Genomic DNA, 240,241 nt, shown 5'->3' with positions numbered 1-240,241 from the left:
GGACAATGCATCAGAGCAGTGGTGTGTCCCCACCTCCAACCCCACATCCCATATTTGCAAGCGATACAAGCCTGTTGCACATCCTCATCAGGTGACCACAATGGGACCTTTGGGAGGACAGTTTTGGGTTCCACTTTGGGGAGGGTGGGAAGAGTAGTTGCTGCCCGTGTCACTGCACCTCATCTTGCTTTATCTTGTCAGAGACCAGGAAAGCTAATATTGCAAAACAAAGTGGCAGGTTATATTACATGTCATGGGGCAAAGCAATGCTAGAGGTTTGAAGGCTTCCTCAAACTACATGGTAATGTATATTTAATATATTGGTGCTGTACTATCTGCACCACACTGTAGACAGTCACAGAAACCAGATGTAAAAGTGACTGACCTAAAATGTGATCTTTGGAATACATGCAGCGCAACGCTCCAGATGCTGTTTCATGTGTTTGTATGTTTTGTTTATATTTCACTCCTCAATGTTGCAGTATGAGCAACCTTTGATCTATGTAAGTCTTGAATGCAATGCTGTTGGGGATGTCTGTGAGCATAATGAGCTGAGTTCAGAGTTGCTTGAGGAGTGTACCTATGAACTGCTTGTGTTCAGCAGGTTACTGCAGCATCTGGCTCTCAAGGTTCTCCTCGTACAGGACCTGGCCAACCACTATAATTGGACAAAGCTTTTGGCAAACCTTACGGTGATTCCCTCAAACGAGGAGTAATGACCCATTTGTGGACTGCTGCCATTGCTTTATAAACCACCCTTTGTCGCCATCTGCTGTCATGTTCCCCCTTGTACCCCAGTACAGAAGATAAAAAGCCTCTGAATACTGACCAAGAGGAGCCCAGGATCTGATGCTGTGCTCGTCCTGATGAAGTGGTATTGTGTTCTCTGCTCTACTGTATCGGGTTTTTGACTTCCCTATTGCAGGAGCTCGCCCTACTCACATCTGTTCAGACTAAAGAACCAAACTGTTAGAGCTTGAACATCCAAGCAGATCAAGAGCTAACCAAACTTTATTTTTATTCTTTGTTGGAGCTGATCACTTAAAATAGCACAAGATTTTGAGGCGGGGCCTCCAGGCCTTGCGTACCAGCAGTGGTCTCCAGGTACTTGTGATTAATGCATTTATTCCTTTTAAAAGATTGCTGGCCTCTGGTATTTGAATGGGTGACTGTTATTTACCAGGAGAGTGCAGTGGCTGTGGTTCTCTTCCTCCAATACCAACTAAAATTTCTACTGCATTTGTGTTGGCTTCAAAAGTTTGATAACTTAGTGAGAATGAGCAATTCTTTGTGAGAGCCCATCTGCTAACATTGACAGTGGCTCCCTCACTGACTGCACTCATAAATAGGATTCCTTTTTGCATTGGGGTGGGTGGGGTGCATTAATGGGTAACCTTTTTTATATGTAGTAGTTCTTATGAGCTGCTATTATTGATCAGCACCATAATGTAACTGTATGATCAAGTAGCTGGGCAGAGGGGCGCCAAGACTCCATTGTTACATCACGTCCCAGGAAAGGCATAAATCTACAGGCATGGGCCAGCTTCAGCACTTTGTGCAATGTGATACATACAGTTTGCGATTGACTTGTGCCACTGCAATGACTCCTTCCCTCTCATAAATTTTCTGGGGAGTTGAGAAATGGATTATACTATCCTGCATCGCATTGAGGTGCACTTTATGGACGAGGTGTCCAGAAAAGCCGGTTTGCTTACAGCTGCACAACTGGTGACAGAGTATCCATGACTTGCTGTCTTAACCTGAGAGATCTTTCCAAGACTGCTCAGTAAGCATGTGTTTTTTGTGTATGTGTATATGTGTGTTTTTTTTTTGGTTTGATGTAATTTTATTTGTTTCACCACATTTGTATAAATCTTGGACACAACTATCGTCCCGTGAGAACTGAGCAAACTTCAATCTTGTCGTGTACAATTGTTGCTCCATCAGTGAGCAAACATGGATTGATAAAATTAATCACTCCTCTTCCTTCTCATTGCTATAAATTCAACCTTGCTGCAGTATTTGCAGCATCACTGATTTCTGTCCAACTGTTTAACCCATGAGAATCTTCCTCCTCTACTTAAAGATAGTAAATCTGTCCATCTCAAACTGCATATTGTCTCATTATGAAGAGGAGAATTTCAAAGATCACTAATACTCTCTACTCTGACTTCACCTCAGAACTTCTATTTTGTGAGCAATTTAAAGGGAAGAAAATCTCTTTCCCCACCCCCAAAAGCTTTAGTGCTTGCACATTCTGCCCATTTTGTCCTGATTGTATCAGAGACAGATGCACTGATGAATGGTGATAATGGGCAAATAAAATTGGTTCTGAAGCTAGGATTGCAGTACATTAAAGTCCGCACACCTTGTTCTTTTGGTTTTTAAAAAATTTTATTCATGTCAAATTGCTTCCTGGTTAAACCTAGCCTGTATTTCAGTCTGTTATTTAAATTCTAACATACAATTTGCATCTGGAGTTGATTTATGTTCAGGGGCCATGTTGTGTATGTGATGTTCAGCATTTGAATATGGATAATTATTGTAAACTATCATATTTTATATGACTTTGTTTCCAGTCTTATAAATTTTCTATTTGGTCAATGATTTGAATCATGTTCCTCATAATTTAATGAACGTATAATACTTTTCAGAATATTTGTGCTTTAGATGGAACGGAATGACTTGAAATTTTCACGTAATGCTCAGTAGTTCTGTAATTAAAGCATGTAGGGGTTGTAGGTCTCAAACATTAAATCTTTCTCATGCCTCTTTTTTTTAAAAAATAGTACCGGTACTGCATCTGCCATGGGGGATCGTGGTGATGTCTCTAAGGCAGAAGGTTGTGGGTTTGAACTTGTTGGAGCCTGCAGCTTCTCTCTCAATCTACAAAATCAAATATAGTGATTGTGTTGTAGGCAAAATATTTTGCCTATATGAGCTACTGTGTCTGAATATTTGTAATGCACTTTTGGGCTTCCTTGTAAGGAGTGATTCATCTGGTTGCTACTGCTACATTGACTTTGTAGCATGTAAACCTAAATGCTAGTTTGGTACCACCACTTTTCCAGATAATTTCATGTTGTGCTGAGCTGTAATTCTCTTAGCACAGTAACCAGTCTTGCTGTGTCATTGACAACTTCCTCAAGGGAGAGTTGAATTGATCAGTGTTTCCTGCTCCTTTCTCAAAGTTTAGATTCATTATCTGCGTACATGTATGACATCACGGACAACCCAGGGCTGCTTTTCTCTGTGGGCCGGGCAAAACTTCTGATCAGTAGTGCAAAAGAACTACAGGTGTACCTTGCTTCATGAAGGTAGAGCATTCCTGAGAACCCGTTAAAAAATTGGTAGCGTGGACACTACTATTAGAGGCAATTTTCATAACAGCGAAACCCCATTATAAACTCATTATAATTTCTTCATAAAAGCGAACACAAGTTTCTTCGTATAAACAAATTTTTGGATTTTAAGTATTTGTAAAACAGGGTTTACCTGTGCTCGAGAAAAAAAAACGATACCGTATGTGTCGGTATATCATCTGGTATTTAAACCTTAAAAATGTCACCCCAAAACCAGGCTGGTCTTGGACACAAGTATAAAATCTGATCCTTCATATCCTGACAGGAGAGCAACATCACTCCTATGGTCGTATTTTTCTGCTGAAACTTAAAATTGCATTCTAAACCTGTCCAACCTACCGTAAAATAACAGTGAACGAAGCTGACAGCACACACCAGTTGCCACTTGCAACAGCTGACGAGCAGTGAAGTTTTGGCGCTGCCTCGCAGGGTCCATCTGCCCAGTCCGTCTCCGTCCCTTTGTATCGGCTTTAAACGGCCTGTTAAAGGAGCTGACGGTGGTTTATTTTAAAATATACAACATGTCAACTTTTACTGCAAAATTTGCTTTTAAAATACTGTGACAGCATCACTCCACAGGTCAGTGGAATGGTTGGTAAAGGACTAAGTTCCCAGCAGGAAATTCCAGGCTTGGGGCAGTCTTATACGGTGAGTAGAGCTCAAAACCTACATTTTAAGTGGAAATGTGTGTGTTGTGGGGGGAGGGGTTGTCGTCATATACACCCAGTCTCTTGTACGCCGACATATACGGTTATATAGAAAACTAAACAAACTGCAGCGGTATGTTGGACAAGGGCTGACTCTGGTTCCAATTCAATCCTCTGTGCAAAGCAACTTACTGACAAAGGTGTCCCCTTTATACATCGAGGAGAAAAATCCCAAGAAGCAAAATATTTACAGTAGCTAAATCTTGCATCCCACCTATGACTCAGTATTTCTGATATTCGCAGTGACCTCTCCTATTCCAAGGGAAACACTGGACAGCAACTCTTCTCCTTTGACCAAGCCATCTTCCAAAGCTTGCCAGCTTGTCCCTCTGGAACCAATGTCTGTATCTCCTCTTTCTCACTCTCTCCAACTCCGAAAGCAAAGCCTTTTTTCTGCTCTCTGCCTGCAGAGATCACATGACCTTTTCCAAAGCTGCTACTGTCTGTTGTTACATTTGTAGCCTTTTGCAAATAACAGCCCATCATGAGCCTCTGAGTACTCTTGCAAAACCTCCTGCAAACATTCTGTGTTTTAAAGTGTATGTGACCTGCTCTCACAAACCTTTTCCAATTTATTTCCCAAACACCTCTACCTACTCTGTCAGAGTAGATCACGGAGTTAGGATAGGGTCATTACAAAAACTTGGCTGATGCAAGTACTGGGGTTTAGATGTTTCAAAAGGAATAGGGGACGAGGTGTGGGCAGCATTAACCCTCAGGGATGGTATCATGAATATTGCACCTTTAGATATAACATGACAATTAAAAAAACTTTGAGATGCAGAAGTAGGCTATTCAGCCAATCGAGTCTGCTCTGCCATTCAATCAAGAAAACTTAAATCTACCCGATGATGTGGCTTCCACAACTGCCTGTGGCAACAAATTCCAAAGATTTACCACCCTCTGTCTGAAGAAATTCCTCCACGTCTCTGTTCTAATCGGACAACCTTCAATCCTGAATTTGTGCCCTCTTGTCCAAGACTCTCCGACCATGGGAAACAACCTTTCTACACCTACTCTGTCCACACCTTTCAACATTCAAAATGCTTCATTGAGATCCCCCCCTAATTCTCCTAAATTCCAGTGAATACAGACTGTCAAATGCTCTTCATATAACCCTTTCATAGAACATAAGAGCACAATACAACCTACTGCCCTCTATGTTGTGCCAACTTAACAAAAACTGAAACCCTTCCTACCTCATAACCCTCTAATTTTCTTTAATCCATATGCCTGTCCAAGGGCTTCTTAAATACCCCTAATGTTTCAGTCTCCACTAAATTTTCCTCCATTTTATACAAATGTTTGCTATTCCTCCCCTGGGAAAAAGGCACAGCCTGTCCACCTTATCTATGCCTCTCAGAATCTTATAGACCTCAATTAAATCTCCTCTCATCCTTTGCTCCAAAGAGAAAAATCCAAGTTCTGCTAACCTTGCCTCATGGGACTTCTTTTCCAATCCAGGCAACATCCTGGTAAATCTCTGCACCCTCTCCATAGCTTCCACATCCTTCTTGTAATGAGGTGACCAGAACTGAACACAAATTTATAGAGTTGCAACATGACCTCTTAACTTTTGAACTAAATCTCCCTACAAATGAAGCCCTTTATATAAGCCCTACAAATAAGCCTTCTTAACTATCCTACCAACAACCTGCATGGAATCATTAAGGGATGCATGGATTTGGACCCCAGGCTCCCTCTGTTTCTCTACACTATTGTATCCAACCATTAACCTTGTACTCAGCCTTCTGGTTTGACCTTCCAAAATGCATCACTTCACACTTACCTGGATTGAACTCCTTTTGCCACTTTTCTGCCCAACTCTGCATCCTGTCTATATCCTCTGGTAACCCATGACAACATTCAGCTCCATTCACAACTCTTCCAACTTACTGACCCTTCTGCCTCTTCATATATGTCACATAAAAATTACAAAGGGCAAGGGACCCAGAACAGATCCCTGTGGAACTCCACTTGTCATTGTCCTCCAGACAGAATACTTCCCATTCACTACTATTCTCTGCTTTCTCCATGCAAACCAATTTTTAATCCACACAGCCAAGGTTCCATGGACCCCATACCTCATGACTTTCTGGACAAGTCTCATGGGAGACCTTGTCAATCATATTTACCATCCTACTTTCATCAATTTCTTTTATTACCTCCTCAGAAACTCAATTAGACTTGTGAGGTATGACTTTCCTTTTATAAACAACCCATGCTGGCTATCCTTGAGTAGACTGGACTTCTCCAAATGTTCATAAATCATTGTTGGAACTGAAACAATGTTAAGAATCCTCTCCAATAGTTTGTACACCACTGTCATAAGACTCACTGGTCTATAATTCCCAAGATTCTCCCTATTTTTTTTAAACAAGGGGACTACATTTGCCATTCTCCAATCCTCCAACACCTCCCTATGGCCAAGAAGGACACAAAGATCAGAGCCAACACTCTAGCTATCCCCTTCCCTCAGCAACCTGGGATATATAACCACTTACAGCACAGAACAAGCCAGTTCGGCCCTACTAGTCCATGCTGTAGCATCCCCACCCTCCTTGTCCCACTGACCAGCACCCGGTCCATACCCCTCCAGTCCTCTCCTATCCATGTAACTATCCAGTCTTTCCTTAAATGTAGCCAATGATCCCGCCTCGACCATGTCTGTCGGAAGCTCATTCCACATCCCAATCACCCTTTGCGTAAAGAAATTTCCCCTCATGTTCCCCTTATAATTTTCCCCCTTCAATCTTAAACCATGCCCTCTAGTTTGAATCTCCCCCACTCTTAATTGAAAAAGCCTATCCACGTTCACTCTCTCTGTCCCTTTTAAAATCTTAAACACCTCTATCAAGTCCCCTCTCAATCTTCTACGCTCCAGAGAAAAAAGCCCCAGTCTGCACAACCTTTCCCTGTAACTCAAACCTTGAAATCCTGTCAACATTCTCGTGAACCTTCTCTGCACTCTCTCTATTTTATTTATATCTTTCCTATAATTTGGTGACCAAAACTGTACACAGTACTCCAAATTTGGCCTCACCAATGCCTTGTACAATTTCATCATAACCTCCCTACCCTTGAATTCAATACTCCGATTTATGAAGGCCAACATTCCAAATGCCTTCTTCACCACACCATCTACCTGAGTATCAGCCTTGAGGGTACTATTTACCACAACTCCTAAATCTCTTTGTTGCTCTGCACATCTCAATAGCCTACCATTTAATGCATATGACCTATTTAGATATCAATTTAGTCTTGGATATCAATCAATATTTTTTTTAAGAAGATCCAACATCATCCAGCACACAAGCTGTTCTATTCTGACCTCAGCCTGATCAAGGTCCTTTTCTCTGGTGAATACTAGGTATTGACTATGGACCTCGATCACCTCATGGTACATGTTGCCTCCTTTATCCTTAAGCAGCTTGACCTTCATTCCCATCATCCTTCTGTTCTCGTATGCATAGAATGCATTGGGGTTCATATTAATCCTATTTTCCCCCTTTGAGCTCTCTCAAGTCCTTTCTTAAGCTCCTTCCTGGCCGCCATATACTTCTTATGAGCCCTTCCTGCTTCCTAAATCTAATGTATGCTTCCTTCTTCCTCTTAACTTCCTGGCAATGGTTCCCTTTTCCTCCTACCTTTTACCTGAACCCAGCAGAAGTGGCCCCTGAACAACCTCCGCATTACCTCCTGTGAGCATCCCTAATTCCTGCCCTTCTCTAATTAAACACTTTCCCATTTCGTCTGCATTTTATCCTTTAGCTATGATAAAGCTCAGGGAGTTGTGGTCACACTCATCAAAATATTCCCCTACTGAGATGTCTGTCACTTGACTGAGTTTATCATTACCTAATACTAGATCCAGTATGGCCTCTCCTCAACTCTTCAGTTGCTCCACATAATGTTGAATTCTCCTTTGACACACTTGACAAATTCTGCCCCATCCATCCCTCTTGGATTAAGGAGGTTTCATTCAATATTTGGGAAGTTCGAGTCTCCCATAAGTTATGAGCCCAAAGTACCCCAAAACCCAGCAGCAAAGACATTCACTAAGACAAGTAGTTACTTAAACAAAAGTTATTTTGTTTAAGATAGGAGGTTTGTTGGACAAGATCAGGGATCCAGGTTGGTCTGTTGCCTCCCTGGTGCTAGGGTCTGGGATGTCCCTGATCGAGTTCACAGAAGTCTGCAAGGGGAAGATGAGCAGCCAGAAGTCGTGGTCCATGTAGGGACCAATTACTGAATTAGAAGTGGGAATGAAGTCCTGAAACAGGAATACATAGAATTAGACAGGAAGTTAAAAAAAACAGGACCTCTAAGGTAGTAATCTCTGGATTGCTGGGATTGATTGGGATACCCATACAGTAAGAGGGCTGGATGGGCTAGAGTTTGTCAAATGTGCACAAGATAGTTTTCTTAATCAATACGTAGAGGAACTGACTTGGGACGGTGTAATACTGGATCTCCTGTTAGGGAACGAGATAGGTCAGGTGTCTGAGGTTAATGTTGGAGAACAAATAGGGTCTAGTGATCACAACTCTATTAGTTTTAGGGAAGAGCAAAGAAGGCCCTAAAGTTGAGGTTCTGGATTGGAGAAAAGCAAATTTCGAAGGAATAAGAATGGATTAGGGGAGCATTGAGTGGGACATGATTTTTTCAGGAAAGGGTGTAAATGAAAAATGAAGAATATTCAAAGAAGAAATTTTGAGAGTACATAGTAGATGTGTCCCAGTGAGGATCAAAGGAAAGGCTGGAAGTCATAGGGAGTCTTGGTTTTCAAGGAATATTAGAAATTTGGTTAGGAGAAAGAGGGAAGTGTATAAGAGGTATAAAGAGCAGGGAGTGTAGAAAAAAATCTTATGAAAGAAATTAGAAAGGCCAAAAAGAGGCACGAAGAGGCTTTGACAGGCAGAGTAAAAATAAATCCAAAGGGTTTCTATAGGTACATTAAAAGTAAAAGATTAGTGAGGGATAAAATTGGACCCCTTGTAGATAGGGAGGGTAGGCTATGTGAGAAGTCAGAGGAGATGGGGGAAATTTTAAATGATTTATTTTCCTCGGTATTCACTAGGGAAAAAAATATTGTCCTGGGTAAACTTATACCTCTCATTTTGTTCGTTTTAGATTGGATTTTGTTCGTTTTAGATTGGTCACAGTGTTTGAACTACCGAAAGAAAATAGACACACACACACCGAGAGCAGTTCAGTTTATACAAGTCTTTATTACTAAATCTAAAGCTGAATTCACACTACAATATGCAAGCCCTTCCCAATTATACTTATCAATGCCTGGACTGGTCCCAACTGCCGAACCGAGGCGACGACTGCACACTTGTAGTAGGTTGTCAGGGTGCTTCTCCACCTCTCTCGACCGGGACGTTAACTGGACTCTTGAAGTTCTTCTTCTTGCTAAGAGATGTTGCCACCTCTTGGAGAGTCTCAAACTTCAGCAGTGGGACCATGGCTTATATTACCCAAAAGTTGTTAATTATCTTCAAGGTCTCCTGACAGTCTGCGACCAACTGCATCCCTGGGCCCCATAGTGTAAATTAGATAATGTCTTCTGATTCAACTGCATCTTGGGCCCCATGGTGGGATTTAGGTGTGTCGACTAATTCATATGCATCCCTGGGCCTCATGGTGCATTATGTCTGCTGATTCTAAAAAAACAAGCAGGTTCTCAGCCTTGCAGAATCAAAGGCTGCAAAAGTAAAGAACAGTTTAAAGTTTAAATCTTCCATTACAATTGTACTAGTGGAAGTAAAGGAAAATAGTGGGGAGGTCATGAATCATATAAGGAGGTAGTGATGGCAGTGTTAAAAAAGATAAAGGTGGACAAATCGGTGGGTCCAGACAAAGTAGTATCAAGGACACTCAGGGAGGCTAGTGTACAGATAGTGGGGCCATTAACAGATATTTAGGATGTCACTGGGTCACGGGGGTAATGCCAGAGGATTGGAGGGTGGCTCATGTAGTTCCACTGTTTCAGAAAGGGTTCAAATGTAAGCCTGGAAATTATAGACCTGTGAGTCTGACGTCTGTGGTGGGTAAGTTGATGGAAAGTGTTCTGAAGGATGGCATTTACAAATATTTGGATGAACAAGGATTGACAGGTAGTAGTCAGCATGGTTTTGTCAGGGGTAGATCATACTTAACAAACCTTATAGAGTTTTTCGAGGGGGTTACGAAAAAGATTGATGAAGGGAAGGCTGTGGATGTTGTCTATTTAGTAAAGCTTTTGACAAAGTTCCCCACAGGAGGTTAGGTATAAATAGGCATTAGGTATAAATAAGGAAGTAGTGAAATGGATTCAGCAATGGTTGGATAGGAGGTGTCAGAGAGTAGAGGTAGAAAATTGTCAAATTGGAGGCCGGTGACTAGTGGAGTTCCTCAGGGATCGGTCCTGGGTCCACTATTGTTTGTTATATATATTAATCTGGAAGAAGGGGTGGTGAATTGGATAAGTAAGTTTGCAGATGATACAGATTAGTGGTATTATGGACAGTGAGGAAGATTACCGTAGCTTAAAAAGAGATATAGGAAAGCTAGAGGAGTGGGCTGAGAAATGGCTGATGGAATTTAATAAATTCATGATTAACGATATAACCATATACAGCATTTTGGAAAGGCAAATCTAAATAGGTCATGTACATTGAATGGTAGACAATTGAGTGCAGAGCAACAAAGGGATTTAGGAGTTATGGTAAACAGTACTCTCAAAATTGATACTCAGATAGAGTGGTGAAGAAGGCATTTGGAATGTTGGCCTTCATAAATCAGAGTATTGAATTCAAGAGTTGGGATGTTACGATGAAATTGTACAAAGCATCGGTGAGGCCAAATTTGGAATACTGTGTGCAGTTTTGGTCACCAAATTATAGGAAAGATATAAACAAAATAGAGAGAGTGCAGAGAAGGTTCACGAGACTGCTGACTGGATGTCAGGGTTTGAGTTACAGAGAAAGCCTTTTTTTTTCTGGAGCGTAGAAAATTGAGGGGGGATTTGATGGAGGTGTTCAAGATTTTAAAAGGGACAGAGAGAGTCAACGTGGATAGGCTTTTTCAAGTAAGAGTGGGGGATATTCAAACCAGAGGCCATGGTTTGAGATTGAAAGGGGAACATGAGGGGAAATTCCTTCACGCAAAGGGTGGTTGAGATGTGGAATAAGCTTACGGTGGAGGTGGTTGAAGCAGGAACGTTATTTACATTTAAGGAAAGACTGGAGGGGAGAGGATTGGAGCGGTATGGACCAGGTGCTGGTCAGTGGGACTAGGAGGGTGGGGATTTGTTCCGGCATGGACTAGTAGGGCCAAAATGGCCTGTTCTGTGCTGTATATGGTTATATCGTTAATCATGAAAACAGTATTAAAGTCTAACTTCTCTCAATTAACTTAAGTAACCCAACTTAACCCCCTTCTAATTTTAAGTGCACGTGTATGTAATGTTTGTGTAAATTTAAGTAAAGTTCTTTAGACTGTTGGAATCTAGGGGTTAAAACAGTATGAAATAAATGATAAATTAATAAGTGTATATTTACTGCATGGTTCAGGGAAAAAGGAATGTGATTAAGTGGCAATCACAGCAGGGAGCAAAGTTGGCTGAACAAAATTGGCTGCTCCCAAGATACAGGGAGAGGATATGCATAAAACGATTTAGGAGGAATGCTCAACTGAAGGAGGTGGGAAGTAGCACAGGAGACACAGGCCAGATCAGAACAAAGAATGGCCCGCAAGAATCAAAGGGAATGGAAAACCAGTCTAGGAGGAAGATTAAGGCAGGAGGAGGTGTTAAAGAGAACAGCAGAAATTGGCAGGACAAGAACAGAATGGTGATTAGAGATATCTGGGGATGAATTAATTTCTGATCAACACAATGGGATAGTCTGGCCTGGAGGATTAACATGGGAAGGCTACACCCCAGAAATCTGCAAAACAGGAGATGACTTGTGATAACCCTTATGCAAAAAGATCTAGCAGGGAAAACAACTTTTGTTCTGTGTGATAAGATTGACCTATATAAACTGTGCCAACTGGACAATAGGGGTCAGTCTCGGGGAGTAGCTCACTGGCAGGTGACCTATGAACTAACAGACTGACCCAGAGCTCTGTTAAGTTTTATTCTTGTGCTGTGCTGTGCTGTGTGGTGTAATAAATTGACTGTTGAACCGAATACCTTCTCCTATCACTTCATTCAAAGAACGCGCTGGACTCAGACTACACATAGACTAAATTAAGAGTAAGTTAAAGCCAGAGTCCAACAATTTGGTGACCCCGACGTGATGAAGATGGAGAAGTGATGGAAGAAAAAGATACGAAACACCGGTCGATAGTGGTGTGGTGATAACAACAAGTGACCATTCTACAAAGGGAGGTAAGCAGACGCCTGTTTAAACGAAGTTCTGCTATTGGCAAAGATACAATTGTGTGTTGTCACTACTCTGCAAAAGACCTAGTTAAAGACAAGAATAAAACAAAGGGGGTTGGAGTCCTCCTAATAGAAAGGGGGTTGGAGTCCTCCTAGGATAAGAGGGTTGAGAAAGAGGGGGTTGGAGTCCTCCTAGTAGAAAGGGGGTTGGAGTCCTCCTAGTATAAGAGGGTTGAGAAAGAGGGGGTTGGAGTCCTCCTAGTAGAAAGGGGGTTGGAGTCCTCCTAGGATAAGAGGGTTGAGAAAGAGGGGGTTGGAGTCCTCCTAGTAGAAAGGGGGTTGGAGTCCTCCTAGTATAAGAGGGTTGAGAAAGAGGGGGTTGGAGTCCTCCTAGTAGAAAGGGGGTTGGAGTCCTCCTAGTATAAGAGGGTTGAGAAAGAGGGGGTTGGAGTCCTCCTAGTAGAAAGGGGGTTGGAGTCCTCCTAGTAGAACGGGGTTGGAGTCCCCTCGTAGCGATCTCGAGAGATAGCTTTAGACACTTGGCCAATTAGTATAAGGTGTATGGTGATGGTTATTTGCTCCTATAGTGTATAATAAGTATCCGTATAAGGTGTATTGTGTTATAGGTATTTGTTTTTATAGTGTGTAATAAGTATTTGCTTAAGAATCATGTACCATAGTAGGGTATAGTAAGTATCCGTATAAGGTGTATTGTGTTATAGTTATTTGTTTCTATAGTGTGGAATAAGTATTTGTTTAAGAATCGTGTACCATAGTAGTGTATAATAAGTATCCGTATAAGGTGTATTGTGTTATAGTTATTTGTTTCTATAGTGTGTAATAAGTATTTGTTTAAGAATCGTGTACCATAGTAGTGTATAATAAGTATCCGTATAAGGTGTATTGTGTTATAGTTATTTGTTTCTATAGTGTGGAATAAGTATTTGTTTAAGAATCGTGTACCATAGTAGTGTATAATAAGTATCCGTATAAGGTGTATTGTGTTATAGTTATTTGTTTCTATAGTGTGGAATAAGTATTTGTTTAAGAATCGTGTACCATAGTAGTGTATAATAAGTATCCGTATAAGGTGTATTGTGTTATAGTTATTTGTTTCTATAGTGTGTAATAAGTATTTGTTTAAGAATCGTGTACCATAATAGTAATAAGTATCTGTATAAGGTGTTCGGCATTTAACTGTTTTTTCATGCACGCTGGTATTGTTGCTGTGTATATCACTGTATTACTCTCGATGTTTTAAGTACTTCTGAAAAAGGGGGCAGCAGAGGTTACAGATTGTACTGTTTTACAGGGTAGAGAAGGCATAGAGGCAAGGTATTTTAGTTCACAGTTCAATCTCACTTCTCATGCTTCAAAGTTCACTGGTTGCAGTTAATTCTTATACTATACACAGAATTTAACATGTATAAAGTTCACCAGGCTTTGGTGCTCAAAAGGTAAATGGTTACCATTTAGGAAGGTTCTCATAGTGTTTGCAGAGAGAGATGTGTTGTTCCAGGATTTCCACAACTGAGGTACCACCATTAGTCACCTCAATGTCTTGCTGATGAAACTTGCCCCATCAGAGTTCTCCAGATGATAACCTCTTTCTTTCAGGCTACCACAGAGATAGCACTTACAGCCATCCGCCACTCTGGAGCTTCTGTTTCAGTTCCAATAAGCTTCTCCTGCTTGTTTCAGCTGTGACTCTCTCTCTCTCTCACTCACTTTCAAAACCCCCTCTTTCTCCAGCAAACAATAGGAGTTAGTCTTCTGCTCCCATCGGTTGTTTTTAGGTAAACAAGAACCCAGGAGTGACCTTTAAGTGAGCACTTTGGAGAAAGGTCAGAAGTCCTGTAAAAATATTCAACACAGATGACCTGACTCCAGTCCATTTATTTCATGACATCATTTCAATATGAATTCTTCAGTATTTCAAATAAGATGTTTTAAAGTGTGTGTATGTATGTAACAATTTGTCGACAAATATTACATCACACATAGCAACTGTAATTTCTGCACCCTTCCATAATCTGCCTGCTTATCTGCTCCTCGGTGTCCCCAGGGCTACTTGGGGGCCTATAGACTATGGTAATGGCTCCATTCCTATTTCTGACGTCCACCCACACTGACTCAGTGGACACTCCCTCTGCAGCATCCTCCCTTTCTATAGCCGTGATACTATCCCTAACCAGTAATGCTACTCTCCACACACCTCTTACTTGCCATCCTATTCCTTTTAAAACACATAAACCCAGGTCAGTCAATCCTATCCTTCCGCCAGCCAAGTCTCTGTAATGGCCACAACATTATAGTTCCATGTACTGATCCAAGCTCTAGGTTCATCCACTTTATCATTGAAATAGGCACATTTCAAACCCTCTAACTGACTATGTTTATGCCTCATCCCCGCCTCTCCTTCCCCACAAACTCACTACACATCGCATCATGCTTTTCACATTCTGCCCTATTCATCAGAATCATCCAAGTGAATCTCCGTTGAACCCTCTCCAACCTCAGATGAAGAGTTCAACACTGCTCACAATATTCCAAGCAAGATCTCACCAGTGCTTTATAAAGCCTTAGCATCACATCCCTGCTCTTCTATTCCTCTTGAAATGAATGCCAGCATTGCATTTGCCACCTTCATCACTGTTTCAACATGCAAGTTTATCTTCAGGGTATCCTGCACGAGGACTCTCAGGTCCCCTGGCATCTGGGTATTTTCTCCCCATTTAAAAAATAATCTGCTTGTTTATTTTTTCTACCAAAGTACATGTCTGTAGACTTTCTGAAATTGTATTTCATTTGCCACTTCTCCTAATCTGTCTTCTAAGTCTTTCTGCAGTCTCCCTGTTTCCTCAACATTACCTGGTTCTCCACCTACCTTCTGCAAACTTGGCCACAATGCCATTCATTCCATTACCTAAATCATTAATATATAAAACGAAGTGGCCCCAACACTGACCCTGTGGAACACCACAAGCAACTAGCAGCCAACCTGAATATGATCTTTGTATTCCAACTCTTTGCTTCCTGCCCATCAGCCAATGCTCTGTCCATGCTAGTATGTTTCCTATTATTCCATGGGCTTTTGTTAAGTAGCCTCGTGCAGCACCTTGTCAGATGCCTTTTGAAAATCCAAATACCCAACATCTACTGCATCTCCTTTATCCAGCCTGCTTGTCATCTTCTCAAAGATTTTCAACAGGATTGTCAAGCAAGATTTTCTGTTAAGAAAACTGCTAGGTTTAGCTTATATTGTCATGTGTGCCCAAGTACTCGGGGAGACCTACACGGGCTGTTCCTCTCACATGTTTGCCCTCTCAAGCACCCACACGGCTGATCCAGCTGCAGCCTCCCAGCTCAACATGTCCACATCTGGTTTTATCAAGCTGTGGTCTCCGGGAGGGGAGAGCTTGCAAGAGGAGCAGAGTGGGTGGGTGACTGCGGGAATGGGATTGGATCAGTTTGAGCAGAGGAGGGAACATCTTTCCCCTTCTCACCCAACCCCTAAATGCAAATCCCAGGCAGGGAACCCCAGTGAGCTGTTCATCGCAGCTGCCTTGGATCCAGCAGCAGGTCAGCACACAGGAAGTCAAGCCCTGTCCTCCCTCGAGATGGGTCACTCCACCACAGCTCCAGGTGAACTGCAGAGCTGTGGCCTCCTGAGTACAAGATTCAGACCATTTAAAGAGAGCAGGAGAAGAAGAGAAAATCCCTGCCCCCAAATCCATTTGCACAGAAAGGGAATAGTGGAGACTCAAAATGGCTGCAACACCTAGTATTGAAACTAAGAAATACAGTGCAATTTATTGTTGGACACTATGTTCCTACAGGCCATGTAAAAATAGGCAACAGTCTGCAGTTGGCCTGGGGGCAGTAGTTTGGCCACACCTCTGTATTTCCAGGTACATTTGCAATGTTTAGAAGAGGGGTATGGGCCAAATGGCAATAGACACCTTGGTCAGCATGGATGAGTTGGGCCAAATGGCCTGTTTCCATGCTGCTGAATTAAATGGCAAAATGAAAGCAAAGGACTGAAAAAGGGATGGTCAGAAATGTGCAAGAGGCAGATGACGTGGAAATAAACAAGAAGAAATTGTACCAACTAAGTCAGACAGCAAAAGTCATTTACAAATTCCAGTCGAAGGGGCTTCCATGTGCCCAAAGGATACATGAAAAGGCAACCACTAAAAACGGCAATGAGAAAAATGCCAGAAAACTAGATTAATGTATAAAATGCTGGAGTAACTCAATGGGGGAGGCCACTAAATTCGTTGTTTTGTGGCAGCGTCACTGTGCAAAAACGTGTATAAACCACCTTATAAAAATAAATAAAAATGGTGCATGAAAGGTCAAAGTGAGGCAGTGTCTTTGCTTCACTGATTATTTGGGAATCAGATGGCAGTGGGGAAGAAGTTGTCCTTGTGCTGCTGGGTGCTCATCTTTAGGCACCTGTACCTTTTCCCTGATGGTAGCAGAGTGAAGAGGGCATGGCCGGGGTGGTGGTGGGTCTTTGATGATAGAGGGTGCCTCATGTTGATGCCCTCGATGGAGTGAAGTCTGATGCTGCAGGCTGAGTTAACAACCCTCTGGAATTTATTCTTGTCCTGAGAGTTAGTGCCTCCATATCAGAGAGTGATGCAACCAGCCAGAAAGCTCTCCGCGGTACACCTGTAGAGGTTTTCGAGAGTCTTCGGTGACATACCAAATCTCAGACACCTCACAAAGTGGCGAGCCTTTTTCTCGTGACTGACTCAACCTGGAGGCTTCAGGAGAGATTCTTGAAGATGTTGACACCCAGGAATTTGATGTTCTTGACCCGCTCCACTACTGACCCCTCGATGAGGACTGGGTGGTGTTCATCTGACTTCCTCCTGAAATCCACAATCATCTCCTTGATTTTGATAATGTTGAGCATAAGGTTGTCATTACACCATTCACCGAGCTGATCTATCTCCCTCCAATACACTTCCTCATTGCTGTTATGAGTCCAGAGGATCCTAAAACCCAGCAGCAATAGATATTCACCAAGACAAATGGTTACTGAAACAAAAATTGCTTTTAATTATCTTTAAACATGAAAATAGAATCAAACTTTTACTTATCACTATTGACTTATTTAACTTAACCCTTCTAATTCTAAGCATACGTGTGTGTACGTTGAAAAAAGTTATTTGGTTCACAGTCCAATCTCGCTTCTCATTCCTCCAAGTTCACTGGTTGCAGGCAATTTTTATACTGCGCACAGAATTTAACATTTATAAAGTTCATCAGGCTTTGGTGCTTGAAAGGTAAATGGTTACTGCTCAGGAAAGTTCTTGTCGGTTTTCAGAGAGAGATTTGTTGTACGATGGACACCCAGCCACTTCAGTGTCTTGCAGATGAAACTTGCCCCCTTCGTGGTTCTCCAGATGATAACCTCTTTCTTTCAGGTCATCATAAAGTTCATTTTTGTTTCTCTTATTCTAAGTGAAACACTAGACAGCCAATCCTCTCCTCTTGCATGAAGCACAAGAGCTTTGACCAGGCTGAATCAAGCACTTACAACCCATTTTCAACATGGGGTTTTCCACAAGCTTTGCCAGCTTGTCCTGTTCCAGTCCCAGCTGCTGTTGCTGGCTGTAACACTGTAGAATTGATCTGTGTGTATCTCTCTCTCTGAGAGAAAGTCTGTCTGACTCTCTCTGCTTGCAAAACCATCTGACCCTCTTAGAACAGCTCCAGACAATCTGCAGCTCCAACAAGATCTTTCATCTGTTGCCTTTTTGTAAACAACATTCCATTAATGAATTCTCTTGGGCACTCTCCAAAGCTCTTGCAAAGACTGTTGGCCTTGACGTGTCTAGCATGGGGCAAAGTTCCAGTATTTCAAATAAGGTCTGTTTTAAAGTGTTTGTATGTGACCTACTCTAACAAACCTTTCCCAATTTATCTCCAAAAGACATATCTATATACGCTGTCACATTGCCAATTGTGATTCTGGTGAATCACAAGCATGGAAAGAAACATGGAAGGCAAAAGATTGTCAACAATACAGGCTGAAATCCTTTACCCAGACTGGGAAGGAAGGGGGGGAGGAGAATAAATGGGTGGATGTGGAGGAGCTGGTAGCTGATAGGTACGTGGGGAGAAAGAAATTGGGCTAATGTAAGAAGCTAAGAGATGATGGAAGGAAGAGGCAGAGGGCTGAGGAAAATAATGGTAGAGGGTAGTCATGGAATGAAGGGAAGGAGGTTTTTCTAATTTTGGGATTCCTGTCTGTCAATTTCTGATGTGTTTCTGTTTATGTTTCTTTAACTGATTCTTTATCTTTTTTAAATGTCTTATTTATTCTGCCCATTTTCAGCAGCTTCTACACTATTTTCTGAGCCTTTTTCAGAGTTATTGGTTTTGTCTCGATTTGTGTGTCTGTTTCTTTGAATTTCTGATCTACTGCTTCTCCTATTGCAACTTTCACTGAAGTTTATCCTGTCTGACTATGATTTAGTGGCTAGAGGAAAAGTGAATTCTGCTGACCTCAAAGATCTACAATTTTCTCTGGATTAGATGTTCCCTTTTCTGACATCAGTTGCCTCAAGAAGACTGTTCAAGGAGTCACGTGATGGTGTAGTGGCTGGTCAGGAAAACCATCCCTCTCCAGGAAAATAGAAAAAAAGTTAGGAAAAAGCAAAGCATAACAAAAATAGAATATAAGAAATAGAAGATAAGAGAAGAGAGAGAAGATGGCTTCCAATAAGGAGAAAGTAAGTCGCCGGAGAAGAAAGAAGACCTTACCTGCACGAAAGAACAGGATGTTGTGGTGATGAGGAGTGCCCAACCCTCAAGGTCAGTGTCTGCTCTGCGGAGTCGTGACCCACCAGCTGGTGCACTACAAAAATGGCTCTCGGAGCCAAACAAAAGTGTGCAACTGCGCAAACAAAGGAGAAAGAGGACACCAGCGGGAGGGAGGCTCAGCAGAGGAGCGGGCTGTCACAAAGTTAACAGCTGAAGGATGCCTGACACCAGGGCTCTCAGCTGGAGGGCAAGGAACAACAGATGAGCAGCTCTGGAGGGGAGGACCAGCAACAAGAGGCCCAGCAAGAAGAAGCCCGAGAAAGAGATACAAGCAGCTCATCAGGAAAAACAGAAGAGACACAGACACAGAAGAAGGAGACCAAGATCTTCACAGAGAAATAAAAGGTAAAACTGATTAACAGAATATAGATAAAGTCTTTTTTGAAGAACAAATGAGAGCATTAAAAGAATGGTTGTCATTAGAGTTTAATGCAATTAAAAAGAAAATGAAAAGAACAGAAGATAAAATGCAAAGATTAGAACAGGTCATGACAGAAATAGGGAAAAGAGTAGAGAGTGTGGAAGAGTGGGAAATGGAAGTGAATGACGAGAGAAAAATTGGAAGAAAGTGACAAAAAAAATTAAAGGGACACAAGAGTTGTTATCTCAGAAAATTGATATGTTGGAAAATTATAGTAGGCGAAACAACATAAAAATAGTGTGCCTGGAGGAGGGTGAAGAAAGCACAGACATGAAGGAATTTATAAAAGGATGGATCCCGAAGGTCCTGGGAATGACAGAAATGCAGAAAGAAATGGAAATAGAAACGGCTCACAGAGCACTAGTACCGAAACCACAGACATCAAAAACCAAGATCCATCTTAGTAAAATTTTTGAGATACTCGACAAGAGAAAATAGACTGGAACAGGCAAGGAATAAAATTAGAGAAGATAATAAACCATTGGAATACAAGGGTGAAAAAATATTTTTTTACCCAGGCACAAGTTTTGAACTCTTAAAGAGGAGGAAGGAATTTAATACAGCGAAATCAACTTTATGGAAAAAAAGGTTACAAATTCATATTAAGACATCCAACAGTGCTTAAAATATTTATACCCGGGGAGCAAAACAGACTGTTCTCAGATCCAGAGAAAGCACAAGAATTCACAGAACGTTTGCAGGACAGAAGAAGAGATGTAACAAGAATGAAGAACGGCGATAAAGTATATATAAAGATATAAAAACAATGTATATGTAAAGAATTAAAGAGGGAAAGAGAAGGGAAGGAAGGGAGTAAGGGGGAGAAAAAAAAGAAAAGAGAGAGAGCTTTGTTATATGTGTTTTTTTGTGTTTTCTGGAGAGGGGCTGCGTAGAGGGGGTATAACCGTCACTGCAAAATCAGTTGACGCTGCGAACAAGATCGCAATCCAAATGAAAAGGGGAGTTGTGTTTGCCCGGCAAGGGATATGGGGCAACTCAGAGAGGGGGGGGGGATCTTTTGGGGTTAAGGTATTAGTGGAAGTGGGAACTGCAGGGGTACTTTATGTCTTAAATGTACATTGAGTATGATAAGAGTAAACTAAGAGATGAAAATGGGGAAAAGGGGGATGGAGGTATATGCAAGATATAAGATGGCCATGTTGAACAATATGACTATAAACATTAATGGAATACATAACCAAATTAAAAGGAAGAGGCTACTAAATTTATTGAAGAAGGAAAAAAATAGATATAGCATTTGTGCAGGAAACACATCTAACTGAAGCGGAACATAACAAACTAAAGGGAGACTGGGTAGGACACGTAACGGCAGCATCCTATAACTCAAAAGCTAGAGGTGTAGCCATACTACTTAACAAAAATGTACCAATCAAAGTAGAGCAGGAAATAATAGATCCCGCAGGGAGGTATGCAATGATAGAGTGTCAGATTTACTCATAATTTTGGAATTTCCTCAAATATAAATGCACCTAATGAGGAGGATCAAAAGTTTATGAAGAATTTTTTTTTAAGATTGCAGACACGGAAGGAAATATATTGATAGGAGGGGATTTTAACCTTAATTTGGACCCAATATTGGATAAAACTGGACAAAAGACAAGTAAAAAGAATAAAGTAGCCAAATTTATGGTTAAATCAATGCAGGAAATGAAAATGAATAAAAGTATTCCATTGGAAAAAATAACATATAATTTTTAAAATAAAGTCACAATGTTTGAGCAAATTTGGGAGCCATGCATGGTACATATCAGAGAGAGCTTGCCTAGGACCTCCACCCCCTAAAATGAGAATGAAAATGATAAGAAGACAAAATGATTAGATTCAGTGTGTAATAAATAGATGACACATTTTTCTTGTTTATTTTCCTTTGTGTGAAAATATTGTTTTATGGTTGTATTGTATTGTATATGTTGAATATTTATGGGTTTTGGAGGGGGGTAGGTAGAGAGGAGGGAGGGAAGGGGGTGGAAAAGGGGAGAAAAGACCACTCTAAATTTAATGAGAAATGTTTGTACATATTTTAGTTAATATGGTTCGTAGTGTGAAAAATAAAAAATTATAAAAAAAGACTGTTCAAAAGGATCATAGCTGCCCTGATAAAGGGGGTTTCACTTGAAACATTGGCCATTCTTTTTTCTCCCACTGATGCTGCTGTGTCCCCTCTGGTTCCAGCACCCACAGTCTCCTGTGTGCGATTATAGGTGTCCATCAGCCAGGATGTGATCACACTGACCAAGCATCCAATCATATGAAAGGATTGACATGGAGATACACAGGAGGCTGCAGATGTTGGAATCCTTAGCCAAACTCAGTTGGAGGAACTCAGTGGGTAGAGCAGGATCAGTGGGAGAGAAAGAATGGTTGCCATTTTTAGCCGAGTGTTGTAAATGTGCCAAATGTTTGAGCTGTACACACATTGTGTGGAATACAAGCTCCCAGCTCGTTAGACCCAGAGAGAAATGACAGACACCAGCATTTTCCCAAATCCAAAGAACAAATCCTTTTATTTATAATTAGAGAACTATTCCCTTGGTCCCGAGGGAACTCTTGCGAGCCCTCTCACACACATATGACTGGATTAGTTGATTGATGGCTCAAATCCCAAGAACCAGTAACACCAACTCCTGGCGATGGTGGGGTCACTCTATTTAGGGTGCCATAACACCCACCCCTTTGAGCTGGTTATGCATATGAGTGGAGTCTAGGATCCAATTGGAAGGGCTTCACTGGTCTTTGAACCCTTTGAAACTTCCTACGGATTCCAGTGATGTCAAGGGTATTGGCTTGTTTCCGCGTGATGGGTGTGATTGGTGGTTTATGAAGTTCAAATGTGTCCAACAGGGCATCCAGACTGAGTTGCGCAGGTGTTGTTTCAGCGAGGTTGCATCTTTTTGGTTGCAACTGGTTGGCACGTCTGGTCCAACTTGTACATGGTAGAGAACATCTCCAGTTTTCTTGGGATTCTCCCCAGCAGCCGAACATCTGACTTATCTCTGTATTTCCCCACCAACACACATTGACCATCATGAAAAGTGCTTTGTTTGGATTCCTGCTGGTGATTGTACTGTTGTTCCATCTCATAATCTCTTGGTCCAGATTCTGGTCTTTGGTAGGAAAATACAAGCACCACATGTAATATTTCCACAAAGAGGTAAGGAGCTTGTTGAGAGGATCACAGAGTTTTGGATCTCTGGCAGAAATGAACTGTAGTGACTGATAAGACCCAGAAATTAACATAGCATGGCCACATTTGGGGGTGCAGGCATGCACTTGATAGCATCAGTATTTTGTGGATCTGGCCATCATCCATGTTCATCAATGATGAAACCAAGATATTTCACTGACTTCATGAAAAATGAGCATTTTTCTGGATGCACCCGAAAACCTTAGTCTTTGATGTGGGACAGAAGCATGCACTTCCATTACCAGGATGTCATCTAGGTATACTGCAATTCCTGGAACATCATTCAGCATTGTGTCTATGATCTGTCAAAAGATAGCTGGAGCAGTCTTCACAACGAATGGTAAGACATGTGTATCTAACAGGCCATGATGCATGTTGATGGTTAGCGATTCCTTGGATTTGTCATCAGCCTCCACTTTTGCTAAGTCAATCTTAGTAAAGCATTTGCCACCATTCAGCTTCATGAGAAGGTCATCAGTCAATTGCAGTGGGTATTGATGGGTATCCAATGCTGCATTCAGGCCAGTTGAGAAATCAGCACACAGATGAATGGAGCCATTTGATTTTTTTTCACCCCCACGATAGGTGCAGCCCATGATTGACCTGTTCAATTACTCCTTCAAGTGGCAGCCGTTCCCACTTTTGCTCCACTTCTTGCAGGGCTGTGTATGGGACAGGTCGTTTTGACTTCAAAGTCAGTTTCACGTTTGGCAGAAAACAGTTTCGCCTTCGTTTTAGTGCACTGTCCAAGACCTTTGGAAAATACCATTTCATGGCATTGCTTTGGCTGTACCAGCAACTTTTGTGGGGTATTTTCCACTTGTGGGATATGTACCACTTGCAGCTTGTGACAAATATTGTTGAGTGGCTGGTCCAGAAGGTTCAACCTTTTGATCCAGTCGAAACCCATGAGATCAAGGTTGGGACATTTTACCAGATTACACCTTCCATTTTCTTCTGTGCCGTTTAAGTTGACACAACAGTCAACTGAACCTGACATCTCCAGGATCCCCCCAGAAACGTTCCATGCCGTGTTTTCAGTTGGAGTCATCTCTGGCTCACCAATCAGCTTCTATGTTTTCTTTGATATTAGGGTAATCTCAAACCCTGGATCAATTTGAAGCCTCACTGGGATGCCGTTAATGAGCACTTTCACATATTTCCCAAATTTGGCATTAGCCACCTTGAAAATCGCTCTAAGTTTGCTTCACCCTCAGAAGTGAAACCTATCAGGTGTTTTCCAGCTCTACAACATTCTGCTTTATGCCCCAGGCACTTGCATTTACTGAACTGTTGATGTCTGTACAGGCAGATATGAGCGTAGTGCCACTCATTGCAATTCCAACAGGCACTGGGCAGTTTGGCTAGGCTGGTCACACTTTTGTCTAGCAGACTCTGCTGACTTGAATGTCTGGACACAACCACTTGAGGATGGGTGTGCCACTTCCACCATTTTGCTGTCATGATTCAGATTAATTAAGTGTTGGCATTCGCCTGTTAATCTTTGAAGAGTCATATCTAAATTCTGCTCAATCTTTGCTGGCAAATGCATTCTGGTGCAATTGCATTCCCGCTACAGACTAGACAGTGTACGGAGTTTAAAACGCTCACACTGTTGATTCACCATCCCCGCGTACGCCACATCTTCAGTATCTTTCGTAGTCATTTTGAGGCACTGATACAGAACATTGAACAGTGACGTTTGCTCACCGACTATCTCTGTCAACACGTTAAGTGTTTCCCTGAAGCTGAGCGCACGGGAAAGTTTTGGCAGAATGAAGTTTGTGTAGCGCTTGTGTTCTCGAGTACCTAACTTCCGCAACAACAGCCTAATTTTCCACACATCATTGAACTTGGCAAAGTTGACTACAATCAAGTCTTCATACTTTTTGAACCAAGTTTCAAATGTGCTTGACTCTGGGTTAAATGAGAACTCAGTGATAGGGCTCATTAAAGCATCTGCTGAATTTGGATTAACTTCAGGCTCACCTTCTACAATGGCTGGAGTCCCAACAGGCATTTTCTCTGCCACCTGGTCAATTAGCCTTGCTTGGATTACTTTCAAGTTTTTCTGCTACTGCTTGAGGACAGCCTGCAGCTGTTCCATTGTGACTGACACTGTCATCTCATCGCCAAATGGGCTGAATGTTTGTGCTGTGCACACGTTGTGAGGAATACAAGCTTCCACCTCGTTAGACCCAGAGAGAAATGACTGACACCAGTGCTTTCTCAAATCCAAAGAACAAACCCTTATTTAGAATGCCCTTGGTCCCGAGAGAACTCTCGCGAGTCCTCTCACGCACTGGATTAGTTGATTGATGGCTCAAGTCCCGAGAACCAGTAACATCCACTCCTGGTGACAGTGGGGTCACTTTGTTTAGGGTGTCCTAGCACCGAGGCCCTTCATCAGAACTCGTGCTGTTTGCAGGCAGGTTTATCCTGTCAGTCATCCTCCCCCCACCCGCTTGTGAAGATGGGTGTTGAAGTCCTCTCTAGTGTCCCAGCCTCAATCAGCTGCTTCAGTGGAAGGGAACACCCTGAAGGAACGAATCTCCTCCACTTTCTCCTACCATCTCACTCCCTCATTTCCTCCCACGATATTATTCCTCTCTTCATTCCTTGTCTTCTTCCTCTTTTCCTATTTCAACTTTGTTTCTCTTTTATTATCATTTTCTCCTTTTATCTCCCCTCCATCTTTCTCCCTTTCTCTTTTCCTCTTCCTTGATTCCCCTTTTTCCTTTCTCATTTCCCTCTTCCTCTCTCATCCTTGTCACTTTTCACTGAGAGATGGTTGCTGCCGAGAAGCCTTGGTTCAGACTGGAGACCAACTTATTTCCAAAGTAAACTCTCCCTTTATTAATTTTAAATCCAGATTTTGCATTTTAAAGAAAAAGCATTTAGGCATAAGACAGTATTTTTACTATATCAAAGGCAACTCTTAACAATATTATGTTTTAAAGATTTTTACAATGTGATTACCGTTCTTAACTCTGTTCCTTCTCATACTGAGTAAAGACGGTTCCTTGCAGAGCTTAGTGTTTCTCAGATAGATCTTTACTGTGGGAAACAGTGGCTGGTCCCGTCTCTCAAGACAACTGTTATAGATCTCAAATACAATCTGTTCAATTGGGTCTTGGCTTCTAGTCAGCAAATAATTTGCAACACATTTACTTAATGCAAAAATTAGATTGGCTTTGGGCCGACCGATTAGTGAACAAAGTTGGATAAAATGGCTGAAAAGAACCTTTCTCCTCTTTCCCATTATCATCCCTGGAGCCATTAGTTAATGTTCCACAGAAGGTGCACCAGATAGGGAGCCCATACAACAGTCCAAGTTGTCTCACTATTTCTCTACCCATCTTTTTCGTTGGTCACCTGTCAGACCAGGTTTTTTTAATGTCGCCTGCTTCAGCGTCTCTGTGCTTCCTGTCTGCCCAACATCCCAAACATTCAGTTCGCTCTCACCTCTAGTTGATAAGGCAGAATAGATGTAGCTGACAGGTTGTCACTCGGAACGAGCTCTGAAACGTTGCACTTGTCTGCCTTTGACACAGCTTCTGCAGACTTTTATGTTCCACTTTTGCCCATTATCAATCATAGGCATCTTTCGGCAGGAGGCCCTTTCAGTGTTTGTGAGTGTGCGTACCCCTTTGTGATGTTCCTCCATACAGAAGTGACTGGTTATTAAATCAGCAAGCAAGTACATTTCTTTAATATTTTGGATGGTGCACCCCCAGTAACCTGGGTTGATTCTTGACCTGTGGCACTGTGTAGAGTTTGCACATGACCCTCCCCTGTGACCATGTGGGTTTCCCCTCCAACTCTGGTTTCCTCCCACATCCTGAAGATCATGCAGCTTGCTGTCATAGACCAGAGGGGGTGATCCTGTATGGGAAGGAGATATGGAATTTCCCCTCTTGGTAATTTACATATCTGCAACTTAAGTCGCATCTGTGTGAATATGCTCCAATTATTGTGATTATAGTTTTATTGATTAACTTGTACCCTCAACCCTATGAGGCTTGTTTTCTATGCACCATCTGACATTGTCCCCTAGGCAAGCTTGGGCCTCAGACAACCTTCCCAGATGGGTAGAGTGAAGTGCCAGGCTCCCAGTGGATGCTAGGGGACTTGGCACTCCAGCTTTGCCGGAATGCTCAGCAGGAAGGTTGAGGACTGGAGATTTTTCAGGAAACAGCGGGAAGGGATGGATCAGGCAGTCAGTCCCAGAGACCACGAAGCGAATGTCACTTCCTTCCCAGCTTGGCAACCCCTTGCCAAGAATGGGTGATTGCAAGGAGCTGTGTATTCAGCCAACTCACCATGAACCGGATCAAGAGGTTTCAGCAGGGTTTCCGCAATCTGCTGATCACTGGGGACCCATCCGCTTTCAACCACTTTGGCCCAGGGTTTGCATACACAACTGTCAAAGTTTCGATAGCCATCTGGTTCGGATGACTCTGGAGGTTCCTGGCTAGGACCTGGGCTCATTGAGTAGGTGGACAGCATCAGTGGGAGGTCTCCATCTTCATCCCTGGTGAAGGGATGGTATCCGTCTTCCTTCTCTACCCATTGGTCCTTGGCCACACTATTGAATAAGGAGTAACCTGGGGCATCTGTGGGGACCAGTGACAGATCCGCAATGGGCAGCGGGAAAAGAGATGGGAAGTCCATTAATCCTGGGAAACCAAAGTCTGGGAAGTGAGCAAAGGTGGTCCACTCTTCATGCTTGGTGTCCTTTATGGAGTGTTGAAAGGCCGGCAATGGGAAGCTCTCGGTGTGCTGCTCAGTGGTGTCTTCAACTTTGCTTCTTTCTCTGAACAAAAATGGAATAGATAAAAACTGTTGTGGCTGAGGCAACATCTGAACATTGAACAGTCTGACTCATTTCCAAGGATATTGCACTGAGGCATATGGCTTCCCTCAAGCTAGTGGACGAGCCAATCCCTGACTTTGTGTGGCATGGTTAGTGTAGCGGTGCTGTCTATGAGGAGTTTGTGTACGTTTCCCGGTGACCATGTGGCTTTCTTCTGGGTGGTCCAGTTTCCTGCCATCCTCCAATTATATATAGGGTTTGGAGGTTAATTGGGGTATTTGGGTGGCAAGGTTGATGGCCGAAGAGGCTTGTACCATGCTGAATGTCTAAATTAAATTAACCAGTCCCTGGATTGGATTCTCCATGCAAAACCAATGGTTTAGGAGGTGCCAAACCAGCAAAGTGCTTTGAATAGTCGAGCACCTAATTTACATTAATGACAGACAATACTGGAGATAGTGAGCAGGTTTTAATTTTAAATTTAGACATGCAGCACAGTAACAGGCCACTTCGGCCCACGAGTCCATGCTGCCTTATTTACACCCAATTAACCTGCACCCTGGTACGTTTCAAATGGTGGGAGGAAACTGGAGCTCCTACGTGAGGAAAACTCACATAGACATGGGGAGAACATACAAACTCCTTACAGACAGGGTGGGATCTGAACTCAAGTCCCTATCACTGGCGCTGTAAAGGGGTTGTGCTAACCACCAAGCCAACCATGCTGCTCTCTGAGGGGGCAACGGGGATAAAATTTCAGACTGAGGCCTCTTGTTACAGAAAAGGGAACATTTAAGGGTGGGATGGCTTAAGTTGCAGGAGAGGGTGGAGGGAATGGCTCCGATGGGGTGGAAATGAAACAGGATGTCGTTGATAGGAAAGGGGGCATGGGGAGAGGTTTTGGAATGGCAGCTGATCTGTCTGAAGGAGGAGGATAATGAAGAGAGGACGAATGTTGCAAAAGCCCAGCAGGTGAGGAAGTGCCTGCGGAGAGAGAAAGACACTTCGTTACATCAGAGGGGGTGTGAACAATTACAATGTTCAAAAGACATTTGACCAAGTACAGTCCCATAATATTTGGAGTAAAGGCACTTTTTTCATTTATTTGTCTCTGTGCTCCACAGTTTAAAATTTGTCATCAAGCAATTCACATCTAATTAATATGAACATTCCAGAGTTTATTCAAGGCTATTAATATATATTTTGGTTTGACCATGTAGACATTACAGCACATTTTTTTACATAGTCCCCTCATTTCAGGGCACCATAATGTTTGGGATATTTGAGTTCACAGGTGTTCATGAGTACTCAGGTATGTTTAATTGCCTTATTGGTGCAGGTAAAAGAGAATGAGGGTTGTTTCTAAGCTTTTGACCATCTTTGGAGTCTGTAGTTGCCATTTTTCAACGAGGAACAAATAACCTTGAAAAACTCTGGAATATGCACTTTAATTATATGTGAATTGTTTGATAACCTTTAAACTGTGGAGCATCAGGGCAAATTAAGGAAAAAAGTGTCTTTGTTCCAAACATTATGGAGGGCCCTGAATGTGGATAGGAAGAGTCAGAGAGGTGGGCAACTTGGTCAACATCAGAACATAATAAATAGGCGGAGTCTGGCCCATCGAGCCTTCTCCGTTATTTGATAACATGCCAGTGGACTCAGCTCCACCTACCTGTCAGTTCCCCATAACCATGAATTCCCCTACTATTAAAAAATCCATCTATGAGGCAGCCTTAACTGATTCTTTGGGCAGAGAGTTCACGACTCGAAGCAGTCCCTCCTCATCTTGATTTTAAATTTATTCCCCGAATCCCTGAGTTATAGGAGGAGAGTGGGAATAACCTCTCTGCTATAGTGTTAAAGACAAAAGTCTGCAGACTGCAGTTTCTCCAACATTTTTAACATTTAGAACTCTCTGCTTCTATATTCGTATCATAATTTTATGCATTTCGAAGAGATCGCCCTGTGACAGATTATGTTATATTTTATATTGTATATAGATATCTTTTAGAGGAGATAAATTGTGGGTTTTTTTTTAGTGTAGGTCACAAAAAGATACAAACACTTCACAACACAGATTTCTTTTAAAATGCCAGAGCTCTGCTCAAGCCAGACAGTCCAGGCTCCGAGTGCCTTTGAAAAAGTTTCGAAGGATGCCTATAAGGACTTCATAAGTAGGGGTTAATTGGACCTGGTGTGGAGTAATGGATTATTGTTTTGGAAAGCAACAGATGAGAAGTCGAAGACTGGGTCCGGTGCTGCAATCTGTCTGAGTGCAGTTGGCTATTCTGAAAGGGTCAATGTGATTTTCTCTGAGTGAGAGAGAATTCAGTTCTACAGTCAGCAGCAGCAGCTGGGAAAAATCCCATTTTGAAGACAGGTTGTGAGTTCTTAGTTCAGCTTGATCAAAGCCCTTGTCGTCCATACAAGAGGAGAGGACTGGCTGTATAATGTTTCACTTTAAACAAGGGAAACAAAATGGAACTTTGTGGTGACTTGAAAGAAAGAGGTTATCATTTGGAAAACCCTGATGGGGCAAGTTTCTTCGGCAAGACACTGAAGAGGCTGATTGGAAGGAATCAGTTTGTGTCCAATGAGCAATAAATCTCTCTCTGAAAAGCAACAAGAACCTTCGTGAGTGGTAGCCATTTACCTTTCAAGCACCAAAGTCTGGTGAAATTCATAAATGTTAAATTCTGTGCACATTATAAGAATTGCCTGATACTGGTGAACTTGGAGGAGTGGGAAGTGAGATTGGACTGTGAACCAAAGAACTTTTCTGAACTTACACACACATTACATATATGCTTAGAATTAGAAGAGGGTTAAGTTAATAGTAATAAGTTAAAAGTTTGATCCTGTTTTCATGTCTAAAGATAATTAAAAGCAACTTTTGTTTAAGTAACCATTTGACTTGGTGAATTTCTATTGCTGCTGGGTTTTGGGGTCCTCTGGGCCCAAAACCCCTCATAATATGTTATACATTTCTATAAAAGAGCCCTCTGCTATTGGAGAGGATTCTTAAAGGCAGGATTTATGAGTATTTAGAGAGGTGCAGTCTTCTCAGGGATAGTCTGCATGGCTTTGGGCGGGGGAAGTTTTTGGCTCATGAGCCTAAATTAGCTTTTTGAGGAGTTAACAAAATGAGCAGTAGATGTGGTGTATATGGATTTTCGTAAGGCATTTGCCAAGGTCCCCCATGAGATACTCCGAAAGTCATGAGGCACGGGATCCAAGGACCCTTCGCCGCGTGGATTCAGAATTGGTGTGCCTGTTGAAAGCAGACTGTAGTAGTGGTAGGAAAGTATTCTGCCTGGAAGTCAGTGATGAGTGGAGTTCTGCAAAGATCTGTTCTGAGACCCCTGTTCTTTGTGATTTTTATAAATAACCTGGATGAAACAGAAGGATGGGTCAGTAAGTTTTCAGACGATGCAAATGTTAGAGGATCTGTGGATGGTGTTGAAGGTTGTTGTAGGCAACAAAGGGTTTTGATAGGATGCAGAGTTGGGTGGAAAAGTGGCAGATGGAGTTCGATCTGGATAAGTAAGAGATGATACATTTTGGAAACTCAAATCTGAAGGATGAGTACAGGGTTAATGGCCGGAAACTTAACAGTGCAGAAGGACAGATGGACCCTGGGGTTCAAATCCATCCATCTCTCAAGGTTTCCACGCAGGTTGATGGGAATAGTTAAGAAGGTCTACAGGATGCTGGGCTTCATTAGTCTGGGGGATTGAGTTCAAGAGTTGGGACGTCATGTTGAAACTCTACAAATCTCTGGTGAGACCACTCTTAGAGTATTGTGTTCAGTTCTGGTCACCTCATTATAGGAAGGATGTGGAAGGTATGGAGAGGGGGCAGAGATTTACAGGATGTTGCCTGGATTGGAAAATAAGTCTTATGAGGCAAGGTTGGCAGAGCTGGGACTTTTTTCTTTGGAGCAAAGAAAGATGGGAGGACACTTGATAGAGGTCTACAAGATTATGAGTGGTGTAGATAAGGTGGACAGCCAGTGCCTTTTTCCTCGGGTGGGAGGAGCAAAGTCCAGAGGACATATGTACAAAGTAAAGGGAGGGAAGTTTAGGGGAGACATCAGGGTTAAGTTTCTTACTCAGAGAGTTGTGGGTACTGGGAATGCCTTGCCAGGGATGGTGGTGGAGGCTGAAACATTGGAACATTTAAGGGACTCTTAGGTGGGCACATGGATTAAAGTAAAATAGAGGGTTACGGGTTAGGGAGTGTTCAGTTTTTGTTGGTAGGAATATGTAGTCGGCACAACATTGAGGGCCAATGGGCCTGTACTGGGCTGTAGTGTTCTATGTTCTATCCTTCTAAACTCCAGAGAGTACAGTCCCAGCCTACTCAGTCTGAACTTTTCAGCATTGTAGCAGAGCTCAATTTGGAGAGTCCAAGAGTCAAAGAGACAAGAGACACTGAGAGACTGGGGAAACCTTCATCAAGGTTATGGGGAGACGGCAGAATAAAGCTGAGAGGAGCCTTGATTGGAACGGCAGAGCAGGCACGATGGTCCAAACGGCCAAACTTCTATGCCTGATGTAAAGTTCAGACCACAAAGGATAATGGTAGGGTTAATGAAATAGGAGTAGAGAGCAAGTCCAAAATTAGATCAAAACATAGAGGTTGGGGGGGAATAAAAGATTTGCTTATCCTGAGTGGTTAAACTGAGGAACGTTATCCTGATAAGAACAGCAAGCCAGACTGAGTTTGATACAGATCCCATGGTGTGATTGGCCAGCAAACTCTGAGATGGGTTGAAATTCTCAATCTGCACTTGGCCACTCACTGTGATACTTCGGTCATGCACGAGATCTTCTCCACTTTGCAGTCATCAATCTTATTTTCATTGAAAATGGATCCTTTCACCTAGTTCACAAAAACAGGCACAATTGAAAGTCTGGGTTGGTTGGGGAAATCACACATTATTTGAAGTCATCAACCTTACAGCAAACAGTTCAATTCTTGCAATATTAGGCAGCTCCGTTAATGTAACACCATTACAGTGCCATTAACATGGGTTTGAATCTGGCCCTATCTGTGAGGAGTTTAACCCAGTGACCGTGAGGATTTCCTCCAGGGTCTCCAGTTTCCTCCTTCAGGGTTACTAGGTTAATTGGTTACATGGGTGTTTTGGGACAATGTGGGTTCAGGGGCAGGAAGGGCCTGTTATCACGCTGAATCTAAATTAAAATAAAATCTAAGTTAATATAATTACTGGTCCGGAGGCTGAGAATCCATTCCGTTTTCCCTCTCTCTCAAAGTTGTGTATGAGGTGGGAAACTGATATCTGATGGTGGGAGAATCTGTGCGGAGGGAGAGAGTGGTTGCAGCCCACTTACACAGTCGACAGTGATAGCTGATGTTCACCTGCAAGGTGGTTCTATAAACTTCAAAACTGAATGGGTCTGATACCTGAGGTTTGTTGAAAACTTGCTTGGACACCGAGCTCTTCAGAGGCGATGGAATTTTCTCCCACCAGGACTTCTTTACTCTGGAGACAAGAGATGGAATTGGGTTAGCAGTGTTTTCCTCTCCACTTGCTGCTAGCATTACCTCTCCTATTCCTGTGTACACCACGGAATCTGGGACACCAGAGGGGAACCAGCATTGGGGGTGAGCTGAGCTCCCTTTGTTCCCAACCTGCAGTGCGGGATAGTACAGTTAGCATAGCAGTTATTGCAATGCCTTTACAGTGCCAGCGATCGGGATTGGTGTTCAAATCCCACGCTGACTGTAAGGAGTTTGTACGTTCTCCCTGTGTCTGCGTGGGGTTTCCCCGAGGACTCCGGTTTCCTCCCACCAGGATTGTAGGTCAATTGGGTGTAATTGGGCAGCACAGGCTCGTGGGCCAAAATGTCCTGCTTCCATGATGTATGTCAAGCTGAGCCGAGCTGAAGGGTGGATATTGTTCCTCATCCTCCTCCATTCATTTAATCACTTCCATCAGCAAATTCTGATTTTTGAGTTGAATGTTAACCCTGGATGTAATCATTCTTTTCCTCTTGTACCAAGGAATGTCTAACAAAACAATGTATCCAAGGAACAATGTATCCAACCATCGTACATATTTTCTTTACACTCACATACCACTTTAAGTATTCCCTACGCCATTGGTGCTCTGTGATTCGTCAGAGAATGCTTAAGGTGGGATGTGTGTGGAAAGAAAAAGTTTGAAAACCACTGTTTTAATCGTACCTAATTGACTCATTACATGCAGTTTCAGAACTCCAAAGGAAATGGGTCAATGACAATTTTTCTCATGAAAATATTTCAGTTACAATTGGGTCTGGAGCAGTGATTCTCTTTTTTGTAAGGTCTTTTTAAAGACTCTGACTGGGGACAGAGCCTAGCAGTAGGGAGAGGAGAGGAGAGGAGAGAAAAGGAGAGAGGAGAAGGACAGAAAAGAAAAGAGTCCGGGGCAGGTAAGAAAACTTTTTAAAAAGTCTCTTACCAGGGTCTGCGGGGAGGAGTCGGCGTCGGAGGCGGCCATTGGTCGAGCGAGCGTACAGGAGAGTGTGACGGGAAGGTAAGGTCTTTTTAAAGACTCTTACTGGGGACAGAGCCTAGCAGTAGGGAGAGGAGAGGAGAGGAGAGAAAAGGAGAGAGGAGAAGGACAGAAAAGAAAAGAGTCCGGGGCAGGTAAGAAAACTTTTTTAAAAGTCTCTTACCAGGGTCTGCGGGGAGGAGTCGGCGTCAGAGGCGGCCATTGGTCGAGCGAGCGTACAAGAGAGTGTGTAGGGGTTAATTGGTAAAAGGCCAATAAATAAGAGGGACAGCGAGCGGCCCAGCGAGTGAGTGGCCCAGTGAAGGAGTGGGACTTCCAGGTTTTGGCTCATCAGGCGGAGAGAAAGCTAAGATAGTCTTTATTACTACTTCATTGGGGTAAGGGATGAGTGTTAAGGCTGTGTGTTGTCGGGAATGCCGGATGTGGGAGGTCCTGGAGTCTTCCAGACTCCCGGATGTCCATATCTGCACTAGGTGTGTCGAGCTGCAGATTGTCAGGGACCGTGTTAGGGAACTAGAGCTGCAGCTCGATGACCTCAGGCTGGTTAGGGAAACAGAGGTAGTCATAGACAGGAGTTACAGCCAGGTGGTCACGCCAGGGCCACGGGAGGATGAAAGGTGGGTAACTGTTAGGAGAGGGACAAAAGAACGTAAGGGGCCAGAGACGAGCCCTGTGAATGTAACCCTCAGCAATAAGTACGCCTCTTTGAGCACTGTTGAGGGGGACATCAAGGTTGGGGGGAGTGACAGTGGCTGTGCCTCCGGCACGAGGTCGGCCCCTGTAGCTCAGAAAGGGAGGGAAAGGAAGAGGAGGGCAATTGTGGTAGGAGACTCCATAGTTAAGAGGACGGATAGGGGATTCTGCGGACGCAGCAAGGAGAACCGGATGGTGGTTTGCCTCCCTGGTGCCAGGGTCCGGGATGTTGCTGCTCGTGTCCCAGATATCCTAAAGTGGGAGGGACAGGAGCCAGAGGTCGTGGTACATGTAGGTACCAATGACATAGGGAGAATTAGAGAAGAGGTCCTAAAAAGTGAGTACAGGCAGTTAGGTAGGAAGTTAAAAAGAAGGACCGCAAAGGGGGTAATCTCTGGATTACTCCCTGTGCCACGTGACAGTGTGAATAGAAATAGAATGAGGTGGAGGATTAACACGTGGCTGAAGGGGTGGAGTAAGGGGCAGGGTTTTAAGTTTCTGGATAACTGGGACCTTTTTTGGGGGAGATGTGACCTGTACAGTAAGGATGGATTACACTTAAATCCCAGGGGGACCAGAATCCTGGCAGAGGTATTTGCTAGGGCTACTCAGGATCTTTTAAACTAGAATGGTTGGGGGGAGGGAACAAAATAGTACAGAGCAGTAAGGAGAAGGTTAGAATGCAAACAAAGAAAGTTTGTAGTAAGTATTTGAATATGGATGGGCAGGTGATAGAGAAGGGAAATGCTCTGGAAGAAGATGAAGGGCAATTGGCAGGAAAAGGAAATAATGTTGTTATTAAAGATGAGGGAAAACAGGGATTAAAAATTGGGAAATCTCTGAAATTCATATATTTTAATGCCAGGGGTATTGTAAAAAAGGTGGATGAGCTGAAGGTGTGGATTGATACTTGGAAGTATGATGTGGTAGCGATTAGTGAGACATGGTTGCAGGAGGGATGTGATTGGCAACTGAATATCCCTGGGTTTCATTGTTTTAGGTGTGATAGAGTCGGAGGGGCAAGAGGAGGTGGGGTTGCATTGCTTGTCAGGGAAAATATTACAGCGGTGCCTAGGAAGGATAGATTAGAGGGCACATCCACGGAGGCTATTTGGGTGGAACTGAGGAGTAGGAAAGGAGAGGTTACACTTGTAGGGGTGTATTATAGACCACCCGGAGGGGACCGAGACCTAGAGGAGCAAATCTGTAGGGAGATAGTAGATATTTGTGATAAGCACAGGGTTGTAATTATGGGAGATTTTAATTTTCCACATATAGATTGGGAAACACATTCTGTGAAAGGACTGGATGGGTTAGAGTTTGTGAAATGTGTGCAAGATAGTTTTTTACAACAATATGTAGAGGTGCCGACCAGAGAAGGAGCAGTGTTACATCTACTGTTGGCAAATGGGATGGGTCAAGTGACGGAGGTTAGTGTTGGAGAGCACTTCGGGTCCAGTGATCATAATGCCATCAGCTTCAATGTCATTATGGAAAGAGAGAAATCAGGGCCAAGGATTGAGGTTTTTGATTGGGGAAAAGCTAGATTTGAGGAGATGCGAAAGGACTTGCAGGGTGTGCATTGGGACAATTTGTATTATGGGCAGGATGTAGTAGAGAGATGGAAGTCTTTTAAAGATCAGATTTTGAGAGTGCAAAAGCTTAATGTTCCTGTTAAGTTAAAAGGAGGGGCAAAAGGTTTGAGAGAGCCGTGGTTTTCAAGGAATATTGGAAACTTGGTTCGAAGAAAAAGGGAGGCATACATTAGATATAAGAAGCATGGAGTTAAGGAGATGTTTGAAAGATACATTGAATGTAAGAGGAATCTTAAGAGAGGAATTAGGAAAGCTAAAAGAAGGTACGAGAAAACTATGGCAAGCAGGGTGAAAACTAATCCAAAAGAGTTCTACAAATTTGTTAATGGTAAGAGGAAAGCTAGAGACAAAATTGGTCCCTTAGAAAATCAGAGCGGAAAACTGTGTGTGGAGCCTAGAGAAATGGGGGAAATATTGAACAGTTTCTTTTCTTCGGTATTCACTAAGGAGAAGGATATTGGGAGATGTGAGATAAAAAAAGCAAATTGGGTAAATATGGGGAATATAGAGATTACAAAAGGTGTAGTTTTAAGGCTTTTGAAGAATATAAAGGTGGATAAGTCTCCGGGACCAGACGGGATCTTCCCCAGGACATTGAGAGAAGTGAAGGAGGAAATAGCAGAGGCTCTGGCGGTAATTTTCCAAATGTCATTAGATATGGGGATAGTACCGGAGGAAGTGTTCTGACCATCGGTTGAGGATGGAGATCTTGTCGCTGAGGAGGACTTTGCCGTCTGAGCTGCGCAGCGGGCTTTGGACTTGGGGTGAGGGGCCGTACACAGCCTTTAGAGCCTCGTAGAAACCCCTGAAGTCGCCAATGTCCGCGCTGAGCTGGGTTCGTTTGGCGAGGCTAGTCCACCACTCATTTTGGATCTCCCGGAGTTTGCGCTGAAGATGGCTGCATGCGCGACGGAAGGCTTGTTTCTTCTCTGGACAGGACGGCTTTGTAAGGTGAGCCTGGTGGGCAGCTCGCTTCTTTGCCAGCAGCTCCTGGATTTCCTGGCTGTTTTCGTCAAACCAGTCCGGAAAACAACCAACTGAAAAATCTCACAAAGATAAGCGTATACAGAGCCGTTGTCATACCCACACTCCTGTTCGGCTCCGAATCATGGGTCCTCCACCGGCACCACCTACGGCTCCTAGAACGCTTCCACCAGCGTTGTCTCCGCTCCATCCTCAACATCCATTGGAGCGCTTTCATCCCTAACGTCGAAGTACTCGAGATGGCAGAGGTCGACAGCATCGAGTCCACGCTGCTGAAGATCCAGCTGCGCTGGATGGGTCACGTCTCCAGAATGGAGGACCATCGCCTTCCCAAGATCGTGTTATATGGCGAGCTCTCCACTGGCCACCGTGACAGAGGTGCACCAAAGAAAAGGTACAAGGACTGCCTAAAGAAATCTCTTGGTGCCTGCCACATTGACCACTGCCAGTGGGCTGATAACGCCTCAAACCGTGCATCTTGGCGCCTCACAGTTTGGCGGGCAGCAACCTCCTTTGAAGAAGACCGCAGAGCCCACTTCACTGACAAAAGGCAAAGGAGGAAAAACCCAACACCCAACCCCAACCAACCAATTTTCCCCTGCAACCGCTGCAACCGTGTCTGCCTGTCCCGCATCGGACTTGTCAGCCACAAACGAGCCTGCAGCTGACGTGGACTTTTTACCCCCTCCATAAATCTTCGTCCGCGAAGCCAAGCCAAAGAGAGTGCCGGAGGATTGGCGCATTGCGCATGTGGTTCCGTTATTTAAAAAGGGTTCAAGGAGGAAGCCTGGCAACTATCGGCCTGTAAGTTTGACGTCTGTGGTAGGTAAATTAATGGAGAAAATTCTTAGAGATAGTACTTATAAACATCAGGATAGACAGGGTCTGATCAGGAGCACTCAACATGGATTTGTGGGAGGAAGGTCATGTTTGACCAATCTGATTGAATTTTTTGAAGAGGTGACTAGGAATGTGGATGAGGGTAGCGCAGTGGATGTTGTCTATATGGACTTCAGTAAGGCCTTCGATAAGGTACCACATGGAAGGTTAGTTAGGAAGGTGCAGTCTTTAGGTATAAATTTTGAGATAGTCAAATGGATTGAACATTGGCTGAAAGGGAGAGGCCAGAGAGTGGTAGTGGATAATTGTCTGTCAGGTTGGAGGCCGGTGACCAGTGGTGTGCCTCAAGGATCTGTATTGGGCCCATTGTTGTTCGTTATATACATTAATGATCTAGATGATGGGGTGGTGAATTGGATTAGTAAATATGCAGACGATACTAAGATAGGTGGAATAGTGGATAATGAAGAAGGTTTTCTAGGATTGCAGAGGGATTTGGGCTGCTTAGAAAAGTGGGCTGAAAAATGGCAGATGGAATTTAATGCTGATAAGTGTGAGGTGCTTCATTTTGGTAAGAAGAATCAGAATAGGACATACGTGGTAAATGGGAGAGCATTGAGGAATACAGAAGAGCAGAAAGATTTAGGAGTAACGGTACATCGTTCCCTGAAGGTAGAAACTCACGTGAATAGGGTGGTGAAGAAGGCTTTTAGTATGCTGTCCTTTATCAATCATTGCATGGAATATAGGAGTTGGGAGGTGATGTTGAGATTGTATAAGACGTTGGTGCGGCCTCATTTGGAGTTCTGTGTGCAGTTCTGGTCGCCTAATTATAGGAAGGATATAAACAGAGTGGAGAGAGTGCAGAGAAGGTTTACCAGAATGTTACCTGGGTTTAAGCATCTAGAGTATAGGGAGAGATTGGACAGATTAGGTCTTTATTCTTTGGAGCGTAGAAGGTTGAGAGGGGATTTGATAGAAGTATTTAAGATTATGAAAGGGATAGACAGAGTGGATGTGGATAGACTATTTCCGTTAAGAGGAGGAAAGATTAAAACAAGAGGACATGAGTTAAGAATTAAGGGGCAGAGGTTTAGAGGTAACATGAGGGGGAACTTCTTTACTCAGAGAGTGGTAGCCGTGTGGAATGATCTTCCGGGAGAAATAGTGGCGGCGGAGTCAATTGTATTATTTAAGAAAAGGTTGGACAGGTATATGGATGAGAAGAAGATGGAGGGTTATGGACATTGTGCAGGGAGGTGGGACTAGAAAGGGGTGTTTGGTTCGGTGCGGACTAGAAGGGCCTAATGGCCTGTTTCCGTGCTGTAATTGTTGTTATGTTAAGATGCATTTTGCAGCGCCACCACTATAGCAGTCGAATGACAATTCTTTAACTCTCCAGCTGGTGGCGCCCCAGCTGATTCAACTGTCAAAGCCTCAGCAACAACACCTGCAGTGGCCACCGTGCGAAACACTGGCACCCGTCCAGCCCCTTGTTCTGAAAGCTGTTGAGTGCGACCTTCAGAGAGCCTCACCGGCTTAAAACGAAGCTTCAATGCCGAACTCTGCACGTCCTCCTCTGGATCCATTCTACGTTGAGACCTGGCTTCTTGTAAACAAGTAGGCTCAGACAATTTCGGAAAATGTAGTTTTTTAACAGTCTGTTGATATTTTCTTTTACCTTTTTTTTTGCATATAAACCATTAGGCACTAATCCAACACCTCTTATTATTTATAAACTTTTAAAAGAACTTTAACGGGCACTTAAAGACAAAACAATAAATCAGAGTCAGGAGAGGTCTGGAAGGCACGTCTGTTCCCTACGCCATCTTGCCACGCCCCCTGGAGCAGTGATTCTCAACCTTCCCTTCCCACTCACATCCCACCTTAAGCAATCCCTTAGCAATCACAGAGCACCAATGGCATAGGGATTACTTAAAGAGGGATGTGAGTGGAAAGAAAAAGGTTGAGAATCACTGGGTTAGAGGGAGATTTACTCTGTATCTGTCCCAGACTGTCCCTGCCTTGGGAGTGGTGGTTTGTACAGCAAAGTTCTCGAATCATCATTCAGAGGTTCGGGCTCTCACGGGAGTGGGTGCCCAGCGCGTGATGGGGTTGAAGCGCGAGGTAGCGCAAGGGTGGCTAATTGATTTTCCTCTCTCTGAGTCGACAGGTCAACTCTCGTTTTCAACCGTGGATAACGACATTTGAATTGAACTGTTGTATAATTAAACAATATTTGAACCGAATTGTTTAACAATTAAACTCAGTATTTGTACAACTCACGAACGACAACAGTCTGAAAAACACTTACAATTGGAAAGCATAATAGCAAAGAGCTGCCGGCAGTGGAATGAAGATGCAGACAAAGACAATTAGCGTGGGTGAAATCCATTCCGAGGAATCTGAAAGGAAATGTCAGGTTATTAAAATATGTTGTGGTAGACCAATGCAGTTTGTTCGATGAAACAAGTCCGTTAAACCAACTCCGTCCTGACTGGGCAAGGGGAGAGATGGTGAAACAAATAATCTAGAGCAACATCTGTGGAGGAGAAAGGAATGATCAAAGTTTTGGCATTTTTACATCTGAGGTCTCAGTCTGTACGTTCATCAGGCTAGGTTCAAATATGTCCTGCTTCTCAGCTTGTCAGGTTAAAGGTTTCTGTTTCTCTTCCCTGTCAGGTTCCACCAAATGATGAGTTGAAAAGTTCTCATCTAATCCTTCAACCATTGAATTCATGTAAACTTTATGCTGAGGCCAAAAGGACTGTTAATCGGGGTCCAGGACCTGGCTAGTTATTGAGGCCTGATGGGTGTTTGCTTTGTCCTCGCATTTGGCCGTTGTAACCGCGATATATTGGTTCTTTCGCTGCATTTGATTTGCATAAAGTGTGTGTAGCTTCTCTGTCTGTGTGAGTGAGTGTGATCGCTGTTCCTCTCCACACCCCTGCGTGCAAATAAAGACCCTTGATTGTGGTTAAACTGTATTCCGACTCGTCATTTCTTGGGCACTCCAAATTTGTTCTCCACATCACAGATATTTCAGACCAGAACTCTTCATCAGAATATCATTGTTCACTTCAGATCACGAGAAGGTACTTGGATCACTACTTATTGCTTCTGACTGCTGTCTCAGTTTTGGATCTGATGTTATGTCTTCATGGATTCCAGGTGTTTCCTCTCCTTCATCAACCAGAGTCCCTCATTACAATCATTTGCTGCAGTAATGTGGCTTATGTCAAATCGCACCAATTCCTCTTGTGGCTTCGTCATGCATAGCCTTCCTTTCCACATTACAGTGCTTGAGAAAAAAACCCTGCCTACCCAGGAAATGGACAGTGCTTGAGAAAAAAACTCTGCCTACCCAGGAAATGGAAAAAAATGCCTGAAAGGTTCTGCAGGTCAGCTCTGAGGCTTCTCTCAGAACTGGGAAAGGAAGCTGACAAACCTGTTTTGAATTGCAGAGAGGGAAGATGAAGGAAAAGGTAGTGCTAGAAGTGAAAGGGGCAAATTGAAACTGAACACTCTGATGTTTACTGTGAATTAAAGGTATAGTAGACTGCACAGACAATAATGTGGTTGGTTGGAAGAAGTGCTTCACCTACAGGGCTGTTTGGATCCCTTTTTGGTAGGTGAGGAAGGTAATGTGGTTTTGTTGGCATACGACATGAGAAGGTAGAGATAGAAGACAGAACAATACCAGAAATGCTGACAGGAGACAGTGTGGTGCAATTAATGACCACTCGCAGACACGAAGCAAGTAGTCAAAGGTTTTATTAATCAGAAGACCCAATCATGCCTCTACAGTCTGGTGGCTCACGTCCAAGGCAGGTATGAGGCAGGAGACTAGGGATTTTGGCCTTTATGGGGAGGGGCTACAGGTAGAGGGCAGGCCAGCCTGCCCAGCTCAGTGAGGACATGCCCACAGTATCGTGCTCCACCACATTCCCCCCCTCCTTTTTTTTTGAATGAAGTCCCGCAGGGTGATGTGGGGCAATGTCCAAGGGCACAGTCTTTGTAGTCCATACAGTTCAAAGATACAGCTGCTCCAGCAGTTTTATTCAGCGCTGAGCTCTCCGACTGTATCGTTGGTTCCAGCGGAATGGTAGCTTGTTCACTCAGCTGGGTGTTGGAGGGCTGAACACTGTGTGTCTACTGGGTCTGTAGGGGGTGGGGAATTTATTTGTAACAGTGGGGGAGGCAGGGGAACAACTGGGGGGAACACTCAGGGGGCCATGTTGGAGGTGGGATCACGACTTTGCCTGTCAGGGTGATCCCTGGGGCCGATTGGTTGCTGCCCGGGGGTATCAGATGCACCATCCGTGCTGGGGCCCCCACTCGTGCCAGGTCCCAGATGGGACCCGTCTGTCCGGGTACTTTACCAACATATACTGGGGGTTCACGTGTAGGAGATGCACTTCCTCGCCTTGTGCCTTCTAACATGCTTCCAGAGAAGCACCAGCCCTGGGGTCGTCAGCCAGTCCAGCAACGTGGTTCCCAGCGCCGACCTCCTAGGGAAGGAGAACAAATTTTCATGTGTGGTTGCGTTCTTTCTTTGGCTTGGCTTCGCGGACGAAGATTTATGGAGGGGGCAAAAAGTCCACATCAGCTGCAGGCTCGTTTGTGGCTGACAAGTCCGATGCGGGACAGGCAGACACGATTGCAGCGGTTGCAAGGGAAAATTGGTTGGTTGGGGTTGGGTGTTGGGTTTTTCCTCCTTTGCCTTTTGTCAGTGAGGTGGGCTCTGCGGTCTTCTTCAAAGGAGGTTGCTGCCCGCCAAACTGTGAGGCGCCAAGATGCACGGTTTGAGGCATTATCAGCCCACTGGCGGTGGTCAATGTGGCAGGCACCAAGAGATTTCTTTAGGCAGTCCTTGTACCTTTTCTTTGGTGCACCTCTGTCACGGTGGCCAGTGGAGAGCTCGCCATATAACACGATCTTGGGAAGGCGATGGTCCTCCATTCTGGAGACGTGACCCATCCAGCGCAGCTGGATCTTCAGCAGCGTGGACTCGATGCTGTCGACCTCTGCCATCTCGAGTACTTTGACGTTAGGGGTGTAAGCGCTCCAATGGATGTTGAGGATGGAGCGGAGACAACGCTGGTGGAAGCGTTCTAGGAGCCGTAGGTGGTGCCGGTAGAGGACCCATGATTCGGAGCCGAACAGGATTGTGGGTATGACAACGGCTCTGTATACGCTTATCTTTGTGAGGTTTTTCTGTATACGCTTATCTTTGTGAGGTTTTGTGTGGTTGCGTTATTTGCAGTGCAAAGTAGGGACCTGGTGGCATTCAGCACTTCTGGAAGGACCTCTTGCCATTGGGATATGGGCATCATTTTTGACTCAAGGGCCAAAAGGATTGCCTTCCAGATCGTACCATTCTCCCTTTCCTCCTATCTGTTCCGTGGTGGTTGTAGCTGATGGTTCTACTCGGAGCTATGCCCCTGGAAAGGAGGTACTGCTGCAATTCCTCACTCATGAAGGCAGATCCCCGGTCACTATGAGCGTAATTGGGGTACCGGAGTGCTTTAATGACCGTGGATGTGGTCATGTCAGGGCAGGGGATGGCGAACGAGAAATATGAACACTCGCCCACAATGCTCAGAAAGTAATGTTCCGATTCGTGGACAGGAGGAGCCCCTTGAAGTCCAGACTGAGACGCTCGAAGGGGCCGAGTGACCTTGATGACTTGGGCTCTCTCCGGTCTGTAAAATTGTGACATATTCCACACAGACTAGACAATTGAGAGTCAGCTCCCTGACTTCCTCCACTGAGTACGGGAGGTTACAGGCCCTCACAAAATGGTAGAGCCTTGTGACCTCAGGGTGGCAGAGGTTATCGTGGAGGGCCTGGAGATCAACTTGCACCCTGGCGCAGGTTCCCCTGGACAGGACATTGGGTGGTAGATGCTCAATTCTCCACCGCATGATCTTGTAATTTTCGATTTTACCCCGTTTATTGTTTAACATAAAAGTGACGGCTCTCTGGTCCATCAGCAGGTGAATGGTCTGCCGGCCAAGTAATGCCTCCAGTGACATACGACCTCCACTATAGCTTGTGCCTCCTTGTCGATGGTGGAGTTCCTGCATTCGGGGCCTTAGAGGGTGCTGGGAAAAAATGCCACTGACCTGCCTGCTTGGTTCAGTGTGGGGGCCGGAGCGAAGTCAGAGGCATCACTTTCCACTTGGAACGGGATGGATTCATCAATGACGTGCATTGGCAATCTCATCCCTGATGCCCTCAAAAACCTTTTGGGCCTCTGCTGATGACGGAAAGGATATGGTTTTCACCAGGGGTTGGGCCTTGTCTGCCTAATTGGGGGTCCATTTGGCATAATACGAGAAGAGCCCCAGGCACCTTTGTAAAGCCTTGGGGTTCTGTGGCAGAGGTAATTCCAGCAGGGGCTGCATGCGCTCAGGATCGGGGGTGATGACACCAGGCTTCACCATGTACCCCAGGATTGCCAGCCGTTTGGTGCTAAACACACTTTTTCTTATTGTATGTGAGATTGAGGGCCTTGGAGGTGGCCAGGAACCTCTGCAGGTTCTCATCATGTTCCTTCTGGTCTTGGCCACAGATGGTGACATTGTCCAGATATGGATACATCTCCTTTAGTTTATTGTCATCCACCATGCGGTCCATTTCCCTTTGGAACACTGACACCCAATTCGTGAGGCCGAATAGGACCCACAGGAAATGGTAGTCAGCCATTGACCTCAAACGCCATGTATGGCCGGTCGTTTGGGCGAATCGGGATTAGGTGATGCACCGATTTGAGATCTATGGTAGAGAAGACCCTATACTCGGCAATCTCATTCATCACATCAGCTACGAGGGGCAAAGGGTAGGCGTCCAGTAAGGTGAACTGGTTGATGGTCTGACTGTTATCAATGACCACCTGTACTTCTCCCCGCTCTTCACCACCACTACTTGCACCCTCCAGGGTCCGTTACTCGGTTCTATTATACCTCCCCCCCCCCCCCCCCCCCCCAGAAGCCGCTCCACCTCCGTCTTAATGAATTCCCTGTCCCAGGAGCTATATCACCTGCTCTTAGTGGCCACAGGTTTGCAGTCCAGGGTGAAGTTTTGGAACAGCAGAGGTGGAGGGACCTGGAGGGTGGCCAGTCCGCAGGTTAGGAGCCCGGTCTGGCATTTGGGCGAATTATTGGGCTTTTTCAGGGGAGAGGGTCGTGGCCTCCTGGAATTGGTTATTACTGACAGTAAGGGGGTGAGGTGGTGGCACCCATCAAACTACATCAGCACACCCTTAAGTTGGCACTGGAAATCCAGCCCCAATATGATGAGCACAGAGGCGGGGCATCACCAGCAGTCTGAAGTTCTTATATTTGGTGCTCCCCCATGGTTAGGATGATGGTGCAGCCCCTGCGGATTTCCGCAGAGAGGGATTTGGAGGCTAGTGCTACATTGCACTTGGCTGGGGACTTGGTCAGGGAATAACATTTGGCTGTGCCCGGGTACCCCAATCCTGGGGTACATGGTGAAGCCTGGTGTCATCACCCCCGACCCTGAGTGCATGCAGCCCCTTCTGGAATTACCTCTGCCACAGAACCCCAAGGCTTTACAAAGGTGCCCGGGTGAAGCTCTCGGTGCTCCCCATGTTGAACAGGCAGGCAATGGTGTGACCGTTTACCTCGATGTCCCTCATCGATGGTATGCTCTACCCTGGTCCAGCACAATGGAGGCCAACATCAGCTCACTGTCCGAGTCACTGGTGCTATATTGTTGGGTCGGCTGCCGACAGCAGTACGGAGCCCCGAGGAATGCAATGTACGCACAGGAGTTCATGAAGATGGCCGCTCCCATGGATCGCACGCGGTGCAGTCTGGAAGTGAAGCCAGATGTGATGTCTCTTTTTGTCGTCGCACCCTTTGCCCGGAAGTTCAGTTCTCAGCAACCGGAAATGACAACAGAAGTGAGTCGGCCCAAGGTGGCCTGCTAGAGACATACCCTGGCCTAATGTCCTTTCCTCTGGCAATTCGAGCAGGTTGTACTATGGCTGGGCAGTACTTTCGCGGGTGTTTACTTTGGCCGCAGTAGTTGCACTTTGCGTGCTTGGCGATGGCAGCGGGAGTCAGGGGCCCCAAGTTCCAAGATGGCGCCTCCCCAGTTGGTGGCTGCAAGGCCCACTGCATGGTATGTTCATTTAGGCAGTCTCCATCACTCGGTCCATCTGCTCCACTTCCTGTATTTGATGGGAGTGGAATCCAGCAACTAGCCCATCGCGGATGAGTTTCACCTGGTAGGTCACCGCAGCCACGTCCTGACACCCGCAGTCTCGCCCCAGCTCCCATATGGTCCTCAAGAAATCGTCGACCAACTCTCCCAGACCCTGGCGTCGGGAGCCAAGCTGGAAGCATGTGTACGTCGCATTCCTCAGGGCTCCGTACTGCTGTTGGAGTAGGGCCATTGCCCCTTCATATCCAGTGCAGTCACTAATTATTTGGTACGCTCAGTGGCCCACCGCTTTGAAGAGCAGGCCATACCAATCACCATCGGCTGCGATTTTGTGGCACCTCAAGTAGGCCTTCAAACAGTGTAGCCACATATCACACTTTACAGAGGCCTCTGGATCCTTTGGATCAATCTCCTGCTTCTCCAGTTGGATTGCCTTCTACTACAGGGACAGAAGGCGGGCCTGCCTGCCCAGCCCAGTGAGGATATACCCGTACCATGCTCCACCACAGTACGTCTCGTGGTGGAACTGTGTTGAAGAGGTCTGCAAATGGAAGAAGTCCATTAAAGGGTGGCAAGGCCAAGAGTAAGGACAACATCTCAGAGACACAGGGTGTGGAAAGTTGTATCAGAGCAAATACAATGGAGATAGAATATTGTGGAAGCAAAGTGCAAGAATAGTCAGAATCACTGGATTTTTTTATAATTCCACTCTTGAAGATGTGGGATTTTAAAAAAATTATTCTCTCTTATCCATGACTTGGCATTCTCCCTCATTACAGTCACTCATCATTTTTAAGGTAAACAGACACAAAGAGAAAAAGATGTGTTCATGGAGAACGGTCCAGTTTCTTAATGTTCTCAGGACCTGGCCCAGCGAAGAAGGTCAGCAGTTCTTGCCCTTCCTAAATTGACCACGAACACAACCGCATTTGCAAGCTGTTGGATCCGGCATCAGATCTGGACTTTGTCAAAGAGGGAGCTTTCTCCCTGAAGAATGGTAGTGAATTAGATGGGCGATGGGGTCCTGCTGACAGCCAAAGGCTACTAGGAAAAGATGTCTAGTAGAGCTCATCGCCAAACTACCCTTGAGCCATCTATCTGCCAACCTCACCTCAGACACCAGCCTTGAGAGCTTTTCCTTTGCACACCGCAGCACTCCCAGGGCAACATTGATTCTGAGATTTTAACAACCCACCGAACCAGAGTTTATTGTCATGAACAAGTCACGAAATTTGTTGTTTCGTGACAGCATCACAATGCAAACATTCATATAAACCACCTTACAAAAATAAAAATAGTGGACAAAAAGTCAAAGTGATTAGAATCTGATGGCAGCGGGGAAGAAGTTGTCCCTGTGCCAGTGTATGCTCGTCTTCAAACTCCTGTACCTTTTTCTCGATGGTAGCAGAGTGAAGAGGTCATGGTCTGGGTGGTGGGGGTCCTTGAGGATAGAGGCTGCTTTCTTAACACACTGCCTCTTGTAGTTGTTCTCGATGGAGTGAAGTCTGGTGTCCGTGATGTCGCAGGCCAAGTTAACAACCCTCTGGCTACAGATCCTGGCCAGACAACCTTTCAATGACTCCATAATGCAATTTCCAGCTGTCATCTTGTCCAGGTGATATCTTGGCCTATTAAGACTGCCCTTACCCCAGCTTAAGGCTACTGCTGCTGCTCTGCAGGTATGCTACATGTCATTAAACTATTACTCTAATGCTCTCATGCTCCAATATCTTCCATGTGACAAGCCAGTACACTCCCTGTACCATCTAAAACTCTGCCCTGCTGAGCATTTGCTGTTGTCCCTCTCCTGGAGTTCAGCTCAACAGTCAGTCCTGCTGGATGTGCATGTACCTCCAGAGAACTGGCCCTTTGGCCCATCTATGCCCATGCCAACCATCAAGAATCCATGTACCCTGATATGCGTTTGGCTGGGAGTCATAGCTAGGTTGGCTAGCGTGAGAGGGGATCAGGCAATTGTGCGCACCACTTACCATAGGTCCACTGACACACAGGGCTCCATTCACTCCACACCCCACTGTAGCTGTGCGTTGGCCTGGAGCAGACCTTCATGTGGTAGGTGTACCCAGGTTCCAACAGGGTTTTCAGCATCAGCTTCCTCTGTTTGGTTGAACTTAATATCTACATCAAAACCAACAACATCAGTGGGTGGACAAAATCCAATCCTCCAGGTTTCCACAGTCCCTGCACCATACTTGGGTTTAAAATGTCAGCCCCTTTCATGCTCAATACAGATGCTGCTCAACTTACGATGGGGCTATGTTCCAGCAAACCCATCATAAGTCAAAAAAGAACATCACCCCTAACATTTTTTAATCATTACGTTTTGAATGCCTTTATTCCACACTAAAAAAAATGTAAACAGCTGAAAGCCCAAGGGGCATGAAGAATGTTTGAAGCATTGAACTAAAATTAATTTCTGGATGGTGGGGAAGCTAAAGGGACAGAGTCATCAATTTCACTCTCTTCTGATGATGCTTGAGAACAGCTCGTAGAATTCACTGGGGCATCGACACCTGTTGATAGTTTAATGGGCATATGTCTTCTTCAGGAATCACAAGAAAGTAATGTATTGCATATCGCAAGGGTGGGAACAGATTGGAATTCCAAATTGAAAACGGATTTGAACCACTGATACTTTGAAAAATCTTAAGTCAGACCATCTTAAGTAGGGGAGCACCTGTATTAGTTTCCTTCCTCACTGCTCCAACCGTCTGCTTTGTCCTTGATCTACCCACTCAATAATTGTGTCAGACAAAACTGAGCAATCACTGCTCTCCAACCCCACCTTCACATCCTCCATCACTACCATCAAATGGATCCATGGTGCACACGTGTTCCAATTAGGGAGGTGCTAAAGCCTCCTCCCGCTGTATCTTCAACAGAAAACTAAGGCTAGAAAAACAAATGGGACAATGCATGTGGAAGTTTACTGTCAGAGACTTGAAAAGGGAACTGGGTTGACGAACTTACTAACTGGACCAGATGGGATGTGACGACCTTGGAAAGATGCAGGAAACATTGGTCCAAAAGCTGAACCACAGGATGGCAGGAGAAACAGGGGCTGTGAAGGTTGAGAGGAGATGGAGTCAACATGTTCCAAAAATGGAAATAGATGGAGAAAATCTATTTCTATTGGTAGAAAACTGAAGAACCAAAAGGCACTGATTTAAGAAAGTCAGCAAGAGAATGAAGAGGGTAATGAAGGTTAGGTGGCGCCCATTTGACTGATAATGTGGAGCAAGCTGATTCAACTGTGGATACCAAGAAGGATCATCTGCTCACTTCAGTGTGTGCAGGGTCCAGAGAAGGGGGCACACAGCTATTGTCGAACAAAACGACCCTTGGTTCCATGATAGATGTGTGGACTTTTGAGGATGCCAGCAGCGAAGTGACTTTCTTTGCCCTGAATTTGCAGTGGGGTCTCCTCCACTCAATTTAACTGGACCTTATGTTTGAGTCATTTTTAATAAAAATTCAAATTAAATTTAGACATACTGCATAGTAACAGGCCATTTCAGTCCCATGAGTTCGTGCCGTCCAATTTATACCCCATTAACCTGAATGGTGGGAGGAAACCGGAGCTGCCAGAGAAAATTCACGCAGATACAGGGAGAACGTCCAAACTCCTTACAGACAGAGTGGGATTTGAACCCAGGTCTGGTCCTGATCGCCAGTGCTGTAAATGTATTACAATAACCGCTTCCCCAACCGTGCCACCCTGACCTTCACCTCTCATCATTTCTCCTCCTGCCACAGACCAAGGACCCTTGTCTTCACAGTTCACCCCTCCCATCTCCCTATGTCATTTACAACAGCCCAAAACACGATGCCACCACCTAGAGCATCCTTCCTGTCATTCTTCAGCATCCTGAAGGGACCAGAACAAGTATCCACTTCCCGTTTCACCGCACCTTTCCAGGCAACACCTGTTCCTTTACCCCTTCCCACCATACCTGGACCCAAGCAGCCCTTTCACAGGAAGCAGCGATACTTAGCAAGGGTAAGCCTCCTCCCAACCCAGGTTCATTATTCCCAACTGCCTTTTTTCTATCAATTTGCGGGCTGAGACAGCATTTAATCATCCATTTCTAACTGCCCTTGAGAAGATGGTGGTCAACTGCTTCACTCATTGAGGTGTGGGTCAAGTCACAATGCAGAACAGAAGTTCCAGCCTCTCTCACTCCACTCCACCACCTCCTTTCTTCATTCAATCCCCCTTGTACTCAAGCTTATCACAGACCTTTGTGTCCTCTCCACATCTTCCTGCTCCTCTGACTGCCCTTGATTTACCTCTCATGGAGGAAGGTTAGACCCCCTGAAACATCAACTGTTTTTCTCTCTTTATAGAGTCTGCCTGACCTGCTGCGTGTTTTTCAGATACTTAGTATTTGCAGGATGTTGCTTTCAACTCTGAAGAGATTTAAAAGATGTCGACTTGAAGACACAACACAAACCTTCCAATTTCCTCCAGCCTTCATGCAGCCAACTTGATACTCCATGTCCATATCAATATTCTCATTTGAGTAGACGTCTCTCCAGACCAGAAATGCCTCTTTGTCTTTCGTGGTGCTGATTGTGAGGTTGTATGGAGCCAAAGGTTTGACTGGAAAAGCAAATGGTTCGACAACTTAGAAACAAAATAGAGATAAAGTCGAAGACAAGAATTGGGAACATTTCACAAAAAGAACTTGAACTGTTTTAACAAGCAATGGATGATGACCTTCACTGAGGAAGGAGTTACCCAATTTAGGCTCCACTTCATCCCTCCCGTTCACCCTTCAGTTTCCTGATACAACTGACCCAACCAGTGTGCATCTCGGGGGCTGAGGGAAGGCCAAAGTCACAATACATCTCATTGGAGGTGGTCATGGCCCATTGTCACTCTGCCGTCTCTCAGATCCATCCCATTCTCCACACGTTTTTGCCTGCAACTTATTCTCTCTCTCTCTCTCTCAAGCCCATCAATTCCACCCACCTACATTGGGAGGGGGTGGGGATAAAAGGAAGAATGGGTAATTTACAGTAGTTAATTAACCTGCCCACCCACACACCTTTGTGAAGTGGGAGGAAACCCAGAAGATACCCACATGGTCAGAGGGAGAATGTGCAAACTCCACACAGACAAGCACCCGAGGTCACAATCAAACCCAGGTCATGTGAGCTACAGCACTACCCGCTGCACCATTTTGCTGTCTGACTTTAGAGCATAGAACAGTAAATGACAGGAATGGGCCCTTTAGCCCATGTACGATGCTGTACGATTTGTTGAAAGTTAAGAACAAAGAACGTTCCACTTACTAGTTTGTGAAGATTTGATATCTTTGATGCAGAACACAATTCCTTTGAGGTACACCTTTATTTTGTATGTGCTGCCGTACACCAAACTCTGTCCGCTGATCTTGCATTGGCACACTGATCCCAGAAGATTTTTAATATCCGTGACACTGAACAACAAAAGAAAAAGAGGAATTTAATCAAATTTTGCATATTTTTATTAATCTCGTCCCTGATCTGTCAGACCCAAATCCACTTTATTTCAGTTTGTGTTTGATCTCATTTCGACAACCGCTGGATTTAAAATATCACCATCAAGAACAATAACTTTTAGACAAAAGATCAATTCCTTCCTACGCCATTAGATACATAGAAAACCTACAGCACAATACAGGTCCCTTGGCCCTCAAATTTGTGCCTAACATGTTCCTCCTGTAGAAATTACATAACCCTCTATTTTTCTAAGCTTCATGTACCAATCCAAAAGTCTCTGAAAAGACCCTATCGTATCCGCCTCCAACACCGTTGTCGACGGCCCATATCACGCACCCACCACTCTCTATGTAAAAAACTTAACCCTGACATCTCTTCTGTATCTGCTCCCCAGCACCTTAAACCCATGTCCTCTTGTGGCGACCATTTCAGCCCTGGGAAAAGCTGTGACATCATGCATCACACGATCAATGCCTCTCATTATCTTATGCACCTCCATCAGATCACCTCTCGTCCTCCGTCACTCCAAGGAGAAAGGCTGAGTTCACTCAACCTGCTTTCATGAGGCATGCTCCCTAAACCAGGAAACATCCTGGTAAATCTCCTCTGCACCCTTTCTATGGATTCCACATCCTTCTGGTAGTGAGGTGACCAGAACTGAACACAGTTCTCCAAGCTGCAACATTTCCTCTCGACCCCTAAATTCAATTCCACGATTAATGAAGGCCAATACCCTGGGTGCCTTCTTAACCACAGAATCAACCTGCGTAGCTGCTTTGAGCATCCTATGGACTTGGACCCCAAGATCCCTCTGATCCTCCCCACTACCAAGTGTCTAACCATTAGTACTATATTCTGCCATCATATTTGACCTACCAAAATGAATCACACTTCACACTTATCTGGGTTAAACTCTATCTGCCACTTCTCATCCCATCCTATCACTGTCCTGCTGTAACCTCTGACAATCCTCCAACTATCCACAATTCCCCCACCCTTTGTCTCATCAGCAAACTTACTAACCCAACCCTCCACTTCCTCACCCAGGTCATTTATAAAAATCAACAAGAGTAAGGGTCCCAGAACATTCTATGGTGATGCGTGCTTCTTACCCAAACAGTTGCTTCAACCTGTGCTTAGATGTGTAGGTGCAAAACCAGACGACATGTGTTTAAGGTGAGGGGAGGAAAATTCAGGGGAGATGCCAGGGGAAGTTTTTTTTGTGTACATAGAGAGTGGTGGGGGTTTGGAATGTATTGCCAGGGTTGGTGGTGGAGGCTGGTACAAAAGGGACATTTAAAAGACTCTTAACAGGCAAATGGATGCAAGAAAAATAGAGTTTATGGGATGAGGTAGGTAAGGTTTGGATTATTAAGTGGGTTTATATAGGTTGGCACAACATTGTGGGCCAAAGGGCCTGTACTCTGCTGTAATGTTTTCTTACTTTCTTTTCCAATCTTTTTATTATTATTATAATTTATAAACACATACAGTTCAAAGAGATATGAAAAATACATAGTAAATAACGAATTAATAGAGATATTAAACTAATATTGCAGAATAAAAATATATCATAAAAATTTTTTTTTAGATCAGTTTAGAGTATGAACTATCTCTAAAAAAAATGATATAATTAATAAAAATATATAAAAAAAAGAGAGAAAAAAAAACCCCAAAAAGGAAGAAAAAACATCTGAATTAAAAACTTAAAAAAAAACCTACCGATATAGCTAAATCACGCCGATCACTCCGATCTCATCTAACAGCCCAATTATCATACATAATCATAAAAAGAAAACAGAGCCAGATCAACTCACCACAAATGAAAATATTGAATAAATGGTCACCAGGTTAACTCAAACTTAGAAGGGGATTCATAGACAGAGTTTCTAATTTTCTCTAAATTTAAACATAGTATAGTTTGGGTAAACCATTGGAAAACAGTGGGAGGATTAACCTCTTTCCAATTCAATAGTATAGATCTTCTAGCCATTAGTGTAAGAAAAGCAATCATACGATCCGCAGGAAGAGATAAATAAGTCAAATCTATCATAGGTAATCCAAAAATTGCAGTAATGGGATGTGGTTGTAAATCAATATTCAAAACGGTAAATATAATGGAAAAAATTTCCTTCCAATAATTCTGTAAAGAAGGACAGGACCAAAACATATGTGTAAGGGAAGCTATTTCCAATTGACATTTATCACATATAGGATCGATATGAAAATAAAAACGATGGAGTTTATCTTTAGACATATGAGCTCTATGAACAACTTTAAACTGTATCAGTGTGTAATGTTTTATATCTAACAGTTAACTGTAGAAGGACTAACTTCAGTGGAAAGTAGAATTAAGACCTGGTAGTAAAAACCAAGTGGATCCAGAGGGCAAGTTGGAAGAGATTGAGAAGGACAAAGAGGAGGTTTGAGAAAAGATTGTCAGTGGACAATAGGAAATCTAAAACTGTGATAGGTATGTGAACAGGAGAGCGATTGTGAGGGGTGGGGCAGAGACCAATGAAAGTTATTCCTGGAGGGAGAGAGGTATGGCTGAGGTATTAAGGCAAAAACCTTTACATTAGGAAAGGGATGCTGCTGCAGTCTCAGCAAAACAAGACATGGTTGGAATTCGGGAGGGGCTAAATGATGGTTGATGAGCTTGATTAGAAAGGCTATTTATACTTCAAAGTACTTCAATCCCCTGGTACATCCCTGGTTATTGAGGCCCCAGGTGGTGTAGACATAAACCCAATCACCAAAAAGCTGTTTCACCTCAGTGCTGGGGAAGTTTCAGTAACACCAAGTTCAGAATTAGGAAGTCAAGTGTGGATTGATTAAAGAAACCCAGAATGGACTTATGAAAGGCTAACCATTTGATGAAGTAACAGAAGAGAGAAATAAGGCTAATGTGGTAAAAACACAAAACTTTGACATTGTCCATAAAATTGAAAGCTGTGGAATAAAAGGGGCTGTGACATCATGCATCAAAAATAGGCAAAATTACAGGAAAGAGGGTGGTTTCTCAGAATGGAGGAAGTATGCAATGGAATTCCCCATGGGTCAGGATTAGGGTCATAATATTCCTTATAATAGACTGACCATTTCCAAGTTTATGGTCACTTGTACAAACAAGCTCCCAGAATATCATTAAATTTAAAAGTCTGCATACATTTGTCCCTTCTCTCTCTCACTCTCTCTCTTTTTAATCAGTCTAGTTTGGTTTTTTTTTTTTTTTTTTTTTTTTTTTTAAATTTTTTTATTTTTCACACCATAAATCACATTAGCCATGATATACACTATTTCTTTTCACACATATACAGTGACTTTTTCTCCCCCCCCCCCCTTTCCTCCCAAACCACCCCCCCACCCCCCCCTCTCATCCATTTTAGGTATACAATCTAGGTTGCATTAAGCCAGTCAGACAATGTTGTCATTCAACAAAATTACACCAGAAATTCTACTGAGTCCATTCTTTTCTTTCCTTCTCCTTCCATCAACTTAGGTAATGTTTGTCCCCGGTAGGTTTTCGCTATTGTATTTAATGTAAGGCTCCTATACTTGTTCGAATATTTCTATGTTATTTCTTAACCAATATGTTATTTTTTCTAATGGAATACATTTATTCATTTAAATTTGGTAGTTTCTTCCTTTTAATTTGGTTATGTATTCCATTAATATTTAAAGACATATAGTTCAGCGTAGCCCTTTTATATTTTGTTTATCTTCTCTTTCCGTTTTTCCATCATTACCTTTCCTCCTTTTCCATTTCTGTTTTCTTATTTTCAACTCTTTATAAGACAACATTCCTACAACATCTAACATTTTCCTTATTCTCCTATTTCTATCTTATTTATCCCCAATCTCCCCTTCACCTCCTGAGTTGTCCTTTATCCCTTGTCGGACAACCACATCTCCCCTCTCCATTTGGATTTGCGAATCCACTCGCAAGCGTCAACTGATTTTGCAGTGACCGCTATTTCCCCCCACCCCGCCTCCCCCAGAAAAGATTTCACTTTTCATATGTCACAAAGGTCCCTCTTTTAATTCCCTCCTTATTCTCTCTATTCCATTACCTTCCCTTATTAATTCTTGTCTATACTATCCATATTTTCCTCTAAGTACAGATACATTCATGTATGCTCATTGTCTCTATTCACTCTTATACCTCTTTACCTGCATACATATCAATCGTGATCATTTTTACTCTCATTACCCGTCTTCATCCCTCAGTCTATTTTTGTCTTTACCCACATACATATCAGTCGTGATCATTTTAACTCTCATTACCCGTCTTCCTCCCTCAGTCTATTTTTGTAATTGTTCTGCAAATTTTCGTGCTTCTTCTGGATCCGAGAATAGTCTGTTTTGTTGTCCTGGAATAAATATTTTCAATACCGCTGGATGCTTTAGTATAAATTTATACCCTTTCTTCCATAAAATCGCCTTTGCTGTATTGAACTCTTTTCTCTTCTTTAGGAGTTCAAAACTTATATCTGGATAAATGAAGATTTTTTGCCCTTTATACTCCAGTGGTTTGTTGCCCTCTCTTACTTTTTCCATTGTCTTCTCCAGTACCTTTTCTCTTGTAGTATATCTTAGGAATTTTACTACAATAGATCTTGGTTTTTGTTGTGGTTGTGGTTTAGAGGCCAATACTCTATGTGCCCTTTCTATTTCCATTTCATGCTGTAGTTCTGGACATCCTAGGGTCTTAGGGATCCACTCTTTTATAAACTCCCTCATATTCTTGCCTTCTTCATCTTCCTTAAGGCCCACTATCTTTATGTTATTTCTTCTGTTATGGTTTTCCATTGTATCTATTTTTTGAGCTAGTAGTTCTTGTGTCTCTTTAGTTTTTTTATTAGATTTCTCCAATTTCTTTTTTAAGTCTTCTACCTCCATTTCTGCTGCTACTGCCCGCTCTTCCATCTTGTCCATTTTTTTTCCCATTTCTGTTAAGGTCATCTCCATTTTAATTATTTTCTCCTCTGTGTTGTTTATTCTTTTTCTTAAATCCTTAAATTCCTGTGTTTGCCATTCTTTAAATGATTCCATGTATCCTCTAATAAGAGCAAGTATATCCTTTACCTTGCCTCTCTTTTCTTCTTCTATTTCACCATACTCTTCCTCTTCTTCTTCCTCTGGGTTGACCATCTGTTGTTTCTTTGGTGCCCTTTCCTCCTCTTCTATCTTGTTTCTATTGTCTTCTGTGGTCTCTTCTTGCTGCAGGTGTTCTGCAGCTGTCGTTGCCGGCTGTGGAGATCGACTCCCCAGCTGGTCCCCCCTCCCGTCGGTGTGTTTTTTTTCATTCGCATCGCGCATGCGCGAAACTTCGCGCATGCGCGGTTGCGCACTTTTGTTCGGCTCTGCGAGCCATTTTTGTAGTCCATTATTTACCGACCTGAGGGAGCGGGTTTCTCTCTCCGCAGCGGGCCTCTTCGGACAGGTAAGGCCTTCACCTTTTCCCTCCTTTGTCTTCTCTTCCTCTCTTCTTACCGTTGCTTTCGACTTTTCTTTTTTTGTCGCCATCTTCTTTCCACCTTTATACTCACTTTTCTGTAACTTTTATTTCTGTGCCTTTGTGTTTTCTCTTGTTTTTCCCGACTTTTCTGGAGAGGGCTGGAGTTCACCGTCCGGCCACTACTCCATCGCGTGACTCCTCAGTCTAGTTTGGTTTTGATGCTATTCGTTACAATATTGTGGAGGTATTGTTACCCATGTGATTTTTGTGTATTTTCTGACTTACGGCCAAAATCATCTGTTAAAGTGTAATCTCTAGCTCTAGATAGATAGATATGGAGTTAAACAAGAAAGTCAGCAGATGCTGGGTTTGAGTGCAAAACACAAAAGTGCTGGAGAAACTCAGCAGCTCACACAGCACCTATAGGCAGCAAATAGTAAACAACGTTGTGCATCTGAGCCCTTCATCAGGGTACCTCGTTGGTTACATTGGTTGGTAAATGCTGGTTACCCTTTACTTCCTATAGATGCTGCGTGACCTGCTGGGCTCCAAACTTTAGGAAAGTTTTGACGGTTGGAAGAGGTTTACTTAACCTAATTCCAGATCAGAGACGCCGCAAAAACAAGGACTGATCCTTGGAAAAGGGTCAAAATTATACAGCATGGAAACAGCCCCTTCAGCTCAATTGTTTTGCTGAGCTTCCTGATCATAGTTTTCAGAGGTAAGTTGGGTAAGTATGTGAAAGGAAAGAACATGAAGAGCATTGCAAAAAGGGCAGAGATGTCAGATTAAGAGGACTGCTTCATCAAAGAGCAGGCAGGTATTCGATGGACTTTTGTGTTGTGATCTTGCAGAGAATCTGGAAAATCAGCACTTACTTCTGAAGCTCCAATAAAGAAGTCTGATACCACAGAAGGTAGTCAGTCGAACAGTCCGTCCCTGGCACAACAGGCCAGCTGCAGGTCATTTCTTCGATGTAATCATTGAAGCACTCGAGTTGCTCTGACAGGTGAGCTTCGCAGTCTGTCAAAGGGTAATGCCATATCAGTCAGAGGGAATTCTCACTTGCCGCCCAGTTACACTAAATGTGGCTGATGAAATGTCTTTTTCAGAATGTTTTACTGAATTTATTATTTTCTCATGATAGAATTATGATAGGGGGTAATTTTAATTGTTGCTTTAATCCTTTAGTTGATAATCTGGTAAAGTGAACTAAGATGGCTAAAAAAATTATCGTTTTTGATGAAGGAATTTAATTTAATTGATATATGGAGTAAATTAAACCAGAAAGAGAGAGAGATTTTTTGTTTTATTCAGCTCAGTACTATACTTATTCTAGAATTGATTTTTTTTTTATTGTCGGCTCAGCTATTGGATAATGTAGTATTGGCTGTATACAAGTCTAGAATTTTGTCAGATCATTCACTTGTATTATTAACATATGCAGTAACAGAAAAGATGGTTTCTACATATTGTTGGAGGTTTAATCCTTTATTATTGAAAAATGAAGAATTTTGTAAATATATTAATGAACAAATACAACAGTTTTTAAGATATAAATAGAAATTCTGTGAAGAGTAAGTTTGTATTATTGGATGCTTTAAAAGTGTTTTTAAGAGGTCATATTAGTTTTACAGTTAAACTTAAAGAAACAATATTTAGTTGAAGTTGATAAGTTAGAGAAAGATATAAATATTTTGGAAAAAGAGTTAGAAAGAAGTCTATTAGATAAATAGAAAAAAGTTCAGCTAGATTCTATGAAATTGAAATATAATACATCACAAACTTATAGATCTGAACATTTATTGCAAAGATCTAAACAAAAATATTGAGTTAGAGGAAAAGGCACATAAAGTCTTGGCATGGCAATTAAAATCTGAACAATTGTCTAGAATGATTATAGCAGTTAGAAAGAATTCAAAAATTTCTTATAAATCTCAAGATACTAATGAACAGTTTAAGGAATTTTATAAAAAATTATATTCTTCTGAAGTGCAACAAGATCAAAATAAAATCGATTTGAAAAAAAAGTTGCAGTTACCTATATTGATTGATTGGATTGAGGAAAAATTGGAGAAGACAATAGATTTTAAAGAGATTATGCTAGTTCTCACTTCCATGCCAAATGGTAAATCTCCAGGAGAGCATGGTTTTATTGTGGAATTTTATAAGAAATTTCAAAAGTTATTGCTTCCATTGTTCGTTGAAGTTTTACAGCAAGTTAGAGATACACAATCTGTACCGGAATCTTTTTCACAGGCTATTATAACAGTGATTCTTAAAAAAGATAAATATCCTTTGAATCCTGGGTCTTATAGACCAATTTCATTATTGAATGTTGATTATAAGCTTTTGACTCAGATTTTGGCTAATGGATTAGTGCAATATTTACCCAAGTTAATTCATATTGATCAAGCGGGTTTTATTAAGGGTAGATATTCTGCTGATAATGTACTTAAAATAATTAGTTTAATTAATATTTCACAGGAGAAATTCAACTTACCGATAGTCTTATTGGATGCCGATAAGCATTTGATAGGGTGGAATGGTGTTTTTTTATTTAAAGTGTTGGAAAAATTTCAGTTTGGACCAATGTTTATGTTGGATTAAGGCAATATATAAACAACCAAAAGCTAGAGTTATGACAAATGGGCTTTTATCTGATTCTTTTAATTTCGAGAGATCTCCTAGACAGGGTTGCCCTCTATCACCAGCATTATTTGTATTAGTGATTGAACCTTTAGCACAGTGATTCCCAACCTTTTTCTTCCCACTCACATACCACTTTAAGTATTCTCTATGTCATTGGTGCTCTGTGATTTGTAAGGGATTGCTTAAGGTGGTATGTGAGTGGGAAGGAAAGGTTGAGAACCACTGCTCAATTGTTACCAAAATATTTTGCTTGAGAAAAATTGTCATTGGCCCATTTCCTTTGGAGTTATGAAACCATGCACGTAACAAGTCAATTAGGCACGATTTAAACAGTGGTTTTCAAATTTATTTCTTTCCACCCACTTCCCACCTTCACCCTTACTAATCACAAAGCACCTATGGCATAGGGAATACTTAAAGTGGTATGTGAGTTGGAAGAAAAAGGTTGGGAACCACTGCTTTAGCACAATTAATCAGACAGGAAAGGAATATAAAGGGTATTAAAACAGGATTGGATGAATTTAAGATTAGTTTATTTGAGGATGTGTTGATTTACTTAACTGAACCACAGGAGTCATTGAAAGTGTTACAGGAAAAGTTAATACAATATGGAGAATTATCGGGGTATAAAGTGAATTAGAATGAATGAACTTATGCCATTGTCTGAAGCTGATCATTCTGTTTGTAAGGGAGTAGTACGCTTTAAATGGAATAATCAAATTAAGTATTAAGGTAATGAAATAGATAGACATATAATTTATTTGATTTAAATGATTTGCTGTCAAGTCCGATGCGGGACAGGCAGACACGATTGCAGCGGTTGCAAGGGAAAATTGGTTGGTTGGGGTTGGGTGTTGGGTTTTTCCTCCTTTGCCTTTTGTCAGTGAGGTGGGCTCTATCTTAGTATCGTCTGCATATTTACTAATCCAATTCACCACCCCATCATCTAGATCATTAATGTATATAACGAACAACAATGGGCCCAATACAGATCCTTGAGGCACACCACTGGTCACCGGCCTCCAACCTGACAGACAATTATCCACTACCACTCTCTGGCCTCTCCCTTTCAGCCAATGTTCAATCCATTTGACTATCTCAAAATTTATACCTAAAGACTGCACCTTCCTAACTAACCTTCCATGTGGTACCTTATCGAAGGCCTTACTGAAGTCCATATAGACAACATCCACTGCGCTACCCTCATCCACATTCCTAGTCACCTCTTCAAAAAATTCAATCAGATTGGTCAAACATGACCTTCCTCCCACAAATCCATGTTGAGTGCTCCTGATCAGACCCTGTCTATTCAGATGTTTATAAGTACTATCTCTAAGAATTTTCTCCATTAATTTACCTACCACAGACGTCAAACTTACAGGCCGATAGTTGCCAGGCTTCCTCCTTGAACCCTTTTTAAATAACGGAACCACATGCGCAATGCGCCAATCCTCCGGCACTATCCCCATATCTAATGACATTCGAAAAATTACCGCCAGAGCCTCTGCTATTTCCTCCTTCACTTCTCTCAATGTCCTGGGGAAGATCCCGTCTGGTCCCGGAGACTTATCCACCTTTATATTCTTCAAAAGCCTTAAAACTACACCTTTTGTAATCTCTATATTCCCCATATTTACCCAATTTGCTTTTTTTATCCCACATCTCCCAATATCCTTCTCCTTAGTGAATACCGAAGAAAAGAAACTGTTCAATATCTCCCCCATTTCTCTAGGTTCCACACACAGTTTTCCACTCTGATTTTCTAAGGGACCAATTTTGTCTCTAGCTTTCCTCTTACCATTAACATATTTGTAGAACTCTTTTGGATTAGTTTTCACCCTGCTTGCCATAGTTTTCTCGTACCTTCTTTTAGCTTTCCTAATTCCTCTCTTAAGATTCCTCTTACATTCAATGTATCTTTCAAACATCTCCTTAACTCCATGCTTCTTATATCTAATGTACGCCTCCCTTTTTCTTCGAACCAAGTTTCCAATATTCCTTGAAAACCACGGCTCTCTCAAACCTTTTGCCCCTCCTTTTAACCTAACGGGAACATAAAGCTTTTGCACTCTCAAAATCTGATCTTTAAAAGACTTCCATCTCTCTACTACATCCTGCCCATAAAACAAATTGTCCCAATGCACACCCTGCAAGTCCTTTCGCATCTCCTCAAATCTAGCTTTTCCCCAATCAAAAACCTCAATCCTTGGCCCTGATTTCTCTCTTTCCATAATGACATTGAAGCTGATGGCATTATGATCACTGGACCCGAAGTGCTCGCCAACACTAACCTCCTTCACTTGACCCATCCCATTTGCCAACAGTAGATCTAACACTGCTCCTTCTCTGGTCGGCACCTCTACATATTGTTGTAAAAAACTATCTTGCACACATTTCACAAACTCTAACCCATCCATTCCTTTCACAGAATGTGTTACCCAATCTATATGTGGAAAATTAAAATCTCCCATAATTACAACCCTGTGCTTATCACAAATATCTACTATCTCCCTACAGATTTGCTCCTCTAGGTCTCGGTCCCCTCCGGGTGGTCTATAATACACCCCTACAAGTGTAACCTCTCCTTTCCTACTCCTCAGTTCCACCCAAATAGCCTCCGTGGATGTGCCCTCTAATCTATCCTTCCTAGGCACCGCTGTAATATTTTCCCTGACAAGCAATGCAACCCCACCTCCTCTTGCCCCTCCGACTCTATCACACCTAAAACAACGAAACCCAGGGATATTCAGTTGCCAATCACATCCCTCCTGCAACCATGTCTCACTAATCGCTACCACATCATACTTCCAAGTATCAATCCACACCTTCAGCTCATCCACCTTTTTTACAATACTCCTGGCATTAAAATATATGAATTTCAGGGATTTCCCATTTTTTAATCCCTGTTTTCCCTCATCTTTAAGAACAACATTATGACACTGTTTTTATTACATGACAACAAATTGAATCTTGAATCTCTTCTGCCTTCCCTTTTCCTCCGATTCCCAAAGCCAGTTTATCTCCAGTTTATACAGCTCTGCTTAAAGCTCATCAACTTGAAATAATGCCCCTCAGATGCTGAGTGTCCACTTCAGATTTTACATTCACATTTGAAATATCGACGAGTAGGGGTGATTGACAGAGTAGGATTTGGAATATCACAAGCTATGGGGAATGAGAGGAGAGAGCAATGAGACTGAAAGGGAGATTATGGAGTGGGGAATTGAGGGGTTCCATATTGGATTAGTCTGAGTGGGTATTAAATGTCTGATAGTAAAGAGAATAATGAGGAAGAAGGGAATGAAGTAGGCTGGATAGAGTAACAAAGGGTGTGGATGGTAAAGCACATGAAAGCCCTGACTCTGCTAGCTACCTCCCTAAGTCTGCCCCACTGCATTGTCAGCTTTCAATGACGCATGTACAAAGTCCCTCAGATCCTGTTAAACATAACATTAAAAAAACTATCACTACTTAAAAGTGTGTCTGTGTGTGTCTCTCTCTCTCTTATTTTTAATTTCTTGGCACCCAATCATGGATCTCTACATTTAAAAAAATCCAAATTTCCAGTGGATAAAATAAACAACAGAAAATGTTGGGAGTAAGTAACAGTTCTGATGGCCTGAGCATTTCCAGCAATTTCTGCTTTTATTTTTGATTCCAGCATCTGTTTAGGTAAATCTCTAGATGGATGGCCAAACCACAGAGTCATCACCTATTTGTCAGTGCAAGTTTCTGCTGCACAATGTAACAAACTTCTCCTGCAGGCCACAGCCCCACCCTGACTGGGACAGTTCACACGTCTGCTGGGACTTACGACTTCTACTTTATCAGTAGCTGTGGGATTGGTTCTCTCTAGAGTTGGCTGGGGGGGGGGTGGTGGGGGAGAGGGGGGTATCTGGAATTGCACACTCTCCTCCACCCTCACTACCATTGACCCTCAGAGAAACTGAGATCGGAGGTAAACTTTATGGGGAACCACCATCACTTGAGGTCAGCGGTGAAGCTTTGGGAATAAAAGAGCACAGAGCAGGCCATTTGGCCCATCTTGTCCACACTGGCCATCAGACACCACTCTATAGTTACCTCATTTACCAGTATTTATTCAGTTTCAATAGAGTGACTGAAGATTTTTTGGCAAAATATTTGGGTGTGAAAATCATGTCCCTTTCCATACTCAGAACTGTTAATAAAATGATATTAAAAAAATGACCAATCATCCACTATGCAAATAATAACTGACCTTGACAGAGCCAAAAGGCAATGATTGACAGGTATCCAATCACCATTCCTGGTCCTCTGGTTTGTGTAGAATGGTAGAAAGTCAGGTGATGTGCAGGTGGACACCCATTATTCTGTAAAGAAGCAACAATGAGTAAATGGAGTCACCCATAAAGCTGAATTTCTCCGGTGTCTTTTGCTGTCCCAGCACATCCCAAATGTTTCACCATCCATAAACTGCCTTCTCAAGCATTACTGGTATTGTGGTGCAAGAGATGGGACACACAGCTGACTCCCACAAACCGTGTAAAGGCAGGTAGGTGTAAAAGCTTATTCAAAACCTTGTGACCCATGGGTCACTGAGCTTTGTCAATGGGTGAAGATGAAGGGCCTGATGACAAACTAGTAATGAGCTGTGTTGAGGGAGAGTGAAAAGTGGGCAGAGTTCAAAGGTTAGTTGATCATACACATGAACAGAGAGGTGATAATGAGGAGGGTGAAGCTCCTTTTCTACAGTGCAGCATTCCTCAAAACTGTCTGCACTGCTTTCCTCTGAAAATCAAAGTAAAACTCCAGCTGTTGGAAATCTGAAATCTTTGACAGACTAGAAAAGTAATGTTTCCCTTGCTCCACTCTGTTGTCTTTGAGTAACTCTGCACTTTGGTTTTAACTGCAGACGATGTCTGGAATATCCAGATGATTTGCTTGTAAAGCAAACTTCTTCACTTTACTTGGTACGTGTGACAATTAACGTAGAAATAATACAAGATGCAGCAGCCATGGATAAAGAAAGAAGAATTAATAGATCATGAATTTTTGACCTAAAATGTCATGGTTAGCGCAACACTGTAACAGCGCCAGCAAATGGGGCTGGGGTTTGAATCCAGCGCCGTCGAAAAAGGAGCTTGTACGTTCACCCCGAGTCTGCGTGGCTTTCCTCCAGGTGCTCTGGTTTCCTCACACCATTCAAAAACATACTGGGGGGTGTAGGTCAATTGAGTGCTCGTGGACCAAAAGGGCTAGTTACTGTGTACAAACTGTCTAAAATTAAAATTCCATAGACATTAGCAAACTGCCAAATGTTTCCAGCATTTTCAGGTTCAGTTCTCTGCTGCACTGTTCTTCCACTGATTCTGATGACACTCACAGCTAGCTGCCCCACCTACAGGGCAGTGGGTGCTGAATAAAGCCACTTTCACAGCACAGTATCCTTTCAATGCTCTCTTTCCAGAAACAGTATTTCCAAAGTTCTTGCCCTCCCCACTGCACAGTGGCACCTGAGGACACGTCCTTTCAGAGTGCTGCATTCTTTCAGGAGGAACAGTAACCCCATCTACAAAGCACGTCATGAGTGCAATGGAACATGGCCCACTTACCTAGATGAGTGCAGCATTAACAAAACTCAAGAAACTCGACACCAAATAAAAAGCGGCGCTGCCGTAGTGGCTGTAATGGCAGCGCCCACCGCTAGTGCGGACCCACGGGGGACAGGGAGCGGAGACACAGCGCTTCCCTGAAGGTTCCTACCACCTAGTCCTACTGCCAACGGCTCCGCACAGGTTTTAAACAGCCCTGTGGTGCAAAGGAGCCAATGGTGTTTTTTTTTTTAAATCCTGTGATTGCAGGGTCTGGGCCCAAGATGGTGGCACCTGCGTTGGGTCGTGGCCAAAAAGGGTTGCAGTCTCCAGAGGAGCAGTGGAATGGCACAGGGCATTATTAATGGAGGTGGGGGTGGAGAGGGAGACACCCAATACCCTCCATTGAGAAGGAGAAGTAGAGGAGATGACCCTAAGGTTGGTGATCATGGTGGAGGCCCAGTGAGGGGCTCTGCAGCTGAAAGACACATCCTTGCGGATGAGGAACCCCACACAGGCTGCTGGAGACTGGCTCATAGGAACTTGGTATTAGAACCGGGATTCGAGAGAGTACTCCTGAAGGGTCCTGGGCGCTGAAGGCACATCACGTTAGAGGTGCTTTAAAGAGACAAATACATTTATGAAATAGCCCCAAGATGTCAGGAACTCAGGGTTTTGGGGAATCAGGGTTCAGGTTGCCGATAGTTTAAATTGAACTGGGGTCTGTGTGACTGCAGAAGCGCTGGAGGTGAAACCAGTGACTCTAAGGAGACCATCTTTTGCTTCTCTTTCTTTGACTGTAGGAAGCGCAGGGCAATGTTGATGGTGTATCTTTGTCTGCCTTACGGCACAATAAAGGCAGGTTTGTGTAATATTACATTTCTGTTTTATTACATGACAATAAATAATATCTGATTTAATCTGACCATCCAGGTCAAAGCACTGCTTCCACCACCACAATCCATTCAGGTCTGCCTGTTTCCCTTTCTGCAGATGCTGCCTGACCTGCCGAGTGTTTCCAGCAGTTTGTGTTTTTATTCAGATTTCCAACACTTGCAGTTTTTTGATTGTCACCCCGCACATTCAGTTCATCCAAGACCAGAACAGTGTGGAACACCCCCAAAACACACTGCAGTTACTCCCCTATGCCTCTCCAAACCCACCACTCTACAAGCATGTGCATGGAACAGCAGCCCTGGTTCCCCTCCAACTTACACTCTGTCCAGACATATGGTCACTGGATCTATATCCTGCAACAACAGCCACGGGAGAACCTTCACTAGAAGGACAGCAGCAGTTGAAGAACATTGTTCACCCCCTTATCAGGGGAAATTAAGCATGGCCAATATCCCTGATCCTGAAAACTAATTTTACAAAACCCCTTCCACCAAAAGCTTTGCCTCACTACTTACCCTCTAAGAATGATGTCCAGTAATTTTGGCCTCCATAGGTTCATAGAGCTACACCATGGGGAAGCAGGGCATTTGGCCCAACTCATCCATACATTTGTATGGATATATAGGTTTGGCACATATTGCACTAAAACATTTCTATCCAGGTATTGGGCAAACCTTTGTCACTACAGACCTCCCTCGGCATTATTCCACCAGTGTGTCCTCAGCATTACCTGCCCCACTGACTATGCAGCATTTCTTCAGTTCTGCGGCTCTGACAGACCCTTCAGCCCAACTAGTCCATCCAGCCCATGCTGCCATTTTGCATTAATCCCGTTCTGTTCCAGATGCAGACCAAGCTCTCAGTGCTCCCTACCCATGATAGGGAGTTTCCCCCTGGACTGTGCCTTACTCGACCTGGAAGAGAGTGCAGGCTTCCTGCCTTGAGCACCACATGATAGTGGACAGTACAGGTTGATCCTGCAGGAGACAGGCCAGCCTTGGACTGGACTCATTGGAGTTTAGAAGGAGAAAGGGTATCTTAAAGAGACAAATACATTTACGAAATAGCCCTGAGATGTCAGGAACTCAGGGTTTCGAGGAACAGGCAGATAAGTGGGGCTGAGTCCACGGCCAGATCTTACTAAACGGCGAGCAGGCTCCATGGGACAGGAGGGGTTTCCTTCTCCCGGGCGTGGGGCTGCAGCCTTTCCAAGAGCTTCCGTCTTCTTGCCTCTTCTCAACACTAGGGCGTCGGAGAAGGACTTGGCACCTTTCCAGCGTCATCGCAAGAGAAAGAGAAGCCGCTGGAAGAGGCAGCGCCAGAGAGAGAAGGGGTAGGGTGTGACCTTTCAACGTCTGCTAATCCGGGGAGGGCGCGGACCTGGCGAAACGGCATATCTGGCAGAATCAGGTCCTGGACACCTCATTGGAGAGAGAATGAGGGAGTGAGTGTTTCCCCCCCAGCCCCCAGCCGAACGACAAGATTCGAGCAGCGCTGCTGAAAACTCACCTGAAGGACGGGACCAACCAAGTGCTCTGAGGAAGTGCGCGCTGAATTTGCACGTCCACCCACCCGCGCTGCGTCGATCAGGCCGGAACGGGGGTGTGGAGTTAACCACTCGCTCATTGGTGGGAAATTCCCCAAAGCCAATGAGGAGGTTGCCATCCTCCTTCCCGTTGACATTTTCATGACGAATTCACTGTTGTCAACTCTGGCTGGAAATCACAAACTCCGCTCCCGCCACTAACTGATTCATCCCGGAGCGGAACTGTCATCATTTCTTCAATTCATTTCCTTGCTACTCCGAACCGACTTCCGATCGACAGTAGAAGACCCTTCAATGCCAGATTTCCGAGGAATCCCCTTCCCTGTAACCTATTCTCTCTCATGCCCATCAATGCCTCTGCCGCCCGTCTATGCATTGGGGCGAGGTACCCCACCCCCGCCGGCCCACAGTGATCAGGTGTGTGGGAGGAGGCCGTGAGCGAAAGTCCCGCCGTCATGGGGAGAAGGTGCAGACTCCACACAGACAGCGGCCGAGGTCAGCAGTGGACCGGAGTGGTAGATCTAAGTGCTGCCTTGTCGGTGACCTGTGTGGTGTTGCGATGCATGGCACTCCCGGTTGGATTCCTCCCCCTCCCCCACAGCAGGGCGCCGACGCCACCGCCAAGAGACTGGGTTCGCCCGCATTTCTCAGGCTTTATTTGAAAGCCCAGCTTTGGAGCTAGACTGACCCAGGTGGGCAACGGCCAGCACGGATGAGTTGGGCCGAAGGCTCTAATTCGTCCTCCACTTTCCTCGTTTGTATCCCTGTTATCCGAGCACATCTCCTTGAGGCACCTTGGGACAATTTTCTTCCTGTGTATAAGGGTACACTTCACAGGTTAGGACTTTATTCCCTGGAGCTAGAAGAATGAGGGGAGATTTGATAAGAGATATTTAAAATGATGTGGGGGATAGACAGAGTAAATGTAGGTTGGCTTTTCCACTGAGAGCAGGTGAGATACAAACCAGAGGACATGGGGTAAGGGTGAAAGGGTTGGAAATCAGATTTGTGTTTAGATGTAAATAGATTACATGCAGAAATTCAAAAGTGTATTAGAAAAAAAAACATAATTTGAGGAATAAGTATAATTTATATTTACAAATATTGAGCCCATATATGCAAAAGACAGGTATTGTTTAATTTGATCTCTTCTGATCACTGGATCCTTCAATGCCACCTGTAAAATGAGTCATTGATAAAGTCATTGGTGTCCCATTGCCAATCCAGTCGTTCTTTCTAGCTTCTTTCTTTAACATGTTACTATATAATAGACTGTTGATTTAGCTTTAGAAGCTAAATAGAGAGGGGTTGTTACAGGGAGGGGGTATAATTTTTTTGTCGTCAAAATCAATCTGTACAATATGATTATATACTACATGTATGAAAACTTAAAGAATTCAAAAATAGGAGTGAAAAAGGAAAAGTTTAGGGGGAACTAGGCAGAATAATAGTTTGGAATGGCCAAAAGGCCTGTTTCTGTTTTGAAATGTTCTATGGTTCTATAAACTGGAACTATAATAACGCTCACAAATGCAGTCAAGGGTTATCATGGAGAAGCACATCTGGAGGAAAAATAGGAACAGGTAGAAGAGCAGGTGGAGCAATGCAGGTGAGTTTTCAGCAAGGGATGTCAGGAGGGTTGGTGTTAACAAGGTTTTTTTTCGCTTTGATCTAATTGTTCTGCTCAGAATTTGTAGAAACAAAGTGGTCACTTGAAACATCAACCATCCTTTTGTCCCACAGATACTGCTCCATCTGCTGATTTTTGTTTCACTTGCAAAAGGATCAGCTGCGGAGGAACTCAGCAGGTGGAAGAGCATCAGTGGAAAAGAAAGGAATGGACCATGTTTCAGGCTGGGACCCTTCACCCGTTGTTGGCCAGTGTTATAAGTAAAGGTTTGTGTGGGTCTCAGCTGGAGATCGAGGTACAAAGCACACATTTATTCTCAAAAGAGGCAGATGAAACAACAGAATCTAAATGCTAGGTTAACTTAAATACACATTTCGCAAGGGGATGGATATACACTGCGGGTAATGAGGGAAAATCGACAAAACTTAGGAAATGGCGCAAACACACATGCAATAAACAATCAGATCAAGGTAACACTACGTATTCTCACCCCTTGATCTGTACAGACTAACTAACTGGCCTCTGGACTCACACCAACCCAATACAGAAGGTGATACTCTTGGGCCATGAGAAGTCAAGAGAGAGAGCACCTTTATAATGCTAGAGGGTCCAGCCCAGATCATTGGCTCAGTGCCAGGGTGGTTAATCCAATTACAGTAGCAATTGGCCAAGGCCAAGTACAGGCAGGCTGGATAGTGCAGCCCAGGTAATTTACATGAGTCCAAAGACAAGGTGTACACTAATGGGTGGGGAGGAACCAAACCTTGATTGACAGCTGGTGTGTTCTCCAACTAGGTAGGGGGAAAGTGCTGTCACATGACAGCAACAACCCTTCCCAAAACAGCCAGATAATGGAAAATGAGTCAGAAATGGAGATGGAGAATCTAGCTGGGTGGTGCCTGAACAACAATCTTGCTCTCAATGTCAAAAAGACCAAGGACTTCATTGTGGTTGTGAGGAAGGGACAGCCACAGAACCTCACAACTGTCTGCATTGATGGGTGGTGGTGGGAGTCCACATGTGAAAGGACCTCTCCTGGAGCCAGCACATAGAAATATCCTTGAAAAAGACAACCAATGCCTTGACTTTTTATGAAAACTAGGGAGATGTGGCAGGTTAGAACCATAGTTACATAGAATACTACAGCACAGAAACAGGTTCTTCAGCCCATCTAGTCTGTGCTCAACTATTATTCTACCTACTCCCACTGCCCTGCATCCAGATCCAGAATGAAGTGTCAGTTACATGAAGTAGACTATTTGACTTACTGAGCTTCCCCAGCATTGTGTTTTTACTGCAACCAGGCTTTTGCGTTTTACTTCATATCCATCCATGTGTGTAGCATGTAGTATATGTGTATGGTGTGGTATGTGTGTATGGCGTGGCACGTGTGTATGGTGTAGAACAGTTTGTGTATGTGGTGTGGTACGTGTGTATGGCGTGGCACGTGTGTATGGTGTAGAACAGTGTGTATGGTGTGGTATGTATGTATGGTGTTGTACGTGTGTATGGCAGGCACGTGTGTATGGTGTAGAACAGTGTGTATGGTGTACGTGTGTGTGGTGTGGTACGTGTGTGTGGTGTGGTACGTGTGTATGGTGTGGTACGTGTCTATGGTGTATGTGTGTATGGTGTTGTACGTGTGTATGGTGTAGATCAGTGTGTATGGTATGGTACGTGTGTGCGGTGTGGTACGTGTGTGTGGCGTGGTATCTCTGTGCAGTGTGCTGATCATCTCACAGAAAGTTCTTCCAGAGGGGAGACAGACACATGCACTCTGCCTGAATCAGTCCTCTCACTTTCACCTGTCTCATCACTGGGCCACCTTATATCATTTCAGTGTCACATATAAAATATGTGGAGCTCAAACAAAGGGTGTGTATTCACTTTACAGATTATCTGTGGAACTTTCTTTCCGTGAACATTGTTGCAACTCCTGCTGTTATATGATATTTCTTGATGCCTCTCTTCCTGGCTAAACTGACCCGAAGATAGGGAGGAAAGAGAAGTAAAACATTTCTTGATTATCTTGATTAACTGACTATGGGTTCTTATCTGCTTTCACTCCGTTTGCAAGACCTTAAGTAAGAGAAGAATTTTTACTTCCTTTCTTGGTGAACCCTGTGGTGACCTGTGGCTATGCACATAGCAGAGTGCAGACTGCTGGAGGACGTGGCAGTGGCGCAAACAGGGATGGTCAGTGTGTCAGGTCAAGGCCCTGAGAGAGGAGAGGGAAGGGATCCAAATAAAGTGAGGAGGAGGGGTTAGACCAGCATCAGGAGGTGAAAGGTGGAAAGAAGATGGGTAATCCTAGCCTGGTCTCTGCGACACAGGTTTTGTGGGGTAGGCTCTCACTCCTCTCAACAACCCATCCCCTCAGGTTGCACGGCTCCCACTGCCCCATCTCTTGTGCTTTCCTCTCCTAATTGTCCCTGACCTTGTGTTTCACTCCCATCACTGCCCCCCCCCCACCTCTGCTTTTACCCTTCTTCCTTGGATTTCACCTCTCTCATTGCCCCCTCCCTCCAGGTTCATCCCTCTCTCCCTGCTTTGGTTTCACTCCCCCTACTGCATGCTTTTGGTTTCATCCTTCTCATCGCCCATCCCCTATAGTTACACCCCTCCCCTGCCCCCTCCCTCTGGTAACACCCCTTACACTGTCCCCTCCCCCTGGTTACACCCTCTCACTGCCACCTTACTCTGGTTACATCCCTCACCCTGTCCCCTCCCTCTGGCTACATCCTCTCATTGCCCCCTTACTCTGGTTACACCCCTCCCTCTGGTTACACCCCTCCTTCTGGTTACACCCTCTCACTCCCTCCCTCTGGTTGCACCCTCTCACTGCCCCCTCCCTCTGGTTACACCCCTCACCCTGCCCCCTCCCTCTGATTTCACCCCTCATGCTACCCTTCTAGTTTCAACCCTCCTCATTCCATTTTCCATGTCCTTTCTTAATCCTTCATCCAATTACATGGACAATCTCATTCCATGAAACGGGAAGTCTGCCGAGGCTATGATTGTAGTCAACCCACAGAGTTCCTCCAGTGGTTTGTTTCGTATCCTGATTCCAGTGTCTGCCTACTTTGTTTCAAACTGTTTTTATTGGCTATTCCTTTCTCACAAGTCAATAACCGACCCAGTGCAATGGTCTCACAGCCCACATCCATACCTGGTGTGGTGCCTTCCGGACATCTACTGCATATCATCCTCTCTAACTCACACTGCCCAGACCAAAGGCTTCTTGCCACACATTCATAGTCACTGTACCCACATGTTCAGGGTGGAGTTCTCAAAGAGGTTTACTTTCGGATTGTGCTGCTACCTCTCTTTGCATCAATCACCATTTAATGCAGCTTTTCCAACATTTTCCAACGTCAGCAATTCAGATCTGGATCTGAATCTGTCCATTCACCTCAAACCTACCTCACAACTGCACCACTTTATGTAGTTCTAGTTAGTCCCATTACTCTTGGAAAGTCCCCTCCCACTGCCTGTAAAGTGTAAGTGTGGCTTCTTTCTGAGGTCATCTTGACAAAACCATATATGATGTTTAGAGGTTCTTCACTCAATGTCATTGTCATATTGAAACAGGTGGATTACCCCTGCATTCTTGATGAGGTCATTACTCGTGTAACATATCAGTATCAGAACAATAACTTGTTCTCAGTTGTTCGAGTACCTGGTCCTCCCAGGAAGTCGCTATAAATCAAGACAGTTGCCACCTGAGACTTTTCTTATTTTTTATTCAGATTTATTGTCAGAATACATGCGTGACATCACATACCACCCTAAGATTCTTTTTCTTTTTCCTGCACACAACATACACACGTAAACAAGAACACTAAACTGTGCAATACTGAGAGAATAAAAAAACAATAAAGGTATGTTGCAGACCAGGAGCAATGGAAATTCACCAAGGCAGTGTTATAGTTTTCTTTTAAAATATTATATTTATTAATAACTACCAATAATATAACATATTAGTTAAATTAAACCCAGCTATGCACAAATATGTGTGTGTGGGTGTGCGTGTGTGGATGTGTGTGTGCATGTGTGTGGGTATGGGTCCCACCAAGCCTCCGCAAACTCCTGAAGAAGTAGAGGTGCTGATGTGCTTTCTTTACAATGCATTGGGGTGTTTGGTCCAGGAAATATTCTCCGAGATAGTGACTTCCAAGAATCTAAATCTGCTCACCCTCTCCACCTCTGATCCCCTGATGATCACTGGATCGTACACCTCTGGCATTCCTTTCCTTTTTTTTTTTTTTTTTTGATACAAACATTTTTATATAAAGGAACAATCTGATGTAGTGGCAGGATAATATCTAATATTTTACTGCATTTCTTTTTTTTTTAATAATTTTTTATTTTTCACACCATAAATCACAATAGCCATGATATACACTTTTTCTTTTCCACCCATTTACAGTGACTTTTTCTCCCTCCCCCCTCCCTCCTCCCAAGCCACCCCCCCACCCCCCCCCCCTCTCATCCATTTTAGGTATACAATCTAGGTTGCATTAATTCAGTTAGACAATGTTGTCATTCAACAAAAATACACCAGAAATTCTACTGAGTCCATTCTTTTCTTTTCTTCTCCTTCCATCAACTTAGGTAATGTTTGTTCCCGGTAGGTTTTCGCTATTGTATTTAATGTAAGGCTCCCATACTTGTTCGAATATTTCAATATTATTTCTTAAACTATATGTTATTTTTTCTACTGGAATACATTTATTCATTTCTATATACCATTGTTGTATTTTCAAATTATCTTCCAATTTCCAGGTTGACATAATACATTTTTTTGCTACGGCTAGGGCTATCTTGACAAATCTTTTTTGTGCATCTTCCAAGTCAATTCCAAATTCTTTATTTTTTATGTTACTTAGGAGAAAGATCTCTGGATTCTTTGGTATATTGTTTTCTGTTATTTTATTTAATATCTGATTGAGATCATCCCAAAATTTTTCTACTCTCTCACATGTCCAGATTGCATGAATTGTTGTTCCCCTTTCTTTTTTACATCGAAAACATCTATCAGATACTGTTGGGTCCCATTTATTTAACTTTTGCGGTGTAATGTATAGTCTGTGTAACCAATTATATTGTATCATACGCAGCCTCGTATTTATTGTATTTCTCATCGTTCCAGAGCATAACTTCTCCCATGTTTCCTTTTTTATCTTTATATTTAAATCTTGTTCCCATTTTTGTTTAGTTTTACCATTTGTTTCCTCATTCTCCTTTTCTTGCAGTTTAATATACATATTTTTTATAAATCTTTTGATTAACATTGTATCTGTAATCACATATTCAAGGTTACTTCCCTCTGGTAAACTCAAGTTGCTTCCTAATTTATCTTTCAAGTAGGATCTCAGTTGGTAATATGCCAGCGCTGTATCTCCAGTTATATTGTACTTATCTCTCATTTGTTCAAAGGATAAGAATCTACTTCCTGAAAAACAATTTTCTATTCTTTTAATCCCTTTTTTTTCCCATTTTCTAAAGGCAAGGTTGTCTATTGTAAAAGGGAGTAGCTTATTTTGCGTCAATATTAGTTTTGGTATTTGGTAATTTATTTTATTTCTTTCTACATGAATCTTCTTCCATATATTGAGGAGATGGTGTAATACTGGAGAAGTTCTATGTTGTACCAATTTTTCGTCCCATTTATATAATATGTGTTCAGGTATCTTTTCCCCTATTTTATCTAATTCTAGTCTCGTCCAGTCTGGTTTTTCCCTTGTTTGATAAAAATCTGATAGGTACCTTAATTGTGCGGCTCTATAATAATTTTTGAAGTTTGGCAATTGTAAGCCTCCTTGTTTATACCATTCTGTTAATTTATCTAGTGCTATCCTCGGTTTCCCCCCTCTCCATAAAAATCTCCTTATTATTTTCTTTAACTCTTTGAAGAATTTTTCTGTCAGTTGTATTGGCAATGCCTGAAATAAGTATAGTATCCTTGGAAAAATGTTCATTTTAATACAGTTTATCCTTCCTATCAGTGTTAGTGGTAGCTCTTTCCAATGCTCTAAATCGTCCTGTAATTTTTTCATTAGTGGATTGTAATTGAGTTTATATAATTGGCCTAGATTTTTGTTTATTTGCACACCTAGGTATCTTATTGCCTGCGTTTGCCATCTGAATGGGGATTCCTCCTTAAATTTTGAGAAATCCGCGTTATTCATAGGCATTGCTTCACTTTTATTTACGTTTATCTTGTATCCCGACACTTCTCCATATTCTTTCAATTTCTTATATAGTTCTTTTATTGATAGTTCTGGTTCTGTTAAGTACACTATCACATCATCCGCAAACAGACTGATTTTATATTCCCTGTCTTTTATTTTTATTCCTTTTATATTATTATCTCTTCTTATCGATTCTGCTAGTGGTTCTATAGCTAGCGCAAACAATAATGGTGATAGTGGGCATCCCTGCCGCGTTGACCTGCTTAAGTTAAATTGCTTTGATACATGTCCATTTACTGTCACTTTCGCTAACGGTCCCTTATATAATGCTTTAATCCAATTAATATACTTCTCCGGTAAACTGAATTTTTGCAATACTTTGAACAAGTAATTCCATTCTACTCTGTCGAAGGCCTTCTCTGCGTCTAAAGCAACTGCTACTGCCGGTGCTTTATTTCCTTCTACTGCATGAATTAAGTTAATAAATTTACAAATATTGTCTGTTGTGCGTCTTTTTTTGATAAATCCAGTTTGGTCTAAATTTACCATTTTCGGTACCTGTTCTGCTAATCTGTTCGCTAATAGTTTAGCTATTATCTTATAATCTGTGTTTAGCAGAGATATTGGTCTATATGACGCTGGTGAGAGTGGATCTTTCCCTTGTTTTAGTATCACTGTAATTATTGCTGTTTTACATGAATCTGGTAAGTTTTGTGTCTCATCAATCTGGTTGATTACATCCAGGAGGGGCGGTATTATTAGGTCTTTAAATGTTTTGTAGAATTCTATTGGGAGTCCATCCTCTCCTGGTGTCTTATTATTTGGTAAATTTTTTATTATCTCTTGTATTTCTACTGTTCCAAATGGTTCTGTTAATTTATTTTGTTCCTCTATTTGTAGTTTTGGTAGTTCAATTTTAGTCAAAAATTCATCTATTTTCCCTTCTTTCCCTTCGTTTTCGGTTCGGTATAATTGTTCATAGAATTCTCTGAAGTTTTCCTTAATTTCTTTTGGATTATATGTAATTTGTTTGTCTTTTTTCCTTGTTGCCAATACCATTTTCTTAGTTTGCTCTGTCTTAAGCTGCCATGCTAAGATTTTGTGTGTTTTTTCACCTAGTTCATAATATTTCTGTTTTGTCTTCATTATATTCTTCTCCACCTTATATGTTTGTAATGTTTCATATTTTATTTTTTTATCCGCCAATTCTCTTCTTTTGGTTGTATCTTCCTTTATTGCTAATTTTTTTTCTATGTTTATTATTTCCCTTTCCAACTGCTCTGTTTCCTGGTTATAGTCCTTCTTCATCTTGGTTACATAACTTATTATTTGCCCTCTAATGAATGCTTTCATTGCGTCCCATAGTATAAACTTATCTTCCACTGATTCCGTATTTACTTCAAAGTATATTTTTAATTGTTTTTGGCTTTCCTTTCCTGAAGTCAACAATCAAGGTGCAAGGTTGTTGTTGGTGTACCATTCAGCCAAGTTCTCAATCTCCCTTTTGTATTCTGACTCATCCCCTTCCTTTATACAACCCACTACCGTGGTATCATCGGCAAATTTATAGATGGTGTTATTGTGAATTGAGTTACACAGTTGTAGGAGTAATGCGAGTAGAGCAGGGGGCTAAGAACACAGCCCTGTACTGATGGGGATTGTGGAGGAGAAGTTGTTACCAATCCTCACTGATTGTGGTCTGGAGGTGAAGAAATCCATGATACAATTACACAGTGGGGTGCTGAGTCCCAGGTTTTAGAATGTCCTGATCAGTTTTGATGGGATGTTGGTGTTGAATGCCAAACTGTAGATGATAAAGAACATCCTGATGAATGTATCCCTGCTGTCCAGATGTTCCAGGGCTTCTGTGTAAAGCCAGTGAGTTGGCATCTGCCATAGACCTGTTGCTACGATAGGCAAACTGGAATGGATCTGTGGTAAACCATGGTAATGTGGTTGAGCATACCTATTGGTTACACCTATGGCCTCTCCCCACAGGCCCCTGTATAAAGGTGACTTCCACAGCCCCCTGCAACTCAGTGCAGGACAAGTGAACAGTAGGGAAATGCCCGAAACGTTGGTGATGTATCTTCACCTTTGCTACCTAAAGGCACTATTTGACCTGCTGAGTTTCTCCAGCATCTGTGTGTTTCTTCATTTAACTACGGTGTGTACAGAATCCTGTGTTTTACCACCAGTAGGGATATGTTATGTTCTCAAATGAATTAAAGCCTATTGGTTTCTCCACAAAAGTCTGCCGAGTGATTGATGTGCATCAATTTAATTCACTTGAAGTTTTCTATATTGGAGAAGATCCTCAAACCAGAAAAACTGGAAATCAACCCCCAATCACCTGAGGCATCTCCCAGCTTTGAACTCTGGGTGCCCTGTTTTGAGGGATTCCCGCAGGCCTCCTCTACCATCGTGCAATCAGTGCACGTACTGGACTCCCGGGTCAACACCCTGGTCTACTCCATGATCAAGGACACTGCAACATACCATGGACATCCTCAAAATTAACACCTTCTAGTGACTCGAAACCAACAACCCAGTGAATATCTCTGGGCCCTGCGAGCACTCGGCAGGGCCTACGAATGCAAAGCCGTGACTGCCGTGGAGTAAACAGAGGACCTGATCCGGGATGCCTACATCGCGGGGATCAGGTCGAATTACATACAACAGAGACTTTTGGAACAAGGGGAACTCAGTCTGTGGAGAGCAGTCGAGCTAACAGGTACGCTGGAGGTTTGTCTCCAGAACATGGAGACCTACTCAACTGACAATGTGGCCACTTCGTGATCACCCGGTCGCAGTCATCCTGGGACTTTCCACCATCCCCCCCGCTCCACTAACAACCAAACTACAGCAACAGTGCTCCGCGAAAGCCTCCCAACAGTCTCAACCGGCTTTGGTATCGACACAGCTGTAGTGTTCTGGGGGCACCCCCCCCCCAAAGTACAACTTCTGTGGGCTGGACAAGCATCAGAGGAAACATGTCCAATGAAGGATTCAATCTGCTCCAACTGCAGAAACAAGGGCCATGACACCAAAGTGTGCAAGTCCAAACCCCTTCCTAGCAGTGCTGCATACGGATGGTGGGTATCTCCGCAACACCGCTATCTCCTGGGGCCAGCAGTGTCAAGTGCGATCTGTGCGGGCCGCCATCTTGGGTGTCATCTTCCGGATCCAGCAACACAGGGTGCGTGCCCTGGGGGCCGCCATCTTGGACGCAACCATCTTCTACTGCAGCAAGGTGCGACAACCCAACTCTGGCCTCCATCACGCTCAACTAGTACAGTTCGCACCAACACACTAGGTCGATTATGGACATCAAGGTAAATGGTCACGTGACAAGTCGCTTGTTCGATAGTGGGAGCACAGAGAGTTGTATACATCTGGATGCGGTGCAGAGCCTCTCCCTCACAGAACTGCCGGTGAACCAGAAGGTCTCCCTGGCATCCAAGTCGTATAAAGCAGACATTTGGGTTTTCTGTGTTGTGAATTTAGCAGTGCAGGATTCAGTATATCACAACTTTAGACTGATGGTCATGTCGCAGCTCTGCGCTGCTGTACTGTTGGGGGCTTGATTTTCAATGTCACCTTAAAAGTGTGACTAAGGCATTTAATGGGCCCTATCTAACTGTCACCGCTCATAACCAGCAATCCGATAGCCAACTCCCTGCCGTACACGTCCACAAACCTAACCACTCACCATGCACGACTTGCAGGCTGTCCACTCTTAAAGTCCCCCTTCTGTTGCTATTCACCAACGTCATCCCTGACTGCAAACTCGCCACCACTAAAAGCAGATGGTACGGGGACAGGGCCTTCATCTGGGCAGAGGTACAGCGTTTAAGGAAGGGGTTATTGAAGCCAGTAATAGCAGGTTGTGGTAGTGAGAAACAGGGAAAAGAATAGAATGGTCATCGACTACAGTCAGACCATCAATAGATACACTTAATTGGACACATACTCACTTCCGCAAATCACCGACATGGTCAACCAAATTGCCCAATATTGAGTCTTTTAGACCATCAACCTAAAGTTGGCATATCACGAGCTATCCATCCGCCCAGAGGACCACCAGTATACGGCGTTCGAGGTGGATGGCTGCCTCTACCATTTCCTGCGGGTCCCCTTTGGCATCACGAATGGCGTCTTGGTCTTCAGTACGATTTGCGGGCCACTTTCCCATATCTCGACAAAGTGACCATCTGCGGTTACAACTTGCAGGACCATGACGCAAATCTCCAGAGATTTCTTGAGACAGCCAAGCTCTTTAATTTGATGTACAACAAGGCCAAGTGCATGTTCCGCACAACCTGCCTGGCCATCTTTGGCTGTAATGTTGAGAATGGCATCATTGGCCTGGACCCAGACTGCATGCAACCACTCCCACACAGCCTCAAGGCCCTGAAGAGCTGCCTTGGATTTTTCTCCTATTATGATCATTTGGTCTACAATTATGTGGACAAGGCCTGTGCCCCTTATCAAATCTTCGTCCTTTCCTATGGTGGAGGAGGCTCGTGCAGCCTTCAACCACATAAAAAAGTACGACATTGCCAAGGCCATGATAAATGCTGTGGTCGAATCCACCCCTTTTCAGATGGAAAGCGATGTGTCAGGCTGGCAGCCCCATCGGATTTTTTTCATGCACCTTGCAGGGCCCCAAGATTCGACACTCCTCAGTCGATAAAGAGGCCCAGGCCATTGTCGAGGCAGTGCAGCACTGGCGTCATTATTTGGCCGGTAAGAGATTCATCTTGCTGACCAATCAACAGCCTGTCGTGTTCATGTTCAACAATCAACAGTGGGGCAAAATCAATAATGATGAAATACTGTAGTGGAGAATAGAATTATCCACCTCTAACTATGACATCCTATACCAGCCAGGGAAACTTAACGAGTCACCAGATGCCCTGTCCCGTGGGACTTGTGCCAGCGCCCAGATTGACTGACTTCAAAAACTCCATAATGATCTCTGTCACCAGGTTCTTTCACTTTGTCAAAGCACGCAACCTGCCATTCTCCATCGACGAAATCGGGACCATGACAAAAAACTGCCAGGTCTGTGCTGAGTGCAAGCCGCACTTCTACCGGCCAGACAGGGCACAACTTATTAAAGCCATTCGCCCCTTCGAGTGACTCAGTGTCGATTTTAAATGACCACTGCCCTCCACTGACAATAACACGTACTTTCTTAACATTATTGACGAATATTCCCGTTTTTCATTTGCCACCTTCTGCTTGGACATGACCGCTGCCACAGTCACCAGGGCCTGCGCAGCCTCTTCACTCTATTTGGCATCCCCAGTTATATCCACAGCGACCTTTATGAGAGATGAGCTGCTCCAGTACCTGTTGGCCAGAGGCATTGCCACGAGCAGGACCACTAGTTACAACCCCCAGTGTAACGGGCAAGTGGAGAGGGAGAATGCTACGGTTTGGGAGGCAGTTCTCCTGGCCTTATGGTCCAAAGGCCTCCAAGTCTCCCGCTGACAGGCGGTTCTCCCTGAGGCCCTCCACTCTACCAGGTCCCTGCTGTGCACCGCCACTAACGCAAGATCACATGAACACGTTTTCCTTTCACAGGAAATCTGCGACAGGGGCCACACTACCAGCACGGCTGGCATCCCCAGGGCTCATCCTGCTCTGGAGGCATGTGAGGAACCATGTCTGACCCATTGGACGAAAGGGTCCACCTCCTCATGCCAAACCCCAATATGCCCACATGGCCTATCCGGATGAACACGAGGACACCGTTTCCATCAGGGTCTTGGCTCCCTCATGGGCTGTGGAGTCCGCTGCTAATCACCCACATCCTCCTTACTATTGAACGCACATGATGCACCTGACCTCTGGTATCTTGCCTCCGCCCTGAGGGAAGATACACCAGGCACAGCGCCCACCCATTAATACTAATGGATGTGACTAGGTGCCCAAGACAGTCCAGAACTCTTGGTAAGTTGGTCAGCACAGATTTTTAATACTTGGCCAGTAACTCCATCTAAACTGGATGCTTTCCTTGGATTCACTCTCCTGAAGAGAGCATGTATGTCATCATCAGGGACATGGGCGTGCAGAAGGGTGGTTCTTCTCTGTTACTATGGTAAAATTGGGTGTAGAACACATTGAGTTCCTCTGGGAGCAAAGCGTTGCTGTCTGCTACTGCACCAGATTTGGTTTTGTACCAGGTTATGTCATTTAGGCCATGCCACAGCTGTCGCGTGTCTTTGACCTTCCCCCCACCCCTATTACTCAAAACTGTTACAACAGTTAGCAAAGTGAATGCAACACTTCCACAAGGCGTGGATCTCCCACTGGCCACCCATTTCAATTCCCCTGCTGACATGTCTGTCCATAGTCTCATGCACCGACAGACTGAGACCACCCGTAAATTGGAGGAACACTTCATCTTCCAACTGGACAACCTCCAACCAGATGACATTAATATCAACTTCTCTGGCTTTCATTAAACCCTACCCCCACCCCATCCTTCTTTTTCCACCGTCGCCTTTCCCTAGCTCTCTCTCTCTCTCTTCCCTTTTTCCTCTGTCTCTTTCCACAGAGTCAAAATCAATTTTCACCTCTCCCCTTATCATATCCAATGAATATCTTTTGTTGGTCTGGACTCCTTCCCCAGCCAGCACTGTCTCTATTCTGAGCCTTTCTGTTCTCTGCTTGTTCCCTGAGGTCATGCTCAGGCCTGAAACGCCAGTAATATATCTTTCCCTCCTATGGGCGGCTGAGTTCCTCCAGCATTTTTGTGTGCTTTTACAAGGCTGGGCAGAAATGTGTGACTGAATTCATGTGTCGTAACAACTGCAGCTCAGCAGCAATTGGGGTTTTTGGGTTCTGATGGTGCTTTACCCTTGCTCTTTTCCATGACTCACAGACCTATCCCAACAAATCTCTTCCTTCTACATTTTATCAGCTTGACAATGTGCTGAAGTTTTTGAGAGCACTTTTCCCAAAAAAATCCAATATTTTTCACTTCTATGTGGCCCCAGTTAGGATATCAACACAGAAATGTTGAGCTTGAATTCTCATCAGAGCCTCGAAGCGCTGGGACTTTTTATTCTGGAGAAGAGGAGGCTGTGGTGTTGGTTGGGGTGTGGGGGGTCACATTCTACAAAGGTTTTAAAATCATGAGGGACGTAGAAAAGGTTGGATAAGATACACTTTTTTCCAGGGTCGGGAAGAGATGTAATGTGGGAGGGAAAAGATTTCAAAGAGATATCACAGGAGGTTTTCACACTGAGGGTTGTGCGTGTGGTCTGATCAATGACCACTCGCAGACACGAAGCACGTAGCCAAAGGCTTTATAGATCAGAAGACCCCAGACATGCCTCTATATGCTGGTAGCTCACGTCCAAGGCAGGTATGAGGGAGAAGATTAGGGCTCGGCCTTTATTAGGGGATTTTATGGGAAAGGACTACAGGTACAGAGGGCGGGCCAGCCTGACCAGCCCAGTGAGTACATGCCTGGAGTACCGGGTTCCACCACATTCACCCCTCCCTTTTTTGAATGAAGTCCCGCAGGGTAATACAGGACAATGTCCATCGGCCTGGGACTTGTACTCCATACAGTTCAAAGGTTCAGCCACTCTGGTGGTTTTATTCGGTGCTGAGATCTCCGAAGTACTGCTGGCTGAATCATTGGTTCCAGCGGAACGGTGGCTTGTTCGCTTGGCTGGGTGTTGGAGGGCTGAACAGTGTCTGTGTGTACCGGGTCCGTAGGTGGTGGGGAGTTTATTTGAAATGGGGGGGGTCGGGGGAACTCCAGTGGGGAAGATCAATCGAGGGGCCATGTTGGAGGTGGGATCATGACTTCGCCTGTCAGGGTGATCCCTGGGGCCGACTGGTCACTGCCTGGGGGTATTTGGTGCACTTTCCGTGCCGGGGCCCCCGCTCGTGCCAGGTCCCAGATGGACACTGTATCATTTCATCCATCTGTACTGGTGGTTCACGTGCAGGAGATGCATTTCCTCGACCAGTAGGTCTGCCTTGTGCCTTCTAACATGCTTCTGGAGAAGCACTGTCCCTGGGGTCGTCAGCTAGACTGACAGCGTGGTTCCCAGCACCGACCTCCTAGGGAAGGAGAACAATTTTTCATGCGGGGTTGTGTTAGTTGCCTTGTAAAGTAGGGACCTGGTGGCATTCAGCGCTTCTGGAAGGACCTCTTGCCACTTGGATATGGGCATCCCTTTTGACTTGAGGGCCAAAAGGACAGCCTTCTAGATCGTACCATTCTCCCTCCCCACCTGCCTGTTCCCGCGGGGGTTGTAGTTGGTGGTTCTACTCGTAACTATACCCCTGGAATGGAGGTATTGCCGCAACTCCTTATTCGTGAAGGAGGATCCCCAGTCGCTATGAACATAACTGGGGTACCCGAACAGACTGAATACTGTGTGGAGTGCTTTAATGACCATGGATGTGGTCATGTCGGGACAGGGGATGGCGAATGGGAAATGTGAGCACTCATCCACAATGCTCACGAAGTAGATGTTCCGATTCGTGGACAGAAGGGGCCCTTGAAGTCTATACTGAGATGCTCAAAGGGACGAGTGGCCTTGATGAGTTGGGGTCTCTCTGATCTGAAAAATTGCGACTTGTATTCCACACAGACCGGACAATTGCGAGCCAGCTCCCTGACTTCCTCCACTGAGTAGGGGAGGATATGGGCCCTCACAGAATGGGATCCTTGTGACCCTGGGGTGGCAGAAGCTACCATGGAGGGCCTGGAAATCAACTTGCACCCTGGACAGGGTTGAGCTTGCCCGGCCGGTACTTCATAACTATAGGTGGACATGGCGGCCAGAGCGAAGTCGGAGGCATCACTTTCCACTTGGAATGGACAGGTTCATCAATGATGTTCATCCCTGCCTTGGAAATTTCATCCCTGATGCCCTCAAAAGCCTTTTGGGCCTCAGCTGATGGGAGAGAGGACATGATTTTCACCAGGGATTGGGCCTTTTCTGCATAATTGAAGATCCTTTGGAGAAGAGCCCCAGGCACCTTTTTAAAGCCTTAGGGTTCTGTGGCAGAGGTAATTCCAGAAGGGGCCACGCGTGCTCAAGGTCGGGGGCGATAACACCAGGCTCCACCATGTACCCCAGGATTGCCAGCCGCTTGGTGCTAAACATGCACTTTTTCTTATTGGATGTGAGATTGAGGGCCTTTGAGGTGGACAAGAACCTCTGCAGGTTCTCAAAATGTTCCTTCTGGTCATGGCCATGGATGGTGACATTGTCCAGATAGTTTATTGTCATCCACCATGCGGTCCATTTCCCTTTGGAACACCAACCTGCAGGTCGGCCATTGGCCTCAAACGCCATGTATAGCTGGTCTTTTGGGTGAATTGGGATTTGGTGATATGCTGATTTGAGGTCTATGGTCTACTTGGCGATCTCATTCACATATCAGCTATGTGGGGCAAAGGGTAGTCATCCATTAAGATGAATCGGTTGATGTTCTGACTGTAGTCTATCACCATCTGGTACTTCTCCACACTCTTCACCACCACTACCTGTTCCCTCCAGGGACTGATACTTGGTTCTATTATACCCTCCCCCAGCAGCCGCTCCACCTCTATCTTAATGAATTCCCTGCCCCAGGGGCTGTATCACCTGTTTTTAGTGGCAACAGGTTTTCCGTCCAAGGTGTGGTTTTGGAACAGCAGAGGTGAAGGGACCCAGAAGGTGGCCAGTCCACAGGTTGGGAGCCTGGTCCATCGTTCGGCTGAGTGATTAGGCCTCTTCGGGTGGAGGGGCAGGCCTCCCGGAATTGGTTATTACTGACGGTGAGGGGCCTGTCAAACTGCATCAACACATCCTTAAGTTGGCATTCGAAATCCAGCCCCAATATGACGGGTGCGCAGAGGTGGGGCATCACCAGCAGTCTGAAGTTCTTATATTTGGTGCCCCCCATGGTTAGGGTGATGGTGGATCTCCCACAGATTTCCGCATAGAGGGATTTGGAGTCGAGTGTCACCTTGCACTTGGCTGGGGACATGGTCAGGGAATAACGTTTGGCTGTGCCTGGGTGTATGAAGCTCTCAGTGCTTCCTGTGTTGAAAAGGCAGCCAGAGGTGTGACCGTTTACGTCAATGTTCATCATCGATCATTCAAGCTCGTGTGGTCTACTCTGGTCCAGCACGATGGAGGCCAACATTAGCTCACTGTCCGAGTTGCTGCTGCTGTGTTGTTGGGTCGGCTTCCACCAAGAAGATCGCACACAGTGGAGTCCAGAAGTGAAACCGGATGATGTTCCTTTGTGTCGTCGCACCCTTGGCCTTGAAGTTCATTTGTCAGCAACCAGAAATGACGATGGAAATGGGTCAGCCCAAGATGGCGACGTGGGTCGTGGTCTGCATGAGGCACTGCTAGAGAGGGGCTTAGAACAACATACCCTGGCCTAGTGTCCTTTCCTCTGGCAGTTCGAGCAGGTTGTACTATGGGCCTCATGAAATTGTTGACCAACTCACCCAGACCCTGGTGTTGGGAGCCAATCTGGAAGCATGTGTACATCACGTTCTTTGGGGCTCTGTACTGCTGTTGGAGTAGTGCCATTGCCTCTTTGTATACAGTGCAGTCGCGAATTAATTGGTACGCTCAGTGGCCCACCCGAGAAGAGCAGGTTGTACCGATCACCATCAGCTCTGATTTTGTGGCATCTCAGGTAGGCCTTCAAACAGTGTAGCCACATAGCAAACTTTACAGAGGCCTCTGGATTCTTTGGATCGATCTCCAGCTTCTCCAGTCGGATTGCACTTTAAAATTTGATCAATAAACTGTGGAGCGATCAATGACCTCTCGCAGACACAAAGCATGTAGTCAAAGGCTTTATTGATCAGAAGACCCAGACATGCCTCTACATGCTGCTGGTTCACACCTAAGGCAGGTATAGGAGGAGACAACAGCACTTGGCCTTTATTAGGCCAGTGAGGACATGCCCACTGTACCATGGTCCACCACAGTGGGTTTGTGGAACTTGCTGCCAGAGGAAGTGGTAGAAGTGGGTACAACCATAGTATGTAAGAGATTTTTAGACAGACACAGGAATAGGGTCTGAGCCAAATGCAAGCAAATGGAACTAACTCTGTATGGACAATACAGGGCAAAGGGCCTGTTCCCATGCTGTAGAACACGATGAATCAAACACCCCAACCCGAAATGTGTTGATTATCAAGCAATGTTGGCTTCTAAGTTATAATGGGCAAAATTGTGAGACAATTTCTTATTCAAGTAAGACCTATATTCCTGCCAATTCAGAGGACAAATCTTGAACTGTAAGTGTACTGTTCATTAATAACTACTCTATTAAGGTTCATTAATATTCTCTTCAGAAGACAATTTGCCCAACACTTTTCACCTTCCCATCAGCCCCACCTTCCTACCTCCAGCTCCCAATCCCCTCCTTCCTCCTATCAGAGTCCATCTTCCTCAACCCTCTGTCTCTTCCTCCTATCACCTCTTAGCTTATTTCTTTCCCCAAAGTCCCCCTCTCCCCCCCACAACTACTCCTCCCCTTCATTCCCATTCCTCTTTTATTCAGGCTTCTGCTCATCTGTTCCTGATGAAGGGTTTCAGTATGAAACATTGACTATTTACTGCCTTCCAAAAGTAAAGTGAAGCCAATGAATAAAATTGATTATACAGAATTTTAAAAAGAATCCCTTTTTAATTGGCAAGCACAGGTGATATATTATCTTGGTATTCGGATAGACAATAACTTAAATCATTTGTATAAATTAAACTATCAACTATTAATTAAAAAAATACAGGAAGACTTAGAAATTGGAAAGAGCTGCCACTAACTTTAATAGGGAGGGTGAACTGCATTAAGATTAATGTATTAATGTACAATACTTGTTCCAAACATTAACAATTCCCTTGACAGAGAATTTTTTTTATATACAGAATTGAAAAAATAAGAATTTTTTTATGGAGGGGGTGAAAAACTCTATGAGATCCATTAAACACAAGCTACCATGCATAAATCCATGATGACTATCCTTAATTAGCCCTTGGCTGTCCAAATACTTGAATATCTGATCTATCAGAATACCCTTCAATAATTTACCAACTACTGACATCAGGGACACTGACCTGTAATTTCCTGATTTACTTTTGGAGCCTTTTTTAAACAATGGAACAGCATGAGCTACCCTCCCATCCTCCAGCACCTCACCCATGGCTAAGGACATTTTAAATATTTCTGTCAGGGCCCCTACAATTTCTACACTAGTCTCCCTCAAAGTCCAAGGGAATATCAAGTCAGGCCCGGGGATTTATCGACCTTTATTCTCTGTAAGGCTGCAAGCACCTCCTCCTCTTTAATCTCTATATGTTCCATGACACTACTGCTTGTTTCCCTTCCTTCCTTATACACTTTGCCAGTTTCCTGAGTAAATACTAATGCAAAAAAACTGTTCAAGATCTCCCCCATCTCATGAGGCTTCACTCTGATGACCACTCTGTCTCTGCCTTGAACACACCCAATGACTGCAATCGCCTGTAGGAACAAATTCCACAGATTTACTACCCCACCCCTCCCCCACATCGCTGTTCTATGCACACCCTTCAATTCTGAAATTATGTCCTCTTGTCCTAGACTCTACAAAACAATCTTTCTACATCCACTCTGTCCATGCCTTTCAACATTCAAAATGTTTCAATGAGCTCCCCCCTCATTCTCCTAAATTCAACCAAATACAGTTGGAAGATAAGGTGTTTTTTTTTTCAGGTTGGGCTCGCGCAATCTTTCTTTTTTAATATTTCTTATTGTTTTTTATAAGAAATACAATGAAGAAATGGGAGTGAAACTGAAAATACAACATCACGTGTGTGCATGTGTGTATTAAGATGAAACTTCAAGCAGTATAAACTTGGTCCTCCCACTACTGCAATGGGTGAAAATGAAAACAAAAAAAATAATTACATAAAAATCCTGACCGAACCTATTCTAATAAAAACAAGAAAAAAAACTAACAAAAAACAGCTGAGCAGCTTATCCTGAGGGTTACATATATTTTGTAATTTTGGGTTCCTAACATAAATCAAAAAACAAAGGTAAGACTATATTTCATCTGGAAGGGTAAATAGATTTAATCACAATAAAATCATTTATATCATATGAAAATAAGACATAAAAGGTTTCCTTGTATCTTCAAGTTTCACCGAAGAATCAAATACATGATATTGTCGCCGCGCACTACTTGAAAGAAGACACACATACACATACATAGTGTAGTCAGGTTAAGGTCTGAGTTTTATTAGGGCTCAGGCCTGACTTTTATACTTGCACTGTTCCCACAGTGGCCCTCCTTGGCTGACATCACAACATGCATAACAAAAGCAAGTTTCCCATGCGTGGGTACTTTCCTGCATAACAATCCCTTCTTCCCCATGTGCTGTCCCTGTTTGTTGGCTGTGCAGCAAGGCCAGTGCCATTTTGGGGTCACTGGCCTTTAAGCTGTCCTTGCCGTTCACCCGCTGGCTCGCTTGCTGGGGTCAGTGCTGCTGGCCTTTGGTTACATTCACCGCCTGGAGTGCAGGCTCGATCGCTGCCACGGCAGGCTGCCACAATATCTAATATTTCCTAAGCTTAGACAAGACATAATATGAGAGAAACATTGAAACACCGTTGGAGATCTCGAGCCTTTCCATTTAAATAGGATGGCTCCTCTAGCCAACAACGTAGAGAAGGCTACGACCTGTTGCACGGGTACAAAAAACCCTCGAAAGGAGCAGTTATTGGATTGGGTCATAACTCCAGCTGGAGTATAATTGAAAAGATATTAAAATTTCTTTCCAATAGATTTCTAAGGATGAACAAGACCAAAACATATGTGTCAATGCAGCAATTTCAGATTTGCATCTGTCACAAATAGGGTTAATATTAGAAAAAAATACTGGCCAATTTATTAAAATAAATTAACTTGTGAATATGATGCACCACTTTCAATTGGATAAATGAATGTTGGGCACATATTGAAGATGTATTAATCAGTTTAAGAATCTTGTCCCATAGATCCTCTGATAAGGGTTTTTCAAGTTCCAATTCCCAATCCTTTTTAACCTTATCACAAAGAACTGGACATAATTTTAATAATCTATCATATATAATTCTAATTAACCCTTTCTGAGAAGGAGTCAATTGAAAAATATTATCAACTAAATTTGGTGGATATACAAATTAAAAATCCAGTAATATGGTATTTAAGAAATTTCTAAAAAAAATGGTATTTGGTAAGTCCTATTTACTTGCAAGTTGTTCAAAATACATTAAACAACCTTTCTTAAATAAATTTGCAAAAGAAATAATACTTTTGATTTTCCACATGGTTGAAAAAAATAGAGAGATAGCACTAGGTAAGACGAGTTTTTTTAAATTAAAAATATTCCTAAATTAGAACCAGATTCACAATATATGTTCGAGTATTGGATTAGATATATTCCTATTGATCTTGGAAAAGCCAAATGGAAGAGAGGTCCCCAATAAAGAGGACACTGAATACTGCTGTATAGATCTCAATTCCAAATCTGTCCATAATAGACAATCCAATTTATCAGAATTAAAAATCCAAAAAGTTAGGTAGCGAATATTGGCAGAGTTGTGTGTTATATACTTTGAATGTTTCCCTTCTATTGGAACATTGCCTGACCTCCACTATTTGGGCTTATTTAGATTAAAATCTAAAAAGGAGCTGTGTTCCAGCTTCTAACAATGAAGGGATCTGGTTTCTCAGAAATGACGTACTTGTGCAATGATTACGGTCAGGCATACTTGCATGACTCAGGCCTGACATGGGAATTCTTTCCATGGCTCTTCAGACCAAAGTCATTCTTAGAGGCCAGCATGTAGCATCCTGCAGGCTGCTAAATAGATCTAGTGTGTCCAATTATGAGAATCGATAAGTTCAATTGCTCACACACAGAAAGAAGAATACAATAAAGTGGCAATGTTCAAATGAATGAATGAATGAGACTTTATTCATTAGCATAGCGGTTAGCAATATGCTGTTACAGCACCAGTGATCGGGATCGGGGTTCGAATCCAGCACTGTCTGTAAGGAGTTTGTATGTTCTTGTTGTGTCTGCATGGATTTCCTCTGGGCGCTCCAGTTTCCTCCCATCCTTCAAAACATATGGGGGTTTTAGGTCAATTGGGTGTAATTGGGTGGCACGGGCACATGGGACAGAAGGGCCTGTTATTGTGCTGTACATCTAAATTGAAATAACTATGTACGATGTACAGATGTATGGATAGTCTGGCTGGAGCTTCCCAGATATGCATCTTAAGCATCATTAAGATACCAAAAATAACATAAAAGAAAGAGAAAATATAATAATTTATAAATATTCACAATTAGTTGGCCGAGAGTACAAAGTAGAACAACAGATGTTTGGTGTTCTTGTATGAGGGTTATGCTTCAGTTCAGGGAGGTTTAAGAGCCTGTTAGCAGTTGGAAAGAAACTGTACTTGAACCCAGAGGGTCTGAAAAAAAAGGCTTCTGTACCTTCTGCCAGAAGGGAGCCGTGAGAAGAGGTTGTTTACCAGGGTGATGGGGGTCCTTTATGATATTGTACACAAAGGTGCTGGAGAAACTCAGCATTCAAAGAAAGTAAAAGACAGTTAAGATTTTGGACCTGGGATCTTCCTCAGGTGTGCTGGAAAACAGAAATAAAAAGGTTGGGGGTGGGGAAGTGGAATGAGGAGGAACAGACCAACAGGTAAGAGGTAATAGGTGGATGCAGGTGGGAGGGTAGAAGAGAAATCATTTAAGAAGCGATCAGGCGAGAGGACAGAGTGCTAATAAGATAGCTCTCTGAAAGGAGAAGGGAAAGGGTTGGGTGTTGGAGGAAGGGAGAAAGAGATGAGGGAAAGGAATTGGAGGATGCTATCTCATTGGAGACTGCAAAGGTGGAATAAAAGGTGTTCCTCCTCCAATTCCTGGCAGAGCACGAGACAATGGACATTCATGTCAGTATGGTGTGGAATTGAAACGGTTAGCCACTGGGAGGTCCTTGATGTTGTACCAAACTGTGCAAAAGTCTCAGCTCAACAATGTTCCAACCTGCATCCAGTCTCCCTGATGTAGGGGAGGCCAAAATGGGACCACTGGATGCAGTTGCTAACCTCTGCAGATTCACACGTGGAAGGATGGTTTGGGGCCCCAAATGGTGTTGAGGGAGGAGGTGTGAGTGCAAAGTAACACTTCTTGTGGTCACAGGGGGAGGTACCACAAGGCAATTGTTGGAAAAATATAATGAATGAGGGAGTCAATGTAGGAAGTATTAAGAAAAGCAGATAGGACAGATGTGAAACACAAAAGTCTGCAGATGCTGGAGGACTCTACAGGTCTCACAGCAATATATTACCAAAAATATATTATCAGTGTTTTGGGCCTGACCAAAGAGCAGACAGGGGCCTATATTAAAGGGCTGGTGGAAAGGGAAGAATGGGGGGGGGGGAACCGATCAATGGGAAAAAGCTGTTAATGGGATAAGAGGACAGGTGAAGATTGATTGGGGAAGGGGAGGGTAGTGTTGGGATACACAAAAGGAGACAGGAGAGAGAGAGAGCAAGAGATAGAGAAAAGATGGGGGGGGTTTCAGGGGCTGACAGAAACTGGAGGTCGATGTTAATGCCATCTGGTCTGGCAGTGCCAGAGACCATGAACAGATATGTGGCCTGATATCATAGATTATATCACAACCAATAGATTAAGGTTTCTGATAAATATATGACTTCTTTCTCTTTAATCTCGGCATAAAGTTTTCCATTTCACCGAATGAACTCAGCAACAAAAGTAGATCTGTTCATTTTTCATCAAATTATCTTCCGTTAAAGATAGGAAGGAAAGCAATAAGGTGGCAGATGGCACAATCCCACATAAAAAGATAGTATAAAGAGGAAGTGGATTACATGTAAACAATGACTTCACAAGACTGTGGTCACTAATCTAGTTTTAACCACGCACTGGAACAGAATTCAGGAAATTGTAAAACAAGGTCCTCACCCCACCAATTTACATTCTAACACTGCCCTTCAACAAAGAAGACTCTTTCTTGGATCCCAGTATTAATAGACTACTTGCTGTTTCTCAGTAGCCATCAGTCGTTGATGGTGGAGATCTAGAATTCTCAGTGCATTAGGCCAGACTTTGGCCGATCAAGACCAAAACCTACCACAAATTACACTCTCTGGGAATGAGGCCTTAATCACATAAGCAGGGAATGTTGTTTGCATGGCCAACATCAGACTCCCTGTCCCAAGAAGGGTCCAGATGACCCCTTTGCGGAGCACCTGCATTCAGACCCTGAGCTTTAGTTTTCCAGTCATTTTAACCTATCTGGCTTCTCCTTCTGTGGCCTCCTGCACTGTGGAATAACTTGAGGCATATGGTCCTGAAGGACTCTACTCAATTTCCCAGTTTTAGATAACTCCCTCCATCTTGTTTGTTTCAGTTCCGGCGTTCTTTGCTTGACAACCCTGTATTGTCCCTTTTCATTCCCGCATAATTCCTGGTCATGTCCAGGAAGTTTAGTTCACTTACAAAAAATTGCTGTAATTCCTGGTCATGTCCAGGAAGTTTAGTTCACTTACAAAAAATTGCTGGAGGACTCATCTATAGGTAGAGATGCTCAGTCAATGTTTTGCGGTCCAGACAGAAAGTAGAAATCTACTGCACAATTCAGGCTCTTTGGCCCAGAGTGTTGTACTGACCTAATAACCTTCTTTAACAATTTCCCCAAATTTTTCTACTACATAACCCTCCATTTTTCTCTTTCCGTGTTACCTATCTAATAGACTTTTACAAGAACCTATTGAACCTCCACCATGATTGGTGGTAACTCTGTGTGAAGAACTTACCTCCCTGAACATACTCCCAAACATCTTAAAACTTGTTAGCTATTTCAGGTCTGGGAAAAAAATACCTCTGGCAATCAATACTTCTCATTATCTTGGATACCACTACCAGGTAACCCAACATCAAAAGACCAAGTTCACTCAATGTATCCTCATAAAGAATGCTCCCTAATCCAGGCAGCATCCTCTGCACCCTCTCTGCAGCATCCAGGCCTTCCAGTAATGAAGTGACCAGAACTGAATACAATATTCCAAGTGGGATTTTACTCAGGTCTTATATATCTGTCCGTGAACTACTCTTTGCAGATGATGCCGCTTTAGTTGCCCATTCAGAGCCAGCTCTTCAGCGCTTGACGTCCTGCTTTGCGGAAACTGCCAAAATGTTTGGCCTGGAAGTCAGCCTGAAGAAAACTGAGGTCCTCCATCAGCCAGCTCCCCACCATGACTACCAGCCCCCCCACATCTCCATCGGGCACACAAAACTCAAAACGGTCAACCAGTTTACCTATCTCGGCTGCACCATTTCATCAGATGCAAGGATCGACAATGAGATAGACAACAGACTCGCCAAGGCAAATAGCGCCTTTGGAAGACTACACAAAAGAGTCTGGAAAAACAACCAACTGAAAAACCTCACAAAGATAAGCGTATACAGAGCCGTTGTCATACCCACACTCCTGTTCGGCTCCGAATCATGGGTCCTCTACCGGCACCACCTACGGCTCCTAGAACGCTTCCACCAGCGTTGTCTCCGCTCCATCCTCAACATCCATTGGAGCGCTCACACCCCTAACGTCGAGGTACTCGAGATGGCAGAGGTCGACAGCATCGAGTCCACGCTGCTGAAGATCCAGCTGCGCTGGATGGGTCACGTCTCCAGAATGGAGGACCATCGCCTTCCCAAGATCGTATTATATGGCGAGCTCTCCACTGGCCACCGTGACAGAGGTGCACCAAAGAAAAGGTACAAGGACTGCCTAAAGAAATCTCTTGGTGCCTGCCACATTGACCACCGCCAGTGGGCTGATAACGCCTCAAACCGTGCATCTTGGCGCCTCACAGTTTGGCGGGCAGCAGCCTCCTTTGAAGAAGACCGCAGAGCCCACCTCACTGACAAAAGGCAAAGGAGGAAAAACCCAACACCCAACCCCAACCAACCAATTTTCCCTTGCAACCGCTGCAATCGTGTCTGCCTGTCCCGCATCGGACTGGTCAGCCACAAACGAGCCTGCAGCTGACGTGGACTTTTTACCCCCTCCATAAATCTTCGTCCGCGAAGCCAAGCCAAAGAAGAAAATATATCTGTAACAATACCTCAAGGCTCTTGAACTCTATTCCACAGTTAATGAAGGCCAACACACCATCAACTTGTGCAGCAGCTTTTAGGGTCCCATGGACATGGACACAGATCCCAAGATCTCCCCGTTCGTCCACACTGCTCAGAGTTCTCTCATTAGCATTGTATTCTGCCTTCAAATTTGACCTACTGAAATGAATCATGTCACTTTTCTGATTTAAACTCCACCTGCCACTTCTCAGCCCAGCTTTGCATCCTATCATTGTCCCTTTGTAACCTTTGGCAACCCTCTAGTCCACACATGTCAAACTCTGGCCCGCGGGCCAAATTTGGCCCGTGATATAATTATATTTGGCCTGCAAGATCATATTAAATATATATTAGAGTTGGCCCGCTGGCCGCCGCGCCAGTATAGCAGATGCACACTGAAGGTGAAAATGAAGACGCCAGAGGTGTGGAGGGATCTCAGAGTCCCGAATCCCGGGGATCGGAGCGCTGCACTCAGCCCGCCCGGCTCCTGGACACACAGACGCGGCTGGAGTTGGGGACCATCCTCGCTGGGTCTGCGCTTCAGCGGCGACGCCGGACCGAACGTCTCGTTGGCGATGCCTTCCCCCTCGCTCCGTGCGCGGCGGACCCTGTCTCCCGCTCCTTTTGTTGGAGACGAGCCCGGCGCCGTGAGATCGCCGTTTAATCCCTCTCCAACCATGGGAGGGGGGTGGGAACAACGCGCTCTTCTCAGCTAATTCCTCCACCGCCCCGGACGCCGGCGTTTCAACGGGGGGTTCGGGTGCCTTCGTCAGGCGACCGACCTGTTGGTCCAAGACAAGGGGAGAGCGTACAAACTCCACACAGACAGCACCTGAACTCGGGTGAACGTGGAGCTGCGACCCCACATTCCACATCAGGACTGTGTGTAAGATTGGGAGCAGTGAGACGGAAGCTTATTTTGTTCCTGTGATTTAAGCCTTTCTTGGGGTGGGGGAGGGGGTCCTTCTCTGACCACTTGCCTAACAATTAACCTAATCAGATGTGGAGTTACCACAATACAACAGTCTCAACCTTTTTCTTTCCACTTGCGTCCCTGTGCCATTGGTGCTCTGTGATTAGTAAGGGATTGCTTAAGGTGGTCTGTGGGTGGGAAGAAAAAGCTTGAAGACCACTGCTTTAATCATCCCTCATTGACTCGTCATGTGCACGGTTTCAGAACGCTAAAGGAAATGGGCCAATGACAATTTTTCTCAAGCAAAATATTTCAGTAACAATTGGGTCTAGAGCAGTGATTCTTACCCTTTCCTTCCCACTCACATCCCACCTTAAGCAATCCCTTACTAATTACAGAGTTCCGATGGCATAGGGCACACGTCAAACTCTGGCCCGCGGGCCAAATTTGGCCCGCAAGATCATTTCAAAAATGTATTAGAGGTGGCCCGCTGGCCGCCGCGCCAGTATAGCGCATGCACAGTAATACAACAAATCCCAGAATGCATTGGCGTCAGCCTGCTAATCGCCCCCACCTCCTCTGTTTACGTTGCAGGGTCTCACCGAGGACTCTGGTTTTGGGGCCTGGCCGGTGTCAGGGGAAGCCAAGGCCGCTTCCCAGCGCCCGGAACCGGAGGCCTCGGGCCTGACCTTGCCAGGACCGTTGCCCACTCCCCCTCCCTGCCGCAGGCCGACCCGCGACTCATGGTGACGGGGCCGCTGATCCGCCGAGATTCTGCCCTGAGCGAGAGCCGATGCCCCCGCACTGTCGTTGTCCAACCCGATCGCCCGCAAACCCCGCCCTCCCGCACACAGGCCTGAGTAAGTATTATGAACTTTAATCTCAGGATAAAACGATCTTCCAATAGTTTCATGTCACAGTGATAAATATATTCCTGGTTAAAAATGATCCTGCACCTGGATACAAGCTCATTAGGCATAAAACTTGAAAAGTGTGTAAATCAAAGGATATGTGTACCAATGGAAAAAGGGCATGGCAAATAACCCTGCTAGAGTTCATGCCCACAATCAGTCACCCATTTGATTGTTTCAGGAATCATGTTATTCTCCCACATTCTCAATAGCCCTCAGATTTTACTATTCGACAGCACACTAGCAACATTTGACAAATCCTCTATAGAGAAATATTATTTATTGAATATTTTATTTCTCATTTGTTAATGCTTCTGGAAAGAGTTTATCCAAAACTATTATTAAACATTTATTTTAATAAGAAAAAGTTTAACATTACATATGTTGAAAGAGGAGAAAACATGCAGATGTTGTTGAAAATTTTCAATAAATATTTAGTTCGGCCCTCGACTTAGTCCAAGTTTTTAATTTTGGCCCTCCGTGAATTTGAGTTTGACACCCCTGCTCTAGTCTATGAACACTACCACCCACTTTCATGTCTTCCGCAAACTTACTATTTCACCCTATCACTTCCTCATCCAGTTCATTTATAAAAATCACAAAGAGGGGCTCCAGGAGATTTCTGTGGAACACCCCTGGTTACTGATGTCCATACACAGTACAAACATCTACAATCACCCTCTGTTTTCTCTGCACAAGCCAATTCTGAATCCACAAAGCAAGGTCTCCTTGGATTTCATGCTTTTTGAGTGAGCCTTGCATGGAGTACCTTGTCAAATGCCTTACTAAAATCCACATACACCACTTCCACCGCTCTGCTTCATCAATGCGCTTTCTTACATAGAACCCTACAAGATAATACATGCCCTTCAGCCCTCAACATTGTGCAGACCAATATATTACAAAAAATACTAAACACTCTCAACCCTGTAACCCTCTATTTTTCTTCCATCCATGTGCCCGTCTAAGAATCTCTTGTATGTCCCCAATGTTTCAGCCTCCACCACAATCCCAGGCAAGGCATTCCAGACACACGCAGCTTTGTTAAAAAAAAACTTACCCCTAAACTTCCCTCCCTTTGCTTTATATAGGTTTGTCGACCCTACCCTGGGAAAAAGGTGTTGGCAGTCCACCTTATCTATGCCTCTATCTATCTTGCAGACCTCTATCAAGTCTCCTCTCATCCTTCTACACTGAAAAGAGAAAAGTCCCAGCTCTGCTAACCTTGACTCTTAAGACTTGTTTCCAAATCCAGGCAACATCCTAATAGATCTTCTCTGCACCCTCTCCATAGCTTCCACATCCTTCTTATAATGAAATGACCAGAACTGAACACAACACTCCAAGTGTGGTCTCACCAGAGATTTGTAGAGTTGCAACATGACCTCTCCTGAACTCAATCTCCCTATTAATGAAGCTCAGCATCCCATAGGTCTTCTTAACTATCCTATCAACCTCTGTGCAGCAGGGATGTATGGATCTGTTCATCCACACTCCTTAGTAACCAACCATTACCCTCTACTTAACCTTCTGGTTTGTCTTTCCAAAATGCTTCATCTCAAACTTATCCAGATTGAAATCCAACTGCCACTTTTCTGCCCAACTCTGCATCCTGTCTATATCCTCTTGTAACCTTCAACAACCTTCAGCTCCATCCACAACTCCTCCAACCTTCATGTCATCCGTAAACTTACTGACTCACCCTTCTGCCTCTTCATCCAGGTCATTTATAAAAATCACAAAGAGCAAAGGGCCCAGAACCGATCCTTGTGGAACTTTCCTTCCTCTCTGCTTTCTTCCTATAAGCCCCTTTTAATCCACACAGTTAAGGCCTCACAACTTTCTGGAGGAGTCTCTTGTGCTGGATTTACTGGCAATAGAACTGGAGTGGATGCAAGGGTATGCTTGCCTTCATTAGTTTGGGCATTGAATGTAAAAGTAAGGAAGCCATGATGTAGTTTGATACACTTTGGTGAAGCCACACCTGGGAGAATGGTGTGTAATCTAGTCACCCCATCGCAGGAATGATATGGATGCTTTGGAAAGGGTACACAAGTGATTTACAAGGATGCTTATTAGCTTACAACTTGGATTAATGAGCATGAACAATGAGAAGAGATTGGACAAACTTTGGCTATTCTTTATGGAGCATCACAAGCTGAGACCTGATAGAAATTTATAAAATTATGAGGCAATAGATAGGTTAGAAGGGTATGAATCTTGTCTAGGATGAAAATGTCGAAGGGCATGCATTTCTGGTGAAAGGAAGGGAAAGTTATCGATTGTCTGGTAGCATTTAAATGGGTTCAAGCTACTTAAAAGTTAGACACAGGAACAAACAGAGAGTGCAGAATGTGGGTACAGACACCCAGCAGAGGTTTAGTCCAGCATTATGTTCCGGTGCTACACCCTCCATACCCCAGCCAGACTCAGCCCGTACCCCAGTTGCGTTCAGCCCGTACTCCATTCCAGCCTGTGCCACCGCCTGCATGAACGAGCGTTCGCTCTCCCACCAAGCCCCGACAGAGCCGCTTGTTTCCTCAGACGTGGAGCAGCCTTCCTGCCAGCAGCAGCCCGTGTCACCAGATGGCCCAGCCCATCTCCCTCCAGCAGCCTGGTACCACGGGCCCTGCCCACCATCCGACCAGCCGTAACGGCTAATCTACGGGGATTTCAGGGGCCGATTCATTGCCGGGCCGCCACTCACCACAATGCACCGCGCGGAGTCGACGCGGTGCCTTCTGGGAAACCGGGCTGTGAAGATCCAGGGGTAAGAAAGGAGAAAAAGGGGAAGAGGAGGAGAGGGAGAGGTGTTAAGGGGAAGAGGACAGGAAGAGTGGTCAAGAGGAAAGGGCAGGAAGAGGGGAAAAGGGGAGACAGAGAGGACAAGGGGAAGCAGAGGGGACAAGGGGAAAGGGCAAGGAGGTGGAGGGAGAGGGGAAAGAGCAGGAAGAGGGAGGGGTGAAAAGGAGAGGGAGGGGACATGAGGAAAAGAGCAGGGAGTGGGGACAAGGGGAGGGAGAGGGGACAAGGGGAGGGAGAGGGCACAAGGGGAGGGAGAGGGCACAAGGGGAGGGAGAGGGCACAAGGGGAGGGAGAGGGCACAAGGGGAGGGAGAGGGCACAAGGGGAGGGAGAGGGCACAAGGGGAGGGAGAGGGCACAAGGGGAGGGAGAGGGCACAAGGGGAGGGAGAGGGCACAAGGGGAGGGAGAGGGCACAAGGGGAGGGAGAGGGCACAAGGGGAGGGAGAGGGCACAAGGGGAGGGAGAGGGGAAAGGGAAGGGGAAGGGGAAGAGAGGGGACGAGGGGGAGGGGACAAGGAGAGGGAGAGGGTATGAGGGGGAGGGGACAAGGAGAGGGGACAAGGGGAGGGAGAGGGGAAAGGGGAAGAGAGGGGATGAGGGGGTGGGGACAAGGGGAGGGAGAGGGGACAAGGGGAGGTGAAGGGAGAGGGGACAAGGGGAGGTGAAGGGAGAGGGGACAAGGGGAGGTGAAGGGAGAGGGGACAAGGGGAGGTGAAGGGAGAGGGGACAAGGGGAGGTGAAGGGAGAGGGGACAAGGGGAGGTGAAGGGAGAGGGGACAAGGGGAGGTGAAGGGAGAGGGGACAAGGGGAGGTGAAGGGAGAGGGGACAAGGGGAGGTGAAGGGAGAGGGGACAAGGGGAGGTGAAGGGAGAGGGGACAAGGGGAGGTGAAGGGAGAGGGGACAAGGGGAGGTGAAGGGAGAGGGGACAAGGGGAGGTGAAGGGAGAGGGGACAAGGGGAGGTGAAGGGAGAGGGGACAAGGGGAGGTGAAGGGAGAGGGGACAAGGGGAGGTGAAGGGAGAGGGGACAAGGGGAGGTGAAGGGAGAGGGGACAAGGGGAGGTGAAGGGAGAGGGGACAAGGGGAGGTGAAGGGAGAGGGGACAAGGGGAGGTGAAGGGAGAGGGGACAAGGGGAGGTGAAGGGAGAGGGGACAAGGGGAGGTGAAGGGAGAGGGGACAAGGGGAGGTGAAGGGAGAGGGGACAAGGGGAGGTGAAGGGAGAGGGGACAAGGGGAGGTGAAGGGAGAGGGGACAAGGGGAGGTGAAGGGAGAGGGGACAAGGGGAGGTGAAGGGAGAGGGGACAAGGGGAGGTGAAGGGAGAGGGGACAAGGGGAGGTGAAGGGAGAGGGGACAAGGGGAGGTGAAGGGAGAGGGGACAAGGGGAGGTGAAGGGAGAGGGGACAATGGGAAGGAGGGAGACAATTTGAATAGCGAAGGGTCAAGGGGAAGAGGGGAGGGAGAGGGGTCAAGGGGAAATGGGGAGGGAGCGATGGGAAGGAGAGGGGACAATGGGAAGGAGAGGGAACAAGAGAAGGGAGAGGGTCAAGGGGAAAGGGCAGGGAGAGGGGAAGGGGAAAAGGGGGAAAAGGAGAGGGAGGGGACAAGTAGAGAAAAGGGGAGGGGCCGAGGAAAAGGGAGGGGGAAAAGGAGAGGGAGGGGACGTAGAGAAAAGGGGAGGGGACATGAGGAAAAGGAGAGATTCAGGACATTGGGAAGGAGAGGGGACAAGGGGAAAAGGGCATGGAGAGAGGAAAGGGAAAGAGGGGAAAAGGAGAGGTAGGGGACAACTCGAGGAAAGGGGAGGGGACATGGGGAAAGGGGAGGGGACATGGGGAAAGAGGGAGTGATTGGGGACAATGGGAAGGAGAGGGGACAAGGTGAAAAGTGGAGGTAAAGGGAGAGCGAACGAGGTGAAAAGTGGAGGTAAAGAGTGAGGGGACAAAGTGAAAAGTGGAGGTAAACGGAGAGGGCACAAGGGGAAAAGGGGAGGGAGAGGGAACAAGTGGAAGAGGGGAGGGAGAGATGTCAAGGGAGCGATGAGAGGGATCAAAGGGAAAGGGCAGGGAGAGGGGAAAAGAGGAGGGAGTGGGGACAATGGGAAGGAGAGGGGAAAAGGCGAGGCCGAGGGGAAACGGGGAGGCCGAGGGGAAACGGGGAGGCCGAGGGGAAACGGGGAGGCCGAGGGGAAACGGGGAGGCCGAGGGGAAACGGGGAGGCCGAGGGGAAACGGGGAGGCCGAGGGGAAACTGGGGAAAAGGGGAGGCCGAGGGGAAAAGGGGAGGCCGAGGGGACTTGAATAGGGGAGGGAGAGTGAACAAGGGGAAAAGGGGAGGTAGAGGGAACGAGGGGATGAGGAAAGGGCAGGGAGAGGAAGGGGGAAAAGGAGAGGGAGAGGACAAGGAGAAAAGGGGAGGGAGAAGGGGAAAAGGGGGAGGGAGAGGGGAAATGGGGAGAGGGGAAATAGGAAGGGAGAGGGGAAAAGGGGACGGAGAGGAGAGAAAGGGAAAAGGGGAGTGAGAAGGGGAAAAGGGGAGGGAGAGGGGAAAAGGGGAGGGAGAGGGGAAAAGGGGAGGGAGAGGGGAAAAGGGGAGGGAGAGGGGAAAAGGGGAGAGGGGGAAAGGGGAGTGAGACAGGGCAAGGGTAAAAAGATGGAGAGGGGAAATAGGAAGGGAGAGGTGAATAGGAAGGGAGAGGGGAAATAGGAAGGGAGAGTGGAAATAGGAAGGGAGATCGGAAATAGGAAGGGAGGGGGGAAATAGGAAGGGAGAGGAAATAGGAAGGGAGAGGATAAATAGGAAGGGAGAGGGGAAATGGGAAGGGAGAGGGGAAATGGGAAGGGAGAGGGGAAATGGGAAGGGAGAGGGGAAATGGGAAAGGAGAGGGGAAATGGGAAGGGAGAGGGGAAATGGGAAGGGAGAGGGGAAATGGGAAGGGAGAGGGGAAATGGGAAGGGAGAGGGGAAATGGGAAGGGAGAGGGGAAATGGGAAGGGAGAGGGGAAATGGGAAGGGAGAGGGGAATTGGGAAGGGAGAGGGGAATTGGGAAGGGAGAGGGGAAATGGGAAGGGAGAGGGGAAATGGGAAGGGAGAGGGGAAATGGGAAGGGAGAGGGGAAATGGGAAGGGAGAGGGGAAATGGGAAGGGAGAGGGGAAATGGGAAGGGAGAGGGGAAATGGGAAGGGAGAGGGGAAATGGGAAGGGAGAGGGGAAAGGGGTGGGAGAGGGGAAAGGGGTGGGAGAGGGGAAAAGGGGACAGAGGTGAAAAGGAGGGAGAGGGGAGGGAGATGGTCAAGGGGAAAAGGAGGGAGGGGAATAGCAGAGGGACAGGGGACGAGAAAAGGGGAGGGGACAATGGTAAGCAGAGGGAACAAGGTGAAGGAAAGGGGACGAGGGAGGGTAAGGGGAAAAGGGGAGTGAGAGGCGACAAGTTGGGGGAGAGAGGACAAGGGGAAAAGGGAAGGGAGATGGGAAAAGGGGAGGGAGAGAGGACAAAGTGAAAAGGGCAGGGAGAGGAGAGGGTCAATGGGAAAGGGAGGTGGGAAAAGGAGAGGGAGGAGACAAGGGTAAAAAGGGATGGAGAGGGGAAAAAGGGAGGGAGACGACAATGGGAAGGAGAGTGAACAAGGGGAAATGGGGAGTTAAAGGGAGAGGGGAGAATGGGAAAAGGGGAAGTAGAGGCGAAAAGGGGTGGGAGAGGTGACAAGTGGAGGGAGAGAGGACAAGGGGAAAAGGGAAGGGAGATGGGAAAAAGGGAAGGGAGATGGGAAAAAGGGAAGGGAGATGGGAAAAAGGGATGGAGAGGGGACAATGGGATGGAGAGGGGACAAGAGGAAAAGGAGGGAGAGGAGACAAGGTTAAAAAGGGATGGAGAGGGGACAATGGGAGGGAGAGGGGACAATGGGAGGGAGAGGGGACAATGGGAGGGAGAGGGGACAATGGGAGGGAGAGGGGACAATGGGAGGGAGAGGGGACAATGGGAGGGAGAGGGGACAATGGGAGGGAGAGGACAATGGGAGGGAGAGGGGACAATGGGAGGGAGAGGGGACAATGGGAGGGAGAGGGGACAATGGGAGGGAGAGGGGACAATGGGAGGGAGAGGGGACAATGGGAGGGAGAGGGGACAATGGGAGGGAGAGGGGACAATGGGAGGGAGAGGGGACAATGGGAGGGAGAGGGGACAATGGGAGGGAGAGGGGACAATGGGAGGGAGAGGGGACAATGGGAGGGAGAGGGGACAATGGGAGGGAGAGGGGACAATGGGAGGGAGAGGGGACAATGGGAGGGAGAGGGGACAATGGGAGGGAGAGGGGACAATGGGAGGGAGAGGGGACAATGGGAGGGAGAGGGGACAATGGGAGGGAGAGGGGACAATGGGAGGGAGAGGGGACAATGGGAGGGAGAGGGGACAATGGGAGGGAGAGGGGACAATGGGAGGGAGAGGAAAAGGGGAGAGGGGACAAGGCGAAAAGAGGACAAGTGGAAGGAAAAGTGACAAGGGGAGGGAGATGGGAAAAAGTGAGGGAGAGGGGAAAAGGGGGAGGGAGGGGAATGGCAGAGGGAGAGGGGACAAGGGATAAAGGGGACCGAGAGGTGACAAGTGGAGGGAGAGAGGACAAGGGGAAAAGGGAAGTGAGATGGGAAAAGCGGAGGGAGAGAGGATAACATGAAAAGGGCAGGGAGAGGAGAGGGTCCATGGGAAAGGGCAGGGAGAAGTGAAAGGGAGGTGGGAAAAGGAGAGGGAGGAGACAAGGTAAAAAGGGATGGAGACGGGAAAAGGGAAGGAGAGGGGAAAAAGGGAGAGAAAGGGGAAAAGGGAGGGGGAGGGGAAAAGGGGAGGGAGAGGGGACAATGAAAGTGGACAAGTGGAAGAAGCGATGGAATGGTGTCAAGTGGAAGAGGGGAGGTAGAGGGGAATAGGAGAGGTGGAGGGGAAAATGGGAAAGGGCAGGGAGAGGGATGGGGGAAAAGGAGAGGGAGGTGACAAGGAGAAAAGGGGAGGGGACAAGGAGAGGGGACAAGGGGAGAGTGATGGTAAAAGGGGAGAGACAGGTGCAGGGTAAAAAGTAATGAAGAGGGTTAATAGGGATGGAGAGGAGAAAGGAGAGGGAGGGGACAAGGGGAGGGAGAGGGGACAAGGGGAGGGAGAGGGGACAAGGGAAGGGAGAGGGGACAAGGGGAGGGAGAGGGGACAAGGGGAGGGAGAGGGGACAAGGGGAGGGAGAGGGGACAAGGGGAGGGAGGGGACAAGGGGAGGGAGAGGGGACAAGGGGAGGGAGAGGGGACAAGGGGAGAGGGGACAAGGGGAGGGAGAGGGGACAAGGGGAGGGAGAGGGGACAAGGGGAGGGAGAGGGGACAAGGGGAGGGAGAGGGGACAAGGGGAGGGAGAGGGGACAAGGGGAGGGAGAGGGGACAAGGGGTAAAGGGGAGGGAACAAGGGGAAAAGGGGAGGGAACAAGGGGAAAAGGGGAGGGAGAGGGGGCAAGGAGAAAAGGGGAGGGAGAGGGGAAATGGGGAGGGAGAGGTGAAAAGCGGTAAGGGGAAAAGGGGAGTGAGAGTCGACAAGTGGAGGGAGACAGGACAACGTGAAAAGGGCAGGGAGAGGAGAGGGTCAATGGGAAAGGGCAGGGAGAAGGGAAAGTGAGGTGGGAAAAGGAGAGGGAGGAGACAAGGGTAAAAAGGGATGGAGAGGGGAAAAAGGGAGGGAGAGGACAATGGGAGGGAGAGTGAACAAGGAGAAATGGGGAGGTAAAGGGAGAGGGGAGAGAGGGGAAAAGGGGAGGGAGAGGGGACAATGAAAGGGGACAAGTGGAAGAAGTGAGGGAGAAGTGTCAAGGGGAAGAGGGGAGGGAGAGGGGAAAAGGGGAAGTGGAGGGGAAAAGGAGAAAGGGCAGGGAGTGGGAGAGGGAGAAGGGACAAGGGGAGGGTGATGGGAAAAGGGGAGGGACAGGGGACAAGGTTAAAAAGTAATGGAGAGGGGAAGAGGGGAAAAGGGGAGGGAGAGGGGAAATGGGGAGGGAGAGGGGAAATGGGGGGAGGGAGAGGGGAAATGGGGGAGGGAGAGGGGAAATGGGGGAGGGAGAGGGGAAATGGGGGAGGGAGAGGGGAAATGGGGAGGGAGAGGGGAAATGGGGAAGGAGAGGGGAAAAGGGGTGGGAGAGGGGAAAAGGGGAGGGAGAGGCAACAAGGGGAAAAGGGCAGGGAGAGGGAGAGGCTCAAGGGGAAAGGGCAGGGAGAGGGGAAAGGGAGAGGAGAAAAGGGGAGGGGACAAGGAGAAAAGGGGAGGGGACAAGGAGAAAAGGGGAGGGGACATGTGGAAAAGGGTCGAGAGTGGGGACAATGGGAAGGAGAGTGGACAAGGGAAGGGAGAGGGGCAAGGGAAAAGGTCAGGGAGAATGGAAAGGGAAAGGGAGGGGGGAAAAGGAGAGAGAGGGGACAAGGAAAAAAGGGGAGTGAGGGGAAAAGGGGAGGGAGAGTGAACAAGGGGAAATGTGGAGGTAAAGGGAGAGGGGACAAGGGGAAAATGGGAGGTAAAGGGAGAGGAGACAATGGGAAAAGGGAAGGGAGAGGGGAAATATGGAGGGAGAGGAGAGGGTCAATGGGAAAGGGCAGGGAGATGGGAAAGGGAAAGGGAAAGGGAGGTGGGAAAAGGAGAGGGAGGAGACAAGGGTAAAAAGGGATGGAGAGGGGAAACAGGGAGGGAGAGGGGACAAGGTGACAAGGGGAGGGAGATGGAAAAAGGTGAGGGAGAGGGGACAAGGGTAAAAAAGGATGGAGAGGTAATAGGGAGGGCCAGGGGAAAAGGAGATAGGGGAAAAGGGGAGGGAGAGGGGACAATGGAAGGTGACAAGTGGAAGAAGAGAGTGAGAGGTGTCAAGGGTAAGAGGGGAGGGAGAGAGGGGAAAGGGAAAGGGAGGTGGGAAAAGGAGAGGGAGGAAATGAGGGTGAAAAGGGATGGAGAAGGGAAAAAGGGAGGGAGAGGGGACAAGTGGAAAAGGGGAGGGAGCGGGGACAAGGGGAAGAGGGGAGGGAGATGGTGAAGGGGAAAAGGAGAGGAAGGGGAATAGCAGAGGGAGAGGCGACAAGGGGAAAAGGGGAGGTAAAGGGAGAGGGGACAATGGGAAAAAGGGAGGGAGCGGGGGCAAGGAGAATTGGGGAGTGAGGGGAAATGTGGAGGGACAGGCGAAATGTGGAGGGTAAGGGGAAAAGGGGAGGGAGAGGTGACAAGTGGAGGGAGAGAGGACAAGGGGAAGCAGAGGGAACAAGGTGAAGGAGAGGGGACAAGGGAGGGAGAGGTGAAAAGGGGAGTGAGAGGAGAAAATGGGAGGGAGAGTGAACAAGGGGAAATGGGGAGGTAAAGGGAGAGGGGACAAGGGGAAAAGGGGAGGTAAAGGGAGAGGGGACAAGGGGAAAAGGGGAGGTAAAGGGAGAGGGGAAAATGGGAAAAAGGGAGGGAGAGAGGGGCCAATGGGAAGCAGAGGGGACAAGGTGAAGGAGAGGGGACAAGGGAGGGAGAGGTGAAAAGGGGAGTGAGAGGAGAAAATGGGAGGGAGAGTGAACAAGGGGAAATGGGGAGGTAAAGGGAGAGGGGACAAGGGGAAAAGGGGAGGTAAAGGGAGAGGGGACAAGGGGAAAAAGGGAGGTAAAGGGAGAGGGGAAAATGGGAAAAAGGGAGGGAGAGAGGGGCCAATGGGAAGCAGAGGGGACAAGGTGAAGGAGAGGGGACAAGGGAGGGAGAGGTGAAAAGGGGAGGGAGAGTGAACAAGGGGAAATGGGGAGGTAAAGGGAGAGGGGACAAGGGGAAAAGGGGAGGTAAAGGGAGAGGGGGAGAGGGGACAAGGGGAAAGGGGGAGGTAAAGGGAGAGGGGACAATGGGAAAAAGGGAGGGAGAGGGGGCAAGGAGAAATGGGGAGTGAGAGGGGAAATGTGGAGGGAGAGGTGAAATGCGGACGGTAAGGGGAAAAGGGGAGGGGGAGGCGACAAGTGGAGGGAGAGATGACAAGGGGAAAAGGGAAGGGAGATGGGAAAAGGGGAGGGAGAGGGGACAAGGTGAAAGAGAGGGTACAAGGGAGGGAGAGGTGAAAAGGGAAGTGAGATGGGAAAAGGGAAGGGAGAGGGGACAATGAGAGGGGACGTGGAAGAAGCGAAGGAGAGGTGTCAAGGGGAAAAGAGGAGGGAGAGTGGAAAAGGGGAGGTGGAGGGGAAAAGGAAAGGGCAGGGAGAGGGAGGTGACAAGGAGAAAAGGGGAGGGGACATGGGGACAAGGAGAGGGAGAGGGGACAAGGGGAGGGAGAGGGGACAAGGGGAGGGTGATGGGATGGGAAAAGGGGAGGGACAGGGGACAAGGGTAAAATGTAATGGAGAGAGGGATAATAGGGATGGAGATGGGTAATAGGGATGGAGAGGGGAAAAGGGGAGGGAGGGGACAATGGAAGGGGACAGCTGGAAGAGGGGAGGGTGAGGTGTCAAGAGGAAAAGTGGAGGGAGATGGTCAAGGGGAAAAGGAGAGGGAGGGGAATTGCAGAGGAAGAGGGGACAAGGAGAAAAGGGGAGGGGACAGGGGATAAAGGGGAGGGAGAGGGGGCAATGGGAAGCAGAGGGGACAAGATGAAGGAGAGGGTACAAGTGAGGGAGAGGTGAAAAGGGAAGTGAGATGGGAAAAGGGAAGAGAGATGGGAAAGGGGGAGGGAGAGAGGACAATGTGAAAAGGGCAGGGAGAGGAGAGGGAGGGTCAAATGGAAAGGGCAGGGAGAAGGGAAAGGGAAGTGGGAAAAGTAGAGGGAGGAGACAAGGGTTAAAAGGGATGGAGAGGGGAAAAAGAGAGGGAGAGGGGAAAAAGGGAGGGAGAGGGGACAATGGAAGGGGACAAGTGGAAGAAGCGAGGGAGAGGTGTCAAGGGGAAGAGCGGAGGGAGAGGGGAAAAGGGGAAAGGGCAGGAAGAGGGAGGGTGAAAAGGAGAGGAAGGTGACAAGGAGAAAAGGGGAGGGGAGAAGGGGTCAAGGAGAGGGGACAAGGGGAGGGTGATGACAAAATGGGAGGGATGGGACAAGGTTAAAAAGTAATGGAGATGGGTAATAGGGATGGAGAGGGGAAAAGGGGAGGGAGAGGGTTCAAGGAAGAGGGGAGGGAGAGGGTCAAGAGGGGAGGGAGAGTGTCAAGAGGGGAGGGAGAGGGTCAAGGGGAAAAGGAGAGGGAGAGGTGACAAGGGGAGGGAATGGGAAAAGGTGAGGGAGAGGGAAAATGGGGAGGGAGAGGGGACAATGGAAGGGAACAAGTGGAAGAAGCGAGGGATAGGTGTCAAGGGGAAGAGCGGAGGGAGAGGGGAAAGGGGAAGGCAGGGAGCGGGAGGGGGAAAAGGAGAGTAAGGTGACAAGGAGAAAAGTGGAGGGGACATGGGGACAAGGAGAGGTAGAGGTGGACATGGGGACAAGGAGAGGTAGAGGGGACAAGGGAAGGTTGATGGGAAAAGGGGAGGGACAGGGGACAAGGTTAAAAATTTATGTAAATGGGTAATAGGGATGGAGAGGGGAAAAGGGGGAGGGAGAGGTGTCAAGAGGAAGAGGGGAGGGAGAGGGTCAAGGGGAAAAGGTGAGGGAGAGAGGACAAGGGTAAAAAGGGATGGAGAGGTAATAGGGAGGGCCAGGGGAAAGGGGAGAGAGAGTGGAAATGGGGAGGGAGAGGGGACAAGGGGAAAGGGAGAGGGGAAAAGGGGAGAGGGGCAGGGGGAAAAGGGGAGGTGGAGGGAACAAGGGGAAAAGGGGAGGTAGAGGCGGCAAGGGAAGGGAGAGGGGGACTAGGGGAAAAGGGCAGGGACAGGCGACAAGGGGAAAGTGGAGGGAGAGGCGAAAGGGGAGGGATGGGGAAAAGGGGAGGGAGAGGGGAAATGGGGAGGGAGAGGGGAAAAGGGGAGGGAGAAGAGAAAAGGGGAGGGATAGGCGACAAGGAGAGGGACAAGTTGAAAGGGCAAGGAGAGGGGAAAGGGAGGGGTGAAAAGTAGAGGGAGGGGACAAAGAGAAAAGGAGGGGACGTGGAAAAGGGGAGAGAGTGTGGTCAATGGGAAGGAGAGGGGACAAGGTGAAAAGGGGAGGTAAATGGAGAGGGGACAAGGGGAAGAGGGGAGGTAGAGAGGACAATGGGAAAAGGGGAGAGAGGGGACAAGGGGAAAAGGGGAACAAGGGGAGAGAGATGGAAAATGGGAGGGAGATGTGAAATGGAGAGGGAGAGGGAACAAGGGTAAAAAGGGATGGAGAGGGATAATAGGGAGGGACAGGGGAAAAGTGGAGGGAGAGGGGACAATGGGAGGGGACGTGGAAGAGGGGAGGAGGGTGAGGTGTCAAGGGGAAGAAGGGAGGGAGAGGGGTCAAGGGGAAAGGGCAGGGAGAGGGGTAAAGGGGAGGTGGAGGGAAATGGGACAAGGAAAGGATGGGGAGAGGGAGGGGGACAAGAAGAGGGAATGGACAAGGAGAAAAGGTGAGGGGACGAGAGGGAAGGGGAGGGAGTGGGAACAATGGGATGGAGAGGGGACAAGGGGAGGCAGAGGGGACAAGGGGAAAAGGGCAGGGAGAGGTGTGGGTCAAATGGAGGGAAATGGAGAGGGGGACAACGAGAAAAGGGGAGGGGACATGGGAAAAAGGGGAGGGAAAGGGAGAGGGGACAATGGGTAAAGGGGAGGGGCAGGCGACAAGGGGAGGGAGAGGCGACAAGGAGAGGGTGAGGCGACAAGGAGAGGGTGAGGTGACAAGGGGAGGGAGAGGTGAGAAGTGGAGGGTGAGGGGAAAGGGGGAGGGTGAGGGAAAAAGGGAGAGGTGACAAGTGGAGGGAGAGGACAAGGGGAAAAGGGGAGGGAGAGGGTGAAGGGAAAAGGGCAGGGTGAGGGGAAAGGGAAAGGTAAGTGGGAAAAAGATAGGGTGGGGACAAGAGTAAAAAGGAATGGAGAGGAGAAAGGGAGTGAGGGGAAATGGGTAGGGAGAGGGGACAAGGAAGAGGGGACAAGGGGAGGGACAGGCGACAAGGGTAAAAAGGGATGGAGAGGGGTAATAGGGTTGGAGAGGGGAAAAGTGGAGGGAGGGCACAATGGGAGGGGATGTGGAAAAGGGAAGGGAGAGGTGTCAAGGGGAAGAGGGGATGGAGAGGGGTCAAGGGGAAAGGGCAGGGTGAGGGTAAAAGGGGAGGTGGAGGGAGGGGAGAAGGGGAAATGGCAGGGAGAGGGAGGGGGAAAAGCAGAGGGAAGGGCCAAGGAGAAAAGGGGAGGGGACATGTGGAAAATGGGAGTGAGTGGGGACAATGGTAAGGAGAGGGGACAAGGGGAGGGAGAGGGGACAAGGGGAGGGAGAGGGAGGGGGAAAAGCAGAGGGAGGGGCCAAGGAGAAAATGGGAGTGAGTGGGGACAATGGGAAGGAGAGGAGACAAGGGGAGGAAGAGGGGACAAGGGAAGGGAGAGGGGAGAAGGGGAAAAGAGGAGGGAGAGGTGAGGGTCAAATGGAGGGAAATGGAGATGGGGGACAAGGAGAAAAGGGGAGGGGGCATGGGGAAAACGGGAGAGATTGAGGACAATGGGAAGGAGAGGGGACAAGGGAAGGGAGAGGGGACAAGGTGAAGAGTGGAGGTAAAGGGAGAGGGGACAAGGGGAAAAGGGGAGGGAAAGGGAGAGGGAACAAGGATAAAAGGGGAGAGAGGGGGAGAAAGGGGAGGGAGAGGTGACAAGGGAGGGAGAGGCGACAAGGGGAGGGAGAGGGCCAAAGGGGAGGGTGAGGGGAAAGGGGAGTGTGAGAGGAAAAGTGGAGGGTGAGGGGAAATGAGGAGGGAGAGAGGACAAGAGGAAAAGGGGAGGGACAGGAGAAAAGGGGAGGGACAGGGTGAAGGGGAAAGGGCAGGGAGAAGGGAAAGGGAGGTGGGAGAAAGATAGGGAGGGGATAAGGGTAAAAAGGATGGAGAGGAGAAAGGGAGTGAGGGGAAAAGGGGAGGGAGAGGGGACAAGGGGAGGGAGAGGGGACAAGGGTAAAAAGGAATGGAGAGTGGTAATAGGGATGGAGAGGGGAAAAGTGGAGGTAGGGCACAATGGGAGGGGACAAGTGGAAGAGGGGAGGGAGAGGTGTAAAAGGGGAAGTGGGGATGGAGAGGGGTCAAGGGGAAAGGGCAGGGTCAGGGTAAAAGGGGGGGTGGAGGGAGAGGGGAGAAGGGGAAAGGGCAGGGAGAGGGAGGGGGAATGAGAGGGAGGGGACAAGGAGAAAAGGGGAGCGGACTTGGGGAAAAGGGTAGAGAGTGGGGACAATGGGAAGGAGAGGCGACAAGGGGAGGGAGAGGGGACAAGGGGAGATGGAGGGAACAAGGGAAAAGGGGAGGGAGAGGGGACAAGGGGATAATGGGAGGGAGAATGAAAAAGGGGAGCGAGAGGGGACAAGGGAAAAAGGGGAGGGAGAGGGGAAAAGGGGAGGGAGAGGGGACAAGGGGAAAAGGGGAGGGAGAAGGGTCAAGGGTAAAAGGGAAGGGAGAGGGTGGGAAAGGGAAGGTAGAGGGGAAATGGGGACGGAGAGGGGAAAAGGGGTGGGAGAGGGGACAAGGGGAAAGGCAGGGAGAGGGAGAGGGTCAAGGGGAAAGGGCAGGGGGAGGGGAAAGTGAGGGTTGAAAAGGAAAGGGAGGGGACAAGGAGAAAAGGGGAGGGGACGTGGAAAAGGGGAGTGAGTGGAGACAATTGGAAGGAGAGAGGACAAGGGGAGGGAGAGGGGACAAGGTGAAAAGGGGAGGTAAAGGGAGAGCGGACAAGGGGAAGAGGGGAGGGAGAGGGGACAAGGGGAAAAATGGAAGGAGAGGGAGTGCGGAAAAGGGAAGGGAGATGGGAAATGGGGTGGGAGAGGGTACAAGGGTAAAAAGGGATGGAGAGAGGTAATAGGGAGGGAGAGAGGAAAAGTGGAGGGAGGGGACATGGAAGAGGGGAGGGTGAGGTGTCAAGGGGAAGGCAGGGTGAGGTGTCAAGGGGAAGAGGGGAGGGTGAGGTGTCAAGGGGAATAGGGGAGGGTGAGGGGTCAAGGGGAAGAGGGGAGGGAGAGGGGTCAAGGGGAAGACAGGGAGAGGGGTAAAGGGGAGGCGGAGGGAGAGGGGACAAGGGGAAAGGGCAGGGAGAGGGGTAAGTGAGGGTTGAAAAGGAGGGAGGGGACAAGAAGAAAAGGGGAGGGGACATGGGGAAAAGGGGAGTTAGTGGAGACAATGGGAAGGAGAGAAGACAAGGGGAGGGAGAGGGGACAAGGTGAAAAGGGGAGGTAGAGGGAGAGCGGACAAGGGGAAGAGGGGAGGTAGAGAGGACAATGGGAAAAGAGGAGGGAGAGGGGACAAGGGGAAAAGGGGAGGTAGAGGAAACAAGGGTAAAAGGGGAGGGAGAAGGGAAAAGGGGAAGGAGAAAGGAAAAGGGAAGGGAGAAGGGAAAAGGGGAGGGAGAGGCAACAGGGGGAGTGAGGGGACAAGGGGGAAAGGGGAGGGAGAGGGGATATGGGGAGGGAGAGGGGACAAGGGAAAGGGGCAGGGAGAGGTAGAGGGTCAAGGGGAAAGGGCAGGGAGAGGGGAAAAGAGGAGGGAGAAGGGAAAAGAGGAGGGAGAGGGGAAAAGAGGAGGGAGAGGGGAAAAGAGGAGGGAGAGGGGAAAAGGGGAGGGAGAGGGGAAAAGGGGAGGTGGTGGGAACAAGGGGAAAATGAGGGAGAGGCAACAAGGGGAGGGAGAGGGATAAGGAGGGAGAGGGGACAAGCGAGAGAGGGAGAGGGGTCAAGGGGAAGAGGATAGGGGGAGATGAGATGGGAAAAGGGGAGGTAGAGGGGAGAAGGGGAAAAGGGGAGGTAAAGGGAGAGGAGAAGCAGAAGAGGGCAATTAGAGAGGACAAGGGGAAAAAGGGAGGGATAGGGGACAAGGGGAAAAGGGGAGATGAAGTAACAAGGGGAGGGAAAGGGGAGGGAGAGGGGAAAAAGGGGAGTGAGAGGGCCAAGGGGGAGAGGGGACAAGGGGAGGGAGAGGGGAGAAGGAAAAGGGCAGAGAGAGGGAGAGGGGACAAGGGGAAAAGGGCAGTGAGAGGGGAGATGGGAAAGGGGGAGGTAGAGGGGAAAAGGGGAGGTAAAAGAGGGGACATAGAAGAGGGGAGGTAGATGGGACAAGGGGAAATGGGAGGTAAGGTAACAAGGGGAGGGAGAGGGGAAAAGAGGAGGGAGCGGCAACAAATGGAAGTGGGGAGGGAGAGGGGAAAAGGGGAGTGAGAGGGGACAGAGGGAGAGGAGACAAGGAGAAGAGAGGGAGAGGGAACATGGGAATGAGGGGAGGGAGAGGAGACAAGGTTTTGAGAGGGGACAAGGCGAGGGTGAGGGGACAAGGGGAAAAGGGCAGGGAGAGGTGAGATGGGAAAAGGGGAGGGAGAGGGGAGAAACATAGAAGATAGGAGCAGGAGTAGGTCGTTCGGCCCTTCAAGCCTGCTCCGCCATTCAATGAGATCATGGCTGATCTTAAAGTTCAGTACCCCATCCCCGCCTTCTCTCCGTAACCCCTAATTCCCTTATACTGAAGAAATATATCTAATTCCCTCTTAAATATATTCAATGAACCTGCCTCCATTGCTCTCTGTGGCAATGAATTCCACAGATTCACCACCCTCTGGGTAAAGAAATTCCTCCTCATCTCGGTTCTAAATGGATTGCCTATTATCCTCGAACCATGGCCCCGGGTTCTGGACTCCCCCACCATCGGAAACATCCCTTCCGCATCCGTTCTGTCCAGTCCTGCCAGAATTTTATATGTCTCTATGAGATCCCCTCTCAATCTTCTAAACTCCAGCGAGTACAATCCCAATTTGCGCAATCTTTCCTCATGTTATTCCTGCCATTCCAGGTATCAGCCTGGTTATCAAGGGGAAGAGGGGAGGTAAAGGGAGTGGGGACAAGTGGAAGAGGGCAGGTGGAGGGGACAAGGGGAAAAGGGGAGGGAGAGGGGACAAGGCAAAAAGGGGAGGGAGAGGGGACAAGGGGAAAAGGGGAGGTGAGGGGACAAGGGGAAAAGGGGAGGTGAGGTAACAAGGGGAGGGAGAGGGGACAAATGGAAGAGGGGAGGGAGAGGGGAAAAGGTGAGTGAGAGGCAACAAGGGGGAGAGGGGACAAGGGTGGGAGAGGGGACAAGGCGAGGGAGTGGGGAAAAGGGCAGGGAGAGGAGATGGGAAAAGGGGAGGTAGAGGGGAGAAAGAGAAAAGGGGAGGAAAAGGGAGAGGGGACAAGCGGAAGAGGGCTGATAGAGGGGACAAGGGGTAAAGGGGAGGGAGAGGGGATAAGGGGAAAAGGGAGGTGAGGTAACAAGGGGAGGGAGAGGTGACAAACGGAAGAGGGGAGGGAGAGGAGAAAAGGGGAGTGAGGGGACAAGGGGGAGAGGGGAAAAGAGGGGAGAGTGGACAAGGGGAAAAGGGCAGGGAGAGTGGAGATGGCAAAAGAGGAGGTAGAGGGGAGAAGGGGAAAAGGGGAAGTAAAGGGAGAAGGGACAAGCGGAAGAGCATGGAGAGGGAGAGGGGAAAAGGGGAAAAGGGCAGGGAGGGGGGAGATGGGAAAAGGGGAGGTAGAGGGGAAAAGGGGAAGTAAAGGGAGAAGGGACAAGCGGAAGGGCATGGAGAGGGAGAGGGGACAAGGGGAAAAGGGTAGGGAGATGGGAAAAGGGGAGGTAGAGGGGAGAAGGGGAAAAAGGGAGGTAAAGGGGGAGGGGACAAGTGGAAGAGGAGAGGGAGAGGGGACAAGGGGAAAAGGGCAGGGAGATGGGAAAAGGGGAGGTAAAGAAAAAAGTGAAAAGGGGAGGTAAAGGGAGAGGGGACAAGGGTAAAAGTGGAGGGTGAGGTGAAAAGGGGAGGGAGATGGGAAAAGCGAAGGGAGAGGCAACAAGCGGAAGAGGGGAAGAGGGGACAAAGGGAAAAGGGAAGGAAGGGGGACAAGGGGAAAAGGGGAGTGAGTGGCGACAAGGGGAGGGAGATGGGACAAGGGGAGAGAGAGGGGACACGGGGACAGAGAGGGGACAGGGGAAAAGGGCAGGAAGGGGATGAAGGGGACAAAGCAAGGGAGAGGGGACGGGAGGGAGAGGGGACAAGAGGAGGGAGAGGGGACAAGGGGAGGGAGAGGGGACAAGGGGAGGGAGAGGGGACAAGGGGAGGGAGAGGGGACAAGGGGAGGGAGAGGGGACAAGGGGAGGGAGAGGGGACAAGGGGAGGGAGAGGGGACAAGGGGAGGGAGAGGGGACAAGGGGAGGGAGAGGGGACAAGGGGAGGGAGAGGGGACAAGGGGAGGGAGAGGGGACAAGGGGAGGGAGAGGGGACAAGGGGAGGGAGAGGGGACAAGGGGAGGGAGAGGGGACAAGGGGAGGGAGAGGGGACAAGGGGAGGGGGAGGGGACGAGGAAAAGGGCAGGGTGAGGGAGAGGGTACAAGGGGAAAAGGGCAGGTAGAGGGGAGAGGGTGAGGGGAGGGAGAGGGAACAAGCAGGAGGGGATTTAGAGGGGAAAACGGGAGGTAGAGGGGTCAAAGTGAGGGATAGGTGACAAACGGAAGAGGGGAGGGAGAGGGGAAAAGGGGAGTGAGAGGACAAGGGGGAGAGGGGAAAAGGGGAGGGAGGGGAGACAAGGGGAAGAGGAGAGGGTGACAGAGGGTCAAGGAGAGGGAGAGGGGACAAGGGAATGATGAAAGGGAGAGGGGAAAAGGGTGGGAGAGGTGACAAGGCGAGGGAGAGGGGAGAAGGGGAATAGGGAAGGGAGAGAAGACAAGGGAACGATGGGGAGAGGGGACAAGGGGAGGGAGAGGGGAAAAGGGGACAAGAGGAGGGAGAGGGGACAAGGGGAGGGAGAGGGGACAAGGGGAGGGAGAGGGGACAAGGGGAGGGGGAGGGGACGAAGAAAAGGGCAGGGTGAGGGAGAGGGTACAAGGGGAAAAGGGCAGGTAGAGGGGAGAGGGTGAGGGGAGGGAGAGGGAACAAGCAGGAGGGGATTTAGAGGGGAAAAGGGGAGGTAGAGGGGTCAAAGTGAGGGATAGGTGACAAACGGAAGAGGGGAGGGAGAGGGGAAAAGGGGAGTGAGGGGACAAGGGGGAGAGGGGAAAAGGGGAGGGAGGGGAGACAAGGGGAAGAGGAGAGGGTGACAGAGGGTCAAGGAGAGGGAGAGGGGACAAGGGAATGATGAAAGGGAGAGGGGAAGAGGGTGGGAGAGGTGACAAGGCGAGGGAGAGGGGAGAAGGGGAATAGGGAAGGGAGAGGAGACAAGGGAACGATGGGGAGAGGGGACAAGGGGAGGGAGAGGGGAAAAGGGGACAAGAGGAGGGAGAGGGGACAAGGGGAGGGAGAGGGGACAAGGGAAGGGAGAGGGGACAAGGGGAGGGAGAGGGGACAAGGAGAGGGAGAGGGGAAAAGCTGATGATGGGGGAGAGGGGACAAGGGGAGGGAGAGGGTACAAGGGGAAAAGGGGAGGGAGAGGGGACACGAGGAGGGAGAGGGGACAAAGGGGAAAAGGGCAGGGAGAGGGGATGAAGGGGACAAGGCAAGGGAGAGGGGATGAAGGGGACAAGGCAAGGGAGAGGGGACAAGGGGAGGGAAAGGGGACAAGGGGAGGGGAGGGGACAAGGGGAAAGGGGCAGGGCGATGGAGAGGGTACAAGGGGAAAAGGGCAGGGAGAGGGGAGAGGGTGAGGGGTAAGGGGGAGGTAGAGGGGACAAGGGAAAAAGGAGAGGTAAAGGGAGAGGGGACAAGCAGAAGGGGATGTAGAGTGGAAAAGGGGAGGTAGAGGGGACAAGGGGATGGAGAGGTGAGAAGGGGAGGGAGAGGCGACAAACGGAAGAGGGGAGGGAGAGGGGAAAAGTGAGTGAGATGGGACAAGGGGGAGAGGGGAAAAGGGGAGGGAGAGGAGACAAAGGGAAGAGGAGAGGGTGACAGAGAGGGGCAAGGAGAGGGAGAGGGGACAAGGGAATGAGGGGAGGGAGAGGCGAAAAGGGTGGGAGAGGTGACAAGGTGAGGGAGAGGGGAGAAGGGGAATAGGGCATGTAGAGGGGACAATGGAAAAAGGGGAGGGAGAGGGGACAAGGGGAAAAGGGAGGTGAGGTAACAAGGGGAGGGGAAAAGGGGAGGGAGAGGGGACAAGGAGAGGGAAAGGGGACATGGGAATGAGGGGAGGGAGAGTGAACAAGGTTGGGAGAGGGGACAAGGTGAGGGTGAAGGGACAAGGGGAAAAGGGCTGGGAGAGGTGAGATGGGAAAAGGGGAGGTAGAGGGGAGAAGGGGAAAAGGGGAGGTAGATGGGAGAAGGGGAAAAGGGGAGGTAAAGGGAGAGGGGACAAGTGGAATAGGGCAAGAAGAGGGGACAAGGGTAAAAGGGGAGGGTGAGGTGAAAAGGGGAGGGAGATGGGAAAAGCGAAGGGAGAGGCAACAAGTGGAAGAGGGAGGGAGAGGGGAAGAGTGGAGGAAGGGGGAAGAGGGGAGGGTGAGGGAAAAGGGGAGGGAGAGGAGACTAGGGGAAGAGGAGAGGGAGAATGGTCAAGGGAATGGGAGGGAGAATGGACATGGGGAGGGACAGGGGACAAGGGGAAAAGGGGAGTGAGAGTGGTAAAGGGGAGTGAGAGGAGACAAGGGGAGAGAGGGGACAAGGGGAAAAGGGCTGGGAGAGGGGACAAGGGGAAAGGGGAGGGATTGGGGACAAGGGGAAAAGGGGAGGGAGAGGGGACACGGGGAGGGAGAGGGGACAAAGGGGAGGGGAGGGGACAAGGGGAAAAGGACAAAGGGCTAAAGGGGAGGGAGAGGGTAAAGGGGAGAGTGAGTGGGAAAGGGGAGAGATAAATGGAAAAGGGGAGAGAGGAAAGGAAAAGGGGAGGGAATAGAGGAGGGGAGGGGAAAAGGGGATAGAAGGGGAGAGGGCTAAAGGGGAGAGAGTATGGAAGGGGAGAAGGGCAGAGAGGAGTGCTAAAAGGGGGAGGGGAAAAGGAGGGATAGAAGGGGAGAGGGCTGTGGAGAGAGTAACGAAGGGGAAAAGGACAGAGAGGAGGGCTAAAAGTGTGAGGGGAGGGGAGGAGAAAAGAAGAGGGATGGGTGAAAAGAGGGGGCAAGGGGAGGGAGGAGGGGAGAAAGGGAAGAGTTTGGGAGGGAATAGAGGAGGGGAGGTCTAAAGGGGAGAGAGGAAAGGAGAGGGAGGAAAAGGGGAGAGAGTAGGGAAGGGGAAAAGGGGAGAGATAAGCAGAGGAGAAGAGGATAGGAAAAGGGAGCTGGGGAGGGGAGGAGAGAAAGAAAGTAGGGGAGCGGGAAGGGGGCAAGGGAGAGGGTAAGAAGGGATGGGAGGGGCAGACAGAGAAGGGTGAAGGAGGAGGGCAGGGAGAAGGAGGAAATTAGGTGGAAAGGAGAGGAGGAGGAAGGGGAGGAGAGGGAGCAGAAGGGGAGGGGAGAAAGAAGGGAGGAGGAAGAGAGTGGAGGGGAAGGGGGAGAGGGATCGAAGAAGGGAAAAGGATATGAGAGTAATCGGGAGAGGGGTTTAGGGAAGAGAGAGGCCAATAGAGGGGAGGGAGGAGTGAAGGGAGGGGGTTGAGAGAGGGGAGGGAGGGAGAGAGGAGGGGAGAGAGAGGGAGGAAGGTGTGGATGGAGGGGAGGAGGAGGAGGAGGAGGAGGGAAAGGGGAGGGAGGAAGGGGGTGGATGGAGAGGAGGAGGAGGAGGGAATGGGGAGGAAGACAGGGGAGGGAGAGAGGAGGGAGGGTGAGGAAAGGAGGGAGAGGGGAGGGAGGAGGTAGGGAGGGGCGGAAGAGGGGATGGAGGAAGAAGGGGAAGGGAGGAGGGTTGAAGGGCTGGAGGGGAGGTGGGAGGGGGAGGAAAGGAAGGCAGGAGGGAGGGGAAGAGAGAAAGACGGGAGGGAGGGGGAAGGGAGGAAGGTGGGGAGGATAGGGAGATGAGGGAGGAAGAGAAGGGGAATGGGAAGTGGCAGGGAGGGGGAGGAAGGGGAGAGGAGGGGTGGAAGGAGAAATAGGATGGGAGTGCAAATGGAAGTGAGGGTTGGGGAGGGGAGAAGGAAGAGGGGGAGGAGAGAAGATGGGGAGGGAGAAGAAGCGGAGGGGAGAAGAGGGAGAGGACAAAAGTGATGTGAGAGTTGGGAAGGGGTGGGAGGATAGAAGGGAAAAGTGATGGGGTAGAATATGGGAGGGAGTGGGTGCAGAACTAGATAGGGAGACTGGAGAGTGACGTATGTTTGAAAAAGGCTAGCTGGGAGAGGAGCCAGAGACACAAGTAGGCTTGAATTTGGGAGGGCAGGAGGGAGAAATAAAGAATGGTGTGAGTTTGTGGAAGATAGGATTCAGTTTGAAAGTTTGGGGAGTGTAGCAGGTAGAGTTGGCATGATGGTTTGCTGGGTGGGGAAAGGGACTAAGAGGAAGGAGAAAAAATCCAGGTTGGGTCAGTCTTGTGATGAGGGAGGAAGCAGCCTGAACATTTTGGGTTGAGAACAGGGGTGTATGGATGCTGTTACTGAATGATACTAGCTAGACAACAAGAGAGGGAGAAGAGATTTCACAAAAGACAAGTAGAAGCTGCTGAGGAGGAGCAGGTCAGAGAGGAACTCGGAAAATTCCCAATGAAGAGCAGAGGAAAGCTTCAAAGAGGGAGAGGAAAAATAGTTTCAGGTGGGATTTGAGGTCGTGGAGAGTGCTAGGCAGGGAGGAATGCGGAGAGAGAGTCCACGTTCACTGAAGGAAATGAGAAAGCCTGGGAGGGTGAAATGTGTGTAAGTGCGATGGGATAAAAGGCAAATGTTGTTGAGATATGAGATGGAGGGAGGAGAGGAAGGCAGAAGGGTGAGAAAGGGGAAGAGGAGAGGCTGGGTTGGGGTAGGAGGGCTGCAAGTGTATATTGGAGGGTATGGGGTCTGTGATTGTGGAAGGTAGGGATAGAAGGTTGGTGTGATGTCATGCAGTCCTTTGTGCACATGCTCTGCTGCTTTTCTACCCTTACAGAAGGGGCCACACTGAAGAACTACCTCATTAAATCCAAAGTGCTGTGCATCTTCAATTTAATGCTGCCATTAATTAAAGTTAAGCATGGTCCTAATTTTCATGTGATAATACCCAGAGACTATATCATAGAAAAATGCCCTGCACTTTTTGTGTTAATTTCAGTGCTTCTTTAAGATCTCAGTGAAGTACAGGGATGAGTGAAATTTACATGAGCCTGCCAAGCTGTCAGGTCGTACTCTTTCAAACTGTAATGGATGTAGAGGTTGCCACACTTGCCACCTAAGCTTGAATCTTCACCAAGTTTGAGAACATTGTGCGACCTTGTGCATTATTTCCAATTGCATGAGCCTCAGTTTTGTACATTAACCTCTTTTGTCATAATGTTTTGAATGCTATCTGAAAATCCCAGCTTACTAGGGATGCTGGTTCTCGGTTAGTTGCATCCCCAAGCTATTAAGATTTGCCTGGCATGGTTGTCCTATAAATCCTTCACTAACACAATTGAATTGTGTTTCTTGTGACATTCTATTTTACCCCTGAAGTGGTTGAACTTCTGTTTTGTTTTTTGCTCTTTGAGTTGTGGGGTTGTGGCAATACACAGTGACTTTCTGAAATGTCAAACTAGCAGTCAAAGTTAACTCCAAGTCCTAGACCAACAATCCAGTGAGAAGGATAAAGTCCCTTTGCAATCATTGAATTTCAACAGGAGAAGTGGAATTTAAAAATAGCTCAACAATGACATCATCAAAACCATTGGTTTGTTGTAAAATCCATCAGAGGAAAAATGTCTGCTGTTCTTGCCCAGTTTGGCTTATATGTGACTTTCGACAAAGCAATTTAACTGCTTTCTGGAATGGTCTAGCAAACTGCTTATTGAGAAGGTGGCTGACCACAACCATCATCTCATTGGAGATAGGCAATAAATACAGGCATTCCTACTGATGCCTGTCATCAAAAGTTAAGTCGAAAGTAAGGGACTATGGAAGATCAAAACCAATGCATCCACTCGCTGTCTTTAATGCAGAAAACATGGGAGTCAGTATCAACAAAGAAAACTCTCACGAAAAGCGATGAGAAAACCTGTCCTTTAAATATTGTCAATTGAGGGTGAAATGTCAGAAAACCAGAAGGAATCCCCAATTCTTGTGAGAGATCTTTTGGTCCATCAGACTTTCAGCTTGGCATCTTATTCAAAGGCTAGCTCCAAACAATGCATCCACTTCTCAGTATTGCATTGGAGTGTCAACCTAGATTGTGCACATGGTTCTCTGGAATGAGATTCTTGAACCACAATCTTTGGACAAAGAGGCAAGAGTGTTATTCACAGAGGCAGGGCTTAACCTATCCATAACGTTAATTTGTGGTGCACTTGTGTGCAGTTTTGCTTTGATATCATGGATCTCAATAATATCCAAATTTTCCTGCAGGAAGTTGAGGTGTTGCCATGGCAGCAGCACTAAATGACAGCCAGCGACGATTTCTACAGACGATGATGTCTCAGGGAATCCTTGAAGGCTCCGTGACACGGAAATTGCACAGGCATTGCTGTGAAACACACAAAGGTTAGTCAACTCTTTGAAATTGTGTATTCTTCATGTCTCCTCCCGGATTATATATTATACAGTATTAGTCTTAATCTGCTGGCACTTTCCCCTGCAACTGCAAGAGGTACAAATCCTGCCTCACCACCATTCCAGGGAACTAAACAATCCTTAAAACTCATCTACTGCATTTGGTGCTTGCAATCTGGCTTCCTCTACATCAGAGAGTCCAAGCGCAGACTTGGGGACCATTTTGCAGAGCATCTGTGGCCATCCTGAGTATCTGGTTGCTTGCTATTTGATCTCTCTCTCCCACATCAACTTGCCAGAGTTAGACCCACTTTTTCTTTCTTTGGCTTGGCTTCGTGGACGAAGATTTATGGAGGGGTAAAGTCCACGTCAGCTGCAGGCTCGTTTGTGGCTGACACGTCAGATGCAGCGGTTGCAAGGGAAAATTGGTTGGTTGGGGTTGGGTGTTGGGTTTTTCCACCTTTGTCTTTTGTCAGTGAGGTGGGCTCTGCGGTCTTCTTCAAAGGAGGTTGCTGCCCGCTGAACTGTGAGGCGCCAAGATGCACGGTTTGAGGCGATATCAGCCCACTGGTGGTGGTCAATGTGGCAGGCACCAAGAGCTTTCTTTAGGCAGTCCTTGTACCTCTTTGGTGCAGCTCTGTCTCGGTGGCCAGTGGAGAGCTCGCCATACAACACGATCTTGGGAAGGCGATGGCCCTCTATTCTGGAGACGTGACCCATCCAGCGCAGCTGGATCTTCAGCAGCGTGGACTCGATGCTGTCAACCTCTGCCATCTCGAGTACTTCGACGTTAGGGATGAAAGCGCTCCAATGGATGTTGAGGATGGAGCGGAGACAACGCTGGTGGAAGCGTTCTAGGAGCCGTAGGTGATGCCGGTAGAGGACCCATGATTTGGAGCCGAACAGGAGTGTGGGTATGACAACGGCTCTGTATACGCTAATCTTTGTGAGGTTTTTCAGTTGGTTGTTTTTCCAGACTCTTTTGTGTAGTCTTCCAAAGGCGCTTTTAGCCTTGGCGAGTCTGTTGTCTATCTCGTTGTCGATCCTTGCATCCGATGAAATGGTGCAGCCAAGATAGTAAAGTGGTTGACCGTTTTGAGTTTTGTGTGCCCGATGGAGATGTGGGGGCCACTGGTAGTCATGGTGGGGAGCTGGCTGATGGAGGACCTCAGTTTTCTTCAGGCTGTCTTCCAGGCCAAACATTTTGGCAGTTTCCGCAAAACAGGATGTCAAGCGCTGAAGAGCTGGCTCTGAATGGGCAACTAAAGCGGCATCATCTGCAAAGAGTAGTTCATGGACAAGTTGCTCTTGTGTCTTGGTGTGAGCTTGCAGGCGCCTCAGATTGAAGAGACTGCCATCCGTGCGGTACCGGATGTAAACAGCGTCTTCATTGTTGAGGTCTTTCATGGCTTGTTTCAGCATAATGCTGAAGAAGATTGAAAAGAGGGTTGGTGCGAGAACACAGCCTTGCTTCACGCCATTGTTAATGGAGAAGGGTTCAGAGAGCTCATTGCTGTATCTGACCCGACCTTGTTGGATTTCGTGCAGTTGGATAACCATGTTGAGGAACTTTGGGGGTCATCCGAGGAGCTCTAGTATTTGCCAAAGCCCTTTCCTGCTCACGGTGTCGAAGACTTTGGTGAGGTCAACAAAGGTGATGTAGAGTCCTTTGTTTTGTTCTCTGCACTTTTCTTGGAGCTGTCTGAGGGCAAAGACCATGTCAGTAGTTCCTCTGTTTGCGCGAAAGCTGCACTGTGATTCTGGGAGAACATTCTCGGCAACACTAGGTATTATTCTATTTAGAAGAATCCTAGCGAAGATTTTGCCTGCAATGGAGAGCAGCGTGATTCCCCTGTAGTTTGAGCAGTCTGATTTCTCCCCTTTGTTTTTATACAGGGTGATGATGATGGCATAACGAAGGTCCTGAGGCAGCTTTCCTTGGTCCCAGCAGAGCTTGAAAAACTCATGCAGTTTGGCATGCAGTTTTGCTGCCAGCCTTCCAGACCTCTGGGGGGGGATTCCATCCATACCTGCTGCTTTGCCACTTTTCAGTTGTTCAATTGCCTTATATGTCTCTTCCCGGGTGAGGACCTCATCCAGCTCTAGCCTTAAGGGCTGTTGAGGGAGCTGGAGCAGGGCGGATTCTTGGACTGAGCGTTTGGCACTGAAAAGAGATTGGAAGTGTTCTGACCATTGGTTGAGGATGGAGATCTTGTCGCTGAGGAGGACTTTGCCGTCTGAGCTGCGCAGGGGGCTTTGGACTAGGGGTGAGGGGCCGTACACAGCCTTTAGAGCCTCGTAAAAACCCCTGAAGTCGCCAGTGTCCGCGCTGAGCTGGGTTCGTTTGGCGAGGCAAGTCCACCACTCATTTTGGGTCTCCCGGAGTTTGTGCTGAAGATGGCTGTATGCGTGATGGAAGGCTCGTTTCTTCTCTGGCCAGAACGGCTTTGCAAGGTAAGCCAGGTGGGCAGCTCGCTTCTTTGCCAGCAGCTCCTGGATTTCCTGGTTGTTTTCGTCGAACCAGTCCTTGTTTTTCTTGGAGGAGAAGCCCAGTACCTCTTCAGTGGATTGCAGTATGGCAGTCTTCAGCTGATCCCAGAGGGTTTCAGGGGACGAGTCCGTGAGGCGGATTGCATCCTCGAGCTTTGCTTTGAGGTTTGCCTGGAAGTTTCCTCTCACTTCGTCTGACTGCAGGTTTCCAACATTGAACCTCTTTCTGGGGGCTTTACTATTCCTGGACTTTGGCTTGAAGTGAAGGTTGAGCTTGCAGCAAACCAGCCGGTGGTCAGTGTGGCATTCCGCGCTGTATTCATTTAGGATCTCCCCAAGCTGCTCCACCTCCAGACACGTTGCCTCCTTTATCTTTATCTTCTTCACTCTGGGCTTCTCCTCCAAGAAAAACAAGGACTGGTTCGACTAAAACAACCAGGAAATCCAGGAGCTGCTGGCAAAGAAGCGAGCTGCCCACCAGGCTCACCTTACAAAGCCATCCTGGCCAGAGAAGAAACAAGCCTTCCGTCACGCATGCAGCCATCTTCAGCGCAAACTCTAGGAGATCCAAAATGAGTGGTGGACTCGCCTCGCCAAACGAACCCAGCTCAGCGCGGACATTGGCGACTTCAGGGGTTTTTACGAGGCTCTAAAGGCTGTGTACGGCCCCTCACCCCAAGTCCAAAGCCCGCTGTGCAGCTCAGACGGCAAAGTCCTCCTCAGCGACAAGATCTCCATCCTCAACCGACGGTCAGAACACTTCCAATCTCTTTTCAGTGCCAACCGCTTAGTCCAAGAATCCACCCTGCTCCAGTTCCCTCAACAGCCCCTAAGGCTAGAGCTGGATGAGGTCCTCACCCGGGAAGAGACATATAAGGCAATTGAACAACTGAAAAGTGGCAAAGCAGCAGGTATGGATGGAATCCCCCCCAGAGGTCTGGAAGGCTGGCAGCAAAACTCTGCATGCCAAACTGCATGAGTTTTTCAAGCTCTGCTGGGACCAAGGAAAGCTGCCTCAGGACCTTCGTGATACCATCATCATCACCCTGTACAAAAACAAAGGGGAGAAATCAGACTGCTCAAACTACAGGGGAATCACGCTGCTCTCCATTGCAGGCAAAATCTTCGCTAGGATTCTCCTAAATAGGATAATACCTAGTGTCGCCGAGAATGTTCTCCCAGAATCACAGTGCGGCTTTCGCGCAAACAGAGGAACTACTGACATGGTCTTTGCCCTCAGACAGCTCCAAGAAAAGTGCAGAGAACAAAACAAAGGACTCTACATCACCTTTGTTGACCTCACCAAAGCCTTCGACACCGTGAGCAGGAAATGGCTTTGGCAAATACTAGAGCGCCTCGGATGCCCCCCAAAGTTCCTCAACATGGTTATCCAACTGCACGAAATCCAACAAGGTCGGGTCAGATACAGCAATGAGCTCTCTGAACCCTTCTCCATTAACAATGGCGTGAAGCAAGGCTGCGTTCTCGCACCAACCCTCTATTCAATCTTATTCAGCATGATGCTGAACCAAGCCTTGAAAGACCTCAACAGTGAAGACGCTGTTTACATCCAGTACCCCACGGATGGCAGTCTCTTCAATCTGAGGCAGTCTCTTCAATCTGAGGCAGTCTCTTCAATCTGAGGCGCCTGCAAGCTCACACCAAGACACGAGCAACTTGTCCGTGAACTACTCTTTGCAGACGATGCCGCTATAGTTGCCCATTCAGAGCCAGCTCTTCAGCGCTTGACGTCCTGTTTTGCGGAAACTGCCAAAATGTTTGGCCTGGAAGTCAGCCTGAAGAAAACTGAGGTCCTCCATCAGCCAGCTCCCCACCATGACTACCAGCCCCCCCACATCTCCATCGGGCACACAAAACTCAAAACGGTCAACCAGTTTACATATCTCGGTTGGACCATTTCATCGGATGCAAGGATCGACAACGAGATAGACAACAGACTCGCCAAGGCAAATAGCGCCTTTGGAAGACTACACAAAAGAGTCTGGAAAAACAACCAACTGAAAAACCTCACAAAGATTAGCGTATACAGAGCCGTTGTCATACCCACACTCCTGTTCTGCTCCGAATCATGGGTCCTCTACCGGCATCACCTACGGCTCCTAGAACGCTTCCACCAGCGTTGTGTCCGCTCCATCCTCAACATTCATTGGAGCGACTTCATCTCCAACATCGAAGCACTCGAGATGGCAGAGGCTGACAGCATCGAATCCACGCTGCTGAAGATCAAACTGCACTGGGTAGATCACGTCTCCAGAATAAAGGGCCATCGCCTTCCCAAGATCGTGTTATATGGCGAGCTCTCCACTGGCCACCGAGACAGAGGTGCACCAAAGAAGAGGTACAAGGACTGCCTAAAGAAAGCTCTTGGTGCCTGCCACATTGACCACCGCCAGTGGGCTGATATTGCCTCAAACCGTGCATCTTGGCGCCTCACAGTTCAGTGGGCAGCAACCTCCTTTGAAGAAGACCGCAGAGCCCACCTCAATGACAAAAGACAAAGGAGGAAAAACCCAACACCCAACCTCAACCAACCAATTTTCCCCTGCAACCGCTGCAACCGTGTCTGCCTGTCCCGCATCGGACTTGTTAGCCACAAACGAGCCTGCAGCTGACGTGGATATTTACCCCTCCATAAATCTTTGTCTGCGAAGCCAAGCCAAAGAAAGACAGGGATCCCTGATTCAGTATTCAGAGAAAACAACTTTGCTGAAGTTGATCAAGGTGAGGTCAGAATAGAATAAGATTGTGTGCTGGACCATATTGAGATTAAGAAAGAGGAAGTGCTGGATCTTAAAAACATTAGGATTGATAAGTAATTGGGTCTGGGTGAGATATACCCCATTTTACAATGGGAAGGGAGGGAAGAGATTACTGGGGTGTTGGCAATGATCTTTGCATCCTCCTTGCCATAGGGGAGGGGGTGGAGAATTGGAAAATGACAAATGTGGTCCCCTTATAAAGGTAATGATGGAATCCGGAGGGCTAGCAGTGGTGGGAAAACTATTGGAGGGGATTGTTAAAGTCAGGATTTACAAGCATTTAGAGAAGGGCAATCTTTTCAGGGATAGTCAGCATGGCTTTGCTTTTTTTAATTTTTTAAAATTTTTCACACTATAAACCACATTGATCAAGATACATACATTTTTCTTTTCAAATATATACAGTGTCGTTTTCTCCCCCCCCTTCCCATCCCACCCTCCCTACCTCCCCTCCCATTCATTTAAAGTTCAGAATCTAAGATACATTAAACCCGTCAAACAATGTTGTCACTCAATAAAAATAAACAAGAAGTTCCACTGAGTCAATTCTTTTCATTTCCTTCTCCTTCTGTCATATTAGGTGGTAGATGTCCCCAGTAGGTTTTCTCTATTGTGTTTCATGTATGGCTCCCATATTTGTTCAAATATTGTAATATTATTTCTTAAATTATATGTTATTTTTTCTAGTGGAATACATTTATTCATTTCTATATACCATTGTTGTATTCTCAAGTTATCTTCTAATTTTCAGGCTGACATAATACATTTTTTTGCTACAGCTAGGGCTATCCTAACAAATCTTTTTTGTGCACCGTCCAAATCAAGTCCAAATTCTTTGTTTTTTATGTTACTTAGGAGGAAGATCTCTGGGTTTTTTGGTATATTGCTTTTTGTAATTTTATTTAATATCTGGTTTAGATCTTCCCAAAATTTTTTCACTTTCTCACATGTCCAAATTGCATGAATTGTTGTTCCCATTTCCTTTTTACAGCGAAAACATCTGTCAGATACTGTTGGGTCCCATTTATTTAACTTTTGAGGTGTAATGTATAGCCTATGTATCCAGTTATATTGTATCATACGTAACCTCGTGTTTATTGTATTTCTCATAGTTCCAGATCATAACTTCTCCCATGCTTCCTTCTTTATCTTTATGTTTAAATCTTGTTCCCATTTTTGTTTAGTTTTACCGTTTGTTTCCTCATTCTCCTTTTCTTGCAGTTTAATATACATATTTGTTATAAATTTTTTGATTATCATTGTGTCTGTAATCACATATTCAAAATTACTTCCCTCTGGTAACCTCAGACTGCTTCCCAATTTGTCCTTCAAGTAGGATTTCAGTTGGTAGTATGCCAACACTGTATCTTGAGTTATATTATATTTATCCTTCATTTGTTCAAAGGATAGTAATTTATTTCCTGAAAAGCAATTTTCTATTCTTTTGATCCATTTTTTCTCCCATTCTCTAAAGGAAAGGTTATCTATTGTAAAAGGGATTAGCTGATTTTGCGTCAGTATTAGTTTTGGTAATTGGTAATTTGTTTTATTCCTTTCTACATGAATCTTCTTCCAAATATTGAGCAAATGATGTAATACTGGAGAATTCCTACGTTGTACCAATTTTTCATCCCATTTATATAATATATGTTCAGGTATCTTCTCCCCTATTTTATCTAGTTCTAATCTAGTCCAATCTGGCTTTTCCCTTGTTTGATAAAAATCTGATAGGTATCTTAATTGTGCGGCTCTATAATAATTTTTAAAGTTTGGCAGTTGTAAGCCTCCTTGTTTATACCATTCTGTTAATTTATCTAGTGCTATCCTCGGTTTCCCCCCTTTCCATAAAAATTTCCTTATTATTTTCTTTAACTCCTTGAAGAATTTCTCCGTCAAGTGTATTGGCAATGCCTGAAATAAGTATTGTATCCTTGGGAAAATGTTCATTTTAATACAGTTTATCCTTCCTATTAATGTTAGTGGTAAGTCTTTCCAATGCTCTAAGTTGTCCTGTAATTTTTTTCATTAGTGGATAATAATTGAGTTTATATAGATGGCCGAGGTTTTTATTTATTTGTCTACCTAGGTATCGTATTGCTTGCATTTGCCATCTGAATGGTGATTCTTTCTTAAATTTTGAGAAATCCGCATTATTCATTGGCATTGCTTCACTTTTATTTGCGTTAATCTTGTAACCCGACATTTCTCCATATTCCTTCAATTTCTTATGTAATTCTTTTATTGATATTTCTGGTTCTGTTAAGTACACTATAACATCATCTGCAAATAAACTGATTTTATATTCCTTGTCTTTTATTTTGATCCCTTTTATTTTATTTTCTGTTCTTATCAATTCTGCTAGTGGTTCTATAGCTAACGCGAACAATAAGGGTGATAGTGGGCATCCCTGCCTTGTTGATCTGCTTAAGTTAAATTGCTTTGATATATATCCATTTACTGTCACTTTCGCCAATGGCCCCTTATATAATGCTTTAATCCAATTAATATACTTCTCTGGTAAACTGAATTTTTGTAATACTTTGAATAAATAATTCCATTCTACTCTGTCAAAGGCCTTCTCTGCGTCTAAAGCAACTGCTACTGTTGGAGCTTTATTCCCTTCTACTGCATGAATTAAGTTAATAAATTTACAAATATTGTCTGTTGTTCGTCTTTTTTTAATAAATCCAGTTTGGTCTAGATTTACTATTTTTGGTACATAGTCGGCTAATCTGTTTGCTAATAGTTTAGCTATTATCTTATAATCTGTGTTAAGTAAAGATATTGGTCTATATGACGCTGGTGCGAGTGGATCTTTCCCTGTCTTTGGTATTACTGTAATTATTGCTGTTTTGCATGAATCTGGTAAGATTTGTGTTTTATCAATCTGGTTGATTACTTCCAGGAGGGGAGGAATTAATAAATCTTTAAATGTCTTATAGAATTCTATTGGGAATCCATCCTCTCCTGGTGTTTTATTATTTGGTAGTTTTTTTATTATCTCTTGTATTTCTTTTATTTCAAATGGTTCTGTTAATTTATTTTGTTCCTCTATTTGTAATTTTGGTAGTTCAATTTTAGTTAAAAATTCATCTATTTTGTCTTATTTCTCTTCGTTTTCAGTTTGGTATAATTGTTCATAGAATTCTCTGAAGTTTTCATTAATCTCCGTTGGATTATATGTGATTTGTTTGTCTTTTTTCCTTGATGCCAATACCATTCTCTTAGTTTGTTCTGTCTTAAGCTGCCATGCTAGAATTTTGTGCATTTTTTTCTCCTAGTTCATAATATTTCTGTTTTGTCTTCATTATGTTCTTCTCCACCTTATATGTTTTTAGTGTTTCATATTTTATTTTTTTATCTGCCAATTCTCTTCTTTTAGTTGTGTCTTCCTTCATTGCTAATTATTTTTCTATATTTACTATTTCCCTTTCCAACTGCTCTGTTTCCTGATTGTAGTCCTTCTTCATCTTGGTTACATAACTTATTATTTGCCCTCTGATGAACGCTTTCATTGCATCCCATAGTATAAACTTATCTTTCCCTGATTCCGTATTTATTTCAAAGTACATTTTAATTTGTCTTTCAATGAATTCTCTAAAATCCTGCCTTTTAAGTAGCATGGAGTTTAATCTCCATCTATACATTCTTGGAGGGATGTCCTCTAACTCTATTGTCAATATCAGGGGTGAGTGGTCCAATAATATTCTAGCTTTATATTCTGTTTTTCTTACTCTGTCTTGCATACGAGCTGATAACAGGAATAGGTCTATTCTTGAGTATGTTTTATGTCTACCCGAATAATATGAATATTCCTTTTCCTTTGGGTGTTGTTTCCTCCATATATCCAAAAGTTGCATTTCTTGCATCGACTTAATTATAAATTTGGTTACTTTATTCTTTCTGTTAATTTTTTTCCAAGTTTTATCCATGTTTGAATCCAAATTAAGGTTGAAATCCCCTCCTATTAGTATGTTCCCTTGCGTGTCTGCTATCTTCAAAAAAATATCTTGCATAAATTTTTGATCTTCTTCGTTAGGTGAATATACATTGAGTAAATTCCAAAACTCCGAATATATCTGACATTTTATCATTACATATCTCCCTGCTGGATCTATTATTTCCTCTTCTATTTTAATTGGTACATTTTTACTGATTAATATAGCTACTCCTCTAGCTTTTGAATTATATGACGCTGCTGTTACATGTCCTACCCAATCTCTCTTTAATTTCTTGTTCTCCATTTCAGTTAAATGTGTTTCTTGCACGAATGCTATATCAATTTTTTCTTTTTTCAGTAAATTTAACAGTTTCTTCCTTTTGATTTGGTTATGTGTTCCGTTAATATTTAAAGTCATATAGTTCAATGTAGCCATTTCATACTTCGTTTATCTTTCCTTTCCGTTTCCTCATCATCACCTTTCCTTCTTATCCATTTCTGCTTTCTTGTTTTGAACATTTTATAAGACAACATTTCTAAAACATCAAACATTTCCCTTATTCTCCTATCTAAAATTTCTTTAACCCCACTATCCCCTCCCCTTCCTGAGTTGCCCTTTATCCCTTGTCGGGCAACCACATCTCCCCTCTCCATTTGGATTTGCGAATTCACTCGCAAGCGTCAACTGATTTCGCAGTGACCGTAACTCCTCCCCACCCAGCCTCCCCCAGAAAAGATTTCAATTTTCATATTTAACAAAGGTCACTCTCTTAATTCCCTCCATACTTCCTCTCTTCCTTTTCTTTCCTTCGTTACATGTCTTCATCTCTCTGCCTGTTTTGTAGTTGTTCTGCAAATTTTCGTGCTTCCTCCGGATCCGAGAATAGTCTGTTTTGCAGCCCTGGAATAACTATTTTAAGTACCGCTGGGTACTTTAGCATAAATTTATATCCTTTTTTCCATAGGATCGCTTTTGCTGTATTAAACTCCTTTCTCTTCTTCAGGAGTTCCAAACTTATGTCTGGATAGAAAAATTTTTTTTGACCTTTGTATTCCAGTGGCTTTTTGTCTTCTCTTATTTTCTTCATTGCTTTCTCCAATATATTTTCTCTTGTTGTATATCTTAAGAATTTTACTAAAATGGATCTTGGTTTTTGTTGTGGCTGTGGTTTCGGGGCTAATGTTCTATGTGCCCTTTCTATTTCCATTTCTTCCTGTAATTCTGGTCTTCCTAGGACCCTGGGGATCCAATCTTTTATAAATTCTCTCATATTCTTGCCTTCTTCATCTTCCTTAAGGCCCACTATCTTTATATTATTTCTTCTATTATAATTTTCCATTATATCTATCTTCTGAGCTAACAGCTCTTGTGTCTCTTTAACTTTTTTATTAGATTCTTCTAATTTCTTTTTTAAGTCCTCTACTTCCATTTCTACAGCTGTTTCTCGTTCTTCCACCTTGTCCACTCTTTTTCCTATATCCGACATGACCATCTCTAATCTATTCATTTTTTCTTCTGCACTTTTAATTCTTCTTTTTATTTCACTAAATTCTTGTAATTGCCATTCTTTTACTGATTCCATATATTCTTTAAAAAAGAAAATATCCATTGTCTTGCCTTTCCCTTCTTCTTCCATTTCTCTATGTTCTTCTTCTTCTTCTTCCTCTGGTTTGGTCATCTGTTGTTTCCTTGTTTTCTTTTTACTCTCTTCTTTCTTGTTCTCGTTGTTTTCTATGTTCTCTTCCTGTTGTTGTGTTGCAGCTGTCATCCTCTGCTGTGGAGATCGACTCCTCAGCTGGTCCCCCCTCCCGTCAGTGTTTTTTTTTTCATGTGCATCGCGCATGCGCAAGGAGTTGCGCATGCGCGGTTGCACACTTTTACTTGGCTCCGCGAGCCATTTTTGTAGTCCCGAGCTCGGGACTTCAACTGACCTTAGGGAGCGGGCTTCTCTCTCCGCGGCGGGCCTCCTCAGACAGGTAAGGCCTTCACCTTCTTCTTCCGACGTTCTTTCTTCTTCTCTTCTTCCCGTAGCTTTCGACTTTTCTTTCTTCGCTGCCATTTTCTTCCCACCTTTACTTTCACTTTGTTTTAATTTTTATGTTTGTGCCTTTGTGTTTTGTGTGTTTTTTTTTTAAACTTTTCCGGAGAGGGCTGGAGTTCCCTGACCAGCCAATTCTCCATCACGTGACTCCCCCCCGAAGGTTTATTCCTTGAAGAAAGGCTCAGCCCTTGTCCAGCCGCACTCCAGCCACCAGCAGCTGATTTCAGCATGGCTTTGTGAGGGGAAGGTCATGCCTCATGAGCCTAAGTTTGTTGAGTAGGTAACAAAGGAAATTTATGAAGGCAGGGTGATAAATGTTGTATACCTGTGTATGATTTTAGTAAGGCATGTAACAAGGTCCCTCACGGTAGACTCGTTTAGAAAGTCATGAGGCATGGAGGTGAGTGACCAGCAGAATTCTGCAGGGATCTGTTCTGGGCCCCCTGCTCTTTGTGATTTTTTAAAATATAAATAACCTGGACAAAGTTGAGGGAATAGTCAGTAAGTTTGTGGATGATTCGAAGGCTAGAGGAGTTGTGGATAATGTTGAAGGTTGTCGTAGGTTACAAAAGGATATAGACAGGATGCAGAGTTGGGCAGAAACATGGCAGATAGCGTTCATTCCAGATAAGTTGAGAGTTGAAACTAGTTTGGTAGGTGGATGGAAACCAGAATGTGAGAGCAGAGAATAGCACAGAAGGTGGAAAGAATGATGCAATGTATTGTGGATTTGTGAGGGAGTACAGGCAGGGGAGAAAACATAAATGCACTCTGGAGGGTTTGAAATGTATCTGTTTCAATGCAAGGAGTATTAGGAATAAAGGAGATGAATGTAGCACATGGATCAGTATGTGGAACTATGATGTGGCTGTTACAGAGACATGGCTGATGCAAAGACAGGATTGCAGATTCGAAGATCAAACTTGAACGCAGAGTACATGATAAATGATAGGATACTTAAATGTGGAGGTCAGAGGGACCTCGGTCCAAATCCATAAATTTCTCAAGGTTGGCGCACAGGTTGATAGGATAATTAAGAAAGCCTATGGGATGTTGGGCTTCATTAGGCAGAGGATTGAGTTCAGGAGTTGTGAGGAAATGTTGCAGCTCTATTAATCTCTGGTGAGACCACATTTGGATATTGTGTTAATTTCTGACCACCTTATTATAGGAAGGATGTGGAAGCTATGGAAACGGTGCCGAAGAGATTGACCAGGATGTTGTCTGGATTAGAACATAGGTTTATGAGGCAAGGATAGCAGAGCTCAAGCTTTTCTCATTGGAGTGAAGAAGGATGAGAAGTGCCCATAGAGGCATACTGTAGATAAGCCAGCATATTTATCCCAGGGCAGGAATAGCAAACACCAAAGGACATCTGTACATCGTGAAGGAATGAAAGATTATGGGAGACTTCAGGGGTAATTTTTTTTACACAATGAGTTGTGGTTGCCTGGAATGCATTGCCAGCAGTGGTGGTGGAGGCAGAACAATGGGAGCATTTAAGTGACCCAGTCACATGGATGAAAGAAATAGAGAGTTATGAGGTAGGGAAGGTTTAGATTTTTTGGGTAGGTATATATCAGTCATCCCAACATCATGGGTTACTGTGCTGTTCTATATTCTATTCTAAATAAATGCAATTTCCTAGGAACTTTTTTGTGTTCTGATGATAGTTATACACATGCATATCTTAAACTAGTGGTTGACTTGGGGAACAGGAAATCTTCCTGGGCCTGGTGTCAGGAAAATGTTCTGAGGTCTGGGAACATGGAACATACAGGAAGGGAAGAGTTCCCTTAAGCCTAGAGAGTGTATGAGGAATATTTTGGTACCCTGGGCAGTTTCTGTGAGATGGGAACATGATTAATGGAAGTATCCCAGGGTCAAGCTACTTAGAGGCCACTAGAAATGTAATGTGAAGAGGAGGCAGGTCTCCAGGAGTCATGGTGAGTTCGGAGAGGGACCAGGCAAGTACCAGAAGGACACAGAGGGAGTGGCTGTTTCTGAGATTTGAGAGTATGGGAATGAAGAACATCCTAAGAAACGTTCCCAGCAGCACAAGTGAATGAGTGTTCCCTGAAAGGTGAGAAAGAAGGGAGCTTGTCTTGTGCATGGGGATGCAGCAGCAACTTAGGATGCCAGTGCCATTGGGAAGGTCTCTTAGAGAATGGGGGGGTAGGGTTGGATTGTTTGAGTAAAAAGCATCTGAAGGGGCTAGTTTCCTGTAACATCGGGAAGAGAATAGTATTGATGGTTGTACCTTGTTGATACCACTGCTTTGCACTCCAAAAAGGGATTGGGGAGAATGGATTGAATCCTTGTTCTGTTTTCTTCCTGATGATGTGGAGGGACTCTTTGATATGATCAAGAATAATTTTTCCAGATGTTGAGCAGAACTCCAAGCAATAAATGTGACCATTTGTAGTTCATAGAACTTTTAGTTGCTGAGTATTAGCTAAGCACCATGTGGATGCAGTACTTCATGATATGGGTTGAGGGAGTTACTTGGGGATTTGATCAAAGCAATAGTTGCACTCCTTTGCTTTGGAACCACTGAAAAGTAGCGTGGTTTTAATTCAGCTAACATGGGAGAGAAGTAGAGGTTCTAATTGTATGAACTTAGCCTAAGCTGGGCTGGAACCAGTGACCAATGTTATAAGATCAAACCAGCATCCACAAAGAAGGCATATCACAGGGGTAAAGATGAATAATTACTTTATTAACAAAAATTCACCTTCAAACTTTAATTCAAAAATCCCCCCTTTTATAACAATGCCCACTGGTTACTATGCAAATCTCTATTACAGTGCAAAACTAATAAATTCCCCAACCTAAATATAACACATGTAATTAAAGTCTAATTATATTTCCAACCAGCCCACAGATAAACTTAGACACAAAACATACAAGACTCACAAAACTTCCATCTCAACTGAAGCAAAGATCATAAACAAAATTCAGTTTGTTTGGTAAACTGAAGCTAAAAGATCATGTATAGAGAGAGAGTGAGAGAGAGAGAGAGAGAGTTGTTTTCTTGTGTTGCTGCAGAGAGTGGAACCACTGACTTGGTCCGGATCCTTCTGGCTGCCTTCGGAATGTTCATCCTTTTTGAAATCCCAACATTCTAAACTGTCCTCCAGACCATGACTCATGTTCTAGGGTTCCTTCCACTCCACAGCAGCACCCAGTGGTGGTTTATCATCCAAGATCATTTTCTGCACATACTCAGTCCATCTGCCACTCTCTCAGCAGTCCACCTTCACCTTGGCTCTCTAAAGCAAACTGTCACTTTTTAACATAAAACCACACAACACATAGGCCAAATCACAACACAGAACTCTGTAATACCAGGCACATCTAAAACTTCGAACAGCAGGCAGCACTTAAATGGGATGGAAGGTTAAGGAAGGATAGATAATAGAAACTGGATAGAGCAAGCCTAGCTAATGTCAAGCAGGCTGCAGAGGACAGATAGAGAGGGATGTTCAGTTGCTTTACAATCGAAAAGCATTCCCCTGTTCTCAAGGGAAGTGCAATCTATAGTGATTTTGTTTCACTCGAAAAATTCTATGCAGGAACTTCTGACTCTTAAGTCCCCCTTGCACCCTGGTATGACTTCCCTGGTGGGAGTGCACATGATGAAGAAAATTAGTTTAAGTTGTAACAGAGGCAACAATGATTGAAAATCAAAATCAGAACATAACAGAACATTACAGCACAGTATAGTCCTTTGGCCCTCGATGTTTTGATATCCCATATGTTCCTTAAAAAAAAGTAATAAACCCTTCCCACCCTGTAACCCACTTTTTTTCCCATCCATGTGCCTGTCTAGGAGTCTCTTAAATGCCCCTAAAGTTTCAACCCCCACCACCATCCCAGGCAAGGCATTTCAGAACCCCACAACTCTTTGTGTAAAAAAAAACTTACTCCTGATGTCTCCCCTAAACTTCCCTCCCTTCACTCTGTACATATGTCCTCTGCTCCTGTCCACCCTATCTACACCTCTCATAATCTTGTAGACCTCTATCAAGTCTCCTCTCATCCTTCTTTGTTCCAAAGAGAAAAGTCCCAGCTCTGCAAACCTTGCCTCATAAGACTTATTTTCCAATCCAGGAAACATCCTGGTAAATCTCCTCTGTATCCTCTCCATAGCTTCCACATCCTTTCCATAATGAGATGACCAGAACTGAACGCAATACTCCAAGTGTGGTCCCACCAGAGATTTGTTGAGTTTCAACATGACTTCTCTACTCCTGAACTCAACCACCCTATTAATGAAGCCCAACATCCTGTCGGTCTTCTTAACTATCCTATTAACGTGTGAGGTTGTCCTTTATCACCAGCTTTGTTTGCGTTAGTGATTGAACCTTTAGCACAGTTGATGAGACAGAATACACAGATACAAGGTATGAAAGTTTTAGATGAGGAGTATAAAATTAATTTATTTGCTGATGATGTATTGGTGTATTTAATAAACCCAGCTCAGTCACTTTTGCACTTGAAGGAGTGTTTAATACAATATGGATGTCTTTCTGGATATAAAGTTAATTGGGAAAAAAATGAAATATTACTGGTAAGTGAAGGAGATTATTCAGTTTATAAGAATATTATTAATTTGAAATGGACTGATCGAATTAAATATTTGGGTATAATTTTGAATGTTAATTATCAATCTTTATATAAATTAAATTATGTTCCATTAATGAAAAAAATAAAAACTGATGTTATACACATGCATATCTTAAACTAGTGGTTTACTTGGGGAACAGGAAATCTTCCTGGGCCTGGTGTCAGGAAAATGTTCTGAGGTCTGGGAACATGGAACATACAGGAAGGGAAGAGTTCCCTTAAGCCTAGAGAGTGTATGAGGAATATTTTGGTACCCTGGGCAGTTTCTGTGAGATGGGAACATGATTAATGGAAGTATCCCAGGGTCAAGCCACTTGGAGGCCACTAGAAATGTAATGTGAAGAGGAGGCAGGTCTCCAGGAGGCATGGTGAGTTCGGAGAGGGACCAGGCAAGTACCAGAAGCACACAGAGGGAGTGGCTGTTTCTGAGATTTGAGAGTATGGGGAATGAAGAACATCCTAAGAAACGTTCCCAGCAGCACAAGTGAGTGACTGATATATACCTACCCAAAAAATCTAAACCTTCCCTACCTCATAACTCTCTATTTCTTTCATCCATGTGACTGGGTCACTTAAATGCTCCCATTGTTCCTGCCTCCACCACCACTGCTGGCAATGCATTCCAGGCAACCACAACTCATTGTGTAAAAAAAAAAAATTACCCCTGAAGTCTCCCATAATCTTTCATTCCTTCACGATGTACAGATGTCCTTTGGTGTTTGCTATTCCTGCCCTGGGATAAATATGCTGGCTTATCTACAGTATGCCTCTATGGGCACTTCTCATCCTTCTTCACTCCAATGAGAAAAGCTTGAGCTCTGCTATCCTTGCCTCATAAACCTATGTTCTAATCCAGACAACATCCTGGTCAATCTCGTCAGCACCGTTTCCATAGCTTCCACATCCTTCCTATTAATTTAATGGGTAGGATAAATACAATTAAGATGAATATCTTTCTGCGTATACAATATTTGTTTCAATCTATTCCGTATTTACTTGATAATATTTTTTTTCGAGACTTGAATAAAATGGTTAGGGACTTTTTATTTTTAAATTATCGAGAGTAGCTTTGAATAAATTAACTTGAAAATATGAGTTAAGGAGACTACATTTACCACATTTTCAAAATTATTATGAAGCAGTCCAACTTAAATTTATTAGTTCATTGATGGATTTGGTACGGCCTCCTAGTTGGGCTAAAATTGAGATGGCAAATATTTCTGAATTTGAAATACATCAATTTTTGTTTAGATGGAATATAAATTTGTTACAACAATATAATGTGCCTATACTAAAACATTTAATGAAGTTATGGATAAAGAAAAATAAAATGACAGGCACTAGGGGTAAATTATCATCTTTGATTCCGTTGTATAATAATCAACTTATTTCTTTTTCAATACATAATTGGTTTATTGCATTGGAGATTTAAAGGTGTGAAAAATTTGGGAGATTGTTTTAAAGAGGGTAAATTTGCATCTTTTAATCAAATGGGGAAAGGTTTTGGTATTGATAAGGACTCTGTTTCTTTATTATCAAATTCGATCTTTGGTAAAATGTATGTTTGGTAGAGATATGATTTTACCTGAAATGACTAAATTTGAGACTTTACTTATGAAAGTATCAGAGAAGGGTTATATTTCATCTGTGTATCAAATATTACAGGATGGTATGGATAAAAAGGGTTGGGATAGAGCTAAAAGTAAATGGGAAGTGGATACTGGTTTTATTTTTTCTGAAGATGATTGGTTAGATATCTGTTATGATAGTGTAACTAGATTGATAAATGCACGTTATGCAATGATTAACTACAATTTTTTACATCAATTACACTTAACACTTGAAAAATTAAAAAAGTATGGTTTTCATGAATCAGATTTGTGTTTTAGTGATACGGTTGGAACTTTTTTTCATGCCATTTGGTCATGTAATAAATACATATACAATCTTTTTGGAAGAAAATTCAATCGTTTTTAGAATATCTATATAAGATTAAAATAGTTTTAGATCCAACAGTATTTTTATTGGGTAGTTTGCAACCTCTGAAAGGCTTGGGATTTGATAAGTTTCAGCTTGCTTTTGTACATTTAGCTTTATCCGTAGCGAAAAAATGTATTGCTAGTACGTGGAAAGATACAAATATGATTGATATTAATAGATGGCATAATGAGATGAAATATTGTTTAATAATGGAAAAAATTACGTATGTTTTGCGTGATAATTATAATTTTTTATTAATAAGTGGTTGTTATATTCAGAATATTTACATTTCAATTTACATTGATTAGATCTTAATATGTATATTTAATTTTTCTTTAATATTTTTTTTCTTTCTTTATGGCTGAAGGGGGGAGTTCTTTTCTTTTTTCTATATATAAAAAATAACGTTCATGTTTATGGTTAATTGCTGTATATGTCATATTATTTGTTTTTTGAACGAATAAATAAAGTTTAAAAAAAAACCTGTGAGGCTACCTTGAGTGATGTAACATTTGAACCCAAGGTCCCTCTGTTCATCCATGCTCTTAAGAACCGAATGTTAACCCTGTACTCAGCCTTCTGGTTTGACCTTCCAAAATGCATAATCTCAAACTTATCCAGATTGAAATCCATCTGCCACTTTTCTGTCCAATTCTGCATCCTGTCTATATCCTCTTGTAACTTTCAACAATCTTCAGCTTCATCCACAACTCCTCCAACCTTCATGTCATCCGCAAACTTACTGATCCAGCCTTCTGCCTCTTCATCCAGGCCATTTATAAAAATCACAAAGAGCAGGGGTCCCAGAACATATTCTTGTGGTACTCCACCAGTCACTGACCTCCAGGCAGAATACTTTCCTTCCACTACAACTCTCTGCTTTCTTCCTATAAGCCAATTTTTTATCCACACAGTCAAGGTTCCACTGATCTCATGACTTTCTGGATGAGTCTCTCGTGGGAGACTTTGTCAAATCCCTTGCTAAAATCCATGTAGACCACATCTACCACCCTCCCATCATCAATTTCTTTTGTTACCTCCTCAAAAAACACAATTAGGCTCGTGAGGCACGACCTTCCTTTCACAAAGCCATGCTGACTGTCCTTGAGTAGACTGCACTTCTCCAAATGCTCATAGATCCTATCCTTAAGAATCCATTCCAATAGTTTGCACACCACTGACGTAAGACTCACCGGTCTATAATTCCCGGGATTCTCCCTATTACCTTTTTGAAACAAGTGGACTACATTTCCCATTCTCCAATCCTCCGGTACCTCTCCTGCAGCCAAAGATAGCTATTGCCCCAGCTATCTCTTCTCTCACTTCCCACAACAACCTCGTGTCTAACCCCGGGGACATAAATCTTAAAATCTTAATGAAAATGGTGGAAAAGCTGTGCAAGTCAGGCACCAACTGCAGAAAGAAATACTGTTCACATTTTGGGGACTGCAAGCTTTCAGTGGAACTGGGGAAAAGAGATACAAGTGGATTTTGGTAGGGAATAGGGAGTGTCTGTGAGAAGATGTGTCAATGGGCACAGTTAGGAACTTGTCCAATGTGTTGTTAATGGTAAAGTGGTAGTTGTTGTCCAGAAAATTAGACTTGCATGTAGGTTTAGAAAAAAACATAAAATAGAAATTTGCTGGGAAAATTGAACAAAATAGATAGTATATGTGCAGATAGATATTGGTTTATCCCAGTGCTGGATTGGGTTTCATGCCAGATGACGCCCAATCTTGCCTTTCATTGTTCTGGTCCAAAGGGCCAATATTCTTCCCTGCTGTTGCCTGACGGCATTGCTGATCTTTCAACTTGACCTGCTGTCCCCACAATTTCAGTCAGCTATCCACCTCTTCTGACCCTACTTCACTGGTTCCCTCGCCAAGGCATGACATCTCTTTGATCCTCAGCTGGGGCCCATATTAATGCATTGTGGTTTTGTTTGACTGAGTTCGCAGTAGTGACGATGGTTCACCTATACTTAAGCCCCTTTCACACTTGCCAGTGATCCTAGGAATCGAATGCCAATTGGGCTTTAAAGTTGCAAGTGTGAAAGCAAAATCTGCTCATCTCACGTTGGGGATTGCCAATGTTGAGATCAGACAAGTGTGAAATGTGTAATTGCATTGCAGGTACTTCCTATTAAAGGTAGAACAGACAAATGTGGGGATAAACCCTTGCAAGTCTAAAAGTGTTCAGTGTCCCGGTTAGGAGTGGTCTAGTGTGAAATGCCAAACCCCGATTCCTATCCTGGGACACTGAATGGTTGATTTACTGGGATTCAAGTGTAAAAGGGGCTTTAGTTTTGTATTACCACATCCCCATCCCTCCATCATGCAAGATTTGCATACAGTTGCTCGATAAGCAGCCATTATCTGATTATTGATAAAAGTTTGTTTAAGATGTGTGGGAGAAAAGTAGCTCAGTCAGTCACCCATTTCATAATGCTGCATCTAGTGATAATATTGTGAGTTTATTTTCAAAATTCCAAGGAACTTGCCTTGGAAGTGATCTCAGGGTATGTCTGGAAATTGCACAGCGACGTGCTTGTGCACTTTGTGTGTTCATCATGATCAGCCAAATACCTTTCATCACAGGCCCATGGAGTTTAATCAGGTGAAGGAGCCCTGCCTGATGTTGACCCCACATCTATCAAAAGGGGAACCATGGATTCCCCAACAGACATAAAATCAATTTAAATTTTTAATAGTGCACCCTGAGGGAGAACTCATTGCCGACTTTTCCCTACTTGGTGGATGACTGCCTTCCTGAATAACTATAGGTTGAGTTTGTAGCACTTTGATATAATCAAGTATCTTGCTAAGTCACTTTAGAGAACAGTTAATGAGGTGAATGTGAGAGTCGAGTCAAGCATGGCCATAGATTAGATAAGGTTGTGGGATTCCTTGCAAAAAGAACATACAATTTTCTTGATATTGTCAATAGTCTATTCAATGTTGATATATATTTCTCCGATCTGCATAATTACCAAGACCCCGTGCCTCTCATTTCATAACTTCTCAATATTGTTAACTCCATTATTTCTTGTGACAAGGTATAAAAACCTTCACGTCGGCCCAAAGTGCATTTCTGGAGTTTGTTATTAATTTCAACATCAGTGCATGGAAGTGAAACCTACAAAATCAAGAATGCAAAATATGTTGCGATTTCAAGGGTTCTTTTCAATGCAAATTGTGGTTAAGAAAGATAATGTGTGGAGAACATGTGTGAGTTCATAAGATAAAGGAACAAACAGGCCACTAGGCCCATTGAGTCTCTCCATATCTCTACACTAAGCTGAACTATGCTCACAACTAGTTCCAATCTCCATCCTTTTCCTCATATCCCACAAGATCACAAGATAAAGGAACAGAATTATTATAGTGTAGCCGTGGTTTGGGGTTAGAGGATCATTGCAGTGTGAAAAGATATTATATCAATTTAGCAGAAGCCTCAAGCAGTATAATTCAATCACAGTAGTAGTTTTATTTAGCTTAATCTCTGGTGCTTTCAGAGTTTTATGCATGTTATTCCAATTATATTCCATTAAAAGGGATTAAGGAATGCTTTATGACTTGTACATGTGTGTGATAGTAACCAAACTACTCAATGGACCAGGTTATCCTTATCTTGTAGCAGCCGTGTAGCGGGCCGAGTGGGCGCACAGTGCAGTAGTGCGAACTGTCGCCCCCACGGTTCTTTGGTGGGCCCATGGAGCCGTAGGACAGACAGCTGGGTACTGACCCAGTTAATGGACCACACGCGCACGGTGCTGCATGCTGAGTAATGGCACATTGGTTTGCTGGGCCTCCTGCCAGAAGGCATAGGGCTCTCGCTATGTTTAATTTAAACCGGCCAGCCCCACAGATCGGCGGCAAACTCATAGTGATGTCACCACTCCATCCTGTGGAGCCCGGGACATGAGGGATATAAAAAAAAGCATGTAAAGCCCAAATAAACAGCCTTGTGTTGACTAACCTGGTGTATGTGTATTGCTTTAGTAACTCTACCGAAGTAGTCGCTACAATCTTTCATTAAAAACTCAATTCTGGAGAAACCCAGCAGGTCAAACAGCAAAATTACATAATCAATGTTTTGGGTTTGAGCCCTTTATCAAGGTATGAGCAAAATGCAGACAGCATCTGAATAAAATGGCATCACAGGTAGATAGGGTTGTAAAGAGATATTTTGGCATATTGGCCTTCATAAATCAAAGTGCAGTAAAACCGCTGGTATTTGGCACCCATGGGGATTGGCAGATGCTGGATAAATGAATTTGCCTGTTGCTTGAGATTGCGTGTTGCATGATTGGCGAACTGACTGCTGGAGGGAGGCATTTTTAAACTTTCGCATTTATTGCCTATTATTGATTTTCTGTGATTTTTTTGCTGGTTGCTTGAATACTGGATAATGAAGATTTTACTGTATTGAGTTTTGGAGTTGGGATGTTATGGTAAAGTTGTATAAGACATTAGAGAGGTTATATTTAGAGTATTGTGTACAATTTTGGTCATCTAACTGCAGGAAAGATTATCAATAAGTTAGAAAGAGTGCAGAGATTTACCAGGATGTTACTGGGACTTCAACAACTGAGTTATAGGAAAAGATTAAATAGTTTAGGACTTTATTCCCTAGACTGTAGTAGAATGAGGGAGATTTGATAGAGGTAGACAAAATTATAAGGGAAATAGACTGAGTAAATGCAACTAGGATTTTTCCACTGAGGTTAGGTGAGATATAAACCAGAGGATATGGGTTAAGGGTGAAAGGGGAAAGGTTTAGGAGGAACATTCAGGGGAATTTCACATAGGGTAGTGGGAACGTGAAATGATCTGCCAGCTGAAATGGTGAATATGGGCTCAATTTAAACATTTTAGAAAACTGGACAGGTACATGGTTGGGAGGGCTATGGACTGGGTGCAGGTCAGTGTGATTAGGCTGAATAATAGTTTGTCACAGACTAGAAGGGCCTGTTTTCTGCTCTAATGTTCTATGACATCAAAAACCTTGACAAACTTCTCCTAATGTGTGATGGAAAGTTGCTGACCAGCTTGATCACGGCCTGGTATGGGGCTCCATACCTCCCAGTGAAAGGTCCTACAAAAGGCCCAGTACATCACAGGCAAAACTCTCCCCACCATCGAGAAAATCTACATGGAATGCTGCGCCATCAGAGAGCAGCAACAATTATCAAGGATCCACACCACCCTGGACATGCTCTGTTCTTGCTGCTGCCATCAGGAAAGAGGTCGAGGTTACCATACGATAGTATCACCAGGTTCAGCAGCAGTTGCTATTTATTTATTATTTATTTTCTGTATTACACAGCCAGTTTGTTTGCACTTCCTACTTTGTTTAAATTTTTCTCTTTTGTATACATATTTTTTCTTGAGTAGTCTTTTTGCACAACCGACAGGTAGAAATTCTGCCTGGCCCACAGGAAAAAGAATCTCAGGGTTTTATGTGATGTCACGTATGTCCTCTGACAATAAACCTGAACTAATAGGGTTGATAATTGGGTTGGATACAAACAGGAGACCTATTCTTGAGCCTTGATTAAAAAGTATTGGATTGAAACGTCGACCATTATTTTGCTCTCACTGTTGTGTGACCTGCTGAACTCCTCCAGCAGATTGTGTTCTGTGGAGTTGAAAATGGTTTAAGTGAGATTGGGAATACATTTTCTCCTTTGAAAGCATCCATGCTCTTTACTGATCTGGCTCCATGCATTGAGACTTTCTTTTCAATTCACAGTGCATTACAGACATGACCAGTTGGACGAGTTTATCAAAAATATCAACAGTCATCTGCAGCCTTTGTTCATGGAGATCAGGAAAGGGATGAGTGAGGTTGATGGACAGCAGTATTATGCTCTGGTAAGTTGTGAGTATTCATGTCACTTTGAAACTTCTGCAGTTTGGGGAGGGCAGTCATACTATAGTACAGAGGTAGTCTTAATAATGACGTATCTAGAATGAGGAATGGGCAACCAGTTTCGGATGCAGTGATCTGTGAGCCAGTTATACCTTGAACAGCATTGACCATCAAGTCTCTCTATTATCCCTGTTGATGATGAAATACATCTGGGCAACAAGGAGCCTCACAGTGCCGCTGTTCACATTATTTTATTTTCCAATGTTGTCTCACAATCTCTGATGCCAATCACAGATGCCCTTCCTGTTTTGTACCATTTGGGAAGTTCCATCTCGACTATATCTGATGTCTCCCTCTAATTTGGACACTTTTTCTGTCACTCTATGCAAAAGTTTGACTTCTTGCTTAAACACCATTGAGGATAACATGTGGTGTCCAATTTGACCCATTTCCCCCTCATTGGCATATTGGCATAAGTTTAAGCAGGTGCTCCGTGGGAACGGACATTTCTGTACTTTCAACCTCTGCTCAGTATTACAAGTCTTGTGTGTGTCTCCATTTTGTTTCATTGCTGATATGAGCATATTGTGAATGTTTTTGCTGCATGGTTGAGCAATACCATTTCCTGACTTGAGCCCCAATCCATCCTATGCTAATCATATAGCAGAACAACACCAATGGCAGTTGCAGAGAATTCATGTTAATAATTTCCTGATTGCATGAAATAAAAAGGGAAGGTTGTAAAACAGACATGAGTAATGTTAAAACCCAGGCAACCTGTGCAAGGATGTTTAATACCCTGAACCCTGACAATTTATAGCAAAGAATTGCTGGAACTCAACAGGTCAAACAATATCCATAGGTTGAAATTGTCAGTCAGTGTATATGGTCTGAGCCCTTTATCAAGACTAAGATAGAATAGGTGAAAGTGCATCTATAAAGGGAAAAGAGGTGATCAGAGGATGAGGTGGAGAGATAAGTAGAAGGGAAAACTTATCAGGAAGGGGTTGTGTGGAAAAGAGAGAGCGAGAGCACAGGGTTAAGTAAAGAAGAATGGAAACAGTGGAATCAGATATGAATGGGGGTTACCTAAAATTAGAAAAATCAATGTCTATGTCATTACATTTAATAAGGCTGTCCAGGAGGAATATGATGATGCACTGTTCCTCATTTATGTTTGGCCTCGCCTTGAAAATGGATGAGGCCAAGGACAGACTCGTTACTGTAGAAATGTTTGGAGGAGTTAAAATGGTTGGCTCAAGTTTAGCCCCATGGATAGAGCATGGGAGTTTGGCAAACTGGTCTCTCAATCTGTGTTTGGTCTCATTGATGTAGAGGAGGCCTGACATTCTGTTCTCCAGCTTGTAAACAACTTTGACCAGACCACTGCATGTGCGTCAGCATCCCTTTTATATTTGCTTAACAGAACATGCAGTTAAACATAGAAAATAGGAGCAGGAGTAGGTCATTCGGCCCTTCATACCTGCTCCGCCATTCAGTGAGATCATGGCTGATCTTAAACTTCAGTACCCCTTCTCTCCGTAACCCCTAATTCCCTTATACTGAAGAAATATATCTAATTCCCTCTTAAATATATTCAATGAACCTGCCTCTACTGCTCTCTGTGGCAATGAATTCCACAGATTCACCACCCTCTGGGTAAAGAAATTCCTCCTCATCTTGGTCCTAAATGGTTTGCCTATTATCTTCCCCAGGTTCTGGACTCCCCCACAATTGGAAATATCCCTTCCGCATCCATTCTGTCCAGTCCTGCCAGAATTTGATATGTCTCTATGAGATCCCCTCTCAATCTTCTAAACTCCAGCGAGTACAATCCCAATTTGCGCAATCTTTCCTCATAAGTCATTCCTGCCATTCCAGATATCAGCCTGGTGAATCACCTTTGCACTCCCTCCATTGCAAGAACATCCTTCCTCAGATAAGGCGACCAAAACTGCACACAATACTCCAGGTGGGGTCTCACCAAGGCTCTGCACAGCTGCAGTAAGGTATTCAAACCCTCTTGATATGAAGGCCAACATACCATTTGTCTGCTGTACCTGCATGCTCACCTTCAGTGACTGGTCCACAAGAATCCCTAGGTCTCTCTGCACTTCCCCATCTCCCAATCTATTGCCATTCAAATAGTAATCTGCCCTCCGGTTTGGATTACCAAAGTGGATAACCTCACATTTATCCACATTGTAGTGTATTTGCCATATATCTGCCCAGACCCCCAATTTATCCCAATCACACTGGAGCTTCCTGACCCCCTCTTCAGTGCACACAACCGCTCCTAGCTTAGTGTCGTCTGCAAATTTGGAGATATTACATCCAATCCCCTCATCTAGATCATTAATGTAAATTGTGAACAGCTGGGGTCCCAGTACAGATTCCCTGTGGCACCCCACTGGTCACCGCCTGCCACTCAGAAAATGAGCCGTTTATCCCAACTCTCTGTCTTCTATCTGCCAGCCAGTTCTCAATCCACATCAATACCTTGGCCCCAATCCCATGAGCCTTGATTTTGCATGCCAGTCGTTTATGTGGGACCTTATCGAAGGCCTTTTGGAAGTCCAGGTACACCACATCCACTGGCTCTCCCCCATCTATTTTACCTGTCACCATCTCAAAGAATTCCAATAGATTTGTCAAGCACGATTTACCTTTTGTAAATCCATGTTGACTCTGTCCGATCCCTCCTCTGCTAGTCATATGCTCCGCTATTACATCCTTAATAATGGATTCCATCATTTTGCCCACTACTGATGTAAGGCTCACTGGCCTATAATTCCCTGCTTTTTCTCTACCCCCCTTTTTAAATAGTGGGGTAACATTAGCTACCCTCCAATCCATGGGTACTGATCCTGAGTCTATCGAGTTCTGGAAAATAATTCTTAAAGCATCTGCTATCTGAATGTCCACTTCTTTAAGTACCCTAGGATGTAGATTATCAGGCCCTTGGGATTTATCGGCCTTCAATTTCCCCAAGACCATGTCCTTAGAGATACTGATTTCTTTCAGTTCCTCCCTTACATTAGTCTCTATGTTTCCCAACATCCTTGAGAGGTTATTTGTATCCTCTCTTGTGAAAACAGAACTAAAGTAAGAATTTAATTGGTCTGCTATTTCCTTATTCCCCATTATATATTCCCCTGATTCTGACTGCAAGGGACCTACTCTGGATTTCACCAATCTTTTCATCTTGACATATTTATAAAAGCTTTTGCCGCAAGCTTACTTTCGTAATTTATTTTTGCTCTCTTGATTAATCCCTTTGTCCTCCTTTGGTGCATCTTGAACTGCTCCCAGTCTTCGGTTGTGGTACTTTTTCTGGCCAATTGATATGCTCTCTCTTTGGACATAATGTTGTCTCTAATTTCCCTTGTTATCCACGGTTGAGTCACCTTTTTTGGTTTGTTTTTATGCCAAACCGGTATAAACGATTTTTGCAATTTCTCCATTAGATCTGTGAATGCTTTCCATTGTCTATCCACATTCAATTCCCCCATAAACACCACCCAATCAATCTTACTCAATTCCCGTCTCATCCCATCATAATTCCCTTTATTTAAATTCAGGGCCTTAGTCTCTGTTTTAATTTCTTCACTCTCCATGTCGAGTGAGAATTCGATCATATTGTGATCGCTCCTACCCAAAGGGCCTCGTACAACAAGATTGCTGATTAGCCCCTTTTCATTGCATATTACCCAGTCTAAAATGGCCTGCTCCCGAGTTGGTTCCTCAACATATTGGTCAAGATAACCGTCCCGTAAACATTCAAAGAATTCCTCCTCCTCCTCCTCCTCAGTATTTTTACTAATTTGGCTAGTCCAATCTATATGTAAATTAAAGTTTCCCATGATGACAGCTGTTCCCTTATTGCACGCTTCTCTAATTTCTCTTTTTATGCCTTCCCTCACCTCTACATTACTATTTGCAGGCCTATATACCACACCCACTAACGTTTTCCGCCCCTTGCCCATATAGATTCCGCATCTTCCTTGTTAATATCCTTCCTGTCAATCGTGTCTGTCCTTTCTCTCACCATCAATGCTACCCCACCCCCTTTTCTTTCTTGCCGATCCCTCCTAAATATTGTGTACCCCGGGATGTTAAGTTCCCAGGCTTGCCCACCTTGCAACCATGTTTCTGTAATCCCAATCAAATCGTATTTGTTTGTCTCAATTTCCACAGCCAATTCATCTACCTTGTTCCGAATGCTTCTTGCATTAAGATATAAAGTCTTCAGATTTGCTTTTTTCACCCACCTTGCTCTTTCTCATTTTTTACTTTCGCTGCCTAACCTAACTTTTCCTATTTTATCTTTCCTGTCCTTTGCCCTATCATACAGGTTCCCATCTCCCTGCCAAATTAGTTTAAACCGCATCTGACGGCTGTACCAAACCTAGCTGCCAATATATTGTCCCTTTTCAGGTTTAGGTGTAACCCATCCTTCTTGTAAAGGTTTTGCCTTCCCCAAAAGAGATCCCAATGGTCCAAGTAGCCAAAACCCTCTTTTACACCAGCCCCTCAGCCACACATTAATTTGTCCTAACCTTCCATTTTTGTCCTCAGTTGCACTTGGCACATGTAGCAATCCAGAGATCACCACCCTGGCGGTCCTGTTTCTTAGCTTCTGTCCTTGCTCGCTGTAATCCTTTTTTAGTATCTCCTCCCTCTTTTTATCTATGTCATTGGTACCCACATGTACCAAGACATCAGGGTGCTCGCCCTCTCCTTTCAGAATACTCTGGACCTGATTTGAGATATCCCGTACCCTTGCACCAGGGAGGCAGCACACCTATCTGGCTCACAGAATCTCTTGTCTGTACCTCTGACAATGGAGTCCCCAATGACCACTGCATTCCTCCTTACCTTTTGTACCACCGTGCCAGGCTCAGTGCCAGCGACCTGGTCACTGCGGCCAGCTTCTGTCAGGTCATCTCCCTCAACAGCATCCAACACAATATACCTATTGCTGAGAGGGGTAGTCACAGGTGTGCTCTCCATTTTCCAGGCATTTTTCTTCCCTCCCCTGACAGTTACCCACTTACCTAACACATCTGGTCTCGGGGTAACTATCTCCCTGAAACTTGAATCTATTAACTCCTTACTCTCCCTTACCAGCCGCAGGTCCTCAAGCTGCAGCTCCAGATCACCAACTCGGTTCTTAAGGAACTGCATCTCGGTGCACCTGACGCAGATGTAGCTATCTGGGAGGGTGGAACTCACCCATGGTTCCCACATCTGACACCCAGTACAAAGGACTAAGCCCATTGGCATGACTGAGTTAAAATAATGCCGCTTACCTTTCTCCTCACCTGCTTTCGCCTCAGCCTGTTGAGCCAAAGCCTGGAAGTCCCACTCCTTCGCAAATGCTGAGCTCGAGTGCATTACACTCATGAGCTGGAGCAACTCAGCACGTCATGTAGCTTCCGCAGTAAGTAAAAGGTAACTAATATTTTGGGCCGGGGCCCTTTGTCACCCTTCACTTTCTATGGATGCTGCATGACCTGCTGAGTTTCTCCAGCACTTTTGTGTATTGCAGGAGAACATGCAGTTAATGTGTCTGGGCTGCAGGTGGCTGTAACACATCATTTATGTCCCTCCCTCTGTCTCCAGATTAACCTCGCAGAGACAGAGATCACTAGGATGGCTTTTGATTACACAGAAACTGAACTGGAATTGTTCAAGAAAACAGTAAGTAGAGTGGAGACTCTCCAGTGCCTCCTTCAGCACCATTTTGGTGTTTACATTTCCCACACATTTGTGAATTTTCTGTTGGCAAATGTTAATTAACATTAACATCTTTAAGTAAGCAACAGGTTAATAGTTCAAAGGTTCCTTTTATTGTCATGTAATAATACATTAAAAATGTAATATACATAATAAACCCACTTTTGTCTGTCTTAAGGAGTCACTATGAATATTATATGGCACCCTAACAGTAGGGTGAGTCCTTTGACCGCAGAACCCATTGCTTTATCGCTGCCAGCACAAGAAACTAGCAGGATTAGGCCCAAAGCTAACCTCAGAGTTCAGATTTTTTGTCAGAATGCATACATGACATCCCATACAACCATGAGATTCTTTTTCCTGCGGGCCAAGCAGAATTTCAACTCATCCGTGGTGCAAAAAAAACTGTCCTCAGGAAAATATAAGGATACAAAAGAGAGAAATGTAAACAAGAAGGAAATGCAAACTGTGTAATACAGAATTCACAAACTGCATTACATTCACATCTACCTTAATGAAATGCTTTAAGAGTTGGTCATGGCCAGAATTTCCCCCAAGACCTGGACCCACTGCAATTCGCCTACTGTCACAGTTGCTTCACAGCAGATGCAATCTCACTGGCTCAGCGCTGGGTTATCAAGACAACATCAGCACATACATCAGGCTGCTTTTCATTGATTACAGTTCCGGATTCAATACCATCATCTCCTCAGTAATGGTAAGCAAGTTCAAAACCTGGACCTCTGCTACTGGATGCTTGACTTCCTCACTGGACGAGCAGAGTCAGAGTGGATCGGTAACAACGTCTCCCTCACTATCAAAGCAGGCGCACCTCAAGGATGCGTGCTTATCCCATTGCTCTACTCTCACGAATGTGTGGGTAGGCACAGTTCAAATGCCATCTACAAATTTGCCGATGACACCATGGTCGTCAGCAGAATCACATACGGCAATGAGGAAGCATAGAGGAATGAGATAAATCAACTAGTTGAGTGGTGTCACAATAACCTTGCATTCAACATTAACAAAACTAAGAAACTGATTGTGGACTTCAGGAGGGGGAAATCAGAATACTGTGACAGATTATGTTTATATTGTAGATAGATATGTTTTAAAGGAGATAGATTGTGCGTTTTATTTTAGTGAAGGTCACAAATCAACAAACACTTCACAACACAGATCTCATTTAAAATGCCAGAGCTCTGCTCAAGCCAGATAGTCCAAGCTTTGTAAAGACAATGGAAACTACTTTGCTGAAGGACTTCACAAGTAGGTGTTAATTGGACATGCTGTGGAGTAATGGATTATTGTTTTGGAAAGCAACAGCTGAATGGACTCAGAAGATTGGGTCCAGTTCCACAATCTGTCTGAATGCAGTTTGCTGTTCTCAGAAGGGCATGTGGTTTTGCAAGCAGCGAGAGAGGAGACCAAACAGATTTTCTCTGAGAGAGAGAGAGACTGCTGGGTTTATGCAGTGGCTGTTGGAAGCTTGTTTAAAACCCCATTTTGAAGACGGGTTGTTAGTTTAACCTGGTCAAGGCCCTTGTGGTCCATACAAGAGGAGATGGCTGGCTGTATAATGTTTTGTCTGAGATAAGGGAAACAGAAGAGGAACTCTGTGGCAACCTGAAAGAAAGAGGTTATCATCTGGAAAACACTGATGGGGCAAGTTTCTTCAGGAAGACACTGAAGTGGCTGATTGGAAGGAATCAGTTTGTGTCCAATGAGCAACAAATCTCTCTGAAAACCAACAAGAACCTTCTTGAGCGGTAACCATTTACCTTTCAAGCACCAAAGTCTGGTGAAATTCATAAATGTTAAATTCTGTGCACATTATAAGAATTGCCTGATACCGGAGAACTTGGAGGAGTGAGAAGTGAGATTGGACTGCGAATCAAAGAACTTTTCTGAACTTATAAACATTACATACACATGCGCTTAGAATTAGAAGGGGGTTAAATTAGGTAAAGTTACATTAATAGTAATAAGTTAAAGTTTGATCCTGTTTTCATGTTTAAAGATAATTAAAGGTAACTTTTGTTTAAGTAACCATTTGTTTTGGTGAATTTTATTGCAGCTGGGTTTTGGGGTCCTCTGGGCTCGTTACAACACAAACGAGTCCTCATTGAGGAATCAGCAATGGGAAGGAAGGGTTAAGAATTCCTGGGTGTCAATATCTCTGAAGATTTATCCTGGGGCCTTCTTGTCAATACAATTATGAAGAAGGCTTGCCAGTGGCTAAGTTTCGTTGAGAGATTGAGAAAATTTGGTATGACACCAAAGACTCTTGCATCATTGCAGGAAAAGGCGACAGAGGGCTGTAAACTTATCAAGTGCCATCATGGGCATTCGTCTTCAGTCCATTAAGGACATCACTAAGGACTACAAGAGGCAGTGTCTTAATAAAGCAGCTCTATCCTCAAGGACCCTCACCACTCAGGCCATGCACTCTTTCCACCTCTGAATGATGATGATGGTCTTGATGTCACTTTCCCTACTTGATCCCCCTTCTCAGAATCAGAATTTATTGTCATGAACATGCCACAAAATCTGTCATTTTGTGGTACCATTATGGTGCAAATATTGCTATAAAGTCACATTTAAAAACAAAATCAATGCAAAAATAAGAGTAAGTGAGGTAGCGTCTTTGGTTCATGGTCCATTTAGAAATCTGATTACCGGGAGAGAAGAAGAAGCTGTCCTTGTGCCGCTGGGTGTTTGTCTTCAGGCTCCTGTACCTCCTTCCTGATGGTAGCAGTGTGAAGAGGGCATGGTCTGTGTGGTGAGGGTCCTTGGGATAGAGGCTGCTTTCTTACTCTTGCACTTTAACCCCTTTGGACTAAAAAAAATCTAATTTTCCATCCTATTTTCTTATATCTGCATGTTAATTATGTTTCATGTGCAACTGGATCTCTGTACACCATTTTATTTCTGTTTAAACAAGAACATTTGTATTCCTACTGGTACCAGTCAAATGTAGCCTGTGATTTTTGTCTCATTACTTTATTAACCACAAGTATTTCAAACAATTGCTTAACATTTCAGTTTCACAATTCATTATTTTAGTTAAACAAGCCTTTACTTTCACAACTTCCAAAACTCAGTACCTGTATTTAGTTATTACCCACTCTGGATGAACTGACAGGTCAGATTTGGTGAGTTTTTCTCTGATTCAGGGTGTTATCTTCTGCAGTTGGTCTACAGTGCGGTACTTTTTTCCTCTATTTTCCCCTATGCTCCACAGTTTTAAATTTGTAATCAAAGAATTCATGTGTACCGGTTATTAAAATGCACATTCCAGAGTTTATTCAGGGTTATTTGTACACATTTGTTTGACCATGTAGAAATTGCAGCACATTTTATACATAGTCCCCTCATTTCAGGGCACCATAATGTTTGGGACATTGGCTTCACAGGTGTTCGTGAGTACTCAGGTATGTTTAATTGCCTCATTGATGAAGGTATAATAAAGCGAGGCTTGCTTCTAAGCTTTTGATCACCTTTGGGGTCTGTAGTTGCCATTTTTCAACATGAGGACCAGGCTTTGCCAATGAAAGTCAAAGAAGCCATTATGAGGTTGAACAATAAGACAGTAAGAAACGTCGCCCAAACCTTAGGATTACCAAAATCAACAGGTTGGAGCATCATTAAGAAGAAAGAGCATACTGGTGAGCTTAGTAATGGCAAAGGGACTGGTATTCCAAGGAAGACTCCACTGCTGCTGATAGAATTCTTATCATAATGAATAAAAGTTCCCAAATATATGTCCGACAGTCAGAAACACTCTTTCGGAAGCAGGTGAGAAAATGTTAATGACTACTGCCTGCAGAAGACTTCATGAACAGGAATATAGAGGTTACATTGGCCACAGAAAGGATGGGCAAATTACATTTTGTCAAGAAACATTTAAGAGAGCTTGCAGAATGCTGGAAAAAGATCTTGTGGACAGATAAGACCAAGATTAACCTGAATCACAGTGATGGCAAAAACAAAGTGTGGAGATGTAAAGGAACTTAAAAGCAGACCACTTTTCCCATGGTTTGCATCTTGCAGTGTAAGCTCTGTATCCAGGTCTGCCTCGTGAAGAGTGTTTCTGATGAGTTGGACATTCATTTGGGGACTTTTCTTCATTATGATGAGAGTTCTTTTGCCTTCCTTCTTACTAATGTTCCAAACTGTTGATTTTGGTAATCCTAAGGTTTAGGCAATGTCTTACAGATTTATTCTTGTTTTTCAGCCTCATAATGGCTTTGACTTTCATTGACACAACTCTGGCCCTCATGTTGAAAAATGACACTACAGACTGCAAAGGTGATCAAAAGCTGACCTTGCTCTCTTCTATCTGCAACAATGTGAAGCCAAATATCTCAAACATTATGATGGCATGAAATGAGGGGGCTATGTACAACAAGTGCTGTAATTTCTACATGATTTTCCCCAGGACCTTGAGGGAAGTCAGTGATTTTTCAAAAGTCACTAGAGGGGGGCATGGTGCCTCAGGATTGGTGTATCACAAACATGGTTCCTCTGTTTAAAAAGGGCTCCAGGTGTTGGCCCAGCAACTATAGACCAGTAAGTTTAACTTTGGTGGTTGGTAAACTAATGGAAAGTATACTTAGAGATAATATGTGTAAGTATCTAGAGGGGCAGGGACTGATCAGGAACACCCAACATGGGTTTGTGAAGGGAAGGTCATGTTTGACAAATCTTGTTGAATTTTTTGAGGTGGTGACGAGGAAGGTTGATGAAGGTAGAGCAGTAGATGTTTTCTATGGATTTCAGTAAGGCCTTCGATAAGGTTCCACATGGAAGGTTGGTAAGGAAGGTTCAGGCACTAATTAATGTTGAGATAGTCAGATGGGTTCAATAGTGGCTAGAGGGTAGATGCCAGAGAGTCATGGTGTATAACAGTCTGTCAGGATGGAGGCTGGTGATGAATGGTGTGCCTCAGGGATTGGTATTGGGTCCCTTGTTATTTGTCATTTACATTAATGATTTGGATGATTGAGTGGTAAATTGGGTTAGTAAATATGTGGATGATACAAAAATAGGGGGAGTTACTTCACTAAGATGGTTTTCAGAGATTGCAGAAAGATTTGGACGGCTTAGAAGAGTGGGCTGAAAAGTGGCAGATGGAGTTTAATACCAATAAGTGTGAGGTGCTTCATTTTAGGAAGAAGAATCAAAACAGGGCATATGCAGTGAAGGGGAGGGGGCACTGAGGAATGCAGAGGAACAGAGAGATCTTGAATAATGGCTCATCGTTCTTTGAAAGTGGAATCTCATGTGGATAGAGTGGTAAAGAAGGCTTTTGTTATGCTGGCCTTTATAAATCAAAGCATAGAATATAGGAGGTGGGAAGTGATGTTGAGACTATTCAAGCATTGGTGAGGCCAAGTTTGGAATACTGTGTACAGTTCTGGTCCCCAAATTATAGGAAGGATATCAACATGGTAGAGAGGGTGCAGAATGTTGCCTGGATTTCAATATCTAGAATACAAAGAAAGATTGATTAGACTGGGCCTTTATTCATTGGAGCATAGAAGGTTGAGGGGGGATTTGATAAAGGTATTTAAAATTATGAGGGGGATTGAGAGAGTAGATATGAATAGGCTCTTCCCCTTGAGAGTAGGTGAGATTGGAATGAGGGGTCATGAGTTAAGGGTTAGGAGGCAAAAGTTTAGAAGTAATATGAGAAGGGAGCTTCTTCACTCAGAGAGTGGTGACTGAGTGGAATGACCTTCCGGAAGAGGTGGTTGCAGCAGGGTCAATTTTGTCATTTAAGAAAAAGTTGGATAGGTGCATAGATGTGAGAGGGCAGGATGCTGGCAAGTGGGACCAGAGATCACTTAAATCGGTTCGGACTAGATGGGCCAAGATGGCCTGTTTCCATTATGTAATTGTTATCTGGTTATAAACCAAAATGTATACAAATAACTTTGAATAAACTCTGGAATGTTCACTTTAATTACATGTGAATTGTCCTGTACACTCTCCAGACATGCTGAGTTCTTTATAGCTGATTATATGGATATAGGTGCAGTGCGAGTGTTTGTTTTTTTGTCAACTCCCTCCTGACCCCATTCCACACGTACCTTTTGTGTTTTTACAATACTTCTGATTGACCCTTTCGCAGAACATCCTTGTCTGTTTTATGCTCAGTGTTAAATTGGTACTGTATTGGTACTGATCAGATGTCGATCACTTGAATTTCCTTTCTTGTGCTCCTTGTTCTATGGTTCAATGCATTTTTCACTCAGAATATCCTCCCACAGCATTTGGGATACTTGAAACCGATGAAGGCTACACGATTAAAATGAATAGCTTCTAATTTCTCTACAAGCCACCTTAACCATATAACCACTTACAGCACAGAACAGGCCAGTTCGGCCCTACTAGTCCATGCCGTAACAAATTCCCACCCTCCTAGTCCCACTGACCAGCACCCGGTCCATACCCCTCCAGTCCTCTCCTATCCATGTAACTATCCAGTCTATCCTTAAATGTAACCAATGATCCCGCCTCAACCACGTCTGCTGGAAGCTCATTCCACATCCCTACCACCCTTTGCGTAAAGAAATTTCCCCTCATGTTCCCCTTATAATTTCCCCCCTTCAATCTTAAACCATGCCCTCTAGTTTGAATCTCCCCCACTCTTAATTGAAAAAGCCTATCCACATTTACTCTGTCTGTCCCTTTTTAAAATCTTAAACACCTTTATCAAGTCCCCCCTCAATCTTCTACGCTCCAGAGAAAAAAGCCCTAGTCTGCACAACCTTTCCCTGTAACTCAAACCTTGAAATTCTATCAACATTCTCGTGAACCTTCTCTGCACTCTCTCTATTTTGTTCATATCTTTCCTATAATTTGGTGACCAAAACTGGACACAGTACTCCAAATTTGGCCTCACCAATGCCTTGTACAATTTCATCATAATCTCCCTACTCTTGAATTCAATACTCCGATTTATGAAAGCCAACATTCCAAATGCCTTCTTCACCACACCATCTACCTGAGTATCAGCCTTGAGGGTACTATTTACCACAACTCCTAAATCCCTTTGTTGCTCTGCACATCTCAATAGCCTACCATTTAATGCATATGACCTATTTAGATTTGCCTTTCCAAAATGTAACACCTCACACTTATCTGTATTAAATTCCATCAGCCATTTCTCAGCCCACACCTCCAGCCTTCCTAAATCACCTTTTAATCTACGGTAATCTTCCTCACTGTCCACAACACCACCAATCTTTGTATCATCCGCAAACTTGCTTATCCAATTCTCCACCCCAACTTCCAGATCGTTAATATATATAACAAACAATAGTGGACCCAGGACCAATCCTTGAGGTACTCCACTAGTCACCGGCCTCCAATTGGACAAACAATTTTCTACCACTACTCTCTGACACCTCCCATCCAACCATTGCTGAATCCATTTCACTACCTCCTCATTTATACCTAATGCCTCCACCTTTTTTCCTAACCTCCTGTGGGGAACTTTGTCAAAAGCTTTACTAAAGTCTAAATAGACAACATCCACAGCTTTCCCTCCATCAATCTTTTTTGTAACTCCCTTGAAAAACTCAATCAGGTTTGTCAAACATGATCTACCCCTGACAAAACCATGCTGATTACTCCCTAGCAATCCCTGTACCTCCAAATATTTGTAAATACCATCCCTCAGAACACTTTCCATCAACTTGCCCACCACAGACGTCAGACTCACGGGCCTATAATTCCCAGGTTTACATTTGGACCCTTCCTTAAACAGCGGAACCACATGCGCAACCCTCCAATCCTTTGGCACTACCCCCGTGGCCAGTGACATCCTAAATATCTCTGTTAATGGCCCCACTATCTGTCCACAAGCCTCCCTGAGTGTCCTTGGGAATATTTTGTCCGGTCCCGGAGATTTATCAATCTTTATCTTTTTCAACACAGCCATCACTACCTCCTTGGTTATCCTTGTATGCTTCATGACCTCCCCACTATTTTTCTTTACCTCAACTGGTTCAATATTTTTTTCCCTAGTGAATACCGAAGCAAAGAAATCATTCAAAATTTCCCCCATTTCCTCTGACTTCTCACTCAGCCGACCCTCGCTATCTACAAGGGGTCCAATTTTATCCCTCACTAATCTTTTAATATACCTATAGAAACCCTTTGGATTTATTTTTACTCTGTCTGCCAAAGCCTCTTCGTGCCTTTTTTTGGCCTTTCTAATTTCTTTCTTAAGATTCCTTCTACACTCCTTGTAGTCCTCCTTCAAATTCTCAACTCCCTGCTCTTTATACCTCTTGTACACCTCCCTTTTTCTCCTAACCAAATTTCTAATATTCCTCGAAAACCAAGGCTCCCTATGACTTCCAGCCTTTCCTTTGATCCTCACTGGGACATATCTACTCTGTACCCTCAAAATTTCTTTTTTGAATATCCTCCATTTTTCATTTACATCCTTTCCTGAAAATATCCTGTCCCACTCAATACTCCCCAAATCCCTTCTTATTCCTTCGAAATTTGCTCTTCTCCAATCCAGAACCTCAACTTTAGGCCCCTCCTTGCTCTTCCCTAAAACTAACAGAATTATGGTCACTAGACCCAATTTGTTCTCCAACATTAATGTCCGATACTTGACCTAGCTCGTTCCCTAACAGGAGATCTAGTATTACACCGTCCCGAGTCGGTTCTTCTAGTAATTGATTTAGAAAACAATCTTGAACACATTTAACAAACTCTAGCCCATCCAGCCCTCTAACTGTATGGGTATCCCAATCAATGTGCTCATTTGTATTTTTTTCAAGATTCTTTGGGTGCCACTTACAGCTCACATGTGCAGTTATTTTTCAGATGGACCTCGTTCTGGAGTCAGAGAATGGGATTGTCTCTTCTACAGACATTCTGAACTTGGCTGATCAACTGCAGCCCAAGAAAATGAAGAAGAAGGAAGCAGAGCAGGTGTTGCAGAGATTTGTGCAGGCCAAGTGGCTCTGTGAGGCAAGTGGCAGCTGAGTGAGTGCATGTTTGACCTTTCTTGTAGCAAGAAAGCACTTTGCTTTGTCTCCCTGTGGTGATGATGTTCCTGTTTGTTCTGTTCTCACTAGAATGAAGGGGAGTATATTCTCAGCACTCGTTGCATTATGGAGCTAGAACAATACATTCGCAACATGTACCAGGATCTGGTGAAGGAGTGCAACATCTGCCATAACATCTCTATCCAGGTAATAGGTGCCTCTGCAACTGTTGGATATTCCTTCGTGGCAGCCAGAGATTAGAACTGGGAGCTGGAGCTCTGTTCTTGGTTCTAGGTGGATTAGAGTAAGGGGAAGTTGAAATTTTGGTATTTACTTCTAACAACAATATTCCTGCCAGTACCAATAAAGTGCAGAGTAGAAACTCTAATTGTACTACTCTACTTAAATACTGATTTTTTTTCTTTCTCCAGGGCCAAACATGCGAGGTCTGTGGAGCAAAAATCCATCTCCCCTGTGCTGCAAGGTATTTCCAAGGACGGGGTGACCCTTGCTGTCCAAACTGCAGACAGTTCTGGCCTCACGAGATCCCAGGTAACAACTGTTCAATCAACAACATTATTATATAAAGTGCATAATCATTAATTTACTTGGTCATAGCCCACATCTAATCCATCCTGAACAGCTGGAGTGCAGATGGTTCGATTCTGCCTCTCACCTCAAGGTCAGGCCATTGAATTACATTTAAGGCTTATAAAAGGTGGGAGGATGTTTATAGAAAATACCTATTAAACATGACAATATCACAGTATCCTTGGAACTCAATAGAGTAAAACCTACAGATACTGCAAATTATTCAAGCAATGGTTTGATGCAGTCACCAAGTCCCTTGTTTCTATTTTGTGCACAGGCTGTTACCAGGAGGCCATGGTAAATTCTGTCAATTGTCGGGCAGCGCTGAAAAATAATTCTAGTTCATCCAGAGCAATCTTTTTGAAATTACATTTCAAACCTACAGCCAAAGATGTGTGAATTTTCACAGTAGTCTGAAGTTCATCTGCAAGAAACAGGAGCTCAGTGCAGTGGTTCACTTAGCCTTTGCTTGTTGTAATTACATTGTATTAAACAAAAAATTCTGCGGATGCTTGGGGTAATCTGCAATTACAAAAGCGTTAAAGAAACTCAGGAAGTAAAGGGTAACCAATGTTTTGGGCCTCGGCCTTTTGTGAGGTATAAGCAAACAATAAGCACCTGCCCATTTTGCTGACACCTGATGAAGGGCCCAGGCCTGAAATGTTGGTTACCCTATACTTCTTATGGATATTGTGTGATCTGCCAAGTTCCTTCAGCACATTTGGGTATTACGTTGTGATCGTGTTGCTGTCTTGTTGGTCTTTTTATTTTGCTGATTCAACCCAAGTTCTTCTCTCACCTAGAAGTCCACAGATTGAGCCATTGATGTCCCCTCCCTCCTCTACACTAAAGTTGCCACACAGGCATCGGGAATGAGGCATCAAGCAAAATGTGGCAGTCACAGAAAAGAGAAGAATGATGTTCTGAGCAGAATTTTCCTGAATTAAATGGTGTTTTCTTTTATTAAACATGGAGTTGACACATTGATATTCTGAATCTTGTATTTTCACAGCATTACTATTATGTTACAGTGCAAAATGTGATGTCTCCACGAGCAGCAGCTCTGTTCTTGCTAATTTTCTCAGCTTGGATGCTCCATCATCTTTTCATTCTCTATTTGACCCTGTCTTGGAGAGAACTAGTGCTGGGAATTAATTTGAGATCTTATTCCTATCAGTGACAGATTCAAAATGTGAACAAGAATGATAAGCAGTTACTAAATAAAATGAGTAACGTTAAATTTTTGAAATTTTTCTTCATCATTCTCTGCCACAAATCAGAATGTCCATTGCAAAAGTCAATATTTATCTGAAGTCAGTTATCCTAATTTTTACTAGCCAATGTAGATGTATGATTTTGGTTCATAATCAGAATCATATAGGAAATAACTAAAAGGCATGTTGTGAGCTGAGTAAATCACTTAAGGAAAGCACTTGAAGGCCATTGGTGGTTCCCACTCTCCTAGTCTATTTACATGCACAATAATGTATCAAATTCCACATGATGTACAAGTTCTATGAGTAGCTATCAGTTGATAAAGTTAGCCTGATCCCAACTCCCTTAATTTGGCAGGAAGAAGTCTGATTTGACTATGTTGGATTCAGAACCAGTAACTGGATTTGGTTTGTACAGTAAAATTTACTCTGGTCCTATTAGTTACTCTTACTTGACGCAGCTCTGTGAGGAGCAGCAACAACGTCTCTCACCAACTCCTTAGCAACATATCAAATCTCCTCAAACCCCTCACAAAGTATAGCTGCTGGTGGGCCTTCTTTGTGACTGCATCGACATGGAAGCTCCAGGACAGATCCTGACAAATGAGATGCTGACACCCAGGAATTTGAAGTTCTTAACCCTCTCCACTACTGAGCCCTGAAAGAGGACTGGATGGTGTTCCCCTGACTTCATAATTGGGATTACATTCCATCTGCCACCCAGGTTTCCAACTGATCTATGCCCTGCTGTTGTCTCAGACAACCTTTCTCCCAATTTGCACCACCGCCAATTTTTCTGCAACTTCACGTAGGAGTGAACAAAGAAGGTTGTACAAGTTTCCTCTCTTATCCGATGCTCTGGTCTGGCAACTCCCACGTTCCAGCACATTTCAACATACTGTCATTACTATTATTTCCTTACGGACAGTGGGGGACTCACACCCAGGTCCTGATCGCTGGCACGGTAAAGATCGGATCTGCCGCAATCGAAATCAGGGTTCGAGTCCCGCGCTGTCTGTAAGGAGTTTGTACTAATGACAGCAGATTTAACCTTGACAGTGCCAGCGATCGAGACCGGGGTTTGAGTCTCACACTGTCTGTAAGGAGTTTGTACTAATGACAGCAGATTTAACCTTGACAGTGCCAGAGATCGAGACCGGGGTTTGAGTCTCACACTGTCTGTAAGGAGTTTGTACTAATGACAGCAGATTTAACCTTGACAGTGCCAGCGATCGAGACCGAGGTTTGAGTCTCACACTGTCTGTAAGGAGTTTGTACTAACTTCCCTTTTGCGGGTGCTGTAAAGACTTTGTGCTAACTGCTACGCGCTAACTGTGCTGCCCTCCTGTTTTAAGCTTTGTCTACCTTTGATCTGTTTACATTGAGGAACCTATGTTTTCCGGTATTTTCTGTGGTCTGGAAATGGCCAGGTCCCAGATTAAAGAGGTACAAAGTGTAGAAATCTCCAGATCAGCTGAGTTGCTCCTGATAATGGAGAGCAGTAAAATCTGGAAGGTGAAATTTAGCACAGTAATGATCAAACTCCAAAGGCAATTTCCTTTCACTGACTGGTTGTAGTTTCTTCCTGCATCTCTATCCTCCAATATCTTCCTCTATTCCTGTGTCAGGACATGCATTCACCTTCAGCTTTACAATTCACATTCTAGAAACAACAATCAAGACCACCAGAAACTGACAGAGAAACTGATGTTCAGAGACCTTATGTAATGCCAATGGTTTACTGGGATAAAAAGGACTTCTCCTGGGCTCAAGATGCATTCCTGGAAATCATCCATTTCAAACTCTGGAAAAGTCAACAAATCTGGATTCTCCACATCAACCTGGAAAAAAAAGTGATAACTTGGGTTTGGGATCAACATGTTTGATTCTGACAGACAGCAGAACACAGTAAAGGTTTACATCATGCGTAATAAACAGAAGCAGTTCTCGTTCCTCCTCTTTCATTCAACAAGATCATGGCTGATATTTTAGTTCGGCCCCTGTTGAGAATGGTTGCTGTACATCATCCTGTTGATTCCTTCAGCTGCTTTGTCCCTATCCTGACTTCTGGTCTGTTCTCCCTGCTCTCCATCCTTCAAAATTGTTCAACAAAAAAGTCTGCAAACGCTAAGTGCAATGTACAAACGTGCTGGACAAACCTAACAGGCCATGCAGCATGGACAGGAAATGAAGGTGAAATGAGCCCTCTTCCTTCAAATACCTGTTCTGTATTCCACTCATCCAATCACACTCAACTCTGCCCACCTCATACCAATTCTTGAAATTTGCTCCCTGCTTTGGTCTCCTTTCTCCACCACCTTCCTTACCTGGCTAGTGTTGTGCAGGAGCTGAGTAGGGTGGGGATACAGTTTCGGGGTTTGTTCTGGTGAATAGAGGCGGATGTATTTCTGACCCACGACCTAGTAGAGGCAAAAAAAATTTGAAACTTCTTCACACCAGGCAAAAATACTTACAATGAGTTACTTTCCCCTCTATCCCAACTTTTACTGCTGTCTCCCAGTTCCTCCTTGCATCTTACCCAGCAGTAATTCTTGTATTTGCCAACATTCAGACACATGAAACCAAATGTACAAGACAACTTTCATAGTCATAAATTCACAATGCAGAGTATGAAGTCCACAACAAATCCCTTCCTTTAAACCTACCTTTGCTCATGTGAGAATGTGATTCTCCGGACAGCATCTCTTCGAGATTCGCTTCTAATAAATCAGGAGTTTGTAAGGGACAGGAAGTCTTGTTAGGCATGTGTTCAAAGTCTTAATGTACCTTTTATCAAAAATGCAGCAGACATATCTCAAAGGCTGTTGAAAGTATATTGTAAGGTTTTCTATTACGATGCCCTACTTTATAAAATGTTGAGTACTTCCAACACACTGGACTTGACAGGAAAGCACAATCAAAGGTTTCCTCATAAATCAGGCAGAGGAATTAGACCAGGACACAACATAAATATTCCACTTTGGTGACAAGACTCTGCAGGTCTGGAATCTGAACCAAAACACAATTGGAGGAACTCAGTGAGTCGAGCAGCATCAGGGGGAGAAAGAGAATGGTTGATTTTTTGGGATGAAACCCTACATCAAGATTTGGATGTGGAGAAGCCATTGTAAAGATAGGGTGGGAGGGCTAGGGGGTTTGGTGACCCAGGGAGGGGTGAAGAATGATGATGGAGGTAGGAGATTGGTGGATGCCAGACAGAGGGAGGCAAGAGAAACAAAGGGGTCAAGATGGAGGAACATGAGTCATACAGGGTGGAGTGGTTGATTAGAAGACAAAGGCTGACCAAAATGGTAAAATCTGATGAGGGACAATGATTTGTCCACCACCACTGCTGTTCAACCTGCTGAGTTCTTCCAGCAGATTGTGTTTAGCATTTCACAAGGACAGCCTTGGTGTCACGGGGGAGGGGCATTCATGGGCCATGCCCCCCACAATGAGTTATTGGGCCCTCCCCACCCACCTGGAGCACTAGCATCACAAGGGGGTTGCAAACCGTGGGAATTTTCAACTCAGAGGCTCTACAGTGCATGGCTCTGGCTGTGAGAGCATGTATTGTCCTGAGTGGGACAGGTCATGATGGCTGTCAATGGAGCCAAAAAAAAAAGACAAATGAAAACTTATCTCAGCAGCAGGGTGGATTCAGAATGTCTGGCGGATGTGTTTGTACGTATGGGAACAGATCCAGCAATCTTTACTGGGATCTACTTGAACCATATGGATCCCATGGGAAACTATTCTCTTGTGAATTTCAGGTGCTGACAGTCACCAGAGACAAGGTTAAAAATGTTGTCAAACAAATTAAATCAAAAGCCACTACCCTGATGGGTACTACTACTTCTCAGTGGCGAAAAACCTCGTTGATTGAAAGACTGGAGTTTTAATTTACAATTTCAGACTGCACCCCCCTCACCCATGCTGAATGAGTCTTCGAACAGCAGTTCGTATCTCCCCCCCACCGTGGGTAACCTAATGCCCCCTGATTACACGTCTTCTGACGCCAACTCTACAGTACCTGCTGCAGAAACCTGTTACCTAAATTTCTAATTTTCTTGCAATGACACACAGTGCCCAAGATCCAATCTCAACTCCATATCATCCTCATACCTTCCTTTTCCTAGTGTGTGCAGATATTTTAATGCTGAGCCATGCTGTCACCTACTCAATACTTCACAAGATAGGTGCAGCAAAGGAAAGGAAAGGATCAGGCTTATCCAGGTTCAGATATTCTGTTAGATTCTGGGTATTATAAAGCACAGTGTAGAACAGATCCTCACGACACATTGACCAATCTCCCAGACACTATACACAAAACCCCATTCTGAGTTAATTCCAGAGGGGTCACTATGCTTCAGCTTCCCCTGCGTCAACATCATCTATCTTTCTCTTTAAGATGCTCCTTATGTATTTGCAGTTTGTTTTGGAACTAACCTGTGTCAGAAAGTTGTGCTGTGGGTCCTGGTGCAGAGGTGAAATTGTTCCCATTGGCCCAAACCAGGCATTTATGGTGATCTCATCTTCATCCATGTCTCCCAGACAGCAGTAATCTGGTATCTGGATATCCTGCTTCAACTCTGGGATCTGTGTAAAGAAATAATGTAACAGGATTAATCCCCCACAGAAAAGAAACTCCAGAAATGAAATCCAATAGAAGATGGAGAATTGCGTATTTGCTCCTCGGGACTGAGGCCGGGTAGGTGAAAGGTATCAGTGGCACAGAATATCACAGTCACACATTTGTGGTTGTGAGCAGAAGTAGCAGAAAAGGTCAAGGATAAAATAGTTTAGTATTGAAGTAAGACCAATTTTACTAGGCTAAGGTGTTTTAACAACAGTATTCTCACAGGAGTGGATGATGCCAATTATGGTCAACATGTGCAAAGTATTGATACAGAGAGCAAAATATTAAGGGATTAGCATAGCAGACAAAAATCACCAAGCCCAGGTGAAATGTATCTCAAGCTATTAAAATCAAAGCAGAAAATTTCAGAAAAACTTTGACTACGATTGTTCAATCCTCTCTGGCTTTGAGTGGTTCTGGAAGTCTGTAAACCTGCTGTTTGAAAACGGAGGATGGGATTAACTGAGAAATTGTAGGCCAGTTGGTTTAGCTTTGATGAGCAAATAAATGAAATCCATTCTCCAGGATTGTATAAACCCTGTCAGCAGGAATTGTTATGGGAAATTCATTTTTCACTAACCACTGCATTTTTTCAGAAGGTAACAAGGAGGGTTGTTGAAGGCAGGATTTTTGAAATGGTCTGCAGAGATTTTAGTAGGGCTTTTTAGATCCCACATTAAAGCATGGTCAAAAATATAAAAACTCAAGAGCATGGCAAAGTTTCCTGCCACAGAGAATTTTGGAAACATGACAGGGCTCATTGCTCATTCTCTTGTTTCTTTGTTATACTAATGATTTAGAACGTGGTTCTCAACATTTTTCTTTCCACTCACAAACCACTCTAAGTATTCCCTATACCATAGGTGCTCTGTGATTAGTAATGGATTGCTTAAGGCAGTCTGTGGGTGGAAAGAAAGTTTGAAAACCATTGTTTTAATTGACTTGTTCTGTGCACGGTTTCATACCTCCAAAGGTAATGGGCCGATAACAATTTTTCTCAAGCAAAATATTTCATTAACAATTGGGACTAGGGCAGTGATTCTCAACCTTCCCTTCCCACTTACATACGAACCTCAAGCAATCCCTTACTAATTAATCACAGAGCACCAATGGCATAGGGATTACTTAAAGTGGGATGTGAATGGAAAGAAAAAGGTTGAGAACCACTGATTTAAACTTAAATGCAGGAGGTGTGATAAATTAGTTTATAGATGGCATAAAAGTTAATCATGTGATTGACAGTGATGAGAAACATTACAGACTGCAAGAAGGTATGCAAGCTGGGCAGAAAAGTGAAGAGGAGAATTTTTTTATTTTTAATTTAAAAAAATTTTTCACACTGTGAACCATATCAATCAAAATACATACAAACATTTCCCTCTTAAATATACACAGAGGCATTTTCTCTCTTTTTCTCCCCCCTTCCCACCCCCCTCCATGTATCTTTATGTTTAAATCCTTTTCCCACTTTTGTTTAGGTTTATAGCTTATTTCATCATTTTCCTTACCTTACAGCTTAATGTACATATTTGTTATAAATCTTTTAATTATGATTGTGTCTGTAATCACATATTCAAAGCTGCTTCCTTCTGGTAATCTCAATCAGTTTCCCAATTTATCCTTTAAGTAGGCTTTCAGTTGATGGTATGCAAACATTGTACCGTGAGTCATTCCATATTTGTACTTTATTTGTTCAAATGTTAATAAATTATTTTCCAAAAAACAATTTCTATTCTTTTAATCCCTTTTCTCTCCCATTCTCTAAATGAAAGATTATCTATTGTAAAAGGGATTAGCTGATTTTGCGTCAATGATTTTGGTAGTTGGTAATTTGTTTTTTTCCTTTCTAAGTGAATCTTTTTCCATATATTGAGTAAATGATGCAGTACTGGTGAGCTTTTATATTGCACCAGCTTTTCATCCCACTTATAAACCTTCTCCCCTATTTTATCTAGCTCTAACTTAGTCCAATCTGGTTTCCCCTTGTCTCATAAAAATCTTATAAATACCTTAATTGTGCTGTTCTATAATAATTTTTAAAGTTTGGTAACTTTTTTGTACCACTCTGTTAATTTATCTAACGCTATTCTCGGTTTCCCCCCTTTCCATAAAAATTTCCTTATTATTCTCTTTAGTTCATTGAAGAATTTCTCTGTTAAAGGAATTGGTAATGATTGAAATAAGTATTGTATCCTTGGGAAGACATTCATTGCCAATGTTAGTGACAATTCTTTCCAATGTTCTAAGTCTTCCTGTCTCTTCTCTCTTTGGCTTGGCTTCGCGGACGAAGATTTATGGAGGGGTATGTCCACATCTGCTGCAGGCTCGTTGGTAACTGACAAGTCCGATGCGGGACAGGCAGGCACGGTTGCAGCGGTTGCAAGGGAAAATTGGTTGGTTGGGGTTGGGTGTTGGGTTTTTCCTCCTTTGTCTTTTGTCAGTGTAATTTCTTCATTAATGGCTGATAATTCAATTTGTACAGGTAGCTTAAATTATTATCTAATCTAATATCTAGGTATCGGATTGCTTGTGTTTGCCTTTTAAATAGTGATTCTTTTTTGAATTCTGTATAATCCGCATTACTCACTGGCATCGCTTCACTTTTATTTGCATTGATCTTGTACCCCGACATTTCTCCATATTTCTTCAATTTCTTATGTAGTTCTTTTATTGATATTTCTGGTTTTGTTAAATATACTATGATGTCATCTGCAAATAAACTGATTTTATATTCCTTTATTTTTATCCCTTTTATTTTATTTTCTATTCTTATTAGTTCTGCCAATGGTTCTATTGCTAAAGCGAACAGTGAGGAAGATAGTGGACATACCTGCCTAGTTGACCTACTTAATTTAAATTGGTTCGATACATATCCATTTACTGTCACCTTCACCAATGGACCATTGTCCATTATATAATGCTTTAATCCAATTAATATATTTTTCTGGTAGATTGAACCTCTGTAATACTTTGAATAAATAATTCCAGTCTACCCTGTCAAAGACTTTTTTTGCATCTAAAGCAATAGCCACTGTTCGCATCTTATTTCCTTGAACTGCATGAATTAAATCAATAAATTTACAGACATTATCCGCTGTTCGTCTTTTCTTAATAAATCCAGTTTGATCTTGTTTTACTATTTTTGGTACACAGTCGGCCAATCTGTTTGCTAATAATTTTGCTATTATCTTGTATTCTGAATTAAGTAGAGATATCGGTCTATATGATGCTGGTGTTAGTGGATCCTTCCCCACCTTTGGTATTACTGTAATTATTGTAATTATTTAAACATTCAGTACTTGCAAGAAAGCTCCCCCTCGCTTCTGCCCGGACCGGGGCCACCGCCTGCTTCGCTCTGCTGAGGCCGGGGCCACCGCCTCCCCCTCGCTTCTGCCCGGACCGGGGCCACCGCCTGCTTCGCACTGCCGAGGCCGGGGCCACCGCCTCCCCCTCTCTTCTGCCCGGACCGGGGCCGCCTCCTCCTTCTTTCTGCCCGGACTGGGGCCTCCGCCTGCTTCGCTCTTCCAAGGCCGGGGCCGCGGCCTCCCCCTCACTTTTGCCCGGATCGGGGCCGCCGCCGCCTACCTTCTGCTTGGACTGTGGCCGGGGCCACCGCCGCCTTCCCTGTGCCCGGACCAGGGCCTCCGCCTGCTTCACTCTGCCGAGGCCGGGGCCTCCGCCTCCTTCTTTCTGCCCGGACCGGGGCAACCGCCTCCCCATTGCTTCTGCCCGGACCGGAGCCGCTGCCTCCTTCTTTCTGCCCGGACCGGGGCAACCGCCTCCCCATTGCTTCTGCCCGGACCGGGGCCTCCGCCTGCCTCACTCTACCAAGGCCGGGGCCACCGCCTCCCACTCACTTTTGCCCGGATCGGGGCCGCCGCCGCCTTCCCTGTGCCCAGACCAGGGCCGCTGCCTCCTTCTTTCTGCCCGGACCGGGGCCACCGCCTGCTTCACTCTGCCGAGGCCGGGGCCACCGCCTCCCCCTCGCTTCAGCCCGGACCGGGGCCTCCGCCTGCCTCACTCTACCGAGGCCGGGGCCGCCGCCTCCCCCTTGCTTTTTACAATTTACACCCCAGTTACACAGCAGTAAGAAAGGGTGTGACTCGATCAAACCCGCCAGAATCCAACCGGGTCCCTGACCTACCTCAGAGGTAGTTAGAGAACCCAATTAAACTTACCTAGGCCACGTCCACAGGTGATTTGTGACCAGGTATGGTCCGACCTAGGAGGGGAGGCAGGCCCCTCCAGCCCGGGTAAGAAACCTGCATAGGAGAAGGCCACTCCGATATAAAACCTACGACCCAATGACCTCGCTGCCACGTCCCAGCTTGCTTGGCCACGACACACGAACCATGGGTGTAAAGGGTGGGGCCAGTACTGCACACACTGCACTCCACCTAAAAGCTCCTTTGCTCAGGCCCGAGGACATGTCCACGTCCTCCCCCTCCACTTCCTCCCCCTCAAAAGATGCTCACAAACTCAAGCTCGCATGCTGGAACATCAGAACCATGCTAGACAAGGCTGACAGCCACCGACCTGAATGTCGGTCTGCCCTCATTGCACATGAACTCAGACTTGACGTCGACATAGCCGCTCTCAGTGAAGTCCGCCTTGCAGATGTAGGCAGCCTCCAAGAACGCGGCGCGGGCTACACACTCTACTGCTCTGGCAAGCCTATGGATGATCGACGTCTATCTGGTGTAGGCTTCATGGTCAAGAACTCCATTGCCTCCAAACTCGAAAACCTCCCGACAGGCCACTCGGACTGGATCATGTCCATGCGACTCCCCCTTCAAAACAAGCGTCGCATCACCCTCATTAGTGTCTATGCTCCAACTCTCTAGGTGGAACCAGCAGAAAAGGACAAGTTCTACACTGATTTGCGCGACCTCATTCAATACACCCCTACAGCCGACAAGGTTGTCATCCTTGGCGACTTCAACGCTCGCGTCGGCAAGGACTCAGAAACCTGGCCAGGAATCCTGGGCAAGCATGGTGTTGGCAAGTGCAACGACAACGGGCACCTCCTGTTGGAGCTCTGCGCAGAACAGTGGCTTGTCATCACAAACACCCTTTTTCAGCAGAGGGACAGCCTGAAGACTACCTGGATGCATCCCCGATCCAAACACTGGCACCTCCTGGACTACGTCCTGGTGCGAGAAAGAGACAAATGAGATGTGCTCCACATCAGGGTCATGCCCAGCGCAGAATGCCACACTGACCACCGGCTGGTTCGCTGCAAGCTCAACCTTCACTTCAAGCCAAAGTCCAGGAACAGTAAAGCCCCCAGAAAGAGGATCAATGTTGGAAACTTGCAGTCAGACGAAGTGAGAGGAAACTTCCAGGCAAACCTCAAAGCAAAGCTCGAAGATGCAATCCGCCTCACGGACTCGTCCCCTGAAACCCTCTGGGATCAGCTGAAGACTGCCATACTGCAATCCACTGAAGAGGTACTGGGCTTCTCCTCCAAGAAAAACAAGGACTGGTTCGACGAAAACAACCAGGAAATCCAGGAGCTGCTGGCAAAGAAGCGAGCTGCCCACCAGGCTTACCTTGCAAAGTCGTCCTGGCCAGAGAAGAAACGAGCCTTCCGTCGCGCATGTAGCCATTTTCAGTGCAAACTCCGGGAGATCCAAAATGAGTGGTGGACTAGCCTCGCCAAACGAACCCAGCTCAGCGTGGACATTGGCGACTTTAGGAGTTTTTACGAGGCTCTAAAGGCTATGTACGGCCCCTCACCCAAAGTCCAAAGCCCGCTGCGCAGCTCAGACGGCAAAGTCCTCCTCAGCGACAAGATCTCCATCCTCAACCGATGGTCAGAACACTTCCAATCTCTTTTCAGTGCCAACCGCTTAGTCCAAGAATCCACCCTGCTCCAGTTCCCTCAACAGCCCCTAAGGCTAGAGCTGGATGAGGTCCTCACCCGGGAAGAGACATATAAGGCAATTGAACAACTGAAAAGTGGCAAAGCAGCAGGTATGGATGGAATCCTCCCCAGAGGTCTGGAAGGCTGGCAGCAAAACTCTGCATGCCAAACTGCATGAGTTTTTCAAGCTCTGCTGGGACCAAGGAAAGCTGCCTCAGGACCTTCGTGATGCCATCATCATCACCCTGTACAAAAACAAAGGGGAGAAATCAGATGCTCAAACTACAGGGGAATCACGCTGCTCTCCATTGCAGGCAAAATCTTCGCTAGGATTCTCCTAAATAGGATAATACCTAGTGTCGCCGAGAATGTTCTCCCAGAATCACAGTGCGGCTTTCGCGCAAACAGAGAAACTACTGACATGGTCTTTGCCCTCAGACAGCTCCTAGAAAAGTGCAGAGAACAAAACAAAGGACTCTATATCACCTTTGTTGACCTCACCAAAGCCTTCGACACCGTGAGCAGGAAATGGCTTTGGCAAATACTAGAGCGCCTCGGATGACCCCCAAAGTTCCTCAACATGGTTATCCAACTGCACGAAATCCAACAAGGTCAGGTCAGATACAGCAATGAGCTCTCTGAACCCTTCTCCATTAACAATGGCGTGAAGCAAGGCTGCGTTCTCGCACCAACCCTCTTTTCAATCTTCTTCAGCATGATGCTGAAACAAGCCATGAAAGACCTCAACAATGAAGACGGTACCGCACGAATGGCAGTCTCTTCAATCTGATGTGCCTGCAAGCTCACACCAAGACACAAGAGCAACTTGTCCATGAACTACTCTTTGCAGACGATGCCGCTTTAGTTGCCAATTCAGAGCCAGGTCCTCCATCAGCCAGCTCCCCACCATGACTACATCTCCATTGGGCACACAAAACTCAAAACGGTCAACCAGTTTACCTATCTCGGCTGCACCATTTCATCGGATGCATGGATCGACAACGAGATAGACAACAGACTCGCCAAGGCAAATAGCGCCTTTGGAAGACTGCATAAAAGAAACTGGAAAAAACAACCAACTGAAAAACTTCACAAAGATTAGCGTATACAGAGCCGTTGTCATACCCACACTCCTGTTCGGCTCCAAATCATGGGTCCTCTAGCGGCATCACCTACGGCTCCTGGAACGCTTCCACCAGCATTGTCTCCGCTTCATCCTCAACATTCATTGGAGCGACTTCATCTCCAACATCGAAGTACTCGAGATGGCAGAGCCAACAGCATCGAATCCACGCTGCTGAAGATCAAACTGCGCTGGGTAGGTCACGTCTCCAGAATGGAGGACGATCGCCTTCCTAAGATCGTGTTATATGGCGAGCTCTCCACTGGCCACCGAAACAGAGGTGCACCAAAGAAGAGGTACAAGGACTGCCTAAAGAAATCTCTTGGTGCCTGCCACATTGACCACCGCCAGTGGGCTGATATCGCCTCAAACCATGCATCTTGGCGCCTCACAGTTCGGCGGGCAGCAACCTCCTTTGAAGAAGACCACAGAGCCCACCTCACTGACAAAAGACAAAGGAGGAAAAACCCAACACCCAACCCCAACCAACCAATTTTCCCTTGCAACCGTGTCTGCCTGTCCCGCAACGGACTTGTCAGCCACAAACGAGCCTGCAGCTGACGTGGACATTACCCCTCCATAAATCTTCGTCCGCAAAGCCAAGCCAAAGAATTATTGCTGTCTTACATGAATCTGGCAAGTTTTGTGTTTCTTCTATCTGGTTCATTACTTCCAGAAGCAGAGGAATTAATAACTCTAAATGTTTTATAGAATTCTATTGGGAATCCATCCTCTCCAGGCGTTTTATTTTTCGGCAGCTTTTTTAATATATCTTGTATTTCCTCTTTTTCAAATGGTTTTATCAGCTTGTTTTGCTCCTCTTCTTGCAATTTCGGCAGTTCAATTTTAACTAAGAAGTCTTCTATTTTGTCTTCTTTCCCCTCGTTCTCAGTTTGGTATAATTGTTCATAAAATTCCTTAAAGTTCTCATTAATCTCCATTGGATTATATGTAATTTGTTTGTCCTTTTTCCTTGATGCCAATACAATTCTTTTAGCTTGTTCTGTTTTAAGTTGCCAGGCTAATATTTAGTGTGTTTTTTCTCCTAGCTCATAATACTTTTGCTTTACTTTCATTATGTTCTTCTCTACCTCATACGTTTGTAATGTTTCATATTTTATTTTTTTGTCCGCCAATTTTCTTTTTGTTATATCGTCCCTTCTTGCTAGTTCTTTTTCTGTACTTACTATCTCCCTTTCCAACTGTTCTATTTCCCGATTGTAGTCTTTTTTCATCTTAGTTACATAACTTATCTGCCCTCTAATGAAGGCTTTCATTGCATCCCATAATATAAATTTGTCTCACTGATTCCATATTTATTTCAAAGTACATTTTAATTTGGCGTTCAATAAATTCTCTAAATTCTTGGCTTTTAAGTAACATGGAGTTTAATCTCCATCTATATGTTCTTGGTGGGATGTCCTCCAGTTCTATTGCTAATAACAGGAGTGAGTGATCAGATAGTAATCTAGCTTTATATTCAGTTTTCCTAACTCTCCCTTGAATATGGGCTGACAACAAAAACATATCAATCCTTGAGTATGTTTTATGCCTACTCGAATAATATGAGTATTCCTTCTCCCTTGGGTCCTGCCTCCTCTATATACCCAAAAGTTTCATTTCCTGCATTGATTTAACCATAAATTTGGCTACTTTGTTCTTTTTGCTAGTCTTTTGTCCAGTTTTATCCACCTTTGGATCCAAATTAAGGTTAAAATCTCCTCCTATCAATATATTCACCTGCGTATCTACAATCTTCAAAAAAATATCTTGCATAAACTTTTGATCCTCTTTATTAGGGGCATATATATTGATCAAATTCCAGAATTCTGAATATATCTGACACTTTATCATTACATACCTCCCTGCTGGATCTATTATTTCCTCCTCTATTTTGATTGGTACATTTTTATTTATTAATATAGCTACACCTTTGGCTTTTGAGTTATATGATGCTGCCAATGCGTGCCCTACCCAGTCTCTCCTTAATTTATTATGTTCCACTTCAGTTAGATGCATTTCCTGCACAAATGCTATGTTTATTTTTTTCAGGAAATTTAATAGCTTTTTCTGTTGAATTTGGTTATGTATTCCATTAATATTTATAGTCATATAGTTCAACATGGCCATCTCATATTCTGTTTACACCTCATTTCCGCTTCCTCACCACCACCTTCCCCCTTTTCATCTCTCAGTTTTCCCTTTTTGAACTCAATGTATGACAACACTTTTAAAACATAAAATACTTCAACAACTCTCACATCTAAAATTCCCTTAACCCCAAATTCCCCCCTCCCCCTCTCTGAGTTGCCCTTTGTCCCTTGCTGGGCAACCACAACTCCCCTCTCCATTTGGATTGCAAACCCGCTCGCAAACGTCAACTGATTTCGCAGTGACTGTTATTCTCTCCCACCCAACCCCCTCCAGAAAAGACTTTTATCTTCACATATAACCCTCTTTCCCCCCCCTTCCTCTTCTTTAGGAGTTCAAAACTTATGTCTGGGTAAAAAAATATTTTTTGACCCTTGTATTCCAATGTTTTTTTTGTCTTCTCTAACTTTATTCCTTGCCCTCTCCGGTATATTTTCTCTTGTCGTGTATGTCAGAAATTTTACTAAAACGGATCTTGGTTTTTGTTGTGTCTGTGGTTTTGGGGCTGGTGTTCTGTGTGCCATTTCTATTTCCATTCCTTCCTGTATTTCTGGCATTCCCAGGACCTTTGGGATCCATTCTTTTATAAATTCTTTCATATCTGTGCCTTCTTCATCTTCCTTTAGGCCCACTATTTTTATGTTGTTTCACCTACTATAATTTTCCATCATATCAATTTTCTGAGCTAACAACTCTTGGGACTCTTTTTGTCACTTTCTTCCATTTTCTTCTTAAGTCATTCACTTCCATTTCAACAGCCGTTTCTCGTTCTTCCACATTTTCTAATCTTTCCGCTATTTCTGACATGACCAGCTCTATTCTACTCACTTTTTCTTCTGTACTTTTCATTTTTCTTTTCATTTCACTAAATTCTCGTGTCAACCATTCTTTTAATGCTCTCATTTGTTCTTGAAATTTTTTTATCTATATAGTGTCCATCTGTTTTACTTTCTATTTCTCTGTGCAGAGCTTGGTCTTCTTCTTCTTCTTCTTCTCTGTCTGCACCTGTGTTTGTGTCTTATATTTCTCTTTCTTGTACCTGTGTCTCTTCTGACATTCTTGTTGAGTTGCTTGCCTCACTTGTCTGGGCATCTTCTTGCATGGCTTATTGCTGTTGGTCCTCTTCTTTTGAGCTAGCCATCTGTTGGGCCTCTTGTTGCTGTTCTTCTCTCCTATCACTCCCTTTGCTATCGCTTTCCTCTTCTTCCAGCTGAGAGCCCTGATGTCGGGCATCCCTCAGCTGTTAGTTCGCTCCTCAGCTAGGCCCCCCCTCCCGTCGGTGTTTTCTTTTTTCTTAGTGTGCGCATTGTGCGACTCCTCACGCATGCGCAGTTGCGCGCTTCTGTTTGGCTCAGAGAGCCATTTTTGCAGTCCAGCGGTTGGGAGATCGCGACTCTGTGGGGTCGTCACCAACCTTGGGGAGTGGGCTCTTTTCTCCACGATGGCTCCCTGTTTCTTTCTCTTCCGGCGTCTTTTCTTTTTTTCACGTTTTTACTTTTTCCTTCTTGGGTGCCATTTTCTTTCTTTTCTCCACAACTTTATCTTTTCTTTGTTATGTTTTATGTTTCTTGAACTTTGTATTTTCTTCACTTTATTTCTTCTTTTCTGAAGAGGGCTGGTATTCTCCTACCGGCCACTACTCCATCACGTGACTCCTCATGAGGTGAATAATTGAGGTGACATTTTTGGAGAGATGTGGCAAGTAGCCGAATATTAGTTACAGTGGGGGAACATTGAATATTCACAAATCCTTAAAAGATAGCAAGACAGGTCAATAATATGGAAAGAAAAAAGATGCAGGTTGTTTCTTTCATTAGGTGTATGTACAGAGTAGGGAGGTTATGTTAGAACTGGATAGAATGCAAGTTAGACCATACTTGAGTAATGCATAAGCTTCCAATCACCTCATTAGAGTAAAGGATGTATTGCATTGTAAAGGGAAAGGCAGATGACGTGGAGTTTTACAAGGAGTTTCTATAGCTCGTTTCACACTGGCTAACCAGTAGATTTAGTGAAGCAGCTAAAGGAAGCCGTTTTTGCTTTTCACACTGGACCACTGATAACTGGTTCTCTGTGTCCTTTCAAATTCATCACAAGGCATCCCTGGGGATAGGGGATTCTATCCTCCACCAGTGGCGTCTGAGTGACACATTAAGTGATGGTGCCTCTGCTAATATTAATCAATGTATTATGATCTTGTATTTAAACAAAATTAATCATGCCTAATTATAACATAATTAAGCATTATGTACAGCACAGAATAAGCCCTTCAGCCCCTGTTGTGGTGCTCACCTATATAAACCTTTATAATTTTATGTCTGTTGGAAAGTATAGCTGCTCAATTTATACACACTGTGGGGAAAATCCTAGTGGCAACAGCATACAATTTATAAAGACCATGGAAAAGAGTGATGGTGGACCTGACCTCCCAGAATTTCATGCGGCAGGGGAAGGGCTGTATGCATGGAGCACTCATGGAAGGGTTTCTCTGCAGATCTGCCATCTCTCTCTCCCGTTGCAACTTTCTCACGGTCCTTTAGTCATTTATAAAGGTTTATACAGGTCGGCAAAGTTTATACCTTCTTTTTAATCTTTTATTTCTTTCACATTGCTGCACTCACATAAAAAAGTAATCAACGCGTCACTACTTTATCCCAGGATACCCTATGTCTCTTTCACACTAGGCTAATCGGCACACAGATGTCATCAGACGCCAGGGGTGATACAACCTACCTAGCCATTATCATCTCCGGCGTCTGATGATGCTTTCACACTGGACCCTTAACCGGTAGATTGGCTGCAATTATTGGACAAGGTTCCAGGTTTATATGTGGAAAAGATAGGGTGGTCTTCTTTACAACAAATTCCTCTTAATTGAAGGATATAAAATTCTGAGGGGCATGAACAGAATTAATAGGAAGTACTGACTCAATAGTTGAGGAGCCGAAAACTAAAGGGATGGATATAAAGTGGGTGACAGAAGAATGAGAGCAGAATTGGGAACATAGTTTTCCTTGCCAAGAGTGGTGCGAGTTTGGAGCTCACTGTCTGAAGGAGTGGCAAGACAGAAAGCCTCAGCACATTTATATAGTTCTGCTTTCTGGCTGGAAAAATAAATAGGATTTCCTTTTGCTGTTGCCCAAATGAGTGCATATGAAGCTTGTTCTGATGTTAGAGCAGTCAAAGAGCTCAGTACCCTCATTATCTGGATGTACACACACAATTAGTGTGTTAACTAGAAACTGATGATGACCAGGGACCTGCCTATTGCTTAGAAATTCTACCCTGATAGGAAAACTGTATTAAATGGCAAATGTATGGCAGTTCAACAAGTTGTGGGCTCAAGGTGGGGAGGCGGCAGGTACAGACGTGAGTATAGAGAATCAGAGGCTTGGCAGAATTCATTTTTTGCTTTTCAATCACTGATTTTTGACAAATAAAGACCATTTTTAGTTTTTTTTTCCAAATTGTGATGAATTTAAAGTAACAGGATTGGTCTAAATGATAGCTGTGTAATAGACAATTGACCAAGGGCCATTAAACATTAAAAGCTTTTGGCAATCACTTGCCAAAATATGAAAGTGCAAATAAATTATCTAAATCCAACACTTCAAATTATTGAGCACAATTAGCAGTTACTTTACCTTAATTAAAGAGTTTCTCTGATTGTCAATTAATTAACGATGGAAATATATGTTCATTAATGTGTAAGCCAGAGAAAATTGATGTTTAAAGTAGGTGGCAAGTGCTGGACTCCATAGGCACGCACCCATATAGACAGTTCCTCATGTATGGCACATGGCCTCATGTTGGATCAAAGGCAGCTTCATCATGAGTGGTCCATACCATCTCAATTTATTTTGTGACTGTTTTTCTGTTCTGATTCTGGTATGTAACGGTTAGACAACAAAACAGACCCATGTATTTGAAAAAGCAACTCATAGTGTGACAGAAATTCGACAAAAAATGCAAAGCCACAGATACAAAAGCTCAATGGAGCAGACACAAGATGTAGCCACTGAGCCAGTCTCTCTACTCTCACCTGTGGAGCAGACATGATAGTTCCTCACCTGCTCAAACAGCTGATGCTGTGCCAGATATCCTATGGGGTTCCCTTCCTCCTGCAGGAAGTACCAAAAAGTCAGTGATTGATAACAATTTGTTCTTATTCACCTTTGATACATAAAACAACATTCCAGGAGGTTATTGAACATCTGGTACAAAGCCACAACAGCAAATACCAGGGCAAATTACCAAAAGCTGTCAAAGTGATAGGTTTTAAGAAGTTCTTTTCAGCGAGAGGGCTACAGTAGAGGAGATAGTCAGACAGAAGGGAGGCTCTAGAGCAGGGGTGTCAAACTCAAATTCACGGAGGGCCAAAATTAAAAACTTGGACTAAGTCGAGGGCCGAACTAAATATTTATTGAAAATTTTCAACAACATCTGCATGTTTTCTCTTCTCTCAACATATGTAATGTTAAACTTTTTCTTATTAAAATAAATGTTTAATAATAGTTTTGGATAAACTCTTTCCAGAAGCATTAACAAATGAGAAATAAAATATTCAATAAATAATATTTCTATATAGAGGATTTGTCAAATGTTGCTAGTGTGCTGTCGAATAGTAAAATCTGAGGGCTATTGAGAATGTGGGAGAATAACATGATTCCTGAAACAATCAAATGGGCATGAACTCTAGCAGGGTTATTTGCCATGCCCTTTTTCCATTGGTACAGATATCCTTTGATTTACACACTTTTCAAGTTTTATGCCTAATGAGCTTGTATCCAGGTGCAGGACCATTTTTAACCAGGAATATATTTATCACTGTGACATGAAACGATTGGAAGATCGTTTTATCCTGAGATTAAAGTTCATAATACTTACTCAGGCCTGTGTGCGGGAGGGCGAGGTTTGCGGGCAATCGGGTTGGATGACAGTGCGGGGGCATTGGCTCTCGCTGCAGGGCGGCATCTCGGCGGATCAGCGGCCCCGTCACCGTGAGTCGCGGGTCAGCCTGCGGCAGGGAGGGGGAGTGGGCAACGGTCCTGGCGAGGTCAAGCCCCCCCTGAGTTTCTGCCGGACCCCCCTTGACCTGCTGAGTTTCTGCCGGACCCCCCTTGACCTGCTGAGTTTCTCCCAGACCCCCCTTGACCTGCTGAGTTTCTCCCAGACCCCCCTTGACCTGCTGAGTTTCTCCCAGACCCCTCCCCCTTGACCTGCTGAGTTTCTCTCGGACCCCCCTTTGACCTGCTGAGTTTCTCCCGGATCCCCCTTTGACCTGCTGAGTTTCTCCCGGACCCCCCTTGACCTGCTGAGTTTCTCCCGGACCCCCTTTTCTTTCCGTGCCGGTGTCCCAGGACCTTTCCAGGGCAGTCTCCGCGCTCAGGACCGCGCTGGGATCCCGGTCAGTGGTGGAGGAGCAGGTGAGCGCGGCTAATCCCAATCCAGTCCACGCCACTCCGAGATTGGCGGGGGGGGGGGGTTCCACCCTACCTGCCCGACCAGCCTCATTCTCCACGTGTACTCCGGGCACCTGCCGCTGGTCCGGTGGGAAGGCGCAGGGCGGCCGGCACCCCCATCGCTCGGCGGGGAGCCCCAATCTTCCCTTCGGCGTCCCGACTCCATCTGCAGCTCCAAGAAACGCTGTGCCACTGGGGTTTCGGGCGCTGGGAAGCGGCCTTGGCTTCCCCTGACACCGGCCAGGCCGCGCCGCGGTGGGTGGGGGGGGTGGGCAGGGGGACACGACAGCGTGTTTATAAAACCACCCACCACTACTTTTCAAGGACCAGGATTTTTCTCTCTCTCTCTCTCTCTCTCACCCTGGGACACAGCGGTTACTGTGCATGCGCTATACTGGCGCGGCGGCCTGCGGGCTACCTCTAATACATTTTTGATATGATCTTGTGGGCCAAATATATGGCCCGCGGGCCAGAGTTTGACATGTGTGCCAAACAAAGATAAAGGAGCTTATGGTCCAAGTGTAAGTTAGTGTCTGCTGAGCAGAATTTTGGATAAATTGGTTTATGTTATGGACCACCCAGGAATGCTCAGAAGTGGCAACTCTACAGGAAACAATGGTTTAAACTGAAGATAGAGTTGAAGTTGGGTAATGTTGCAACAATGAAATGTGTTGTGCTACAGGATACAAAGTTAGCATGGCTGAGCTTAGTTATAGATTAGACATAGATGAGTTCAGCTTCAGATGGAGAGGAAAGGAACTTTCTTTGAAGACATGAAAGGAATTAGAAATGAGTGCAGACAAAAGATCCAGCTGTGATCAGCATGTATGAGGAGTGCCTGCTTCTCCTTTAGAAAGGCAGCTTTGAGCAGTGATGTAGGCGAAAGAAGGGATAATGAGGAAAGACCAGGGATAGCAAACTCAGGTCTGAAAGGCTTTAAGCAGAGAACCTTGGCATGGGAATCCTAGAGGTCAAGATGCAAGGAAGAGAGTGCAATTGGGGGTAATAATGTGGGCTGGAGAAATGTGGAGAATTGAAGTGTTTAACAGCGAGGGGTTGGAAATTGGAAGTAGTGAGATACTGAAACATTTTGATAGAACAATATATTGGCCCAGAACTGGGGACACGGAGGAGACTACAGATCCTCGCTGTGCACTCTCCAACTCTTCCCACCCTGTCCTCATTTTACTGGCTTTGTCTTTGCACTCAGTCTTGAAGGGTTCTGACCCAAAACGTTGATCATTCTTTCTCCCACTGATGCTGCTCGACCTGCTGAGTTCCTCCAGCAAACAATTTTTGTTAAAGCGCTAGCCCATAAACTGGTTTGCAGTTTTTTGTGGTGTGTCAAGATGTGTCTAGTTACATTCAACACTAGGATGGCACGGTTAATGTAGCGGTTTATGCCACGTTATTACAGCGGCAGTGTTCTAATCTGCGAGGATTTTGGTTGTACTCCCCGTGTCTGTGTGAGTTTTACGATTTCCTCACACCCTCCGAAATGGATGGGATTATTGGTTAATTTGGGTGTAATATGGTGGCACAGGTTTAAATGGCCAAAATTAGTGTAAATAATTAAGTTCAAGTTTATTTATCATTTGATTGTACAACCTCACCAAACCGTGTTCTTTAGTCCTCGGTGCAAAAACATTCAAACACACAACTAGACATGCACACATATGCAGAACAAATATAGATATAAATAAATATTGTTTAATAAATATTTGCATCTCAAAGTGCAGCTTATTCAGTCATTCAGCATTCCCACTGCCTGTGGAAAGAAGCTGTCTCTCATCTTGATAGTGTTGCCTCGGATAGTTCTGGTATTTTTTCCCCAATGGAACCAGCCGAAAGATGGTGGAGGGGGTCCTCAACGATTTTGCGTGGCCTCTTCACACAACATTCCCAGTAGATCAAGTTGATGGAGAAGAAGGAGACCCCAGTGATCCTTTCTGCCACTCTTATGGTCCTGTGGATTAACCTCCAATCCAATTCTCCACACCACTGTATCGCATAGTGATGCAGCCAGCCAGCGTACTCTTGAAGGGAGCTCCTGTAGTAAGTTCACAGAATGGTCGCCTTGCCCATTTCAGTCTTCTCAGGAAATGCAGTCACTGCTGTGCCTTCTTGACAAGTGAGGAGATGCTTTTTTTGCAGTTTGTGTTCTAGATTTTTTTGCAGCGATCTTTTAAGACCTCTAGAAAAATTTTTAAATTATTCAATACTTAAAAATTTTTTTGAAAAGTCAGTTATTAATTAATTCTGCCAGGAGAGGCATTTTCCACGTCTTCTCCCTACGCCATCAGCCCCTCGCCCCCCCCCACCCACCCCAGTAAGGAGATGTTCTGTGTCCAGGATAGGTCATTTGTTAAGTGGAGTCCGAGGAATGTGGTGCTCTCTATTCTCCACTACGGAGATATTAATCTGTTGTGCAGGGTGCACATTCCTGGTTATTCTTAAGTCCACAAACATCCCCTTCGTCTTGTCTACGGTGAGACTCAGATTGTTATTTTTGCACCATATTGTGAGATTTTCCACCTCCTCTCTGTGGTCCATCTCATCATTATTCCTGATGTGGCCAGTGACCGTTGTGTCATCTGCAAACTTGATGACTCTGTTGGAGCTGGGTCAGAAGCGTGAACAGGAATGGGCTGAGCACACAGCCCCGAGGTGCGCCAGTGCTCAGCGTGATGGTGCTTGACGTTCTGCTTCCAACCGAGACAGACTGTGGTCTTTCCGTTAGGAAGTCCAGAATCCAGTTACAGAGAGGGGTGTTGAATTCCAGTGAGGACTGGAGTCTCTGGGGAATGATTGTATTAAAGGCTGAACTGAAGTTGATGAACAGCAGCCTGGCGCATTAGGCATCATTCTCCAGGTGAGTCAGGATGGAGTGGAGGGACGAGGCTATAGCGTCATTAGAGAATTTAAATTTAATATAAAACTAGGTTTCCCTCAAAATTTTAAAATTAGTTAAATGCATTCATGCTAGGGTAATCTACACACAGGAAGAAGAGCCAAAATGGAACCCACATAGGGCTGATGGGGCCAGGCTAAACTCAGTGGAGTTTCTGATGCCTTGTTATGTAGTCCCAAGGGTTCCAGTCCTGAAAGACCATCCCTTCACACAATCCCACCTCTCCCCCAATGGCATTGGCTAGTAGTAACACACACCAAGGGAGAGCCTTTCATCATTTACAGAAAGAGCTGAGTGAGATACATGCCAGCAGAAACATTGTGGCTGCCAGGGGTCTGGTGAACCACCAGAATCACAATAAAAGGAACGTGGTGCAGGATGTGACCTCAGTTATCTCCTCCAGAAATGAAAATCGCAAATGATCAACATGAACACATGCAGGCTCTCAATCTACAACCTTAGCCTTTCTGACACCACCATCCTATCCTCACCCCATATTAAAATCCAGTTCTAATAGTGGGCCCTTGACCCAAAACACGAAGTCGTTCCATAGGTCCTGAGCATTTATAGCATTTTGTGTTTTATTTCAGATTCTCAAAGTAGCTTCATAAAACTCACATGAGTCATCCACAATGTTTCTTTGTGGATATTATCTCCCTCTTGTACACTTCAGCTATGTCCATCTTCATTTCAGAGCTCTGTGCTCTTCTGTTTTATCTCTGCAGCATGAGGTTTCCTTTTGCCCATCACCTGAGCTGAGCTCACAGGGCAAGAGCAGCAGGTGAAGGGTATGATGGAAGGAGAGGAGTGAAATGATGATGAAAGCCAGTATGACAACACACCACTGTGCCTGATACCTCTCAGTGACTGGCACCATGAAGGACAAGCAAATAGATCAAAAAAGAGAGAAGTAGACATGAACAGACAGCATGTGGCATTGGGAATTTGGTGCGAGGAGTCTGTGGATGGTGGATCTGTGCATCTATACTGCTTTGGGATGCTCAGGTTAGCTTCCCCATTGAAAAGCTTGCACAATAAATTGTTTGTGTTGTCAGACCTGCCTGACTGAACACAGATGTTAAGGAACATGGAGTACTTCATTAGTCTTCTGCAGGACTCAAAGGGAAAAGATTTCCAGAGTGGAAGCACAAACAGTGTTGTATTATCAAGACCCACCTTACAAGTTGGTCAAAATGAATGAATAATTGTTTAGTTAATGTCCTACTGGGAAAAATGATGTTATTTGTTTTTGATTTGTTATATTCAAATCAATGTTCAAATACACTGTTATAAAGGGCATCTAACATCTCTCTGTGAGCAGAGAGATGTCACATATAGAAGCTGAGCTGATGAAGTCATTGCTCATCAAGGAGGTCGAGGTTAGTGTTCTTGGAAGAGAATTCTTGCACATAAGCATTTCTGTGCCTTCTGCCTCATGGTTCCCAATCCTCCAGGAATCACTTGCATCAATATGCGGCTTTCTGATGTTACCACTGAAGCACCCAGAGAATGAGTAGCTCAGCCATTAGCTCTGCAGCATGGATTGCCTGATAGCCTTGGTGTCTGTAAGGTATTTGTGCAGTTCTGAAACTGCTCTTTGAGGCCAAGATAGCCCCTTAAATTATGTGAAACAGGAATACTATTTTTGTTCTGTTTTGTGATGGCTGCACTCTGGAGCTTTGAACTTCATCTCCGTACAATGCATGTTCCAACTTGTAACATGAATGAATGAATTAGGTACATGCTGGTAAACATCAGATCTACTATCGTGGATCATAACCCATACTGCCCAGTCCAGTTTTATGAGGAAATGAGCACTAGCAGGTACAAATTAGTTAAGATTTGCCTTGCGCTCACAAACAGTGCTCCATTATCATATTTCTGAGCAGATTATGTTAATTCATAGCACACAAATATTTGTAGAGCAAAAGAGTCCAAAACTTCTGAACTCTTGCCATGGATAGCCCATTTCTACACAAGAAACTGCACAGTTATCATTTGCAGAACAAGTAATTGGTAGCATGTGTACAGTTTACTGGCTTTGAAATAAATTAAGTTCATGATTCAGTGGACTGAAATAAATGCTGAAGTCAAGAACCAACCTGATGCAGTATGTACTTGTCAATGAACTCAGCCACAGTCATCAGAGTCTGGGACCATTCATCATCTGTGTAGCAGGAGCCAAGTTCTACAGGGACAGTACGGCAACCTGCGATCTCATTGATGTATTCCACACTGTGAAGAGAGCACAGCTCATCTATAAAATCCTGGAACACTAACAACAGTACAGCCAGCACAGGCCCTTTGGCCCTCGATGTTGTGCCAGCCCATATATCCCTTTCTAAAAAAAAGTAATAAAGTAATCCATGTGTCTGTCTAAGAGTCTCTTAAGTGCTCCCAATGTTTCAGCCTCCACCACCATCCCCAGGCCCCCACTACCCTCTGTGTAAAAAATCTTACCCCTGATGTCTCCCCTAAACTTCCCTCCCTTCACTTTGTACAGACGTCCTCTGGTGTTTGCTGATCCTGCCCTAGGAAACAGGGGCTGTTTGTAGTTTTTATAATCGACTTCCATAGAAGGGATATTTATCATTTAACAGGGGTCAACTACTCTGGGTGAGGTACAAAGTAAGGTACAGTGTAAGACTCCGTCAGTACCATCCTCTCAAACACTACAACAACAGGGCTTAAGTAGAATATGTCTCTGTACAATGCAGTCTTCTTAGTTCTGCAACAGGAACTAGTCACGTCCATTTGAAGTGAGCAAGAATCTTTAAATACTGGTCTGGGAGGCGAGAGGAACACTCTCTCTTTCTGGTCATGTAATTCACCTTCAATGTTTAACTCCTGCCAAGTAGTCTTTGCTTTACCCTCTGTGAATTCAGTAAGCATGCAATCCTGTCCAAGGTCAGGAGAGAATACCTCACTGCGCCATTGTTTTATTTGGACTGCAAGGTCTTGCATATGGTTAGCAGAAGAAAAACGACTGGGCTGCTTTCACCGTGATACATGGCATCATTATAAAGTAAGGTTACTGCAGATAGGGTAATTATTGTTCATTAATCAAATTCCCACCCAGACAGGCTTACAAAGGCATAGAGCACAGAGCTTCCTGAAAAATGTCTTTTACATCTTAATACTGAAATAGAATTAATACTGCATTCTTACAATAAGAATATATATTTTTAAAAAAATCACAATTTACTCATCAGAATACACAAAGGATGGAATATGCTGTCAGTTAACCCAATGTTTACTGCATGGGGAATGCCACTGCCAATGGCAGGTGTACTGTACCTACCTCCATTTGCAGTCCCTCACAGCAGGCCAATGATCAACAATGCCCTGTAGAATGACAGGTTTCTGTGGAATAAGATACTGAGCTCTGAAATGTTCCAGTGAGGGACAATGGACCCTTGGAACTTCTGTTCCAGGTCTAATCTCCTTTATCAAAGGGACAGCAGCCTGCAGTCTCTGCAATGACAAAGTCAGTTAAAAATTTCAGAGAACTTGCAATCTTTTAATTTCAATCCCAAAATTCATTACTGACAAATTTTCCTTCATTAATTTGAGACCACTCCAGTAAGTGGCTAAGATTAGAACTCATTGCTCTGGATTTCTTCCCAAACAGAAGTGCCAGAAATGGAGAAAATCATCCATGTAGTTTCCCCTCTGCCAGTTACACAATCCAGAGTGGATGATTTCTGTTTATTAATTTCCAAAAGACCTTATTGACCTTACAGCACCCACTACCTCCTTGCTTGAGAGTGATGATTCTTGTTGCTTATCCTCTAAACGTACAACTTTGTTATTATTGTGGTGGAGATTCACGTTGCTCCCAGCAGTGGTCCCTGTTGATCAGTAAAGAATGCAATGGGCCCAACAACTTGCTCAAAGCAGATCCCTGGCCTTACATGTTTCAAACAGCAGAGCCACTGGGGCCAGAGAAGTTATTTGGCCAAGTGAAACCTTTCCTGAGATTTGGATCAAATTCAAGCAGTGGTGAAAGGACAACGATTGCATGTTTATCAAGGTTCTTTGCTGGGACTGGCTAGCACACAAGTGGGAAAGCAGTGGGAGTGAAGAAGTAAAGAAGGAGTGATTGAGATTGCACAAGTAAGGCCTGGACAAGAGCAGAAAGAGGAAGGAGTGAGAGGGTGCAGGAAAATAGAGGAGTTAAAGTGGGAAGGGAGGTGAGAAAGCGGTGGTGGAGCTGACGGAAGTGACTGGAGCAGAGAGTTTGAGAGTAAGAGAAGTAAAGGAAGTAGCAGTAAGAGGGGGAGGGCGAGAGTAAAAACCACAATGGAAACCTCTTCCAGGTGCCTTAGAACCTCTTCCAGGTGCCTTAGGACCCCTCTCCCCTCCCCCTCCCATCTCTCCCTCCCTTCCCCTATCTCTCTCCCATCTTCCCTTTTCCCCATCTCATCTACCCCCTCCCATCTCTTCTCTCCCTCCCCCCTGCCACAGGATTGTCTGTCTTATCCATGTGGTAGCTGGTGTGCAACATCTAGCCCAGGTTAAATTAAGTTTTCCAGCCTTGTGTTTTCTCTTATCCCTCCCTTATCCACCTATTACTTCTTGTCTGTGTGCCTGTGTTCCTTCCACCTCCCTATATTAGGAAGGGTTGTGGCTGTCACATGACAACACTGCCCCCTACCTAGTCAGAGGACACAATCAAGGTTTGGTTCCTCCCCATCCATGTAAATTACCTGGGCTGCACTCTCAAGCCTGCCTGTACTTGGCCTTGGGCCATTGGCAGTTGGATTAACTGCCCGGGCACCGAGCCATTGGCTCCTTGCTTGTCGCTCCAGCACTATAAAGGTGCCATGTGCTCTTTTTGCCAGCTTGGGACCACCCTGCTTCACTCCAGGCCTATAAATGTGGAAGGGTGCTGCAGAAATTGTTGTTAAGATGTACACTGTTAAAAGGGTTGGGAACATTTAATAAGTGTCCCTTGTAGCATAGAACTGTGCCTGCACTGCATCAAAGGGTGGTGGGGCATTGGAGTGATTTTTATGTACCAGTTCATTCATTTTGTGTGTGTGTGTCTGTCTGTGTTTTGTTCCCATGCTATTTTCCCCACATTCGTTATTAATTGTCTGCTATTTCTTTCCCACAGCTGTTGTAAACTGTGTGTGTGTGTGTGTGTGTGTGTGTGTGTGTGTGTGTGTGTGTGTGTGTGTGTGTGTGTTGCATCAGTTACTATTTCCCACACTTGCCTTCTGTAAATAAAATAGTTCCCTATCAAAACAGTGTTCAGAGTCCTTTAATCCTACCAAATCTGTTCCCTCACTCACAACACCCCCCCCCCCACCCCACACCTTTTTGTTTAGGCATCTATCCACATTTTGCTCATACCTTGATGAAAGTTTCAAGCCCAAAACATTGGGTATGGATCTTTATCTTTATCAATGCTGTTTGACTTGCCAAGTTTCTCCAGCATTGGTCTTTACTTCTATCGCTGCACCTACAGACCTTCACGTTTCACTTAAGTGAAGTTGTCACTCATTGGCAACTTCCACTCCTTACTTTGGGGTCTGGAATGCAAGGGCCCTTGTGGACATGAATGCCACACATTAACGTGGCCCAGGAAGTCTGATGCACAGATATTAACATCACCACTGAGTTAGACACAACAGGCCAGGGAATAGCCAGATCCAAGATGCAGACAATGAGGAAAAATATTTACAAAAATGAGATACCAAGCCTGTAACACTGGGCAGACACGAAGAGAATCAATGCAACATTTTATTGGTGGCAGACATAATCCAATTAGTCTTGGCTTGAAAAGCTGGCATTTAAGGAGTAAAGGTTTCAAGGAATGGCCAATTTTACTAGACTAAGAAGATATTTAACAGTAACTGGAAATTACTTGGAAGATAAATCAGTATCAAAGCAAGAGAAGATTTGAGGATTTCAGGGTAAATGCTCCCACAAAGCACAAGTGAAAGAATTAAATCTGGAGCACCAGAGATAACACAATACATAGACTATTGTGACAGAGTATATGGATATGTTTTTGGGAGATAAATTGGGAAAGGTTTGTTAGAGTAGGTCACATTCAAACACTTTAAAACAGATCTTATTTAAAATACTGGAGTTCTGCTCCATGGTAGACATATTGACTTCTCAGTTTTTGCAAGAGCTTTGAAGTGCTTAAGAGACTTAACTAGTGGATTGTTGTTTACCAAAGGCAACAGATGAAAGAGCAGGCTGGAGCCACTATTGTCTGGAGGAGAACTTGTTGTTGTAAGAGGGACTGTTTTGCAAGCAGAGAGAGTCAAAAAGACTTTCTCTCAGAGAGAGAGACACACAGAGATCACTTGTACAGCCAGCAGAAGTAGCTGGGACTGGAACAGGACAAGCTGGCAAGTCCGTTTGGAAGATGGCCTAGTCAAAGCCCTTGTAGTTCATGCAAGAGGAGAGGAGTGGCCATCTAATATTTCACTTGAAATAAGTGAAACATAAAGGAACTCTGTGGTGACCTGAAAGAAAGAGGTTATCATCTGGACAACCCTGAAGGAACAAATTTTGTCAGCAAGACACAGGAGTGGCTGGTGGAAGAACATCAGTTGTGGATGTCCTGGAAACTGACAAGAACCTTCCTGAGCGGTAACCATTTACCTTTCAAGCACCAAAGCCTGGTGAACTTTATAAATGTTAAATTCTTTGCACAGTATAAGAATTACCTGCAACCAGTGAACTTGGAGGAATGAGAAGTGAGATTGGACTGTGAACCAAAGAACCTTTCTGAACTTACACACACATTACATACACGTGCGCTTATAATTAGAAGGGGGTTAGATTAGGTTAGTTAAGTTAAAGTGTGATTCTGTTTTCATGTTTAAAGATAGTTAAAAGCAACTTTTGTTTAAGTAACCATTTTTCTTGGTGAATATCTATTGCTGCTGGGTTTTGGGGTCCTCTGGGCTTGTAACACTGTGGAATCAGGCTAACCAAATACAGAAGGTAATTCAAGGCACATAGCAGACATCCTGGAGACTGATAGAGAGCCCACTGACTGTGCTGACCATTAACCACATTCCCATCAACTTTCCACCCATCAAACATATAGGGGCAATTTATAGCAGGTGATTATCTTTGGGATGTGGGAATAAACTGGAGCACCTGGAAGAAACCCACACAATCACAGGAAGAATGTGCAAGCACCATGCAGACAGCACCAGGGATCAGGATAGAAGCTGGATCACTGGTGTGGCAAGGCAGTGCCTCCATCAGCCGTGCCTTGCTGCCACCTAAGTGTCGGAGTGAAGTTACAAGGTAAACAGAGTAAGTTTGAAATACATTGGCAAATCAAGGGTAAAAATATTTAATAATGTCAACTAAGGAAGAATAAGCAACTAAATAGGCAACTTCTGTGTAGATATGGATGATGTGGCTAAGGTTAATGAACTTTAAACAGCTGTCCACAAAGAGAGGGAATGATGCTAGTATTGTAATTAGTGTGAAATATTGAATGGGGTAAACATAGTAAAAGAGGAAATATTAAAGAAATTAACATTTTTGAAAATGGATAAATATCAGGAACTATATTAAGACTGTTAAAAGGAAGGAAATTGCAGAGGCATTGGTTCCCTTTCCCCCCCCCCAATCTTATAAGGCTACACAAGTGGTGTCTGGGGATTGAAGGATTGTTAATGTTGCATCCTTGTTTAAAAAAGAGAAAAAGGAAACTAAGTAAATGTCAAATCATTTTACATTGATTTGGTAACAAGGAGGGTCAAAGAGAGGAGTGCATTTGAAGTAACCTACAGGCAGGTTGGTTAAATAGTTAAAGTTCCTGGAATCAAAGGGAGAGTGATAAATTGGATCCAATATTTGTTCAGAAGCAAGAAGCAAAGGGTAGATACTGTTAGGATTCAAAGGTTGTTTCAAAAACATAAATCCTCAGGGCTTGGCGCAGTATCTTAATTTAAGACTGATTTAGAGCGAAATGATAGTTTGTAGATGATATAAAAAAAATGTGTCGATTAGTCCACAGGAAGATATAGATGGCCTAGTCAACTGTGCAGAAAAGTAGCAATGCATTTTATCCAGAAACGTGTAAGGTAATTTCTTTTTCCTGAGAGGTCCAATGTGGCAAGGAAATATACAACAAATGTCAGGATACCGAAAGGGCCCTTGGAGTGAATGTCCACTAATCTATATGGGAGCAAGATGGGACAAAATATTAGCTTTAAAGGCATCCTTTATTAGCAGAGGCTTAGAATTTGAAAACATGGAAGGTTTGCAAGAACTAATTAGAACACTGGCCAGACTGTACCTTGGATACTGATCATGGATTTGGACGCTACATTGCAAAAAGAGAGGGTGCAAAGGAGATTTATAAGGAGGTTGCCAAGATTGGAAAATTACACCTCTGAGGAAAGACCAAATAAACTAGGATTGTATTCTTTGGAACAGATGAGGTCAAGAAGAGATAATAGATACATATAAACCAATGAGGCTCCAATATAAAATAACTAGGAAAAAAAACAGAGAGGTCAAAACCAGGGAGTGTAGGATTAAAGAGGATATTTTTATTTCATCCAGAGTGTTGTCAGAGGATAGAACTCGCTGTCAAGGTAGAAAACCCAATCACACTTACAAAATACTTGGATATAGACCAAGAGCTGGTTCTTCACAGCTGCAGACCAAGAGCTACTAGGTGGAATTAGGCCGGGTGGCTATTATTTGTGACTGGCATAGATATGATGGATGAAATGGTTTCATTTCAGTTTAGGTTTATTGATCACAAATACCTAGTACAATACAAAGGGCTCTTCTGCGACAGATTATCTATTATATTTAGCATTCATACACCAGTGTAAAGATCACAAGTTACAGAATATAGGATTACAATGAGGAAGATCAGTTAGCACCACACAAGAGAAAAAAGATTTAAAAGTGAAATATTAGTAACATGGAAAGTGTTGGAATATAGTGAGAATAGAGCAGTGGTATTGTAGTGTCTGCTAACGGCAGTGTCACCAAAATGAGAGACATCCACACACCACGAGGTGAACCAGTAACAAGTTTATTTTGAATTACTTGCACTGCTCGAGACTGCCAACTTCCTGTAAGGGGCGCGCTGGCCTTAGGAAGTGACATCAGTACATCGCGGCATCACCCCACGTCCAGCAGGATGCAACACGGAAGCAGCACTGTCCCCTACACCAACCCTTTCCCCCAGAATCACTGCTGCCCATTAAGCAAGTTACCGTACTGTCTTTGAGTGGGTGGCCTCTGTGTCTGACCTGGGGATCCGGGACGGGCTGGCCTGAGTCCAGATGTGCTGTCTTGAGGATGGGTAAACCCATCCTGCCGCCCATCAATGTCCAAGGTGAAAACGACACTGTCGCGCTGCAACAGCATGAATGGGCCTTCGTAGGGGCATTGTAGGGGTGTTCCTTGCTGTCCTCGCTGAACAAAATTCGGTGGAATTGTAGCTGTAGAAATTCCTCACAGCACCCATGGGAGTTCCTCCATCCAATTAGCGCTTTGTAGTCGAGCTTTCCGGGCTGCTTTTAGGTGGCGGTGGAAACGTTCAACGAGGCTGTTTGCCTGAGGATGGTAGGCCTTGGTGTGGTGTGACTGATTGCCGCAGAACTTGGCTAGGTTGGCCCAGAGTGAGGATGTGAACTGGGCCCCTCGGTCTGAGGTGATGTGGGTCGGGACTCCAAAGCATGCGACCCAAATGGACAAGAAAGCTCTGGCCCAAGCCTCTGTATTGCATGTGGGCAGGGGTATCGCTTCCGGCCAACGGGTAGAACGGTTGATTACTGTGAATACATACCGCATACTTTGACTCACAGGAGCGGGCCAATATGGTCAAAATGGTGCTGCACCAGGTGAGGAAAAGTCTGTCTGCTTCCTTGGCTACCAGGTGTGGGGTGCTGAAATCTATGTCAGATATTGCTGAGGAAATGTGCACTGGTAGCTTGGAGAGGAACAGGGCCTCAAACAAGAAACAGTTTGTATGTCAGTCTGCTAAGGCCACCATTGAGCCCACCATGAGCCCAGGCCTTGCATATTCAGGATGCGGACTGCGCACTCGTGTTGGCAGAGTTCCAGGGATTTGAGGAGGAAATGCCAGAATTGCTCCATTAGAGGATTTTCCATGAAGGAGCTTACTTTGGCTGTGGTAGCGGCGTCCAGGGCATGCCAGAACTTGGTATTCTCCGAGACAATGCCTCTGACCTGGAACTGTGATTCAGCCAGTTGTAACCAATTCCTTGGCTGATTTGCCCAGAAGGACGGCAAATACATGCCCACAGCATTGGTCGCAGCCATTGTGACTGTAGCGGTAGTAGCATCCTGCATTTTGTCGCATTCGAGGTGGGTTCCAACGTTGGGGTCACCACTGTAGCGTTTGCTAATGGCAGCGCTACCGAAATGAGAGATGTCCACACAGCACGAGGTGAACCAGTAACTGAACTTTATTTTGAATTACTTGCACTGCTCAAGGAGACCGCCCACTTCCTGTGAGGGGTGCGCTAGCCTTAGGAAGTGACATCAGCGTGTCGTGGTGTCAACCCCGCCCCCCCCCCCCCCCGTCCAGCGGCACGCAACACAGAAGCGGCGCTGTTCCCCGGGCAACGCATGTCACTAACTAGAGGTTCTCCTCGGAAGGGAAGGAGGGCCCACGCCACCTTGTGTCGGATGACTGGGGTGGCGATTCGGCCTGACTAACTGCAGTATGTTATAGGAAGAGAGGATCTGCCAGGAGCTTGCAGGATTTTACTGCTTCGTCAGCACATATTCCACAAGGCATCATCTGCCTCATCCACATCACAATGGCTTTGTCAGCCCCCACAGTAAGTCATCCTCAACTCAAGTGACTGCCAGTGAGAGAAGGAAAGAGAGCTTGTCCTTTATCCAATGTGAGGTAGAGCAACAGTCATTTCACAGATCTGCCAGCAAGGGGTCGTTAGTTCAGGAAATTCCATCAGCCTTGCTGACCAGCATTGATATCTTTATGCCCAGTGCACTTCAGTACAACACTTGCACAACTTTTGCCACTCCACTATTTAGTAATAATATTTATTTTAAATATATGTTCTGTATTGTCTGTTGGGGGGGGGGGGGTTTACACTGTTTTGAACTTTGGAGCGAAGAACATTGTTTCTTCGGTTTGCACTGGTACAACTGGATGATAAATGAACTTGAACACATGATTCCTGTTAGATTTTTTTCAATTCTAGTCCTGGAATCTGCAATTGTAAATAGGAGATGGGATCCTCCCTAATCACAGCATTTAACCCTTAACGTCTGGTAACAGATTAACATGGATTGATAAATCAGGTTATTTCCCTCGCCTTTCAGCTATATAACAGCCCACATCACCCTGGGGTCCAGAGAGAAATGTTTTAAAAAAATAATCTGAAGGCGTGGAAACTGCTAATGCCTCAGGCAGCAAGTTGGTTGTTTCAAAATTCAATTTCCCACACCAGCCATCATTTTTATCCCTCTCATCGCTTTATAGCCAATTAGTGTTGAATTATGAGCATTGTGCCTTCAATTTTTGGCACAAGGAACTGGCTTGAAACTAGTCCAAGCTCATCTGCTTTTGCGGCAGACTTACACCCCACCACCCCATCCTATTCCAAATCAAGACACTCCAGGACATTTCCTTCTGTGTTTTAAACAGATCAAAAGAAATCTGAAACATTTGTTTAACTGCCCAGATTTTAAAAGTAAAAGACCCAGAGCAAGTCCATAAAAAGTGTGAAAACAGTTACCTTTTGGCTTGAATTTTGATGGGATCCAACATCTTCTAAAGCTCTCTTCTTTGAATTATTGTGATTCTGAAGGACCTTAACCAATCTGATGAGAACATTGTCCATGATGGCAGCCCCCATCAACAATCCTTTGTCACATGTTTTTATTGCTTCTCTAACTGCTGATCCCCCCTTGCACAGGCAGACAGCCTTAAAGAGGCAGCCATATGAGAAGACTCTCTTCCACTCCTTATCCACATCCCTCCAAGTTCCGATGTTGAGCTTCTCCCAAGAGAAGTCTATGATATTCTGACTGAGCTGCATACATTTGGCAATGTTCTGGCCTTCATAAAGTAATTCTGCTGTCTGCCTTATTAAGAAAACAAGACTCTCATTCACCATTTTGTTGAAGTCCAAATTTATATCCTCTAATTTGGGTGGCAAGACTGCCATTGCTTCGGCCCAGACAGAGAGCATCTTCTGATGACTTTCTCTGACTTTGTAGGTTCTGTGAGTAGTTGACCAACTGTTTTTAACTTGGAGTTGATTCAACCTGCAAAGAATTTTTTTCTGTTTTTGATCTATTGTCTGAGAAGAGGAAGACAAAGATTGAAGCAGAAACACTTGTCCTTTTCTTTACTGGCTTACTGGATACTAGTTGAGGATGATTCTAAAAAAAAAACAAGAAAAACATTTGTCAATAATGTTTTTTATTAAAGTAAGAAAAACAGGAAATCTTAATTTAACAATATAGCAGTTTCAAAGCAGCAACTTTATCCTAAAGCATTTCAAAGAAGCATTATCAAACAAAAACAAACACTAACTTGACCCAAATTGTCAAACTAATTGGTTGTATGGAACACCTTAAAAGAGGAAAATGGTGAATAGACACAAAGAATTTTGTTACCAATTGCACAGCAAATATATTTGGAGGTATACAAGTGTTCACATATGAAGAAATTGGATATCATTGCAGACTACATGATTGGAGGAGGTGTGAGACATTGGAAAGGTAAAAGGCCAAAGAATTCTAATGAGCTATGAAGAACGAGGCAATGTTGAGCCAATTGCCAATGTAGAGCAGCAAACTGAAGAGTGGGATGGGGTGCAAGTTCCACAAGGCCAGCAGAATGGCAGAGTTGTGCAATGTTGAAATGTTGAGATGGAATGTCAGCTAGGTTTTAAGGCAGTTAAAGCATACAATGAATTTAGCAGCAGAGTTCCAGTTAAGAGGTAGACACAGGAGACTTTAGCAACAGATACACAATCCAAAAGTCAATTCTTGGTCAAATGTGACAAAGTATCTAGCAGTTCTCCAGGAGCAGCAGGCAGAGGTATCCAACATCCAGCAAGTAAATAGCTGCATCTGGATTGCAGGAACATTGGTAATCTGGTCCACACCAAAGTGGCAAATGCAGCAGGGGCCTAATGAGGGGAATGCGAGATGTAATCTTGCAGGATCTGAAGGCACTACCAAGAAGTGTTCTACAACAAAATTCAACAAAGGCTGAAACAGGTTGTGAAGGAGAAGGACAAATAAATTAATTGTCACCATTACGTGGTTTATCATTTGTGACCTTCATCAGATCTACTTTGGTATTGTGCCAGTGTTCACATTCATTATTATCATACAATTGTAAATTATCACTGGATGAAACTGCATTCTTCAGTCCTCGGTGTAAAAACAAGCAAACGTATATATAATTGTGAAATAATAATAGATTCTCGGAGGATTTCTATGAGCAGTTCATCAGTCATTCGGCATTGTCACTATCTATGAGAAGAGGCTGTTTCTCAGCCTGGTGGTTCTGGCTCTGATACTTCTGTATCTTTCCCGATGGGAGTAGCTGGAAGAAGCAATGTGCAGGATGATAGGGGTCCTTAAGGGTTCTGGTAAATCACGTCGATTGGGTGGGGGGGGGGGGGAGAGGAAGGAGACCCCAGTAATCCTCTCTGCTGCTCTTATGACCTTGAGGTTTAACCTCCAATTCAAGTCTAAAGCAACCGGTAGCCTTCTCAGGAAGTGCAGTCGCAGTTGCGCCTTCCTGACAAATGAGGAGATGTCAAGTGTCCGCGATAGGTCACTACTTAAGTGGATTCCAAGGAACCTGATCCTCTGTACTCTCCACCACAGAGTTATTGATATGTAGTGGAGGGTGGTTGACCTTAGTCCTCCTGAAATGCACAATCTTTTTCTTATCTATATTGAAACTCAGCTTGTTATCCTTGCATCATAACACAAGATTTTCCACCTCTTCTCTGTAGTGCGACTCATCGTTGTTGCTGATGAAGCCAACTACCATCTTGTCATCTGCAAACTTGATGACTCTGCTGGAACTGGATCTGGCGATACAGTCTTGGATCAGTAGTGTGAACAGGAGTGGGCTAAGCACACCGCCCTGAGGTACCCCAGTGGTCAGCGTGATGTTCTGCTTTCAACCCTGAAAGGCTTTCTGTTAAGAAGTCCAGAATCCAGTAACAGAGAGGTAAAATTCAAGGTAAGATGCAGCCTGATTTGGGAGAATACAGCATGTTCGATGTCCTTGCTCCTTCTTCAAATTGAGGATTTTTGATTTTTTACCTCTTGTCCAGAAGATAGTTTTGCCAAAGCCACACAATGAGACTTGAGCATACCATCTTTCTTTAGAGCGTTTATTATTTATTACTGGTTGACAAGAATGGTTGACATTCATGAGAGATCCCATATGTAATATTTAACTCTACTTCCCTACTAACAAGTTAAACCTGTAATTTTTCCGATGGGCTTGCTCACCTGTTCCACTTGGAGATGAAACATGGAGGAGTTCAAATCTAAACCTATTTCTACCTTTTGCTTTCTTTCTCCCTACTTTAGGATTGCAGCCAGTTTCTCACCATCACTCTTTCTCTGCTTCAATCTGCTGAGCTTGGCAGCTGGTCTGCGATTTGGGAGTAGTGGCATGTTGATTTCTCTCTAGTGTATAGAGAATGACCTGACAGTTATTATCCACTGGTAAAAGCAGTAATATTGCTGACATACCAGTCTGCACCAATTTAATTGATCTTCACAATTTGAAACAAATATAAAAGGTAAAGTGACAACTAAAAGCCTTGACAAGCTGAACTAACAGAGATTGTAGTCAATTCAGTTGGTAAATACATCAACAAGAACCAAACATGCCAGGAGCATTAGCTCCATTCCCTCATCAAAGGCCCTTCTGCATCCCATGAAAGGTCAGCTTGGGCCTTGGAGATGTCATTTGAAAGGCAGCATTACTGACAATGCAGCACTCCCACAGTAAGAACATGAAGTGTTGGCTTGGATTAAATGCTCAAGATATGAAAGGAGTTTTAAACATAATATCCCAACTACGTATTGATAACCCTGCTCATTCAGAAACAATCAACATCCATAGTTTTAAAGTTATGACACTTCATAGGTCAAGAAAGGAAGACTAGTCAGGCTCTGAGGACGGCTGGCACTGGCGGGGTTATTTTTAAAAGAAAAGCAGAGGAAAATTTGGCCAATCAACCATTGTGTTAAAAAGATTTCATCTCAATGGCATGGTCGTTTGATTCTGCCAGAGACTCCACTCTTGTTAGCTAATTATAATGGCAATCAGTCTGAGTGCATGCTAGAGTGAGGATAAGTTAAACATTACCTCACTCGCCATGTCAAAGTGAAGATCCATCAGACAATGAGGGAAGGTAGTCGCAAAAAGTATGGTTCAGAGTGTTACAATGATGGCCCACCAGGCAGTTTTACAGCGAGAGGGTATTATTAAAGGATTACCACAGTGCAAGCTGCAGAGAATATTTTACTGGTAATGTTACGGTATAGACTACTGAGAGAACTTTTTAATGATTTTTATGAGGGACGGAAATAAGAAACAAAGTGCATCTGAAAGCATTATATTGAAGTCACATAACTGAATAATTTCTCACTATAATTTTCAGAGGAAGAAAGACATCATTTGAAATTCCCACATCAAATCTAAGTTTTTGGGTCCAGAATGATGAGTGGAGGGACCTTCCCATTCATAATATAGTGTGTGAGATTGTGCTCCAACCTCTTTCACTGCCTATAAACCATGAAAACAGCAACACATCCATAACAGTGGAACAGTTCCCTTTATAGCAATTAGGATTATGAAGCAATTCAGCAAATCTCCACCATTAAGCAACATATTACCTAACTACATCATAAAACTAGCTTCTGAAAAGTTAATGGAATGATTACATGGACAATAATGTGCATCTTGAGACAGGGTTACTTTCTGCACAGTCCCTCATACCAAGACACTCCAGCGGTGCTGACAGGCTGTTTTCTGATTTGAGAAGGGGTTTGTTCAAGTTAGGATCTGTCTCAACATAATTTCAAGTGAATCTGAATCCCGAGAATACAACTAACAGCAATTCATGGCTTAAATCTGCAGTAGGGAATGATATGGAAAATGGAATCTCACTGCTACCTTTGCAGATGCTTTAGCAGGATGGGGTTAAGTTGTGAGGTTGGCATAGCTGAACAAGAAAACTAGTTAGTACCAAGCTCACGTGAAACTGAACCAGAGTGTGTTTGAGGCTGACAGAGTACTGCTGAAGATCTAGCATGCAACCAGACCCTAATTGGCAAAAAAAACCTCACCAAATAAATAATACAAAATTGGCTTGTCAAGTGAGCTGAGAATTTGTTATATCTATTCCTTTTCGTGAGTGGACTATTAATGTCTACATTTGTTTGCCTACCTTGCATGACACTTCCAATTGCAATGCAGGATAAGCAGATGTTCTTCACCGTATGTTCCTGGTATATTCTAATAAGTTTGACCTTCTCTTGATTTGAGTGCTTCATTTATTCTGCAACTTGCAACATGCTCAAGATTGCAATCGTTTAATCAAACAGAACTTGCTTAAAATTGAACATTCAGGATGTGGTGTAGAGGAGGAGGTTGTTTGAAGAAACACAGTATTACAAATGTCGTGTGTTGGTCAGAATATGGAACTTTCCCTTTTGCTCTGAATCCCTGATGTTTTCATCTCCTAGAGTCAGAGTTGGTACTTTGCTTGATGAACTGCAATGGCTTCCCATAAAGGTCCTTACTGTTTACTCAACAGGTGCCTAGAGAAAGTGGGGTCAGGGTGTCTGCCACCTCTAACAGATGGAAGTCTCAGATGGACTCATTCCTCTCCAAGTTCACATACACACAGCTTAGCAATTAGAAGGGATAATTTCAGTCATTTTCTTTGGCTGCCTCAGGTTCTGCAGAAAATAGTCAAGATCAAAATAACAGAAGTGAAGTTGAAACCTTCCTGGTCTGAAATCTTAACCCTCAGTACCACATAGGACAATATACTTGGTTAATAGTTGAATTTTAGGGACCAATTTTTAGAATAAAATTTAGGGGGTCAACTATTACATACATATTACTTTTGACCATGGTAAGAACCGGTGCCATTCAAACCATCAGGAATTCAGAAGGCCGGGTCTGTATAGTAAGTTCATGTTTAGGGTATCGGGAGCTCGGATGGGTGGGCGGCTGAGGTGAGGGTTCATGGTCGGGGTGTCAGGTGGTCTGGTGGGCAGGTGACCGGGGCCTAGGCAGAGACAGCAGTCAGAGAGTCGGGGACTCGGATGGGCAGACGGCCAGGGCCTAGGCAAGAGAACTTAGATGGTTGGAGAGCTGGAGCCAAAATGAAAAAAGGTGAGAGCTCAGGTGGGCTGTCGGGAGCTCGAGTGGGTGAGTGGTGAGGGCCATAAATAGGGGGTCAACTTTTACACAATATCGACTATTACATGCGTATATATGGTACATGTTCTCTGAACTAACAAGAAAGACTACATTCCACTTATTAAAATTATTGTCCCAGATGCATCCATACCAAGGACACTGTAGTTTGTTCCATTACATAGCTGCTGTGGTAGCAGAACTGGCAAGAAATTCCACTTTCCCACCTCAGATGAATCACAAAATCGATTTGCAGCTCAAGTCAAGAGATCTGGTCTTCTACAAGAAATCAAAGTCTGATCTTCACAAGGTATGTCTCTACAACTGCATCCTTGACTTCCTGTCTGACAGACTATAATCAAAGAAGATTAGCAACAACATCTACTTCATGATCACATTCAACACCAGTGCTCCTCATCCATGACAGTATAACCAAAAAATGTTTGAAATCCATCTGAAAAGTTACCAACACCACCACAGTAGTGGGCTATGATGAAACAGGATACAACATGAAGGTTGAAGATCGAGTGGCATGGTGCCAAGAGAATATCTATCTCAGCATCAAAAAGGCAAAGAAGATGATCATTGACTTCAAAAGATGGGGAAGAGTCCACATCCTTACTAACATCAATGGTGCTGAGGTGGGAAAAGTGGATAGCTTAGGAATAAATATCTCTAGTATCATATCCTGGACAAAGCAAGTTGATGTGATAGTCAAGAAACCACCACCAATTCCTTTACTTTCTTGGAAGATATGGAAGTTTGGCAAGTCCCCTTTATCCCTTAACAACTTCTACAGATGCACTATTGAAAGCATACTTGCTGGATGCATCACCACATGGTATGGGAGCTGCTCAGCTCAAGATTGTAAGGAGCCATCAGGCTCCTGAATGAACTCAACAGTGCAATCATACTGCCATTCCTTGATGTTCATTGACATTTTTATTCATTGTAACTCTATACTCTATAATTGCGTTCATGTTCTTCTATTTGATACAATTGAACGTATGTTAGAGTAAATCTGTTAGACTGCTATCAGAAGAATCCTTTTAGGTATAATGCAACAGATAAATGTGAAATTTGGTATAGCGCCAGCGGTTGGGACCAGACCTGGATGTAAGGAGTTTGTACGTTCTTCCATGTCTGTGTGGGTTTTCTCCAAGGGCTCCAGTTTCCTCTCTCCCTAAAAAAAAACGTACTGGGGGTATAGGTTAATGGGGTGTAAATTGGGCGGCACAGACTCGTAGGGATGAATTGGCCTGTTGCTGAATGTCTAAATTAAAATATTTAAAAAATGTAAAAAGTAAAGCTGTTCATGTGCCATTTACTTCAACACTGAAGAAATATGCCCTGATCGATGGTCTCAGTCATTTTTTAAGAAATTCTGCCAAATGGAAAGCAATGTTAGGTTCTGGTTCCAGCTGTGATGCCCTCCAGGGTGCTTGTTCTTTGGCAGTGAAACCTTGTCCGTTCTTTATGCACGAATGTCAGTCGGCCAGCTGCCAGTACAGTGCAGCAAAGCTGAAGGGTAGCACTCTCGATCTGTTTAGGATGCTGTTGAAAGAAGAGTGCAACACTGCAGTGATGCACTGAAAGAGTGCTGCACTTTTGGAGATACCCCATTTCCTTTGAGACATTAAACCAAGGCTACATAAGCCCTCTCTGGTAGTTGGAAAACAAAAATCCCACAGCAGTTTGGAAAAACAAGTCTGCTCCTAGTGTACCTGATGTTATTTATTCCTCAGTTAAATGCCCCTGAACGGATTATCTGGTCATCTATTTTAATATTTTTAGAATCTTCTTGTGCACATATTGGACATGTAAATTTCTACCTTAGCAGACAGGCTTGTGATTACATTTTTATGGCATAACTTGTTTTCAATTCCCAGTGTGGGAATTCTTGTCTTTGTGCTGTTTCAAATAGAACCAAGAAGTACCTTGAGTAAGCCTCAGCTTTTTCTAGACAACTGCTGCTGCATTCTTAGCTCCCACCACATCATTCATTAGAAATTCACAAAGCTCTGCTTTAACAACACTGAGTTCTGTGTAAAGTTCTGTGCACAATACAAAGGTCTTGGAGGGCAGAGGGTGGAGGTTCTCTGGAATATAAACAAGACTCCAAAGGTTAAATTAATGAACAAGGGTTATGTAAATTAGATCTGAATTCCATAGGCTTTTTTATGGTGTAAATCCACATTAAAGCTGACTCAACATGAAATGAAAAGGTGGATTTACCTTTTTATGGAGAATGCCTATAAGGCCGACCGAGTTGCGTTCAACTCAGCAGCATCAGGAGCCGTCTTCTGGACCTGAGGGAAGCAGGGCGAGTGGTGCAGTAGTGCCGCTCGTCGCCATGATGTCAAACACTGCGCCAAAAAGGGAAAGTGGCCTATACCCAAAATGGTGACCAAAAAGGAGCTAGGATGTGCTAGTGGAGATCTGTTCAAGCAGACTTAGGCAGATCTGCTGCGTAACATAATTAGCTATATTAACTATATGATTTTAAAAATCGTGCTCCTGGGTTGCGGGCTGGAGACGTTATTACAACATCATCAGCCCGCCGCTTTGCAGCTGCTTTCAGTGGCATTGCCTTCACAGAGGAGGTGGAGCGACCTGAGTTGATAGAGGTGGAGGGGAAGCCACGTTTATGGAAGGAGGCAGACATTTCTGAAGATCTGGACTGGAAATTAGCATTAGCGAGAAAATGTATTGTGATTACTTGGAAATCGGATATATCTTTAACTTTGCCAAAGGTCATGCTGAAATTCAAAGTTGTATTCTTTTGGAAAAATTTACCTATAATTTAGGAAATGAATATTTTATATATTTACAAATTTTAGGCCTGTTTATTCAAATAATGGGATTAAACGTAGTGATATCCTTTCTATTCCTCTAGCCCTGTGGATTTCTTCTCTTTAAGTTTATGTCAGAACTGATGAAATGTACTGCATGATATCCTCTCCAAAGACCTCTTTTTTTCTTTTTTATACATTTTTTTTTTACTTTGTAAGATAAATATAGTGTTTATTTTTTGGGGGGGGTTGTTGGGTAGGAGGTAGGGGATTTTTGGTTTGGGATGAAATCTATCATGTATGCAATCAATTTGTTTCTCTTTGATATTGTAGAATAACAATTGTTGTTACTGCATGTATGGAATATTAAATAAAATATATTAAAAAAAGGAAGATCTGGACTGGAAGACCATCTTGAGAACAGATGCGGTGGAGACAGAGAAATTTAGAGAAGGGGATGGATTCCTTGCAGGGGACAGGGTGTAAAAAAGTATAGTCCAGATAGTTGTGAGAGTTAGAGAGTGTGGTATATGTTGGTGGAAAGCTTGTCTCCCGAGATGGAGATATTTCTGCAGGCAGGTGAGTGAAAGGGATATAATTTAAAATCAACTCCTGGCTATTCAGGAGGGAGTTAGGAAACACAGTTCACACTTCCGGTACCATTTATGTGAAAAGATTTCCAAAAGAAATCAGTTGATGCTGTTCAATCATTAACATTCTCACTTTGAATCTGGTAAGACTGGTTAAGAACATGAGATCAGTTGAATTATGCCAGCTAAGAGTAGTATCTATTAATGCTGCTTTATTTTCCCTTTTCAACAATGTTAAGATGCAATATTCTACTTATTACCATATTCACAAAATACAGAAAAATAATTTTAAATTTTTTTAAATTTAAAAACAACCTTTTTTTGACGTACAGCAAGGAAATGGGCCCTTTTGGCTCACAAGCCCATGCTGCCCAATTACGTCCAATGACCTAGAACTCCCGGTACGTTTTGAAGGGTGGGAGGAAACTGGAGCGCCCCAGGATTTGAACCCCGGTCTTAATCATTGGCGCTGTAACAGTGTTGCGCTAATCACTAAGCTATTTCCTTTGTTTGCTCTGTAAAAGCACCGAAAGAGGCAGTACTAGTTTAACAACACTGGTAATATGCTTTTAGACACCATGATGTATAGAAAATCACGATTGGCTTAGTGGTTAGTGCAATGCCTTTACAGTGCCAGCAATAAGGACTGTAAGCAGTTTGTACATTCTCCCCGGGTCTCCAGAAGCTCCGGTTTTCTACACTGTACTGGATGTTTAGGTTAATTAGGTATAAATTGAGCACCATGGACACGTGGTCCTAAATTGCCTGTAACTGTGCAGTATGTATACATTTTAAAAAATTAAATTTATAAAATATTGCATTTATATTAAATTTTATTCCATACATATCTTTTAGAAAAGATTGCTCAGCAATAATGGGGAGTAAAAAAACCTGCCTACTCACAGATTATAAGGTAAAGTGGACCTCTTCCCCCTCCCACCCCCCACAAACACTTCATGTAATGCCATTCAATTGAATGCAGATTACTCAGACTAATGCAGAATCTAGAGCCTATGTGGCTCTGATCAAAAACTCTTTCATGCTGTGGATCGAATATCAGGGTTTAGAAAATTAACTTCGCATCGATTCAGAATGAAAGTAAATTCTCCTTCTGATGAGTAATTGCAATGTGAAATAGCATTACTTGGTGATCTAATTACGATTGGATTTTTTACAAAAGGATATGGGCAAGTACTGGGAAATAACATCAAGGTTTAGTTCCAAACATTTTTTCAAAGGAAAACAAGTAATTTTAAGCAAGTGAAAATTGACCATTGAAACATTAAGTCTTGATTATCTCAGTTTATTTTATTCTAGGTTCAGTGACTCCAATCTTACTGCAGGACTTGAGTGCCCAGTCACATTCATGTGGGACTCGAGTCAATGGATGATCAGACTGGTGTGCGCTTGATCATCATCAGTCTTACAGCAGGACTGATGAAAATGTCACTAAACAAGTAAATTCAACGTTGGAAGCTAGTTATTTAATGAATTTCCTCATTCCAACCAAAGATATTATCAAGGTCATAGAAAATGTCATAGAAGGTTTTCTTTTCTCCATTCAGGCACAAGATCCTTAAAACCCAACAAGATATTTTTAAAAAAGGTTGGTATTCCTATCTGAACTCAAAGCGTACACAGGCAAAGCCAAATACTGCTGAGACTTCCGTCCTATTAAGATCCTCTTCATTGAATCATAATATTCTGATATTAATGAAGTATGGGATATAAAACATGAAAGATCTATTCCCCATCTTTCTGTGTAATCACATTCAAATTCTACTTTAAATGAATCTGGGCACATTTTGAAAATGCACAGTCATTATTTTTCTAAATCTTGTTAAAAGCTGCAGCAGGCATGCATGTTGAAAGAATCTGAATATAAGATTTAAGTACTCGTTTTTTTTCTGAGATGAATTGACTTTTTAAGTGACAGCATCTGTTTGTTTGTATTTCATTTGTAGCTAATTCATCCCTGGGTGGCTGTTTCTGGCTGTTCAGTGAATATTAACCAGCTGTCACAATTAGGCAAGGCAAATCCAATTAGCTCATGTGTAAAGGAGTTTCTGTACATGGCCTAGAAGTAATAAAATTAAAAACTGCTGTCCATTTGCACTTTTTAAAATGTTAATAAGTGAATTGTTGGTTAAAGAAATATAACACAATGTAATTTGAAGTTTGTTGAGAGCTTCTAACAACCTTCCCTTACAAAACACAGGCAATACCACATAATCTGTCCATTTGTCTCATTCTTTTCACCTCATCAGGACTGACCTGAGCTGGGGCAACACCACAAGTAGAACCTATCCAAATCATCATTCACCGGGGGTCAGTACAGTTGGTGTAGCGGTACAGAAAGAGTACAGAAAATGATGGAGGGCTGATCAGCCACTGAAATTGCCTTGGCCAAGCTTGATTCTCTCCTCACTCGATTTCCATTCAGAGTCATTGCAGGAATCCAGCGGTATGAACACTGGATGGTATTTTCCTTCATTCTATGATCAGCTACAACCTATTGTGCCACCCACCTTGGTGACACCTGCAAATCTAGATTTCTCAACCCCTACTCCTTCACACAAATTATTAACCTGTACAGATAAAAGCTGAGGCTGTACAGAATACGAGACCTCAAAGGACCTCAACTCTATCAAGCCTCTCATAATCAATCAACTCCTCTCATCCTTCTACACTCCAAAGAGAAAAGTCCCAGCTCTGCTAACCTTGCCTCATAAGATTTATTTTCCAATCCAGGCAATATCCTGGTAAATCTCCTCTGCACCCTCTACATAAGCTTCCACATCCTTCCTATAGTGAGGTGACCAGAATTGAACACTGGTCTTACCCAGAGATTTGTAGAGTTGAAACATGACCTCTCTACTCCTGTACTCAATCCCGCTATTAATGAAGCCCAGCATCCCAAACACCTTCTTAACTATCCCATCAACCTGTGTGGCTATGCGCTGGATAGTAGGGTCCTTGAGAATTTTGTGATCTCTCTTCAACAATGATCCTGGTGGATCATGTCAATGAAGGTGGGTGGGGTGGGGGGAAGGATGATCTCTGATCCATTTCTCTGCAGCAATCATACCTACACTGTGATGCAGTTGGCCAGGAAACTCTCAATGGAGCTCCTGTAGAAAGTGTACAGGATGGTGGCTGGAGGCCTTGTCCACCTCAGTCTTCTTAGGAAGTGCAATCGATGTTATGCCTTCCTGACTAGTGAGGAGATGTGTTTCCACAATAGGTAATTTGTTAAGTGGAGTCTGAAGAAATTGGTGCTCTCTGCTCTCTCCACTTCTGAGCTATTGATGTGTATTGGAAGGTTGTCATTCCTGGTCCTCCTGAAGTTCAAGATCATCTCCTTCGCCTTGTCTATGTTGATACTCAGATTGTTACTCTCACACCATTTCACAAAATTTTCTACTTCTTCTCTGTGGTGCGACTCATTGTTGCTGCTGATGTGGTCAATGACCGTTGTGTCATCTGCAAACTTGATGACTCTGTTGGAGCTGGATCTGGTGATGCAGTAACATGAACAGGAGCGGGCTGAGCACACAGCCCTGAGGTTTTTCTGGTAGGAAGACAAGAATCCAGTTACAGAGAGGGGTGTTGAGTCTCGGTGAGAAGCTGTCCTTCCTGTGTGCTCATAAGAAATAAGCTATTCAGTCCATTGAGTCTGCCCTGCCATTTAATCATGAGCTGATCCATGTTTCCATTTAGCCCCACTGCCCAGCCTTCTCCCCCTATCCTTTGAGGCATATCAAGAACCAATCAATCTCTGCCTTTAATAAAGCCAATGATATGGCCTCCACATTTGCCTGCGACAACAAATTCCACAGATTTACCACCCTCTGGCTGAAGAAATTCCTACGCATTTCTATTCTAAGTGGATGCCTTTCAATCCTGAAGTTGTCCCCTCTTGACCTAGATTCTCCCACCATGGGAAACAACCTTTCTACATCTACTCTGTCCATACATTTCAACATACAAAATGTTTCTATGAGATCCCCCCTCATTCTCCTAAATTCCAACGAATACAGGCCAATGAGCAGTCAAACAATCTTAATATGATAACCCTTTAATTCCTGGAATCATCCTTGTCAATCTCCTCTCAATTCTCTCCAATCCCAGAACATCCTTTCTTAAATGAGGACCCCAAAACTGCTCATAATACTCCAAGGGAAGTCTTATCAGTCCCTTGTACAGCTTCAACATCACATCCCTGCGCTTATATTCTCTTCCTCTTGAAATTAATGCCAGCATTGCATTTGCCTTCTTCATCTCCAACTCAACATGCAAGTCTACCTTCAGGATACCCAGCTTGAGGTCTCCCAGGTCCCTTTATATCTGGCATTTTTTAATTTTCTCCCCATTTAAAAAAGTCTGTTTATTTTTTTTATACCACAGTGCATGACAAAACAATTTCTGACAGTTTATTTCATTTGTCACTTCTCTGCCCATTCTCATGATTTGTTTAAGTCCTGCTGCATCTTCCCTATTTCCTTAACACTTCCTGCTCCTCCACCTACCTTCAATTTATCTGCAAACTTGGCCACAAAACCATTCATTCCATAATCCAAATCATTAATATACATTAAAAAAAATCAGCCTCAACATCAATCGCAGTGAAACAAAACTAGCAACTGGCAGCCAACCAGATTCAGATTTATTTAGAATATCATCCCTGTACTCTGACTCTCTGCTTCCTCCCAGTCATCCAATGCTCTACCCACGCTAATATCTTTCCTATTATATTATGAGCTCTTAAAAATGTCAAGTTGAAGTCAATAACAGTAGCTTGGCATACAAGGCATTATTTTCCAGGTGGGACAGGACAGACCGGAGAGTCAAGGCTATGGCATCGTCAGTGGAATGGTTCTGTCTGTAGGAGAATTAAAATGGGTCCAGTATCTCTGGGGGTGGAAGGTGTGTGCTTTGATGTGTTCTATCACCAGATGCTTGAAGCATTTTATAATGGTGCAGATCAGTGCCACTGGGTGGATGGTACGAAGTAGGAATATAAAGGGCTAAAGGATTACAAGGGAGTTGCGAAGAAAAAAATTCAGAGATTGGAATAAATCCTCTCGCCTTAGAGGCTGAAGAACATCTGAGCCATCACTGGATTTTAGCAACCTTTTTAACATGTACATGATAAGCTGAAACTAACCAGATTACAACTCATCAGTGGAAAGCTTCTTTTGGTCTTATGAACACGTTGCAGCAGGTTGGCTTTCTTAGTCTTTACTCTCTATGATTTATGCATCTATTTGCACAATGTCTTGAAAGTCAGCATTTTTGCCAAATAGCCACTCTGAAGATATCATTTCCTTGTCATTGGTCCAAACTGCTTTTGTGGTCCATGTAAAATTTCTACTTATAATTAGTTTCCTATCCGCATGCTTGCACAAGTTTATACAATTGATGACCATATTTCCTGCATCACTGGAGTGACTGCACTTAAAAATTACCCTCCTGATTGGAATGCAAATTAGGATGACCTGAAAGGCATGTGTAAAGTACCATTCAATGGATTTTTTTTCTTTTAACTGAACATTTTGCCAAGTTAAGTTTAGGTTTGAGGATTCCTAACTTTACACATAAATGTTTAGAGCTCAAACACCAGAAAAGTAAACTGTATAATTGTGGTCAGGCTCAACCTACATTTTAAGAAGCCTGTTGAGGTACAATGCAGAAGATTGACAGCATGTATCAGGACTTCAGTTATGCAGGGTCAGTGGTTAAATTGGGATGGTCATCCAAAGAGTTAAGAAATTTAAAGTGAAAATTTAATGGAAATGTTCAAAATTATGACAGATTTGAATAGCATAAATCAGTAAATTTTCAAACTGCCCCCCTAAATTCACATTCCACCTTAAGTAATCCCTATACCATAAATGTTCTAAATACCATAAATGTGAGTGGAAAGAAAAAAGTTTGAAAACCACTATTTTAATTGTACCTAACTGAATCATTATGTGCACAGTTTCAAAACTCCAAAGAAAATGGGCCAATGACAATATTTCTCAAGCAAAATATTTCAGTAACAATTGGGTCTAGAGCAGTGATTCTCAACCTTACCTTCCCACTCACAGACCGCCTTAAGTAATCCCTTACCCATCACAGAGCACTTATGGCATAGGGATTACTTAAGGTGAAATGTGAGTTTAGGGGGCAGTTTGAAAACCACTGGGGTAAACTATGCCAGGAGAGTTGGGAATAGTGAACATAATACACATTTAGACGAGTGGCAAAGAACAAGATGAGAAAATATTGAAAAAATTTGACATTAAGATGCTAATATTTTTTCATTGTTGAGGTGGGATGGGGGGAGGAAGGAAGACCAGAAGAGGTCACAGAATGAGTATAACAGAAAAAGAGGCTTTTCAGCCTTTCAAGGGCATACCAGTTCCAGACAAGAAAATGTTAAGTTTACTTGTCACAAAATACCAAATACAGTGGGAAGGGTTCTTCTGTGAGCAGACCAACAGGTTATCTCTAAATTTCACGCAGCCAAGTAAAGAGCACAATAACAAAGTGTTGGATTGCAATGAAAAAGGCACTAAGCAAGAGCAGCATTGAGAACATTCAGGAAACATGGGTTTAGGCATAACACATTGGTTTTAGACCTGGTCAGGTTGGTCTGTCTTGGCGATTGCTGAGTGATGGTATTCCTGTTAATATACTGTCTCATTCCTTTGAGGTGATGCAGCTTGCAGGTTTCAGGGCACTGGTAAAAATTCTTTTTTTTTTTAAATAATTTTTAATTTAATACTTCACCGTGAACCACGTCAATAACAATATATAAATATTCAGTATTATTATATACAGTGACATTTTCATTTTCTCCCCCCTTCCCCCACCCCCGATAACTTAAAGCAGGAATTAAAAAGAAAAAGAAATCACGTCTGAAATTGGCTGTTTCTAATAAACTCTACGTATGGTTCCCAAATCTGTTTAAATAAAGCACATTTGTCTTTTAGATTGTAGGTAATTTTTTTTCTAATGGAATACACTTGTTCATTTCTATGTACCATTGTTGTATTTTTAAGGTTGCTTCTGTTTTCCAAGATATTATTATGTACTTTTTCACTCCTGCAAGTGCAATCATAATAAATCATTTTTGAACCCTGTCAAATTTTAGACCTAATTCTTTATCTTTTATGTTGTTTAGCAGGAAGATTTTTGGGTCTTTCGGTATCCTATTTTTTGTAATTCTATTTAAGTTTAAATCCTCCCAAAAGGTTTTCACTTTTGTACACGTCCAAATCGCATGCATTGTTGATCCAATTTCCAGTTTACAATGGAAGCATTTGTTTGATAGTGTTGGATTGCATCCTTTTAACTTTTGAGGTGTAACATATAGTCTATGGAGCCAATTGTATTGTATCATACAAAACCGAGTATTTATTGTATTTATCATGGTACCTGCACATAGTTCTTTCCAGGTTACATTCTTTATTCGTATATTTAAATCTTTTTCCCCAATCTTGTTTGGGTTTTTATATTGCATCATCATTTTCCATATAAACATATAAGCATATAACCACTTACAGCACAGAACAGGCCAGTTCGGCCCTACTAGTCCATGCCTCAAATTCCCACCCTCCTAGTCCTATTGACCAGCACCCGGTCCATACCCCTCCAGTCCTCTCCTTTCCATGTCACTATCTAGTCTTTCCTTAAATGTAACCAATGATTCCGCCTCGACCACATCTGTCGGAAGCTCATTCTGCATCCCCACCACCCTTTGCGTAAAGAAATTTCCCCTCATGTTCCCCTTATAATTTTCCCCCTTCAATCTTAAACCATGCCCTCTAGTTTGAATCTCCCCCACTCTTAATTGAAAAAGCCCATCCACGTTTACTCTGTCTGTCCCTTATAAAATCTTAAACATCTCTATCAAGTCCCCTCTCAATCCTCTACGCTCCAGAGAAAAAAACCAGTCTGCACAAACTTTCCCTGTAACTCAAACTTTGAAATCCTGTCAACATTCTCGTGAACCTTCTCTGCACTCTCTCTATTTTGTTCATATCTTTCCTATAATTTGGTGACCAAAACTGGACACAGTACTCCAAATTTGGCCTCACCAATGCCTTGTACAATTTCATCATAACTTCCCTACTCTTGAATTCAATACTCCGATTTATGAAGGCCAACATTCCAAATGCCTTCTTCACCACACCATCTACCTGAGTATCAGCCTTGAGGGTACTATTTACCACAACTCCTAAATCCCTTTGTTGCTCTGCACATCTCAGTAGCCTACCATTTAATGCATATGACCTATTTAGATTTGCCTTTCCAAAATGTAACACCTTTATTAACCTTTATTAACACCAGTATTACCTTTATTAAATTCCATCAGCCATTTCTCAGCCCACACCTCCAGCCTTCCTAAATCACCTTTTAATCTACGGTAATCTTCCTCACTGTCCACAATACCACCAATCTTTGTATCATCCGCAAACTTCCTTATCCAATTTTCCACCCCTACTTCCAGATCGTTAATATATATAACAAACAATAGTGGACCGAGGAACGATCTCTGAGGAACTCCACTAGTCACCGGCCTCCAAATGGACAAACAATTTTCTACCACTACTCTCTGACACCTCCCATCCAACCATTGCTGAATCCATTTCACTACCTCCTCATTTATACCTAATGCCTCCATCTTTTTTCCTAACCTCCTGTGGGGAACTTTGTCAAAAGCTTTACTAAAGTCTAAATAGACAACATCCACAGCTTTCCCTTCATCAACCTTTTTTGTAACCCCCTCGAAAAACTCAATCAGGTTTGTCAAGCATGATCTACCCCTGACAAAACCATGCTGATTACTCCCTATCAATCCCTGTACCTCCAAATATTTGTAAATACCATCCCTCAGAACACTTTCCATCAACTTGCCCACCACAGACGTCAGACTCACGGGCCTATAATTCCCAGGTTTACATTTAGACCCTTTCTTAAACCGCGGAACCACATGCGCCATCCTCCAATCCTTTGGCACTACCCCCGTGGCCAGTGACATCCTAAATATCTCTGTTAATGGCCCCACTATCTGACCACTAGCCTCCCTGAGTGTCCTTGCGAATATTTTGTCCGGTCCCGGAGATTTATCCACCTTTATCTTTTTCAACACAGCCATCACTACCTCCTCGGTTATCCTTATATGCTTCATTACCTCCCCACTATTTTTCTTTACCTCAACTGGTTCAATATTTTTTTCCCTAGTGAATACCGAGGCAAAGAAATCATTCAAAATTTCCTCCATTTCCTCTGACTTCTCACTCAGCCTACCCTCACTATCTACAAGGGGTCCAATTTTATCCCTCACTAATCTTTTACTTTTAATGTACTTATAGAAACCCTTTGGATTTATTTTTTACTCTGTCTGCCAAAGCCTCTTCGTGCCTTTTTTTGGCCTTTCTAATTTCTTTCTTAAGATTCCTTCTACACTCCTTGTAGTCCTCCTTCAAATTGTCAGCTCTCTGTTCTTTATACCTCTTGTACACCTCCCTTTTTCTCCTAACCAAATCTCGAAAACCAAGCCTCCCTATGACTTCCAGCCTTTCCTTTGATCCTCACTGGGACACAACTACTCTGTACCCTCAAAATTTCTATTTTGAATATCCTCCATTTCTCATTTACACCCTCACCTGAAAATATCCTGTCCCACTCAATACTCCCCAAATCCCTTCTTATTCCTTTGAAATTTGCTCTTCTCCAATCCAGAACCTCAACTTTAGGCCCCTCCTTGCTCCTCCCTAAAACTACCTTAAAACTAACAGAATTATGATCACTAGGCCCAATTGGATCTCCAACATTAATACAGGAGATCCAGTATTACACTGTCCCGAGTCGGTTCTTCTACTAATTAATTCAGAAAACAATCTTGAACACATCCAGCCCTCTAACAGTATGAGTATCCCAATCAATGTGAGGGAAGTTAAAATCTCCCATGATCACTACCTTATGATTCTCACACATATACATTATCTCTCTACACATTTGTTCCTCTAGTTTTATTGACCCATTTGGTGGTCTGTAATACATCCCTATTAGCACCCTCATGTCTCCTTCACCCCTCAATTCCACCCAAACAGCCTCACTGGACGATCCCTCCAGACCATCTTGCCACCTCACGGCAGTAATGTCCTCCTTAACAAGCAGAGCAACTCCTCCCCCTTTTTTTACCCCCTGATCTATCACATCTAAAACAAATGTATCCTGGAACGTTAAGTTGCCAGTCCTGCCCCTCTTGTAGCCAGGTCTCACTAATTGCCACAATATCGTGACCCCAAGTATCTGTCCATGGTCTAAGCTCGTCTACCTTGTTCACTATGCTTCTTGCATTAAAATATATGCAATTCAGAGAATGACCCTCACATACATTCTCTTTTCTACCTTCTACCCTAATCTCCATCCTACCTTTGTTATCGTTTTTCTTATCTAGGTGGCCTTACTCCCTTGACTCTGCTCTCACACTCTGTTCCCCATCTCCCTGCCAAATCTGCTTGCCAGCACATTGGTCCCCCTCCAGTTCAAGTGGAGTCCGTCCCTTTTGTACAGGTCCGACCTTCCCCAGAAGAGATCCCAATGATCCAGAAATCTTATCCCTTGCCCCCAGCACCATCTCTTTAGCCACGCATTCATCCTCCACATCCTCCTATTTCTACTCTCACTAGCGCGTGGCACCAGCAGCAATCCAGAGATTACTACCTTGGAGGTCCTGTTTTTTAACTTCCTACCTAATTCTACATAATTCTGTTTCAGGACCTCATCCCCACTTCTAGCTAAGTCATTGGTCCCCACATGGACCACGACTTCTGGCTGTTCTCCTTCCCTTTGCAGAAAGCTATGTACTTGATCAGAGATATCCCTGACCCTGGCACCAGGGAGGCAACATACCAACCTCGATCTCGTCCCACAAACCTTCTATCTGTCCCTCTGACTAACGAGTCCCCAACTACAAGTATCATGTTCTTATTCCTCCTTCCCTTCTGAACCTCAGGGGCAGCCCCTGTGCCAGAGACCTGACCCCCACTACTCGTCCCTGATAGGCTGTTCCCCCCAGCAGTATCCAATGCAGAATACATGTTGCTGAGTGGCACTTCCACAGGGGTACTCTGCACTGGCACTCTCCCTCCTTTCCTCACAGTCACCCAATTCCCTGACTCCTGCCTTCTAGGGGTGACTGTCTCCCTGTAACTCCTCTCTATCACTGCCTCTGCTTCCCTTATGATCCTCAGTTCATCCAATTGCAGCTCAAGCTCCCTAACATGGTCACTCATTATATGCAATTGGATGCACCTTTTGCAGGTGTAGTAATCAGAAACAGCTGTGCTGTCTCTGATTTCCCACATCCCACAATTGGAGCACTTAACTACCCCAACTGACTCCATTTCCTCCTTTCTTAATATAAATACCCTTCCCACACAATTTCCCTGTATTACAATTTGTAATACAGGTTTGTGATAATTTTTTTTTTACTATCAGTGTCTGTAATTAAGTATTCATAACAGCTTCTCTCAGGTCATCTTAGACTAGTTCCCAATTGATAATATGTACCATGTGATATCCCATATTTAACTTTTAACTGTTCAAATGTCAATAAATTATTTCTCAAAAAAAACAATCTTTTATTCTTTTAATTCCTTTTCTTGCTCATTCCTTAAAAAATATTGTCTATTGTAAAAAGAATTAATGGGTTTTGCGTTAATAACATTTTTTATTTGATAATTTATCATCTTTCACTCCAGATGTATTCTCTTCCATATTTTTAGTATATGATGTAATATTGGTAGATTGCTATGTTGCACCAGTTTCTCATCCCATTCACAGAGTAAGTGGTCAGGGACCTTTTCTCCTAATTTATATAATTCTATCTTGAGCCAAGCCAGTTTTTCTCCTGCCTTATAAAAATCTGACAAATATCTTAACTGTGCGGCCCTGTAATAGTTTTTGAAATTTGGTAGTTGCAATCCCCCTTGTTTATATGCTCATGTTAATTGTTCAAAAGCTACTCTTGCTTTTTTACCCTTCCATAGAAACTTTCTTATTAATTTGTTCAATTGAAAAAAAAATTCCCCTGTCAAGGGAATTGGTAGAGTTTGGAACAAGTATTGTAACTGTGAAAATACATTCATATTGATGCAGTTTACTCTCCCTATTAGAGTTAGTGGTAGTTCCTTCCATTTCTCTAAGTCTTCTTGTATTTTCTTTATTAATGGGTGGTAATTCAATTTATACAAATGATTTAAATTATTATCTATCCTGATAGCCAAGTAACGTATGGCCTGCGATTGCCATTTGAAAGGAGATTACCTTTTACATTTTGTATAATTGACTTTGTTCATTGGCATCACCTCACTTTTATCACTAGTAACCTTATATCCTGAAATCACCCCATATTCTTTCAATTTTGTATGTAGCATTTGATTTATCTGGGTCCGTTAAGTTTACTATATCATCCACAAATAGGCTGATTTTAAAATCTTCCACTTTTATTTTTATTCCCTTTATTGTGGATTCTTTTTCCTATTAGCTCTACCAATGGTTCTACAGCCAAAGCAAACAAGGAAGATGATAATGGGAATCCCTGTCTTGTTGACCTACTCAATTTAAAGTGGTCTGAAACATATCCATTTGTTACCACTTTTGCCACAGGACCATTAAGTCCTTTAATCCAATTAATGAATTTTTCCTGTAATTTGAATTTCTGTAGTACTTTAAAAAGATAACGCCATTCAATCCTATCAAAGGCTTTCTCTGCATCAAGAGCTACTGCCACAGTTGGTGTTTTGTTTGTTTATGCAGTATGGATCAAATTAATAAATTTACAGACATTATCTGCCGTTCTTCTATTTTTAACAAATCCTGTCTGATCTAATATCATTAATTTCAAAACACAATCTGTTAATCTATTCACTAGTAATTTTGCAATTAATTTATAGTCTGTATTTAGTAAAGATAATATGAAGCCAGTGACAACGGGTCTTTTCCTGCTTTTGGAATTACTGTGATTATTGCCATTTAACAAGTCAGGCAAATTCTGGGTCTTTTCCAATTGTTTCATTACTTTTAAGGGATTAATTAATAGATCATTGAATACTTTATAAAATTCTGTGGGAAATCCATCTTTGCCTAGTGCTTTATTATTTGGTAAGGTCATTAGTGTATCATGTATTTCTATAATTGTTAGGGGCTTTAGTAATTTATTTTGATCTTCCAATTGTAATTGAGGTAATTCAATATTTGACAAAAATTCATCCATTTTGTCATTCTTCCCAGGGATTTCAGTTTGATATAATTGCTTATAAAAAGTTTTAAAATTTCCATTAATCTCTAATGGGTTATATGAGATATGTTTATCCTCCTTCCTTTTTGATTGTTCTGTTTTTAGTTGCCAAGCCAAAATGTTGTGGGTTTTCTCTCCTAATTCATAATATCTTTGTTTTATTTTTATAATATTTTTCTCCACTTGGTATGTTTGCAATGTATCATATTTTAATTTTTTTCTCTATCAATTCTCTCTTTTTCTCCATATCTTCCCTTCTCATTAAATCTTCCTCTATAGTTACTATCTTTTTTTCCAACTGCTCTATTTTCCAATTATATTCTTTTTTAATATTGATCGTAAAACTAATTATTTGTCCCCTAATAAAGGTTTCCATTGCGTCCCATAATATAAATTTGTCTGTTACATTTGTCTCGAAATATATTTTAACTTGTTGTTCTATGTATTCCCGAACGTCTTGCCTTTTTAACAATATGGGGTTCTCCATCTATATGTTTTCGGCAGAATATCTTCTAAAAGCAATTATCAATAACAAGGGTGAATGGTCTGAAAAAAGTCTTGCCTTATATTCAGTATTTCGGACTCTCCCTTGAATCTGTGCTGACAACAAGAACTAAGTGAATGGGGCACTGAAGGAGTGGGACTTCCAGCCTTTGGCTCAACAGGCTAAGGCAAAAGCAGGTGAGGAGAAAGGTAAGTGGCATTATTTTAGGTCAGTCATGCCTATGGGGTTAGTGCTTTGTACTGGATGTCGGATGTGGGAACCATGGGTGAGTCCCACCCTCCCAAATAGCCACATCTGCGTCAGGTGCACCGAGATGCAGTTCCTTAAGGATCGAGTTGGGGAACTGGAGCTGCAACTTGAGGACCTACGGCTGGTAAGGGAGAGTGAGGAGTTGATAGATTCAACTTTCAGGGACATAGTTACCCCAAGACCAGATGTGTCAGGTAAGTGGGTAACTGTCAGGGGAGGGAAGAAAAATACCAGGAAAATGGAGAGCACACCTGTGAATATCCCTCTCAGTAACAGGTATATTATGTTGGATGCTGTTGAGGGAGATGACCTGACAGAAGCTGGCAGCAGTGACCAGGTCACTGGCACTGAGCCTGGCATGGTGGACCAAAAGGTAAAGAGGAATGCAGTGGTTATTGGGGACTCCATTGTCAGAAATACAGACAGGAGATTCTGTGAGCCAGATAGGTATGCCCGCATGGTGTGCTGCCTCCCTGGTACAAGGGTGCGGGACATCTCAAATCAGGTCCAGGGTATTCTAAAAGGGGAAGGCGAACAGCCTGATGTCTTGGTACATGTGGGTACCAATGACATAGATAAAAAGAAGGAGGAAGTACTGAAAAAGGATTACAGAGAGCTAGGACAGAAACTAAGAAATAGGACAGCCAGGGTGGTGATCTCTGGTTTGCTACCTGTGCCAAGTGCAACTGAGGACAAAAATGGAAGGTTAAGAAAAATGAATGTGTGGCTGAGGGGCTGGTGAAAAGGACAGGGTTTTGGCTTCTTGGATCATTGGGATCTCTTTTGGGGAAGGCATGACCTCTACAAGAAGGATGGGTTACACCTAAACCAAAAAGGGGTAAATATATTGGCAGCTAGGTTTGGTACAGCCGTCGGGTGCGGTTTAAACTAATTTGGCAGGGGGGTGGGAACCTGTATGATAGGGCAAAGGACAGAAAAGATAAAACAGGAAAAGTTAGGTTAGGCAGCGAAAGTAAAAAATCAGAAAGAGCAAGGAGGGTGAAAAAAGCAAATCTGAAGGCTTTATATCTTAATGCAAGAAGCATTCGGAACAAGGTAGATGAATTAGCTGTGGAAATTGAGATAAACAAATATGATTTGATTGGGATTACAGAAACATGGCTGCAGGGTGGGCATTTAGGAGGGATCGGCAAGAAAGAAAAGGGGGTGAGGTAGTATTGATGGTGAGAGAAGGGACCGACACGATTGACAGAAAGGATATCAACTCGGAAGATGCAGAATCTATATGGGTAGAACTGAGGAATAGCAAGGGGCGGAAAACGTTAGTGGGGGTGGTATAAAGGCCTCCAAATACTAGTGTAGAGGTGAGGGAGGGCATTAAAAGAGAAATCAGAAAAGCATGCAATAAGGGAACAGCTGTCAATGGGGGAGTTGACTGTGGATAGACAATGGAAAGCATTCACAGATCTAATGGAGACATTGCAAAAATCGTTTATACCGGTTTGGCATAAAAATAAACCAAAAAAGGTGACTCAACCGTGGATAACAAGGGAAATTAGAGACAGCATTAGGTCCAAAGAGAGAGCATATCAATTGGCCAAAAAAAGTACCACAACCGAAGATTGGGAGCAGTTCAAGATGCACCAAAGGAGGACAAAGGGATTAATCAAGAGAGCAAAAATAAATTACGAAAGTAAGCTTGCGGCAAATATAAAAACCGGCGGCAAATATAAAAACTGACTGCAAAAGCTTTTATAAATATGTCAAGAGGAAAAGATTGGTGAAATCCAGAGTAGGTCCTTTGCAGTCGTAATCAGGGGAATATATAATGGGGAATAAGGAAATGGCAGAGCAATTAAATTCTTACTTTAGTTCTGTTTTTACAAGAGAGGATACAAATAACCTCTCAAGGATGTTGGGAAACATAGAGACTAATGCAAGGGAGGAACTGAAAGAAATCAGTATCTCTAAGGACATGGTCTTGGGGAAATTGATGGGATTGAAGGCAGATAAATCCCAAGGGCCTGATAATCTACATCCTAGGGTACTTAAGGAAGTGGCCATTCAGATAGCAGATGCTTTAAGAATTATTTTCCAGAACTCGATAGACTCAGGATCAGTACCCATGGATTGGAGAGTAGCTAATGTTACCCCACTATTTAAAAAGGGGGGTAGAGAAAAAGCGGGGAATTATAGGCCGGTGAGCCTTACATCAATAAACATAGAAACATAGAAGATAGGAGCAGGAGTAGGTCATTCGACCCTTCGAGCCTGCTCCGCCATTCATCGAGATCATGGCTGATCTTGAAGTTCAGTACCCCGTCCCTGCCTTCTCTCCGTAACCTTTAATACCCTTATACTGAAGAAATATATCTAATTCTCTCTTAAATAGATTTAATGAACCTGCCTCTACTGCCCTCTGTGGCAATAAATTCCACAGATTCACCACCCTCTGGGTCAAGAAATTCCTCCTCATCTCGGTCCTAAATGGTTTGCCTATTATCCTCAAACCATGGCCCCGGGCTCTGGACTCCCCCACCATTGGAAACATCCCATCTGCATCCATTCTGTCCAGTCCTGCCAGAATTTTATATGTCTCTATGAGATCCCCTCTCAATCTTCTAAACTCCAGCGAGTACAATCCCAATTTGCGCAATCTTTCCTCATAAGTCATTCCTGCCATTCCAGGTATCAGCCTAGTGAATCGCCTCTGCACTCCCTCCATTGCAAGAACATCCTTCCTTAGATAAGGTGACCAAAACTGCACACAATACTCCAGGTGGGGTCTCACCAAGGCCCTGTGCAGCTGCAGTAAGGTATCCTTGTTCCTATACTCAAACCCTCTTGATATGAAGGCCAACATACCATTTGCCTTTTTAACCGCCTGCTGTACCTGCATGCTCGCCTTCAGAGACTGATGTACAAGTACCTCTAGGTCTCTCCGCACTTCCCCATCTCTTAATCTATTGCCATTCAAATAGTAATCTGCCCTCCGGTTTGTATTACCAAAGTGGATAACCTCACATTTATCCACATCAATACTTTGCCCCCAATCCCATGAGCCTTGATTTTGGAAGCCAGTTGTTTATGCGGGACCTTAGTGGACAAAATGATAGAATCCATTATTAAGGATGTAATAGCGGAGCATATGACTAGCAGAGAAGGGATCGGACAGAGTCAACATGGATTTACAAAAGGTAAATCGTGCTTGACAAATCTATTGGAATTCTTTGAGATGGTGACAGGTAAAATAGATGGGGGAGAGCCAGTGGATGTAGTGTACCTGGACTTCCAAAAGGCCTTCGATAAGGTCCCGCATAAACGACTGGCTTACAAAGTCAAGGCTCATGGGATTGGGGGCAAAGTATTGATGTGGATTGAGAACTGGCTGGCAGGTAGAAGACAGAGAGTTGGGATAAATGGCTCGTTTTCTGAGTGGCAGGCGGTGACCAGTGGGGTGCCACAGGGATCTGTACTGGGACCCCAGCTGTTCACAATTTACATTAATGATCTGGATGAGGGGATTGGATGTAATATCTCCAAATTTGCAGATGTCACTAAGCTAGGAGGGGTTGTGTGCACGGAAGAGGGGGTCAGGAAGCTCCAGTGTGATTTGGATAAATTGAGGGACTGGGCAGATACAAGAGTAGGGAGGTTATGAAGACAAGAATCCAGTTACAGAGAGGGGTGTTGAGCTTGGTGAGAAGCTGTCCTTCCTGTGTGCTCATAAGAAATAAGCTATTCAGTCCATTGAGTCTGCCCTGCCATTTAATCATGAGCTGATCCATGTTTCCATTTAGCCCCACTGCCCAGCCTTCTCCCCCTATCCTTTGAGGCATATCAAGAACCAATCAATCTCTGCCTTTAATAAAGCCAATGATATGGCCTCCACATTTGCCTGCGACAACAAATTCCACAGATTTACCACCCTCTGGCTGAAGAAATTCCTATGCATTTCTATTCTAAGTGGATGCCTTTCAATCCTGAAGTTGTGCCCTCTTGACCTAGATTCTCCCACCATGGGAAACAACCTTTCTACATCTACTCTGTCCATATATTTCAACATACAAAATGTTTCTATGAGATCCCCCCTCATTCTCCTAAATTCCAACGAATACAGGCCAATGAGCAGTCAAACAATCTTAATATGATAACCCTTTAATTCCTGGAATCATCCTTGTCAATCTCCTCTCAATTCTCTCCAATCCCAGAACATCCTTTCTTAAATGAGGACCCCAAAACTGCTCATAATACTCCAAGGGAAGTCTTATCAGTCCCTTGTACAGCTTCAACATCACATCCCTGCGCTTATATTCTATTCCTCTTGAAATTAATGCCAGCATTGCATTTGCCTTCTTCATCTCCAACTCAACATGCAAGTCTACCTTCAGGATACCCAGCTTGAGGTCTCCCAGGTCCCTTTATATCTGGCATTTTTTAATTTTCTCCCCATTTAAAAAAGTCTGTTTATTTTTTTTATACCACAGTGCATGACAAAACAATTTCTGACAGTTTATTTCATTTGTCATGATTTGTTTAAGTCCTGCTGCATCTTCCCTATTTCCTTAACACTTCCTGCTCCTCCACCTACCTTCAATTTATCTGCAAACTTGGCCACAAAACCATCATTCCATAATCCAAATCATTAATATACATTAAAAAAAAATCAGAGGGCCTTGGTGAGACCCCACCTGGAGTATTGTGTGCAGATTTGGTCACCTTATCTCAGGAAGGATGTTCTTGCAATGGAGGGAGTGCAGAGGCGATTCACTAGGCTGATACCTGGAATGGCAGGAATGACTTATGAGGAAAGATTGCGCAAATTGGGATTGTACTCGCTGAAGTTTAGAAGATTGAGAGGAGATCTCATAGAGACCTATAAAATTCTGGCAGGACTGGACAGAATGGATGCAGATGGGATGTTTCCAATGATGGGGAAAATCCAGAACCCGGGCCATGGTTTGAGGATAATAGGCAAACCATTTAGGACCGAGATGAGGAGGAATTTCTTGACCCAGAGGGTGGTGAATCTGTGGAATTCATTGCCACAGAGGGCAGTAGAGGCAGTTTCATTAAATCTATTTAAGAGGGAATTAGATCTATTTCTTCAGTATAAGGGTATTAAAGGTTACGGAGAGAAGGCGGGGATGGGGTACTGAACTTTAAGATCAGCCATGATCTCGTTGAATGGCGAAGCAGGCTCGAAGGGTCGAATGACCTACTCCTGCTCCTATCTTCTATGTTTCTATGTCAATCCTAGAATAGGTTTTATGCCTATTTGAATAATATGAACAATCTCTTTCTTTTGGATGTTGTTTTCTCCATTTATCAATTATTTTTATAAAATGCATTGAATTTCATGTAAATTTGGTTGCTTTATTTTTTGTTGTAGTCTTCCCGATTTTATCTATTGATGGGTCAAGGTTAAAATTAAAGTCTCCCCCTAGTAAGATATGTCCCTGTGTATCTGCTATCTTTAAAAAAATATCCTGCATAAATTCCTGGTCATCTTCATTAGGTGCATGGATATTCAACAAGTTCCAAGATTCTGAATAAATCTGGCATATCATTACATATCTACCCGCTGGGTCTGTAATTACTTTCTTTATCTTAATTGGAAAATTCTTATTAACTAGTATAGCTGCTCCCCAAATTCCCCAGGTTTTGAATTGTATGATGATGCTACTATGTGACCTTCCCAATCTCTCTTCAATTTGAGATGTTTGAACTCTGCTAAGTGTGTTTCTTGTATGAATGCTATGTCTATTTTTTTCCTTTTTAAGTAGTGTCAGTAATTTTTTTCCTCTTGATTTGGTTGTGAATTCCATTAATATTAATTGTCATATATTTCAATGTATTCATCCTATCAATCCTCCATCTCTTCTTCTAAAAACACACTTTAGATTGTTCTTATTCTTTACTATATGGAACAACACATTTAGTTAGAAAATAACAAAAACTATAAAAGGATTAAAGAATAATAGTAAAGAAAACAACATTAAATCCCCTTTTAATGAGTTGCCTTTGCTACCTCGCAAAACAACCACAACACCCTTTTCTTTGTGGATCGCAAATGTCAACAAATTTTGCAGTGAAGAGATCCTTCCCCCTCCCCCAGAGATATCGCAATATATCATTCTTAAAAATATAACAAAGCATTTTTTACTTTCCTTTTTTTTTTTAAAAACTTCTATAATCTAACTATTATATACAAACTTATTTATATACATTATTTTAACAGTCATTTTGTTATTTTCCTGACTTCTCTTCTTGTTGTTTATTTGGCAATTGGACCGCAAAACAACGAGCTGCTTCTGGATCCAAAAACAGTCTATTTTGCCCACTAGGGATGAATATCTTCAAAACTGCTAGATGCTGTAACACAAATTTGTAGCCTTTCCTCCATAGTAAAATTTTTTGCTATGTTGAACTCCTTACGCTTCTTTAAAAGGATAAAATAATATTTTTTTCCATTGTACTCTAATGGTTCCTTGTTTCCTTTTACACTTCTAATAGCCAGTTGCATATTTTCTCTCTTGTGTTCACAGCAGTTTTACTAGTATGGAATGTGATTTCTGCTGTGGCTGCGGCTTTGGTGCCAATGTCCAGTGGCAGACTCCAGTACGGCCGCCTTTTTTTTTTTTTTTTTTTTTTTTCGGGTGATTTCTTCACTTCTTCTTTACTTAACATTGTAGACTTTTCTTTCTTCGAAGCCATCTTCAGGTTCTTCTTATACTGTTTATTTTGCAACTTTTTAATGTTTTACTTCTCAGCTTTGTTTTTCTATCTTTTTTTAAGCTATCTCTGCGGAGGGCTGGTTTTTCCTAACCAGCCTCTACTCCATCATATTATCACCCTTCCCACACCAATCCTTGAGCCACACATTTAACTCTCTAATCTTCTGGGCCCTGTGCCAATTTGCAAGTGGCTCAGACAGTAGTCCAGAGATTACGACCTTTATGGTTCTGCTGTTTAATTTGGTCCTTAGCAGAGGTGGCCAATTTTTAAATTTAGACATACAACACAGTAACAGACCATTTTGGCCCACAAGTCTGTGCTGCCCAATTAACCTACACTCGTGGTATGTACTCGTGGTCAGAAATAGGCTGTTACCTATTAAAAATTTTGCCACCCCTGCCTTAGCAGAACCTTTCTCCTGGTTCTACTTACAACATGGACCATGACAAATGGATCTTCCCCCTCCCACTGCAAATTCCTCTGCAGGTCAGATAAGATGTCTCAAACCCAGGCACCAACCAGGCAACACAATCTTCAGGACACTCTACCCTGCGACAGAGAACTTTGTCTATTCCGCTAACTATACTATCCCCGATTTCCTCCACATCTCCACCCCCCCCTCCTCCTTGAATGACTTCCTGAAGCACAGTGCCACAGTCAGGTTGTTCATCCCTCCTGCAGTCCCCACTCTTATCCACACAAGGAGTAAGAATCTTGCTCTCAGGTTGCTCCAGCACCGTCTCTTGAATCCCACTACCTGCATCGCTCGCAATCATCCCCTCTTGCTCCTGAACACAGTCAAAGTCGAATATTCTAGTGGGTGTGACTGACTCCTGAAATGAAGTGTCCAGGTACCTCTCCTCCTCCCTGTGTCGCAGTATTTGAAGCTCAGATTCCAGCCCATCAATTTTGAGCCTGAATTCTTCAACCAACTAGCATTTGCTGCAGTAGTCATCAGAAACCACAATGGGGTTCTCCTGCTCCCACATCATGCAGCTACAACACATCAACTGATCCTGCATGCTTACTTTATTTAACTCACTCAAAATTTGGTGAGTTTTATATAACCCCTACAAAAGCCTTACTTCCTCCTTATCTATGCCTCCTCTCCAAAGCTTCTTGAGCCAAAGCCTCAAAGTCCCACTTCTACACTCCACCACTCCCATAATGGCCGCTGTGTCTGAGCTTCCCCTCTTTTTTATCAGTTACAGATAATTAGACAATGGAGAAATTTAAAAGAGCACCTACCTTTCCCGCTGCTTTTGAATTCCTTCTGAGCCCCTCTAACAGTCCTGGATCTGCTTTGCTCTCCTTGTCTTTTAAACGCTCTGCAAACAAAGTTCAGCTCCCAATACTCACCAGTCTTTCTGCTCTTCTTGAACCGTCTTCACGTTCATGCCCATTCCTTTGGGCACCAGTCCTCATCCCACACCATAAACTCTTTGTTTAGAATTCATTCTCCCTGGACTCTACCCATTTTTACATTTATTCATTGCCAATGTCTCAATTTTTCCACTATCCTTAAATCCTGCAATAGCCCCATTTGAACTCCAATCATACAGACCAAACCAACCCCAAATCTGCAGCCAAGACATTGTTTGACCAACTGACCTTGACCTCTGTGGTGGTCAAGTGTCAGCTCTCAGGCATCTCCTCATACCTTCATTGCATCACTACCGAGCATCAGGCCATTGACTGTAGGCAGTCATTTATTTTCTCACTTCCACAACCTCCAATCTCATGGTTCCTCAAACCCTCACCTTTTCACTCCTCCCAAAGATCCAGTTAGGACTGTCCTGACCGTCTCATCATTTCAACCCACTGTTGTCTCATTCACTTTATTTCCACTCATCTTGACTCTACTTTTTCCTTCAATGTCTTGTTCATTCCCAGTTATATCCACAGCATCCCTCTGATGGCCTGAGTTATTTTAAAAGTTTCCAGGTCCAAACATGCTTATCTTCACCAGGCATCCAACTTTTGAGCAACACAGTGAGCGCAATGCAGTTACAGTACCAGTGATCTGGGTTTGAATCAAGCGCTGTATGTAAGGAGTTTGTACATTCTTTCCAAGTCTGTGTGTCTACTCCAGGTGCTCAGCTTTCCTCCCTCCTCTCAAAATGTACATGGGTTGTAGGTTAATCGGGTAATTGAGCAGCATAGGCTCAAGGGCCGGAAGGGCCTGTTACTGTGCTGAATGTCTAAATTTAAAAAAAAATCTCCGATACCAGACAAATCCAGAGCCTTCACTTTTTTTTGAAAAGTGTTCCAAGCCAACCCTATCAACATTATTTGCCTGACTGAACTTTTCTTACATTTGTTCAGCTTCTTCAATTACTTCACCAGGCACAGGATTGGAACAGTTAATGTTTCAGTCCTACACATGCCCTCTTCATCTTATTTTCAAGTATTCTGATGACTGTATTATTCCTGCTTTTTGTGTTTATAAAAACATCAAAAATTTCATTTCCTTTACTGTTCATTTCCATCCTTTTGTCACTTTCACATGATAACTGACTCTTCATTCACTTTCTGACTTTTCATCACATTAGGGGATAGGTTAGAAACCAATATTTTTCTGTTAAGTCTACAAATTTCCACTGTATCTCCTCACATTGCACTTCTTGCAATGTCTCTATTTAATATTTCATCTCCATCATTGCCATTCTTATGATGAGACCTTCCACACCAATAATGAGGAGATGTATTTCCTTTTCCAAAAACATTACTCCCTTCAAACACAGTTAATGTAGCTCTCAATTGTTAGGATCCATTTCATGCCCTTCTGCTATCAACCCATCTCCCGTTACCTTTCATCCTCAACAGCATCCATCCGCATCAATCTTTCTTGAGAGTTTCCACCATTTTGAGCTACCGTCAGTGAGATAACAAAATTTCCTTTCCTTTCTGCATTTGAAAAGGCCTATTCCTTCTATCAGTCACCAATTTAAACTCCACCAAACACTCCTTTTTCAATACATTTTTCTTATGCAACTTACTTTTACAGCAAATGTTTGGACCCTGAGGAGTTTTATAGGGATACAAGTAGAGAAGTGCCACACTTGCACCCACACCTCCTCCCTCATCACCGTTCAGGGCCCTAAACTGTCCTTCCAAGTGAAGCAACACTTCACCTGTGAATCTGCAGGAGAGATCAACTGCATCCAGTGCTTCCAGACCGGACACAGACTGGGAGATTGCTTCACTGAGCACCTTTGCTCCGTCTGCATTGGTTAGCACAACGCTGTTACAGCACCAGTCACTGGGGTTTGAATCCTGCGCGGTCTGTAAGGAGTTTGTATATTCTCTCTGTGTCTGCATGGGTTTTCCCCGTGGCTTCGGTTTCCTCCCACTGTTCAAAACATACCGGGGGTTGTAGGTTAATTGGGAGGCACAGGCTTGTGGACCTGTTACTGAGTTGTATGTCTAAATTTTAAAAATTCAGTGTTGGGGATCTCCCAGTGGCTAACCATTTCAATTCTGCGTCTCAATCCTACAATGACATGTATATCTATCTTTGCTTTATTAAGCATGCTGTTTAACCTGCTGAGTTTCTCCAGCACTGTGTTTTTACTTCAATCACTGTATCTGCAGACTTTTGTGTTAAACTCCACAAAAGTGACTTAATGTGACAAGACCACACTTGGAGATCTGCATGCAGTTTTGTCCAGCTATCGCAAAGATGTCATTAAGCTGGAAAGGATGCAGAAAGAATTCATGAGAATGTTACCAGGACTGTGGGTTTGAGTTACAAGAGGGTAGATCAGCTAGGATTTTTCTCCCTGAAGTGCAAGAGGGTAAATTTTTTTAGCCATTTCGGCCTACGAGTCCATGCTGCCCAATTTACACCCAATTAACCTACACCCCCAGTACATTTTGAATAGTGGGAGGAAAACAGAGCCCCTGGGGGAAAACCCATACAGGCAGAGGGAGAACGTACAAACTCCTTACAGACAGCACAGGATTTGAACCCCAGTCACGATTGCTGGCACTGTAAAGGCAACTAAGGTGGGGGAAGGTGGGGGGGGGGGCCTTGTACCAGATCATGAGGTGGATGGACAAGATGAATAGGCAAAGACCTTTTTCCTATCTTTGGGGTGTCTAAAACTATAGGGTGTAGATTTAAGATGAGATGAGAAAGATTTTAAAAGGACCTGAGGGGCATGTATTTCACGCAGATGGTGGTAGGCATATGAAGAAGTTGCCAGAGGAAGTGATAGAGACAAGATAATTGAACCATTTAAAATACTTTTAGGAAGGTAGATGGATAGGAAAATTTTTGAAGGATATGAGCCAAACACAGGAAATGGGAATAATTTTGTAAGCAACTTGGTTGATATGGACAAAAAGTTTTGAGACAACGCAGAGTCTCGATTATCCTTTTGCTGCTACAGAGCCAACAACCTGAGTTCAAAACCTGTGCTATTTGTAAAGAGTTCTTCCCGTGTCTGAGTGGGTTTCCTCCCATCCTCCAAAACAGGTGGTAGGTCAATTGGGTGTAATTAGGCAGCGTCAGCTCATGGGCCAGAAGGGCCTGTAACCATGATATGTCTAAATTTAAAATATGACAACCTGGTGAGTTCCTCCAATACAAGGATACCTTGTATTACATGGTTAATAAGTTCCAAAAAGGTTCAGTGTTATAGAAAACCGCATGTTCAAAGCATTATTACAATGCACATAATGTAATAGTTCCAATCCTATAATTATTTATTCTTTTACCTAGAACTTTTAGCAAACATGCGCATAAAATATTTAAAAGGGATATATAAAACTTAAGCCAGCCAGTCCCACTATAGCCAGCCAAGCGCCAAGGTAGATCTCCTAAACGAAAGACTGTGCAAATTTAGAGCAAAGCAGACACTAGAACCGGGGTGGGGGTTGTGTGGTGATGCACATATTTGATGACCAGGTGAACCAGCTCCATGTGTTACCCGCACGCCATCGGAGCAGCCGCATCAAAGATGGTGTCGCGCGGCCTTCTTTTCTGGAGATGACATAGTTTCCGGAATGCAGGAATGGGAAGTTCAAATGTCTTAAAAGCAGCAGCGCGCTAGTCAAATAAAGTTCACGAGTTCCACCGAACCCACCAACTACTGGTCTTGTTCTTTTACTCGGTTAGCATGCTCACTACACTGGTAACCCTGACGAGTCCAAACATTTTTTTTGACTACTCAATGTGGACACCACAGCAGTTGGGCTGAAACTGCTCACCTTCTGGACTCTACGACCCCCACACATGGTTTGGACAAGCAGAGGCACAGTTCCAGATTAAACAAATCACTTCTGACTACCAAGTATTACCACGTAGTCAGCTGCTTGGACCAGGAGACCACAGCCAGGGTAGATGACGTCATCCAGACCCCACCAGAGGAAGGTAAATGCAATGCGCAGAAAGTGTTACTCACCAGCACGTGTGGTCTCTCCAGATGCGAAAGGGCAACCAGGCTAATGCACCCGGATGGCCTGGGGGACAGAATACCATTCACCCTCATGGCCGAGATGTTTATGCTGGCAGAAGGACACAAACCCTGCCTCATGTACGAACCGACTTTTCTGGAGCAGCTTCCTGATGAACATTCAGTTGCTGCTGGCTGATGCAGATTTTAGTGGCCCCAGAAAAGTCGCAGCCAAAGCAGACATTCTCTGGTGTATCAAATAAGAAAACGAGCCTGCCATCAGTCATCTGACCAAACCTCAGACTGAGCCACAGACCAAGCCCTGCTTGTCCTGAGACCAATAACATCCCTGGAAAATGACCAAGGGAATAGACAGCAAATGGTGTTTCTACCATCAAAGGTGGGGAGCAGACCCCCGCAAATGCCATAAACCCTGCTCGTTTTCTGGGAAATGCCACGATCAACTGCCACTGATGGCTTTGGCGGCTGGCCAACCAGACAGCCTACTTCATTTTACGATAAAATCTCGGGCCACAAGTTTCTCGTTGACACTGGCACAGAAATTAATGTCATCCCACCAACGGCACTTGAAACTTGTACGCGACAGCACAGCCCAACCTTGAAATCTGCCAACAACAGATCGATAAGGACTTTTGGAAAGTGATGGGTAGCAGTTCAGTTAAGAAGCAAAACATTCAACTGTGATTTCACACTTGCCTCAGTGGAAAAACCACTCCTGGGGGCAGATTTCTGGCTTGCGCAAATCCTGCTGGTCGACCTCAAAGCCAAAAGACTGGTCCATGCCGAGACTTTCCAAACCTTCCCTCTCAGAGGGACTGGAATGGCAGCTCCTCAACTTGCCTCGGTCACGTCTTCCACCGATGAATACAGCCACATCCTGGTTGAGTTCTCATCTATCCTCAGGCCACAATTCACCTCTACCATGCCGAAGCACGGGGTGCAACACCACATAACCATCAGAGACCACCCCTATATACATGTGCTTGATGGCTTCCACCAGATAAACTGCAACTAGCGATATAAGAATTTAAGCCCATAGAGGAACTGGGCATCATACTCAGATCTAATAGCCCCTGGGCCTCACCATCATACATAGACCCGAAGGTTGCAGACCGTGTGAGGACTACAGACGCCTGAACGACGCGACCACTCCATACCACTACCCTGTTCCCCACATCCAGGATTTTGCCGCTAACCTACACAGAGCTCGCACCTTCTCCAAGGTCGACCTGGTGCGTGGTTACCACCAGATCCCTGCGGATGCTGTTTGGCCTCAAGAACGTGGCACAAACGTTCCAGCGCCTCATGGACATAGTCAGCAGGGACATGGTCTTCCTGTTCATCTATCTGGATGATACCCTCATCGCAAGCAGAGATTGCCAGGAGCACATTTTCCACTTATGTCAGCTGTTCACCCGCCTTAGCAAGTTCGGCCTCACCATCAACCCTGCCAAGTGCCAATTTGGGTTGGAGACCATCGATTTCCTGGGCCATAAGATCACCAGGGACAGCGCAACAACCCTACCCAACAAAGTGGAGGCCATCCGCCAGTTCAGCAGGCTACCACGGTAAAAGATCTGCAGGAATTTGTGGGGATGGTTAACTTTTACAACCATTTCATTCCAGCAGCTGCCAACATTATATGCCCACTGTTCACCATGATGGCAGCAACGAAGAAAGACTTGGCATGGAATGACGAAGCTGCAGCAGCTTTCCAACAGACTAAGAAGGCTCTAGCTAACATCACCATGCTCTTGCACCCAAGAACGAATGTCCCCACCACTCTAACTGTCAACACATCGAGCACTGCAATTGAGGGAGTACTATCTAGAACAGTTCGTGGATGACAACTAGAGATCCCTGCTGTTTATCAGCAGACACTTATGACCACCAGAGCTGAAGTACAGTGCTTTCGACAGGGAGCTGCTATAGCATTCTACCTCGCCATACGACATTTTCAATACTTCCTTGAGGGGAGGCCATTCACAGTTTAAAAGGCCAAAAACCTTTAACTTTTGCGTTTTCAAAAGTTTCAGAACCCTGGTCAGCCCGACAACAGCGCCTCCTTTCCTACATGTCCGAGTTCACAACATCCATCCGATACCTCTCAGGAAAAGGCAACGTAGTAGCAGACACCCTGACTAGGCCCACACTTCAGACGTTGTCACAGGATGTCGATTACTTGGAGCTGGAAAAGGCCCAATGGGTGGATGCCGAGACCGTCCGCTTCCTCCATGCAATCACCAGCTTACAGCTGCAGGACATACCACTAGGCCAAGGTGACAGGATGCTGCTCTGTGACATGTCCAAGAGCCAACCTCTAGCACCTTGGAAAAAGAGGACATTTGACTCAGTTCACTGCCTTTCAGATCCCTCGATCAGAACCAAGGCCCTGATGTATACATGGGTATCCCATTTTGGCATTTTGACATATATAACCATCGACTAGTAGGGCCGAACTGGCCTGTTCTGTGCTGTAAGTGGTTATATGGACATATATAACCACAGACTGGGGATCGCAGTTCACTTCCACCCTTTAGTCTAAATTAGCCAGCCTCCTTGGCACGCAGGTACACCACACTACCACGCCCAACCCAATGGCCTGGTTGAGCGTTTCCAGAGGCACCTCAAGTCGGCGTTCATGACCAGGCTGATGAGCCCCAACTAGATAGATGAGCTCCCCAGGTCCTTCTCAGGATCTGCACAGCCCCGAAGGAAGACCAACAGGCGTCATCAGCTGAAATGGTTTACGGCACACCTCTGACAGTACTTGGCAAATTCCTGCTGGTAAAAGCAACTCAGCAAGAAACTAGGTAACCTCGCACACAGACCACTGACCCACCATGGACAAACTCCCTCTTCTATCCCGAAAGACTTAAAAAAATTGCGAGCTTGTGTTTGTCCGCCAGGGCACACACAGTTCGCTCCTCCAATGACCGTATGAGGGCCCTTACAAAGTGATACGAATAACAGTTCAACTTTCACTCTGGACATTGGGAGAAAGGAGGAGTTTTTCAATACTGATTGCTTGAAGCCAGCACACCTGGAATTAAGCCAGCCAGTCCCACTATAGCCGACCAAGTGCTGAGGTGGACTCCTAAATGAAAGACTGCACAAACTTTGAGCAAGGCAGAGCCTAGCACCAGTTCTGGGGAAGGTTGTTTGGTTACGCACATATTTGATGGCCAGGCGAACCAGCACATCATCAGAGCAGCCACATCAGAGATGGCGTTGTGTGGCTTTATTTCCAGTAGAAACTCAGGGCCCGCATGCGCACAGGTAGTGTGCTTACATCATGATGATGTCGTTTCCGGCATGCGGGGCAGTAGCTTTGAATCCTTAAAATTAGCAATGTGCTAGTCAAAATAAAGCTCACTATTTCCAATGAGCCCACCAACTGCTGGCCTCATTCTTTCACTCAGTTACCACGCTCGTTACAAAAGCCCTTTATTGGCAATAAGTGAACATTGTTATTTAAGAAAATATTTGTCTAATGTAGTTTCCACTTTAGTTCCAGCACCCCCTGCCTGTCTGTCAAGTTATCCCGCAACGCTCATCGTGTGCCATCCGTCAGGTGAGGAGGGGGTGGGAGTGAAGGCAGTCTCAGTCAGGTGATCCTTGGATGCCTGCCTTTGGATTTGTTTGAAACGACACTTGCCTAAAGTTTCGAGACGACATCACGGTGACAGCCCAGGATGGCAACTGCCCTGGACAGCGACTGCTAGGGATAGTGACTGGCCAGAAAGGGACCACTTGTGGCAGTGACTGCCAAGGATGGTGACCGCTCGACAAGGCATGAGGACCAACCACATGGAATGGGGACCGACCGCATTATATCAAAACCCGCCATGTTCAGAACCAAACTACCTGTAGTTTGTTTTTTGATTTGCAATTCATTGAAGCTTGGTAACATTAAAACTTCAGAAAATTGCAAAGAAGACAGAAAGAACATAAAAGGGATTTAAAGAAGTGGCATGGAGGGCAAGTGGATTGGGATGTGAAAATGAAAAACTTTACATGATTTGAGAATATGTGAATGACAGAAACTTGGTATGGAGGTAAAAACACAATGCTGTAGAAACTCATCAGGTCAAACAGTATACTATAATAGTAAAGATAAAAATACGTAACAGATGTTTCGGACTTGAGCCCTTCATCAAGGTTTGGAAAAAATATCAACAGGCATCAATGTTCAATTAGGAAAGCAAGCTGCATGTTGGCCATAAGAAAAAAATAAGAAAGTTGTTGAAGTACAAATAAAAAAGTCTTGTGAGAATACTTTAGTGAGACAATTATAATATTCCTTATGGATTTAGTCTAATCTTTGGAAAAAACATAAGATTGAGACAAAAATATTCACAGGTCAAGAAAATATGTATATAAAATTCAGAGCAGTTATTTTTAATCACGAGGCAGAGTATTATGATAAACAATTCAGTTCACCAGTCATGAAAATTTGGGAACAGCAGCCTGCGAAGAACCAATCACGAGGATCAGAGCAAAGGGGGCGGATACCTGTGAAGATGGGCACGCGATGTAACCAATCAGAACAGCATAGCGGCTGAAACTTGTGGGATGGACATGTCCTCCGACCAATCATCAGAATGTGGAGGCAGACCGTGTAAGATATGCATCCCAGTGGGACCATAGGAGATCAGTAATGTCCAGCCAGAATTGGCGAACAACCCGAAAGGGGGAGAAAAAGGAAGCGAGATCTTCCAGATTAAACAGGAAAGTGCACACACTGGGGTAGTAGAGCACAACGGATTGTTCATACATATGCTAATAAACATTCGCAGTTATAAATACAACGATTCCGTTTGACATAATTTCACCCTCCGAGCCCTGCTTCTTACCTCCCGCCATCATAAACGCCATTTTTTTCACGGACCCCCCCACCCCGCATTCGGATCATTCACGCGGCGCAACTGCTGCTGAGCACGTGACCTCTACGTCACGAAAGCGAGGGCCGGGACGTATGCATGCGCGTGCTTCATCGGCCGCGTTTTGCTGGAACTGTGCGGAAGTTGAGGTTTGGATTCCTTTTTGCCGAGGCGTGATCTGCCTCGAGAGAAGAGCAGAAAAAGCCTGCGGGTGCGTGAAGCTGCCGGATACAGCACCTGCGGAGGGTGAAAGGACGTGTGGGAACCGTATAGCTTTCCAGACATGAGGGAGAGGGGCAGAGATAATAGGGAATATTTATGATATAGAAACCGCAAAAATGGATGACACCTTTTTAAAAACATCTGCCACTTTAATTTTAACTCAGTCCCATTGGAACCCCAGACATGGCCCCATACATGCTCGAGGAACACCATCTCAGCACTTGTCCAGGTCAGTGTTCGTCACCAACAAGGCCCAAGAATCCACCTACAACCTAAAGTGAGGTCTTTTGGAACTGAGGTAGGACAGTGCGTTGAGAATGTCATATTATCATGAGCCAGGGGTCAGGGTATGGCAGGACCAGAAACTACAGGCTTGAATGTGGGCCATTTCTGCCTATTGATGCTGCTGGGTTGGATTGGCTGGAAAGGAAAAATTAATATTTCCGATTTATTGTCAGAAGACATACATGACATCACATACAACCCTGAGATTCTTTTTCCTGTGTCCAGGCAGAAATACCGCTCTTTGGTAGTGCAAAAAATAAATTATACACAGCATACACATGTAAACAAACTGTAATACAGAGAGAAAAATGAAAATCAATAAAATGCAAAAGTAAGAGTCCTTAAACAAGTCCCTGATTGAGTTTGTTCTTGGGAAGTCTGATGGTGGAGGGGTAGTAGCTGTTTCTAAACCTGGTGGTGCAAGTCTTGTGGCATCGATACCTCTTTCATGATGGTAGCAGCAAGAATGTAGCATGTACTGGGTGGTGTGGATCCTTGATCTTCGATAGCAGCATTCCCTAGTGATGGTCTTGATGGTGGTGAGGGTTTCATCTGTGATGCCCTAGGCTGTGTTAACTACTTTTGCAAGGCTTTATCCTCAGAGAGCATTGGTGTCGCCATACCAGACTGTGATTCAGCCAGTCAGCACACTTTGCACCACACATCTGTAGAAATTTTCCAGGGTTCTGATGTCACAGTCCTGAGGAAGTAGAGGCACTGATGTGCTTTCTTCACAATGCCATTAGGTCCAGGAAAGATCTCTGAGGTAGTGACTCCCAGGTACTTAAATTTGCTCACCCTCTTCACCACCCAATGATCACTGGATCCTGGCTTTCCCTCTCGGCAGTCAACCATCAGCTCCTTGGTTTTGGCGACATTGAGTGCAAGGTTGTTGTTGGTGCACCATTCAGGCAAGTTTTCAATCTCTCTCCTGTATGCTGACTCATCACCCCTTTTTATACAATGCTCTAACATATTGTTGACAAATTTGTAGATGGTGTTGCTGTCATAGTGTAAAGTGAATAGAATGGGGCTAAAACTGCTCTGGTACTGATATAGAATGTGGAGAAGATGTTCTTACCAATCCTCACTGATTGTGGTCTGGAGGTGAGGAAATCCAGGATCCAATTACTTAGTGGTGTGGTGAGTCCCAGATCTTTGAATCTGCTGATTAATTATGAATGGATGATGGTGTTAAATGCCGACTGTAGTCGATAAATAGCATCCTGATGTATGCCCAAGTATTCCAGGGCTTTGTGTAGAGCCAGTGAGATAGCATCCACAGTAGATCTGTTGCTATGATAGGCTAAATGGAATGGAATGGATCCATATTGCCCTTCAGACAGGAGCTGATATGCTTCAACAACAGCCTTTCAAAGCAGTTCATCATTGTTGATGTGAGCGCTACTGGTCGATAGTTATTAAGATTGCGTAGCAGTTACCACAATGCTGTTACGGTGCCAGTGATTGGGTCCAGGGTTTGAATCCCATGCTGTCTTTAAGGAGTTTGTACATTCTCCCCATGTCTGAGTGAGTTTTTCCTGGGGGTTCCAGTTTCCACCTACTGTTTGAAACATGCCAGGGTGTAGGTTAATTGAGTGTAAATTGGGTGGCACAGACTTGTGGGTCGAAAAGGGCTGTTACTATGTTTATGTGTAAATTAATGCAGGTTGTTACACTTTTCTTGGGCAGTGGAATGAATGATTGATGCCTGTTGGAAACAGGTGGGTACTACACCCTGCTGGAGTGAGATGTTGAAGATATCCTTGAATACATTGGTCAGCATAGGTTTTTAATACTTGGCCTGGTATTCCATCTGGACCGGATGCGTTCCTTGGATTCACTTGTCTGAAGGAAGTCCACGTGTCATTCTCAGATAGAGAGAGGAGAGGATCATCAAGGCACATGGGGGTGTGCAGTGGTGGTTCTTCCTTGTTCAAGTGGAAACAGAGCCAAGGAAAGAGCAAATATTAATGGAAAAAGAGTGAGGCAAAGAAGTTAGGAAACAGTGGCTGTGGTAGGAAGTTATTTTTAGAAGACATAGCAAAAGGGTTAATGAGTGAATTAGAGACTGTGATTTAAAGGGGAAAAGAGAAAATAATTGAAGGGGAAAATGTTTTAAAAAAGCTATAAAAGGGAGAGAGGGAGATGGCAAGAGGAAATGAGCAACAGGTTAAGAGAAGAGCAAAAATAGAATCAAATAAGATTGAAGTTCATTGGTTTTCAATCCCTGCATAGTTATCCAATACCATTGTTCTGTCTCCACAGATGCTGACTGACCTTTACTTGAGATTCTCCTGTATTTCAGATTCCACTGTGCTTGTACTGCATCTTCCCATTTCACAATGCTTTATTTGTTTCTCTTTCCTCCATCCTCTTGATATACATTTCCTCCTAATCTGTTACCCTTTCTCTCAGTCACTTTTTTAAAAAACTTTATTTATTCGTTCAAAAAACATAATATATGACATATACAGCAATTAAACATGAACATGAACGTTTTTTTTTTATATAGAAAAAAAAGGAAAAGAACCCCCCCCCCATTCAGCCAACTCTCCTAAGGAGAGCCATAAAAAAAGAAAAATATTTAAAAAAAGTTAAATATACATATTAAAATCTAATCAATATAAATTGAAATGTAAAGATTCCAAGTATAATGGCTACTTATTAATAAAAAAATTATAATTATCATGCAAAACATATGTATTTTTTTCCATTATTAAACAATATTTCATCTCATTATGCCATCTATTAATATCAATCATATTTGTATCTTTCCACGTACTAGCAATACATATTTTCACTATGGATAAAGCTAAATATACAAAAGCAAGCTGGAATTTATCTAATCCCAAGCCTTTCAGAGGTTGCAAACTACCCAATAAAAATGCTGTTAGATCTAAAACTATTTTAATCTTATATAGATATTTTAAAAACGATTGAATTTTCTTCCAAATAGATTGTATATGTATACATGACCAAACGGCATGAAAAAAAGTTCCAACCGTATCACCACATCTAAAACACAAATCTAATTCAT

General features: G+C 44.2%; 3 protein-coding genes across 8 annotated transcripts; 1 reads left to right on the top strand and 2 right to left on the bottom strand.

Moving 5' to 3' along the window:
* Positions 1-26,598: 26,598 nt before the first annotated feature.
* Positions 26,599-99,739, bottom strand: LOC138747258 (interleukin-4 receptor subunit alpha-like). 2 transcript variants are annotated; one of them, XM_069906315.1, is made up of 10 exons: positions 99,489-99,739; positions 64,421-64,532; positions 58,407-58,551; positions 51,879-52,024; positions 51,035-51,183; positions 48,551-48,698; positions 40,678-40,768; positions 33,159-33,237; positions 32,533-32,612; positions 26,599-27,725 (listed from the first exon to the last, which is right to left on the bottom strand). In XM_069906315.1, exons 1-10 carry the CDS (start codon positions 99,537-99,539, stop codon positions 27,122-27,124), a joined length of 1,605 nt encoding a protein of 534 aa, XP_069762416.1. In that variant the 5' UTR covers positions 99,540-99,739; the 3' UTR covers positions 26,599-27,121. The 2 variants fall into 2 exon arrangements, with proteins under 2 accessions (XP_069762416.1, XP_069762415.1); XM_069906314.1 differs by lacking the exon at positions 99,489-99,739 and adding an exon at positions 68,160-68,354.
* Positions 99,740-99,741: 2 nt separating this feature from the next.
* nsmce1 (NSE1 homolog, SMC5-SMC6 complex component) lies at positions 99,742-162,452 on the top strand. 2 transcript variants are annotated; one of them, XM_069906323.1, is made up of 9 exons: positions 99,742-99,818; positions 120,813-120,889; positions 122,240-122,374; positions 145,999-146,120; positions 151,744-151,821; positions 160,711-160,857; positions 160,965-161,081; positions 161,306-161,426; positions 162,269-162,452. In XM_069906323.1, the coding sequence occupies exons 3-9, from the start codon at positions 122,257-122,259 to the stop codon at positions 162,289-162,291; spliced, it is 726 nt and encodes a 241-aa protein (XP_069762424.1). In that variant the 5' UTR covers positions 99,742-99,818; positions 120,813-120,889; positions 122,240-122,256; the 3' UTR covers positions 162,292-162,452. The 2 variants fall into 2 exon arrangements, with proteins under 2 accessions (XP_069762424.1, XP_069762425.1); XM_069906324.1 differs by lacking the exon at positions 120,813-120,889 and having other exon boundaries at positions 99,750-99,818.
* On the bottom strand, positions 158,993-236,771 carry kdm8 (lysine (K)-specific demethylase 8). 4 transcript variants are annotated; one of them, XM_069906318.1, is made up of 8 exons: positions 236,668-236,766; positions 196,573-197,221; positions 188,133-188,305; positions 186,934-187,066; positions 180,529-180,579; positions 167,129-167,278; positions 165,007-165,099; positions 158,993-164,520 (listed from the first exon to the last, which is right to left on the bottom strand). In XM_069906318.1, exons 2-8 carry the CDS (start codon positions 197,026-197,028, stop codon positions 164,356-164,358), a joined length of 1,221 nt encoding a protein of 406 aa, XP_069762419.1. In that variant the 5' UTR covers positions 197,029-197,221; positions 236,668-236,766; the 3' UTR covers positions 158,993-164,355. The 4 variants fall into 4 exon arrangements, with proteins under 4 accessions (XP_069762419.1, XP_069762421.1, XP_069762420.1 ...); XM_069906320.1 differs by lacking the exon at positions 236,668-236,766 and adding an exon at positions 231,800-231,900; XM_069906319.1 differs by lacking the exon at positions 236,668-236,766 and adding an exon at positions 201,277-201,885.
* Between the last annotated feature and the right edge of the window lie 3,470 nt (positions 236,772-240,241).

Source organism: Narcine bancroftii, chromosome 12 (assembly GCF_036971445.1).
Source record: "Narcine bancroftii isolate sNarBan1 chromosome 12, sNarBan1.hap1, whole genome shotgun sequence".
Classification (NCBI taxonomy): domain Eukaryota; kingdom Metazoa; phylum Chordata; class Chondrichthyes; order Torpediniformes; family Narcinidae; genus Narcine; species Narcine bancroftii.
The sequence above is the reverse complement of the archived record's forward strand: the minus strand, read 5'-3'. Positions and strand labels throughout refer to the sequence as shown.

Coding starts and splice junctions, on each gene's coding strand:
- LOC138747258 (XM_069906314.1), bottom strand. CDS start 68,339: ATGAAAATGTCAACGGGAAGGAGGATGGCAACCTCCTCATTGGCTTTG. Junction 51,184..51,878: donor TATCAAATCTTCACAAACTA/GTAAGTGGAACG, acceptor TTGCTTTTCCAG/TCAAACCTTTGGCTCCATAC. Junction 33,238..40,677: donor TGCTATTATGCTTTCCAATT/GTAAGTGTTTTT, acceptor TCTTGTCTCCAG/AGTAAAGAAGTCCTGGTGGG.
- nsmce1 (XM_069906323.1), top strand. CDS start 122,257: ATGGCAGCAGCACTAAATGACAGCCAGCGACGATTTCTACAGACGATG. Junction 151,822..160,710: donor TGGAATTGTTCAAGAAAACA/GTAAGTAGAGTG, acceptor GTTATTTTTCAG/ATGGACCTCGTTCTGGAGTC. Junction 160,858..160,964: donor AGGCCAAGTGGCTCTGTGAG/GCAAGTGGCAGC, acceptor TGTTCTCACTAG/AATGAAGGGGAGTATATTCT.
- kdm8 (XM_069906318.1), bottom strand. CDS start 197,028: ATGCTCTCTGTCTGGGCCGAAGCAATGGCAGTCTTGCCACCCAAATTA. Junction 180,580..186,933: donor ACAAGTACATACTGCATCAG/GTTGGTTCTTGA, acceptor TACTTCCTGCAG/GAGGAAGGGAACCCCATAGG. Junction 164,521..165,006: donor TCCTGCACAACACTAGCCAG/GTAAGGAAGGTG, acceptor TTTTTTTTCCAG/GTTGATGTGGAGAATCCAGA.